At 42.8% G+C, this 288,358-nt stretch overlaps 3 protein-coding genes across 7 annotated transcripts; 2 read left to right on the forward strand and 1 right to left on the reverse strand.

The window, feature by feature from the left end:
* The first annotated feature begins 11,167 nt into the window (after positions 1-11,167).
* KCTD1 (potassium channel tetramerization domain containing 1) lies at positions 11,168-71,756 on the forward strand. Of its 3 annotated transcripts, none has more exons than XM_066626046.1 (5): positions 11,168-11,208; positions 47,420-47,598; positions 63,157-63,301; positions 68,401-68,706; positions 70,560-71,756. In XM_066626046.1, exons 2-5 carry the CDS (start codon positions 47,435-47,437, stop codon positions 70,716-70,718), a joined length of 774 nt encoding a protein of 257 aa, XP_066482143.1. In that variant the 5' UTR covers positions 11,168-11,208; positions 47,420-47,434; the 3' UTR covers positions 70,719-71,756. The 3 variants fall into 3 exon arrangements, with proteins under 3 accessions (XP_066482143.1, XP_066482141.1, XP_066482140.1); XM_066626044.1 differs by lacking the exon at positions 11,168-11,208 and adding an exon at positions 11,564-11,702; XM_066626043.1 differs by lacking the exon at positions 11,168-11,208 and adding an exon at positions 12,519-14,351.
* Positions 71,757-106,833: 35,077 nt separating this feature from the next.
* TAF4B (TATA-box binding protein associated factor 4b) lies at positions 106,834-179,356 on the reverse strand. Its single transcript, XM_066624428.1, has 16 exons — positions 179,017-179,356; positions 160,367-160,515; positions 159,250-159,354; positions 157,631-157,795; positions 157,397-157,537; positions 156,653-156,742; positions 152,743-153,456; positions 152,360-152,444; positions 151,168-151,273; positions 146,051-146,220; positions 143,734-143,864; positions 141,412-141,537; positions 137,238-137,294; positions 130,828-130,935; positions 122,586-122,597; positions 106,834-106,980 (listed from the first exon to the last, which is right to left on the reverse strand). Exons 1-16 carry the CDS (start codon positions 179,354-179,356, stop codon positions 106,834-106,836), a joined length of 2,646 nt encoding a protein of 881 aa, XP_066480525.1.
* A 15,501-nt stretch (positions 179,357-194,857) lies between these two features.
* SS18 (SS18 subunit of BAF chromatin remodeling complex) lies at positions 194,858-225,694 on the forward strand. 3 transcript variants are annotated; one of them, XM_066624331.1, is made up of 11 exons: positions 194,858-195,040; positions 199,954-200,030; positions 201,329-201,413; positions 204,507-204,660; positions 206,644-206,865; positions 209,525-209,692; positions 210,462-210,566; positions 213,265-213,357; positions 214,065-214,181; positions 219,741-219,874; positions 224,086-225,694. In XM_066624331.1, the coding sequence occupies exons 1-11, from the start codon at positions 194,972-194,974 to the stop codon at positions 224,110-224,112; spliced, it is 1,251 nt and encodes a 416-aa protein (XP_066480428.1). In that variant the 5' UTR covers positions 194,858-194,971; the 3' UTR covers positions 224,113-225,694. The 3 variants fall into 3 exon arrangements, with proteins under 3 accessions (XP_066480428.1, XP_066480431.1, XP_066480430.1); XM_066624333.1 differs by lacking the exon at positions 213,265-213,357 and having other exon boundaries at positions 194,861-195,040; XM_066624334.1 differs by lacking the exons at positions 210,462-210,566; positions 213,265-213,357.
* The last annotated feature ends 62,664 nt before the right edge of the window (positions 225,695-288,358 follow it).

Raw genomic sequence — 288,358 nt, forward strand, 5'->3', positions numbered from 1 at the left:
CCTTCTGACTTCCTCTCTTTCTTCTTGCACTTTGAATGCTTGACTCAGAGTGTTGCTCTGGCCTCCCCTGGTTGGTTCACTTTTATGATTCACTCATAGCATGTGCAGTTTACATCATTCATGTCATATGCCAGCATGTACATGATGAGAGGGACTGAGTGTTCCGATGTTTCCAAAAGATACTGGGCTAGGGATTTGGTGTGTCACTGATCCCATGGGATGAATAGATGGCATTGTTGAGAGAGCACTGCAGGCCATAAATCATGAAGGAGAGTGGCTCTTTCAGTCTGCCCCTATGCATGCCTATTTAAAAGTAAATTCCACTGAGGTCAGTGGGCCTTGCTCCCAAATAAGTGTGCATAGGATCGCAGCTCTATAGGATCCGATCCTCTGCAGAGTTACACATACCTAAATTGATTGGCTACTTCTTCTTCAAAACGTATTCAGTTGGGTCTGACTTTTGGTGATCCTCAGGACTAAGTGGCACCGAAGTTTTCAGTCTTGACCATTTCTTTCAGCTGCTCTAGGTTCTGATTAAAATCAACCTTGATAGTGTCCAGCCATCTTGTCCTTTGACATACCAACCATACCAAACATAATTGCTTTTTCCATTGAATTTGATCGCATGACATGGCCAGAATAGGCAAGCCGTTGTTTGGTGATTCTTCCTTCCAATGACATGTCTGGTTTAATTTGCTCTAGTACTCGCATGTTGGTGACCTTCGCTGTCCGTGGAATACATAAGACTCTTCTCCGACACCATAGCTCGAATGAGTCAATTTTCCTTCTATTAATTGGCTACATAACAACATCAAAAGATCCTTGCTGAATCAGGTGAAAACTAGTCCAACATCATGTTTCCCAAAGTGAACCACCAGCTGCCTCTGGGAAGCCCACTTGCTCATTGCTCCCCTGCAACTGATATTCAGAGGCATATGACCACTCAACCTAGAGGTAGCACATAGTCATGTGCTAGTAGCCATGGATAGACATGCCCATAATTTACGCTTAGGTGTGCCTAACTTGGCACAGGATTTTTAGAACCCTGTCACTACCACCTTTTTGTTCTCTGTCACAATTGCTGCTACTGACGTGATATGTGAAATTGTACAAGGAGATGCCATGAGGATGAAAGAGCTGTGTTTTCTCACAGATCAGACATGCTATGCTACAATACACTTGGAGCTGTCTGCAGTAAACTAATCCTGCTCTGCTGTACAAAAACCCTCTGGAAACCAACCTCTCTCAGCATAAAGATTGTAAATAAGGCTGCAGGTCAATCATTTCAAGATTCACACCTTTAAAAAAGATGCAAGCTTTCCAGCAGAAAATTTTAAAGCAACTCTTATTATAAGCATCTTTCAAACAGAATTCCTCATTCATCCCTCATCACAACAATCTAAAGGACTGATAAAAAATCAAAATGCATTCCATTCAACAGTTTAATTACGACAATTATTCCTTTGTGCTGTGAAATCATCCTGAACATTCACACCCTTCCAACATGTAATTATTTCCACTGAAAAATTTGGATTATAATAATAATTTCAATATATTACAAACCAGTTCCAACATATCCACACGACTCTGTGCTTTTGAAGTCCCAATAATGTTGAGATGTTTGCTTGACCAAACAGGCTCTGTTCTATGAACTCTGTAACCAATTTTCTATATTCAGTCCTAAAATATTTTCCCAGTATTTTTTTTTTGCTATCTCAATTTGTGCAGTTATTGTCATCCTAATAATTTCCTACTGTCTTATGTGTATTTGTCCACTGTATAACCCAAAGAAGCCTTATAAGTGTCATAAGAAAAACTTGAGATACCAAAGTCTGAGAATTTTTGTCACTTTGTTCCTGACATTTCACATGTTTTTTGAAAAAGAAAATCTGTCGTGTATTACATAAATGATAAAATATTGCCTAAATATAGTGTAAAAATATATAGTAAACATATTTTACTAGATGGTGATATTAACAGTTACTTCTACGTACTGTTTAGTATATTAGAAGAGTTCAGCCGTTACTGTCCTGAACAAGGTTTCCTGTGTTTCTTGAGGAAAGAAACCCCATTTCTTTTTATGTTTGACTCTGCTTAGAATGGATTGAACACCATCCTATCAAATTTCTGTCACTCAGTATGTTTTTATTGCCAACAAAGTGGCAATGCCAAGTTGCAGAAGACCCTGAGACAAAACTCTGCACTAGGACTCCATGGCATGTTGAGTACCGATGGCCCTTCAGCCACCCATGGCTAGTGAGAGCAGTAAATGCTCCTCCCACTCTCCCCAAGATGACACAAGGACCTCTAGAGCGTACTCCCATGTGTAACTGGAGCAGTGGGCATAGTGGCAATGTGAGTCTCTTGGATGACTTTCACAGCTACTGCCACCGGTATGGGAGAATTCATGTATTGACCTTTATTGGCTGAGTGAGCCCTCAGCCAATGTCTAACTTAGCCAATCTCTGATGCAACCTCTATGCCAATTTGTTCTTGCCTTAGCATCAACCCTACCCAACTTATTGGAAATCACAAAAAGCTAGACAGCATTTTTAGAAAATTTATAATACTTTTAAAAATGCTTCATTGTCAGGTTTTGTGGGGGAAGCTAATATGAAGGCACCTTATTATTATCGCCTCTGATGCTGCAATCCTATGTATATTTACTTGGGAGTATGTACCACTGAACTTACAGCCCAACCCTATCCTTCCCTCTGTTGGTGCAGCTATGCTGAAAAGGCAGGTGCTGTATTGAGGGGATGGAGCAGGAGTCCCCCTGATTAGTGGGGCTCAATGCTATCCAACTTTCCATCACAAATGCAGCTACACTGCAGCCCTGAGGAGAGGAAACAAACATTCCCTCAACTTGAGGAGGCCTCTATGACTGCCACAGAATGCAGTGCACAGCCTGTTGGCAAGACTGCATTGGTGCTGGACAGTTGTATTGGATTGGTTGTAAATCAGAGGTGCTGCAGAGTGTTTTTCATGCTTGTTTCTGAGATCTGTTATATTTGCATCCAACTCTTCCAACAAAGTGTAGCATATTAGCCTGACAATAACCATGTGAGGTAGGCTAGATGAGGGTAAATGTGAATGGCCAGTCTAAAACCAGTGACCTTTACTGCTCATTGAGCTGATATTTGATCCCACATTTTCTACATGAAGCTCTAACCATTACATGCCATTGGCATTTTTTAACCCATAGATTTGTTTCAACTTTCAAACTAAGACATTTAGATTCATGTGGACCTAAGAAGGATTCTCAATATTTTCAGTTTATTCTTAATATTTTATAACTAGGGACAGTTGATCTTTGGCTTAACCCATTTCTGCCCCCATTTCTGCCCAGCCCATAGTTGTACACATTTGATCCCTGTTGCATTTATGCATTGGGCAGAAATGGCTTAATTTGGAATTGTCTCTGTGTTTAAGAATTTCATTGGTAAGCACGTGGAAGAAGTCTGTGTGTTTTCTCATCATGTTTGTGCATGCACGCTGATGGTGCCATGTGCACATACATCAATATATTGCCCCTTACCAGTTGTAGTTGTTGAACTTCTGTGCATGTGATTCTAGGAGCTAATGCAATTTTCCAGCAATCCACAAGGGTTTCATTGAGAGTAAAAAAGTTCTGCACACATGCCCACAAATAATTATGATCTTAAGTGACATAACTAATCCTAACTGTGATCCTAAATGTACTGGAAATACAGTACATCCTACGTAGATTTAGTTGCATCTCATTCTGGATAGGATCATCCTGTGAAAATTACAAATTTTGTACTAAGCAGCTGATAGCCAAATGTCTAGCCAAATGAGAACACTCTGTGCTAAGTAGTCTTTCAGTTCCAACCAAAGCTCTCATGCTGAATTGCCAACATACTTCTTATACGCCACCAAGGAAGACAACACACCAACCTGGAGCTTTCAGTTCCAGCCAATTCTAGTAGTGACAAAATAAGAGGCGATAATTTTGCTCTTGAACCTTGTGCTTCCCTTTGCATTGGCTTGCTTACATATGTAGTTTCGGTTTTGAAGGAGCTGCATAACATTAGGGCAGGGGTGTCCAAGGTTTTTGGCAGGAGGGCCACATCATCTCTCTGACACTGTGTTGGGGGAAAAAAGAATTAATTTACATTCAAAATTTAAATAAATTTACATAGGTTTTCATAAATGAATATATTAAAGATGAATTTATATGAATGAATGAAGGTCTTGCAATAGCTCAAGGCCCATAAAAGGACTTGCATAAAGTAAGGCTGGCCTTTCCTTCGCTGCTGCTACTGCATCACAGACATGAAACAGCAAGCAGTGGAGGGAGCCCTCATCCCACAGCTCATGCGAGAGGTCAAACAGTCGCCCTCATGCTACGAGCAGTTGTGTTTGGCCAGTGTGGGCTCCAACAAATCTCCGGAGGGCCAGAGGCTCATTGGAGACTGGGGGCTCCCTGAGGGCCGCATTGAGAAGCCTCGAGGGCCGCAAGTGGCCCCAGGGCCGGGGTTTGGGCACCCCTGCATTAGGGAATAGTTTTCCAAGAACAATCACAGGGATACAGCAATAGGGAAAGCTTCCCATGCTGAAGTTCTGTTCAGTGTGCTACTGTCAACGGCACAGAGCCTTTGGGCCCAATCCTATCCAACTTTCCAGCTCCAGTGCAGCCGCAATGCAGCCCTGAGGTAAGGGAATAAATGCTCCCATACCTTGAGGAAGCCTAGTGACTGTCCCCTCACCGCAGGATGCAGAGTAAGCCCCATTGATATAGTTGCACTGGCCCTGGAAAATTGGATAGGATCGGGGTTCTAAGTCTGGAAAGAGGTGGTAACTGTAGAGGACCTTCAAGCACTTCCCACACCTGTGGTTTGGCAAACTCCTCACTATTATCAAAGGGTTGAAAGGCATGAGTGTGAGAGACTCTGGCAAGCCATTAAAGGAAAGTGGGAAAGTATTGAAACTGAACACAAATTAGGATTGTCTCTAGTGAGAGCAACACTTGAGAATCAGAAAAATGAACACGATGAAGTACATCAGCCATTTATGGTGATCAGATGCAAAAGGCAATAGGTGATCCAGGAGATGGAAAATTTTTATAGCCAATTTGAAGGTATAGGTGTTTTTTGTTACCCAACTTCTAATTGACATTTGGAGAAAGAACTTTGGGTCCAAATGTACATTTGGCCACAGTGATATTCTAGGATAATTTCCTGTAGTTGTTTTTTTTTTCTCTAAACACACAAATATATAGTGAAATTAACAGCCTCTGAATATTTTGTTGAAACATTTGTATGTGCACAGTATGCTTGGAAAAGGTCTAACAATATATAAATAACATGCTGAATTACATCAACAGCTCCACAATGGGTTAATTGCTTCCACCGACTGAAGTAAATGACTTGAAATAACCTGACACATCTTCTCCCAGGATGTGTTAATTGATACAGTGTGCACCTGCAAATTTTAATTGCAACACTGTGTTTTTCCGAGACTGAGAGAGTGATAATTGTTGTTTGCCTGTTTAACAGCGAGCTTGCAACGCCTCTGAACTAAGGACTTGCAAGCAAATAGTCCCTACAACAGTTGAAACCCAAGAATTTGCCAAGTGATAGAAGTGAAGCACATAAAATTTATTCTGTTCAATAGGGTGACAAGATCGGAATTCTTAAAAGGAGCATGATGAAACTGTGGTGATACATTATTTTATACTGTTGTTGACTTACAATATTTATACCCTGCCTTTCAGTGTAAGTGTAGAATTCAAATGAAGACTTACCAAATGATAACAGAACACAGCGCATACTAATTGGCATGGCTCCGTCAGCACTGGAAAGTTGGATAGAATTGGGCCCAAAGTCACAACAGAATAAAAATTTCAGAAACAGAAATAAAGTTTGCTTAAAAGCTGTTAAAATTAAAAGGACTGTTTTAAGCTAGCATTTGAAGCAGAAGTGGAGGCAGGCAGCCTTCCTTAGCAGGGCCACTCTGTAAACATGCTGCCACCACGGAAAAGAACCTCACTCCTGTCTCTACCCACCACTTCTGGAGCACCCAGAGAACAAACAGGTACTCCGAACATTAGAAAAACCCTGCTGGGTCAGGCCAAAGGCCCATCTGGTCCAGCATCTTGTTTCTCACATTGGCACGTTGGGAAGTCCACAAGGAGGAGAAAACAGCACACTTCTTGTATGTCACAGTTAGAGCCATCATCCAGGAATCTGTCCAATTATTTTTTTAATAGCATCCAAGCTAATGGGTATCACTAAATCTTGTGGCAAAGAATTCCACAGGCTAATTATATGCCATGTGAAGAAGTCCCTCCTTTAATCCATCGAATCAGTTTCAATGGGTGATCCCTGGTTCTAGATTTTTGGGAGAGATGGAGAACAACTTCCATTCTGTTCAAACCATGTATAACTTTATGTCTCAATCATGTCCTCCTGTATTCACCTTTCTTCCATGAAAAAGCCCCAAACACTGTAGCCATTTTGATCATCTGATCATTGAAGGAACATACTCCAGTCTTTGATCATTCTCAAAACACGAACAGCCCAATCCTTTGGGTCTGGCTGGCAGTGGAACATGCATTCTGCTGCCACAGACTGCTGAAAAAGCAGTTGTAAAGCACCTACTGGCAGTGTGCTGAATAGCACACTGCTGGGTTGCCGGCAGGAAGGCCAGAGCCTTCCTGCCCACATTTCAAAATATGGAAAAGCCCAATTTCCATGTGGGCTGCTGTTTCAATGGTAACAGCACTGCTCAGCAGCTGAGAGCCTGAGGGCCGCATAAAAAGCTTCTGGGGGGCCGCATTTGGCCCCCGGGACTTTAACAAACAAGCAGCAATTATCACTCCTTCAGCTTGGAAAAAGTGTTGCAATTTCCATTATTACTGGCTTGGCAGATTAGGTATGTATAACCTGACACTTCTTAAAAGCCATTTCTTCTTTTTGTCAGTTTTCTAATATTGAATTTATTTTTCTTTTCTGAATTTTCAGAAATTTAGCACACAGAAAATACATCATAGGTTGACTTTACAGGCTGCACATGTCTCCATAATCTCCATTTAAAAAACAAACAACCCAGGAGCCAATCCTATCCAATTTTCCATTGCTGGTGCAATTGTACTAATGGGGCATGCACTGCATCTGCAGTGGGGAGGCAGTCACTGAGGCCTCCTCAAGGTATGGGAACACGTGTTCCTTTATCTTGGGGCTGCATTGAGGCTGCTTTGCAGTGCTAGAAAGTTGGATAGGATTGGGCCCCCAATTAATTATTCTAAAGCACCATTTTATTATTACCAATTAGCAATAAATTATTCTGACCACCATTTTTTTTTCTAACTGAAAAGAATGTCTCCCCCATTTCAGGTCATTCCCACATTGACTGTGTCATAAAAACAGAAGCAGGTAAGCTTCAGAACATGGTAGTTGTGGAAGAAATACATCTGGCTTACCGCTCCGATGTGTGACTGTAATGATGTGTGTGCAAGTCCTATTGAGCAGGCATGCATAGGATTGTGCTGTTAGGAATTAGGGACTCAAATTCAGTCTATGCTGAGTCTACGGCACCAATGCTGGGTGCCGTAAAGCATGTTTACGGCACACTCAGAGTAGAGAGCACCAGCACTGGGCTTCTACCAGTCAGGTGCCGGGCACAGTGACAGCAGAAGGAGGGTGTGCCGCTGCCGCCAGGGGTAAGTGTGATTGCAGGTCAGTGGTGCAGCCACTGGGGGGAGGGCATGGAACAAGGGTGAGGGGGTGTGGGGAGAAACCAGGGTGGCAGGGTTGGTCAAGCTCTGTTCTGCTGGATCCTGAATTCTGTGTCTTTCAAGACACAAGTCTTGGAGTCTCTCAAGTCTTCACCGGCAAAATTTCTGGCACAGACCTGAGAAGCCCCACTGCAGGGCTTTGGGCTTTCCCAGGGAAGGGGACTTTTGTCTCTGAGGAGACCTCCAGCTGTTCTCCAATGCCTGCTGAATACAGCGGTAGCCTCTTTGGCACCACTGCTACAGCAGACACCAGGAAGCTCAAGATAGAGCTGCCCATAAGCATCATTACTTGCAAGTTTTAAAAGCAGAAAGCCAGCTCCGAAAGCAAATGTATCTTAGAGCATAATTTGTGGCAGGGGGAGGGGGAATGTTGATGCTGTTAGGCAGGTAGGTCATTTACTCAAGGTTACACTCAGCACCTTGTTGCTGTTGTCAGACATGGAGATCCCTGAAAGAAAGAATGAAAAGTTACACACACTTAGGGCACAATCCTAACCAACTTTCCAGCCATAGCATAGCTGTGCCTGTGGGGCAATCATGGAGGCCTCCTCAAGGTAAGGCAATGTTTGTTCCCTTACCTTGGGGCTGCATTGTCCTTATGTCAGAGCTGCAAAATGGGTTAGGATTGTACCCTCACTCTCTGCCTGATTCCCCTACCCCTTCTCTCCAAGTTGCTGGATCACCATGAAAACACAAAATTTAGTACAGTATGTGTTTGTGAATATGAACCTCATTCTACCATATACACCGGGCAGTGAATCAAGTCCAGCATTGCATACATCACATTTTTCATGGTCTATCTTCTTTTAGCATCTCATTGCAGTTCTAACTGATGCACATCTGAGAGGAAACCCCACAGAACACAGGGTACAATCCTAACCCCTTATGCCAGTGCTTTCCAGCACAGGCATAGCAGTGCCAATGGGACGTGTGCTGCATCCTGCAGGTGGGTGTCACTCACTGGAAAGCACTGACATAAGAGGTTAGGATTGTGCCCACAGTGGACTGAGCAAGATCAAAACCTCCCCCCCTCCCAAGTTCATGGACCATCCAGATACAAATTACACATTGTAATACACATTTTTGTGTTTTGAAGACAGAAATGGTTGAATGGTTGAATGATGTGTTCACTCTGAACACATCACTCTGAACACATCATTGGAAGTAACTCTGCAATCCTATGCACACATACTCTAAAGTACATCCTACTGAACTCAGCAAGACTGACTCACCAAGAATGAGTAAACATGCCTTGGGCTGCAGTCTGATGCAAATATGGCAGTATGTCCCATTGAATTCTGTGGGGCTGAGCAGAGATGCTTCTTCAAAGCCCTATGTTAAGGATAGGGAAAGTGGAAGGAAGGATAAACTGAGGATTCCAATGTTGCCTTGGGGGACGAAGACGACACTGTGTGTGTGTGTGTGTGTGTGTGTGTGTGTGTGTGTTCAACCAGGTGGAGGAGAGCATTGAAATTCATGCAGTGACTTAGCATGACTCTGAACACCATGCCCCCTTTTGTTGCAGTAACATTTCACTTCGTTTTGATAACACTTCAGACCTGGGACCAGTGGCATAGCTAAAAGGCAGGTGACCAGATGTCATAAGCGCAAAAGAGGACAAGGCACCCTAAAATGTAGGACATCAAGAAAAATGGAGGACACGATTAAATAAAAACACTTGTATATGAATTTCATGTGGTTAATTTAAACACTATATTACTTATTATTAAATTTAAAAAGATATTACATATAATTTATTAATTACAAGGAGGCTATGTGCTGCCTGCTTACAGGTAAAGGAAGACATTTAAGTTCTTTTCCATGGAATGAGGCTAAAAAGAGGACATCTGGTCACCCTGCTAAAGGAGGAGCGAAGCACTGAGTTTTGCAGGGAGCCTCAGCAGGGTGTGCAAAAGGCCCCTCGTTGGGACATTCTGGGTGGGGGGAGGAGCAAAACGGAGGCGAGGGGGAGGGACAGCTTGCACACCGCTGTGTGGCTCTCTGCAAGAGTGCTTTGCACCCCCCTCTAGCTACGCCACTTCCTGGAATTCAGTCTTGGGACCACTTTGAGCAGCTGCCACCTGTGTGCCCCCAGTACTTTGAACTTTGAGTTGAAAAGCGGTATATAAATACTGTTAATAATAATAATAATAATAATAATAATAATAATAATAATAATAATAATAATAATACTTCCACGCGTCTCACAGCCCCAATCCTATCCACACTTTCCTGGGAGTAAGCCCCATTGACTCTAATGGGCCTTACTTCCGAGCAGGCATGCATAGGCTTGGGCTGCTGGAGAGCCTGCGTGGTAGTGAGTGCTGCTGTCAAATCGCCTACCTCACCAGCCCTTCTTTTAAGGGATCAGACGGGCAACAGACTGTCATCTCTGCCCTTATCTGTGACTCACATCTGGGGCGTTGCAAGTGCTCGTCGGGACTTGTCGGAGGCCTGACAAGGTTTTCCCACTGGAGTATTTTTTTTTTTCCCTTTCACCAGGTGAAAGGACAGCCCCGAGTGAATGAGTGAGTGGGAAACAGCTCTGCCCAGCAAAGACACAGTGCAGTCAGTTTCGGAACGCAGAGTTGGTTGGGCGAGTGGAGCGAGCCGAGCACGAGTGGGAATGAATGAACGCGTGCGCGGGGGGCGAATTCACACGTGCACCGCGAATAGTGGGGGAAAGCCCCACGTACACCCCCTGCGACTTGCTTCTTGGGCAACACGCGTAGCCCCTCTGGCGTGTTGCGCCATCCACCCCCCTCTCCGATGGGTCCCCGGAGCCAAAGCCTGGGCTGAAAGTCGAGGAGGGCTTTAGTGGCATCTGGACCTGCCAGGGGGCGGGGGGGAGGAGAGGGGAGAGCGGTTCCAGCGGGTACGAACTTGAGGGCGGTTTGGAGCTGCAGCAGCAGCAGCAGCGCCAGGGCTTGCCGAGTCCCGTCGCGCCCCAGGGAGATGATGCCTCTTTGAGATGGGTCTGCGTGGAGCGCTTGGAGGGAGTGGGGTGGCGGGGCGGCGTAGTAGTGGCTGTGTACGCCAGTGAGTAAGAGGGGGAGAGGGAAATGTGGACGCCTCTGCTCTGCAGGGCTGGGGCTGTGCCTTGTGCAAGAGTGTGTGTGTGTGTGCGTGTGTTGCAGCTGCCTGTCCCCGCAGGCTGGGAATAGCTCCCGATTTGCCTCCTGGCTGCGGACTGCGTGGGTTTTACTAGCCCTGGCGGCTTCCTCCGCTCCTCGCTGCCGCCTTCCTCCAGCTTACTAGCGCCAGGCAGGAAACCAGCGGGCGTCCTGCTCTTGCACACACTCGGAGGCTCCGGTCCCCCCGCGCTCTGCAGGGCGCCCCGGCCAGCTGCCTTCCTCGGGGGACTCGTCCTCTCCGGCTGCAGCCCAGGCTGGAGGGACGGCTCGATGCCTGCGCCGTGAAGCCGCCGAGGAGGGCGATCGACGCGCCTGGTATGCAGCCGGGGTGGCGTTTCGGTGCCGGCTTTTGGGGGGGCGGGCGGGCGGGCGGTGGGTGGGATGGCCGGGGAGCAGGAGGCTGGCGAGGGAGGGGTGAGGCGCTCTCAAGTGCTGACGATCCTACAAGTTTCTCTGCTGCTGCCGCGGCCGCCGGAGTCCAACTCCAGAGCCCGCTGCTGAAGGAGGCTGGGGGCTCCTCCGGGGCCGCGTTCCCGCGCCCGGCTGCCAGAGATCGGCGGGGAGGAGCTGCCTTGTGTGCGGGAGGGAAGCGGAGGAAGGAGCTCACCTGCCGCAGTTGTGTGGCAGCGGCTGCTGCTGCGGCTCTCCCTCCAGCCACTCCAGTGCCCCCCCTCCACCGCCACTGCCAGCAAGGGGGGGCACAGCCTCCCTTCCCTTTCTCCCTTAAGCAATGAGCAATGAGCGGGGGCTGCTGGGCTGCTCTTCGGGCATCACTTAGCAGACGGCAGCTGGCACCGCACTGACTCTGGGTAAGTCAGGTTCAGCCTCCCCCCTTCTCAAGGGTGCATGCACGGGCCAATAAAGTGTGTGTGTGTGTAGTTAGAGAGGGAGAGTGCGTGTGTGTGTGTGGAGAGAGAGAGAGAGAGTCAGACCAATAAAGTGTGTGTGTGTAGTTAGAGAGAGTGAGAGAGAGTGTGTCTAGAGGAGCGAGAGTCATATGTATATATGACCAATAAAGTGTGTGTGTGTGTAGTTAGTGTATGTTTCTATAGAGTCTCTCTCTCTCTCTCTATATATATATATATATTTACATACACACACACAGATTATATCTATCTATCTATGACAAATAGTGTTTGTGGATGGATACATAGTGTATGTGTCTGTCTGTGTTTGTGTGTGTGTGTGTGTGTATATATATATATATATAGAGAGAGAGAGAGAGAGAGAGAGTGTCATATATACACACACACCCAAAGTAACCCTTTGCATTGCATTAGCCTTCTGTGTGTGGTCATAGCCTGGGGTGGGAAGTCTTTGGAGCTGCTGTGCCTGTTTGGTGGTGTCTTCTAGCCTCTCCTCCCCCTCCCTTTCCTTCTTTCTGCTGCTGCTCCCCCACCACCCCATCCCCTGCTCCTCCCCCCCATCCCCTGCTCCTGCTGCTGCTTCCCCACCACCCCATCCATTCCCCGCACAGCAGCCCCAACCAGTGGGAGCGCGCGGCCCCTTTAAGAGCCCAGCTTTGCCTCCCGGTAGCTGAAGGTCATTAAACACAAAAGCTCTCCAGCGCTGCGGTCCAATATAGCGCATGCGCCCTGCCCGAGGACTGGCAGGGAGACGGCAATATGGCGAGAATGCCTGGCAGCGGCGGAGACTGGAGCACCGCGGGCGGCGCAGGAGGAGGAGGCGGCGGCGGAGGAGGCGCAGGTGGCGGCGGCGGAGAGAACAATGCGGGGGGCAGGGGCGGCCCCCACCGGCCCTTGCACTACTGCAGCGCCGGGGAGGAAGAGGACGGGGAGGACGAGGATGAGATCCAGGAGGTGCAGATAACGGGGGAGGAGGAGGAAGGCGCCCATGGGGGGGTCCTGCTGCTGGACGAGGAGGAGGAGGAAGAGGAGGAAGAGGAGATGATGGGGCTGGAGTGGGATGCCCAGGAGGAGCCGGGCCATATCATCCGTATGGACCAGGGCGCCGGGGCGCTGCTGGACTCTGCTGCTGTCCGGGGCCGCCTTGGAGGAGCCAGGGGCGGTGGAGGCGGCGGCAGCGGAGGAGGAGGAGGCGTCGTCGGGGCATCCGCGGGTGGCAGCGCCCCCACGGTGCCCGCGAGCGCCCTCGGGGGGCCCCCCGCCCCCTTGCCCTTGCCCTCCCACCCCACCGAGGACTCGGACCCGGAGGCGGAGCTGCTCCTGCAGCGCCCGGAGCGTTCGCGGTTGAGCGAGAACACGCGCCTGGCCACGCGCTACGCGGTGCGCATCTTCCGCGAGTACTTGAGCGAGAAGGCGCAGAGCCCGGACTTCGAGACCATGGACAAGGGGGCGCTGTGCCGGGTGCTGCGCTCCTTCTACGCCGAGGCGCGCTCCAAGAGCGGGCAGCTGTACTCCAAGTCGTCGCTGATCAGCATCCGCAGCTCCCTGAACCGCTACCTGAACGAGCCCCCCTACTGCCGCACGCTGGACCTCACCAAGGACCCGGAGCTGCGGGCGGCCAACCTGACCCTGGCGGCGGTGATCCGCAAGCTGGAGGAGCAGGGGGCCGGGCCGGTGGTGCAGAAGCAGGCCATCACCCGGGCGGACCTGCGCAGGCTCTACACCTGCAGCGTGTTCAGCGCGCACAGCCCCTTCGGGCTGCTCAACAAGGTCTGGTTCGAGACCTGCATGTACTTCTGCACGAGGGGGCGGGAGAACCAGCGCGAGCTGGGCGAGGACTCCTTCGGGCTGGCCGTGGACGAGGACGGCCGGCGCTTCGTCTACTTCAAGGCTCTGGGGCCCTACCACAAGTCCCGCTCCGGGTCCTCCTCCTGGGGCAAGAAGCGCCCCGACGGCGCGGACGAGGAGAGCCTGCCGCGCATGTACGAGACGGGCACCGAGTTCTGCCCCTACGCCAGCTTCGTCAAGTACCTGGCCAAGCGCAACCCGCTCTGCAGAGCCTTCTTCCAGCGGCCCCGCGACCACTGCGGCGAGGGGGACGCCACCTGGTACGAGAACAAGGCCATCGGCAAGAACCTGCTGGGCACCCGCATGCAGATGCTCTCCAAGGCGGCCAAGCTCTCCAAGACCTACACCAACCACTGCATCGGCGCCGTCTCCGTCGCCACGCTCAACAGCATCGCCGGCATCGGCTCCAGGCTGCCCCCCGGCGGCCCCCCGGGGGGCTGCTGCGCCCTCAATGGCCGGGCGCGCCCCTCGCCCCCCAGCACCTGCGCCCTCCCCAAGGACGTCAAGGTAGAGGCGCCCGCCAAGCGCCCGCTCTATGAGGCCGTGTACGCGGACCCCCGCGGGCCCTCCTCGCCCCCCAAGAGACTCTGCCTCAGGCCCGCCAAGCCCCTCGACGCCGCCTCCGCCGTGGTGGTGGTCTCCGTGAAACACGACCCCCTGCCTCTCCTCGTCCCCGAAGCCAATGGGCACAGAGGCACCAGTTCTCCCACTGTCATTTCGCCTGCTATGGTTTCCCCCACACAGGTAACAAAACGACCCCCCCCATCACTCCCCCTTCTTTCCCCCATCCCTGCCTGGCTACATGACCCTCCTTTTCCTTCTCCAGCTGCTCTGGAGCACAATCCTAAGCATGTCAACTCGGAAGTAAGTCCCATTATGTTCAGTAGGGCTTACTCCCAAGTAAGTGTGAATAGGATTGTAGCCTTGGAGCCCAATCCTAGGCATGTCTACTATAAGTCCTCTTATAGTCAATGTGGCTTACTCCCAGGAAAGTGTGGATAGGATTGTAAGCCTTTGAGCCCAATCCTATGCATGTCTACTTAGAAGTAAGTCCCATTGTGTGCAGTAGGGCTTACTGCCAAGAAAGTGTGGATAGGATTGTGGCCTTGGAGCCCAATCCTAGGCATGTCTCCATATAGTTAATGGGGCTTAATAGTCACCTAATAAATGGGGCTTACTCCCAGGTAAGTGTGGATAGGATTGTAGCCTTGGAGCCCAATCCTAGGCATGTCTACTCAGAAGTAAGTCCCACTGTGTTCAGTAGGGCTTACTCCCAGGAAAGCATGGATAGGATTGTAGCCTTAGAGCCCAATCGTATGCATGTCTTACTCAGAAGTAAGTCCCCTTATAGTCAATGGGGCTTAGTCCCAGGTAAGTGTGGATAGGATTGCTGCCCTAGTCACCTTAAGGAAACCGATCAAAGCAGAAATAATGCATGTTGTGGGTCCACCTCAGGCAGGCAGCCACTCTTTCTTGGAGTGTAGATCAACTTGGGCATGCATCTACCTTGCATGCCCAAGTCTTTCAAGCATGAGTCTACCCTAATGTAGACTTGAGAACTTTCCAAGTTTTACGACCACCACTTGGGACAGCCACTGTCCTGATTCTTAATTTTGAGATTCTCAAGGAAACTGGGAGGAAAGGTACATTTTCATTATGTTTTCCTCCCCTCTTCTCCCCCCTCTTCCAAAGAATGCACTTGTGACCTCCCTGATTTTTGTTTGAGGCACCAACTTTGTGTGTATGTTGCTCAGTGTGGTAGGATTAATAAGTGACTGGAGAGCACTGGCCTCTTTCTTTGGGAAAGTGAGGCAAAATTGTTTTGTGGGTGCATGTTTTGTTATGTTTGGAATTATTTAAATGTCCATATTCCTGCTATTGAAGATGGTCTCATCTCATAAATTTTTGGATACAGCTCAATCCAACATAGTGTGATGAGGATGTAATTTCAAGTATCAGATACTCTTAGGAGAGGCGATTTTAGCAAAAAGTGTTCCTTTTGGTTTTGTTGAAATGAGGCATGTGTCTTGGTCCAGTTTGAAGTAATGTGATTTCAGTTGCACACTGTCAATTCCCAGCATGATGGGGACTGTTTTTGGTGCTGTGCAATATATTGTGTTTGAGGCAACCATTTTAGCAGGAGCTGTTGCTGCAGTTGACTCCTAAACCTCCTGGTGATCTGGTCTCCAGCAGTCACAATGATTTCAGTCTAAGCTCTGAAAGAGTTTTATTCTTTGAATGCAGGTATATGACATGCCTGAGCAGTTACCAAAGTGGAAATACCAGTTTTGTACAAACTGACCCTTTCAGAGGAGTTTACCAACTAATCAGCCAGCCTGAAGGCTCATTGAAGGTCTTTTTGTGAATGGCTGCATAAGTATCTGTCTTCTGTAAAATACATGTGACCTCTCTTTACTACTTGGAGTTTGAAGGCACTTGAGTTTGAATAGTGTACTTAGATCTCCTGATGTGAATGTGAATGACTAGGGATCTGCTGATGTGTAGATAATGTTTTTTTTTATTCTAGCTTTTTTTTGGGGGGGGGGGAGACTACCTCTTCAGTACATCTTCAGCATGCTTCTTACTTCATTTACAAAGTCGGTTCTGATGATAGAAAAAGCATTTTTCTGATGAGTGTTTTCTGTTGCAAGTCTGTAAGCAAGACATAAAAAGGCAATCCATATCCAAAGAAGTATATATTATGCATGTGGAGTGTATTGCCTTATGTTACTGCTTCGAGTATGAGACATTACTCTTTAGATGGAGAACTAACTTTGCTGCATAATTTCTAAAGCCCCCTTACCCAATAAGTTATAATTAACATTCCTGAACTGCACAGGAAGCTTACCTCAGGTGAACTTAAGTTTATATAGATGTGTTCAGTCTAATGACTGTTAGGTCATACATTTCAGTTATAAGGAAAAGTCAAACTACTGAGGAAATTGTATATGCAGTAGATAGAATAAAGACATCTGTTATTTCTGTGTGGATTTTTTTCCCCCAAGAAATGAACATTCAGTGCGAGACTGCTAGTGTTGAAGGTATTTTAGTAGTAATGTCATGCTGTTTGATGTTTGTTTTATTCTTGATTGGGTAAGTAGCCATTCAGCTTTCAGTATGGGGGTGGACAGTAAGCATATTCCCTTATGATGTAATTCTTTTTCTTATTTTTACTGAAAGAAAATATTTGCAATGATTTATTTTTCCAGATAACTGCAACATTGCCCACCCACTTTCTCCATAGGTGGTCCTGTAAGCAAGAAAAAATGTTTTAAAATAGGGAAAATGTTTCTGGACACTTTCCCTCCTCTTCTTGTTTTTTTTTTAATTTATGATAGTCACAGAATGTTTGAAGGAGTGAATGGCTGTTGGGGTTATTAGTCCTTAAGTGTTGCACTGGGCCATCAGTTCATGCAACTGGTCATTAATAGTTACAGTTTAATTATAAGCATAGACTTTCCACGTCTTGTTATTGTGTTGATTTCACAAAGTGACATGCCACTGAATTCCATGGCAAACAGATATGACTACCTTTAAGATAGTTTCAAGGTCTTGGAAGACATAGACTGATAAAATTATTGACTTTCCATATGAATCCTGTCATTCATATGGGTTCTAAAAATAAATGATGATTAGGGATTACAATATTGATCTCACTTAAAAGCAGTTTTACCCAGGATTACATTATGATGAATTTATCTAGTGCCTATAGAATTTGTTGCAATGTTGACATCTTGATCCCGAATATATCTAGGCTGTAGTATATTATGAGGGCATGCATTCCATTAAAGTCAGTGGCTTAACACTGTGATCCTAAACACATTGGCTAGGATCTCAACATTTCCTGCATGCAATGACTTCCTCTTCCAAATTTTCCAAATGAAAATTTGCCATGCATGGGTTTACTCACATGGTACATTCCCGTGTGCATAGGAAAAAATGCCAGAGTTTCCAAGTGTTTTCTCATATAAGTATTGGCCAGAGTTATACCTGTTAACTCTTGGGAAGACAGTGCAGGAGAAGCACTTTCAGACCATTCTTTGGATTGAGCACTGAATCATGGCCATAATATGTGGATAAGGTGATTTTATACATTATGTGGCAAAGCCCATGCGCTCATCAATCTTACACTGAGGTTTTTCATGTAACATGTGGGTATCATCTTCAGTTCTGTAAACATCTTTGTACATTTTCTACAGTGAGGTGTAGGAAACAGTGGTGTAACTCAAGTTGTGTTTGCCCTGTAAAATGTGGAGCCTTCCAAGTTATATTGAAATAATCAGGACATACGTACTTGCATATCACATTTTTAGAACTGGGATACCTTTATGCAAGGTCAGATACGGAAATAAAGAATTTGGATGTTTCTGTGTGGTTTGCTGCCAACCAAACCTAAGTGCACTGGAATTTCAGGAATGTGGCATTCTGGATTTCTGTAACTGTTATTGCAGTTCCCCCTTTTCTTTTGCTCTAAGATATTCTATTAGTGTGCTAGGCACAAAAGTGCTGTAGGAGACAGCACCTGAGTAAGGGGGGGATATTAAATGTTCCTTTCATCCAGTGATTGCTTTAGGGAGCAGGCACAAGAGGCATTATAGTATTTTCATCCTACATGACTGAGCTTGTATGACCTTGACTTCACTCCTTCCACCTTCTGAAGTGCAACACTGTTAATATCACAGTTAATATCAAGTGCAACACTGTTAATAGCTGTACAGTCACTGCCGATGGAAAAAGGCCTGCAAGATGGCTGTTTGTCTCGTGCAAATTTGTATAATTTCTCAGAAACTTTCAAGATTTATACCATCTGTGCTTTTTTAAATTTAGCAACAACGTTTAGAAGTTGTCTTTAATCAGGGCCACAGTGGCAAAATGTGACAACTAATTTCTGTTTTTTATAGTTTGGATGTGCTCTTCCACTTTTGTACAGTTGCACCAGTGTTTGTGTAAGAAAGCTGCTGCTTGTGCTCCTGAGTTAGAAAAAAACATTAGATTGGATTACTGAGGTGTTTGGCACCCAGAAATGTGAAGCCAGAACTCTTAACCATGCTGCACTCTGTATATGAGGAAGTAAAATAAGCATGATTGGGGCAATTAATGTCTTTGGGTTTATTATTTACTGTATTAGTCCAGCACAGTGGATTTGGAAATTGCTAAAGACAGTCACTGTACCAGCAGAATTATTGTCAACTATGAGAATAATGATTGAAAGTTATCTATGGTAGCATTACAAAGCTTAATTAGATTTAGGCTCTCACTTAAACATACCAGAGTTATTCTTAACTCCCAAACAATTTTAAATGCATGTAGTCTTAAATGCATATTTTCACAAGCATGTTGGTCTACAGGAAACAACTAGGCTGTGCAGGCACTCAGCATAGTGAAACAACTGTGCACATCCACCAGCATAAATATTATTCAGCTTTGGTATTCCATTTTGTGGCTTTACAAACATTGAATCTGCTGCCTCCCAACCTGTCAATGGATTCTGAAGACTTCCTCTCTGCAGGCTGATGTACTATCTGTAAGTTGGCCTGTACCTTTTTCACCTTGTAGCTTCTACAGACTGAGATGGTTGTGAGAACGAGCCAGCCACCTTGTGTCTCCTCCCTGAATTGTTACATACGCTTGTGTTGATATGTGACTTGTATGAATCACTGATACTTTCTGGAGCCCAGCTTCTTAAAAACAGGAGTGTAAAAGGCCCATGGAGACAAGAAGAAACAAGAGGTTATGCATTGGAAACACAGACTCTAGAGAAGATGTCACATACACCCCAGGAAGCATGTCAATCAATCAAACCTTTATTAGGCATAAAAATTAACAGATAATATCTCTAAACAATTCAATATATAAATATATGTTTACAAAAGAGAAATAAAGATAAAGGTTAAAACACAACAATTTACTTGCGAGGTAACTCCAGGTTGCTTAGGACCAACAGATTAGCCCGCTTCAAGTTACTCAGGTATAAAATTTCACAACTGGAAGGGTCACGAGTTCAGAATCCCCCACCAACGAAAATTGTAGGCAAACATTCTCAGGAAGACCTTTTTTAGTTCTTAACAATGGGAGAAGGTACTGGTCTCTGGGCACTTGATTGCTAACACAGTGCAAAACAATGTGTAAAAGAGAGTCTACCTCTCTAAGGCCACAGTTACAGACTCGTTCTTTCTTCAGGGCATTTCTAAACCTGCCAGGTAGGTCTTTAGAAGGCAACATGTTTTAAACCAAGTTGCAGCAAGCTAATGTAAAAGCCCTCCTTGCAAAGGGGCACTTCAAGAGGAAGCATGTCTCAAGAAAGCATGAGACACAGAGATTTTAATGTGGACTATAAAATGTTTCCTTTCCATTCATGAAGGTTATAGTAGCATCTCAACACCCTTCAGCAATGCGCAGGCCTGTTGTGGGTTGGGATTTGTATTTATTTGTTAAAGTTTTTAAATCACTTACTTGGATCCAAAAGTGCTGTTGCATGAATTAAAGTACACCCACTCACGCAAGGATGTCCATCCCTGATTTCCCCTCATTTCCCTTTTACTGTTGCAGCCCTTCTGTGCTAACTCCTAGAGTTCATCCCTCATGAGTGGTTGGAGGGGTCACAGTGGCTTGCAGTGAGAAGGGGGAAGTGTTGAAAACGATACTAATTGAGAGGGCAGGAGGCTCCCAGATTTCACATGCGGCATATGATATGAAAAGATCCTTCTTCTTTTGTGTCCTTTCATCTGTGTGATGCATCTCCAGAAGCAATTTCTTTGCAAACTGTCATCATAAAATTTCAACAGAGTCATCGTTTTGGAGATAGTTGAGTAGTCTGCCTCAGTAGTCTGGTGCCCTAATCTTACTGGGGACTTATAGCCAATGTTTCCAGTAAGCTGCACGGTCGTGCAGTTCAAAACTGAGCTCCATGCATTTCAGAGCTTGGCTGAACCAGAAGTTGGCATTGATGTATGACATCATTGCCAAATGCCAGAAGATGTTGCTTCACAGCAACCCAAGGGGGAATCTAACTTACAGCAGAAGATTGCAAGATCTACTGCCATAAGATCCTATGCAGTGCCGGAAAAGGCATGCCGCTATTGTGCGCTGCAGGACTGCTGGAGCAAATGACTAGAGGCCCCACACACGTTCCAGCACCTCACCCAGGTGATGCTGGAGCACATACAGTGGTGATGCTTCATGGGGGAAGCAGGGCCGGGAGAGGGATAGATCTTGAGGACAGTCATGCACACCAAGATCCATCTCCCTTTTTCCAGCCCAGTGCACCCCCGACTCTCCTCAGACTAAATTTGCTAAATAGCTGCTGTTGGTTTGAGGACACCCATTGGTGACCAGGTGGCTTATGGGGAAGTAAGTAAAAATATTTTTATTTATCTCTCCTGGGCTGTCTGGTCATCCTCACCATAAGATACAATGTACATTTTGTTGGCGACACTGCATCACATAGGCTGGTGGGTGATTGGGATGAAAGTGTCATATGAAGGTTCCTTGTACAGAACCAGACTATGGTTGATCTAGGCTCGTATTGCCTACTGACAGTAATGGCAGCTGCTCTCCAGGGTTTCAGACAGAAGTCTTTTTCCCAGCCCTACATGGATATGCCAAGGATGGAACCAGGGACCTTTTGCATACAAAGCATACACTCTGCCATTGAGCTGTGGCTCGTTTCCTAAGTCAGAAAAAGTTTAAAATGTTGTGTTGGCCCAACTCAAGTGATCTTTTTGGCACCATGAGGAAAAGAGAGGCAATTATGAGCAGAGTGCTGAAGGGGCACCTCACAAATTCCCTTCTCCTCAAATAGTTAAATAATTCACTACCCTTAGTATAGGAACATCAAAGACCTAATGCACAAACCAGAGTCACAGGTGCCTGAAAGCATTTTCTTTATTAAATGAAGCTTCTGTGTTTTTACTGTGAAAAAGGCTTCTTTTTCCCTCGCTGTTCTCCTTGCAGAGACCCAAAGATCAGAAAATGCTCACTTTTAATTGGTGAATCTGTATGACAGTGAGCTGCCTTATTTTATGTACGGTATTGAAATAAATGAGTGGTTAAACCCTTTGAAATACACCACTGCTGCAAAAGCCATGGGCTGTAATTAAATGGAATGTAGGGTTGTATAGTCTGCGGCCTTTAGCTATAAACTTGATAATAGACCTTAGTACACCAACTATTGTGTTAGAAGTTGGAACCTAATTAGTTATGTTGTAGATTTTTCAGCCACTTCGGAAGACCTGTCCTCCCCCACTTTTAGACCTGACACAACAAAAAGAAGCATATACATTTTTCTTTTCACTATTCAGAAGTAGAAAACTGTGAATGTGGCTCTGAAATACCAGTGTGCCAGTTACTGTTCAGTGTGTTGTGGACTCAGTAGGGATGATTTCAGTACAATTTGGATTTTGTGCCATTTGCAGGAACCCATACAAGATATGCCTAAAACAAAGAAACCTTTTATAGGGCAGGAGGTCTGGTCTAGAGGGTAGAGCCTCCGTTAGCCCAAAGATAACATCAGAAGGTCGCCAGTTCGAGGACACTGGCAGCTCCCTGAAAAACTGAGAATGGCGAGACCTTGAAGCAGCTGACAAGCCCAGCAGAGTGATTCCACCTGCTCTTGGTGTGAGCAAGAAATGTCTTGGCTGCCCTCCATGTGAGAGATGGAGCTGCTTGTCAGCCTGCATGGGAGAACTGGAGGCCTGAATTAAGACCAAACCAGGATGATCCATTCTGAAATGTTGTTGGTTCTTGAAAGACAGAACCTCTATGATTGTAAAAATCCCCTTGAGGGATTTAGAAACACCTGTCAATGTAAACCACGTAGAATAAAGTCAGAGGAGTAATCTGATGACCAGAAAGGCGATATATAAATACCTTGTTGTTGTTATAAACCCTGACTCTGGGGTACACATTTTCTAAGGAGAAAGGGGATGCTGTATCTCACATCTATGAAGTCCCAAGTGTAACTTTATTTGTGCGTTTTGGTGGTTTGCTAGACTGGAAAAACATGATGAACATGATCACCTTTTGAAGCAACTTTTTCCAGAACGGAGGCAGCGATGTGGGGTGGCCAGATCAGGTCTGGGAAGGAGATGGGCTCAGCGGCAGCCATCAAATCCTAGCTCAATTTCTGAACTTTGATCCTGTGGTGTAGGTCCACATGAACCTGCACTAGCGAATTTACTAGCACAAGCCCAAATAGACCTCTCCATGCTGCCAGAGGCTACCCCTATTCCCCCAATTGTTCCCTATGCAACTGCCCCCAGCTCCGTAGGTTGCACTGGTAGCCATTTTGGTGTCACTGCATCAGCGGGGGGGGGGGGGGAGAATAGGATTGGGCTAGAAAATGTAGCCCTATATCAGTAAATAATAATGTTGGTAACCCTTGAAAAAACTAAAACATTAAGGGTACACTTGATATACTCTTACAGAGTAAACCCCATAGACTCACTTGGACTTGCTTCTGAGTAAACATGCATAGGATTGAACTGCATGGAAACAGAGACTTTCTTTCCGCTTAGGAAAATGCATTTTTAATGTATACAATTAACCTACATAGATATTGTCTTTTTTTTGTAATAATTGCTAATTAATTGGTAAGCCATTTTTACTCATCTCCAAACTGCTTTTCATCTATCTCTTCTGAGAAGCCTCTGGCTTTTAGCCTTTAATCGATTAAAAACTCCATTACAAATCACACTCACTAGCATTAAGCCCCATATAGCAAGCAAAGAAATATTCTGAAGATCCATTATGTCATATTGTGTTTCATTATGCAAGTGTAATTGAGACAAGGTTTTTATTTATTGTTTGCTGTAAATCATTCAGTGTGTATTAGCTGGTAGCTAAGTGTGAATGATGTCTATAGTACCATAAGAACAGCAGCACTATGTTCTGGAGAGAAACTAGAATGTCAATGGTGGGGGGAAAAAACCGAGAAGTCTTATTTGATCTCAGTTGAAAACAGAAAACCTATTTACACAGTATTTACTTACTTATTTACATTAGATAAAACTTATATGATGAAAGCATGATGGGGCAGAAGTACCACATCTGACCAGACTGCCTTATAAAAAAACATTATTGGGCCCTCAGTGAGTTGATGATTGAAGTGAGGTTTGAACCAGGGAAGTCTCGATTTGCAGGGCTAGGAAATGCAGCAAGGTGTGTCCTATATTTAGGAACAAGTGGAGCATAATTGAAAAAATCTTGCCTTGTTGGCCTTACTGAATTTCTGATGTGAAAGTGTGTGTGATTGTGAAGAGCAAAGTTTGTGTGATTTGGCAAAGAGAAAAAAAAATCTAATCCTGCGTTAGCAGTGAATAGAAGTGTCAAATGACCTCCCTTAACGCTACCTTCCCACCTCCTCTGTCCATCAGACTTTTATGTCTGTATTTGTCAAGTCACATCAAAGTATTTTTCTCAATCCAGACAACTTGGATTGTCTTGTTCTTTATTGCTAGACTTTCATCAAATTGCATTCGTTTGTTCATTAAAGCCAGCAATGAATGCTAAAGGAAAAATGAGAAACCAATATATGGCCGCATGAGTTGAAACACAATACCCATGTCTTTGTTCATAGTTTTGTATGCACTACTTATTTCACTATGCATGTATATTCTAAAATATACATCTAAAATATACATATATGCATCTATTTTCAATTTTCATGTACAGTAATTTAAGAATACTGTACCTCTTCATTGTTGCTTGTAACTTCAAGAGGTTTTTTTCCCTTTTGTACCACTTAAATTGTTGCCTCCTGAACTTGCGTTGTTTGTTTCTGTTCCCGTGCAACAGTTATAAAGCATTTCCCTTTCGTTCTACAGCTTAGTGGCTAAGAAATTGCAGGTAATTTCTTCATGGATAAAATTAACTTCCAAGTGTATGCGCTGCATATATAAAACATGCTTCTGATTGTTAACCTTATTTCTACTTCATGCTTGTCTTCTGGTTTTTAATATTGTTTTGGGTTAGGAGATCTTTTTCTTTCCAGTGAGTAGGAAAAAGTCAGGGATGCTTATGTCAGGACTCTTAAACCTAATACTGTCTGCCAATCATAGCAGCATTAGCCTAATGAAACATTTAAAAATAATGTCCTTGTGATATTTTTTGTCAGATACTGTGCCTCATGATTTCATCCCTGTGAATTCCTAGAATTTGGGTGTGATTTCTGTTAGCCTTTTTTTTTAAACCAGCAGAGTTAACACACGTGCCTTTTGATAACACTATTTTTGATCTACTGTCAACTTTACTGAACAGTTAGGAAATTAGTCCCAGTTAACTTGTGCTGTGATTATCCCTAACTATGTTTTTTGCCAGTCTGCAGGATTGGCCTTGGGTGACCTACTTATCAATCTTTTTTTTTAAAGGAATGGACTTGCCTGTATGTATGTAGTGTAATACATAGTGTAAAAGACGAGTGTCTTTTAATTTCCAGTTTGTCCTTTAATTATGAACATTAATTGGGTGTCCTTTAGTTTTGCATGCCATGGTTTGATTACAGCAGACTAGCAGGCTCCTTTTAGTTCTGCAGAATCTGTTGAATAGCTTGATGCTTTAAAAAAATTTTTACCTTTTTATTTTACCTCTTAAATTATTGTTGCACGTGTTTACTGCTTATGACCCTCATTCTGTTTAATGGTGGGCTGTTCAAGTACAATATACTGTGCTAAACCAAACTACCAATCTTCTGGATAAAATGCAACTCTATATGTATATTTTGCTGTCAGGGAAGCTTCACCTGCTTTCACCTGTAGTTACTATGGTTTATTTATAGCATTGCATTGGTCTGGCAGGATGAATTAAGCTGGTTCAGTTGCTTCAACAAAAATAGTTGCTTTTGTGAGACTCTTGCATTATTGCAGATAAGTCACGTTCACAGTTCAGTGAAGCAAGAGAAACCCATTGAAGTCTTCAGGAGCATCTGTGCATTGTTTAGACTTGAAAGATATTTCATATTACAAACTATCTTAAATCAACTAGTGGTAGCCCAAAAATTGGTGTGTGTTTCAGTGAATGCTGTAAATCAGACCTGCACAAGTTGTGACCTACCAAGCCAAATGTTGCCTATATAAGCTATATATGGTGCCTGCAAGGGACTCAGTAAATCTCCTGGTTTTGTTGCCTGCCTGGGACTGCAAAAATGAGGAGCAAGCATCTAGCAGACCACAATACCGTACATGGCTATTGGGCAGTCTCAGCTTGGTAGTTTGCAAGCAATGGAGGCTTCATATAAATCCCTGTTGCCTGATCTAAAGAACTATCTCAGGAAACATAAAATCATCCCCTGAAACCTGTCTTGGCTGAATTGCTTTAGAACTCAATCCTGAGCTCCTAGCACTGGCCCTGTGCCGGCACTGAGCGCTATAAGGTATGCCCATGACACTCAGCACTGGGTCAGCACTGGTGCTGGCTCAGCAGAAGTCCACACTGAGCCCAGTGTCAGCTGGAAGCCCGCCACACGCCATCCTGAGCAAGGGAAGAGCTCTGGGTGACGGAGAGGTTTGTTGGGGAAGGGGGGAAGGCATTCTGGAGTGAGTAGAGGGCGGGGTGCAGGGAGGGAGGAAGGCAGGACCGGCAGAGCTCTGCTCTGCCAGATCCTGAACCCCACATCTGGTCTTCTGGTCCGACATGGGGACTCTTGGTCCGATAGTCTTCCGGTCTGACATTCCAGTTCAACGCAGGGACTCTCAACTCTGCACTGGCAAAATAGCCAGCACAGACTTGAGTAGCCCCATTGCCGGGCTTGCACCTCTTACCCGGGGGAAGGGGACAAATGTCCACTTCCTCAAGGAGATGCCGGTGGCTGCCCCAGCACATACAGGAGGCAGTGGCAGCCATTTTGGCGCCACTGCTACTCTGGGTGCTGAGCAGAACTGCGCTGTTAGTCATCTAGAGCCATTTGCTATGTGCACAGAATTTATTTAATACAATTTCTTTTCTAAGTGTCCAGTGCATTTTAAGCTACTGCAAGCTCTTCCTCAGAGAATTCTACTGCAGGAGGTATCTAATTTCCTCTTTCTCCCAACCTTCTAAGTGGTACTGAATGTTTACAGGCACCTTATAAAGTGACTTTTGTGGATATATGTTCAGCTATCTTGGTCATCATGGGGTAACTTACTGTGCCAATATCTTTTCTGTTGTGCATCTGCTTTCTGCATGTAGCATGTTATGGTCTGGATTGTGTAGCTGGAGGATTCTGCCTTTTGAGGGGAGTTTTTGAAGACTGTTACCCTCCAGTTCTGTGAGTCTGTGCTATATATGTCTGTATATGAGACAGTGGTGGAAACTTTGGAGCTATGACACCATGCCCAACTTCTCCCCCATCCTTTTTTGCAAGCTTAGCATTCATTATGATGAAGAGTTCTGGAGAGCTCAAGCTCTGGCTGTGTAAAACTTTTTGCTGTCTTGGCTGGTCCTAATAAAAGTTATTGTGGCTTCTGGCTTTTTACTGTTCTACTGGACCAACACAGCTACCTCCATTTTTGCATGCTATGTAATGGCACTTCAGCTATAATGAAACAAGTTGGTGTGTCGTTTGGTCTGCTGCAGCATTTGGTGCACCTTGCTATAGGCATTGAAAGACTTTCCAAATTATTGGTCTGCATGCCATTAGCATCAAGTACCAGTGCTTTATGCCTGTGGTTCCCAAACTCATGGTTCCTGAGCACTTGTTACTAGCTCTTTAAGGGGTAGGGAGGAGGGGAAGGCAGTAGTACGAGCACGGCTGCTATGGACAGAGGACGGGTTTCAACTTACCTTCCCCTATGCCAGCCTCCAGGGGGTGCAAGGAGCCCTACAGACATCTCAGCAGGGTCCCCAAGCCTTAGAAATGTTTTAAAAAGCCGTCAGAAACCTCTTCCAATTTTCAGTTGTAAAACCAGAAATGGTTTCCAAACAGTACTTTTAACATTTCTAAAGCTTGGGAAGCCCTGCAGAGCCATTTGGGGTTCCTTGCACTCCTGGAGATTGGCACAGGGGAGATAAGTTGTAAACCTCCCCTCTGCCACTGGCAGTGGCATGATCCTGGGGATCATGTTACTGCGTTCTCCCCACTGCCATTCCCCCAAACCTCTGAGAAGTTTGGGAACCACTGCTTTTCATAAAAGTATTGCCTTCCCATATTTTGTACAGTATAGTGCTCAAACTATAGCACTTTGAGCACAAGCATTTCAAGTGTATTACCTCACTGTTGTCCTTACAACAACACTGTAAGATAGGTATTGTCTCCATATTGCAGTTGGAGAACTGAGGCTGAAAGTGGCTGGTCAAAACCCACCTAGTGTGTTCACAGCAGAGGTTAGATTCAAACTGGAGTCCTGATTTGCAGCTCAAACTCTTATCCACTAACTACACCAGTTCTTAGAACTGACAACTGGCTGTTCCTTAATAAAATAGGTGCAAACCCCACTGATAAAAATGATGCTTTGTACACTGGTAATATACCTTTATGTGTGGTAAATATCACTTTTTCTTCAAATAAATTCCCTCATGTAGAATTTACCAGACTGTGAAAAGAGATAATGGTAATGCAATGATTAAATTTCTTAATACCCACAAACCTTCACATAATAAAGTTCAATTCCTGCTTAGGCTGTTACCTTGCTGTGATGCTACATTTTAAAATAATTTCACAATCAACATGGAGAATGTGTCACTACTTTACATCTCACTCATACTTTAGCATGGCAAATCCATAGGGTCTGGCTAGCTGCAAATTCATTCTGTTTAAGGTTTAACTTCATCTTAGGTAAATGCTTCTGCTCTGTGACTCCTTAGACCTGGAGTCGGCAACCTGCGGCTCTAGAGCCGCATGTGGCTCTTTCAGCTGTCTGCTGCGGCTCTTCCCGGTGAAAGTGGCAAAGGGGTTAACAGGAGGCACCTGTGTTGTGAGGGCAGGCTGCTTCCCTCCGCCCCCTGAGCTCACTGCCCTCCTCTCCCTTCACCCCCACCTGCCCCGCATTGGTTTCCCTTTTCAATTTTGCCCGATCTGCAGGCTTAAGCTCCCTGTTTTTCCCTTCCCCAACTCTCCAGCAGGCTCAGCCAATCAGCATCCAGCAGGCTCCTGGCTTTTTCTGTTGGAGTGGTTCAGGGCCCTTCACTGGCTGGCCACCAGCCAATCCTGAGCCACCCTCCTCCTCAGCCATTGCAAGCCCTTGCAGCCCGCCTTTCCTTGAGTAGGTCCCCACTCAGTGCAAGGAGAGGCTTTTCCTCCACAGCAGAGGAGACATCCTGTGTGTCTACTCAGTTTTAAGCCCCATTACAATGGATGAAGCTTACTCCCAGGAAAGGGTGTCTGGGATGGCAGCCTTGGAGCCTGCTCAAGGCCAAGTGCAAGGACAGGTGAGTGGGAGCCCGTGCAGGTCTGTTCGAGAGTAAGCCCTGATGTAGTCCCTGGGCTACTCCCAGGAAGGTGTGGAGGGCTGTAGCCTCAGCCTCCTCCTGTGCAGGTCTACTCACAAGTAAGCCCGCTGTAGTCAGTGAGGCTTCCTCCCAGGAAGGTGTGGAGGGCTGCAGCCTCAGCCCCCTCCTATGCAGGTCTACTCACAAGTAGTCAGTGAGGCTTCTTCCCAGGAAAGTGTGGAGAGGATGCAACCTGAGAGCTCCAACCAACTTGTCTGCTCAGAAGTCCCATTGTAGCCAATGGGGCTTACTCCCAGGATAGTGTGGAGAGGGTTGCAACCTGAGGGAGGGAGGGAGGGAGGGAGGGCAGGCAGGCAGGGCAGAAGCTGGCCTGTGGCTGCCCCCCCTTCTTCTCTTCCCCACCTCTGGAGTCTGTGTCCTTTTTTCCTTCCAGCAGGGTGCCTCTGGAAGGTGGGGGGAGTTCTTTAGTATCCATGTAAGATAAGCAGATGTCATAACCGCCATATGTATTGGAATCCTGGAAGATCTGGTGAGGAGGTAGATGTGGTGTCAGCAGTGGCCCCTTTAAGGGTAAGGCCTGGGCATCCAGCAGAGTGTGCTGCACAGCTGCAGCCACTTGAAGGCAATAGGGCCCTCAGGGATATAAGGGGCACCTGAGGAAGGGGGTGTGGGTTGTAGAAGGAGTGGAGGTAGGAGAGGAGACTGACTTGGCTTATTGACTTTGACTTGGATACTCTGACTGATTTGACTGACTTACTTTGGAATCTGATCTTGGAATGTGACTTGGTTTATTGACTTTGGACTCTGCCCTGGATACTCTGACTGACTTTGTGACTAACTGCTGGAGACACTGGAGTTTGAAGTGTGGCTGCTGTGCCCAAGACCTGCTGAGAACCAAGGGGCTGCTGTAGTGGTGGGAGGCTGCTGGCAGGAGAGAGGACCTCTGCAGGTTGAACAGGCAAGCTATCCTGGAGGTGGGGTCCAGCAGGACTACAGGGCAGAACCAGGGTCATTTGTTGGGGGAAAGAAGGGGAGCTAATTTGCTTAAAGTGGGCATAATTCTCCAGGCAGAGAATGGCCTTGGAATCAGGCAAAACACCATAGAGGACCAGGCGTCTGAAAACACAGGACAAGAATGTATGACAAACTAACTAAAAGATACAAGAGGGGGCTACATTATAAAAATGGGACGTATAAGAGCATAAAGGTAAAAAAAAACTATATATGCAGTATTATCTTCATTTTAGATGTCAAAAGGGTTTTGTGGCTCCTGAGGTTTTTTTTCCTCCGGAAAATGGGTCCAAATGGCTCTTTGAGTGTTTAAGGTTGCCGACCCCTGCCTTAGACAATCCAAGGTGTATTGGTGTCTAAGACAAAAATCCAAATCTAAGGCATCAGTCATACTGGTTAAACTATATTTATAAACTTAATACAGGCGGGGCCTCGGTATCCAAGTTGTGTTGAATAAACAAGACATTACCAGGCTCCCTGTCTCTTGATTAGTGGAACCCTGAACCTAAAGTAATGTTCTGTTTAGCAATTGCAGTGGAGAAAGATGTTTTGCTCTTCTGTGTTTATTAATTATCCCATCTTAGCTATATTAGCAGTGGCTGTCTGCTGCTATTCATTTGCATTTTTTTAGATTGTGAGCCCTTGGGACAGGGAGCCATTTAGTTATTTGATTTTTCTCTGTAAACCGCTTTGTGAACTTTTAGTTGAAAAGTGGTATATAAATACTGTTAATAATAATAATAATAATATAATATGGCTTGTGATGTGATGCAGTTTTCAAATGGCAAGTGTCTTTTCCATCTGCTGTAATGAAAACACTTTCCCAGACTAATGTGCTTTGGAAACATCCTTTTGTTTGCAGAAGCAAATATACTCCTGTTGTAATCGGGGCTAAAGAATTCAGCTGCAGGTCACTGTTTAGTATCATAGAGTTCACTGACCACATTTTGCTTCTGGCAGTCCCAGCTGTGGCCCCTTTATACAGATCATTGCCAGGCTAACCCCATTCACTGCTACTCTTCAGTAAAAGCTTAGCTTCCATTTAACTTAGCTTAAAATAGGAAAAAATAAAAAAAGTAATTATGAAAAGGGCTCTGAGCAAAGCAGTCAGAATCTAGTTCTGGGAAAAAGCAATACCTAAAGACACGAAATAGATCTTTTGACTTTAATGAATAGATTCGGGTAACTGGAAGACTTGCCTGACTTATTTATGCACACATTGTGGATCATATTGGAGGTAGCTTTATGAAAATATGTATAATGTGTGGCAGATTTTGGATTTCTAAAGGTGATTTCTGATACTTTAGGTAAAACTGGCCTGATCTTGTTATGGCTTTTCAAAGTATATCTATTGCTTCAAGGAATCCTAGTTTTCCTCCTCTTTCAGTGGACTCTGACTAGCATTGTTTATATTTATTTATACAGGTATTTATATACCGCCTTTCTTTGGTCCTTAGATTTCTCCTCAGACTTTAATCCAAGGCGGTTTACATAGGCAGGCTGTTCTAAACCCCCGTAGGGGTTTTTACAATTGAATAGTTCTAGCCTTTCATAGAACTCCTCGTTCCAGCTTGATTCCTTCCCGGTCTGGCCTCTCTCTGGCCCTTCACTTCCCACGTTCCACTTGACGGCAACTCCTCTCTGCCACTGAGGGTCAGCTCATCAGTATATCAGCGTGTCGTCAGTTCTCAGGTACTTCCTGTTGTTTCGAACTGGCAGCCTCAGATCTTCAGGCATACAAGGCGGCAGCTCTACCAACTGAGCCAGACCTCCTGTTCCATTATAGCCTACAGAGATGGGTGTTTTGGGGCAGCCCAGTTCTGAAGGCATCGCTGCCACTGGGTGCAGCAGTACCAAAGCAGCTACTGCTACTGCTGCATCCTGCGGTCCCATGGTAGCCACCAGAGGTCTCCTTGGGGGAAGCCCCAAGCTCCACAATGGGGCTTCTCAAGTCTGTACCTGTTATTTTGCCGCACAGACTTGAGAGACTCTGTGTTGGGCCTACCAGCCTAACATGGAGTTCAGGATCTGGTGGAGCAAGCCTCTCTGGTCTCACTCCCCTCCTGTCCTGGTTCTTCCCCCTGCCCCCACCACCGCTCAGAGCTGTTACCTAGCTTATAGCACGTTTGTGACAACCAGCAGTGGAGGTCAATGCCAGCACTGGCCCAGGTCAAATTTGGGCCTTAATTCAGAAATCAAAATGTATAGTGCCCTCCCCAAAATCCCTCTGTGTAAAATCACAGCTTAAAGTCATGTTTGTTAACTTTGTTTTTCCTTCAAATTACTGTTTCTGAGACAAAATTTGCTCACTCTCTACTTCTATGCCACTATCAACCTGTGATTGCTGCAAGGTGGTTTTCAGTAGGCTCTAATCTAACCTACCTCTAGTGACCTACCTCAAAGTTTTACCTATGGGCAAAAAAAACAGCTCATACTTGCTACAGGAGAGATATTTATTTATTTATTTTTTACATTTTTATACCGCCCTTCCTCCAAAGAGCTCATGGTGGTATACACAGCTGCTCCCCTCCTTTTGTCCTCACGACAACCCTGTGAGGTAGGTGAGACTGAGAGAAAGTGACTGGCCCAAGGTCACCCAGGAAGCTTCATGGCTGAGGGGGAATTTACAAGTGGGACCCTTTGGAAAAAACTGGGCGAGGAAGGAGAGAGGAAAGGAGATTTGTTCCTCTTTCAACTTGTTCTGTCTAGTGTGCATACAAATTCATTCACTGACACACAAAAACATAGGCCTTGCACATACATACATGATACTTGCCCAAGCCCCCAGGACTTACACGCAAACCAAAAGACTCATGGATATATACTCTTCCCCCTCCACAGGCATATGTGTCGAGCAGTCCCTCCACCTCTGCAGCCTTCTGACTAGTGGCTGATGGGACAAAGTGGAGTGGTTAGAGCTAGTGGGAAGATGTGCCACCCACTTCATTCCTTCTTGCCTATTTAGCATTGCCCCTCAAGGGCAACATTCAGAGTGTACACGGGGAGATAGCATTGGGCTTACGGTAAGGTTTATGGCTACCCTATGCTCAGCTTAGATCCAGAGTTTGCTAGAGGAGAAGAAAATGACAGTGGGTTTTTTGTTGTTGTGTGTGATGTTGTTTTTTTGCACCTGAAGGCATTGTCCTCACCTGCTCCAATCAGAGCAGAAGCTTTTGTGAAGGCACTTGTAGGAGCTGCTCTGAACTGAGTGGTGATGCTAGCTTGAATAGTGGGAACCCTGATTTTGCACTCCAAATTCACGTGTAAAATGTGATGGTTACCCCTCTCTCTCTGTGTGTGTGTGTGTGTGTGTGTGTGTGTGTGTGTGTGTGTGTGTGTGTGTCCGTGTGTCCATCATTGTATTGAAAAATAAGTGGAAATTTTAAGTGGCATTTGTCAAAATGTTCTGTTCATATTGTTTGTACTCAAAATTAGGATACCCTCTGTTGTATCTAGTGGACTGCTTTTATTATTTGTTTAATATTTAATTCAGTATAGCTGCTAAGTTTTCTCTTGTGTTGTGTATGACAGGTGCATATCTGAAGTGTGTGATCATGTGGTATTATAGGTGCTGTCTGGCAAGAAGGAAGCATTTGCAGTAGTGCTCAGGGGTGTGTGTATGCTTCTTAGTCCGGATTTATAGTATATGTATATTATTTCACAATGTTGGATATATTGGAATTGCTAGCTTTTTGGACTTTTTGTGTGCTGTTGGGAAACAAGAGCTGAGAAAAGGAGAGGGTGACTGGCTCAAAGGGAGAGGCTGTTGTTTTTTTAAATCAGTATTTTCTTTTAGACCTCCGGGTTTCAAAAGAGCCACTGGATTGCAAAAGCAAGGCCTGTGTCACCTTGGAAGCTTCCAAATCAGCAACTTTCCCATGGTGAAATTATCTCTCAGTGCTTTCTCAGCGGAGATGGCAACTGGCAGTGTTTTTGTTCCACTTCTGAGGGTGAAATTGCCAGGGGGAGAATAAGCAGCTAATGTGCCTCTGGAAGTTTTATGATGGGTGTTAGCTTCTCTTTGTTAATAGGTAGATGATCTGGAAAAATCCCAAGGGGATGTGCTGCTGAAGATCCAAAATAAATTAGCTCAGATATTTTTTATTCATAAATACTGATAAAGAAATCACTTTTTGTCAATGTTTGGGGAAGTTATCTATCCTTTCAAGATGGCAACAAAGATGTTTTTTCCCCCCAAAGCTGGCAAGCTTATATAAATTATTTTAACAGCTGAGCTGAATGGGGCGGGGGGGGGGGCATTTTCATGGTCTATTTTGGATGCTTGAAAGAACATAAAAAGTGTTTTGTGGGGTGAAATACCCCTGGGCAGCTGGTATGGCAGTCTCATATTTTGCCATACTGTGGCATTAAAATTATCACAGTGTGGCAAAATGGAGAGTTTCAGTCTGGATGAATATGTATCAGTCTGCTGGAACATGCATTTGGATGTGCATTAAAATGTGCCTTGAACTACATCTCATTGTCTTCAATGTATGCTTGGATGTGCATTTCAGTGTGCATTCTGTCATGATTAGAGTGAATCTGTACTTCAGAGTACAGGTGGTGTGATTCTTTTTCTCTCATTGATATTACAACAAAATCAAATCTGATTGGCGATATGATGCCATCAAGTTCAAGTACGAGATTCCTGATTGACTGGAATTATGTAGTGAAGAAAAAGAAACCCAGTTCATTTTCAAAAAATTTATTTATCACATTTTTATACCGCCCTTACTCCAAAGAGCTCAGGACGGTGTACATGGCTGCTCCCCTCCTTTTTTCCTCACAACAACCCTGTGAGGCTGAAGGTGACTAGTCCAAGGTCACCCAGGGTGCTTCATGGCTGAGGGGGGATATGAACCTGGATCTTCCAGGTCTGAGTCTACCTTCCAAACCACTACACCACCCTGGTTCTCAGGGTGGTTGATCTCCAAAAATCAACATCAATGAGTTGCTCAGATGACCAATGCGAACAAAATTTGGAAGGAGGATTATTTCACTGTCATTTTACCTCAAGTGGGTGTTTTACACCCTCAGATGTTTGAGGGTGAAAATTTAGTGTAGCTCCAATATTTTCTATTGTAACTTTTCAAAGGAGGTACTAATTAAAGTTTGGTACCACAAAACACCTTAAGGCAAAGAGAAGAGTTTGTATCAGCCTGTTTCTATGCTGTTAATCCTTCACTTAGGGCAATTTGTGAAGCTTACCTCAGTAGAAAGAACTGCTGATGACAGTTCTGTCGGCATGTTTAGGTAGGTAGCTAATTTTTTAACAAAGAAGAGATGGAACTAGACATGAAGACAAGGGTCTCTAGTTCTTTCTTTCCTACTCTGTGAATTATTACAAAAATATGTATGTGGAACTACCACAGTTATTCTACTAAGAGGCTGATTTTCAACAGAACCCTTTAGGCATTGCAGTTAGTAAATGGAAGAAATGGATTATCTCAGAATGTGGGAATCTAGTTTGGTTCCAAGGTCTTGGATTTTGTCGGAAATCTTAGAGTGCGTCTGGTTTCAGAGATTGTGTTCAGATGTCAATTTGAAACTACATTTTTCACTGGATAGCAAGCGCAGTCTATACATAATCTGTAATATGTTCTATTTCCAACTTACTGAATTTTCCACATTCTTGTAGCATTAATTCTTTATTCTGCAACAAGCCACAAAAGCCTTGGTACAAATGCTAGGGTTGTCACAAGCAATCTTTGCATTGTGGTGATGGTGCGGTTCATATGTGGACAGTAAAATGAACTAAGGGCATGGTTGCTATCTCCATCTCTTTCTCTGTAGCATCTTCAGCTTTCAGTTCCTGCCACTGCATTGAGCACACGTTCACTTTAGGGAATGCAGCACCCAGAATGTGAGCAGCATTACTGAACTACAAACAGATGGTGATGATCATTAACCTAATTTATGTAATGTACCAAGCTGCACCCTTTCATTTTATCCTAAAACTCTGTAACTAAATAAAAGGAGAATGAATGTATAAATTGTGAAGTGCAAATACTGTACAATTGGATTCCAATAATTGAAGCTAATGGGTTTGGGCAGGACACCCACCATGCATGTCCCATAGGAAAGAAGCAATCCCATTTAAAGTATATTGTGGATGGCACATTTTACCAGCAGGACTGAACTATACTGGAGAAATGGGGAAGCAGATACTTCTCTGAGGTGTAGGGATTTAAAGGTGGAGTGAAAGTGCTTTCCTGTTGTCATAGAATAACTTCTATTACAGGATATTTAAGTTTGAACTTCAGGTCATCGTGATTTGGTAACATACGGCCCAATCCTATCCAACTTTCCAACACCATTGCAGCCACAAGGAAAAGAAACAAACATTCCCTTACCTTGAGGAGGACTCCATGACTGCTGCCCCCACTGCAGGATGCCCTGTGGCATGGCTGCATCAGTGCTACAAAGTTGAATAGGCTTGGGCCAATAGTGGAGTAACTTTATTTAAAGTGGAGTTGCTGCTGGGTGCGTTGATAGTGAAACTGATGGAAAGGGTGATGGTAATTTATGCAGGTAAGTATTGATACAAATGTACAAACCTACATTTGGTCAGAGCAGTGATTCTTCTTGCTGCTTCTGTTTTTGTTTGTTCTTTGTTTTAAATAACAACGAGATTGGAGAGAGAAGTTGCTATTAGGAAATAGGATTATTGCAGTATTTTCCGCTACATTCTCACACGGTAATTAAGATTGTAATTTTGTCATCACTTTGCAGTCATGTACTCAAGAGTGCTTCCATAATGCCAGTGAAGTATTCTCCCATATTGACTGATGTGATTTTAGAAATGAAACATTTCATATACAAGTTGAAATTAAGAGAAGTGTTTACAGCGGCTAATGTGAATTTTGGGATTATATGAAAGTGAAAGCTTTAACATTTCCATAACATTTCCATTGTTCTGTATGAACAATGAGTGTCTTGCTGTTTCTTTGCAACTCCTGATGTAAAATGAAGGTAGTTACACTTTGAAGGCAGTTGTCTGTTTGTGAGAGCACTTCTTAAAAATACAGAACTGGAATTGTGGAATGATTTATATTTTATGTTTCCATTTCCCCAGGGATCTCCTGTAAGTGTTGAAACTTGAACTGGTTCTACCACAAAAATAATATATCCAGTAATATGAACTGGCTATATATATGTAGTTACAATTCTGCCATTTCTAAGAAACTCAGGACAGCATACAAATAGGTTGCCATTTATTCTTGTGAAATGGATTGGGTTGAAGAGAGAGAATTTGGTCCAAGATTCACCAGGAAACTTCATGGCTTTAAACAAGGTCTCTAGGCTAAGTTAAGCAGTCTTCATTATATCGCGCTCCTTTAAATAACTACAGTATCCAGATACATTTTAACAAATTGTTACCAAACTCACAAAGAGAAACTGATAATAACAGTTTTGATTCCTTCAGTAGGAAACAATACCTTTCTTGCAAAGGCATTTTCCACTGAAATAGCAATCATAAATACTTCACGTTTATCTTCCTGTATTTGTGCCATTGAATCAGGACATGATCAACCAGTCAAAGTTAATTACTTTTACACCGAGTTGATTGTAATTGGTGCTAAGCAGTTAACATAACTGTCTCCCACTGAAATAAATTGGACTTACATAATTAAATTTGGCTGGATTTTATCCGTAAGTGTTTACTGGGAGTTCTGTTTAGTACAGGTATAACCCATGGATTTTTCACTCGTGGTTTTATCTCAATGCAATGAGAAGGGCCCTTTAACATAATAATAATTATTATTAACAGTATTTATATACCGCTTTTCAACTAAAAGTTCACAAAGCGGTTTACAGAGAAAAATCAAATAACTAAATGGCTCCCTGTCCCAAAAGGGCTCACAATCTAAAAAGATGCAAATGAATACCAGCAGGGAAGAAAGGGAAGAAAGTCATGTTAATGTGGGAGAGGGCAGCTGGCAGACAATCCATCAATCGTTCTCTCTCCAGGCACTTAGAACAGCTTCAGTCTGAAGCAAGTGATCCCCCCTTCCCCCTGAGTGATTATCACCTCCTCTTTGCATTCCTTCTGAAGGGACAGGTTGCTGCCTTGGAGAGAAGCCTTTCTAAGCAGGTGGAGAGAGAATGATTGATTGATTGCCTGCCTGATGCCTCTGCACTGATTACAAAGGTCAGCAAGGCTGTTTTTAAATCGCTGAGCAAAGGGACATTGTTTCTTAAGTGGCTTTCCTTTAATGTGATTTTTTGCATCCATGTGGGTTCTGGGAATGTAACCCTCGTGGATACAGAGACTCAACCTGTATAGTAGTATTAGTATTAGTATTAGTATTAGTATTAGTATTAGTATTAGTATTAGTATTAGTATTAGTATTAGTATTAGTATTAGTATTAGTATTAGTATTAGTATTTATATACTGCTTTTCAACTAAAAGTTCACAAAGCAGTTTACAGAGAAGAATCAAATAACTAATATGATCAACATTACACTAGAAAAATATCCCACACTATTGTACATGTATGTTATTTATTTCATGCTGTCAGGAAACTTGTTTTAAGTGAGTTCTGTTTTTTTCCTGCATTAGTATTAGAGCTATTTAGGGTGCCTCGTGTATAAAAGCTTCATATGAGAGTGGTCAGCCTCATTAGTGGGAGGATCAATTCCTCAGTGATTTTCAACCTTTTTCATCTCACGGCACACTGGCAAGGTACTAAAATGGCCATAGCACAGTGGTTGAAAATGGCTGCCTTAGGGAATGGAAGCTTCCTTGGCCATCCTGTTGAATGAAACCTAAGAGACAGTTAGCCTCGCTCCTCGACTGTAAGTAGATGACAGAACTTAATGTGGTTCTAGCTAGTCAGAAAAGTATAGTTAGATTGTGCTAGGTTTTATCTTCCTTTGGTTGCTTTTATCAGCTAGTTCACAAAAAGTTTTGCCTTGGGGGAGTCCTGCAGGATTGGAAGCCTTTTATAGTTGATATGCTCTTACTTGATTGTCAAGAAACCCATCTCTTTATCATTTTTCATCAGTTATTAGAACTTAGTCAATTTTCTAGTTTTTCTGTACCTCCTTGTCTGGGTTTCTTTTGAGGTATCTGGGAGTTTATTATTCTTTCCCTCATTGGGTAATTGTGAGGAAATTAGATAAATCCTTAAATACCTCTATATTATAGAAAGAGGGATTTAACCCAGGGAATTTAATCTCTAGTGATCCTGGTTCTTGGGCTGGTGGCAGTGGTGTAGCTACCCGTGAGATAACTGAACAGGAAGAGAGGATACTCCCCCTCTGGATCCTGACACAAGCAGACACAGAAGAACATAGTTGTGATCAAACACAATTGAAACCAGTGATGCATCTTAGCTTAGATATGACTAATTTAAATTCCATTAATTTCCATGGGCCCAAGGAGTCCTAAGTTTCTTAGGATACATCAATCATTAACTTACACTGACAATAGAAAACAATAGTTTTTAAAGTTACTACTATGCCTTGCGTACACTGGAAAAAGAATACTTCCTTCAGATCCAATGAGATGGAGTGGGATATAAACATATCTTGGGTATTCACTTCCTTATAGGACTACTTTTCAAAACTGTCAAAAAGAGAGGGAATGCTTATATGTGAGTCTGAATGTTAATATCACTGTTATTATTCAACACTGTGATAATAATGTTAGGTTATTTCTTGTCATTGTATGAAATCTCATATATAGTCCTCACTGGGGAACTTTAAAGGCATTAAGGATTATGTCTATTAGCTCTTAATATGTCAGGGCAGGAGCTGAGGTGAGATGTGCATAGTGTTCACGCATTTTTTACCCTTCACTTCCCTTGCTTTTTCAAATATGTGATAGAATATGATTGTGCAATGATATTGAGGTTTATTAGCAAAGGCCCCAATCCTATACATGTCTATAGTTAGTGGGACTTTCTCCCAGGTAAGTGTGAATTGAATTGCAACCAAAGTCCTTACCAGTAGATTCATTAGAGTATGAGACAGAAGAGTGCAACAAACCTTCTGGAGAAAAAGCTTAATGATCGGTGTTGTAAAAAGATACTTCTTAATATACCAGTGTTAATCAGGAATTAGTGTAGCAGTTAGGAGAATGAGCTGTGAGCCACAAAGTTGCCATAGCTATGATCTTACTATATGGCCTCTGACAAGTAAGTGGTGGTGAGAGATCTGACAATCTGTAACATGGAGAAATACTGTACAGGCATATCACAGAAATATTGTAACTACTGGAGAAATATACAAATTAAGGAAAGCAGAACATAAACACAAATAGTTGTAGTAAATGTGTGATGATCAAGTTCATGACAAGGTTAACAACTTTTGAAATATGAGTGGTGGTTTTTTTTAAAGAAATTTCCATCTACAGAGAAAGAAATGCGATCCAACACACAAATATTAGAGTAAGAAGAGACTTCCTGGGTGGCAATTATTCATTCCTGTTGGTGCAGAGAGGATCTAAAACAGGTTTTATACCTTCCTGTTATAATCATTTAATCCATTCACTCAGCAAAGAATAGATTTTTCCCGGAAGATTTGAAACAGTGATGAAATACATTAGAAGCTGTCTACATTACATAATGCTTGCATGTAGTTTCTGGAACTTGTGTATATGCTCAGTTGCCTGAGGGTCAGTATAGCATGGGATCCATAGTATTTTAAGAAACATTATTGATGCATACGCGTATTCATTGTGTATGCTTTGCATCGTGTGATGTGGTGGTCAAATACAGCAATCGTTGCACATTGGAATGTGCATGTATATTTCAGAATCACTGCAGTATGTACTTTGGAAATTAAAGAAGATATTTTAGGCGTGAGCCATTTTTTAAAGTAAGCATGATAAACTACAGAATGTGTGTTGCAGTAAGACGGAAGAACCCTACTGAAATTCTCAGAATCTACATGCACAGTGGGTTTGTCAAAATAATTGCAGATTTTAATAGGACTTAGGGTTTTTGGAATAGCCAGGATTTTTGAATTTCCATCTTCCTGTTGCTTGTAAATTTCTGCTATCTGTAAGTTTCAGCAGTTACAGCAATCCTAAAAAAGCAGTTTTTTTCCTACTGCTAGTCCCATATTCATATGCGAAGTGTCAAATTAATGTTTTCAGATTTAATTCTGCTCCTTCATATGTAGCAAATATCTTTGTTTTTATAATTGGTGTATGTCTTGCATAGTATGGTAACAGCCTTGTATATAATGATGATAATGGAAAAGCTTGAGAAGATACGTAATTGTGCAAAAAATGCTTGTCATTAATTCAGAATCGTAGGTAAGATTGTCATCTCATTTGGGAAATTAACTGCCTCTCTTCAAACTCTTGAATAAGGTGGAAATAACATGTCCATTGCTGCTGCTGCAGCATATACATTGTGTGTGTGGAGGTGGAATCATGAGAAAAACTTTTAAATCCAAGACATCTTTGTACACCTCTGGAGAGAGCTTTATCTTTTTTCCCCCCAGTGAAGGACTTGCTGTCACATGAAGCAAGGGGGCCGTTGAGTGAACAGGATATTATAAATAAGATTGGGTTTCCCTCTGTTCTTTGCTTTAAAGTATGCCCAATCAACATCTGCAAATAAAGTTTGGCCTTTTTGTCATGAAAAGAAATTCTTTCTGATAAGGAGCTATAGTAAAATAGTATTAGTTCATTAAGTGTGTTTTAATGTCAAAGTATAACAATCTAGGACAGTGGTGTCAAACATATATGGATATGGTCCCCATATTTTCTTTGAATTTGGCCCTTGTGATAATTGGGCTGTCTCAGCACCACCATCAGCTGCCCTCAGCTGCTGAGCTGCAAAGTGACACCTTGGAAGAAGTGGTTCTGTTAAAAGGATGGCCCTTTTTTTCTTGGTCACTTCCATATCTTGAAATCATGGTCAAGGTTTGCATATTTTTTTTTTTTGTCATTTTGCAGCTAATGAGTTCCTAAGCGAGAACAAAGTGCTTATTTCTGGTCAACATCTGCTTAATAATGTCACTTGCTGCTTAATGACGTCACTTCCGGCCCTCAGCAGGCACTATTAATGCTATTCAGCCTGCTGTATGAAACAAGCTGGCCTAGAGATAGTTTTTCTACCTGTCTTTCAGTGTTTAAGGAAGTCTGGAATTTCAAAAGTATAAGCTCTAACCCATGTAAAGTCCCAATCCTATCCAATGCCAATGCAGCCACGCCAGTGGGATGTATGCTGCATCCTGTGATGGGGAGGGCAGTCATGGAGGCCTCCTCAAGTAAGGAAACGTTTGCTCCCTTATCTCAGGGTTGCATTGTGGCTGCATCAGTGCTAGAAAACTGGATAGGATTTGGGCCCTATGCCTGTTTGTTTTCTATTGAGGACCTTAAAGTTATATGATAGAGTATGCTGAAAAAAGAAGAGAACTTTCACGGTGCTGTTGCATTCTGAATTATAACAATTATAACAGGAACATGTGTAGCAGAGACAAAGTTATTCTTTGATTTCAGTTCTGATTGACCTACTTTGTGATCCTTTTGTAAATAAAGAAAAGAAGAAAAAGATCCAACTAAATGATGTGTGTTGTGTGATACCAATGCTTTATGTTCTTGAAAGTTTCACTTTGTGAAACTATTTTATTTTTCTTCTCCCTTTCCCAGGGATGTGTTTTTTTTTTTTATGATGACATAGTGATAACACCATAGTGACCTACACCATGGCTTCCTCATAAGGAAGCTGCTTGAACCATTCACTAATGAGGCTATGCTGTATCTCCAAAACTAGACGTGGTAGGGCAAAATGGATGCCTTTTTTGGAATCGGCACCCCAAATTCATATCAAACCACCATAAAGTTTGTGAAAAACTTTACTGACCCTCAGTTTTGTAGGCCTGTGTAATCATCCCACTCTGATGGTTGCAGAGCTCTTTTTGTTGTGGTCTGAGCATTTCCATAGCCTAAGATTAATGTATGCTGCGAATAAGGATTAACAGAAATCACTGTTAACTGCCTTCTTGTCCATCATTTGACACTTCAGTCTGAACCTACCTGAACTATTAAAGCTTGAATGCATTGTGTGGCATGTAAACATAGTTTCAGTTGTAAAATATACCTCATGTTTGCCCCCTTTTTAGTTTGAGCCACCATCTTGTAAGAGTGTGCTATAATTAAGCTTTTTCCATTGAAGTGTTCTCTTATCTCTGACATTCTTTAATGTGGCAATAGTGGCACATAGTTTGACCAGCTGCCTATGGTGGCAGTGAATGGTCTAGTACAGGGTGTCCAAACTTTTTGGCAGGAGGGCCACATAATCTCTCTGACACTGTGTCAGGGGCCAGGAATTAAAAAAAATTAATTTACATTTCAAATTTGAATAATTTTACATACATTTACATAAATGAATATATTAGAGATGGAACTTATATGAATGAATGAATGGTCTTGCAATAGCTCAAGGCCTATAAAAGGTCTTACACAAAGCAAGACTGGCCTTTCTTTTGATGTTGCTGCTGCATCACAGACGTAAAACAGCAAGCAGTGGAGTGAGCCCTCATTCCACAGCTCATGGAAGAGGTCAAACAGTTGCCCTCAGTTGCATTGGGCCAACATGGACTCCAGCAAGTCTCCAGAGGGCCAGAGGCTCATTGGAGACTGAGGGCTACCCGCAGGCCGGATTGGGAGTCCTCAAGGGCTGCAAGTGGCCCCTAGGCCAGGGTTTGGGCACCCCTGGTCTAGTACAATGGTTTTCAAACTGATGAGCACCAGGAAGACCCACTTTTTAGAATGACAATCTGTCAGAACCCACCAGAAGTGATGTCATTAATCTGAAAATGATGTCATGGCTGGAAGTGAAATCATCAGGTAGGAAAATTTTAAAGAATCTGAGGCTGCAATCCTGTCCAAACCTACCCAGGTATAAGCCCCATTGACTATCGTTGTTAAAAGCAGATACATAGTAGCCTGTTAAAAGTACAAGTCTGTCACATTTCCCCAAATGCAGTCACATACCATGGGAGCATCAAGTCTATTAAAAATAAAATAATGAAATCAATGGGAAACCACCTGAAATTGGCTCATGACCCGCCTAGTGGGTCCTGACCCACAGTTTGAGAAACACTAGTCTAGTATTCTAGTTGAAGTACTGTATAGCCAAACATCACAAATCTGATTAATGCCCTATAATTCTGGTGCAAGAACATTTTTAAATTGTGAGCCTGCAGATAGTGATTCATCTTTTTAAAAATGTATGGTACAATACCCAGTAGTTTTCAGTACATCACAAATGAAATGTGGTCATGAAAGTTGTGCTCTTTTCCCACTGTGCAGAAAAGTAAATCTTATACAGAGGCTTATGTTGATTTTTCTCACTTCTGTAGCACATCTAGTATGCAAAATGTTCTATACTTCCTATCTCACTAATCTTTTTACAGATAGAGAGACTTGCTATATAATCCTATGCATATTTATTAGGAAACCCCACAGTGTCTTATAGGGCTTAATCCCATGTGAGTGCATAGGATTGGAGCCTTGGAAATGGTAACTTGCCCAAGGCCACTACACACAGAAGATTTTGAGCCTAGATCTGTGGACCATGTACTCCCTTACAGGAGCTCCAAGCCTATACATATTTACCTGGGACTCCTTGTGGCTTACTTCTGAGCAGACATGCATAGGATTGCACTGTAGGGCATTTCTGGATTTTGAAAACTTATTTTTGTAATGGATGGCACAATCCTATCCACTGTGGCTCCCTGCCAGGTTCAACAGCACCAAAATGGCTACCACTTAAGAACAGCCCCACTGGATCAGGCCATAGGCCCATCTAGTCCAGCTTCCTGTATCTCACAGTGGCCCCACCAAATGCCCCAGGGAGCACACCTGATAACAAGAGACCTGCATCCTGGTGCCCTCCCTTGCATTGGCATTATAACATAGACCATTTCTAAAATCAGGAGGTTGCACATACACATCATGGATTGTAACCTGTAATGGATTTTTCCTCCAGAAACTTGTCCAATCCCCTTTTAAAGGCATCCAGGCCAGATGCCGTCACCACATCCTGTGGCAAGGAGTTCCACAGACCAACCACATGCTGAGTAAAGAAATATTTTCTTTTGTCTGTTCTAACCCTCCCAACACTCAATTTTAGTGGATGTCCCCTGGTTCTGGTGTTATGTGAGAGTGTAAAGAGCATCTCTATCCACTTTATCCTTCCCATGCATAATTTTGTATGTCTCAATCATGTCCCCCTTCAGGCGTCTCTTTTCTAGGCTGAAGAGGTGCAAATGCCGTAGCCTTTCCTCATAAGGAAGGTGCCCCAGCCCAGCAATAATCTTAGTTGCTCTCTTTTGCACCTTTTCCATTTCCACTATATCCTTTTTGAGATGTGGCAACCAGAACTGGACACAATACTCCAGGTGTGGCCTTACCATCATTTGTACAATGGCATTATAATATTAGCCGTTTTGTTCTCAATACCTTTTCTAATGATCCCAAGCATAGAATTGGCCTTTACTGCCACATGCACACTGGGTCAACACTTTTATCGAGCTGTCCACCACCACCCCAAGATCTCTGTCCTGATCTGTTACAGACAGCTCAGAACACATTAGCCTATATGTGAAGTTTTAATTTTTTGCCCCAATGACTTTACACTTACTTACATTGAAATGCATCTGCCATTTTGCTGCCCATTCTGCCAGTTTGGAGAGATCCTTCTGGAGCTCCTCACAATCACTTTTGGTCTTCACCACTCGGAAAAGTTTGGTGTCGTCTGCAAACTTAGCCACCTCACTGCTCAACCCTGTCTCCAGGTCATTTATGAAGAGGTTGAAGAGCACCGGTCCCAGGACAGATCCTTGGGTCACACCGCTTTTCACCTCTCTCCACTGTGAAAATTGCCCATTGACACCCACTCTCTGTTTCCTGCTCTTCAACCAGGTCTCAATCCATGAGAGGACCTGCCCTCTAATTCCCTGCATCCAGCAGGGACCTGCATTCACTCACTGCATCCAGTTCACTGCATCGACCAGCACCCCCAGGCCCGCCAGAAGTCTCCTCGGGGTAAAGCGACTTTTGTCCCCTTCCCCCAGGGAAAGCCCCAGGCCCCACAATGTGGCTTCTCAAGTCTGCGCTGTTTATTTTGCCAGCGCAGACTTGAGAACCTCCGTGTTGGTCTTTGTAGCCTGAAGTGGAGGATAGAAGCTGATGGAGCAGGGCTCCACCAATTCCACCCCCTTCCTGACCTGTTACCCCACTCCTGGAATTTCTCCCCCACCACCACCACCACCAAGGCATCACTGCTGCCCAGAGCTCTTACCATGCTCCAGGTGGCATCTATCCAGCTCCAGGGTCAATGCCAACTGGTGCTGGCACTCAGCGTTTGCTGGACATCACGGATGTGCCTTGCAGCACATTTGCCGTACCCAGAGCTGGCACTGGAGCATGATAGGATTGGGCCTTAAGTGGACAAAGCACATTTGATTGTTCAACATATCTAATTTAGTGTATTGCATTTAACCTAAATGAAAAAAAACCCCTAGGAAGTACTCGGTATTCTCAGCCAGTGTATCCAAGCGACATTCTTGAATGTCTATGTTAGGAAGAAATGGGGTTGTCTTAGAAATGTAAGGTTTTGCTTTGCTTAGTTTCCAAACTTTGAAATTGGTCTGCCTTGCTGCCTTCAGCAGTGCTTTGCCCCACCCTAACACCGGTCTAGCGCTTGCTCTTTACTGATATTGCATTTCCTTGATTGAAGAGTTTGATTGAAGAGTTTGTTTCATCTTGCATCTGCTTCTGGTGCTCCCATTTTGGAGTTTTCATTGGGAAGCTGCTGGGAAAAGTAGCCTTCTTGGGTGCAGAGGGGCATCTGTCACAACTTGTGTAATATTTACATGGAAAATGTCTTTCTCAAAGGCTCTCGGCGCCCCATGTTTTACAGTACATGAACAGTTGGCTAGTCCAGGTGTTTCCTCTTCTGTTTGCGTGATATGTGAATTGAAAATTCAAGAGAAGAGTTGGCAGAATGGAAGAGCTGAGGGTTTGTATTTATCTATTCTAACCACATAGCACAATAGAAGGGTTTGGGGCATTGCAAAATCATACCTTCTGCCCCCTTTCACCCTGTAAATGTGTATTTTTTTATCTCGGGCATACAGCTGTTAAAACTTTAGTGACTTTAATCAAGATCTAAAAAATGAATATTGATCAAGTTGTGGTAGTTTTTTTTTTAAATAAAGCCTGAAAGCATTGCCTTTTCATAGTGTAGACCTAAGTAGCTCTTTTTATTTAAATTTTCAGCTTGCTGTGTAACTAAATCTCAGTTTTTAAAAGTTGATCAGATTTTTTTTGAAATCAGAATTTGAAAAGAGAGACCAAGTTTTGGTGGTGGTGACATTTTATTCACTTCTGTTTGTGAAGTTCTTTGTTCATGTTGTTGATTCTTTTGAAAAAGAAAATCCAATTCCTAACGGTGTTTGTGTCTTTTCACAGGACAGTCGGCCCAATATGTCAAGACCTCTGATTACTAGGTCCCCTGCATCTCCTTTGAACAATCAAGGAATCCCCACGCCAGCACAGCTCACAAAATCCAATGCACCGGTACATATTGATGTGGGTGGGCACATGTACACCAGCAGCTTGGCCACACTTACTAAATACCCTGACTCAAGGTAATTCTAAGGACTATGTTTCATTTATCTAGTAGCTCTATTACTTATATCTTCTGTAATATACCCTTTACACAGAGTAAATGCTTTTTGCTTCAAAATGAATCCCATATTTGTGGGTACATTAAAGCAGTGTATTGAAAGCATTATACTAAAATGAAGCATATCAGTGGAATTTTCTTTGCTCAAGAGAGATTTCTCAGTGTCTCACATGCACACTGACCTAGATCATCCCACAGACCATGCCCTTATGCTGTACTGTCTCCAACACAGTTTGGTACCCCACAGTACCAGAATGTGCTACTCAGTCTCAATTTAAATTTAGGATAACTGCTTTAGGAGAGGGTGGTCTGTTTTGTTCTTGCATCCAAATTTACATCAGAAGTTTTTAGGCAGAAAGGGCCAGCCTGCAAATTCTGAGAGAGGTTTGGATGAGGAAGGAGGGTAGGCTGAGTGCGCACACATCTTGCAACTCCCTCCCCTTCCACCATAACAAGATACTTTATTCAGTAGTCCAGTTGTTTGCTTCTGTCAAGCCTGTGTGTGGGTTTCATATGCTGACGTTTTCTCCCCAGAGTGAGTTTTCTCCTTTATTCTTATTCATTTACTGGCATTACTCATGGTTTAGATTTACATGTGTGTCAAGATGAATCTTGGCTTCCTCATATGGGAATGTGCTGGCAGGAGAGGCAGAGCCTCACCTACCCTATTCCAAGCCTCAGTCTCCCCTGTAATTATGCACACTCCATCTACTTTCTGAGGGGTTGTGCAATCACAGGAAAGGCTGAACTGCTGCTAAACTAGAACTGAGGCAGTGAAAGCTCAGTCTCTCTCCTCCCCTCCCCCATGATTGTGTAATCTCTCAGAACTGGGTGGAATGTGTACACAATGTGATTCCCTGTAATTCTGCACATACTGCACCCAGTTTCTGAGTGGTAGCAGGATTGCTTGGGAGGCTGAGCTTTTGCTGCCACAGCTTAAATCACTATACAGGGAGAGACTAGTGCTGAGACACTCAGTTTGCCGCCATAGTTTGTGGAGGAGACAGCATTATGTTTGTACCAGACCATTGAGGAGGAAGGCAGTGGGAGATGTTGCTGACTGCAAGGATCTGCTGAAGCTGAATGGGTTCATGAGAAAAGTCATAACTGTTAGACCTTTCTGTCAAACACATGTCTAGAAACACATTCTGCTATAAGCTAGAGCAGGGGTGGGCAGACCCTGGCCTGTGTCCCTCGGGGCCATTTGTGTCCCTCGGGGTCCCTAATCTGGCCCGCAGGGAGCTCCCAAACTCCAAAAGGCTTCTGGCCTATCAGGGACTGTTGGATCCTGCAGTGTTCTGTGACTGCTGGTCATGACCACCAAAGGCAAGCTGTGGGCTGAGTTAGAGTAAAGCTTTTTATAGTCTGCATGTGTTTTCTTCTTTTCCCTGGGCATTATTTTAACCCTCCCTCCGCAATTGCCTCTGAACAACTTATGCCTCATTGTGTTTTGACTTGGTCTGTATGTTTTCACTGTGCAAGAGCTGTGCAGCAAACAGTTCATAATTCTCATCTGATTCTAAATGCATGTATTACAGTTCTCATGTGTAAGCTCAGTAAAATAAGCTCAGTAAAATTCGTTCATTAATATAAGCTCTGTCTCTAATGTATTCGTTTATGTAAATTCATCTAAATTTATTCAATATTGAAATGTAAATTAATTCTTTCCCCCCCCCCCATGCCTGACACAGTGTCAGAGAGAAAATGTGGCCCTCCTGCCAAAATGTTTGCCCACCCCTGAGCTAGACAATTGCATCTTGGGAGTTTCCAGTATGTAGTAACCTTGTCGTGAAAGTAACCAGTGGGTCCTTCTGTCTGAAGTAATAGGAGATAGTTGCAGATTGACCATCTGAGGCAGATAAGAAGCAGAGTCAACACAGAGAGTAAAGAACAATCTCCTTCTGCCCTACCCCGTCCATGTATCATGAATTATCACAGGTCCCCACTTGCCCTAAGATAAAGCTGATCTCATACTAGATTACCTTCTTCCAAGAAGTTCCTCATGAATAATGTATTTTTCCTTTTCTTTTTTAAAATCTCATCAGATTCCCAGATAGCCTAGAGTAAGCAATTAAAAATTAAAGGCACAAATACTTTTTTAGAGTAATATGACTAGTCTGAATGTAGACTTGCATGGTCCTGAACAGACAACCATTTTCATTGATTGTAAAAAGTATTTAATTACTAATTTCAATATCATCATAGAACCCTCATTTTTGATTTGCAATGTAAGTTATTTAGGAAATTCAATTCTTGTATACTTATTGTTAGCAAGTGGATATATATGGTCTTGAGTTACAAAACCAGAAATGACTTATCCAAAGCAAGTCACTGAAGAAATGTACCCACAACCAACTGCTATATGCACATCCCTGCAAATTAAATTATCAGTATTGTTGGCACTAATCACCTGTTAATGAGATGGGGGGGGTTGTTTTTCCAGATTCCTGGTCCAAGCTTCACCTAGAGAAACTCTGCCAACTTTAAGTTAATTAGCTCCCCTTTGTTCACAAACAGTGGCCCTAGTTTTGCACTGCAGGGCCCCACCACCAGGGTAGCTTGCCTGTTCAATCCTCAGAGGTCCTCCTTCCTCCCCTTTCCTGCCAGCAGCTTCTCCAACCACTGCAGCAACACCTTGGTCCTCAGCAGGTCTTGGGCATGGCAGTCACACACCAATCTCCAGTGTTTCCAGCAGTCTCCAAAATCCATTTACACATCTGTCATTTAGTCCATCAGCAGTTCCAGAAGTCCATGAGCCATTAGTTCCTTAGTCCATTAATCCTTCAGTTCAGTTTCCTTCCTTCCAAACTTTCCTCCTCCTATGTCCCACTCCAAACTTTCCTTCCTGCAAATGCTACTTTTATCCCTTAAAGACCTGGTTGCCTCTAGTGGCTGCAGCTGTGCAGCACACTCACTGCAAACTTAGGCCCTGGTGTTAACCCTAAGCTTGCCTTCCAGAGCAAGGGGCCACTGTTGACACCACCCTTTTTCCTCGAGGGATCTTGCGCATTTCCATTCCATGGGTAGATGGACCCATCTGTGGGTTTGTAACCCGTGGATGATCGACTCTGCGGGTAATGTGGGCTACCTGTATGTGCTGCCAAGATAAAGAGAAATTGCACCTAGTTAAATAGGAAACAATTGTTAATACTTACTGATTATAAAGTACACCAACTTCTCTTGATTATTTTCAACATTTTTCATCTCACTGAGAAGGTGCTAAAATTGCCAAAGCTTACCATTGGTTTTTTTTTAACAATTGTCAAGACACACCACACTGCCTGCTAGGGGCTCACATCCCCTAATGGTCCTATTAATAAATGAGCTTCCCCAAACTCCCACAATATACCTACAGACCATTCTCAGCACACTAGTGTGCCATGGCACAGTGGTTGAAAATCACTGTTCAGGATTGAGTAACATCTCTAGAGAGACTTATGCATTGCTTAAGACCAGTAAAGTTGAGTGTTGGGAGAGTTAGAACAGACAAAAGAAAATATTTCTTTACTCAATGTGTAATTAGTCTGGAACTTCTTGCCATAGGAAGTGGTGATGATATTTCATCTAGATGCTTTTAAGAGGGAATTGGACAAATTTCTGGAGGAAAAGTCTGTCATGGGTTACAAGTCATGATAGGGATGTACAAGCTCCTGATTTTAAGTTAGCTATCTCAGAATGCCAGATGCAGGGGAGGGCACTAGAATGCAGGCTGTGTCTTGCTATCTTGTGTGCTCACTGAAGCATTTAGTGGGCCACTGTGAGATACAGGAAGCTGGACCAATGTGCCTTTGGCCTGATCCAGCGGGGCTCTTCTTATGTTCAGAGCAGTAACTACTAGCAGTTCTAGAAGTAAGAAGCAGTCTCTACAACAAGTTTCTAGGTCTGCTTTAGCAGCTCTGGGTGATGGTGGTCATCACTTTTGTTTGAACTGAAAACAATATCCCATGTGCTTGCCTACAAGCTACAGCAATTGAACTTTGCATAGTCAAATTAATGACTCTTATTAAGGACATATTTTCTTCTCTAGCTTTAATTTAATTACAGCAGTTGTGTAATAAGGAGTACAGTATATTGCTTATCTGAGTTTAGTATCTGTAGAGAAGAAATTTGATTGTGAAATAACTGAGTATATGAATCCATGTCTTCTTTGCATTTGCTTTTGTCATAGAAAGTCAAACTTGTAGAAATTTGTATTCTAGAGATTTTGATCTTTGGCACAAATGATTTTGAGATGCTGCAATATATCAATTTTCTTAAACCACCTCTTCATAGAATGTTAATGTTATAGAATTTGTAGGAAGAGTATGTTGGTTACTGAGAGAAAAGCCCCCCCTCCCAAGAAATGAAAAAGAAATGTTGACCATCAGAGAAGGGCGATATTAGTGTCAAAGAAACTCTTTGCAGTTTTTGTGAGACCCAGGATAGATTTACTGCCAATCCTAAGTACAGTTGGACCCAATCTTCCTGAGTTGCAAGTAGGTATGGGTGTAAAAGTTATGTTGGTGAAGGCTTGACTGAGCTGAAACCCATGGGCTTATCCCCCTGTTCTGTTCCTTCTTCACGCCTTAAACCTTAGCTGTTCATCTGGAGGCTTGGAAGTGCAGTCTTTGAGACTGCCCTGCTGAGTGCATTGCAGATATCCTTTGACTTGCACTTCTGCTGCTTCTGGCAAGACTGTGTTAAACAATTTAATGTGGAAATGTCTCACGTTTTCAAGTGTGTTTCTGGATTTAATCTAAGGCTGCAATCCGATATGCATTTACCTGGGAGTCAATTTCATTAAACTTAATGGGACTTCTGAGTAGACATGCTGTTCTGTTTTTTGAGATGTTATTCATCTTTGTTCTGTTGTACCAATGACCAAATAAAAAAAAAAACTGGGGTCAAGAACAAGAGATATGTACAGGTATGTATCACCTAGCAACTGGGATACATTCTCCACTCCTGGTTGTTATGTGATTAGGCTGTTAAGTGAACATTCAGCCCAATCTAGTGCCTTTGTTGTGTAAACACTTGCTGGCTACTGCTACACCAGCTACTGGAGACTGATTGGCTCTTCTTTGCATTAAGAGCCTCTTAGTGGTGCAAACAGACACTCTCTTGCAGGCTATGGGAGATGTGATTGCCTCATTAATAGCCTGTGCTTTGACTGCTAATGTCCATCGTTAGGGGGAAGGTCCTTAAGCGACACACGTCTGTATGTATATGAAAGAACATATGTATGTATATTCTAAGGTCATCTTTAGGTGGGTACATGAACATGTTCTTTTGGAAAAGAAATTTGAGTGGGACAGCTTTGTGTGTATATATACAGTATATACATTCTCATATATATATGAGAATCCAATTAATTATATCTCAGATTAATTGTGCCTCAAAAATGTATGTTTGCTGCAGGTCAGTCAGCTGTTGTTCCTCCAGTGATATGAATGTTGTATACCTTGAATATAAGCGTAATGCCTGTTGTAAGCTTAATGCCTGTTCATAGTTGACTCTTCTTGGCCAATGATTGGCAAAGAATAATAATGTGAGAAGCCGGTGGTTTGTCTCATGGAATGTTAAAGGTCCATTGCTGGAGCTGTTATTCACTCTGATGGTGAGTTCTTTGTTTAGCTAATAGGTATTGCAGAGCCAGAATGGGCCCAGGAAGCTTCATATCTTGGAATTCTAGGATGTAACTGAACTTGTTTCTGAAATACCAAATTCAAACATTTTCACTAAAGGAACCTGGAACACATTTTTTTGTATCCGTTGTGCTCAGTAGGTACAACACTCAATGCACACACAACATAGTATTTTAACTGTATAAAGTTCTCTGTTAATATTGGTGACTGCTTTCTTGGTAGTTTTATAGCTGCTTTGGCCAAGTGTAATCACAATGGGTCTTTCCTGATTAATACTGTTGTGTATATTGATACATTGCTTTTCATATATAGGATTGCTCTTTTCTTGTGCTAGCTTCTAATGTGTGGGATTTATACCTTTTACCTCAGGTACTGTGCACTGATCTTCAGAACTCTAGTTGAAGTGAGAGAAATGGCAGCCATGACACACACATGGCTTTTTCCCCCACAGTCTTGTTGTATTCACCTACTGTGCTGAGCCAATGTTCCATGTAACAGGTGTGGAAGGGTGTAGGTTTTTTCCTGATGATTTAAAGCAGGGGTCTCTTTTCAGCACGAGGGCCACATTGTGTATCTGATACAGTGTTGAGAACCGGAAAATAAGTAATGAATACATGGAGGACCGATGTGCTGAGAGTTTGATTGAATACAATAAGTAAGTGGGCATGGAAGGAGGAAGAGAACACAGGACAAAATTGATTTGCACAGGAAAAGGGGGGAATGGATTTTGAAAATAGCAGCAAGCAACCTACAACACAAATCTTAAACAGGTTTGGGAAACAAACCTGGTAATGGTAATGGTGATGGACTGTGTTGGGTTGATGGTGATGGGCTAGTCTACTTTCAACCTGTTGAAGGAATTTCTTGGTGATGCAGAGTTAGCACTGAGAACATGAAGAGTAGGGCCATTCCTAGAAGAGTGCAGGGAACCCCCTAAGCCAGTGGTTTTCACACATTTAGCACTGGGACCCACTTTTTAGAATGAGAACCTGTCAAGACCCACCGGAAGTGACAGGAAGTGACAACATCAAGCAGGAACATTTGTAACAATCCTAAGCCGCAACCCTTACCCACACTTACCCAGAAGTAAGTCTCATTTACTATCATTGTTAAAAGATTATACATAGTAGCTTGTTAAAAGTATAGGTCTGTCACATTTCCCCAAATGCAGTCACATACCATGGTAGCATCAAGCATATTAAAAATAAAATATTGAAATAAATGGGGACCCACCTGAAATTGGCTCGTGACCCACCTAGTGGGTCCAAACCACAGTTTGAGAAACACTGCCCTAGACCATTCCTATGCTGTGTGTGTGCATGCACATGAGAAAGAGAGATAAAAGTGCTTAATTTTATCATAAAAAGTGCTTAAATTAACATATACACCAAAATTCAAATTAACAATAAATTAGAGGTCATTAATTCCCTAATAATAGAAACACTCTATTTAAATTTTAAATATATATATTCAGATCACTAACCCAGCTAATAAAACAGACAAAATAACTACTAAAATTTGAAATACAAAATACCAATTTAAGCACTCGAAACTCAACTTATTCCCCGACAGGGGGATCTCTCTCATATGTAACAAATATGAATTGCCTCTATGAAGAAGCAGATAGCAAGAGAAAAAAGTAAGGAAGAAAAGAGTGGGGAAAAAATACCACCTAGGAAGCAAAGTAGATAAAAAATAAGGGGAGAGAAGGCTTGTAGTATGGGAAGTTTATTTTACTAAAGAAACTTGGTACCCATTTTTGATAACCCTTCTGTCTGATCTTTTAGATCATTTACTGAGGTGCAAAGTGGTATCTGTTTGAGACCACAAACTAGCCTTTAAAAAAATTTCTAATAATATTTTATCTTATTTGCATGATTTGATGCAATACTCTTACACATACCATAAATTTAGTTTTTGTTCAGGTCACTTGAATGATGAGGAAAGCCAAGCATTGACATATTCACTGTTCTGAAGAGGTCCTTTTTGTTAGCTCAGCACATTAATTTCCTTCCAGGCTAAATGGGTCTTGCTATGCTGGTCTCCCCTAAATATCTGTATAGTTTCTAAGCAGATTAATGTACTGTGTATATATAATTGCAGGACTAAACAGACTCTTCTTCCAGCATTGCAGCCAACACCCATGGCCACCCACGGGGCATGTTTGAAGCTTCAGGATATAGCTGCCAAATTCTAGAATGTTTCTTACTGGCTCTGTTCCACCTTTCTGCTGGCTTTACATTTGGAAAGGTTTGCTAGGATTTGTTTTCCAGTGCTTTAGTTAAAGGGGAGGCATGAAATGAGGAAGCTCCTTTGGATCTAATGGTTTTATCTTCAAACGATTTATGTAAATGTTCTGAATTAGTCAACAGTTTTGCCTGTTCTTATGGCATCCAGGTATTTGTATGTTGCATATTTATTGTAGGTTAAAATAAGAAACTGCTCCAATTTTTAATTTCTCCTTTCCTTGGCATTGGAATGTATTAGGAAACATGAGATGTTGACTTCTGCTGCAACCAGCCATTTGTCCACTGAAGTCTGAATTTTAATAGTATTAAGAACAAAGGTATAAATGTTACAAAGCTTGTGCTACAGAGATAGTAATATATGAACACATTTTAAGTGTTTTCTAGTTCACTGAAGAGATTAATTATACATTTGTATGCTAGCTTTAAAATCCACCCTGTGTAGTAATCCACCTAATCAATGCTCTTTAAATGACCTAATCAAACTATTGTTACACATTCAAATATTGTTCACATTATCCTGAAACATATAATTTGAGAATGAATTGGAAAGCATTGGGCTTCTTTAAGGAGGCTTGTATGAGCTGAGCGGTGAGAACAATGTTCAATAAACAAAAATTATTATAGGTCTTCACTTGGGAAAACAAAGCTGCAAAGGACACTTCAGCATCTGTAAAAACATGTGTAATCCTCTATGCTGACAGAATAAGATTAGTTTTTGTTTTATTTATGAAATGTGTTAACCACATTTCCATTAAAAATGCTCAAGGCATTGATGAAAAAGACTAATGTGGTGTCTGAAAATTAGCCACTTTGGTTGCCCATTTGGGAGAAAAGTGGAGTATAAATGAACAAATAAAAAGAAGCTAATATAAAATCTAAATCTTACTACATTTTCATTCATGCTACACAACTTGAAGTTGGGAATCAAATTCCAATCCTGTTTCTCTTTGTCTCGGCAAAAGATAGTTAATAGAGGGCAAAAGAGATGCCTGCACTCTTCATTTGAGTAGATAGCTCTCTCTGCCCTTTATGGAAATGCAGATGTGTTCATGTCCTGCAATTGCAAAATTTCTGGAATTCTATGCCATTTATAGCCCAGTCCTATGGTTTCCCCTACCTGTTAATGCAGTGATGCCAAAATGGCTACTGTTGGGGGGTCGTGAAGGTCTCCTCTGGGTAAGAAAATGTTCATTCCCTTACATGGGGATAAACCTCCTCGGCGCAGATGGGTCTACTTAGACCTGTACTAGGGAAATTGCTGGTGTAGGCCACATGAACCCAAGCCATGGGATTAGGTCTGGAAAAGAAGCTGTTGCCAAACCTGCCCCTTTCCTGGCACTGATCTTCCCCATTCTTGCCTTTTTCTCTCTCCCCTGCTCCTGTTTCACATTCCCCACCTGTCCTGCCTCCGAGTGGTATACCTGGGAGGCAAGGGGTGCAAATACCCCAGGCACCAGGCAGACCCCCACTACCATTTTTTTGAGCAGTTGAGAACCATGCGGACAGTGACTGCAGTGACTGTCGGCGCGGTTTGGTGCTGCTCTGAAGGTTCCCCTTCTCCCCTAAAGGAGAAGGAGAGGATGGCAGCCCTCAAATGAGCAGGGAACCATGCCGACAGTGGCTGTGCTCCTGCAGCCACTCTTGGTGCAGTTCCCGACCTCATTTGTACAAGAGAAAGGCAAGTGGTACGCACCACTTCAAGATCCGTTTGAGTCTTTTGCACCACTCCTAAGCGGTGCTAGCGATTCTGTCTGAACTTTTTCATGATGCTGGAAGTGGTGCCCAGGAGGCGAGCACTGCTTCCAGGAGGTGGATGGTGCTTGCCTCCTAGGCACCACTTCCAGGCTCCGTTGGAACCTGGGCCGCCTCCTCCGTCTTCTTCAAAAGGGGCAAAGGAGGAGAAGGCGTGGAAGCAATTGCGGTGATGGTGACATCACTGCAATTACTTCCAGGTCAGGGCGGGTGGCAGGCAAGGAGGTTGCCCTGGGTGGGAAAACCCCCAGGACAGCTTCTACTGCACCCCCTGCCAACTTACCTGCATTGGCAGGCCCTGACAAGGCTTGTGATGCGTGCAGCTGTGGTCTTCTTGCTGTTCAACAGTGTGTGGTCCGCACACTGTTGGAATGTTTTTGGGGACTGCTTTCATTAGCATCTTGAGTATGGTGGATTTGGACATGCTGAATATCTTGAGATAGGGGACCTTATAGAATTCCAGACTTTTAGTTCTGAGCTGTTGCTTGGCATCTCAGACATAGGAAGCTGTATTATTGAATCAGACAATTGGTCTGTCTAGTTCAGTATTGTCAACACTTAACTGGCAAAGCTCTCCAGTTTTTCAGAATTGTATGCTCTGCCCTACCTGGAGCTCCCAGGGATTGAATGTCTGCATGCAAAGTGGGTGCCTGTCCACTGAGCTATGACCTCTCACTGAGAGCAGTTAGTTGACAGCTGCCACTACATTTGACAGCATTTGAGTTCTTTATGTTCCTTTTGTTAGAATTTGTTGCAGTCATTTATATTAGGTAGAATTTCCTGCCAGAGTTGCCTTTGAGGAACAGAAGATAAGTCCTATGCGTTTTCCATACTCACATAGCACACAACTACCTTTAATGGTAAAGCAGAAACTAGCATTTAATTGAAAAGGGTTTATCCTATACAGTGAGATCTCTTTAGCTTTTCTGTGGAACCGCAAGAACAGCTTCAGAATGTTATGTAACATGGCCACAAGGTTAGGGTTTACTCCCTTACACATAAGCATCACAATCTAGTTTGCAAAGTACCTGCCTTTCCTTTTATTGTCATTAATGGTAGCAATTAATTTACACTCTTGTGCAACTAGGTATTATGTCTCAGGTACTAAGGCAATAATTTATTACTTTACTCAAGGAGCCATAACCACAAATTCAAAACAGTAATAGCAGACACTTCCAGACCACAGAATTTCTCTGTTGAAAAGTAAGTTCTCAACTTGTCTGGCCTTGTTTCAGATTCAAATTGAAAGAGGTCCAGAACACCCTGCTCAAGTTCATTAACGGTCTTCTAGGCTCCTTTTACCCTTCTGAAAATTGATTTCTTTTTAAACAGTTTAAGAGGATGCCTCAAGGCTTCACAGCTTGTATTTTTAAAAAAATGAAATCTCTTCCTGTCCTGAAGCAGCACAAATAGTCAATACAAAATTGACAAATGATCCCTTAAGCATATCCATTGAATCTGTTATCTTGAGGCCCCCGTGAGAGACACTTCATCAAAAACATCATCATCTTGATGATGCATTGTAAAATAAAAAAGATGAAAATCAGATAATTCCTCCCACTTGTCCAGTAGAAGAGTGCTACAATCATTGTGGTAAACCGATATCAGCCAGAATAGGTAAAAGGGGGGGGGATGGATTGCTCTCCTTACATGCAGTTAATTTCAAATGGAACTGAAACTAATTGTGTGTGTGTTTCAATATTTCTTGTATATTTTTTTAATATTTAAGATTTACACAGATTTGTAACATTTGCCTATGTGGAGTATTAAATTACTTTCAGTTGCATTTCCTTCAGAGAATACACCCACACTGAAGGGAACTTGTATGAGGAAAAGAAGCTAAACAATATATTTCCCTTCTTACTGGCAAAATGAGGGGAGATGGATTGAGATGATGGCTTCCACCTCTGAATTAATCCATATAAAATCCACTAGAAATTATTTTTAGATGAGAATATTAGCATGCACAATAATTTTGTCTTTTATCCTCTGTGACTTATGTCTCATAATTTCAGTTTTTGATCATTTTTTCATGAGTTGACACCCTTAGCTTCTTACATTCATGCCAGAGAATGAAAGTAGACAGAAGTAGTTCTGAAGTTAAGTTCCACGTAGTCAAACTTGATCTTTTGTGGAATAATTGGGAAGAAAGATTGTTAAAATTATCAATGTATAATCTCTTAGGCCCAAATCCTAACCCACTTTCCAGCACCGGCATAGCCGTGCCAATGGGACGTGTGCTGCATCCTGCAGTTGGGGGGCATTTCACAGAGGCCTCCTCAAAGTAAGGGAATGATTGTTCCCTTACCTCGGAGCTGCATTGCCCTTATGTCGGTGCTGGAAAGTGGGTTAGGATTGCGCCCTTAATAGGTTACAAAGTTCAACAAGAGAGTAGCTGTTTAAGAAATCTCAATAACTCATACAATACGCAGGTGGAGAGGATGGCTGGGAGCTGTAGTAAATAGGAACAGAACACAGGCAGGAGTTCACCAGGACTGAGAACTCATGGAAGGTTAGAAATGAAATGATAGAGGACAAACCAGGAAAATATGTCAAATCTGAGGAATGGCACTGAAACATTCAAAACATAAGAGCAACATGTCTTGGGTTCAGCTTGGAAGAGAACAACAGACAACTTTCAATAAACTAACTTGCACTATTAATCTTAGCCAGAGTTTGCAGTTCCCCTGATATTACACTTTGGAGCTGGGATAATTGTTTCCATGGTTGACATGACCAGCCAAACAGCATCTCTTTGCTTTCTCCCTAACCTTAATGAGGCCTGCTCTGTTATCTCCAGCTGGTTATTGCTAAGCACAAACCTGGTCTGGAACTAGTACAATTAGGTTGGTATTGTAGCAAACACCCAACCAGTTTTCCAACTTTTCCTCACGGTTATTTTGCTGCCCCATTATCGTTAAGTCAAGGTGACTGTGAAACAGAAAAAGGCAAGAACGGTGGGAGAGGGATTGCTAGCATTCCCTTGCCCCACACAGATCTGTGGCAGCTTCACTAAATACTGAGTGGTGTGAACTTGCAAAGCAGTTTAAAAAAAATGAACCTTTAGATTTGATCCTTGATATACCTGCCAGAAAGTTTAATATTTTGGGGCTCTTCTATGCCTTGTTGATAGTACATAGAAATTTGAAATAAAAGTAACCCTAGAACAAGTACAGAACAAAATGTATACTTATCTAATTTTATATAAACAAGTCTGGGGAAGGAAAAATGATGTTCCTTTTAACAAACATCTTGAATGTTCAAGTTTATGGTAGTGATCCAATTCTACCTGGTCCCTAAGTATTTTTCTGACCCATCATGCAATTCATTTACTTCCTGTAAAGACAATTTTCCCAATATAAAACTTCGATCTTAAGTCTGTGAGTAGTTCATTTGCCTCTTGGGTTGCATTTTGAATTTGCACAGATGCTTTCTGCCCTGGGCACAGTGAGTCTGACAAAAATTATCAGTTTCATTGTGCTGTTGCTTGGAAGTTCAAAAGCAGATATTAAACTAATTCAGACATGTGTGAAAGACTGACCTTCTGGGATGGAAGGATGAGAGGCAGGGTGGGGTAGTGAGGCAAGAAGAGACATCAACTCTTTAAAATGCCTTCCGGTGCAATCCTATGCACACTTATTTGAGAGTAAGCCCTGTTGAACTCAGCAGATCTGACTTCTGAGAAGGCCTGCATGGAATGGTAATGTTATCCTGTTACGGAGGAAGCTTTACTGTGGGAGGAGTTTGACTGGAAAGAGTGATCCAGGAAAGGGGCAGCAAATAACATAAAGTCACTAAAGCCAGCATAAAACTAAGACAACTCTAATGGGAAGCTTAGATACAAATAACTTGCCTCCACTTTCCTTTGCCATTCTTACAGGGTTGGGTCATTTGGATCTTCTTACTTTATCTATTCATTAAGCCATTTCTGCCGAATGTTCCATATGTGTTACAGGGATCAAATGTGTACCCCAGTGGGGTGGGCAGAAATGGGTTAAATTGTATTACTCTACAACTACTCTAAATTGTATTATTGCAACTACAGCAATAAACCCATTGTAGTGGAAATTGCTAATGGGTGTTATCCCAATGGATGATCTTGCAATGCATGTGATACTGTGATGTAGTTGAATGACTTTTGCTATCCAAAATGTAGGGGTCTGGTTCTGTGATCCTCTCAGCTTCTACACTGAGAGAGGAATACAGTCATGACAGGTGTGTTGTTGACTCACTTTCTAGCATGTAAGTGGAAAAGAATGTTACTGAAAGTCAGTGGAAAGTCAATAATGACACAAAATGGAGACAATTTTTAAAATATAAATTACTTAATTGATTGTCATTACTTGCACTTACTACTAGGCTGCCTTTCCTTATTTTTTTTTTATTGTTTAGCTAAAATTTTTAAGTTGCTACAGACTGAGGGCAGATCAGCAACTTAATGGAAACCAAAGAGATGCAAATTGGAGATATTTTATGGAATCCTTCTGAAAATGGGCCAGAAAAATATTGTGTGGTGAAGATGAAATAAGGCAGTGGTGTTTGGACAGTTGTTTACTGCTAATTCCATTGTTACTGAGCTACCTTATTGTAATTTGAATGTAAATTTTTACTTCTGCTCACACGAGTGTCCTTCATGCATGAGCACAAAAGGTCAGAACATGGTCTGTCAGTCCTCATCTTCTGAACAAAGCAAGTTTTACTAAGGTAGGCGCAGCAGGGAGTAATAAACACTTGGGAGAGAGGGTTGTGTTCTGTTTCTTTTCTGGTTTCTGTCTGCTAATAGTAGAAAAACTATTAGGATTCATACTCTGCTATTGATATATAAAATAAAATTTAAAACTCATTAGAAAAATTGTTTCCATACATTGGGCTAAGCAGTTTTAACTGCATTAAAATGTACACGACTAAAATGTTATGATTGCTGCTAGCTTAACTAACTGAAGCTGCAATCCTAACCTCACTTTCCTGGGAGTAAGTCCCACTGAACACAGTAGGACTTACTTCTGAGTAGACCTGGTTAGGATTGTGCCCTGAAGCAGGTTTCATCATACGTTATTTCCTACACTCTGTGTGCCTACTTTGAAGTAAGCCCCATTGAGTTTAATGGAAATTACTCTCAGGTAAGTGTATATGCACTTACTGGGACAAATTCCCATTGAGTGTAATGGCATTTCTCAGTACACTTGCATAAGATTGGGCTCTAAGTATACTAATTCCAATTCTTCAAATATTTGATCAGTTTATAAGAGTCCTTGAAGTATAAAGTTGTATAAGTTATTAAACTGCTTTCTTTTGGATTGGAGCATTATTATCTTAAAGTATGGTTCTCTTCTGATTCAGAGATTCAGAAAGCTTTTGGGGAAGGGGCAAGAGAAGCACAGTGTCCTAAACAAAACTTTAAAATATTCAAAACAAATAAGAATCAAAGACAAATGATTACCAGATTTCATGTACTAAGCTTGGATTGGTTCAGAGGCAAGACCACAAAAATCTCAGCCTTGAAGGTTTGTGTTGCAGGATGTTTTAAGCAAATTAAAATTCTGTGCATGGGCAGGAATTCTTCTAATGGATGTGCTACACCAATCATAGATTTAAAGCATGATTTAAGGAACCTTTGAAATGGATATAAATTCGATATTATTCTCTTTTCATTATATATTTAGCTGACATAAACCAGGCCTTCTCCAAATTCACATTGGTAACCTATTACTGTGTTGTGCTTCATTGCAGTAATATTGTTTTCCCCACTGAAATGTATCAACATGGAGTTTAAATATAAAACTGTGGAACAGAGTGATTTGAGTGACCATAGGAGTAGCTGCTGCTTTTTTCTCCTAAGGACTAACAATGCTGATTGCAAAGTGATGTTGGTGTTGACTTTTCTTTCATTTTCAGAATTGGGAGGCTTTTTGATGGCACAGAGCCGATTGTTTTGGACAGCTTGAAGCAGCACTACTTTATTGACCGAGACGGCCAAATGTTCAGATACATCTTGAATTTTCTACGAACATCAAAACTCCTCATACCGGATGACTTCAAGGTTGAACTATTATGCATCCTATTAACATTTCTAATGTTTTGCTGGGGAGGTAATTTTATTAAACAGCCAAGTAAAGAAAGCAATATTTGTGGCCTGCATTCTTTGATGAATTTTTTTTTAATTGGCAAATATTAGGTCTCTGAAATGAATATTTGTGGTTTGCATAATTTCCAGTTCCGCCATTAACATTTTAAAATGGGAAATTTCAAAGCAGAATCAAAATCCATATTTTGAATGTGAAGTTTAATAAATATTTTAAAATTATAGGGACAGCTTTGCATCTCTTGTTTTGGTTTTGGTAGGACATCTTCACATGTAAAAACTCCCAAACTGGAAACTTGCAAATACTGTAAAGTGCTGTATGTGATTTATCAAATGGCATGCATATCAACCATCAAATATTCTCAAATATGATCCGTCAGTAACATTGTGGAATACTGAATTCTTTCATTCACATGAGGGTTTTCTCAATTTAAAAAAAATGGATGAAAGACAGCTTGGGAACTATTGCTAATCTTAGTCTGCAATTCACAGCTATGTTGGATGTGATCTAGTGCACACTCTTTGTTTTCCCTGGGTGATGGTGAGGCCAAGTAATGCCCCATGTTAACTGAGTGTTCCAACCTAGAACATGCCTCAGATCCCTCTGCAATGCATATGAATGCTGTGGCCAATGCACAGAAGTTCTATAAGGGCAATGTGGCAACTATTTCCTGAAAGAAGAAAATGTGTAAAAACTGTAATATACCACTCAGTATAATATATTAATAATGTAAAATGCCAGTACCATTGCATATCAATTTTCATCAAACTTTCATATCAAGTATCATTTGTCAGGTATAAAATACTAAAAGACCATTGAATGTCAAAGGCAGCAAATGCTTGAGCAACAAGAGGATGACTGAAGAGTACTAGATGTCAGAATTTCAGTAGGATAATTTTGTGAGAAATGTGGGGGGGGGGGAGCAAATTCATGGGATCTTTAGCAGATTAGCATGACCTAACTAAGGTGGATCTGTTTCACTGCTTTTTATACAGAGTTTTGCCCCATTTTGAGTGTTTGTTATGCAAACATATGAGCGGCATTATTCTGGGGATCCTCATATTCTTCTTTTTAATCATTGTTGCTATCTGTATAATAGAGACTTTGCATTTAACCAAAAAACTGATAGCAGGGGAAAAATGAAGACTGCTGACAATTTGAGTAGAGATTTCTTTTTCTTTCCCCTTTGTGTTCCCCAGAGGCAGATGGAGGATAGGTCTATCAACAGCTATTAGCCATGACAGCTAAATTGAACCTCCATGATAGCTATTGGCGAAATGGCACATCTAGGTTGAAAGGAGTCTGGATTCCTGTTAGGAGGCAACAGTAAGAGAAGGCTATTAGTTTCATGCCTTGCATCTGGAAATGGAGTATGACAAGGTAGACCCTTTGCCTGATTAGGGACTCGGTGGTGGAGCACATATTTTGGATGAAAAAGGCCCAGATTCCATCCCTGGCATTTCTAGGTAGCTCTGGGGAACACTCCAGTCTAAAATCTTGGAGAGCCATTGTCAGTTAGTCTTAAATGGACCATGGTACTAAAGTGGTCGTGACACTTCTTGTGTAATTCATATGCTACCTAAGAATGCAATTAAAACTTCCTCTGTAATTGTCAGGTGCTTCAGGCATGACTTTGGCTACTTTTCCTTATTTATTATTTTCTTGTTCATGGAAGTAATCCATTTACTTCCATGAGCTAGAAACTCATGAAGCTCGGCTGCAGTGCTTTTTTACAGTATCAAAAATATGCTATCAAACATATCAAAAATGCATTTAGATATTTTAAAGCTTGTAAATGCTCAATTCTGTGGGACTTGCTAACATGAAAGTTGCCATAGGATTGCAGCAGTTAACAATCCTTGTGTCCTGGATTTTATAAATCTGTTCAAAATATCCATGTGAAAAAAAATCAGTTTCCTCACAAAACATATAAAATGTCTGCTAAAGACTGTAAATGAAAGAGGAGTTTCTCTTTTAAACAATTAGTGTTTTTTATATGCTCCTCTGCACTTATTGAGACTTTTATTCCATTTCTGTTCTTTCTCCTACATTGAATTGCTTCTTCAGAACTACTCTTTCCATATTCTCTATTAATCCAACACCTTAGAACCATCTGCCCTAGCACAGGATTTGTTAACATTCAGGTGGGATTTGTTTGGATTGAGGTGGGATGCAGGGAGGGGCTGGGAAAAGAGGTGAGCAATTTCAAGGTATTGTATAATTTTTTGTTCTCTGTTTCTTAAGGGCCATATTTCCAAAAAGACTTTGTGCCAGCACTCTCAGAAACCCAGCCCCAGGTTATTTGAAACATCTGGCCCTACTTATCTACACAGTAGGAAAATCTAAACGTGTTTGACTGATCATATGAACTCTAGCTCCAGTAACTGAGCTAAAGCACATTCTTTACAAAAACTCTGTCGTGCCAACATGCCCTTCACAAGCATTCTTAGGGCAGAATATTCTACAATGCCACTTAAAGTCTAAAAATAACTTATACACATACACGTCCACTTGAGACTTGGCATCTGTTTCTCCACTGCCCCTAATGGCTTTCTTTCCTGGAGGTAGGTCAGTTATTAAAAAAAAAAAAAAAGTTAAAATGTTACCTATCTTATTCACAATTCATGTTTGTTTTCAGTGCAGGTAAAATAGAAATGTTTTGGTGGTCTGACTATCAGTTTTATTTTCATATATAATAACTGAATCACATTTGAAAGAGCCTTTGAAAGTAATATAACCCAGTCTGGTGCAGTGGGCAAGTTTTTAAATGGAAGGTTTGCTTGACACATGCCTATCCACTGTCTTCTTGGAAAAGTCTAGAATAGTGGTTCCCAAACTACTACTACTACTACTACTACTACTACTACTACTACTTCTTCTTCTTCTTCTTCTTCTTCTTCTTCTTCTCCTCCTCCTCCTCCTCCTCCTCCTCCTCGGATTGGCCTTTTCAGCCACACTAGACGCTGTGCCAGAACCACCTTTCAGAGCGCGATACCATAGTCTTTCGAGACTGAAGGTTGCCAATATTATTATTATTAATTATATTTAATTAATAATTTTAATAATAATAATTAATAATAATAGCAGTATTTATATACCGCTTTTCAACTAAAAGTTCACAAAGCAGTTTACAGAAAAAAATCAAATAACTAAATGGCTTCCTGTCCCAAAAGGACTCACAATCTAAAAAGATGCAAAAGAATACCAGCAGACAGCCACTAGAACAGACACTGCTGGGGTAAGATGGGCCAGTTACTCTCCCCCTGCTAAAAAAAGGAGCACCCACTTGAAAAAGTGTCTCTTACCCAATTAGCAGGGGTTAATTAGCAGGTTTTAGCACCAGGACCCACATTTTAAAATCACTCTATCAGGACTCCCAAGGTTTACCACCATTTAATAAAAAGGAGATCTAGAAATTTATTTATGTATTTGCAAGTAATAATAACCAGAAAAAAGTGCCTGAGGGCACAATCCAAAGTGCGCCTTATGCCGGCCCAAGTCCCTTGGACCGGCATAAGAGGGTCAGAAACGTGCTGTAAAGCATGTTTGCGCCTCCTTGCGGAGAAACCAGGCCGGCGCTCCAAGAAGTGTCGTCCTGCGGAGGCTGGCATAAGCCTCCGCTGTGGCTTCCCTGCATCCGTTTGTGTTGGCGTGCACAAGCAGCAAAGGTAGGTGTGGGGGGGGGCAGGGAGGCAGAAGGAAAGAGGCGTTTCTGGGCAGGAGGAGGGCAGGCAATGGGTGACCCCAGGGGCGGGTGTGCGGGGAGCTGGAGGCAGGGCTGGGACCCGGCAGTTATGTCAGATACCAACCCCCTTCCCCGCAGAGAACAGAGCGGCTTCTGCTCTCCTCGGACTTGCGCTATCTCCAGAGATGGCGCAGTTCCGAGGAGACCCATTGGGGCCAGCAGCCCTCACCCAGGGGTAAGGGGAAGAGTTTCCACTTGCCTCTGGCTGAGCCGCTGCTGTCCACAAACCTGCCATGGATGCAGCGCAAGCCTCCTGGCTTGTCTACTCCAGCGCAGGTTTGGATTACTCTCTATAGTATTTATCTCCCTATACAGTATTTTTAAATGCTTGCAATCTACAGGAGCCCAGCTCCTTGTAGGGCAGTTAGCCGCCCTGGGTCCCTTTAGGGAGAAGGGCGGGATATAAATAAAGTTTATTATTATTAGCAGCTATCTAGTTTTTGAATAGCTTCAAAGCTTGAGGCAATTTAGAACCCAATCCTGGGCTCAACACGCCGGGGTGGACAAATATTTTGAGAACAGGGGTGGGCAAATATTTTGGCAGGAGGGCCCCATCATCACTCTGACACTGTGTTAGGGGGCCAGGGGAAAAAGAGAATTAATTTACATTTCAAATTTGAATAAATATACATAAATTTGTATAAATGAATACATTAGAGACAGGGTTTATATGAATGACTTTTACTGGGCTTATTAATAATAAACATGAGAACTATAATACAGGCATGAAAAGAAAACACATGAGAACAATGAACTATTAATGTGATTGGTGGAGCTGTTGTCTTGAGCCACCAACACATCAATAAAGTCCAGGAAGGGGAGGGAAAAAATCTCAGAGCCACCAACTTATTAAAAAAGACCAGGAAGGGGAGGGAAAAGTTAGATTCCGCCATTTTTTGTGGACAACATATTCTGTAATAAAGCACTTTTGTCCCTTAAACAAGCTTTTGTTGCAGATGGAACCAGTTGCTTACCAACGGTTTTTCCTTTCTGTGATTGTTCCCATTCCCACCCTAACCTTACTTTAACAGTGCAATTGTTACTTTAACAATCTTTGTGTACTGGATATTATGAATCTATTCAAAATATCCGTGTTTAAAAAAATCAGCCTCATTAACACACATAGAAGAGATAGAAAACTCAATACTGGAGCAGCAACTTCCTCTTTGTTCTACATGTAGATCTAGTATTTGGGGAAGGTGAACAGTCACTGCCCTTTTCTGAAACAAATATTGATTAAACAGAAAAAAGTTACTGTACATGTACTGTGTGGTGAGAAATGTTTTGCATTGTAAATTATGTGTTTTTCAGGATTATAGTTTGTTATATGAAGAAGCAAAGTATTTTCAGCTTCAACCCATGCTGGGGGAAATGGAGAGGTGGAAACAGGATCGGGAGACAGGCCGCTTTTCCAAGTCCTGCGAGTGTTTGGTTGTGAGAGTTGCTCCAGATCTTGGCGAGAGGATTACCTTGAGTGGTGACAAGTCTTTGATAGAGGAGGTTTTCCCAGAAATTGGTGACGTGATGTGCAATTCTGTCAATGCAGGCTGGAATCATGACTCAACGCATGTCATCAGATTTCCTTTAAATGGATATTGTCATCTCAATTCAGTTCAGGTAGGTTGCTGCTATGTTAACATTTTATTTCAGGCTGGTGAGTGGGGGGAGTCTCTAAATTTTCATAGTTTTATAAAAAAAAAAAATTAAATATTAATTAAATTAGTTTATTTATTTACTGTATCCCCACTTTATTTTTCCTGAGGGCACTCAAAGAGGCTTATAGGCCTAAGAACACGTTTGAAAAACATATACATTAAAATTTTCTAAAATAGTACAACGATCTTTAAAAATATCACATAAAAGCCCAAAGAACAAGAACTCGTGACCATCATTATTTAAGAAAAGCTAGTTAACAGCCAACTCCTAAGCTGCCCTGGTACCCAGAAGAACAGCCTCACCGAATGGCCTCTGCTGCATCCTATGGGGTCGAGGCAGTCGCCAGTGTGTCCTCAGGGTAATGGAACAGTTAATTCTTTACCCTAGGTAAAGGTGCTGTGGCCCCAGTGAGTCTCCTTGGAATTGTGACAGCTGTTTTCCTGGCACAGAACCAACGAGGCCCATGCTGGGCTTTCCAGCCAGGAAGGGGGCATAGAATTTAGTGACAGACTCTACTACCATCTCTACCCCCGCTCCCAGGCCCAATCCTTCCTCCAGCCCACCTTCCCTCTGCTCAGTTCTGATCTTTTCCTGACTTCCCCTACCCTGAAAAGCCTCACTGCCAGCTGGCAGTTCCACTTACCACTTGCCACTCCTATGTCAAATCTTCTTGATGCTGAGACCCAGCGCCAACTGGTGCTCAGCACCAGTGCTGCGTCATCTCTGCTGGCACTATTGCGATGGCTGGAGTCAGAGGCGCCAGAGGAGCGCCACTGCAGAGGGCGATAGGCCTGGGCACAAAGTTACTTATCAAAATCTTATTGCCAAACCATCTGAAAGTTTCATGTCCACTGAAGGATCCTGCCTCAATGGCGGCTCCATGGCACAGGGGAAATACTCTGTTTTCTTGAAATGGTAAAAATTCAGTTCAGAGTAGATCTGTTGCCTTGTCCAGATTGTCCAAAAGACAATTTGCTGAACCATATTCTGGATCAGAATTTTCAAAATTGACCCGTGCATGATCTTTGAGGTGTTTTTCCCTGTCAATTTTCTTGCAAAAATGGGGGATCGCATGATGACAGCAAAATCTAGATTGAGCTTTAGGGCTAATATCTTCCATTTCACTTTTAGACACAAAGATGCAATAGCAGATAAAAGCGACTCAGAAATTACCCGGTTAGCACCTAGTTCATTTTTCTCCTGATGTTCCTTCAGCAAAACTGAGACCACACAAATGCTTCTTTGAAGCATCTGTTCCATCTCTTTGTTAGTTACAATGCAGCTAATAGCATGCATCACACCTATTCAGTAGATAATTGAGCATGGAAATGTTTTGTTGTAAAATTTACTGAATTCAGTTTTTCTTGCCCTTCCTTTGGATTATACAGTATAAAAAACAATAAATGATACAACTACACATCTTGTAGAACTACAGGTGTGACCTCATTATCCACTGGTCCCCCACTATCCATTTCAGGTCCCCCATGGATATGCAAATACACAAATCCATTCCACTCCTGGTTTGATGAGCAAACCACAAGTGGCTTTCTGAGGCCTCTAGCAGGTCTACAAAATCCACGAAAGCCTCATCGGGAGGAGGCCTCAGAAAGCCACTTCTAGTTTGGTGAGCAAACCAGAAATGGCTTTCCACAGTGAGTCAAAGAATTTGTTAGCAAGACTCTTGTCTGGGTAGTCAGTTACAGATTAACATGATATGCCTGTGAACATAAATGAAATGATGACAAGTAAGTGGCTGGTAGGTTAGCCTTTACATCTTTGTTCTTATACAGTGTTTTCCTTGTCCTGTTTTGCAGGTACTTGAGAGGTTGCAACAAAGGGGATTTGAAATTGTTGGCTCATGTGGAGGAGGGGTGGACTCTTCGCAATTCAGCGAATATGTACTAAGGCGAGAACTCAGAAGGACATCTCGTTCATCCTCTGTCATTCGAATAAAGCAAGAGCCTCTGGACTAAGGACTTTTTTTTCTTATGCAACAACAAAAAGGGGGACCTTTTCATGTGCCGTTGGGATGGCAAAAGAGCCCTGGAACGAAAAATGAATAAAGACACATTTATATCGATATAGAGACCATACCTGTATTCACATGGGAGCATTTGGAATAGTAATAATAACCTCAAGGTGTAAAATATGTATATGTGAAAAGTAAGAAATGCAAAATGGAAAAAAATGAGAAGTGGTAGGTGAGGTTGGTGCTGTGATGGCCATTAAGTGTCCTAGGCCTTAGCTAGGCCTGATTAACAATAAACAAGCCATTGCCATTGGGGGGGGGGCTCACAAACTCCTTTCTATTTTCCATTGCCAAATGGCAATCTGTTTTTCAGTGCGTGAAATCAAGTTTGCAGGTCTTGAAACAAGTTTGCGGATCTCTGTCTTGGAAGTGACCAAGCACAACTTCACAAAGCATCCACCCATTACATAAGAAAGGCCTTGGACAGGGATCCTAAATGTAGCTTGTACAGAAGTGTCATATGCTTCTGTCCCCCTGACAGATGTGAACGGTTTTTTTTTCCTGTTCTTTTCAAAAGGAGCCAGAATCTATTACTACTTGGTAAAGTTGCTCTGGTTTGAGTCCAGTGCTTTCATATGTTTTCCCCCAAACTTTATAATATATGAAGTACAAAAGGTTCTGTTAAAATGTCCTGTTTAAGTCAATATTAGCCAAAAACTGTAAAACTTAAAAAAAAAAATCAAGATTAACATTAACTTTTCACTTGCTCTGTTATACATTTAATAAATTCAGTGGACAGTAAGTGATGATGAATTCTGCGTGTAAACAAAAAATATGAAGGTATGAAAAAGTGAGTTCAGGAAAGGTGATTTATCTTTAGCATATAGTGGCCAACAATTCTAATGCATCTTATGGTACTATGTTGTTTCCATCAATCACTGATTTTCCTGACTTGTTTGAAAAGCAGCCATTCTGATAGTGGGACCTCTTCAGTTCTGGGCAATGTTTTATTTTTATTTTTTAAATAAAGTTATGAAATACAGATCTGTGCAACTACTTATAACTTCTTATGCTAACATCACTGCCTAAAATCATTTCAAAAATAACACAGAGTCTTGTGCCACCTTTAGATAATCTCATCACTGCCCATGAAGTCTGACCCTTGACTCTCACACTGAAGCATTTTTTTCCTAATAAGTTGTTCCACTCTTCACAGTTTTGCCATAGTTATTGTCTTAAGGGAGAAAAACATGCCCTCTAGCCACTTAGTAATGCTACCCAATTTTGCTTCTGTTGATTCTATACCCAGTGAGTCATCTGAAATTAATCTACAGTTTTGCTAATAGAAGGATTGCCACATTTGTCTTTACATCCATGCTCTTCCTTACAGGAGACCATGAATTTGATTAGTAATAGAGACAGATTCAAATAACTGCTGGCATAAGGAAGAGAGGGCTGCCCTTAGTTCTGTGTCCTGGTGCAACCTATGATCTGTGGCACTGAGGCAGACCTAATTAGTCTATAAGGAACTTCCTAAATCATTACCTTAAGACTGCCCCATATTGCAGACAGAGCTTCTTCCAGTACCACAGTAACTTTCTTTCTCCAGTTCCCAGCCTGCCCTTTTTAAAAAAAAATCATCAAATCTGATGAGTTATGTGAAACTTACAAGATAAAATATTACTTTATGACACGTGTTTTTAGTTGGTTCTAATTCAGGTCCCGTATTACCCCTGCTAATTCGGCAAAGAGGCATCTTTTAAAGTGTTGTCCTCTTGTATTCAGAAGGGGAGAGAAACTGTCTCTCTTCACCCCAGCATGGCCTCCTTTCCAGTGGCTGTTGCTGGTGTATCGTCTCCATCTCTTTTTAGATGGTGAGCCCTTTGGGAACAAGGAGCCATTTGTTTTGCTATGTAAACTGCTTTGTGAACTCTCTGTTGAAAAGCCGTATATAAATATTTATTAATAACAATATTTTTTGCCCTATCAGCACTGTGGCTGAGAGGCTGCTGGCAATCTTTTGTCTAAATTACCCTCTTTCATGGATTTGGCTAATCTCAACAAGTGATTAAAAAATAAACATACCACAGAAAGCCCAAACTGTTCATAGAAGCAGTTTGATTACATAGATTCGCCACTACATTATCCTTCTTCCAAAGTAACTTTTTATATGCAATACATTTCATTCTGTGACATATACACTCATCTTCTTTATGAAACAACGCATTGAAACAATAGTGCAAACATTCTGTTCCTTTCAGTAAGGCTTTGTTTGGGAGAAGCTGAAGACAGAGACTTAAAACTATCTGAGTATGGAAAGCTAAAGATATTCTTCTGGGTTTTATGAAATACGGGTGGTTTGTTGTGTATCTCCCAGAGAATGTGTGGCAGGACAACTTGAATTTATGATTATGACAAGGAACAGAAGTAGGACAAAAATTTCATTGTTCGGTCTGTTGATGGCAAAAGTTCCATCTTGGTGCTCCCCCGCAAGTAAAGGAGTGTTAAATTTTTCAACATGGTGTCCACCAAAAATGGTTAAGAGAAATCTGCTGGAAGAAATGGCAGTGATATTAACATGCACTGAAAAGGTGGATTTAAGTACATTTGTGGTTTCAAATGTGTAAATTTGGACAATGGCAGTTCTGTTGTAGTGCTGTATCTGGATCATTGTTAAATGCTTGGGATTTTGAATAATGGCAATTAGTTCTGATGAAATAAATGTATGTGCATTTTTTCCAGTTTTGTGGTACTCAGGTGAAAAGCAAGGAATCTACATTTGGGAAAGTTGGCATTAAAAAAAATGCTTCTTAACCCATGTAGGGAAAATACAATTTCAATACCTCTCTGTACCTAACATTGAGTACAACACACACCATCCTCACTTCACTTTTACAAAGTGGTTTTGATTCTAAAGGGTGGGTCTATATGAGAGCCATCTCTTGTCCTAAATGTAGCATTCTGGGGAGCCAGCTGGCTATATCTCACTCTGTGTGAGATTGGTAGAACCACTCTCTCAGAGGTATTGTTGAAAAAATTTGTGTTCTTCCCTCTTATAAATGCTGCAGCTTAACATTATGGTTGCTTTTGTGTTTAATCTGATAAGACCTGAGGTCCTTCAGTTGTCTGAAGCAGACAATGTCTTGCTCCTTTCTAAATATTTGAGTAGTCAGATAAACACTTCACTGAATGTTTTATGAGTTGAATAAGAAATTGTGAAAGTCTGGAATGTTTATGACATTGTACTCCAGGTCATAGTCATGGAACCTGAGGTCAAGAATTGAATAAAAATGATGCAGGGGTGGACACAACGTAGATTTGTAGGCGAGACTGATTAGCCCTATACCAAGAAACCAGAATCTTTTAACAATGTGTTAAATGTCATTGATTAAATCAGATCAATAGATAACGAGCAATAAAATATATTGAATACAAATAATAAAAAATCTGAGAAGGCAAACAGCTCTCTTTTTAACAGGTTAATAATATTGTGATGCACACTAGTTGTAATTTAGCTACATTTTACAGAACAACTGCATTTTATGCTGTCAGTGGGTGCTGTATTTTGCTGTAATGCATGGAAAAATGGAAAGGAACTTCAGCTGCTCTGTCAACATGATTAAGTGGTAACAAAGGGACTGCTGGGAACATATACTGGAAATGGCAGGCAACATGACCTTCTTGGAAATAAAAATGTGGCTGGAGGTGGAAAAGAACTAGATTCTAAAGGCAAATGGAGGCATTGTTGCTTATATCAATTACCAATGCATTTTTACCAATACAAATACCTCTTTCTAGGTCTAATGTGTGTGCTCTGATTATTTCCTAAATACAGTACAACTTCAGACCGTTGTCTGATGGCGAAACTTTAAAATCCTTGTTCTGAAAGTGAGCCCCAGTCACAGACAGTTGAACAGATTTGTTGACAAATTAACTATCTACTAATATGAACCTGTTTCTGGATGCAGGACACATTTTGGTTCTAGGAACAAGAATCTGGAAAGACACAATGGCAAGAAACAGCAGTAGCTGAGACATTCCATGTTGTCGTAACTCAGCAGCAGGTGACAAGGAAGGGACAGCGCTGTGACTAGAAAGCAGGAACGCTTAGGTCAGTTCTGGGTAGTCAGGCTGCTTCCTGACAGAGGGTTTCCAACATGTACATTCTGTGGTTGCTGTTGCTGCTGATATTAAAGGTTCAGCATGAGTGATACAGTCCAAAGCAATAATTGTAATTGCTAAGCCACCCTTCAATTCATTTATCCCCAAGGAATACTGTTTTCTTTCCACTTTCTGTTTGGTGCTGCTGGGCTAATGTTGTCTCAGGTTTCTCAGCCAGAGTCTGCTTTTACTGTAGGAATAGGATCTTTTATAGAAGATGATTGGAAAGTGGGTTGATGAATCTTAGGAGCTTGTGTTTCAGATGCAAGAGTCAGCTCATCTACACTCGGCTGTCGCTTAAGAGGGCTGCTAGGACTTGGAAAGAAATTTTGCCTGTTTGTTTGCCCAGCACTGGAATTTCCTGTTGAGCTGTATACTGAACAGCAAAATCAACAGATGGAACTTGCATGACTGAAGTTGGATCAAAGGACAGCAGTTGACAGCTTGACTCTTCCAAGTCAATCTAGTTGCTCCTGATCTTATTTTATTACTAAACAGGGTCCAAGTTTTTAGTTTGCCAGCAGATGTTAAATAATTCTGAACACACCTTCAATAACCATCTTGTACGTTTCTTCTAACATGTTTGTTTTACCCTGACCAGCTTGCCAAAGATTCATTCTCTCAAATTGGAATAAAAGTGGGTGAAAAAAACCTCTCACGACTCTGCAATAATATTGACCATTGTTCTTTTTCTTTTTCTTTTGTTTGTTTAGAAAACTAAAACCAATTACTTGATTCTGTCATTCCTGTCCTGGAGAATTCTATGTTATGAATTATTTCTATTGGACAACTGGTATTTGAATGCAGACATTCTTGCTGCCTGAGGTTTATTTACAGTGGAAATGAAACCAAGAAACCTTCAAGCCCCTCAGGCCAGTTTATTTTCTCAGACTTCAATGTGAGTGGTTTATTATTTCTTGAGGGACTGGGAGGGATCACCAGGACCAAGATCAATACTTTGCATTAAGGTTTTCTGTTATCTTTGGCTATTTCCTCACTGATCTGGTTACCCAGAACTTAAAAAAAAATACCTGGGTATGTTGGATCACATCTTCTGTATTTGAGACTAACTTACTCCTTCCATGACTGATTCACTTTTGTATCTGTAATACAAATTGTTGTGGGGAAGTGGAAGGTTTTAAAGATAAGAAGCTAGACCCAGAGATTAAAAGGATTCAATTTCCCAACAAACATGACTAGACTTTGTGAACTTACATGCAGTCCGAACTACCTACCAACTATAGTGTCTGGATCACATAATAGTACTGAGTAGAAGGAACTGACTTTAATAACCATTTGAGTTTTTAAATGTAAATGTTCCTGAAGGGAATGATAATGTTAAGTACTGGCAGACTTAGCTTTGCTGAATATAGTCTATCAGGAATTTTTATTTTATTTCATTTTTTTTTTTTTTTTGCATTCAGTGTCTTTTCTCATCAACCTAAAGAGTTTCTGCAATAGTGCTCTCTGAGGTGAAGATCTAGTACATGTTGACTCCATATTCTGACATCATGATGATGTTAATTGGCTGCCACAAGTAAGGAAATGTGTATCATAATGATACCGGGACAAGGGATAAATTGAATTGAATCTATTTCTGCAATATTTCTGCACTATTTCTGCAATAGTGCTCTCTGAGGTGAAGATCTAGTTCATGTTGACTCCATATTCTGACATCATTATGATGTTAATTGGCTGCCACAAGTAAGGAAATTTGTATCATAATGATACCAGGACAAGGGATAAATTGCATTGAATGTTATGGAGGGGGAAAGGAGAAACTTGATAAAAGGCTGCTGTTTTGGCTTCTTTTCCTGCAATTTTACTGGAATGACTTGTGACATATTACCTTTTATCACCCTGACCCCCAAAGGAGAAATCCAGAAATTAGTGTTTTATTAGGAACTTTTCTAGTTTAAAAGATGGGTTACATTCCCAGTCTCCTGATGTACAAGAGAAACCTCAATGGGCTTAGGATCCCAGCATCATAAACATTGCATTCCTGAGACTACTATTGTTTGGGGAATTGTGTTAGGATGACAGATTTGTCTTGAAGATTTATCATAACAATGGTAAGTTCGAATCTCTGTCTGCAAGCACCAGCCACTGGGCAACTATATTAAAATACACTGAAGGTTGCTGTCCTGTCTGGAGAGTGGAGAGGAGCAACAGAACTACATAGAAAATCTGTCTCTGTGATCTGAGCTGAGGCTTATGACAAATGAGCTCCTGTATAATACAAAAAGGCATTCTGTTTTGATGTTTGTTAGCATTTGTTTTTCAGAAGAAAATATGTATTATGGGACATCAGGTCTTGCCTAGTCACCTATATTCACAATCTGTGCCTTATAGACATGGAACATGTGTTACCAAAAGGGCTGTTTTGGTTTAGGGGAATTAGTACACTACCCTTTTTGGAACCCCTGCTAACTGGTTAAGAGGCACTTTTTCAAGTGGGTGCTCCTCTTTTATTTAGCAGGGGGAGAGTAACTGGCCCACCTCACCCCAGCAGTGTCTGTTCTAGTGGCTGTCTGCTGGTATTCTTTTGCATCTTTTTAGATTGTGAGCCCTTTTGGGACAGGGAGCCATTAGATATTTGTTTTTCTCTGTAAACCGCTTTGTGAACTTTTTGTTGAAAAGCGGTATATAAATACTGTTGTTGTTGTTGGAACCTCAGGATCGCAGGCTAGGTAACAAGACGGCGTAATGCAGAGAAAATCCCTTTTTTGCTTAAGGAGGAGACTGAGAGAAAGATAACTTTTTAATACAAGATTAGATTTTTATTACAAAAGCACAAAGGAAAACATAATGCACATTTCTTGGTTCTAGTACTTGAAAAGTGTAACCTAGCTTTATGGTGGTTGCATGTGACATGTATTTGGTGCATCCGAGGAAATTAGGAAAAGGGAAATTTGTAGGGAAGGATTTTAGGGGTCCCTGGTCTGCCAAACCCATTGCTAACTAAAGAAGGGGAGAGAAGGGGCGAAATAGGTGGGAAAGAAAGAAGGGAAAGAGTTCCAGGCGCATATAGTTACCTGTCCTGAAAAGCAGTTGGATGGGGGGTGGAGAGCCCTATGGAGGACCCTCACAACACAGATGTGCTGTGTCCTTGGAGGGGGGGGAGCAGAAGGAGCGAGCATGAGGTGAAGCCCTCTCTTAAAAGGATTTTTTTTGTGACCGAGATGGGCTGGGCGCTGAGCTGGGGGAAAACTGCCACCCACCAGGGTGTTTGGGGTCAGGATGTCCCTTATCAGCGAAATTCAATGTGTCTAATGGTTGGCTTTCTAGCTAGGGGAACTTACACAATAAGCAGTGATTGAGTTAACAATAGGAGACACTTAAGCAACGATTTACTATGCCAACCTAGAGAGGTGGAGGTTGTATAAGCAACCTGGAGAGGTGGAGGTTGTGTAATCCAAGAGTTTGTAGCTTTACCTGAGTTTGGCTGTGTGAGAAGTTTAAATGTGTTTGCATAAACAGTGATTGGATTAGGAGACACTTTTGCATAAAGTTCTTAAAACAATAGGAGACACTTAAAACAATTATTTACTCTTCCAGACTTGTTCCTGGAGAGATGGATGTTGTAACCATGGGCTTGACCAGGGTTTTTTTTGGAAATTTGGCCTGTGTGAGAGGTTTTTTTGGCCTGCATGATATTTTAGTCCATAATAACATAACCAGATATAAAATCACAACTTAAAAGGAAAAAGGGGATTGTCACGTAACACACGCTGATCATCTTTCCTAGTGAATCCACAAGGTCCAGCCTTACCTTGGCATGTCAGTTTTGTGTATTGTTTAATTGGCACTTCCTAGTGTTTGGTTCTGCCAAAAGGCATCTTCAAGGTTAGAGAGGCTCCTGTGTCGATGCATCCTTGGCTTGATTGACTGAACAGAATGGCACTGGATGCATGCATATGCACTTGGTGGGATATTCAATTTGAAGCATCTTCAGGGGCTAATAGCCACTATTAGCATCGGAGCCATAACTTCCTAATGAACATGTCATGTTTTTAGTGGGTGACACACAAATTTTTTTTAAACAGATTCTCAAAAGAGGGGAAAGTGGGCTTCAGCTACTATCTATAAAAGATGATGGGGGCATAAGGTCTGGGGGCATAAGACCACCCCGATTGTGGGAAATCAGTGAGTGGGAATTCTGCATTTCATTAAGGACATCCCCATAATACAAGCAGACACATGATTACCCCCCCAAATTGCAACCAACCAACACCATGCACGTGCACTTATTTTTGTTTTGCTTTATTTGGATGGATTAAGTATCTACATTAAGTGTTAGTAATACATACAGTGTACAGATTAGTATATTGAAGTGCAGTAGGGTTTTCTTTAGGTACTCTTTCTTTATGCAAAATGTTTGAAAATGCATCTTTAACTCCTCAGTAAGATAACTACTATTCCTAATATTCATATTTTGTATAATATGTAAACTCATTTCTGTTCCTGTTTTATAGATGAGAGACTGAGGCTAGAGTGACTCTCTCAAGCTAAGCAGTGAGTATTTTTTGTTTTTTTTTGAAAGGGGGGCTTGGTAGTATTTTGTGTTTTAACTGGTAGACAAGCAGTTTAGTTAACCCATGTGAGGCGTATTCAAGCAGCTATTCAAATGGAAAACCATTTGTGTTCAGCGTTAAAACTGCTGCTACTACTCCACCCCACCCCCCAAAATACTCTGCTGGTGCATTATTGATCATTAAAAGTTAAAGCCACAAAGCTTGCAGCGTTATCAAGCAATATCTACTAAATCCTGGAAGCATGGAAGATAACTGAAATGTAATCTACTGCATAGCAGCTCCGCCAGTGATGGATAGCGAAACAGAAGCAGGACTAATGAAAAATTAATGAAAACAGTTAGTTCCATAAGAAAAATGATCTGTTTTCTCCCACCTTTGTATCGATTTAAACTGCCCCTGTAATTGGAAGAGTATAATTTTGTCCTAAGGTAACTAAGAGCAGGGGGTGAGAAAGTGAGCATATAATTCTGGTGGTCTGGCTGACATACTTTTCAGCTACGAAAACAAAGCATTTTCTGAAGGATGTTGAGGTCTCATGTGAATCTAGACTTGAAGCATATTATTTTCCCCCCTGTTCAGGCAAACTACCATGTGTTTGCCTGAAGCCACTTACTGCATGAGCAGTGGACTCTGAGCATTTTGTGGGTAAGTACATAGTAAAGAAATACTTAGGAGAAATCTATTGTGTGTGGGAAGGGGGGGGTGTTCAACATGCCATGCATTTGGGTTAGTTTCTGATTGATCTTAATAATGGCACTAACGTTCCCTCAAGTCACTTGGTTTGAAAACAAGATGGATGAATGTATAATAAGAATATATCAGAAGAGACTTTTCAGAACATTCTCCCATTGCCAGGTTCTGTAAGAAAAACCTTGATTTCCCATTTCTCTCAGTAGATTATCATGGAAATATTAGTAACACCAGCTATTTTTTTAGTCTAGCTAAAAAGTGTGTCTGCTGTTCATGAATTATGAGATTATCTAATGCATGTTTCCCCCCTTGCTTTATTACTGCTCCTTTCAAACAGAGCTACCACCCTGTATAAATTACTAGCAGAGTTCTGCTAGCAAATACACCTTGTGTTTAAGTGGTATAATGAATGACAAAACCTTCCATTCCCACTTATTAAAGCAGCTTCAAGGACTGGGAGCTTGAACTGCAGTCTATTTATAGGGGAAGAAGCTGTAATGTTAAATTCTCGCATTTGTATTTTCAGACTGGGTGCTTTTGGGTAGTTTTGTGTTTAACTGATTAAAATTTATATTACAGTATCTCAATATACAAGGGTGTCTTGTGGCTATGCAAGGACAACAGTTTCTTAATCTTAAAAATGAATTGCCTGAATCTAGCAATTTGACACAAATTGTTCTACAAGAATGCTACCAGCATTGAACATCCCTTCCTGCGGAGAGGCCTGATGAAAATCTAGTTAAAATTCATGCTAAATCTGTGAGTAATTAATTCATTAATCACACCAGACCATTAGTGCTTTCATCCTCTGTATCTATCCATACTGTAACTCAGAAAGGGACAATGAGAATGTATCTCCAGCTAGAGATGCACAATTTACAGCCCAATCCTATCCAATTTTCCAGTGCCAGTGCAGCTGTTCCAATGGGGCATGCACTTTGTTATATAGTGGGTCGATGCGAATAAAGGAAGGCATAGAGATAACAGCTCAATATGTTTATTCCATCTTCAGAACAGAACCTGGCAATGAATCTGAATGAATATGACACAAGGCAAACACCTCTGGCTTTTATACCCTTTAGCTCCGCCCAGACTCCCCATGATTGGTGCAGTTTGAAACATTAACTAGAGGGCCAATCGGATGGTAGGATTTTGATCCATCACCCAATTGGCCAGCCATAAGTCTGGGCCAATCAGTTATGCAGGATTTCGATCCTGCATAACTTGCATACATCCTCCCCACCAAAGTACAGTTCAAGGTTAACAAACATAGTCCTCAGAGTGGCGGGGCTGTACCCGCATTCGCAAGGTGCAGCGAGACTTTGGTATCAGGACCTCTGGTTCCTTAGTCCGTGCTGGGGTTCGCACAGCTATGGCAGAGGGACTCCCCATAGGTGCACTGACATCAGATGGCTCAGATAAGTCCAGGGAGGTCTCTGGTTCCCGCAGTAACACATCAGGAGGGATGGCCTCTCCAGTCTGCGGCAAGACCTGATGCTGGTTACCAGGAACTGGAATTGGCATGGCGGGTGCTGAGTCAGCCAGGCGGTGGCGCATCTGGTCCACATGACTGTGGAGAGTCCGGCCGTCCTGGATGGCAACCTCGTATGAGACAGGATTGGTGACTCTAATGACGGTTGCTGGGATCCATGCTGGGCCATTTGCATAGTTCCGGACATAGACTGGGTCACTCAGGCTGAACCCACAAATGGCCTCTCGTATCTTGGAAGTCAGTGCTTTCCGAAGTTCTGTCTGGTGCAGGATGAGTGCCATCAGCATCAAAGTCTAATTTGCTCATACTCTGGACTCCAGTTATCTGGATACCAAGAGGATCAAACCACGCAAGGCTGAGGAGACTGGTGCGATGGCCCTCGATGACCACCAGATCTAGGAGCCCATCAGAGTGCTTGTAACGAACCTGAAACTTACCTGCACCCCGAACAGGGACATGGTTGCCCTGAAAATCCATAAGCAAAAGTCCAATCAGCTCCAGGCTGGGGCCCTTTCTAGGGCAAAGGAGCTGAAAAGTCTCTGTAGAAATAATAGAGAGCGCGGATCTGGAGTCCACTTCCATTACGCAGGGAGACCCTTGAATTTCTACTGTCATATGTACCTTTTCCTTGATTGGCAAATGGACGCTCTGGATGGGGTGTACTGAAGTAGTGTAGAGCTCTTCCTGGCTGTCAGACCACGGAAGAACGTTCTGGCTCCGAGCCCGAGAAGGCTTACTGCGACAAACACGGGCAATATCGACCCTCTTTCTGCAGGCCCGACAAGTCACATCACAGAACTGGCAACTCCAACGTTCATGTGGTTCCCCACAGCTGGCACAAGGGCCCAGGTTGGAGACATCGGAGGCTTGCCAGGTCTAGGTGCTTGTGGTTCCTGGCGATCATTGCGTCTCGACATACCTTGATTAATTCATAGCACCTCCCCTTCTTTAAAACGGTCTGAGACTGTGTCCTCGGCTGCCGTGGTGGACTGCCTTGGCTTTCTGAGTTGTGGCTGGGCTGCGAGAGGCACGAATCTCCCTTGCTGCTTCTTCTGCTTTTTCAAACGCCAGCGCCTCCTTGACAGCCTCTTGAAAGGTCAGCTCTTCCTTTGCGAAGAGCTTCCTCTGAATCCTTTCATCCCAGAGGCCGCATACGAACCGGTCAAGGAGCATTTCTTCCAGGTCTTGGAATTCACATCTTTGTGCAAGATGACGAAGCACGGACACGTAAGCTGGAACAGACTCACTGGCAGCCTGATCTCACTTGTAGAAGGCATGGTGGCATGCAAAACAGGACGGCTGGGGCAAGAAGTGATTCTTCAGGAGGGCCATGATGTTCTTATAACTGGTAGCCCTTAATTTTGCTGGTGCCACGAGATTCTGGGTGATTTCAGAAGTGGCAGAGCCACAGACGCTGAGCAAGGTGGCCCACTTTAGGGCAACATCTTTGACTGCGTTGGCTTCCAGGAAGAACTTAAGACATTCTGCATAAGTGTCCCATAGCTCCGGGGAGGGTGGATCAAATTCCTCAATGTGACCTCGGGTGGTTATCGTGGCAGCTCAGCAGGCTTATGGAAGCAGGTCCTTCTTTCTTCATCTGGGGCGACAATTCCCCGGTGATGAATCAGCTCTAAGCAAATCAGCTCTTGGTCCTAACATTGTTAAGCATGGAGGAATCAAATCCCATCCTCATCGCCAGTGTTATATAGTGGGTCCATGTGAATAAAGGAAGGCATAGAGATAACAGCTCAATATGTTTATTCCAGCTTCAGAACAGAACCTGGCAATGAATCTGAATGAATCTGACACAAGGCAAACACCCCTGGCTTTTATACCCTTTCGCTCTGCCCAGACGTCCCATGATTGGTGCAGTTGAAACATTAAATAGAAGGCCAATCGGATGGTAGGATTTCGATCCATCACCCGATTGGCCAGCCATAAGTCTGGGCCAATCAGTTATGCAGGATTTCGATCTTGCATAATTTGCATACATAACACACTTCATCCTGTGGTGGGGCAGTGGTCAAAGAGGCCCCCTTAAGGTATGTGAACATTTGTTCTCTTACCTTGGGGCTGCATTGGTGCTGCATCAGTGCTGGAAAATTGGATAGGATTGGGTCCTTAGACTCCAAATGATAGTCTAAGTTTGCAACATTTAGTTCTCCTGCTTTAATTCTGCTCTGTTTCCTCTATTGCACCCCTCAAACCTCCTATTTGTCAAAGATCTGGGTTTTCTTCCAAGTGCCATGAACAGAGGAAGCTGCCCTAGTATTAGACTATTTAGTCCATCTAGGTCAGCAGCTTTTCAGTGTTTTGGACAATGGCCCTTCCCAGCCCTACCTGGAAATGCCAGCAATTGAAGCTGGGACCTTCTATCTGCAAAGCAGGCAGTCTACCACCCTTTCTTCACACTGAAATTAAGACTGTCTATTAAGCAAAGTGGACTTTTCACAGAGGTAAACTTGTGCCCTTGAAAGCCACCATGTCTCAGCTATTTAATTTTTAAAAAGAGAGGTGCCCACATACAATTGCTGCCTGTGATATGGAAAGACTTCTTTTTTTCAGTTGCAGATATTGGAAAGTTATTTGTGATTCCTTGGATACAGGGAAAATTCATTCTAGCTAACATCAGAGGTGCCTTTCCTAGAGACCTCATCTGGTATTTGAATAGGTTTTGATTCAGGTTAATTTGTCTGAGAGAAAGTGTAGTAATTTAGTACTGCACTATGTTCTCCAGGAGCTTTCCACTTCACTTGCATCCACAAAGTGCCCATCAAGGAACTGAAATAAAACGACAGGGTGAGGTATAGAACAAGATAATGGAGAGGAGAGAGTGCACATGGAATCAGATGGGACAAGAGATGTGAATGTGCATGTAGGTACAATCTGGCTAGCTAGGCAGCTGTAACCCTTTGAGAACCAGCTACTGCACTATCTTGTTTTACCCTTTATTAATATGACTACTACTTAGCACTTGTAGAATACTATTTGAGTATGCAAAGCACATCATATGCATTACTTTGATGCAATCATTACAACACTATAAGGTAAATATTAGCCCTATATGGAGTAGAGGCTGAGAAGTACACTACCTAACGAGTTTATGGCAAAGGTGAGATTTATGGGAAACAAGGAACCGTTTTCTCACAGCCCAGTCCTAAAGGTGGCGCCGCCGCCAGATGCAGTGGCTCCAAAATGGCTACCACTGCCTCCTGATCACCACAGCAGCTGCTAGAGACCTCCTTGAAGGAAGAGGACTTTCATCCCCTTCCTTCAGGGAAAGTTCCAAACCCCGCGATGGGGCTTCTCAAGTCTGCAATAGCTATTTTGCCTTTTGGCCCAACACAGAGTTCAGAATCTGGTGGAGCACAGCTCCACTGGTCCCGCCCCCTCCTACCCCAGAACACCTGCCCCCTAGGCCCTCACTGCTGCTCAGAGCTCTTACCTAGCTCCAGGCAGCGCCGGGCACAGTGCCAACTGGTGCTGGGCTAGCACTGACTCGGCCTCACTGGCATGCCTTATGGAACTTTTGCAACACCCAATGCCAGCAGTATGCTTGTACCTCTGGCATTAAAGAGCTCAGGATTGGGTTCTCGGGTTCAATCCAAACAGCACCCTGGGCCCATGCAAGTCCCTTCGCCGGCCCAAGACAATTGCGAGAGTGCTGTAAAGCACTTTCAGGCCAACTTAAGAGAAGGGAGGCTGGCACATGTCCATGGACATGCGCCAGCCTCCAGAGGCCAATGCAGGACCTGCTTGACTGGCCTAACAGGCAACTATGCTCTGGGGGGCATGGAGAGGGCAGAAGGGAGGCGTTTCGGGGAGGATGGGCAGTGGATGGGCCTATGGGCAGATGGGAGGTAAGCGGGCATGGGGACCAGGATTCAGCACTTATGCTGAATCCTAACCCCATTCCTAGGCTGGCTGGGAAAGCTCTGGACTGCTTAGATCTGCACCACCTCTTTAGGTAGCACAGATCTGAGTAGCCCCATAGGGCTGCTGCAGCGTGACACGGAGTAAGGAGAAGTGATTCCCCCTTGCCCTGAGCTGTGCCAATTTCAGCCCCAACCTTGCTTTGGATGCAGGGCTGTCAGTCTCTTATCCCCTATGCCATACCAACTCTCACCAGAATCAATAGGCAAAATTGAAAGCTGTATTCTGTGATACTTGCATTAAAAGTATTGTCAGGATCAGCTCTCTCCATTCACAGTGGTGATCACTCCTTACCTGTGAAAGAGGCAGTTTGATGACCTATTATTATTTTTTAAAAAAGCTTTGTGTATGCTGCATAAGTGTCTAGTTCTTTTGGTTGCAACAGCAGAGATAGGTAAGGTACCTAATGCTATGTTCATGTAATGGTTCATATGATGGAACCCCAGGAGCTCTTTCCAGTGTGATATGAGTAACTGAGTCATACTACTATAGTTTACAAGTTTTCACTGAAGCACACTGGGGTACATGAGCATGACTTGCCTTTAATGAAAGCAGCAACAACAACAACAGTATTTATATACTGCTTTTCAACGAAAAGTTCACAAAGCGGTTTACAGAAAATATCTAATGGCTCCCTGTCCCAAAAGGGCTCACAATCTAAAAAGATGCAACACCAGCAGACAGCCACTAGAAAAGACACTGCTGGGGTGAGGTGGGCCAGTTACTCTCCCCCTGCTAAATAAAAGAAGAGCACCCACTTGAAAAAGTGCCTCTTAACCAGTTAGCAGGGAAAGGGCGTAAATATGCACAGAATGCCCTTCCTTCTTTCTAGTGCAGGACAGATGCTGTGGTTAGCTACATATGGGTTGATTGGCTAAGTGGTGAAGTAGACCGCAGACTCTTCATTTTCCTGCCATCCTACTCTATGTCCTCCCCATAAATCCACTACTAGTGCAAATGACTTCTACACAACTCCTGAAGTTCAAATATACTTGCTTTAGATCAGCAGCTGCTAAACGCTGGCCGGTGGGCTGGATCCAGTGCCAGTAAAAAATCCCTCCCCCATATGAATGTAGCTTACCATTCCCTGGGGAGTCTGTTATCTTCCTCTCCAATCTCCCTTAAAGTTTGTGCCTGCTAGCCTCTTCTGCATTCCATTGCCTCACCATGCCCTGTGCCCAGATTTCTGGGCAGATGCAGCTGGCCACCATGAACTTTTAGATCAGAGAGGAAGATAGCAAGCTCCCTGGCAGATCAATAAGCTCAGTTTGTGCCAGCAAAGGGATTTTCAGCGCGCAGTGGTCTTCAGTTTGGAGACTGCTTCTTTAGATCACTGGGGGGGGGGGGCATATGAGACCCCATCACTAATAGGCCTTTGCTTATCTTAGCCAGCCAGCCCTGACTTGTTGGTAAACCACTTCCCCATATATGATACTGCCACTTCACATTTCACTCTACATCAACTGTGTGAGCTATGGAGTACATTGTGAGCTACTGGGCATTTTTCAGGTTCTCTCTGCATTGAAATTACTGCTGTAGCATTCTATGAGTTGCCATCTCATGTAGTAATGCCACTCAGGTGAGGTAATAATTCATGCACCAAGGGGAGGAGGGGAAGAAACCTAAAGTCTATAAACACTGTGCCTTTTATGGATGCATCTAGTCCAGTCACACACGAGCCTTAAGAGCCCTGCTGCATCAGGCCAAAGGCCCACATAGTCCAGCTTCCTTTATCTCACAGTGGCCCACCAGATGTCTCAGAGAGCACCAAAGACAAGATATCTGCATCCTAGTGCCCTCCCTTGCTTCTGTCATTCTGAGGTAGTCTACTTCTAAAATCAGAGGTTGCACATACCCATTGTGGCTTGTAAACTGTGATGGACTTTTCTTCCAGAAATTTGTCTAATTCCTTTTTAAAGGCATCCAGGCCAGATGCCATCACCACATCCTGTGGCATGGAGTTCCACTGGCTTGCTTGCTTTGAACATTGAGTGAACCGGTGAAGGGAACTTAAGCTATCATTCCATATTCAAACAACTTCCTCCTCAGTCCAGCTCTCAGCCCCAGTCTGGCCCACGGGGAGCCTCCAGTCTCAATGAGTCTCTGGCCCTCTGAAGAGCTGCAGCCCATGATGGCATGACACGACTGCTTTCCGTATGAGGTTGACTGTTTGACCGCTTGTGTGAGCTGCAGGCTCCCTCCACTGTTGGCTGTTTCATATCTGTGAAGCAGAAAGGCTGCCCTTGCTTTATGCAAGGCCTTTTATAGGCCTTGAGCTACTGTGACACCTTCATTCATTCATAAAAATTCCATCTCTAACATATTCATTTATGTAAATATATTCAAATTTTAAATGTAAATCAATTCTTTTTTTCCTGGCTCCCGACACAGTGTCAGGGAGAGGATGTGGCCCTCCTGACAAAACGTTTGGACACCCCTGTTCTAGGGAGAAAAGCACCAAAGGTGAGAAGGGCAGGACTTAGCTGCCCCCCCCCACTCGTTCACTCATTGTCATTAATTTACCCAAAAAGACATACTCCAGTCTGAGAATGGAACCTACTCATGAATACATGGGGCAACCCCAGCATATCTAGTGTGTGACCCTCAGAACCCATGTTCTCTTCTGTCTCTATCAGAATATCTGACTTTGAAACCAAAGACACTGAACAGGCAGCAGTGGGAGGTGATACTGTCATTCAAGAGCTATACTTTTGGAAATTAAAGCATCTATATTTGGATGTCAAAGGTCAACTTCACACATCTGGCAAGCGGTAGCCCAAAAAGCCTTGCGCCAAATCATTAGGGTACAGTGGTGGTTCACACTATAGAGCAGTCCTGGTATGAGTTGCATCCATAGCCACACATTTCTCTCAGAGTGTGGTAGGATGACTCTCCCCATGACAGGCTTGGCCAAGCATCTGCTCTCTCTTATATTATAGATGCTCTGTAAAAGTCCTGCAATATGGACTTGGGGGGGGGGGAGGCTTCTGTCCATTTACAGTAATCTATAAAGTGACTTAAGTGATTAATTTGAGGCACCTTCCTCTAACTCAGTGGTTCCCAACCTGGGGGTCGCAACCCCCTGGGAAACCACAACCAGTCCATTTCCCCTTAAGGGGAGTGACAAAAAAATGACAGCAGTGAACACACTGCAGTGATTGCGCCAGTGCTGCACACAAGGCGTTTTTAAAGTAGCTGAGGGTAGCACCAGCCATGTGGAGGGCAAAGGGGGTGCACAGCGCCCTCTGCAGGACTTCCTGCTGCTCAGAAAGGTTCCTTGCTGAGATTGCAACCCACTTCTGCTTTGTGACTGCAAACCCAGAAGAGACAAGAGACCAGTTCTTCCATGGTGGTATTGTATTCTTCCCAAAAGTTAATATTTATTGAAATTGTATCATTTGCTTTTGCCATCTGATTCACACAGAATCAGACAGCATAATGCATAACATGACCTCCCGTAAGGAAAAAGTTGCAGTCAGATGCTAGTGGCCAGGATTTGGCATCCTCACCAATTACGGCATCAGCTGCGGGGAGGTTTGCCTGTTGAGAGCAAGCACCATCTATTTAAATGCTTGCTGCTATTCTTTTACAAAAAGCAAAAAAAAAAAAAAAATCACCTTCATGTTTGGATCATTTTAAACATTTGACAGCGCATCTGAAGTCACCCAGAACCTGTGTTTTGCTAGAGCAATTTGTGCCATGCTAATAAAACATTTACCATGAAAAGCAAACAAAAGGCTTGAAAAAGGGAGGTTGTGGGAGAAAAAAAAATTCAGCCTGAGATAAGAAATCTGGGGCAGAAAAGGACACACCAATTACTGCAGCTGCACACACGCATCTGCTGGCTGAAACCGGTTCCACTGGCAGTAGCCCAAGGACAAACGCCATGGGGCTGCTGACTCTGTGATGCCCTTGGGTGGTGTGCCTGGGTAAACCAGACTTTTTCAAAACAGGGGCTTGGCATACAGGGAGATAGAGCTGTGCTCTTTAATGCCAGTCTCAGATCCTTGTGTTCTTCAAGCATCAATTAAAAATGCCTCAGTTTGTTCTGCTTGCTTGCCAGAGGACAGGGTGGAATTTGCTTTCCCTTCCATAACTCCTTAGATTGCTTTTTACGAGAGCAAAAGTTGGCATTTGCCTGCAGCATGGCAGCACAAGAGAGAAAAACCCATTTTGCTTGCAGGCTGTTTACCCCCCTCTGCCTCGGTACAGTATTACAGAGAAATAAAGGTATTTGATGTGTTGTCTTGGAGAAGCACTGCAAAGGCAAAAAGTGAGGCTAATTTGCCGAATTTTTCAACAGCATTGGCTCTTTTCCGACAAGTTGTCTCCACAGCAGAAGCAGGGATCCTGGAATATTGCTGAAGTGGTGAACCAAATTGTGGCGGGGAGGGGGACAGGACACTGGGGCCTGCTTGCTAACCTGGCTCAAAAATCACAGCTCATTAACCAGGCTTGCAAAAGAGGCCATGTGCTGCAGACATGTTCTGTATGCTGTGGCCACCTGAGGCAAAAGTTTAGAGGCTATTTCAGAAAGCTGGCAGGGCAGCACGCCTGCTTTTGTTTCAACAAGGAATGCAAAAATAATTGCTTGCTCTTGAGAAGTTTACTAAATGTTTTGCTAAAGGAAGAGACCAAATGCTTCCACGGGTACCCACAGGCTGGAAAGAGCTCTTCAAAGGGTATCTCTAAACTAGAGGAGTGGGCAACAGACAGAGATAAAGCTCAAAGTGAAACACAGCAGGACAAAAGCTTCTCCTGAAGAAAAATTGAGCTTGTTCTCATGGATGCATGGCCCCTCTTTCTCAACTCCCTGCCCCACCCACTTCATCTCTGCACAGTTCTTTATGAAAAGAGGGATTACAAAAAAATCCTTTTTTGTAATCACAGCTGCATTGTTATATTTTATTTTTATTTTATTTACAGTACCACCTCCCTCAAAGACTCAAGGCAGTTTACATAGGCAGGCTGACCATAAAACCCATTTTTTCAAATGGGTGTTGTTGTTTTTTTAACTAGTTTTATTTTATGAGAGAACTAATGGGTTCCTCCATTGCTCCAGGTGTTTCCCATTCATAGCATAGTTGTCATTCTGGCTAAACCGCACTTGCACTGTCCAAGCTTCCACAAGTCACCACAAATCATGCCTCAGACTGGCACTTTAGATGTTATCCCTTTCATGCCAGGCTGACTCCACATTCCTCCATGAAGAATCATCAGCAGCTTGCCGTAGCCCCTCAAAGGCAAGACCTGAGAAGCTGATCTGGCTTAGCTTTATCAGGCAGGTTGACAGCTCAGCCTCCAGACCTCACCTACTGCCCAGTTGAAGTCAGGCATGGGTGCTATTATCTCAGTGTAACTTGCTGGTTAATACAAACATTTCTCGAGATACCACATACACAGTGGTGGAAAGAAAAAGGACACATACACTTTCCAGGCATTTGTCTCCAAAGAGAAATGAATGCATCCATAGGGTCTCTTTAGTGTGGCACTGATGACCCCCTACCATCATTGCTGTTTGTTTACAGTAACACAGCATTGGCACAACCCCAGAGAAATCCTTACACATGTTTTTCCCCCATGGAGATGAACCAGTGAAATGGCTAAATAGTTGCTCACATGGGTGAACCACTCCAAGTGCAGGAAGTAGCACCATTTTACATCATCATCATGAAACCTACCTGTTCATTGTGGTTAACTTAAATGTCTTCATTTCATCCATGTAGTGCTCAGGTTGCAGCTATATAGTGTCTCAATTTAACAAGTTGAAATCTGTCACATGATAAAGCTGGGTTTTGGTTTTGTAGTGGAATGGGAGGATTTTGAAAGGGAAAGAGGGTGGTGTGGTTTCATTTCTGGGATAAGACCCAACAACCCTGGTGCTCCAAAAGCTAACTGAAGTTTCCTTGATCCCTAAGGGAACTTTCCTTCATAAGAATTCAGTATCCCTTCTGGATTAGGGACAAATCCATTTAGCTGCATATCTCCACTCACAGTGTTCAACCAGATACTTCTGGAAAGTTCTATAAAGCAGGAGGTCGAGCCAGAACTTTTCTCCTGCTTCCTAGCAACTGCTGTCCATGGGCATAACTGTCTTTATACACCAGGTTCCTTATAGCTGTTGCTTAAGCCAGCAATAAAACACATAGCCCCTTTCCAAAACCATCTAAGCTAGTGGTTATCACCACATCCTATGACAGCAAGTGCCACCCAACTGCATTTTGAATACTTTTCTGTGTCCATTCTAAATCCATAGCCAATTGTTTTGAGGAGAACTACAGTCTTCAGCTCACATCAAAAAGCAACTAGGCTCCAATGCATCACTTTAAGGTAGTGAAGTCTGAGATGCCTTTCGCCTCTGCCGCATGCTTCTACAGCCCCAACTAGATAGGCATCGGCTCTCTGCGGCTGCCTACTAGCCTGACTTGGGGCTTGCCTGTGTTCCTGCCATCCTTTTCAATTGTTTCTATTGCAGAGACAGCTTAATATCCCAGGAGGGTTCCCTCAGGGTTTCCCTTCTTATTGAAACCAGCTTCCATCACTGTGATGACAGCTTTCCACTTTATACATCTTCTCCCCCCTCTGAAATTTCTCAGGTTTGCATCTCAGACACTCATTTGAATTAGGCAATGTCAGCAGAAGTGCAACTGTTAAAATCCTAGAGGCTCTTCAAACATTACAGCCTTGTGATACACAAAACACTATAAAGCCCTCCCCAGAAGCATTTGTTGGGCGGGAGTCTGTACATCAGCACTGCACAGTCCTCCGAGTGATGGTGCTGGCACATAAGTAGTGCCTGCCTTATCCCTTCTGATGAATCTGTAAGATTTGTAGGCTGCCTTGATGCCAAAACAGAACAGATTTTGCCCAATACCTGGTGAAGGAGAGTAATGAGGGTACTTCTCCCTTGAGGAGTTCCACAGGGTACAACCACAGTAAAGATGCTCTCGTTGATGACCACCCCATAGGCAAGAGCGCTCAGAAAAAGGTTTTCAAAGACTGGATGGGTAGGTTCATGATAGCAAGCAGGCCTGGTATGTTGGTTCCAAACAGTTTAGGGCTTTAATGGCCAAAACTAGCAATTAGTAGCCATAGTCTGCAAATGCTTGAGCAAGTTTTGGCCCCATTGCTTAATTTTCAGATAAGTGTACAGTACATTGAAGAATTTGATCAAGTTAGCATAACCTACATCATCATAATAAACAACTTTATTTCTATCCCGCCCTTCTCCCTAAAGGGACCCAGGGCAGCATAATGGAATTATGGCTGGCCCGGGATTATGTTCTCACACCAAAGAACTATAAAAGAGTGGATCAGATATCACAGAAATTTCTGTTTAGTAGAAATAAACCACTTCCACAGTTCACAAGAGCTGCTTAGCTACACATACCTAGTGAAGAAAGGCAAATACCTCAACTGCATGTTCATATAGAAAGCAGCAGTTTTTTTAGCACCCAGTTAAAGAAACAACTGTAGAGATGTTTTCCTCTGAATATTGATCTCTCTTGTTAGATATGGTCCTATTGCCAACTCCATAAATAATCTAAAATTCCATATAATTTTACAGTATGTAGGTGATATAAACTAGCTATTTTCTCCAAAGCTCCTGCAAAGTTATTGGCTTTAACTGGGTAATATTCACCATTACATTCAATGTGCATATAACTTTCATATAGTGTTCTTTTCCTAATCCATATACATACATCATTATTCACATGTTGTTTCAATGCACAGACATCAGTTCACATAATCTGCACTCTACACTGAGAGGTCCAGTTCCCAAGTTTATTTTTAACACATGTACATGTATACCTGTAGATATATGCAATGTATTTATTTTTCACATTTTTACACCACCCTTCCTCCAAGGAGCTCAGGGTGGTGTACACGGTTCCTTCACTCCTTTTGTCTTTGCAATAACCCTGTGAGGTAGGCAAGGCTGAGAGGTAGTGACTGGCCCAAGGTCACTCAGTGAGCTTGGAAGCAGGGACTTGAACCTGGATCTTTCAGGTTTAAGTCCAACACCAGACCCACTACACCATACTAAGGGTGAATGTGAAATCAGTGATGATAGGCATAACATCTTCTGTGAAAAGAATGGAAGGTTAGTTTAGATGAGACAGCTTTGACCTAGAACCAAAAAGGAGAAGAGTCCCACACACTCCAACTGAGAAAGAAGATAGTCCTGGCAACAGGGAGCAAGGAGGAGGTGGAAGGACCAAGAGAAGTAGACAGTACTGGCACGCCTGATTAATGCAAAGGTTCTGTTCCAGTCACCCTTACATAAGCCAATTTTTATAGGTCAGAGCTCATTCTACACATGCAGAGCTCCATGGAACTGTTTAGGAAAAGCAGGAAAAGAATCATGCAAAGAAAAGGTGGGAAGTCAATAAGTCCTTGTTGTGACTCATGAAATGCTTTGTGTATGTTCAAAATGATTAATGTTGAGGCTTACGTTAAGTCAGGAACCTTCTGTAAACCAAGAAACAGTGATGTGAGGCCCTAGACAGATAATATTTTTGTAGTATATGTTAAGGGTTTTAAAAACTTCACACTCTCTGTAACACTGGACACCATCATTTGGAGGAATGTGCAGAACTGATGTACATATGCCCCACGAATCCCTCTGGGTTTTATACTCCACTGTAGGGATAGTTGAGGCCATAGTGTTGAGAACGGGAGACCAAAGGCAATGTAAGGTAAGACCAGCTGTGTTTCTTAATACCTGTATAGAAGAGGGATTTGGGCAGGTGCAGCTTATCGTGAAGGAATGAGAAAAGTTGCAGTGACAGTGTCCCCCTTTTCCCAGAAGCCATTAGGAGGATACCTCAACCCAGCCCTACTTTGCCTCTGGTCACACCAGGTTGCAACAGAGCAGATGAGACATTATAGCTTCACTGGTTTAAAAGTGAAATTTATAGATCAGGTAGTCCCTCATCATCAACTTATTTCTCTCATGCATGCAACTCTCCTTCTGAAAGTTTTCCCTGTGTACAGACTAAACACAGTTGCAGTCAGAGGTGGCAGCCCCAACAGCTCACACATGGAAGCCTCTGATCACCCTGATAGCATAGCACTCTTTTCCCAGAATGAGACACTGTAATTAAGTAGTCGGCTGGGGCAGAGGCACTGGGCTTGTGATCTGGACTGTTTTGTCTACGTTCAACCTTGATGGGTTCCCACCAAGGAGAACTGGAATTTTCCCCTGGATAAGGTTCACTTGGCACAAAATTAATACAGTAAGTACAATCAGCTAAATATGGGCGCGTGCATGCTGCAGACTTCAGGAGTGTCCATGTTTGTGAAACAAGAGCAATTACTTCATTAGCTTTGACAAGTCATACCATTTTCAGCCTGAGGCAGTAGCATTGACATGGGTTTGAGGAGAGGTGCTGCCCAGTATAGCTGGCATAGGACAGACCTAAATGTCAGTCAACTGCACATGTATTTCACATTTTTATACTGCCATTCCTCCAAGGAGCTCAGGGTACAAGAAAAGGCTGCTGCAAAAGAAGAAGGGTACCATGACCATGGTAAGTTTGGGAACCACTGGGCTACAGTGTTAGACACTCATTTCTTCCACACTGTCTCTTTCATTCCCCCCCCCCAACACTTCCTTTTCAAATCTGAGAAGTAGGAAGGAGAGGCTGGCCCCTGACCAAGTAGGGGCAGCATTTGGCATGTCACCTCTGGCACCAGAAGTTCTTGGGTTGATCCTGTTAGCAGGGCAACTACAATGGGGTCAGGAAGGCAAAAGGAGAGAGATTTATCTTGGGATGATGATGATGATGATGGTGATGATGATGATAACAACAACAACAACAACAGCAGGTATTTATATACTGCCTTTCTTGGTCTTTATTCAAGGCGGTTTACATAGGCAGGCTTTATCTAAATTCCTATTTAAATAGGGATTTTTACAATTTCAAAGAAGGTTCTTTCTTTCAAGAACCACTACATTCAGGTGTTTCATTCCGATCTGGCTTCACATTCTGGCCTCCATCCTCCCATGCTCAGAGCAGATGGAATTGCTCGGCTTCAGCTTGTCAGCTGCTCCAAGGTCGCACGGTGCCGGTGGCCTCGTGGGATATTACAGTTCCTACAGGTAATGTCAAACTATGCTGTCATTGGGTGGGGGTACAGCCTGTTAATCAGAAGTGTAAGAACATCTCCCAGTTTGAAAGGAGACAAGCTGTAACTGTGCTTGCAAAGTTACAGTTCGTCTCCTCTCAACCTGAGAGGATGTTCTCGCACTTCTCATTAAGAGTGTGCCCCCAGCCAATGACAAGCCATAGCAACAGCAGCAGAGTTTGCCATTACCTGTTTCAAAATGCACCTCTCTTTCACAATGCTCCCATGTATTACAAATCAATTTACCTTCTCTGGCTCAAAAGTAAGATGGCAATGCAAGTATGGGTGTAGAACAGTGATTTTCAGCCTTTTTCATCTCACGGCACACGGAGAAGGCACTAAAAGTGTCAAGGAATACCATCTGTTTTGACAACTGACAAGCAAACTGCACTGACAGCAGGGGCTCACATTCCCCAGCAGCCCTACTAACAAATGTTCTTCCCCCAAACTCCAGTGGCACACCTGCAGACCATTCATGGCACACCAGTTGAAAATGGCTGGTGGGGATAAATGTTTACAGCTGCCAAAATGGCCACATTTTAATTAATTTCTTGAAGGCAGTAGTTCCTGTTCAGATCTCCTTTGACACATGTACCACCCAGCCTTCTTCTGCCCTAAGACCAAAAAAAAATGTCCTATGCTCCTTGCCATAGCAGGTCAGCATTCGCTCCATTTTACAGACCATAGCAGTGACTTGCCCAAGACCATAGCTTAGCTCAGCACACACCATCTACCAGGTCACATTGCTCAAACCATGTACCTATTGCTTATTTTGCTTTGAGTGGTGCAGCCCATAACTGTAACCATGTGTGCTCCCACCAGATCCTTGGTGCACAAATTAAAATGTGCTCCCACAGAAGAATCATTAATTTTGTTGTTGTAGGGACCCGAGGGAAAAAAGAAAGGATTTTTGCCCATGGCAACGTTTCCAGCATTAGCTAATGAATGTTTATGAAGTGTTTTGCATATATAGTACCTTTTATCAGAGGATCACCAAGTATTAGATTCAGCTGAAAGGCCTCAGGCCTAAGCACACGAAGTTGCACAGTCTGGATGGTTCACACTGAGTTTTAAATTTTGATCACATCTTTGTACTGTATTGCAAAGCACATTTGGCTATTGTTAGAGGTAAAGAGAGATCCAACAGGAACACCATAATGATATTTGCTTGGAAAATGGAAGGAACACAGCAAGGGATAAGAATGTGCGCCATTTGCACTGAAGCTGCGAGCAGAAGATCAACGAGTGCAATAATACCCAAAGATTCCCTGTGCTAAAAGGGTCGTGATGCACCCTAATCATAGGCCAGCAGAAGTCTACTAGGAATGAATGCTTGAAAGACAACATTGGCAAGCCAAGCACTTCAGTCCTCAACTTCCAACAGCACAAACCTGATTATTTCCATTCTAGAGACTATACATTGTTACATCAACACTGACCTGCCACTTGAGGATGCATAAGTGAAGGTGTGCATCAACTGGTAGAAAGAAAACACGAGCTGTAAAATAATGTTAGGATGTCCTGCCAGCAAGAAAAAATCACCTATGAAACCAGTAGCAGGAGGTGTGCTTCCATATGAGGTCAAGGGCTTTTGCTGGTATGGGACACAGTTGGAATATGTACAGCAACATTCTTCAGGTTAGGTATGTCGTAAGTGCGACAGCAGCTGTTACCCAGAAGAGCTAAACAAAGCCTTCCTGTGCAAAGGCAGTACACCTCTGAATGCCAGGGGCTGGGACCAATAGGAAAAAGTAGACAATGTTCCTCTTCTTGTAAAAGCCACAAGGCACTCCCCCAAGGCTCTCCAAGACACACAGCTGCTGGAAACAGAACACTGGAGCAAACTGAACATTCGAAGTACAATCTGTATCTGTTCCACTGCCCACGTGCTCTTTAAATCCAACTTAAAATGCTTTACTATACATGTACATGCTCATACATGTGCACTCCAACTTGGATTTTGGGTTATTGGCTCATCACACTCCCACTAGATAAGGATGTTTGGAAAGGATGAGGCACAGTTGATACAATAGTATTTCTTTGGGGATAAATGCACAATAATGAGAAGGGGAAGAAGGTATTATAATACACAAAAGCAATATGCTAAATGGTTGAGCTTTGAGTGCTATCAAGGAGATGCTGTCATGTCTCCAAGGAAGGAGAGACAGGGAGAAGGAACAGGAGATACAAGGGTGGGAGGAAAGATACTAACATCTAACCCAAAGGGACCAAGGATTGAGAAAGGGAGATGCAGGTTTCTGATGTGAGCGATGGGTCAGAGGTGGGGAAGGAAGCGGAGCTGGGGGCAAAAAGGCAGGCATGTCCACCAAGGCACACGACTACAGCCAAGGCTGCAATTCATTCTCGACTGAATGAGTGACTACACTGTTCCTCTTCTGAGCCAATCTGGTCCTTCAAGGCCTCAGAAACCGCCCAAGGGGAGGGGCAATCCAAAACCCTATGCAGGGTTTGCATTCAACCTTGGGGTCGTCATCCTGTCACTGAGCTGGTCTCATGAGCCTCTCAGAACTCAGTAGTCCGGTTGCCCTCTGATTGGAGATTGTTCTCATTACCCAACCACAGGTGTTTATATCCTCTAGAGCAGCCATTTTCAACTAGTGTGCCACAGCACATTGGTGTGCCACAAATGGAATGCAGGTGTGCCATGGGAATTTGGGGAATGGTCATTTATTATCAGGGCCATTGGGAGCTGTGAGCTCACCACCAGCAGCATGGTGTGCATTGTCAATTGTCAAGAAAACCCGATGGAGTGTTTTGACAATGTGAGTGCCTTGTCAGTGTACCGCAAGATGAAAAAGGTTGAAAATGGCTGCTCTAGAGCTACTGGCTAGTCCTGGCCCCTTTTCCTTCCCTCACATGCTTCTGTGCTTATGAGGAGGCGGCCACACTGGCTGCCCTCCACCAGTAAGCTCATCCAGATAGTTAATAATGAAAATTCTCCTAAAGTATCAGTGACATTGATTTAAATGAAGTTTTTCATTTGCGTTTCAGGTATTTCTACAGTACTACTTGAGTCAATACACACATAGAAACAGGGTGCTAGGTTCTTCCTATACTATACTATAGTATACTACTATACTATATAGTATAGTATAGTATACTACTATACTTTTATTATTTCTCTTAACTGATACTACAAGTGCTTAAACAGACATTACACCACTGGGCATTCCATTTTTTCATGTAGTCGCAGTGTTAAAGTAAACCATGTGTTAGGAAGCCAGAGGCTGATCTCCAGGCTCCTGCCTTAACCAGTTCAAGGATAGAGCTTCAGAGTCCTAGACTCAAGCCTGACACTGATACTGGAGTATACCATTAAGTGCGCCATCACTTTGGCTGCATGTGAGACTGGAGGCTAGGAAAACTGGGCCAAAACTATTGATCTGTTTTTGCTGAGATGGTTTCTTAGCCAAAATGCTGATGCTGTGAGCAGTGAGGCTAGGTTCCCAGCTGATATAGACATGAACACACAAGCATACAGGCAAGGAAAGCAACATAGAGAAGGGTCTTAGCAGGTACTAGGCTGAGGCTTCTCAGATTTTTGTGAGGAAGAAATGAAGGAGCAGAGGAAGACACAAAGAAGGAACAAGGAAAGGGCAATATTACCTGTTCTTGTTGCCAAACAACATAGTGATGAGGATGAGTGGCAAGTGTGTGACACAGCACAGTGGTACAATTCCAGACACAGTTCTGCAAATTAGGAATGGAGAACAATGAGAATAGAAACCCTGTATAGGATTTTTTACTGCAAAACAAGACCTTTTGGGAGATTTATTTTCACATTTTTATACCACCCTTCCAACAAGGAGCTCAGGGTGGTGTACAAAGCTGCTCCCCTCCTTTTGTCCTCACAACAACCCTGTGAGATAGGTAAGGCTGAGAGAAAGTGACTGACCCAAGGTCACCCAGGAAGCTTCATGGTTGACGGGGGATTTGAACCTGGATCTTCCAGGTCTAAGTTCACCTCCCTAACCACTACACCACCCTGGCTCTCAATGATGAGCACATCCTGAATGAACCAGTACTCCTAAATGGATCTTGATTGGTCATTCCTAGTTCTCAGGATGGGCGTTTTGTTTCTTTTCTACCCACAAGGAGGTGGCTACGCTGGGTTCCAGGATAAAAGATACCTAGGTACATGTGCAGTTAGGCTCTTGGATATGATCTGAAGATACTACGAAAATCAGTTTCAATTTCCAGTGCTGAATGATGCATTACAAAATGTGGTGCAAAACCTTTTCCACTACTCTTGTTCCAATCTAGGAACTGGATGATCTGTCGCAGCTGCCAACATTACTACATACCCCACACCTCTTGGCTCTCTAGAGGCAGTGTACACAGAGGTAGTGATGTCACACACCATTTCATGCAGACCATAAGCAAGGGATGCAAGAGCAGTGATCAGTGGGAAGCAAACCCTTTAGATGTTAGCCATCTTTTGCTCTTGCATAGCTCCTGTGCCTTTTCAGATCATACGCTAGTATGTTCTAGTTGGTATCTAGTATCTAGCACTCACACAGAGTGATAGAAACAGTAAGACTTGCTACTCCTTTGCCAGGCAATCACTGCTTCCAGATGAAATATAGAGCTGGAATGTATTGTTAGGCATCTCACTAAAGCAATCAAGGCAAGCCGCTTCATAGAGATGTCAAAATGAGTCAATACTGAACTCTATGGACCACCACGGATCAAATACCCAAAGGCTAAGCTTGCTGTACCAGTGGTCACCCCTGAACACAATCAGAACCCAACTAGACACTATAAGCAGCTGTTCCAAGTAATCTAGAACAGCACAGACCACATGGAGTTTACTTTAAAATTAGTGCTTAGAAGTGGATGATGTATTGTATCTTCACATGGTAGAATGTAGTTTCAGTTTAACTGTAAGATGTCTTGGGCAGGATGGTAGAAAGCAAAGACTCAACAACTCTGCTATGAGCATTTACATTTGACAGTTCTTCATTACAACAGCATGCAAAACTAATGCAACCAAGTGATAGCCAGCAGTGGTTAAAAGCAGGGGTGGGGAAGCCCAGCCTGCAGACCCCAATCCAGCCCACAGGGAGTCCCCAGTCTCCAAAGAGCCTCTGGCCAATCAGAGACTGTTGGAGCCCAACCCGGCCCATGACTGCTAGTCACAACTGCCAGATGCAAGGTGTGGGCCGAGTTTGAGCAAGGCCTTTTATAGTCTCCTTAAGTTCTCTGCTTTTTCCTGGACATTATTTTAAAGCCCCTCCCCCCCATTGCCTCTGAACAAGTTATGTCTCCATGTGTTTCTGATTTGGTCTATATGTTTTCACTGTGCAAGAGATATGTGGCAAATAGTTCACATTTCTCATGTGGTTCTACATGCCTGTATTATAGCTCTCATGTGTATTATAAATAAGCTCAGTAAAATGTATTCATTCATATAAGTTTCATCTCTAATGTATTTATGTAAATTAATTCAAATTTGAAAAATAAGCAAGTTTTTCTCCCCAGTTCCCAGCATCATCAGGGAGATGTGGCCCTCCTGCCAAAATGTTTGCCCACTCCTGGTTAAAAGGATTGGTTTGGATATGGGAGACCCAAACTTAAGTCTCTGCTCATTTATGATGTTCATAAGGTAGTATTGGACAAATAGCCCGTAAGCCAACCTGCCTTACAGAGTTGTTGTGAAGTGAAGGGGTGGATCAGAGTTCCCTGGAGAAGAGTTACCAAGTGAGGAAGCAACTAGGCATATTGAAGTTCCTGCAGCTAGCTGCCTGTGGATGTGGTTATCCTTGCATTTCCAAGAATGACTCCCTTGTGTGACAAATAGATCAAACCAATGGCTTATTGCGTCCCAAGCCAAGAGAGCATTACCTGAACTGCACCGTATCTACAGAGAAGACAACTGCCTGTATCAATGCAGCTGCTATACTTATCCTTTTATATGATCTCAAATCCTACAGGAAACAGATGATGCATTATTGTGCCTCAGGCAGCTGCAAGAAGAAACCGGTGTCTGTTGCCAAGAGCCAATTCCTTTTGGGTACAAGCTTCTACAAGAGCAGCCATGCTGAGATTTCAGTCCTGTATCACTAGGGTTACCAGATACAAACTGGGACAGAGTGCCTATACCTTCCACCATTGTACAAAGGAGGGAATTTCAGCAGGTGCAGCTTTTTCAGTCCTTCCCTGTTGAGCTGCACCTGCCAAAACCCTCTCTTCTATACAACAGTTGATGGTATCGGCACTCTGTCCCCTTTTATCTGGCAACCCTATGCATCACTTAAAGTCCAACTGCTGACTATTCAAGGAATTGTAGGTACAGATGACCAGGTCACAGAAGTCCTTATGTTTTTTCAGGGACTCAGTACTCAGGAGGGGCGGGACCAACCTCATACGACTATAGTTACTCTGTTTCATATTTAAATCTACTGCCCCCATGGCTTCATAGAGTCACCCCCTTTGTTACAACAATAAACTAAGCAGTCAATTGAAAGCTGCCTCGAGTCCCACACTTCCTTTGTATGTAATTCCAGTTAAATACCAGTGCAGGGATCTAGCACTGAAAGAAAAGCTCTTCCTCTCTCCTACCAATAGTATGCAAACTGCTTGCAAGATCAGAGAAATATCAGGGTTGGAAAACTAATTGACTTAAGGATAGTGAAGTGGTTCTAGTGCTCACCCTGGGAGATCCAGGTTCAAATCCCCACTCGGTCATGAAGCTTCCCAGGTGACCTTGGGCCAGTCACTATCTCTCAGCCTAAACTACTGCATAGGGTTGTTGTGAGGACAAAAGGCAGGAAGGAACAATGTTCACCATCCTGAGATCCTTGGACGGTAAGAATGTGAAAAATAAAACAAACCCGCAGCAGCAGGTCTTCACTGTGATTTCAGCCACAACAGAAGGATCTTAAAACCACTGCTCTGTTCCACTCGAGTAATAATGCATCCTTCCTCCCCTCTCCCTGCCCCTTCAGCTGTAGTCCAGAGAGCAATGAGACTGTGAGGGTGGCATGCTCTCCCACCTCCAGCACTACTGCTACTCTCTCCCAATCATCTTGTACACTAATTAGGAATAGGATCAAAGCACCAGTCAGTGGAGCTCTATCAGCAGTGGAACAGAAAGCAGCTCTCATCAGTTTGCCATCTCTCTCCAAGGTACTGCTCAACATGACACATTTGAGTAGCATAATGCATGGGCTGGCTATGACTCCAAGGTCATCACATAAGCAAGTTGCTGTCCAGCCATGTTTGTTTTTGTATCCAGATGTCCTCTGGCACTGCACCTACACACCCCAAAACATTTTGCAGAAAAATTCTTAAGGGTTTGTGCCCATTTCCATGATAAGGGCCACCTGAATTGTGTGATTCTGGGTCTTCCTGCTCTCTGAAGTTAGGTGACTGACCATCACAGTCAGGGCCTACTCAGGTGGGGTGTGCATGTGTGGAATTCTTCTCCCCAACAACAGTCGCTTGGTATTGGGCCCAGACTTCCCAGCATGGTTGCTAAGCTGAATTTCCAGGATGGATTTTTTATTCTGCTCTACTTAGAATTAAAAATGGAGAGGAACAGTAAAAGTTGTTTTGTATTCAGATTTTAGTTTGGCCAGAAAAGAGAATAAAGGCATCAATTCAACACAAATAATGTTATAAATTCAGAAATGCATCGCTTGACCAGGGGTTTCCAAACATTTTGGCAGGAGGGCCACAACATCTCTGACACTGTGTTGGGGAGCTGGAAAAAAAAAGAATTTACATTTAAAATTTGAATACATTTACATAAATGAATTTATTAGAGGTAGAACTTATATGAATGAATGAATGGTCTTGCAGTAGCTCAAGGAATATAAAAGGCCTTGCACAAAGCAAGGCCATCCTTTCTTTCACTGCCACTGCTGCATCAGACATGCAATAGCAAGTAGTGGAGGGAGCCCACCTCCCACAGCTCAGATGAGAGGTCGAACAGTCGTCCTCATGTAGAAAGCAGTTGCATTGGGCCAGCACTGTCTCCAGCAAGTCTCCAAAGGGCCAGAGTCTCATTGTAGTCTGGGGGCTCCCTGCGGGCCAGACTGGGAGCTCCCAAGGGCCACAAGTGGCCTCTGGGCAGGGGTTTGGGCACCCCTGCTCTAGACAAATTGATACTGTATGGGGCCGAACGTTCCACTTAAGATGTTCGTATTTACTTTCAAAATTTGTCCTCCATGGGTCAGATCTGTAGTCATGCAATGGATCTCCAAGTTCATCCAGCTGGCCTGTCATGAAGTTTAGATGGGAAGTTAGACATTGGTAGGTGTAAATCTAAGTCAATGGCAGCAGAATTGATTCCCCCTTCAAAACCCATTTCATATATGCACCTCAGACTCACGAAGGAGCTCCCAATATGGAGCATGTAGAGTTGGCAGCAGGAGAAAATCTTCAGACAACAAAAGAAATCATAAACATGGTAAGTAAGTGCAACCCTTTCCAAAATCTTTGCTATCAGACTACAGTCTGACCTGAAATATTTTTTCAATAACCAGTATACAAAATCTCAGTACAATCAATTTATGGATACAATCCATCAGGAAGCTCTTGTGCTTGTCCTATTAACACAATGGAAGCTGTCAAGCCGGTTTTGGTTTAGCTCATTCTTGGTAGCTGTTGCCTAAGACAATACAAATGGCGAGATCCTAAAACAATGACGAAAGTGTGGCAGAAGAGGCAACTACTAAAATGAAACAAGCTGCATGCTAACTTTACATAAAGTCACACAAAGAACAATTTGCCTGAAATAATATTGTCCCAGAATCTCCAAATTAAGCATTATAATCTGAGTACTAGATGCAAGTTGCTACCTCAAATTGCAGCAATCAAGGCATAACAAACTGGTTGGCCTTATCTGAACATCAGCCTCGAATCATCACTCAGACCCATAATTAAAGTTTATAGTAAGGATACTACCATGAAAGATGTTGGGCCAAGCCCAAATGCAGTTCATATCAGTGGAAAGAACTGGTTTCCCCAAGGTTCAACTAACCCTCCAACTCCCTATGCTTACCCTTCCTGTTTCCCAATCTTGTTTTTTTCTGAATGAAAATCAGAAGCACACTTCACATTTAAGCGGTTTACAGTTTAGTAAGTAAGAGTAAGAACTACCTGCCCTCAGTAGTCTACCTTCTTCATGAGTCACTGAGAACAGGTAAACTCTGCTGCACCAGGAATGACTGATTAATCAGTCAACCTTGCGGCATCTCTACAGAAGGAAGTGAACACCCATAGCAGAAGCTGATAAGGAGAGAAGGCCAGAACAGTAAGAGGCAGTGCCCTCTATCAATTGATATTTTGGGGTTCAGATGGTGCTACTTCATACATGACACACTAGCAGAGTTGGAGAATTACAAGCTTACTTGTGATGCAATAATTTGGTCAGGATTAAAAGTTGACAATCAGCTTCCAGGTAGACTCATGAGCCTGTTCTTCCTTTGACTCAAGTCAGGCTGAGTGTGCCTTAACCAGCAAGAGAACTCAAGACATTCAGGAACATTCTGAAGGATTGTATGCACATGTGTCAAAGAACATGAAAACCTAAAGTATCAGAGCCAAGGGCTCGATGACTACTGTTTGTCACAACACAATTTCTTATGTGAAATGGAATAATTACTAATATTTATTAATCTTATTTTAATAAAAATAGCTACTTTAATGCAGTATTTAAAATAATCTTAAACATCTGTCAATAAGACTGAACACACAAACAGGAAAAATGCTGTTCTTTACATAAGTAAAGATAAGTGTTCTTATACAAAAACATTGTTGCCTAATGCAATCAATATCTTTCTCTTTACTGTTTCATATATGGTCAAGAGTACTGCTATATATATTTATATACATCTTCACATATAAATAATTTACTGCATTGATTTAGTTAACTTGGTTCACAGTTTTCCCAACTGAGAAACCACAACTCAGTTACAAACATCCCACATACTGCAGGCGTCCTGGTTTCAGGAACTTAGGTGTATTTTCCCCACCTACACACACTTTGGGTTCTAGAGTAGCATACCAAAATGCCTTAAGAATCTTCATTGGTTGGTTGTTTTTGGTTTTGAAAATTGGTTTCCTGGACTATGACCATGAATGCATTCAGCTGCAGTCTTCCCTACGCATTGCATTAGGTATCTACATTATAGAGTTTGTGTTCAACTTACAGGTTGGGGAAGAATTAGTAGAAAAGTGCAAAGAATAACCACATGTGGCTCTCCACAATCAACATTTTTTTTGGGGGGGGGGGGGGAGGCAAATGATCCATGACAACTTAACTTTGAAATCTAGCAAAACTATTACTTCTGTTCCCTAGACAGTTTTGTGCTTTTCCCCACAAATACCACAGCAAATTCTTTTTCTACAGAGGCAGTTTGAGAGGCATGTTCAAGTCAGCAGCTTCAAGTTATTGAGTCCCTGATTATCACTGTTCTTCTGCATTGTTGGAAGGAGGGGACCAAATAAACCTCCAATTTCCATAAAGTAGGAAGTATTCCTCTCTACTTGTTCCTCAAGGTTGACTCTGTTTTAAGATCCATGGACAGAGCCAAATGTTGAATCTCGTCAATTTTATATTGAAAACTCAACTGTCTGCCAACTTTCCCATGAGTATCTACTTAAGCAGCTGTATTTTCAAAGCTTTCTCACCCTAAATCCAGCAATCTGTCTAGTATTATTGGCAATACAAGTTATTCTTCCTTCGAAAGCAGCAGATTATAGACCTCACACTGGCACTTTGTTGCCTTCCTCCCAAATGGTTTCTTTTCCAGCTAGCTGTGGCATCAAGCTCCAAAGCTAGGACATCTAGGAGACTGAATCAAGGTAAGCAACACTCCGAACTGTCTGCTGGTTTGTGATTAAATGCATTCTTTATGATCTTCTCCAGCATTAGAAGGCACAAAATTTTCAGAGTACTGTAATATTGCAGACTGATTACCGACAAGCAACTTGTATAGAATCTAGCAGTCAAATGCCCCATCGCCAATGACCTCCTGACTTGTCTACATCACACACACCCCTTTAAAAACTGTAATGGTGATTAGAAGTTTGGAACTGTAAACAAAGTTTCTCTATGCAGAGAATCATCTTCCAAAACATATTTGAGGAGCGTGTGAGCAAGTGTTCTTTGGCAACAAATGGTAGTAAGCTGGAATGCAAGAGTTTAATCACTGCTTCAGAAGAGCTTGGTACAAAGCTAGAGAATACTTCATATTCCTTTCTTGTTCCATACAAAATATCAAGTCCCTGAGACAGATGCGTGTTATCCTTGGACGAATATATGATTTTGCAAGGCTGGGTGATCTGTTCAAGTCCTAGAGTGAAGGAAGAAAATAGAAGCAGTTACTAAAAAGCAAACTCAGCACGTACAACTTACATCATGCAGGATTTTGCATAAGTCAGTCCCTTAGATATTTGCCCTACATCCACTGAAACATAAGAATTCTCTCTTGCTTCAAGAGGCCCAGGAATTTATTACATTAGAGAAGCCTTGTGCTCACTGTTGTTTCTCAGCACTGTTCCTACCATGCTGACACATGAAGTACAGGACAAACCAACAAGTGAGATTGACTATGCAAAAATTAAGGTCTGTTACATACCCACCTCAAATTTGTAAACCACCACCTAACCCATATCATAATAAGTGCATGGTGTTGCTTGACCAGAGTTTAGTACAGAAGACCTATGAGTGGAACAATGGGCAGCCACTTGCCAATTCAAGAGAAGCAATTTCATGAAATAGGTTGGTTACTTTCTCCAAAAACTGGTTAGCTGTTGCAAGTTAAGTACTAATGCAAGTATTTGAGTTGTTAAGTATCATTTCAATTTATAAGGAATACAATTACACATTTAACAAAAACTTAAAGAAATATGAGAAGTAACCACTGCTGTATTTTAAACTAGTTAATCTCTACACCAGGGCTCTCCAGACTCTTAACCAGTGGGCCAGATTCAGCACCCTTCTAAAGCCTTTCACCATGTGAACCCCTGCTAATTGGGTAAGAGGCACTTTTGCAAGTGGGTGCTCCTTTTTTTAGCAGGGGGAGAGTAACTGGCCCACCTCACCCCAGCACTGTCTGTTCTAGTGGCTGTCTGCTGGTATTCCTTGGCATCTTTTTAGATTGTGAGCCCTTTTGGGACAGGGAGCCATTTAGTTATTTGATTTTTCTCTGTAAACCGCTTTGTGAACTTTTAGTTGAAAAGCGGTATATAAATACTGTTAATAATAATAATAATAATAATAATAATAATAATAATAATAATAATAATAATAATAATAATAATAATAATAATGTGAACGGCGTTTACTGTTCCACGGGGAAGCCTTGACAAAGCAGCTCCATTTGCCCCCATTCCTCCTTGCATCCAGCTGCTTCTGCCCAGATATCCAGGCGCAAAGCCTACTGGGGCATCTGAGGCTGGAAGTGGCTGAAGCAACACCACAGCAAGCTCTGCGCCTGGATTTCTGGGCAAAAGCAGCAGGACACAAGGCAGAATTTGGGCAAATAGAGGTGCTTTGTCAAGGATCCCCCATGGAACAGTAAGCACTGTCTGTGCCTGGGAAGCCTTTGCAGGCATGCAACAGTCTCCATGTTGGACACCGCTGTTCTGAACAGTTTTCTCTGCTACCAATTTAGGATCACCCTTGATAAAAGCAGCTTTATTAATAGATTTTAAGGGGCAAATTAGAAACCTAGAAACAGAACTAAACTTTGTGGTTCTTCTAACAAGCATGCTTTTATATATACTACAAAAAGATCTCATGATCTTTGGGTCCCATGTTCTATGGCAGGGGTGTCCAAAGTTTTTGGCAGGAGGGCCACATCATCTCTCTGACACTGTGTCGGGGGCCAGGGAAAAAAATAATTAATTTACATTTTAAAATTTGAATAAATTTACATAAATGAATATATTAAAGATGAACTTATATGAATGAATGAAGGTCTTGCAATAGCTCAGAGCCTATAAAAGGCCTTGTACAAAGCAAGACTGGCCTTTGCTGCCTCTGCTGCATCACAGATGTGAAACTGCAAATAGTGTGGCAGGAGCCCTTATCCCACAGCTCACGCGAGAGGTCAAACAGTTGCCTTCATGCTAAGAGCAGTTGCGTTGGGCCAGTGCAGGCTCCAGAGGGCCAGATCCCTCCAGAGAGCAGATCTCCGGAGGGCCAGAGGCTCACTGGAGACTGCACTGAGAGTCCTTGAGGGCCGCAAGTGGCCCCAGGGCCGGGGTTTGGGCACCCCTGTTCTATGCCCAAGAGCCATAAGGACTTCCGGATTAGCAAGGCCCACTGTTGCTTAAATTTCTTACAATAGTTCTTCAACATAAAGAAATTCCCACATTGTACAACCAGTTCATTGACCAAGCTTTTGGGGCTTCCATTTTCTATATGTTCCATTTTTGTTTCCAAGAAAAGAAAAGACAAGTTCTTATCTGTGGTGAACACTCTACGGCTACTTATTTTTGAAGAGCCCGCTTCCCTGCAACTCTCTTTTGTTGCATGTTTTTTTTTTTCTTTTAAGATTTTGAGCCTGCAGTCAGATTGTTTAATATGCATTAGGTACTGTACACTTAATCATTTCTATGGTAATTAGTCTTTCTATCCAGTAGGAGCCACTATGCAAAACTGAGTGCCAATCATAGTTTCAACAAAAGAACACACATTGTAGGAAACACGTTGGTACGTTGGCAAGAAATGCTCCAACTAGAAAATATCAAACCATGGGGAAAAATACGTTAGTTAAGGCTGCAGTAGATCACAGTGGTGTCATTCCAACTAGTATTTCAACCACCAGGCACTTCCAATACAAATAGAAACTTCTGTGAATGTGTAAGAGGTCTCTCTGCAAGCAGAATGCCTTTGCCATTCACAGAGGAAGCTTCAATTTGCAGCAGTATACCCTGACTACAGAAGCTCTCATCAGCATGTCACCCATGGTGTTAAAAAACCAAGGAATTTCCCACTATCATTTCATGGATACTGACTACAGCAAAATAAATTCTGCTGGGTGATTTCTTGTGAGCTGTGGAGGGATGAGAACCATAGTCTTAGCTATATTTGTGTTGTGTTATTATTCACTTAAAATAATGTTCAAGGTAACCAATTAGCCAGTGAATACAACTTTTAGAATTCCTAGAAAACAAATTGATTGTTTGGAGTTGAACTGGTTCTTCTATGAAAAATGGATGTTATTGTACATTTGGCAACGAACGGATCCTAACCAGGATCTGTCCTGGGACCGGTGCTCTTCAACCTCTTCATAAATGACCTGGAGACAGGGGTGAATAGTGAGGTGGCTAAGTCTGCAGACGACACCAAACTTTTCTGAGTGGTGAAGACCAGACATGATTGTGAGGAGCTCCAGAAGGATCTCTCCAAACTGGCAGAACGGGCAGCAAAATGGCAGATGCGCTTCAATGTAAGTGTAAAGTCATGCACATTGGGGCAAAAACACCAAAACTTCACATATAGGCTGATGGGTTCTGAGCTGTCTGTGACAGATCAGGAGAGAGATCTTGGGGAAGGGGGGGTGGAAAGGTCCATGAAAGTGTCGACCCAAAGTGCAGCAGCAGTGAAGAAGGCCAATTCTATGTTTGGGATTGTTAGAAAAGGTACTGAGAACAAAACGGCTAATACTATAATGCCATTGTACGAATTGATGGTAAGGCCACACCTGGAGAATTGTGTCCAGTTCTGGTCGCTACATCTCAAAAAGGACATAGTGGAAATGGAAAAGGTGCAAAAGAGAGTGACTAAGATGATTACTGGGCTGGAGCACCTTCCTTATGAGGAAAGGCTACAGTGTTTGGGGCTCTTCCGTCTTAAAAAAAAAAGGTGCCGGGGGGATGGGGACATGATTGAGACATACAAAATTATGCATGGGAAGGATAAAGTGGATAGAGAGATGCTCTTTACATTCTCACATAACACCAGAACCAGGGGACATGCACTAAAATTGAGTGTTGGAAGGGTTAGGACAGACAAAAGAAAATATTTCTTTACTCAGTGTGTGGTTGGTCTGTGGAACTCCTTGCTGCAGGATGTGGTGACGGCCTCGATGCCTTTAAAAGGGGATCAGACAAGTTTCTGGAGGAAAAATCCATTATGGGTTACAAGCCATGATGTGTATGTACAACCTCCTGATTTTAGAAATGGGCTGTATCAGAATGCCAATGCAAGGGAGGGCACCAGGATGCAGGTCTCTTGTTATCTGGTGTGCTCCCCGGGGCATTTACTGGGCTGCTGTGAGATACAGAAAGCTGGACTAGATGGGCCTATGGCCTGATCCAGTGGGGCTGTTCTTATGTTCTAACTGTTGCTCCAGTTGTTATACTGACTGCTGGTTTGTTTCTGGGCTCAATTCACAATGCTGGCTTCAACTCATCCCCAGGGATCTTCAGAGGGGTCCCTTCTTTGTGTGCCCCCTTGAAGAAGCAAGGGAGCAGCAGTAAGAGGAAGAGCCTTCTCAGTGGTGGCTCCCCAAGTTTACCTGGGAAACTCCCTCCCAGGTGAATTACAATCAGCCCCCTCCCTGGACACTTCTGATGGGGATTAAAAACTTTATTTCACTCAGCTTGTGGTGGTGGGTAGGAGAGTCTGACGACTGAAGACATGGGGGACCTGCTGGATTTTTTTATCTGCCTGATGGTCTTCTGGTTTAATCTGCTGTTTTTGGCCACTGTGGTTTTAAGTATTGTTTTCATGTATGTTTTATTACATATTTTTAACCTTGTCACAAATCACCCTAAGCATCAGAATTTTAGCCTGGGCAAAGGCAATATAGAAGTCTTCTAAACAAGCCAAAGTGAATATACTGGATCTCTCCAAAAATTATATTGAATACATGAAGTTATTGTTTGATTAGCTTTTGCTGTTATCTACTGTATGTAGTCTTTTGGGTAGGGATACCAAGAACAATGGTCCAGAAGAAACTTTGGAAGGGTAGAGTAAGATATTCTCCCCCATCCAGTGCTCCAGACACTGCTCACCTTCTGCACCTGCCTACCATCAAGACATTTTCATCTATGTTCTATGGGTAACTGCTCTAGAATGGACTTCAGAAACATGTTTTGTGTGCAGAATGCTTATGTGGAATGTTCAGAATGCAGATGCTATAGCAAATGGGCATCAGCTACTGAGAATATAAGCACCTCTTTATCAAAGAACTGCAAAGTCTACAACAACTCACAGTGTTGATTTAGCCTTTATAGCTGTAAACAATCTAAATCCTGGATACCCAAGAAAGACATCCTACCATACACAAACTCTGGGACTCAAGGTTTATTGAAGGGCCCCCTGCTCTGTGTACACTTGCCATCTGAGATGCTGTGGCCCCACTGAGCACCATTCACAAGGTTGCTGCATGAACTCACTCCTTAGGAAGGCTGTGCTGGCCAGTTCCACTATTGTCCAGTACAATCCTGAAGGCATTTTTAAAAAAAAGACTTTTACCCCATAGGTTTCACATTTTCACTATCCCACTTCTTTTGAAACTAGCTATGGAATATTCTGCCTCTTTCTCACTGTTTGGATGTTAAGTGAGGCATTCTGAAATGAAGGCTTTACATTTTTTATATAAACACACACTGGAAATCTGCTTTGGGAGTCATATTTGGAAAGGAAGTCTGATAAAAATATAAAATCATCAGTATACCACCACATGCCCTCAATACACTATTATTCTCAAGGCTTTTTTGAGAATAAAAAACTTCAATTTGCTTATCAGGAACAGCTAAAACAGTTAAGTCAGACACTTCAAACAAAGTTTGTTAACCAGGATAAAAAGCAAACATGTGCAGCAAGAAACTTGGTATGTAAATATATTTTTTAAAAAGCTTGCATTAGATTAAGAAAGCACTTTGAAGAGCTGGTATCAGAAGCTTTTCAGAAAAGGAATGCTATTTTTGCTGATAGTAACATGATGATACAGCACTATTCACTGATTCAAAATCAAAACAATAAAAATGTCATCATTTGAAACTTTCCATTTGTTCAATGCCTTGGAACAAAACAGGCATGGAAGAAAGATTGCTGGTCACATACCATAGAGAGGGTCCTGCTGTCCTGGGAGGACACAAAAAGGTCACAGTTCAGAGTAAGACAACCCCTTAAGGAGTAGGGAGAGAAACTAGCTTTGTAGCGCAGCTGCCATTACAGGGTTGAAAAGGAGGTCAATCCAACAGGATGCAGCAGAAAGCCTCCAGCAATATTATAAAATGAAACAAACCCTAGGGGATTCTCAGAAATCCAATAGTTATGTCCTTCAGAAGTCATAGGGAGATGAAGTATTTACTTTATGAACAGAGCTAAGTTTACAAGACATACTTTGAGGATTCACATAACCCCCCTTCTCATCTGGTCCTCTGAAAAGCCTCCAACTCTAATCAGCAATCTATTTTTAGTTGAAGAAAGCTCTCACCCTTCTGGATCTTTGCCTCACTGCCCCTGTAGTTTTAAAATGGGATTGAGCCATAGTCTCTTCATATACTCCATCAACCCACGTCTTTGCATGATCTGCTAAGATAGCACTAATCTAAAATGGCTTTTCCCCGTTTTGCAAAAGTTGTCTGGGGTGGTGGTGAAAGAGTTTTGAAATACTTCCACCTGCTTTGTTCCCTTTGTGTATGGGAGTGGGAAAGCAAGAAAGAGGACCACCTTCATGTGTTAACTAGACACTGTGCAAAGCACTTCCAGTTTCTGCATATCTTCTATTAATGGTGGCCTCCAGTAGGAATAGCCATTTCAGGTTTTTCCCTTCTCTTATTGCCCCTTCCCTTCTCTTATTGCCCCTTAATTTCCCTTCTCTAATGCAAGAGAACTTCAAGAGCAATTTAAGTTTTAGTCCTGCAATGAATTCCACAGACTAATTATATACTGTGTGAAGTACCACCTTCTTTCGACTATTCTAAATCTCTTGCCAATCAGTTTTACTGGATGACTCCTGGTTCTAGTACTATGTGAGAGAGGAAAGTCTCTATCCATTCACTCTACACTATGCATAAGCCTCAATCATGTCCCCAACTTCAGCTACAATCCTAAACGCACTTACCCAAGAATAAATGCCTTTAAACTCAATGCTACTTCTGAGTGCACATGCATAGAACTACACTAATCACCTTCTCCCACCCCAATCCCAGTAATGTAAGAAGTAAAAAGTCTGAAATATTGTTGGTTTTCCTTATAAGAAAGGTGCTCTAGTCATCTATTTTGTTGCTGTCTTTTGTATCTACAATAGCCTTCCTGAGGTGTGGCAACCAGAACCACACACGGTATTTCAAATTTATCTGCACCATAGATTTTTAGAAGGGTGTTATAATATTAGCTTTACTTGCATTGTGGAAAGTAAAACTGAGTCAAATGTGCATGTTTACTCACAGGTAGGTAAACTTGCCTCAGCTCTTACCAAAGGCCAGGCAAAAGGGAATGCAAGGCCACCAGAATAGTCCCAATCCTAAGAACATGGAGCTCAACTAATGTACCAGAACAATGGCTTTAGCAGCTGGTAAGATGAAACTTTTTAAGTCTCGTTAAGCTAGGTGGGTCCTGATAGAGTGTTTTTGAAAAGTTGGTTCTGGTGCTAAAAAGTTTGGGAACCACTATTCTAGAACTTCATCATTTACTCCTATGTGATTCAGTTCCAGATTCCCTTCCTTGAGATGGTCCATACGGGCATAGATACCTGCCTTTTTGTGGTGAAGAATGATGCAGATAATTTGTACTATTTCTCTGCAGTCTCCCTTACCTTTGCCTTTCATCCCCTCATTATATAATGGACTAACCACCTTCCCGGCAGTTTTCTTATTTTTGATCTATTTAAAGAAGTTTGTTTGCCTTGCTCTTTTTAGCCATGTGTCCCTCAATCATTTTTTTTTTTTTGCCTCCTTCGTCAGCTTAGACCTCTTACAGATCATTGCTTAAAATCAGATTAAGAAAATTTTGACAAGAGGCAGTAAGTAGTGCATTGAGCTGCCTAACATCTAATGGAAGAGATGAATTTAGACAAGAAACCAAATATACATGACAGCCAAGGTAGATTTTAAATTTATCATAAAGCTAGCAGTAGCCTCATGTATGAATAATTTTGATTAGCTGATATAGTTGCATTATTGTGATGAGGTTCCCTGTCCTAAGTAGTAAAGAAACCAAGAGGAGTTTGAATGAGACAAATATACTTTAATTGGCATGAGTTCCTGTGCTTGTTAAATGTCCTTCAACAAGTTACAAGTAGGCTTACACATAGTAATCCCCATGGAGTACTGTTACATTGCTATATTATACTGAAAATCAAAACACTTCGAACAAAGCAACAGATACTTGCTCCTGAATAGCAAGTTAAGAGATGCTGGCTCTCATTGTTTTGGAAAAAAAACTCCAAGAGGCAGCTTTCTGGCAGTAACATGCATAAATGTTTCAGAAAATACAGCAGTTTGGATCTGAAGAGAAAGGAAAATGAAAACTCTGGGGATATATCAAACCACAGTATGAAAGGCAGCGACATGTTTTCACTTGAACTACTCAAGAAAAACTGTATATTTATGACTGTTATCTTCATTCAGGCTGGAACTCAGCTAATCTGTCAGAGATCTACAGGAGGACTAGTGTTAACATTCAGCTATGAGCTTCCCTCCCTAATTTCCATTGTGACATTTCTATAAGTCTTTTCAAATGAAATCAACAGTGTATTACATATTGAGACAAATTACTCCAACTGTAACATCAGTTTTTTTTCACTATTATGCCCAAGATTCATGTATGCATGTCACTTTCTGTGGCTACATCAGATCCTTAATCTGTATCCTGGAGGTTAACAAACACTGTACAACATGTGTCATGTTAGTTAATAGACAATTATTAAACTGAAATATTCTGGCTCTTTGCCACATCATTTTAAGCAATCTATTATCAACAAAATTATAAATCTCTTGACCCTTCACATGTCATCAACATTTGTGTTATCAATATGTTTAGCCCACAGCTACAATGCAATTAGTCATTTAAATTGGAGATCTCTTTCACAGCAAAGAAAATAATTAAGTTCATCTCTGGAAAAGGAGAGCACTCTATGGGCCAGTGAGCTGCACTGCTTTAAAACTCTGAATGTCGGCCTAGAAGACGCGGACAACGGTGTTCCAGGGGGAACAGTAAGTTTTGCAGGTACCTCAATGTGCTGCGTAACAGCCCCCCCTCCCCCACCTCTGGAGCCATTCTTGGCTGTGAGATGTCTCTGTTGCTCTTGCCACCTGGAATGGCTCCAAAGTCAAAGGGGAGGGACTGCTTACACAGCATGTTGAGACACATGCAAAACATATCCTTTTGTCCCCCTCTGGGAATGCCACAGTATTTGGATCTACTGTATTGACATGCAGATATTTTATATCAAGAGTATGGCCCCAAATGACAACTGCTAGGAAATTCAGAGATGAAGCTGAAACTCCAGCCTTAACACAGATGTGTCAGCAGACACAATACATTTATTGTTCCCCTAAACTCTTCCAAACAAACCATATCTCATCAGTTACAGAAGGGTTACAAAAGGAAGAGCACAGAGCGTGAGTAGCCCAAGATGCACCAGGCATTTATACGTTAGAGGGCTTTGCAGTTAGTATGCAAACCATTTCCATAAAGAAACTAACATGCTCAAAGACATCCCTCTGAGGAAACTGGAAAGTCTTTTTGGCTTATGTTTGACATGCAATCTGTTCATTATTTCAGAACCATTTTTACCAAGGTGGTTTTGGCAGTTTCCAGAAGATATAAGCGTCTTCCTCATCCATTTGCTTTTACCCTTAATGTGACCAGGAGGCAAAGTTTTAAAGGATAGCACCTTACTCCCATCATTGCAATGTACCAGTTGTTTTTCATCCAAGCTGCCCAACAGTATTTGTGACCAACGGCGTCTGCCGCTGGGAGCCATACATTTGACAGATCTATACGTTTGCCAGTACGCTTTTTTTTTTTAGGATACTAAAATAGCTAAAAATAAGAGGTACTGCTTTTACTAAACTCCACACACCAAACAGCTATAGAAGCTTGGGAAAAAATGACAAAGTGTTTCATATATAAGACATGGTCAAGCAAGCAGGCTTAACAGCCTGGATTGTAAATACTATATGGAAAATACAGCTATTGCTATTTTTCCTTGAGCTGCTAGTGATGGTTGTATTTCAATTTAAATGCATCTTTCATTTTGAATGAGATTAATAAGATTACCTATTCTACTGTCAAACTGGTTTACAATTAAACTCTTGCTTCCCCTGTATCTACTCTCCAACATTAAAAATGAAACAAACTCTGGAAAGTAGCCTTCTTTTGTTAAATTCCCATACAACCTCTGACAAGCACTACAATGATATTCCTTCAGCATGTAGAATAGTTATTTAATCACACATTCAAGTTTCTTCTTAAAAAATGCTGCAGTTTGTACACACAAACAAATGCCTCCGACGCATTCTCGGCATCACCTGGCAGGACAAAGTTCCTAACAACACAGTCCTGGAACGTGCTGGAACCCCTAGCATGTATGCACTGCTGAAACAGAGACGCCTGCGTTGGCTCGCTCATGTCGTGAGAATGGATGATGGCCGGATCCCAAAGGATCTCCTCTATAGAGAATTCGTGCAAGGAAAGCGCCCTACAGGTAGACCACAGCTGCGATACAAGGACATCTGCAAGAGGGATCTGAAGGTCTTAGGAATGGACCTCAACAAGTGGGAAACCCTGGCCTCTGAGCAGCCTGCTTGGAGGCAGGCTGTGCAGCATGGCCTTTCCCAGTTTGAAGAGACACTTGGCCAACAGTCTGAGGCAAAGAGGCAAAGAAGGAAGGCCCATAGCCAGGGAGACAGACCAGGGACAGACTGCACTTGCTCCTGGTGTGGAAGGGATTGTCACTCCCAGATTGGCCTTTTCAGCCACACTAGACGCTGTGCCAGAACCACCTTTCAGAGCGCGATACCATAGTCTTTCGAGACTGAAGGTTGCCAATATATATTGTACACACAGGCTGAGAATATCTGAAGGCTGATCTAAAATCAAGTATTTTGACAACCATAAAGCACCTATATTTTTCTACACTTAGGCAAGAATGTTCCTTCCTAACACACCAGCTTTGCTGAGGAATATTCATATATGCAGTTCACCCACCTGCAGTCTGAAAGATTCTCAGGAAAGTGTGCTCCAAACATTCATTTCTGCTTTCAAGTTCACATAAGTTACAGTGTAATAAGACATACCAAATATTTTGTTAGTGCCCTACAGTATGTGAAAAGCCACAAGGGAAGTACACAGTAAGTAGAAAGCAAGGGAACCGGGAAAACTAAAATGGCCCAATGTTCTCCACAAAACCATCCCAATTAGTCTCCCCCTCCCCAGTGGTAAAAAATTCCATGCAATATACACAACTGAGACTATAGGCTGAGACAAAGCCCCACAAAGATGCTGGCACTTCTAAGCAACGTATTTAGAAGATTTCTTGGTTGCCTTTCAGTCCCACTGAAGGCAGCTTATAGAATTTTAAAAAAAATAACACTAAAAGCTAACCTTAACAACCAAAAATAAAATGGGCAGTGGGGAGACAACACACAGATGAGTAAACCAAGGGACAAGAGTAACCAAATGAAACAAAGCTTTTCACTGCCTGATTAAGAGCAGCAGCAGAAAGTCCCATCCCTTGTCCTATCCAGTTGTACCTTAGATATTGAAGTGACATGAAGTAGAGCCTCAGATGGACAAACAGAGTGTGGACAGACTGATCCCTTGGAAAATAAGAGTCCGATGTCCAATTGCCACACCCACTTCAACATAGCTGTTGACTACTTGAATGCAAAAAGACTGTGTTACTAGATCAAGCGTCTTGAAACCCTGGCCTGGGGCTCAATGCAGCCCATGGTGAGCCTCTATTCGGCCCGCATCAAGCCTCTGACTCTCTTGACTGAACGTGACCAGAGCTGTACTCCGGTCAGGTCTGGAGGGTGTTCTGAGACCAGGGAGGCCATGTCTCAGAACAGCTTCTAAAGGCCTGAACACACCACTTCCTGGTTTTCTCCAAAAACTGGAAGTGACATTTTTGGGTTGGGAAGGTCTCAACAGCCCTCAGAGTATGCTCTGGGTGTTTCCTCGTGATGTGATGGTTCTGAGATATTTACTCCTGCATACATACGTAAACTACTTCTGGGGTGGGGGAATGGGAGTCCATTTGAGTATGTGCTTTATTTCTGTGGTGTGTGTTGGTTCTTAGAGAAATCCTGGAACTTAGAGCCCATTCATTCATTTATTCAGTCATCTAAGTTCCATCTCTAATGTATTTCAATTTTATATTTAAAATTTATTTTTTCAGCCCCTGACGCAGTGTCAGATATTTGATGCAGCCTTCTGGCCAAAAAGTTTGGAGCCAGAGTGGTGTAGTAAATTTTATAGGATGCCAAAACCAAAAATACCTGGATTGCCAGATACCTACCCAAGGTTTCACCCTTCCTTTAGGCATGTCCTAATAGGATCTGAAGAAAAAAAATTGCAAACCTCCAAATTCCTATGGGACTTAGAGTCAAGGTCTGTAATATAAGTGTTCCTATAGGTTCCTCCATAGCTAGAGCTTGTGCCCATGAAAACTTATGCCACAGTGAGCATGTTAGTCTTCAAGCTGCACAAGAAAATGGACAGCAACCACATGGGAAGTAATCATTCCCTCTGAGAAAGAGTCCTTACTCTTGTCTTGAGGAAGGGAAACTGAACAGTACCCAATGTCTCAAGGCATCAACAAGTTCACTGGAGCATAAGTTCTCATGGACTCACTTCTTCAGATGCATGAAGTGAAGGGACCCATGCCAACTAAGGGCAACATGAATCTGAAATAATAGCATAAGCTCTCTTGGACCACAGTTAATATTACTCTTTAAAGTTTTTACAAAAACCGGAAATGCCTTTCCAACACCTTCGGTTGTATCCACAGATCCCATTAGACCTGATCCATGGGGGGGGGGGGAAGAATAGATATTTCACGAGTGTGTTCTTGGCATATGCAGCTGCTGCATCAGAGCTACACAGAACGGGTCCTTGTGACAAGCTGCAGTCAGTGGGAAACTTGAAGGAACTCTCAGGTTAAAAAAGACCAGACAGCATTATCTTTAAAGCCGAAGGGCTATAAGTATTTTCCCATGCACAGAGTCTGGGTCGACTACACCCAGTATTAGATAGTCTAACCTCCTTTACAGGGAAGAGCCATAGGGAGGGTCTGGCAGAGGCATTTGGGCCTCAGGACAGAAAAGCAAAGACCAAGTTCCATCTGACCTATCCTCAAGCTATCAACCCCAGGAATTCAGAAGATGGAAAGGTCAAGGACAACATAAAATGATTTTTTCAGAGTAAGTGTTCAAGATGCCTATTAACAGAATTGAATACAATCTAAATTGAATACATATTTCTGGCACACAGTCACTATTGCATTTAGTACAGACAACAAGAGGTGTCAGACAGATGCAAGTCTTGACATTTATCTGCCTTAGAAATATGCATTTTTGCACTCAAAATGATTCAGTTCTACATATGTAAAGTTTTCTGAAAATATGTTTTTGGTGATTCCTGGTGTGTACAGGCCTAAAGCCACATTCCTCTATTTCAAAGGCCATCCTTTCATCTCAGAATAGAACACTGTTTACTCATCAGGATGTTTTGCTTTCCTTGTTATATATATCCTGCAAAGCATTCTGCTCTTTTAAAAAGATTTCTAAGACAGATTTGATTTAACAAGCACTGATCAAAACTCTCGTAAAAACACTTGTCTGTACACATTTTCAAGGCCATTCACAAAACACTCCTGACTTGGGGAATGTGGGATGGGGCATGGATTTAGAAGATTCAATGTTGTACTTTGTATTTTCATGAACCGCTCAAACAATTGCCCAATTAAAAAGCCACCACATGGCCTGGTTCAGCAATATATGCCCACTAGCTGCTGTAAGCCTGAGGCTTGCATACTTTCCCTTTCCTCACACACAAAAAGGAGGAATTTAAGACATCCAATTGCTATTTGGAACAAACCACCATTTATTATCGGAATACATAAAAGTGGCTTGAAGAAATAACTATTTTTTGTTCAGCAGGATAAAACCATGGCTTGAAATCCTGATTTGTAAACTAAACTAAAGCAAACGGAATTCAAATGAAACAAGAAATTGTGGCTTGTTTCAAACTGCCAATACGAGCATTAAATATCCTTCCCCTTGTGCGTCGAGGAAGAAAGAAGAGAGTGGCAAGAACCGATATATAAATATTCCCTCTTTCCCCCACCATGTAAGAGATTCAGGTTATTCCCAGGAATTATGTTATGGATTGATATAATCAGATGGCTGCCAAGATCCACTGACATGTCCAAGGACGCTTGAGCTGAAAACTCAAGAGTGAGCAATGGGAACAAGAAAAAAGGAACAGCTGATGCTCTGGGCAACAGGATAGATTGGGCAGAAAGGCAGAAGTGGAGGAAGTGGACAACGGCAGAAAGGAGGGAGCCTGAAAGCATATTGTCCAAGCCCCTGCCCCCCCCCCCAATCTGGTCTTTGCTCTGGAATAGTTCTTTCAATCATGCTATAAGAGAAATTTGTGTTCAAGGAAGCAGGTTATTTCACATTTGTAAGACATTTAACCCAGATTTAAAAAGACCCAGAGATAGATTCAAAGTAACACCTCTAAACTTTTTGACCGAAGGGCCGCATCAAATAGCAGGTACAGTGTTGAGGGCCGAAAAAAAAATTAAACAAAATTTAAATAAATACATTAGAGATGAAACTTGGTTGGTTGGCAACCTTCAGTCTCGAAAGACTATAGTATAAGCCTACAGCACCTGGTATTCCCAGGTGGTCTCCCATCCAAGGACTAACCAGGCCTGACCCTGCTTAGCTTCCAAGATCAGATAAGATCAGGCATGTGCAGGGTAACAGATGAAACTTAGATGAATTAATAAATGAATGGGCTCCAATGCCCAAGATTTCTCCAAGCACCAACACAGCCCAAGAAATAAAGCACACAATTAAATGGCCCCCATTCCCCCACCCCAGAAGCACAACTCCAGTTGTGTTTGGTTAACTGGGCCAGAGGCTCTCAGGGGCTGGCCACGGGCTGGATGGAGGCTGACCTTGGGTCGCATCTGGCCCCCAGGCTGGGGTTTGGAGACCCCTGTTTTAGACCTACATCTAAAATTGTGATGGTAAACACATGCTTGCATCCATATTTAACAGGTAACCATACTACAGAGCTGCGATTGGTTGCAGCTCCCTGTTGAGTGCCTGTGGTGGGAAACCTGACTGAGGTGTGTGAAGTGGCCTAGAGATGTTTTAAAAGCCAGCTTTGCACATTTATATGGTTACCTATAAAATACATGCCTAGCATAAGTACAGTAAATCTTAATGAGTGCTTCCATCTATGTATCACAAAGTGTTGAATGCTATTGTTCTGATGCATACTGCATTGCCACTGGCATTTTCATTCACAGTGTTATGTGGGATTGCAGTACAAGTTTAAGGTAGAAGTTGCATCAGCAACAGCAAGAATATGTCCAAGGGGCAGCCATTACATGCCCTCTAGAATTATATAAAAGTGAAAGCTAGAAATAATCACTACCTTGCTGTTCTGTAGCCTTTCCTACTTGGTAGCAAACAATGCTTTACCTAGTGAAAATTTAAATGGTAAAGGGAGGGACCTGGGAAAGCTGCTATACCAAGCTTAGAATTTTAAATATTTTAGTAGTAATTAAGTTAGATAAAAGATCATTCTACATGCAGCAAGACAACAGCCACTAATTTATTAAAATTTCAAAGTACACACCTAAGCTCAGAGGCAAGCTAATATTCCCTGCTGGCTGGTTAATTTGCTATTGTTGACTTGCCAAGATGATTCTTCCACGCTCCTTGTTTTGAGAAACAGGTTAAATACTTCTATGCCAACCTTCTTTTGGGGGATTCAAGGCGGCTTACAACATCTGTTTGTTTAACAGTCAACACCAAAACATAAAACCAGCAACAGACCAAATAAAGTCACAAGGAGAGCCAAGCATTTTGAAAAACAGTTGTTTAAATAGCCAGCCCTGTGAAAGTCCTCTCACAAGTCATTTACAGCTGACTCTCAGAAGACAGCAGGATGTTCAAGAGGGCCTCCTTCCCTGATCTTAATGGACAGACAGATTCAAAAGAAGGTGGTCCTTAATGTGTCTTGGTCCCAAGTGTGTAAGGGATTTAAAAGATAATAACCAGCAGCTTCAATCATGTCCAGAAACTGATAACAAGGCACAGCTGAAACAGTGATATAATCAAGTTCTCATCACAGTCAGCACTTGAGAACTGTATTTTATACCAGCTGAAGTTTCTGAAACAACCTTCAAGGACAGCCTCATGTCAAGTGTGCTGCATGTAATCCACTATGGTCATATCCGCCTGAGACAGAAAGAGGCAGAGTGCCAGCAAAATTGGGCAAAAGCAGCCACCTGGACATCTAAAAGCAAAGTCAGGTCCAAGAGCACTTCCAAATTATGAACCTGCTCCTTCAAGGGGAGTGAAACCCCATTTGGAACAAGATGGCACCATTATCAAGTCAGATTTAATTTCAGCTTGTTTGCCCACATCTAGATTATCATCGACTTCAAAGTAAACCTGAACTTCAACAGAATCACCAGTCATACAAACAGAAAAATCCTCATGAGCCCTCAAAGGCTTATACACTGCAGAGGATTCCTAAGCACTGACTATCCTAATAGGGTCCATCCCCCCTGCTGTGGAGTTCAAGTCAGAAGCAATTCTGGGTGGAGTTGGAAAAAATGTACTGACTCTGAAACAGATATAAAATCCTAACATTATTTTAACACTTTTGCTACCATGCAAGTCACCAGCAGCCTCCTGCTTATTTATTTATTATTTATTTATTAGATTTGTATTCCGCCTTTCTTCCCGAAGGACACCCAAGGCGGCTAACAATCAAGTTAAAATGCAAGGCAACTGATAAACATTAAAAATACAAAATGTTTAAAAACAATTAAAACAAGATAAAATACATAGCAGCAGATTGAAAGCATGCAGTAAAAGACATAATTTATAAATTTATAAAAACAGCCCATAGTGCCTCGAAGACTTTCCTGAATAAAAAAGTCTTCAGGCCCTGCCGGTACATTAATTATGAGGAAGCTGCTCTCAATTCAAAGGGGAGGGAATTCCATGGTGCAGGTGCCACCACCAAAAAGGCCCTGTTTCTGGCCACCATTCCCTTCACCACTCTCAACGATGGCACAACCAACAGGGCCCCTTCTGATGACCTTAGAGAATGGACCGGATTATACAGAAGAAGGTGGTCTTTCAAATACGCTCATCCCAAGTCGTTTAGGGCTTTAAAGGTCATAACCAGCACCTTGAATTCAGCCCAGTAACGAATGGGCAGCCAGTGCAGCCGCCGGAGTAGCGGCATGACAGAGTCAAACCGCCGACCCCCAGCAACTACCTGAGCCACCGCATTCTGCACTAGTTGTAGCTTTCGGACCATCTTCAGGGGCAGCCCCATGTAGGGCGCATTACAATAATCTAATCTTGATGTCACTATGGCATGGACCACCGTGGCCAGATCCACCCAAGACAGGTACGGCCGCAGCTGGCGCACCAGCCGAAGCTGGGCAAAGGCCCCCTGGCCACAGCTGACACCTGGACATCCAGGAGGAGCTGTGAGTCCAGGAGAACCCCCAAGCTGCGAACCTGCTCTTTCAGGGGGAGTGCAACCCCATTCAGAGCTGGGCGATAGTCCAGCACCCGCATCGTGGATTTCTGCACCAGGAGGACCTCTGTCTTGTCTGGATTTAATCTCAGCTTGTTCACCTTCATCCAGATCCCAACTGCCTCCAGGCAATGCTCCAGGACAGAGACAGCCACCCTGGAGTCAGGTGGAAAGGAAAGATAGAGCTTGAGTGTCATCAGCATACTGATGGCACCCAACTCCAAATCCCCGGATGACCTCTCCCACCAGTTTCATGTAGATGTTAAACAACATGCTGGACAATATAGAACCCTGTGGCATCCCACACCTCAAGGGCCAGGGTGCCGAACAGGAGTCCCCCAATACCACCATCTGGGACCTGTCGGCCAAGAAGAACCGGAACCATTGCAAAATAGTGCCCCCGATCCCCACCTCGGCTAACCGTCCCAGAAGGACACCATGGTCAATGGTGTCAAAAGCCACTGAGAGGTCCAAAAGGACCAGCAAGGATGCACTCCCTCCGTCCAGCCCTCAGCGTAGGTCATCCACCAAGGCTGTCTCCACCCCAAAGCCAGGCCTGAAGCCAGACTGAAAGGGATCCAGATAATCCGCTTCATCCAGGATCCTCTGGAGCTGATACACCACCACCCGCTCGATCACTTTGCCCAGAAATGGGAGGTTTGAGATTGGCCGATAATTATCCAACATAGAGGGGTCCAGAGAGGGCTTTTTCAGGAGGGGGCGAACCACTGCTTGCTTTAACCACCCCCTCCCTCAAAGATGAATTTACTACCCTCTCTATCCACTCGGCCAGTCCCTCCCGGGCAGATCTAACCAGCCATGCTGGGCATGGATCCAGCAGGCAGGCGGATGGCCTCACACTCCAAAGGCTCCTGTCCACATCCTCAGGTTCTACAAGCAGAAAAGAATACCACAAAACAGGATTGACAGGTGCCACGGGGACATCACTAGTCATTGTCAACATGGAGTCCAAGTTGCGGCGAATCCGAGTGATTTTATTCACAAAGTGCCTGGCAAAGGTGTTACAGCAGACCTCTGTGTGGTCCTCCTGATCCACTGATGGGGTGTGATGGAGGAGACCCTGCACCACATGGAACAGTAGGCGTCTTGAGCGACGGTGGAGGAAGACTCGTGACAGATCTGACTGGACACAGGCTAAGGCCCACTACAGGGCCTACTCTGTGGCATAGTGGCAGTGAAGCGCTTCTTCTCTGCCACTATTGCGTCTGCACATAGCCAGCCAGCACATGCTGAATCCTATGTTACAGGGGTAGTCAAGGAGACCTCATCAAGGTAGGAGAACATTTGTTCCCTTAACTCTGACCTGCATTGGTACTGGAAAATTGGTTAGGACTGGGCTGAGAGTCTAATAATTGTGTTACCAGGACAAACCAAAACACATAATCTTGAGTTTGCTCTGGAGTACACATCATTTAGATTGGTCCTAAGAAAATTACTACAAGACTGATTTTTACTTCTGTTTTCCTTGTTGCAATGCAAAATATTAAGCAACTCAACTCTTATTTAAGATGAACCGGTTTAAGAACTTTTTAAAATCTGATTCCTCCTGACTAGAAAAGGTCCTTAGCCTAGCGGTTCCCTATCTTCTCAGCTCTGTGACCTACCCTGTCCTTCATGGTGGGTCACAACGCAAGAATGACACTGAGAGGATGGAGAAGCTTTTCTGGGTTATGCCAGGCCTGTGACCCACTCTACCAGTCTCTGCAAGCCTCAGGAACCATTTCCAGTTTTTGGAAGCAAACCGAACTGCTTTCCGAGACTTCTGCAGGCCATTCTAAGGCCCACAGAGGCCTGTATTGTTGGTTACTCGCCTGATGCAACCCAGAACAGGCCCCTCCACCCTCCCAGTCAGTGAATAGGCTTTCAGAATGGCTCCAATTTGGAGACAAATTGGAGTAAGGATGGGTGGCATGGCCTAGGTCACAACCCACCAAACGTGGCCTCGTGAACTACCACAGGATTATCATCCACAGTTTGGGAAACCCTACCTTAGCCTATTTGCCTTCCTGAACTAAAGCTGATCTCCTGTCAAAGTCAATTTAGGATTGCTCTTAATAGTAGGAGACTGCAGTAAGAAATACACTATAGTTCTTTGAATTCTAATGACCATCAAAAGGTAAATATGTCAGATACAAAGCAAGAACTGTTCAGAATAGGATACCAGCAGACACATTTTTCTAGCACTTAATTTCTCAGCAAACTGAAGGCTAAGAATATAATTCTTATATTATAATATAAGAATATATATTATTTATTTATAATATAAAGCTTTTGACCTGTTCCAGTTTCTCCCCTCCAATAGACCAAGTACCTGGGCTCCATGACACATGGGAGGCATAAAAGCTTCACTCCTAAACCTGAGAGGCATAAAAGGCAAAAAAGCTTAACTCCCAAGCCTAAGAGTGGGGGAAGAGAAAGGGAGAACATGGAGAAGATAGAGAATCCAACTGTATCTCGGCATCTTCTAGTGAAACAGGTGACCCTTGAACTCAAAAAGAATGTGCATAATGTTGGTAAATGGCTAAATAAATTTAAAATTGTGGATTCGCTAGCTAGATTACTTAGATTGGAACCCAGATGTATTGATTTAAAATATTACCAGAGATTGGCTGCCCCTCCAGATAGAACAAAATTGAGGCTGGAATTTGCAAGCCCGACCATCCCCCTGATGCTTTTCAGAATGCGGGGTTTTCTGAACTCCTATGAAATAAGAGCAATGAGAGTTTTTATAGATATAAGCCGGCCACCTATGCTGCCTTCTAAACGCTTATCTGCAGCTCCTCCAGCTGTTATCATTCCAAGGTCAAGGTTTGAGAGGCTTGGCATGGAGCCTAAGACTGCTGCTGCTAATGACCCGCTGGACAGCTATGTAGTTAACTCTCAAAATACTTTGAAAAATCTGCCCTGGACTTGTTCTGCTAATGATTTACAGAGGAGCAGTGCTAAAAATCCACAAGATATTTTGGAAAACCCTCTGAATACAGCCATAAATGAATTGGAAGAGATGACAGCCTCCCTCGAGGAATCCTTGGCAAGGCTAACGCCCAGAACGCCTAGGGTACTTCCCACAGTGGCAGTAGAGGCTATGGTCTATTGAAGTCAGGTTTGCCATGTGGAGGACATGGACACAGCTCCCCCTTCTGAGAGAGATTTGGCAGAGCTGGATGACTCTCAGGACTTGGTACTTCTACTGGCCTCTACACAAGAAGGTGGAGGAGAAACAGCTGAATAAACATCCCCTCCTGCTGAACTCTTTGGGGAGCCAATAAATACTGCTGGTAAGGCACCCAACATAGAACCACCAACAGCTTATTTACAATCATCTGGCGTTAGCGCTGCTCTCCAGAAATCCAGCGTGGTCAATGGAAGTAATATGAGACTGGAAACTATACGCACCCAAGACAATACTGGGGAAGAAGACCTAGATTTTAGAGAACTTTTGTTCCAGCTGGAGGCTGAGGAGGGATCTCTTTCCTCAGAGGTTTTGGAGGCCTTTAAAAATTTGTCTGCTGGAGAGCAAGCCAAAGTTATTGATAATTTGGATAAGATTAGAGTCCAACTTAAAGACTCTATGGCTGGACAGATGACCATGACCTCAACTGCTATTGGAACAAGGACTGCTCAGTCGAACTCTAACGTTCCCCACCGACCATCTGCTGTTCAACCGTCTAAAACACAGAAGCTTATTTCTTTGGGATGTGGAGAGGAAGACATTCAAGCTCTCCCATCAGATTGACTTACATCTGCAACACCTGATCTCACATCAAGGACATATTTAAAACTTCTTTCTTAGAATATTGCGGGATGGCGTAGCAAGGTTAATGATGAGACTTTCCAGAGATATTTATGTGATTTTCACGTAATCTTTTTGCAGGAAACCTGGTCTCAAATTCCTTTACACCTTCAAGGTTTTAATTCCTACAACATTCCAGCTTATAGAATAAGCTCCAAGGGGCGTTTGCAAGCGGGGATGACAATTTTTGTCTCTTTCCAGCTAAATTCAGAACTGGTGGTCACCAAGACAACTAGCAAATTATGTCATGCAGTCAAGCTTATTCTTAACAATCTCCAGTTAATAATTGTAAATGTTTATCTTCCTCCTGGCTTGAACAAACAATTATTATCCCAGAATTGGAGCACCTTCTCTAAAATTGTCATGGAGTTAGACATGCAATTTCCTTCATGCCATTGTCTTATCGGTGGGGATTTCAACGCCAGGGTTGGAAATTCAGAGCCGTTGCTCAGTACTGCCGCAAACTTAGATCCTGATTCATCTTTCCTTGATTTATTTTCTTTAGAAAGATTTTCCAAAGATAATAAAACGAATGCAGCTGGCCTCTATTTGGCCAGATTCTGTGTCAATTTTAATACAATATGGTTAAATGGCCTTGTAGATTTCCCCAATTCAGGTGAATTCACTTATGCTTCAGCCATTGGTTCCAGTGTTATAGATTATTTCTTGGTTCCACTTCACCTCAAGGTGAATGTTATTGATTTTTTGGTTGATGATCTAGGAATGAGTGACCATTTTCCTTTAATACTCAAGCTAGATTTAGGTTCTTTCCAGTACTCCACCCCTGATGTAGAACTTGAAAATGAATATGAAATTAGGCCTAAAATCATGTGGAATACTACAATTAATCAGAAAATGAGCGAACTGCTCTACACGGAGCCGTACAAGAGCTATAGAATCCAACTAATCCCAGTGTTATTTTAAACGTTCTTTGATATCAAAAGTTAAAAGGGGAACAATGATAATTGGCAGATGAATGCTTCTCTGCTGAAGGAAAAACCGAGACCTTTCTAATCACAACATAAAAGGGAAGGGGCTAGAGCAGTGATTCTCAAACTCTTGGGGAATCTGAGAACTGAAGGTAATTGCTTGTGGGAGCAGTTTCTGGGATGGGGATATCCTGACTGTGCTGCAGCAATTGCAGTGCCTTGAGCACCCAACAGCATTTAAGCATACCCGAAGGGGACTGTGCAGCTTCCCAGAGGATTCAGAAAGCTCACAGTACCCACTGCAGTGGGCTGCAACCTGCAGTTAGAGCCCACTTCTGGTTTGCAGTCAGAGCACTGGAGCAGGGAGTTTCCAAAACTGGAAGTGGGCTCCAACTGCAGTACGGACTCCATTGCTGCGGAGGGGGCTGCGAGGCTCCAGGACCCTCTGGGAAGCAGCACAGTCTTCCCAAGTATGTTTAAATGCTGTTGGGTGCCCGCAGCACCATGATCGCTGCAGTGCCATAGGGACACTCATTTCTGGGTCACTCCCCTTAAGGGGAAAGTGACCCTTTTCAGTTCCAATGGTGGGTTGTGACCCACCAGTTTGAGAACCAATGGGCTAGAGCAGAGCTTTTCATACTTGGGCATCGTGACGCCCCCGCCTGCAGGCCCTGGCCCCTGCCCCCTTAAGGGGCAGGGGCAGCAGCGTGATCCCCAGGATCGTGCCGCTCAGGGGGGCTGCAGGGGCTTGGGTACACATACCCAAGCCCCTGCGGCCTCCCGGGGGTGTGGGGAGCCCAGCACGACCTGCAGCAGGGCTCCCCAAAGCAGTGAAAGTAGATGCGGGGTGATTGCACTCCACTTCCGCTTTAGGTGGGGCGTGATCACTCTGCATCTACTTTCACTGCTGCAGGGAGCCCTGCATCCCCCGGGAGGCTGCAGGGGCTTGGGTACGTGTAACCAAGCCCCTGCAGCCCCCCTGAGCGGCGCGATCCTGAGGATCGCACAAATGCCTTCCCCCACCCCTGCTGCCTCCCTCCTCCTGCCCACGCAACAACTTAGTGGCTCTCAAGCTCTCCCAGAGAGTTTGAGAACCACTGGGCTAGAGTAAAAGCCTTGTTGATAAGGACACTGAATTTTCTTCTACGTAGTTGGAAACTTATACCATAGTCTTTCGAGACTGAAGGTTGCCAACATGGAGTTGGAAACTTGGGAAACTTCCAAACTTCTCTTATATAAGGACTCAGGGTAAGTATTCTGAAACTGTGTGAAAATTCTGAGTGGACAGAATAGGCAAAAAATTCCTCCCAGTTTGCCTTACAATGATGTCAGAAAGTGGTACTTGTAACATCAGCACAAATGACAAGCCTGCAGCAAAAAAATAAAGTAAATCCACTTTTAGACCACTATAGACCACTTTTGCAAAAAGAAGGGAAAATTACTGCTCTGGCATTCCCCCCAAATTGGCTATTTAAGATAGCAATATTCCCCCCCCCCAATATCATGTATTACACAATGAAGAAGATGCTAAATTGATGCTAACAGTTATAGCATGGCCTACAAACCTGTTAGAAGTACTCTGCCATATGAGATGTTGCCCAACCAACACTGAAAATCAGAAACAAGGTTCAACTGGATGCTAGAAGATCTAGCAGAAAAAATCCCATGTTTTTATACGTACCTCATGTCCCAATGAATCCAGTGGTCTCTTTTTTCTTGGACCAATGGCTGCCAGAGCTGCACGATTAGCCTCCCTTTGTTGCATTTGTGCAAGTTCTAATTGTTGCATCTAATTTAAAACAAAAAGAGAAAATTATGAATAAGTTAGATTGCAGCACCCTAAAGCTGATAGAGACCAGATGCAATCTTTTGACCTGCCTTCTACACAATGAAAGTTTTACATAAATGTATAATTCTCTATAGTCTGGTTTAACCCATTACTCATTTGCATTTCAACACTACAAATTCGTATATATTAGTCTTTAAAAATAGACCCCCTGAATATGCTTTTATAATTTAATAAGCTACATATGTGCTTAAATGTAGTAAAAAGTTAATACCATAACACTACATTTCAGATTACATCTTCCCTATGATCACAGAAGGCAGATTGGAATACTCAACTCCCATTGCACCCATCATTTGAGACATGATAAAATAGCGAGACTCTCATTGGTAGGTGCACTGTGCACACCGCAGGCAAGACCAAACATGTATGGCTTGTTGACATACACTATAAATCACTGCTAAATGTATAAACCGATTCCACCAAGTATTGCTTTGGAAGTGACAAAAGAAGGTAACACAAGTTCTCAAATTTTGGTTCTACCATGGGCCTAATTCACACATGCAAGTAATTATGCAAGAAGCAACATTCAGACATACCAAAACCAGCCCTGAGTGCTCATACCATCAATCACCTCAAGAATAACCACAATTACTTATGAGGAATACCCCTTCAGACTAGTACTCTAGATTTCTGAGTATTACTCTATATTTGTTCAAAAGAGATAGTCTTGAGATCAGAAGCAAGTCAGAAAGTGTTATAAGCCCATTTTCTTTTTGATTTTTCCATCTGCTCCACACACAAAGTTTTTTTTTAAACCTGTGTAAAGATCAAATTGCCATGAAAACATAGCAGAAATTGTAAAATGGTCTTTGTTGCTGCTGGCCTTTTTAATAATATATAGGTTTTTAAAGTCTGGTCTTGAAGCAGTCGAGAGTTTCTAGGTGACACAATAACCATTTTAGTTAATCTGACCTGAAGCACAAATAAAGCAAGGTACATTTTTTAGAGCCCTTCCCCAATAGTGAAATGGCATTTGCAGCACTGCTGTAATCACATGAAGCAATTTTTAAGAAGGGGAAACCTCTGTTCAGTTTTAAGAAAAGATTTCCTTTCCATCTCAAAGAAATTGGATTTTTCACTTTATAAAGTTTTTATAAAGCAGCACTTCAATACAACTTGGAAAGCCAAGTACTTTCATTTGGTAAGAGATATACTGATATTATAAAGGACACATGCTTAAGAACACTGAATGCCACAGATAGAAGCTTATGGGCAGTTCAATGATTGCATTATTTGTTCCATGCACTATGACACTTTGAATATTCAATAGGTTTCATTGCGATACAGAACCACCACTACAGATTTCAGGTGCAAGAAAGTCTCATCTTCTAAAAGGGGTTAGTGAGCAACAGAACAGCCCCAGGGATCAAAATATAGCCATCAGAATTTTCAGTCATGTTGCCCTTACAACCAGTTATACAACTGCATTAATTTCATTTTTAAGTCATTCAAACGTGTAACATCACAACCTTTGATGCCATTCATTCATTCTATAGTTCCAGATATTCTTGTATTGCTGGAACTGGGCCATTGCACTTGCACTTAACAGGAAAACAAGTAGGTCCCCTTATCAGGTATGCACAGATTCAATTATCTGTGGCTCAGTGCCCCTCCCTGCATGCCCACAGTTAACTTCTACTTCCTGTTTAGTGCTGGGCCTAGTTTTGTCAGGCATTCAGGCTGCCAAAAGCCTGCTATCACCACACTATAAGCTTAAATGCTTATAGAAACCTGTTTAAAGCAAGAAATACTTCCCAATAAACCTTTAAAGAACGTTGATGGGTGAGCACAGGGGTGCTATTAATATAGTCATCCCCGTATCCATGCAGGGTGTCCCTGGAACAGCTCCTCCATGAATTCAGGGGCATGCATGTACTCAGAGGCTGGTTTCAATGTTCTTACAGTGCTCTTAAAAAATAATCAACTTCAATATACAGCACTGAAGTTCTAGGACTGAACTACTTGTGAGTGCAGATGAAGATCTTACATTTAAATGGGATCCATACTGAAAACTCCCTGCACATAAAGGTAGCATGCCATGGCTGCATCTCAAGAAGGCACCCACTGAATAAAAATAGGTTATCCTCACAGTCCTCTATCTGTCAGGTCCTTGCAGGGGGTGATGGGAAGGGGCGAGCTGTGGCCTCGCCCACACTGGACAGCACTTTGCTGCCCACACCAACAGCAGGTTCAATCTTCACCTGCAAGGTTGCCACCCCCATTATGTTTATGCAAAAATTCTAAAATCCAGAAAACTCCAAAATTCAGAATGCTTCCAGTCCCAAGTAGTCCGAATAAGGCATACCCAACCTGTACTTTTGCCTCTATAGCGCAGGCTTAACAAACTGTTCTTATGCCTTACCCTTGGCTTGCTTCATCAACATACTGACAAAACCAAAATTTTTGCTCTTTTCAATATTCTTCATCTGAACATCTAATAACGTCTTCTTGCCATCTATTGCTTCCTTGAACACAGTATTTAAACAGGTTATCATCCTCTTGAACTTTATACCACAGATTAGAAAGGGAATGAAAATGAACATCTTATCTGAGCTTCAAGTGTAGTATATTTAAATACCCCCAAGCTGAGACTTTGACTTAACTTATTTTAACCAATTCCTTCCTATGAGCAGTTTCTTCTTTTGAAATCAAATGTGAGTACAGTTAACCCTTGATTTAGATGAACTAATGTGAGAAGGTGTGTCTATTAGTTATGGAAGTCTTCAGACTGGACACCCCCCCATTCATCTGTTAAACCCCTACCATAGCAAGCTCCCTAGATACAGGGAGCTCTAGGAATGGAGGAACATCTCCATTTCTAGAGTGCCCTATCATAAAAAGGAGCAGCAGCGATGGAGCTCTCCAAGTTAGGTAAGCATTGGGCAGGGGCTTGGGACAGTCTTGTCTACTTTCCAGGACTTCTTCAGCACAGGCACTGCCACTCTCCATCCCCAGGCACGGACTCTAGGAATGGAGGCACTTCTTCATTTGCAAGGCTGCTCTAGATCAGCATTTCTCAGTGTTTGTTCCCCGCTGTACCACTTCTGCATGGTCCACCTACTGGAAGTACCACCAGAAGAAACTGGTAATGATGTCATCACCAGTTACTTCTGGATTTAGAAGCTAGACAAAATGCAACGAACACTGATAAGAGGCTCAGGGCAGATAGGAGGGCTTTTTTTAGGTTGCAAAAAGCATATGCTGGAGCTCTGCCCACTGAGCCGAGTCACCTACTACTGCTTGCTGCATTGCTGGTCTTGCTGCCAGGTGGTGGGGGTCCCGTATGTACCACCAGATGCCACCTCAAGTACCACTGGTTTATGAAACACTGCTCTAGATTTGAGGGTGAAAAGGAGGGCAGCACCACCAGGAGATTCCTGGAAGGTAGGTAAACCTGTCCCTGAGCCCCATCCCAATACTTGGAGAGCTCTGTCAGCACTGCCAAGGGAGCTCTATAAGGTAAGGTTTAGTGCAGTTTCTCAAACTGTGGTTTGCAACTCAATTTTTGGTGTGTTACAGACTTGCCAAGGCCAGAAACCTGCAGGGTAAAATGGTGCATGACCCTGACCACCTTGCAGCTTCCTGGTCCAAAAATCAGATTGCAACCCACTATTTAAGACAGCAGCAGCAAAACCCAGAAGCACCATACTAACAGCACTACAGGTCCCAGGTTGGGTCGCTACCCTCTTTAAGAAGGCAGATTCCAAAACAAGAATGTGCATGCCTGACCTTGAGGGGTCACACCCCCAAATTGGGAAACACTGAAATAAACTTATACATGGGGGGAGGGTACAGCCTATATAACCACAGCTTTAATTTCCATGAGCTTCATTTCAACCAGGGCCAGAGGATGATTTTATATATGCAAGATTCATTTGATTGTCTCCTTGACTTGAATGTGTTCCCCAAATAAGATGTCAGCAATTCACAGTTCAATGATTCTCCCATGAAATTCAGTCATATGTAAGCTGGAGAATGTGGCAGTAGCCTGCCTCAAGTATACATGCACACACACAAATGCTGGAACCCTAGGGGAAAAAAACAAAAACTATTTTGTCCACTCACCTACTTCTAAAATATTCTGTTGTGCTGCCATTTATCATCAAGACTGGCACAAATGTTAACTTGGGTCAGTTCAGATACTATTGTCTTTATTATTGTCTGCAGTTCAGATGCCATTTTTAGCATGCAGTGAAAAAGCACTGATGCACATACCCGCCCACCTAGGGCATGGTTCTCCCAAATCAAGGCATAATTGAAATGCTTCAAAGTAGTACTAAGATGGCATATTAATAGGCAGACTTGACAAGACACACATGTGCATGATTAGGTGATGGGGCAATCAGTGGGTGCGTAGGAGAAGTTATGAATGCCGATGCTTTACTCCCAGTTCGTGCACAACAACAACTCCCAGTTGTTTCAAAGAAGTCACAGTATCATCCAAACCAATCCTACGTTGATCTTCCACTCTGGCCTTTGCCAAATCAGAATGCCTCTAAACTCTATGCTTATTCTTAAGACTGCGTGCATCAAATTTATAATAGTTTGACAGATGGTTCAAGATGGGACTTGCAAGACAAAGCAGGACTGGAATATGCTTAACATGGAGGAACATTTTAATGGAGAAACCAATGGAGGAACATTAGTGTTTTCCAGTGTCAGTGATATGAGAACTTAGAGGGGCAGTGACTAAGGGCGCAATCCTAATCCTTTATATCAGTGCCTTCCAGCACTGGCATAGTAGTGCCAATGGGACGTGTGCTGCATCCTGCAGTTGGGTGTCACTCATCGAAGCCTCCTCAAAGTAAGGGAATGTTTGTTCCCTTACCTGAGAGCTGCTTTTGCCCTTATGTCAGTGATGGAAAGGACTGACATAAGGGGTTAGGATTGCACCCTAAGTAACATTCATCTCCCCTCCGCCAAGTCAAGCCATATGCAAGTTCATCTCTACAAAACTTAATATGTTGAGATTTAGCAGAGTAACAAGTTCATTTCTGTCCTTCTATTTCATGGACACTTCTTGACTTTGGAGTCTGGTGCATTGATTTGGAGACCATTTTACTGGATTGCCATTTGTTTTGCCTCGCCTCCTACATTAATCCAAACAATAAGGGCCTTTAAAGCATTCATAAATAACCCACTGTTGCTTCTATTGGCACCTAGAAGCCAACCGTAGCAATGTTAAGCAACAACGAATTTCATAGTTCAAGAGACACAGTTAAAAAAGGTTTCTCAGAAAAATCACTCATTTACCACAGAGATCCTTAAAAATGGCATGAAATCAGTCAAGTAACTATAGAAACCAATTTCTTCAGCTCTGTATCACACATCTCACACCTCAATTGTCTTTATTATTGTCTGCTGTCAGATCCTTAATCAGAAATGTGAACAGGCTTGATTTATTCAGCAGGGAAAAGAATCTGTAGGTCAAGTAAAAAAATATCTCACTCACAGAGTCTTCAACCTTAGGTATTTTCATTTAATTCTATTCCCAGTAGCTCTGGGGGCAACTCCAGTGAGATCCAATATTAAGGCTCAATTAAAATAAGCTCCAATTAGTGGAGCTTTTTTCTCTCCGGCTAGAAAAGTCAGGAAATGGATATTGGGAAATGTAAAAAGTCAGCTACTGAGAGGAGGCTGCAGCAGACATAAATGAACTTATTTGTTGATTTCTGCAGTTGCTATGCAGAGGCCTCTGGGAGTAAAAGCTTAACCAGTCTAAGCTATAAACTAAAACCCCTGCAGCTAAACATGAACTGTGTGAAACAAGGGCTCCATTCCAGAACAGAAAACTGCTGGGCCCAGAAAATTAAAAGCCAGAGGCGTTTTCCATTTAAAACTAAATCCCAGTACCGCCTCCCAGCCAAAGAATTATAAGCAGTATCAGATTTACAAAACGAACAATTACCCTGGAAAAATGTAGCCTATTGTACGGTCCCAGATGCTAAATCTCAAAGTATCTTTTTTCTAATCCCACATTATATTCCTACCAAGCACACTGCTGTAGTTGAGGCCTGTCTAGAAATAGTTCTTTGTAAACTATGAAAATAAAATGTTAAAAGAGCTCATAATTCATTGACCTCATTTGAAGTGCTGCCCTTGCCTTCAGCAGTTCCTGTCCTTCCCCAAGGCCTCGGCAAATGGTATGCAACAGCAAAATAAACCCTGACCTAATTGCCAGGAGAGGGCTGCCAACCTTCCCTCCAAATACAAAGGCAAGCAGGGTAACTTGAAAGACCTACCTCTTTTGCTTTCTGCTTTAGACGCAGCTGCTCAGGATCTTCTTTATTGGAACGGCTCTATCAAAAAGCAAAATTTAATAGGAATTACTAGAACCAAACATTCAAAATAAAGCACGTTTTTAAATATTTAATAAGGCACCATTCTCTCCTCTGATTGAAAATCTTAGCTGTAGGGGTTTAATGCCTCAAGCCAGGCTGGCTCTTCTCCTCCTCCCTCCCCACAACCCTCCCTTTATCAGGGACTGCCGCCTCTGTTCTAGCCCAGAGGAAGCTTGAACTAAAAATGATGCTAACATTGTCAGTCAGGTCCAGCCTAGGCGTGATGATGTTCATGTCAGCAGCAGACACTTGGAAAAAAGAGACGTAGCGAGGAGGGAAAGAGGATCCAACACCATTTTTGCTGGGTTACAGCTGGCCTCCTTAAGAAGCCTAATTTTTAGTGCCTGAATTCCAGACAATACGTAGAAATAAATCTTTTTGCAAAGGTGATACTGGTTTACGTTTTATGTTCCAGATTGCCACCAATGAACTGTCTCAGTATGGCAAGTAAAGGCTTCCAAATCTATCCAAAGGGAACTAGCATGGAATAATTATGGGTGTAATTTGACTTCCAAGTTCAAGTCTCAGCACAAACAATTTCACTGTGTGGCCATCAGCAAGCCACTCACCACCAGCCCACTATTAAGCAACGGGGACAATGCTGACCTCTTACAGGATTCTTTGTAAGGGACTAGCCTCAATGGCTTGCCGAAGAGGTCGACAATGACTCCATGCAAGCCATGTTTTACAGACTGGGCGTCACCTGCTATCCAGCATGTGTTCTTTCCTTGACTAATTTAACCATTGTTCAGAGTTACATGAATGCCAATTCTAACTACAGGTTCCCTCAAACCAGGATCTGAAGAAGTTTAAAGTGGGTTTACAAACCACATGAGGTTATATGGTTGGGGCTAGTGTACATGCAATGCTAAACAATAGTTAACACTGACCATATTGGAAGATGAGAGAAAGGAGGGAGATTTGCTTCAGAATGAAAAAGAAATACATGCCCCAGAGACTGGCTCCATCTGTAAGTCATGGCTACAGCTAAGAAACTGCCTTGCATCAAAATCAGAGTGTAGGTGTTTCTAGCCAAATACACTCATGCCACATAGGAACTTCTGCATGTAAATAATGCACTCTACTTCTAAGCAATGATAACCTTCCCATAGTTTGCAGGGGCCCAACAGTTAAGTCTGCATCAGGTCAAGAGTGAAAAGCACTTACAAACCATACTGTATTAAAAAGTCAGTTATATAGGCAAGGAATGCCGCATTGTATAGTGTGGCGTAGTGCAGTGGTTCTGGAGTTGCACTTAGATCTGCGAGGATCCAGTTTCAAATCCCCAAGCATCCAACGAAATTTCCTGGGTGACCTTGGGCCAGTCATTATCTCTTGGTTTAACCTACCTCACAGAGTTGTTGTGAGGACAAAAGGAGGAAGGAACTATGTACACCACCCTGAGATCTGTGGAGGAAGGGCGGTATAAAAATGTGGAAAATTAAACTAAAACTATGCTTGGACTTGCCCATCTTTTTTGGCCTCACATGGCAGAGTAAGGCAGTCGTCCTAAGAAGAGCCTTCTTGACTGCTCTGTTATGACAATCTGGTGCTGTTAGTAATTGTAAGTTCTATTATTGTTTGGCTTATATTCTACTGCTTTATGAACTGATTATTTTGTATTATTTAAGTACACTTGCAAGCTGCCTTGAAGTTGCAAGTAGGGGCTCATGCTATTTAAGATTCCCCCATATAAAAATTATCTGTACATAATAAAACCAAAATGTCAAGGAGAAGACTAGGGTAGAACTTATTCTTTTGCTTCTTTTAATGTGCAAGAAAATTTTTTTTTGCTCCCCTGAACAAGATTCGATAATGTGACTGCCTGAAGTGGTACCGTCCAAACAGCTCAGCTGCTAATCTTTTTGGAGTAAGAGGGTCATTCCTCACAAATGAACTTGTATTTTGGCCTAGCAAGGAAGGAAGACTGGGGGAATGGGAAGTGCTTCCTTTTGAACTAAGCAATTCTGGCCCAGATCCTAACCCACTTTCCAGTACTGGTATAGCGGTGCCAATGGGTGCTGCATCCTGCAGTTGGGGGGCATTCATTGAGGCCTTCTCAAAGTAAGAATATTTGTTTCCTTACCAGGGAGCTGCATTGCCCTTATGCAGGTGCTGGAAAGTGAGTTAGGATTGCACCCTCTATGGCTATGTAATAACTAAGATTGCTTTTGGCTTCTGCTTTATGCTACCTATACAAGCTGTGATTTTCGCAGCTTACTAAAGTTCTCCTCCTCTGCATTAATGCCATTTTCATCTTCTCTAGAGTTTAAACTCTCAAAGTGTCTATATCTGTTTATCGGATTAAGAAAGCCAAGGCAAGACTCTACGTGGCTTTTCTTGATCTAAGAGCTGCATTTGATTCCATTGATAGAGATCTTCTTTGATCTAAATTAGCCAGCATGGGGGTTGATAAAAGACTACTGATGTTAATTAAGACCTTATACTCCAACACATCATGTAAAGTTAGATATACCAGGAGTGGTAGCCTCACACACCGCATTGCTATAAACAAAGGGGTTAAGCAGGGATGCATTCTGGCTCCCATGCTATTTAACCTGTTCCTGAATGATTTAGCCCCGGCCTTGAAGACAGTGGATGGTCACTGCCCGATACTTGGGTTCTATCTAGTGCTGCTATTACTGTATGCGGATGATGCGGCTCTTATTTCTCGAACAAGAATTGGCTTAAAACGTCTACTTAATAAATCTATAGAGTATTTTACATCCAACAAGTTACAGATTAACTACTCTAAATCTAAAATCATGATATTTGCCAACAATTGGAAACCATTTAACTGGTCATTTACGGGCAACAAAATGCAACAGGTAAAGACATTCAGATATTTCGGCGTTAATTTCCGAATTAATTACAAGCATTCATGGGTTTCTCATCGTAATGCAGTCCTAAATGCATCAAAAATCTCATCCCTTGCAATTTCCCAGTTTTTTTTTTAGCCAAGGTAACAGATATTTCCCGGCTGCTTTAGAGGTATTCAAGGCTAAGGTACTTTCGCAAGTTCTTTATGGCTGTCCAATCTGGCATAAGGCCTTGAATCATTCAACTGAGAGCATACAGGCCTCCTACCTGCGGAGGATCTTTGGTTTTCCCAGATGTGTTCCATACTCTGCTATGTGTCTTGAAGTGGGCTTTATCAGACTCAAAACGTTGGCTTAGTCAAGACCAGTAAAATTTTGGCTTGCAATCCTATTCAATGCTGCCCTGTATGGGCTAATGTACCAGCTTCTGGCTGATCCAGTACTGCCTGTGGAGGTTGCGGATACACTCACCAAGCTTAAATCGATAGGACTAGACACAGCAAGCCTGGGTATGATTGGTTTAAGCAAAGCCTACAGGACTATCAAGGAAAGATTGCTCGATATTGAGTGTCAAGAGCTATTCTGTGCAGCTAGCACCATTTGCTCCCCTCTCCATCTGCACAGTCAGATTTGGGAAGCTGGCTTCTTTCTTTTATCATCTGGAGTGCCTGCAGGCTCGCAGAGCATTCTCCCTTGCAAGATGCAATGCATTTCCATCAGCTCTGCTAGCTGGCAGGTTTAGTGGCATTCCCTACTCAGAAAGAAGATGTACCTGTGACAGGAATTGTATGGAGACATTATATCATATATTTTTTTATTGCCCACTGCATGACACCCTTCCTAAGAACTATCTGGCTCCACTGCTGAACAAAATGCAGGGTTGGGAGGATTCATTTAAATTACAAACTCTTCTTTCTATAGAGGATACTGACTCTCTTGACAAGGTTGCCAACTTGTTTCTGGGATTCTGGCAGGACAGAATTCTGGGTCTTCTGCTATATTATGGTGAATGGGGGGGAGGAGGTATTGGATGATTATGATTGTTTTATTTTAGTGTGTGTGTGTGTTCTGGATGTTTGTTCTGTATTTCTGCTATCTATGCCAATAAAGGTCTTATGTATGTATATCTGTTTATGTGTCTGCTACAGAGAATCTTCTATAGTTCTTATATTCATGATACTTCTTTAGCAGCAAGGTCTACAAATGTTTAGCAGGCACAAATCTTTTGTGCGCCTCAAATCCTTCCAAATTCTCACCTTAGCTGCTCGAAGCAGCATCTCCCGCTCCTCTTCATCTCTTCTCTGCTTCTCCATTTGATCCAGTTTCTCAAGGAACTTAAGCTGAGCTCGAGTATCATTGGACATTATGTACTTGTCGTTGTCCTAGAGGACAGAGGGAACTTTCGATGAATCTACCAATAAAACTATCACTCCCTCAAAGACTGCCCTAGTTAACAAAGATTTGATCACCAATAATAGCTAGTTGAGATGTATTCCATCTCTTTTTCAAAACACACTTAGTTTAACATTGGTTCCATGCTCATTTTCTTATTGAGTAGGCCAGTCTCACCAGAGAGTTAACCCAAGATATTCAGTTACTTATCTCTATAAACTCTATAACAATGGGAGAATAAGTGGGGTAGCCTTAAAGACCCATTTCCCAACCAACCATTTAGCCCCTGATGCACAGGAGCCAAGGGGTTAGAACAAAAAGATGTGCCATTAGCATGAAATGCATAGCTAGCTTTAAAGTCAGCTTCTTCCCCCACCATGACACATTCCTTGATCCTGCCATCTAAAGAAAAACAATTTTATTCATTGGGTTTTAACCTACAGGATACAAGCACCAAGTTATCTTCCCAACCCTTTTCCACCACATATCCAAGCCCCTCCAAAAACTGTTTGAGGGTGAGGAAATTCTTGAAAACAGCATAGGATGCATTGTGTGGGGCTGCTGTAGAAGGAGAAAAATGGCTGAAAATCTACTCAAGAAAACTGTGCAAGCAGGTTTTCAGCCCACCATTCTCCCCTCCCACAGCAGTTCCCTATACCACATCTCCCACCATTTGAGGGCCTCCTGGCCCCGAAGAGCATTTTTGGAGGGAGGGGGACTATGGCCTGTCATAAGTCAGATAGAGTCAGGCAGGCAGCTTCTACCCTTGTACTTACACTCCTTAGAATACAACCTTAAGTCCCATTTGTATCTGCCAGCACCAACCACAGGACCCACACTGAAAGATGGCCAAAAAAACCCCCTCAAAAACAGAGCAGGATAAGAGATAGGACACTCCTTCCCTGTAATCTATGAACAATGACAAGATAAACCAAAACATTTGCATATTTTACAAGTCATTGAGAAGTCTCAGTTTCCCTAATGTTTGTGTTGTACAAATCATTCATGCATTATTGCAATTCACTCAGACATGCTGAATTCAGTCATTTCACTCACTGGCAAAATTTGTTAAAATGTTTAAATTACTGCAAGCAGCAACATTTTTCTTAAAGACACTGAAATATAGCATTAGCCTAAGCTTATTCACAATCTTCTCTAATATTGCAACATTATGGGAAAGATGTTTAGACTTCTGGAAAACTCCTAAATTTTTTACTGATCACACACTCAAGTTACTCTCATCTAGTCAGCAAGTGTGCGACAGTACATTCATAAGTGTACAGTCTTGTTTGCCTACTCCAGAGTCAAGTTCTTTAAATAATCATTACAATAGGATGTTGGGATTTGGAGAAATATATATTTTAAAAACTACATTTTCCCTACATCTGGGGACTACTCAAATTTGAGAACAGGAAGCATTGCCCATATTCATCTTCCACATGATAGATGATGCCTGAGAACACTATTAATTGCTTTGAGGTTTGCAGAGGTTCATCCTCCTCACTTGAAAATCTGATGGTTTCAGTTTTCTGCTTAAGCCTTTTAGCTTGTCTAGAAATTGCTCCAATGTAAGCATCATCTACTCATCTTCATTTTCTTCTCTATATATTGCCCATAAAACAATGTATTGTGCTGTGGAGAAGCTAGAGACTAGGAAAAAATGTTTGGGAAAATACAAAGAAAAGGAGGGGTGATTAAGGATAGATAGATGAATGAGACTATACAAAGAGGACAAACTCTGGTTAAGTGTTCTGAATGTTGGAATCTAATCATGGTCCTTGATGCCACATGTTGCCAAATTCAAACACCTCTTCAAGAGATTTGGCTTACATTTGGGAAGTATTATTGATGCTTATTGTGTCATCACAAGACCTCCATTTACTACAGGAACTGCACCTCTGGAAAGATGCAAATACAAACATACGTTCTCCAGAAAAGTATAAGACTACAGTGGCATTTGGTCCTTGTGGTTATCACCATCCCAATGGATACATTTTACTCTTACAATTAACCAGGGTTTAGTGCCACATACAATAGCCAAGGTTTTATATGCCTAGAAGTATGTATTCTTTATGATGGACTCATGATACATGTTCCCCATACAACCATAATGTTACTTTTAAAAAATGCATTGAGTAGAACAAGACTGTTGAGAGACCAAGACGCTTAATGATGATTTCCTTTACCTTATAGGTCATTGTACGATGCTGAGCAATTATAGACAGTTTGTACAGAAGCCCTCGTAATCGCTCCTGTGTAGCATGGGAGATCAAGTTCACAACATCTGAATTAACTTCCGTAATGTCATGCCTTTTACCTGTGGAAGTAGAGAAAATCCATTACGTGTTTTAGTACTAGCTGATAATTGAAATAATTAGCACAGCAGGTATTTTGTTCCCCCTGGAAGTCATACCCATTATGAATAAAGGTTTGGAGATTGTGATTTTCCTGGTAAAGTCACAACTTCAAAGATCTTAGACATTACATTAATAAAACCTAGCCTACAGCTTTAGAAAACAGACACTGTTTCACTTAGCCTCTAGAACCACTTTCCTTGCAAGGTCATTTATAGGACAAAGTTAATAAGAATACAGGAATCAAGCCTTGTGGTTCAGGGAAGGGGAGAAATAGCAGCTGTAGAAATTAGTGCCATATTCCGTTAATTTCAGTAATTAAAAAAATACAGAATTACATTTTGCCCCGTTTGACACTGTGCTTGTTAAATCCCGACAAGTCCATGAACAGCTATGTTTTTTGCAACATACTCCAGGCATCTTAGCCTGGACCCTTATCACACCCAGCCTGATCAAAAGCATATGGCAGCTTGACCTCCCCTACTCTCAAGGTAGTAACTTGGAAAACAGCCAACTCAATTAGGGTCCTAAAGCATTTCACTTCCTTCTTCCATGAGTGCAGCTTGTGTGGATAAACTCTACTTTCTGCCCTTTCTGCATCACCTCCCTCTTCAGTCCTCCAGTATTTTCACAGTGGTAGCACTGAGGTAGATTGCTTCAAGTGATGCTGCTTGAACCCTACACTAAGACTAATCATCACCTTTACAGTGCCCTCAAGTTGCAGGCATACTAATCAAAGCCTTTTCTGGTTGACAACTGACCCCCATCAGCTCAGGCTGAAGAAGGCAGAGCAAGTGCCCTGGCAATTTAGTGCTATAAAAATCAAATTACTGTTAAACTTATACTAACGACATGTCCTTGCCCCCACAACTTCCCCCAGAGGTGCAATGACTTAAAACCAAGCATATCAATGTATAATAGTATTTTATTTTATGCCAAGAATAAACACACATTAAAGCAGAGGTGCTTGGCTCCCAACTGCTATTGTAAACAACAGCAACAGAGGCAAGCCACAATTTCACATTAAACTGTTGTATTCTTCAACTGTCAGTTCTAGACAGCAGCACTTTAAACAAGCTCGTTTCATTCCAGTTGCTAACAAGCATTTGCTCAAATTAATGTGCTGGGGTCATGTGAACTGACTGAAAATGGGATTTGTTTGAAACAGAGATCACCAACTTCCAAAGCAGTTTCACCAGGCTCTTGGTAGTTACACTAACATTTTAACCAAGGTGCGCCCACAGTTGCACTGAGAATTAAAAAAAATGAAGTTGTAAAAGAAATTGAGTTAGTCCACCCATACTTTTAATGTTACATCCCTTTGGATTTTGTATACAGAGTCATCTATTGCTTAGAGCTTAGTTAAAGAACACATGCACCAACAGTCTTTGGGTCAAAGATCTGCCAAAGCAACAACCAAGTTGCTTTGAGACCAATCTCCTCCCCCCCCCCATCCCAGGCATCTTCCTCCAGGAGCAGCTTGGCAAGGGAAGACCTGCCTCTTCACTCCTGTATAATGCCCACTCCATTCTAGTGAAAACTCTCTCCATTCTAGTAATGGAATGAGCTCAGCAGAAATCAATTCTTGAGGAATTACACTGTATTTAGCTGCAATCCACCTTGCCCTGCCCAGATCCAGAATGGAGATCTCCAAGGTATCTCTGCAAGGAGCTGCAGAAAAGAAGCAGAGATGCTGTTTAGCCCAGAAACAGCACTCCACATACAGCACGTCATTGAGAAGCTGTTGTGAGCAATGCAGCAACATGCAAGGCACTGCATGTTCCAACCACACAAGTGCGCTTTCAAATGCACAACACTAGGTCCGATTCTGAGACCAGGCTAAACATTCAGACTTCTTGATCAAAAGTCTAAAAACATTTAAGACTTCTTGAACAAAAGCCTAAGAACTTCTCGTTGAAGCGTAACCTATACTTAATATCACAGTGCATAAGAGAGTCAGGATTTTGCTTTTAGCATTGGTGTTGTGGCAGTATCCTACGATGTTTTCCCTCCAGGCTGACTGCTTTACTCTAAACAAGTTCTGTTAGTCCCAAGCAATGACAGCAATGATTCAGGAAATGTGTGTCAAGGTTAAGATTTATGCAACCTGCTTGCATTTGGGAGTGTCTTCCCAACTAGTATCTCTCACCTATTTCCAAGATCTTCTTCTCTAAGGCATCTGAGAAGAGGAGGAGTTCTTCTGAGCATGACTGGATAAGTGTGCCAACGGCTTCAGAAGTTGCTTTCAAAATACATGCATTTTCTTCAATCAAGTTCACTCCGGCCATAGAAGTCACATCATTGATGTCATCTTCATCCCTTCAAGCAAGCAACTTCTATTATATTTTGTGGGGTCATAAGGCAAATAAGACTCTTCCCTTAAATACACATAATATTTACCAATAGCATGATAGAAGTAATCCAGTTAGATAAGTTGAACACGTTTATTTGATCTGCAGTACCAATAACTTCGCAGTGTTTAACTGTGGAAACAAACTAAAGTTTCTGAAAAGTGAAGGCCTAACATCTTTCAGGCTTCCTAGGACAGAATGTTCAGTCTTTAAAGTCTGAAAGCCAAATTACATGACGCATCAACACACTGACTTTTCTAAATTGAAAAGCTGCATGGGGGAGAGAAGAGGGAGAGATTGAGAGCACAGATGCAGCAAGAAAGAGTGGGTACATTATCTTGAAAGTGTGGAAGGAAATCCTGTTGAAAAGATGGTGATTTGAAGCTGAATAATAGTGGGCAAAAGAAGGGGAACCACCCCTATTACTTTTCTACTTCAGCGTCTCCTCCCAAACTGATTTTTCAGTTTAAGCCATTTTTGCCCAGCATTGTATATATGCAAGAAGGATCAAATGTGTACACCTATGGGCCGGGCAAAAATGTTAAAGAAGAGGGCAGCCAGGCTGCAGCTATATAAAGTTTGCGTCCAACATGTAGTTCAGCCTGTAGCTAGGCCTTATAAGATAAATGCACGTAAAAATGGTGAGCATGTTGTTGTATAGAAGTTGTGATTTCTTCCTTGAGTCATCCTAGTTAGCTGCTTCCTTTCCATCAGTATAGAATAAAAGCTTAAATGCACCCAGCATATATTCTAAATAATAATTATATGAGTCTCACTTCATTTCTAAAGGAAAGGCAGTTATTGTCTGAGAACTGAAGACATTGTCTTGAATTCAAGAGTGGAGCATTCAACTCTGGTTGTAACTATCTATGATAAAAGACTGGAATCATGACTATAACAGAGGGATCATAGTCGAGTAGTAAAATACATGATTCATATGTAAAAAGGCCCCAGGTTCAATTCATAGGCAAAGATAGGAAGGACTTGTTTGGCATGCTGGAGAGTAGTTGCCAGTCAGTGTAGATAATACGGAGTTATACAGAAAAATGGTCTGACTCAGACCTTCCTACATTCACAGAGTTCCTAACATCTGATCTACCTGATGCAACAAGGCATAGAAAATTACTATGAAAAGCCCCATGAGAAGATTCAGATGTCAAATACTAGAACATGTGACTGACTGGAAGTGGCATACAAAGTGCCACTTATACTTATACAGTATACTTATCAACCCATTGCTGCCAACTTCAGCAACTATGTTAGAACAGGTCTTCGGATTCAAGTACACAAACAGCAGTTAAATAACCAGAGTTCAACAGTGAAAGTATATTCATTGTATATCACACAGGCATGGAGGGACGACTAATTTCTGGAGCCATGTGCAAGCTTGTTTACAACTCTTCAGTACAGCTCAGTTCCTTTACGGCTGATTCACATGCTACAAGTTTCATTTGGTATATCCACTAGCTATGTAAATAACCCAATCTAACAAGAGCCTGAGCCTGCAAATGTGTGTTCCATCAGCACGTGCCATCGCAAAAGCACTGTAAAGCGCTTTGCAACAGTGCAAGGCCCAAAGGCTCTCCACAAATCTAACACAAGGAGTAGTAGGAAAGGGGAAAATATTGGGGTTTGGGAATTGGTCGTTGAGCCCATTTGATGGACTAAAATCAGAACATTTACAGATGTATTCTGTAACAGAATCTTCTTCAGCCTACTCTAGTGCATGTGTAGGATGCAAATTAAGTTGATTAGGTCAGTATACTTCATGCTGAGGCATCTGACATTTGCAATGAGGCAAACGCAAGCCTCTTCTGGTCCTACAATTTCTCATACTGAATAGATTCTCAAAATGGACCATCTAGAACTCACTTGAACTAGACAAGCAGGTCTTTAGCACCCTCTGCTGTTTGAACACCTGCCATGCACTTATTTTAATAACTCCATTGAAGAAGGACAGGCTTAAACATCTTGAGTTCCTTCCTATTAAATGTGAACCAGTGGCTGCTAATCTCACTCTGTTCATATGAGCTGAATCTAGAATTAGTCACACAACACTATCAGATTTTAAGCAGCTGTGTGCTCACCTATATTAAGCCATTTCTATCCAATGTTGCATATACGCAACACGGATCAATATTTACCCCTGTAGACTGGGCAGAAATTGGTTAAGTGTTTTTTCATATGATCAAACTGCTTTATAATGTCAAACCATCAGCCCTTCTAGTGTCAGCAGAAGCTCTTCAAGATCCCAGACCAAGGTCTTTCCCATTCACCTCCCAAAAGTCTTCTGTAACTGGTTTATAGTTAAGGGCCACGCAAAAAGTTAATTTGGACACCTGAACAAAACTGGCAGAATCTTTGCAATAGCAAAGCAAAACTGCATTATGCAAATTCACGCCAGTCTGCAGATTTTATGGGTATCTTTATGCAGTGTGCAAACCACAATGAGTGAACCTCTTAGACAGGACTAATATGTAGGAAAAAAAAATGGATACTGTAAGCTGCCTTGGGGACCTTCCAGTGGGGAGGGGAAAGACAGGCTGTAAATAAACTGCCACAATGTTTGAATGAATGCTTAGATGAAAGATATACCTCAATACATAGCAGTCCCAGTTTCTGGGAACCAAAAGGAATCTAGGCACAAAAACATAGATATGCTCCACACACCACTAAAATTTGATACAGTAGTTTCAATAAATGAGAATTCTGTAATGTGGGTTTATATGCTATACATACATAAGGTGCATGGGGCCTGCCTGTGAAAGCCAGGAAACTGTTCAGAATTCTGCTATCACATGCAAATAGATGGAAGCACATAACACCTGTTTTGCATCATCTGTCTACATTCTATCAATTTGCTTCCAGGTCCAATTCAAAGTGCTAGTCTTGGTCTTGGAAGCCCTTAATTATCTGGGATCACATTATCTGAAGGTTTGCATTCACTCTTACCAAGTTGCCCATTCTCCCACTTTTATTTTTAAGAAAGCAGTCTGAAATTTAGTCAGCCACCTCCAGTGTGCAAACTAATGCCACTGGTGCGTGCTACATAAACAATACAAGTCGATACTTCCCTCAGCTTGGAGTTCCCTTCCTGTGTCATATCATACTACTTTAAAGGACAAAGGGTTTTAGATTGGTCTTTTCTACATAAAGAACTGCTGCAGAGAAAAAGTACAACACAAAACAGTTCCCCAAAAGCAGCTTAAGTACCCATTCTCGTGCAGATGCAATAACTCTAATTAGATCCTGTAGGCAGAGGTGACAAAATCTTAAAGACTCCTTCCCATGGATTACTAGCACTCTTATCCAACTACACCCTTCTAGTGCACATTTATGGCAAAACTTTGCCAGAACATTTGATACTATGATGGATAGCAGAACTGCCATAACAGGTCAGAAGATTCTACCAGCCAGAGCTGCACCACTAGCCCCAACAGGTTTAGAGCACAAAGCCCTTTCAATGGAGATTAGCTAATGAAATAGGATCCTAGCACCAGGAAAACAAAGTTGCTGTACAAGATGCCATTTTCATGCCTGCTTCTCTCCTGATAAAAGCATCTCTTGCAAGGCATAGGCTTCTGCCAACAACTTGCACAGCACTAATTCCAAAGGAAGAGGTAGGCCCCAACAAAATTAGAGGAAGGCACCTGCCATTCAGATAGTCACTTAATTCACTCTCCACCAACAGTTTCTTTACATACCAGCTTTGATGCAAGTGAAGTATAAGAGGGCTATTTACTGAGTTCTGTATTAAGAACTAACATTGTTCTAGGGCAGTGGTTTTCCAACTCTCCAGGAGAGTTTGAGCCACTGTAAGTTCTTGAGGGGTGGGGGGGGGACACAGCAGGGGTGGGTGGAAGGCAGCAGCGTGATTCCCAGGATCGCACCGCTCAGGGCGCTGCAGGGGCTTGGGAGCACTTACCCAAGCCTACTGCAGCCTCCCCAGGGTGCAGGGAGTCCGGTAAGAACCTTCATTAGAGCTCCCTGCAGCAGTGAATGTAAAAGCGAAGAAATCATGCCCTGCCTCTGCTGAAGCGGAAGTGGAGCACGATCGCTCCACTTTCACTGCTGCGGGGAGCCCTAACAAAGGTTCGCACTGGGCTCCCTGCATCCTGGGGAGGCTGCAGAAGGCTTGGGCAAGTGCTCCCAAGCCCCTGCAGCCCCGAGCAGAACGATCCTGGGGATCGCACCGCTGCCTCCTCCCTGCCTCCAGGCTGCCCCTGCCCCTTAAGGGGGCAGAGGCCAGGACCCATAGGCTGGGGCATCGCGACGCCCCAGTCTGAAAAGCCCTGTTCTAAGGTGAAAGTGGCTAACTACGACTTTCCATCCAAAACACACACGACTAACAGTCTGCGCTTAAGCTGAAATCTATTGTTAAAAACCTTGAATCTTTCCCAATAACTATTTAAGGCATTTCATTCACATTACCTAGCAGGAAATATTCCCAAATGTGATTAATCTATTAACAACTTCTAAAGAAACAAGAGCAAGCAAGAATGGTAGTTTGTGTGAATGCTAAAACACTTGTAATTAACCTGGTCCTCTTTCCTCAAGAATCTCAAAAGGTACCTATAATTGATATCTTTCAAAGTGCAAATTTAGTTAAAAGCCAGGCAAATATGAGAAGGAAAGCTATCAGCTAGCTTAATAAAATGCTGGACTCCAATAACATAAAAACCTATTCAGCCAGCTGAGTGTTAACAACTGAAACAGCTGCCACGGCAGAATTATTTGGCTGTTCCCTTCATTAGCAATAGAACATGACAACCAAGGAAGTGAGAACACTCTTCACAAGTCTTAAATATTTATTCAGGTATCACTTGCATCTCTATGTTGCTGTCTGTCTTTGCTTTTTCCCTTTTTTTTTTTAAACTCAAGCTTCCCTATAGCCACAGAAACTTCCTTTTTTTACCTGAAGGATGTTGTTCCATTCTCTCTTATTTTATTTCTCTGAACAGGAGGTGCTTGAAGCGACAGAATTTTGTTTCCTGGCAGGGTAATTTGTTTCACAATGGAACCTAAAAAGATGAACAATCCACAGCAGAAAGCAAAATTTAAGATGACATCCAGCGCATACTCTGAAAAAAAAGAGTCTGCAAGAATATGTCCATTTTTTTAAATGAAAGCAGCATATTTGTGTCAAGGTTACTAATCCAATCTTCACTAGCATTATCTGCACAGGCTATTTTACCAGGACATGGACTACTGTGCCCAAATTTACTAGCCAAGGTTGAGTGTTGATTGGGTATACAAGTAAGCTCTGTGTGTGGCTAATGGAAAGACTCTATAGGCAGGCTATTCTAAACAGTCTCATACAAAAGTCATTCATAATAGCTGGTTTTAAAGAAGCCTACTACCTCCTGAAACTAGAGTTCCAAACGTTTTTCCAGACCATGTTTATTAAAGCAGATAACATATCTGTCATACAAGGTCCACATGTCTTTAACATTACTAATGTAGTGCACGGATATCATATTGTGCCAATACGCAACTTGCAGTATCTGCCACTGAAAATGCAATTCTCCATGTGATACTACTGATTATCAAACGCGACTATCCATGTACCATGGGCATTTTTAAAAAAAGATGTATCCCATTTCTTTCGTCAGACTCAGGTGAGCTTATAATGTACAAAAAAAACTAACAAAAATCAAACACAACAAGCAGAAGCGAAACCAGACAGAATGGTGAGAACCATTCTACCATAAACCCTGGTGACATTATAGAAAACCAATAAAAGGAGAGCCTTCAGCAACTGCCAATAGATAGGCAGTGAGGGTCCCTGGTACACTTTCCAGGGCAGGGAATTCTATAGGGTGGTGGCCGCCACAGAGAGTTCCCTCTGACATGTTAATGCTAACAAACTTCTGAAACCTGCACCTGATTCATACTCAGTAGCGATACCATATCTCCATTGCCCTACCCCATACACCATTTTGCGAACTCAAGTTTCATCGATCCTGTAGGAGTCAAACAATCTTGAAATGGAATGCTACTTATACAGCCCTTTAAGAAGTTTGATGCCTGAATTGAGGCAGAGAATTCAACTGTACCTGCAGGAAGTTGGCTAGCCTGGATCAAAGCATTTAATGGCATTTTTTCACCCGTTTTGTTCACAACAGGCACTGCTGATGTTGGTTGAAGGGTGGCCACTTTTTTCAAGATGCCTCCTGTGGGTTGCTGGACTATCTGGGACAAAAATTACATAAACAAACTGAAGGCAAACATTACACACAGCTTGTACTTAAGCAACCATAGTTGTGAAAGACCGTTCAGGCCTATATTTCAGATTAGAAAAAGCATTTTCTTGAAAGTTTAATAGTTGATATTACTTGGCAAGAAGCCTTTCAGTTCAGATTTGTAGCTTAAACTAACACTGCCAAACACCTGATCTCTCAAACCTCTGGAAGGGCTGACAGGTGCAAGCATTTTATTCCAGCATGCTTTAAATTAATATTCCTTCAAGTACTAAATACAGTTCTCTTACCAGCTGCTTAACTTTAATACCCTGTGAAGTTCGAGCTGACTGGGAAAGGATGGAATTGGGATGGGCAACCCGAATAGTAATTGGAGCTCCAGGCACATGCATTGTGGTCTGAAGAGATGTGGTCACCGCAGTCGTAGATGTTGTCACAGCTGTGGTCAAGACTGGTTTTACAGCTTTGAGAGAAGAAGTTGTTGCAACAGTAGAAGATGAGACACATTTGGCAGAACTGAGAGCAGTGAGTACTTCCGATGACACTGTAGGGGCAAGGACTGGTTTTGAAACTTGCAGAGAAGTGGTACTTGTTGTCACCATTGCTGTGGAAGAGGTCAGATGTACTGCTTTAACAGTGTTGACTCCTGCTGTTGCCAATTGAGATGAGACGACAAGATTTGTACCTTGAAGGGAGTGCGTCCCTACCAACAACCCATGGGCTGGCTGAACAAAGTGAAGAGAACCAGATCCTCTAGTTACCAAGGATTTGCAGGGAACTGGGCTTGAAATCTGAGAGGATGGTATCCCCAGTGGAGTTCTAGGGTCTGGTCTTGCTGATTGAAGAGGGGCTGTCGTTGTAGGAGTCCTTGAAACAACTACTGAGGCAGTTGTTAGTGCTGTAGTACATGGTGAAGCAGCCGTTTGTGCTACAGACTGCTGAAGACACTGTTGTATGAAGTTCTGTGCGTTGGGCATTAACTGCCGTAAGGCAACCATACTTTTCTGTACAAGGGAAAAAAGAAATCTAACTGTACCATTTCCTTCTTCTACCCACATTTTACATTCCTTTCATGAGAAAACATTGTCTGAAGTTGTGCCAAAACTATTAAGATTTCTAGTAGATTTGCTGATAAGCTAGGAATATTATCATATTTGATCTTCAAAAATGCCCTCCCCTGCATCTGGCAATCAGAGGCAGTTTGCCTCTAAAACCAAGAGCTTGCACATACCTACTAAGACTTGTAACCCGTAATAAACTTCTCCAGAAATCTGTCCAGTCCCCTCTTAAAGGCATCCAGGCAAGATGCCATAACTACTTCTTGTGGCAAAGAGTTCCACAAACTACCTGCGAAATTTTTGCCAAGTAATCTAGCTCCAATTCTCACTTCGCCTTATCTCCGGGTCAGTCAGAGGGCAGAGCCTTCCAACTCTGAACAGTTTCCTTCTTGCTAAAGCAGGCTCATTTGTTTCTATAGTAGGGAGGCAGGTAGCAGCCCCACCACGAGGGAGAAGCTGCTTTGACTCTCACGAGGCATGGAGGGGAAAGGAGCAGCCGCTTTGCATCTCCTGCTGTAAGCAAGAGGAAGGCTGCAAACCATCCTCTTTTACCTAGGAGTAAGCCCTGTTGACTATTATGGGGCTTATTTCTGAGTAGACATGCCTGGGATTGGGTATCAAGTCCCTTGTCTACCCTGCCTGCTGACTGGGCAACCAGAAAAGCCTGGAGGAGGTCTGGGTGGAGTGAGAACAAGGGAGCCAGGGGCAGGCAAGCAGGTACGAAGCCAGGGAGTCTGCTGAGGCTACCAGCCTAAGAATGGGCTGGCTGAAGTCCCTTTTCCTTGCCACAGTTGCCTGCAGCTCCCCAAATTGACCCTCCCTGCTTAGCCTTTGCCTTTCAGAGGGAGGGGCATTGGGCCACAGTTCTATCCACACTTTCCTGGGAGTAAACCCCATTGACTATAATGGGACTTACTTCTGAGTAGACATACATAGGATTAGGCTCCACGGGCTTTTGCACTGGTGTTGCTGTGATGTCTATATAGAGATCTTCCCTCCCCCACACCTTTCCCCTGTTTTGCACTGGTAGGTATGGAGATCTGCCCCCCCCCCAACTTCCATCAGTTGGTTCTGTGTGCAAGGGGTTTTGCACTGGTCTTGCTGTGATGTCTATATAGAGATTTTCCCTCCCCCACACCTTCTCCCTGTTTTTGTTCTGGTATGTATAGAGATCCCCCCCCCACTTCCATGTGTTTGTTCTTAGTGTGAAAGGGCAAGCTGCATCTCTTCCTCATAAGCAGCATTTCTCTCACTTTCCTCTCACTGCAGTGATTTACTCCTATCATCGTGGGGGAAACGAATTTTTCTGGCAACATGTGCAGAGAGGATACAGGAGGCCAGTTAGGAGCTATTCAGCAGAGCAACCAGGTCCCGAGTGACAAGAGATCTCCAGACCAGTTCAACTTTGTCCACTCCAGTCCTAAAAATGAATTCTAGTATCCAAAGGAGAGCTTCTTACAGGGCATCTTTCAAACTAAAAGTTATTAAACATGCCAAGAAAAGCAATAATTATGTGGCTGCAAGGCAGTTTGGCGTAACTGAAAAACTTGTTCGAGACTGGAGAAAAAAAGAGACTGAACTGCAAGCAATGCCACAGTATAAGAAAGCTATGGTACAGTTGGTACAGTTCTTAGATAACAATTATTGGACATTTTTCAGGATCTGGACTCCGGTAAAATCAGACAAAATTATAGTCAGAACCTCCCTAAGTTAAACCCCTGACTTATCCGAGGGTCATAGCAAATTCCATGATTTTGGGCTCAAAACCTGCCCTCGTCTTATCTGTGAGACCGACTTATAGGCGAGTGTCTGCGGTGATTACACGCTGGGTAAAGAAATATTTTCTTCTGTCGGTCCTAACTCTCCCAACACTCAGCTTTTGTGGATCTCCCCTGGTTCTGGTGTTATGCGAGAGGGAAAAGAGCGTCCAGGCCACACCTGGAGTATTGTGTCCAGTTCTGGTAGCCACATCTCAAGAAGGATATAGCGGACATGGAAAAAGTTCAAAAGAGAGCAACAAAAATGATTACTGGGCTGGGGCACCTTCCCTATGAGGAAAGGCTACAGCGTTTGGGCCTCTTCAGTCTAGAAAAGAGGCACCTGAGAGGAGACATGATTGTGACATACAAAATCATGCAGGGGATGTACAGACTGGATAGAGAGATGCTCTTTTCCTTCTCGCATAACACCAGAACCAGGGGACAGCCATGAAAGCTGAGTGATGGGAGAGTTAGAACAGACAGAAGAAAATATTTCTTTACCCAGTGTGTAATTAGTTTGCGGAACTCTTTGCCACAAGTAGTAGTTGGAATCTTGCCTGAATGCCTTTAAGAGGGGATTGGACAAATTTCTGGAGGAAAAGTTCATTACGGGTTACAAGTCGTAGTAGGTATGTGCAAACTCTTGGTTTTAGAGGCAAGCTGCCTCTGATTGCCAGATGCAGGGGAGGGCACCAGGACGCAGGTTGTGCCTGTTGTCTTGTGTGCTCCCTGGGGAATTTGGTGGGCCACTGTGAGATACAGGAAGCTGGACTAGATGGGTCTTTGGCCTGATCCAGCGGGGTTCTTCTTATGTTCTTATGCCATGCCAAACTTCAAGCTGTTTTACTTTTGTTATTAAACTAAACCGCACTTTGGGACAAGTCTGCAGTGTGTTGGTTAGCATCCTGAAAATGGTGTGAACATACACCTGAGCATTAGCACACTGCAGAAAATGTGCATTGTCAACAATTTTAAAGTGCGTCCAATCTACCAAAAGCACAAAACAGAAGCAGCTTAGATCTCCTGAAGGAAGGCATTTGTAGATTTCCTTGATAATAGGAATCTGTAAATGTACAACAGAACCACGGCCTTCCATCCTGCAGAACCAATTTCCACAAAGACTCTGCCAAGTCAGAAATTACAATTAAACTTGGCAAAAGGTTCATGACCCTCCAGTTTCATATCATCTTTACTGAAACTGCTGGGCTCTTCTATATTTTATAGTAAGAAAGCTTCTTACAACAATATAGGATTCAGTTCTCACACCTTTAGAAGCAGAGGTAACTTTGAAACACAAGATCAATTACACTGGTTTACTATCACTGCTTTTCTGACTTTTAGAAGATGAAAACTTGAAATATTAGCATTTAACTAGGACATACCTTAAGAAAAGGGACAAGATATGGTTGCGGTGAAGACTTTAGCTCAATATACAGCTTTTTGGTAAATTCTTCTGGGTCAATTTTAGCTTCCTAGGTAGAAAAAGAAATTGTAGCACAAATGCAAGGTGTAGCTCCTCCAGGTGTGCCTACAACAGAACCCACCAATTCACTGACACACTGTTAAAACAAAGAAACAGGACTTACCCTGACTACACTGCACACGTCAGGAAAAGTAGATTACGTATCATACACAATCTTGCTACATAGCATTAAGAATTTATCTTGTGAAATGAAACAGGATCAATTCCAAAAGCCAGGCTTTGGGCATGGAGTTGATTCAGCTTAATTAATATGCTATAAGTGAAATCTCTTAAAACTCAGATTAACAGTTAGTTTTCATATGCAAAATAAGTATCTCCATTTCTGACACATGATGACACCTTAGTAGAAATTATTTGAAAGGATAAAATGTTTTAAGCTTCCATAATTCTCTATATAGCCAAGAACTTGAAATATGGTGTGTCCCTTTCTTTGGGAGACAATACAGAAAACTTGTAGTGGAATGAGAACTTGTAGTGAGGACTCTACTAAGCAGATACAAAGAAATAAAAGTCACCAGCAAAATAGGTTGCCAAAGACAAGAACTGTGGATACACAAAATGCCCATTTGACATAACACTGAACAAACAAGGTACTGCGAACTAGCTATGAATTCTGCACTTACATTTATGATCCAAAGAGTACATACAGATGAACTCTTACCAACAAACTTTGCACCAAGTTCTTCACATTCTGCCCCATTTCAGGTGCCTGAGGTCCACTGGATGCCAGCTTTATTAATGTTGCTAAGAAATTCTTGCACTTCTTCACATTTTCAAGCATTTCCTGACAGTAGAAGTCAATAGTAAGAGAGCACGTTAAGATTCCATTAAGCATTTGGAAGTAAAGACATCCAACATTAAGCCATTTTGCTCTTACTGTAGAAGTGCTAGTCTCAGCTACTGTGCCTTCTTTGTCAGCAACTGGGTTTGGTGCAAGAGACAGTGCAGGAGAGTCCACAGCTGGAGGAGGCTTTGTCGGCAGGCCAGTAGTCAAAGGTTTCACAGTTGTTACGTCGGCAATACTATTTGTTGATGCTACTGTCTAAAAAGTTAAAATATTAAGCAGCTATTTCAATTCCAGCAAGAATGCAAAAGCTGCTACATTAAAACCATGTTATGTTTTTATTTAAAAAGTCATATGACATCTCTTCAAAAAGTTGTAAAGCTTAATAGTTTATTAACCTTCTGACAAGTGTGCACATGAAAGGGTGAGATGAAGCAGGTAACCAAGTGCCAGTATCCTTATTCCTTCATTGTCTCCAGCCAACTTCACTCTATCCATTGCTGGTACCCTTCTAACCCTTTGTCCCCATCCCAATCCCTTAACAGCCCCCCCTTTCACACTTCCAAAACCTCTATTCCCTCCAAGCTATTTACTTAATCTTTTTACCAGACCTACAGACTTGGTTCTGCCCTTTGCACCTTACATCCTCCACATTTCACCTATTCATCTTTCAACCTTGCTACATTACTTGCCCCCCTACCACAGGCCATTGGTGGATTACTAACCAGTGCTGTCAGAGACATTCAAATCTGCTTTCTCCACTAATCTTGTTGCCCTCTTCTTGCCCTCTTCCCCCAGATCAAGCCCTTAGCAAAAAGGAACTCCGAAGGTCTTCTCTACCCAAACAGTTTCTGACATAATGTACTTGCTTCTTTTCCCCTCTCTGCTTTCTAACAGTATCACTCTCATTCACACCAACTTAGCAACTTCAAAAAAGCTAAAGCAGATACACAGAAAGTTACTGTAGTAGAGCAGACCAGTCCAAAACTACTACATACAATTCAAAAATTATGTAAGCAGGAGAACTATGCACATTCATGTTACTAACTGCAAGAAATGAGGAGAATTCAACATCATTAATTAACCACATCAAAGGATTTCACGTTCACAGCTCCATACCAACCAAGCAATCACCAAGTACTCTTGGTGATATTGAATCAACAGGTATACTGTATACAGCAGTAGTTCTCAAACTTTTTAGAGACCTTACAGGCTGCTGTCTGATCTATACATGCCAAGGGGTGTGGCTATAATGGTGATTGAGCAGCAGTGCTCACACTTCCAAGTAGCCACTTATTTCACCCTTAATGCACATAGCCTAATCTGCCCTATCATTTCTGTGAACCACCCAAAACTGGGTCACAGTCCACTGATGGTCCCAGACACATAGTTTGAGAACTGCTGGTATACAGTATACAAATGCTGGGCATTATTGATCAGTGACATTATACAGTATGACAGATTTATTAATGATATATACCACTTTAACAAAAAATTCATAAAGGGGTTTACAGACAAAATCAAATAAATAATTTACATGTCATTAGCCCATGAGATGCCAGGAGAAAGCTAGCTTTTTTAATACATTTGGGTTACCCTGACAAGCACATCTCAGTACATAGATAGAAAACACTAGACAGGAAACATCAGTTTTCTGTTCTTTGCTTAGATTTGTGAATACAACACTAAATACCAGAAAAAGATGTTCATACCTGAATGATAGCAGGCTTCTTAATAGTGGCGGCAACCGAATGAGGAGTCCAAGATGCTGTTTTGACAGGAGCTGTGAGTACTTTAAGCACTTGCGTTCCAGAATTCTTAAGGAAAGATAAGAGATAGATAAAAAGACCAAAAATCAAATCTCAAGTAGTCAAGTACATGTTACTGTCAACTAGACACATCAGGGCTGCTTTTCTTAACATACCTGAAACTGGGAGAAAATCACATTTGTATGGAAAGATATACAGGCATGCCCCCATAACTGCAGGGGTTCCATTCTGGAACCCCCCTCCCCCACAGATAGCTGAAACCGCAGATATGGACAAATACCTGTTCACAGTCCAAGGGCCATCCTTCACCCTGAGGCGAGGGGAGGACGTCTGTCCACACCCTCTGCTGGGCTGAGCTCGGCAGCTCAAATAATGTGACTCCCTGTTTCATGGAAAAACCAGAAGTGACATTCTGAATACCTTATAAGGCACTGGGAGGCCCAGGGAAGCCCTCCAAAACTTCCGGTTTCTCTGTGAAACCAGGAGTCACGTTATTTGAGCTGCCAAACTGAGCCTGGTAGAGGCCAGGGACTGATGTACTTGGCCTCTGCTAAGCTCAGACTCCCCTCTGGAGGCAAGGATACGCATGATGGGGGGCTGAACCCAAATCGCAAATAACTGAATCTGTGGATACAGGGCCCCCCCCCCCGTACATGCCAATAGATGGGTGCCCTGTCCTGATGCACAGTAAGCAGTAGGTGCTTATGTCTATGGTTGGCAGATAGATGTATGGGTAGGCAAGTAGAAGAGTAGGCTTTATGACACAAAGCATCATGCCTATGTTTATATTTGCATTCATGGAGTAATTCTATTTTGTATCAGTGCACCTGCACAATAGCTGGCATGAGAAATTTGCATGAAAAGGGAAAAACGGAAAATTCCTAAGCTATTAGGCTACTGTAAAGGGATTCAAGCTCCACTCCACAGGTAAGTAACATCACTGCAACTGAGTCCTAACTGGACAAGGCCCATTTAACTTGCAAGCCCAAACCCGTAAGAGAGTCAGGTACCAATCCAACTCCTAAAAAGAAAATTTAGAGTTCTACTATGGAAGTATTACCTGTACAGGCCGTATTTTGAATGTAGAGGCATTTGTAGGTACTGACTGCCTTATACTTGTGTTATTTTGATTCCGGCTTTGGGGCTGCACAAGCGCTTGTTGAGACACCAACATTAGCTGACCAGTGTTACTTCTGACCAGAACTGTTCCTGCAAGAAAATATGTCAGATCTTGTATTACACATTCCTAATGAACAGCAATATTAGTTAACATCATTCAAACTTGAAGCAAAACAGAAGTGACAACATACTCAACACAATGCATTGTTCTTCGTTCAGAAATACTATGCAAGAGGAATACCAAAGGGCTATGCCACACCCTTCCATTCTAGATCACAATTTTACAGCAGACTACTACATTTTGCAGTGTGCCCCAAATTACCATTGACAACTGGAGCTTATATTTTGAATTTACAAAATCCAAACAAGAATAAGAAAGCCAATTCAGAAATAGTTTGCTTATGGATCTTTACAGTCAGAGCTTGCAGAATACAGATATTTCCAAACCCCATTATACAAGAACCATTAAACAGAAACAGCATTGCTTATTTGATTTGTTGCCAGTTAATAAAAAATTCCCACATGAGCAGTCATCATATCTGACTATAATTGGCGATGCTAGCAAAGTATTCCAAGAATTAAAGTCACAATCATAACAGCTAATGTATGCATTACTTATATTTCTGAGACTATGTCTGCACCGGATTCTTTGCCCAATAAATTCCACCTCTCTGCACAAATGCAATCCATCTGTATGTAGTACTACAGGAATTAGTTTAAGCACTCTGATGGGGCACTTACATATATCTACTTTCATATGCTCACACAGCAGGCTGCAGTTCTTTCATCACAAGAACATTCCATGCTGTCAGTCCACCCATTCCCCAGTCCCACAAAAAGGAATTTATTTCATTTTTATGAGGGATGCCACTGGGTACAGCTTCGATCAGTGGTTCTCACACATTTAGCACTGGGACCCACTTTTTAGAATGAGAATCTGTCAGGACCCACCAGAAGTGATGTCATGACCAGATGTGATGACATCAAGCAGGAAAATTTTTAACAATCCTAGGCTATAATCCTACCCACACTTACCCAGGAGTAAGTCCCATTGACTATCATTGTTAAAATATACACATAGTAGCTTGTTATAAGTACAGGTTTGTAACACTTCCCCAAATGCAGTCAAATCCCATGGTAGCATCAAGTTTAATATATTAAAAATAAATATTGAAATGAATGGGGACCCACCTGAAATTGGCTCACGATTCATCTAGTGGGTCCCAACCCATAGTTTGAGAAACACCGGCTTAGATTATTTCAGCTGTTTCTAGGATAGATCTTGTGAAAGGTGGCTTATAGAGACATCCATCAAATGTTTCACTGATCAGGGTTTCCACAAATCCAAAAGTTAACATTTTTGTGCCTATAGTACCCAGCCCATTTCCCAGAACAGGAAAATCTTCAGCACTGAAAGAAAATGGAAGGGTTCGAGCCTATTTGTGAACTCCCCTTCCTCGGTAGTACCATGACAGGGAAGAAAAAATTGATGATTGATCCATTGTTCACAACTAAAAATCCTCCAGCATCTATTTGCTGAAGCAGAACACACTACTGTTTCAATTTGTAGCTGCAGTCCTTAACTACTGCTCAAATTAAAAGACTCATTTCCTGCTGTGCATTCTATTTTGATCACATTAGTACATTTCAGAGGAAAGTGACCTGAATAGTACTTGCCAAAGTGCCCCAAGTTTAAACAAAATAACTTTGGCCAGGGGATTTAAAACTATATCTTTCCTTCACTCATAAGAAAGTGTTGCCAAAAAGATAGTAGAAATAGTAGTGTTGTTTTAGCCCTGGAACAGATGTTATTAACTTTCAAAACTCTGAAATGGCTTGTTTCATCAACCTGTTTTTAATTTACACATTTTTACTGATTGTGTGAATAGCTCTAACTTTCTGCACACAAAATAAAGAGAAGCACTGGAGGGCATGAGAAGGGGAAGTATTCAAGTTGGTTTGAAACAAGTCCCAAAATGGGCCTTTGGACTTGGACCATCAGAATATATTCCAAGAGTGTCACTAATTCCCCCCTAGGAGCACACAGATAACATTCAAGATCCTGGGATTTTGTTTCACTTTCCTCATTATTGTGAAAGCACTTAGGGAGGCAGGGGAGAAAGTGAGAACAAATGCATCCCCCTCCCCCTTGTCTTTCCCTAGGCTGCCAATTAAGTCTTCCATTATTATGACTGATCCAGCTCCTTACACTTTGCAGCAGTGGACAAAATTGGATGAAAGAAAAAAACACATGGATAAAATCTGAAATGTGGTTACAACTGAAGATGGTCAAAGGAGCAAACCAAGGAAAGTCAAGTGGATGGAAGTCCCAGAAATAATTGTTTGCTTGATAAATCTGGTACTAGCATGTGTCCATGCTGTCTGTCACTGGCCAAACAGCTTTGGTTGCAATCCTATACATCTTACCTGGAACTAGTTCATTGAAATCAGTGGAACTTACATCTGAATATTATTTATTATTATTATTATTATTATTTTATTAATTTGTACCACTCCTTTTTGCCCAACGGGCACACAAGGCGGCTTACATCATTTTTAAAAAAGTACAACATTAAAAACAATTAACAGCAATTTACATAATTAAAAAATCTAAAAACAAACCCCGTGGATTTTCATATAAAAGCAAGAACGCCAGCCAGCCTGTCAACAATTGAAAGCTTTTTGAAATAAAAAGGTCTTCAGTCCTTTTTAGGAATAGACATACAAAATTGCGCTGTTAGAAAATTAAGTTACTTCAGAGCGTAACATCCCATGTGTATGTTCATTACTGTTCCACTGTCATTTCTAGTCAACTAGTTTTGAAACTCAGAAATTTTTAAAACCTGCTAATGACAAACAAAAGTTGATTGAGTGGACATAGCAGAGATTTTTTTTTTCCCCAAAACTACCTTCAACTTGAAGGGGGGCCTCAAGCATGGCAGTCCACCATTGCTTGCCCCAGTCTCTCTTATCTATCCATCTATCCCAAGCTGAAGCAAATGCCCAAGACAGTCTACAAAGTTCTGTCATAAATGTACAATGTATCACAAGTAAAAAGAAAAAAACTCAAAGCATAGAAACACTAAAATATTCAAACATAAAACAAAAACCCATCACATACCACTGAGCCATGGTGGGGGACAAATGAGACCAGGAAAGCCAATGGAGGTAAGATAGCTGAGAGAATCTTACATGACAACCTTCCATCGCTTCAACCCCTACTGAAGAAACTACTTTGACTCATACATGTTAGCAGGTTGGACGACAAAGGGGGACAACCTGGAACAGACTGGAAGCAAGAATTGGGCCATACTAACTTGTCAAGTACAGCAGTGAAGGGCATAACAAGTACAAAGAGTTGATCAACATACATAAAGTATACAGAAAATGGAGCTGAACAGTAGGAAATAGAGTAGAGAAAAGAATGTGAAACATCAGTGCATCCAGAATTGCAGTCTATGACATCATGGATGCCTGCACAGTATAAGCTTACAAGTCTAAATACATGCACTTTATGAATCCATTGTACTGTGTAAACTGCAACTTAGTTTACTATGTTTTAATTATGCTTAGGACCAAATGAGTTTTCAGTAGGGATGATTCAACCTGCTTTTTCATTTCTGTATCCAACATGAAGCTCAAAACCTACCTAGGCTAGAATATGCATGCAGTTTATTTTGCTTTCGATTCCACACTGACCACCTATAATGCATGAAAGGTCCTTCAATGTCATGTATCCAAAAAGGCCATGTCCCCCAGACTAAGGAACTAGTAAGTGTAAAAAGCTATTATGAATCTGTCCACTAACTAGACAATGACTGTACAACACTGCCATCTAATGGTACAATATGTGCCCTTGTGAAAATTACCGTATTTTTTGCTCCATAAGACGCACTTTCCCCCCCCCCCCAAAAGTGGGGGGAGAAGTGTGTGCGTCTTATGGAGCGAATACTGCAAAGCTGCAGGCGTTCTCAGGGCAGCAGAGCCTCCTTGGTAGGTGCTTCTGCCCCTGACCAGGGTCCTGCCTGCCTGCTCAATGGTAATGCAAATGCAAATGCAATGGTAATGCAAATGCAAATTGTAATGCAAATACAGGCGTTCAATGGTAATGCAAATGTAATGCTTAGTGACAATGCACTTGCAGAAAAATACTACAGTACCTCATTCTACCAGTGCAAGGATGATAAAGCAGAAAAGGCTAGCATATAAAATTCCTTTTAAACTAGAGGTAGTAAAATATGCTAAGGAGCATGGAAACAGAGCAGCGGAGAGACATATTTTATTACACTATTTGGTTCAGAATATTTTTTTTCCTGTTTTCCTCCTCTAAAAACTAGGTGCGTCTTATGGTCAGGTGCGCCTTATAGAGCAAAAAATACGGTAAGTGTTTACCACACGTGATGAGTAGTGGACAGCTAAAAGTGTCTAGTCTACCACTAGCTAGCAATATGCCGCCAGAAAGGCCTCTATCAGCATGTCCTTTGCTACCCCAAAGTACCAACGTTTAGCAAAGAAAACAATGCATCACTGTACAGATTACATATTGCCACTCTGCTAATCAGCTTGAGGTATATAACTGGCAGCTAACAGTCACACTCTAGGCTGCAGGATGTCATTCACAATAGAACATTCCTATAGAACCATCCTGTATCCCTGCAGTTGCTTTTGAAGCTAGACATTACTGTATTGGCAACCTTCAGTCTCGAAAGACTATGGTATCGCGCTCTGAAAGGTGGTTCTGGCACAGCGTCTAGTGTGGCTGAAAAGGCCAATCCGGGAGTGACAATCCCTTCCACACCAGCAGCAAGTGCAGTCTGTCCCTGGTCTGTCTCCCTGGCTATGGGCCTTCCTTCTTTGCCTCTTTGCCTCAGACTGTTGGCCAAGTGTCTCTTCAAACTGGGAAAGGCCATGCTGCACAGCCTGCCTCCAAGCAGACCACTCAGAGGCCAGGGTTTCCCACTTGTTGAGGACCACTCCTAAGGCCTTCAGATCCCTCTTGTAGATGTCCTTGTATCGCAGCTGTGGTCTACTTGTAGGGCGCTTTCCTTGCACGAGTTCTCCATAGAGGAGATCCTTTGGGATCCGGCCATCATCCATTCTCACAACATGACCGAGCCAACGCAGGCGTCTCTATTTCAGCAGTGCATACATGCTAGGGATTCCAGCACGTTCCAGGACTGTGTTGTTAGGAACCTTGTCCTGCCAGGTGATGCTGAGAATGCGTCGGAGGCAGCGCATGTGGAAAGCGTTCAGTTTCCTCTCCTGTTGTGAGCAGAGAGTCCATGACTCGCTGCAGTACAGAAGTGTACCCAGGACGAAAGCTCTGTAGACCTGGATCTTGGTATGTTCTGTCAGCATCTTGTTGGACCAGACTCTCTTTGTGAGTCTGGAAAACGTGGTAGCTGCTTTACCGATGCATTTGTTTAGCTCAGTATCGAGAGAAAGTGTCGGAGATCGTTGAGCCAAGGTACACAAAGTCATGGACAACCTCCAGTTCATGCGCAGAGATTGTAATGCAGGGAGGTGAGTCCACATCCTGAACCATGACCTGTGTTTTCTTTAGGCTGATCGTCAGTCCAAAATTTTGGCTGACACAGAGACCATGTGCTCTGCTCCCAGATACAGGTAGCATCTGTATCTGACACAATCTTGGCTGACACAAAGACAATGTATCTGCTCCCAGATACAGGTAGCAGCTGACACAGGCAACATCAAGGGGATGTATGACGGTATCAAGCAGGCCTTAGGTCCAACACAGAAGAAAATTGCCCCTCTGAAATCTGCCACAGGCTAGGTCATCCAGGATTGGGCGCAGCAGATGGAATGCTGGGTGCAGCACTACTCTGAGCTATATTCCAGAGAAAATGTAGTCACTGAAGAAGCGCTGAACAACATTGAGTGCCTGCCTTTGCTGGAGGAGCTTGACAGTGAACCAACCCTAGAAGAACTTCACGTGGCCCTGGACTCCCTTGCCTTTGGCAAGGCACCTGGAAAAGACAGCATCCCTGCTGAAGTCCTAAAGTGCTGCAAAGAGATCATCGCTACTGAGCTGCATGAAATCCTCTGTCTCTGCTGGAGAGAAGGTGAAGTACCTCAAGACATGAGGGATGCAAACATCATCACGCTGTACAAGAACAAAGGTGACGGGGTGACTGCACAACTACCGTGGCATCTCTCTCCTTAGCGTTGTAGGAAAGTTGTTTGCCTGAGTTGTACTAAAGAGGCTCCAGGTACTTGCAGAGAGCATTTATCCAGAATCACAGTGCGGATTCCGAGCCAGCAGGTCCACCACTGATATGGTATTCTCCCTTAGACAACTGCAGGAGAAATGCAGGGAACAACAACAGCCACTCTTTATAGCCTTCATAGATCTCACGAAGGCTTTCGACCTGGTCAGCAGGGACGGCCTCTTCAAGATTCTTCTCAAGATCGGATGTCCACCCAGGCTCCTCAGCATCATCAGGTCATTCCACAAGGACATGAAGGGCACTGTTGTCTTCGATGGCTCCACATCAGACCCCTTTGACATCCGAAGTGGCGTGAAGCAGGGCTGTGTTCTTGCACCAACCTTGTTTGGGATTTTCTTCGCTGTCCTGTTGAAGCAGGCCTTTGGAACTGCAACAGAAGGCATCTATCTCCAGACCAGATCAGATGGAAAGCTCTTCAACCTCTCCAGACTGAGAGTAAAGTCCAAAGTCCAGCTGAAATGTCTTCGTGACTTCCTCTTTGCCGACGATGCAGCTGTCACTACCCACTCTGCCAAAGATCTCCAGCAGCTCATGGATCACTTTTAGACATTAATGAAACATCAAAAAATTTCATGCCAATTTACTATTTCACTTACCTTTTCCTTCACTTCATATAGGAAGAGTGAAGAACTATGAGAATATGAATACTGAACAATGCCCAGGCTTCCAAAACACAATTCAATGAAATGCTATTTAGCCTTCGGAGGCTTATCCATCTGCCATGCCCTATCAATACGACCTCCAGACTATCAAGTAAGATCTTCAGATAAATGCCCAGTACACAGGACCCCTTACCTTGTAACTACAGATTGAAGGTTTGTCATGGCACTACATATAGGTGATCACCGGAAGAAACCTGTTTTATTGGACTGGACTTGCAAGGAATCTTATGTGATGCAAAAGATGTAAACTTGAGGTTTAATAGTCACTACAGTTTGAACAGGGCAGTATAGGAACTATTGAATTAAACAGCAGCCAACCCCAGTGCCCTAGGGGTGGGTGTGTGTGTGTGTGTCTTTTGCTGGGAGTGATCCTGCTTGAGTTTGTTTGGTCAACTGGGAACTAGAAGGAAATTTTTATCAGATCACCAGTTTGGCCATGGTGGAACTTGATCTGTTGCCTTCCCATAGGCAATTCCTTTGTTACCACAATTGACTACTGATTGGTAGTTAATCTATAATTTTCTAATCTGCCATAACTCTGTACAAAATGCTCAGCATGGTGGGGGAGTTTGTCCATTAGAAGAGTTATGCAATTGGTAGAGATGCTTGTTTCTGGTGAGTAGGATAGGATTACAGCCCAAGTCTTCCTGAACTCAATGAGATTTCCAAGTAATCAACATCATTTTCACACACCTCTAGAAATTGTGTGAGAGTTTTGCCCAGCCCACAGGTGTACACATTTGATCCCTGTTGCATATATGCAATGTTAGGCAAAAATAGCTTGAAGCATGGGAACAGTCCTCAGAGTTGGAGAGTCTGAAAAAGAAAACAGGCAAGTTCCTAGGAGCAAAAACATTCTAGAAAACTGGAACTCATGCATGTATTCATTCTTTGTGCATGTTAAGCTTAGTACCTTAACAGGCTCATACTAAGTCTACAAGACAACTCAAAAGCATAAGCTTTCCTTGCATTGTTGAAACTTCAAGTTTCAACAATGCAAGGAAAGCTTATAATTTTGATTTGTCTTGCCTTAAGATATTTAAAAGGTACTCATTTCCAACTGAAGTTTCTGAGTATAACAGTTAAACTACATATAGTGTACTTTAACAAATTATTTTCCCCTAATCATTTCACATTGGTGTTCTAATCTCAAAGGTTCTTCTAGCTTTTTCACTTGCTATCTACAAGCATTCTTTCGCAAGTAAAAATCTCTTTTTAACCAGACATAAATTACCATCCTAAACCAAATCCCAACCTATTAAAAAAACTGGAAGTGTCCCAGAAATTGCCTTAAATTATGATGGTTTGGAGGTACTAAACAAAGTAACGCTAGAAACTTGGTGTTCAGGGAGAAGAATTTTCAAAGTTGTAGACATGTGTAAGAGTTAATTATTCCATTCACCATGATAGGTCAGCTAAAGACTCCAGAACAGCAACTAATAGATTCTAACCACAAGAAAAACCACAAGAATAGATTCTAGTCACAAGAAGTTTTAGAAGGCAGCCACAAAGGTCAAATCAACCAAGAAAGCAACAAGTTGAATGGTGCATAGGGCAGTAAAGGAGCCTGCAATCGTCCCACATTCAAAAAATGCAAAAGCAGAGAATATTGTACCTGTTTGCACTGTGTTAGGTACCAGCTGTTCTAAACTAATTCCTATCAAGCAAAGAACAAATTCTCACTGGTTCATGTCAGAATAGCTCAGAAATGAGCCAAACCGTTCTCCAATTCATTGGGAAACAGCCCCAAATTATTTCCAAGCCAATCTAATGGCACAAAGTAATCACCACCCAACCCAAAGATGTAATCCCAACCCTCCTTAACAACTGAGCCAACAGCAGCAACATTGTGGCAGCCACAGGCAGAAGATGGTTGTTCCTCCCCAGAACCAGGCTTGTTGCATAGCAGATTGCCAGTAACTAGGGAAAGAGAGAACGTCCCCTTTCTCTTCTTCTCTCCATGGCAGTTCTTACTGCTTCCAAATCAGACAGTGTTAAAAAGAGAACTTGGGCAGGAGCAGGTGAGCAATTCTTCTCTGGCTTGGATTTTAACCTGAACAGAATAATTCAGCATCTCCTAATTATCACTTCTTCTTTGGTAAGAATTACAAGCCTCTGAAACTCTTACCTGACCTTCATTAGCATTTCAGGTTACAAGCCATCCATGAACTCAGGAACTAAATTCCTGCTGTCCTTGACCATGATGCATTTCATATGTTCCAAGTGTAACATTCAGAACTTAAAAGGTAGAGGTGTTTGTTTCCAGTGAGTAAGAAAGAATAACAGCCTAAGTCTTACTGAACACAATGGATTTACTTCTGAGTAAAGTAACACTGTTTTCAAACATAAGTATTTGTCAGTGCCCTATTTGGAAAATCTACTACAGGTTGGTCCTTGGGTCATCTGAGGGAATGGATCCCTATGGATACCAAGTGCCTTCTGGTCACATCCTGAGGTGTGGAGAAGCTGCACATGACCTCCACATGCCTCAGAAGACTTGCAAGAGCCTTCCAAAAGGCACTTCTGATTTAGCAAGAAACTGAAAATGTCTTTCTGAAGGCTCTGGCAGGCCTTCTGGGGACAGGGGGGCCACATATGGTTGAGGCCGCCATGACCTCTGGTCACGGGCGGTAGGACCTCTGAGGTCCTCCATCACAGATTTGCAATCCATGGTGAGTAAAATCTGTGATTGCAAAGCCGCAAATGATGAGAACTGACCATTTAGAATGTTTTCTTCCTTTCAGATAACCAGAAAGCAAGTTTTAGACACACAAGGAGGGTTTTGCTATGTATGCAGGATTCTAATTTACTGTCTGTTACCTGGGAAAAAAAGACTCCCCAATTCTCAAGCCTGATGCACAATGAACTACTAAGGTGTAGTAGAATTAGAGCTTTTTAAACAAAGAGTTCTGCTCAACCTGATCAAAGGTTCATCTAGTCAACTCTGCTCTCACTATCTCTCAATAGATCAGTGGTTCCCAAATTGTGGACTGGTGGGTCACCACCTGGTTTTGGGTGGGTCACCAAAGGGTGATAAAATCAGATAACTGCCTCAAGCTCTGAGGCCATTCAAAAATCAGATACTGTCGCTGTTAATTTCCCTGCAAAGAGCTCAGCTCTTGCAGTTTGCAAGCAAGTGTAAATATAGGGAGATCAATGTCTGAGGGTCTTTTTCTGGTTATTACTTATAAGTATTTCTAGATATTTTTTAAGAGTCTGGTAAACCTAGGTGGATCCCAATAAAAGTGGGTCCCAGTGTTAAAAAGTTTGGAAACTACTGCACTAGATGCTTGTAGGAAGTCCACCCTCACTGTTTCCACCACATTCATTGAACATTGCATCTGAGCACAAAGTTCAATTTCGCCATCATGACTAATAGCCACTGATAGATCCACCTTCCATGAATTTCTCAAATTCTCTTTAAAAGCTATCAAGGTTAATAGCCATCATTTCACCACACTGTGGCAGCAAATTCCATAATTTAAGTTTTGCCTTACCTAAAGTAGTACTTTGTCCTAATCCACTGCCAGTGTTATTGGACAACAAAGTGCTAGAATGATGTAAAATAATGAAAAGTTCTATGGCCATGTTCTCCAGACCATACATAATTTTAAAAGCCTCTCTCATGACCACCCTATTCCCCTCCCCAATACTTTAGCCTTTTATCATAGCAAAAGTGCTTCAAGCACTTGATTGTTTGTCCTTTTCTGCACCTTTTGCAGCTCTATGACATCCTTCTTGAGCAGTGTTTCTCATATTTGTCCCCCTGCTATATCACTTTGCATGTTCCACCTATTGGAAGTACCACCATCACCAGTTACTTCCCGACTGGGAGGCCAGAGGCAACACAACAACACTGGTAAGAGTCTCAGGGTAGAGAGGAGGGCTTTTTCAAGTGTGCAAAAAGGGCATGCTGGAGCTCTGCTTGCCAAGCCTCCTACAACTACTTGTCTTGCTGCCAAGTGGCAGGAGTTAGAATTAGGCAGTCAGGGAATTAGAGGACAGGTCCTCTCATGGATTGAGAACTGGTTGGAGGCCAGGAAGCAGAGAGTGGGTGTCAATGGGCAATTTTCACAATGGAGAGAGGTGAAAAGCGGTGTGCCCCAAGGATCTGTCCTGGGACCGGTGCTTTTCAACCTCTTCATAAATGACCTGGAGACAGGGTTGAGCAGTGAGGTGGCTAAGTTTGCAGACGACACCAAACTTTTCCGAGTGGTGAAGACCAGAAGTGATTGTGAGGAGCTCCAGAAAGATCTCTCCAGACTGGCAGAATGGGCAGCAAAATGGCAGATGCGTTTCAATGTCAGTAAGTGTAAAGTCATGCACATTGGGGCAAAAAATCAAAACTTTAGATATAGGCTGATGGGTTCTGAGCTGTCTGTGACAGATCAGGAGAGAGATCTTGGGGTGGTGGTGGACAGGTCGATGAAAGTGTCGACCCAATGTGCGGCGGCAGTGAAGAAGGCCAATTCTATGCTTGGGATCATTAGGAAGGGTATTGAGAACAAAACGGCTAATATTATAATGCAGTTGTACAAATCTATGGTTAGGCCACACCTGGAGTATTGTGTCCAGTTCTGGTCGCTGAATCTCAAAAAAGACATAGTGGAAATGGAAAAGGTGCAAAAGAGAGCGACTAAGATGATTACGGGGCTGGGGCACCTTCCTTATGAGGAAAGGCTACGGCGTTTGGGCCTCTTCAGCCTAGAAAAGAGACGCCTGAGGGGGGACATGATTGAGACATACAAAATTATGCAGGGGATGGACAGAGTGGATAGGGAGATGCTCTTTACACTCTCACATAATACCAGAACCAGGGGACATCCACTAAAATTGAGTGTTGGGCGGGTTAGGACAAACAAAAGAAAATATTTCTTTACTCAGCGTGTGGTCGGTCTGTGGAACTCCTTGCCATAGGATGTGGTGCTGGCGTCTAGCCTAGACGCCTTTAAAAGGGAATTGGACAAATTTCTGGAGGAAAAATCCATTATGGGGTACAAGCCATGATGTGTATGTGCAACCTCCTGATTTTAGAAATGGGTTATGTCAGAATGCCAGATGCAAGGGAGGGCACCAGGATGAGGTCTCTTGTTATCTGGTGTGCTCCCTGGGGCATTTGGTGGGCTGCTGTGAGATACAGGAAGCTGGACTAGATGGGCCTATGGCCTGATCCAGTGGGGCTGTTCTTATGAGTTGGGAGTCCCACGTGTACCACTGAACATCACCTCAAGCACCACCAGTGGTTGAGAAATACTGTCCTAGAGATATGGCAAGCAGTACTGCTCAGATGGTTTCAAGCAATGAGGTGCAATAAATTTATATAGAAATATTATAATACTATCAATTTTATTTTCACCCTTTTCTCTTTTTTATAAATTTCTATACTGCCCTTCATCCAAGGATACCAGTTAGCATACAAATAAAAATCTGTTCATCCACAGCATGAGATTCACCTGTTAATGTCACCTTGCACTGAGCTGAGGCTTTCATGAAGCTATCCACACTGACCTCAAGACTTATTTCCTGCTTAGTAATAATGAGTTCAAAGCTCAGATCCTACAATGTACAGCAAGGTTTTCTTTTGACTACCAATGTCAAGCATGCAGAATAGGCCTAACTGACCAACCAACACACAGTGGTATCAAAACAGGATAGTATCACATAGCAAGAAAACTGAAGATTGGTAATTGGTAAATAATTGGCAGTCAGGGACACACATCTATACTTGCCAACTCAGACAAGCTGACCAGTAAGAGAGAGATACCCAAGTGAAATTTGACAGCTCCAATGAAAACTCCCACTGACATTTCAAATCTCCAGTTACCTCATGCTTGTAGAAGTCTTCTGAATACATTAATTTACAGTGCGATCCTATGTGTGTCCACTTGATGTTCCACTGAGTTCAGAAGGACTTATTCCCAGGTAAACATGTACAGGACTGTGGTCTAAATTTAGTTTCATTTCACATTTAAGGCATCAGTCAAATTTTCAAAACTGCTCTTTAACTGAAATTTATGAACTTCGCTGGTGTACTTTTGGAAGGGTCAGCGGGTACAAGTGCTCCTGGGCAGTAGAGATGGGGGATCACCGCCATCATATGCCCCCACAACAATGCCATGCTGTTGCTCTGCCCTCTGAGCAAGTGCCCACTTCTTCCACCTCTTTTTTTAAAATGGAAGAAGCAGGCAGCCCTCAGAGCAGCACACAACTGCTCCAGTAACACCAGGAGTAATTGCAATGACATCATCATGTTACTGTAATTATACTTCTTGGTCAGGTGGCAGCATTTCTAGGTGCACCCCAGGGCATAGAGGAGTCAAAAATTCCAGTGGCGAACTGCCCTGCTGAACACATCTCAATCATTACTTGAAATTGAAATTTTTGGATTTAACTTCATGAAGTTTTACAATCTACACAAAGAAACTGAAGATGAATATAACAAAGATGTTTCAGAGCCCATTCTGCTAGTTGCTCTGAAGTAGTTTATTAGTCAAGTTCCACATTCTTTAAAGCGCCAACATGTTTGCTGATGAAGAGCAGAAAAATTAAAAGCCTAACTATCCAGCCAAGTTCGAACACTCCTGGTAACTCAGCAATCAACAACGAACAGACCTCCAGGTTGCCCATTTCATCAATGCCGATGGCAAGTACAGCATAGGACAAGACAACAGGCATTGAGCCAAGTGAAGTTACTGTTCCTAGAGCATGCTATAAGCAGAAATTTTTCAATCAATTCTTGACCAAAGATCAACCAGTACAGTAATCATTACTGTATCCAACTCACAATCATAATGCATTCTTCAGGATACTCTTGAAGGTTGCTAGAACAGCACTTTTTAATCTTTATAAACACAGCACACCCCCTCAACCTCAGCCTGCCCCCCATCTATAATGCTGTTACTCCTCTGTACTCATCCAGTTTCCTACCCCTATTATACGTGCCAGGGCCTAGGAGAGGGGGTAAAGGGGGTAATTTGTACCCAGGCCCAGGGTCAAAAGGGGGGGCCCAGGAGCCAAAGGAGGGGGCCCAGAAATTTCCTGGGAACTTACATTTTCCTATCTACTCAGACTTGTTGCCCACACGGGATGCTGGGGACACTACTGATGCCACATGGGTGGGTAGACCTGGGCTCCAAAGACTTTTCCAGCTGTCTCTACCCTCCCCCTTTGTAAAGGGGCCCAAAAGAAACTTTGTACCCCCTGAAAAAATTCCTCTCAGAGGCCCTGATAGGTGCAGACTGTTGCTATGTCCAATCTCCATTGTCATAACCAGAAACTAGAACAGTAGTCTTCAATATTTTTTGTGCCATGGTCCTAATTAATAATAAAGTATGAGATTAGGAAACCACCATGTCCCAATACATTTTTCAAAAATTAATCACCATAGATCACAAATTGCTCATTACAGTACTTTCATACTGCATAGACTTTCATACTGCAATATATGCACCAAATACAAAGTGATGGCCAGGTGAAACACTGTGCTTGTTTCTCCCTATTTGAAAGATGTTGTCCCAACCAAATGTCCCAGAAACTATCAAAATTTACACCTTGTTTGTTGCAGGACACACTTTTGCATTGGAAAATTATGTCTGCAAAATTAGCAAAATATTTTACTCTGCTCCATTTCTAAATTTGTATGCTGCCAAAGTCTGTTTTCACAAGAAACTTTTTATATCATGAACTATGTATGTTGTTTTCATCCTATGCTCTCTTGAGGGATGTGCATACAAGCCCTTACTTGTCTGCCATCCTCTTTTTTTTTTAATATCTCATAGAGAAAAATTGCTACTTCACAAAACCATGCTAGAAATTTACACATTATGAAGAGCAACACAAATTTCCACAAAAACTAGAAGTCTGATCCTGCAACCCCACTGAAGTCTTTAGGAAAAGCCCTGCTCTGTAATGCACAATCACCAGCAATTTAATTAGTGGATATGCTAGACAGTGTTCTCTCCTGTGTCCTTAACCAGATACTCAGCCCCAAAAGTCTTTTTGATCACCTCTTTGCTAATGTTTCAGTCTTTAGCCATGCTATTTTTTTGCCACACTTTTGGTTTACAAGATAGGTAATTTTGCTTTCTCTTGCATCTCGAAGTTGATTCTCTACAGTTCTTCAAACTGCTTTTAACATGCTTCCATATTCAAGCAGTTTTTAAAACTTCTAGTTTAAGCCCACTGCCCCCAAACTGTCATGTTGGCAACCTTCAGTCTCGAAAGACTATGGTATCGCTCTCTAAATGGTGGTTCTGGAACAGCGTCTAGTGTGGCTGAAAAGGCCAATCCGGGAGTGACAATCCCTTCCACACTGGGAGCAAGTGCAGTCTGTCCCTGGTCTGTCTCCCTGGCTATGGGCCTTCCTTCTTTGCCTCTTTGCCTCAGACTGTTGGCCAAGTGTCTCTTCAAACTGGGAAAGGCCATGCTGCACAGCCTGCCTCCAAGCGGGCCACTCAGAGGCCAGGGTTTCCCACTTGTTGAGGACCACTCCTAAGGCCTTCAGATCCCTCTTGCAGATGTCCTTGTATCGCAGCTGTGGTCTACCTGTAGGGCGCTTTCCTTGCACGAGTTCTCCATAGAGGAGATCCTTTGGGATCCAGCCATCATCCATTCTCACAACATGACCGAGCCAACGCAGGCGTCTCTGTTTCAGCAGTGCTTACATGCTAGGGATTCCAGCACGTCCCAGGACTGTGTTGTTTAGAACTTTGTCCTGCCAGGTGATGCAGAGAATGCGTCGGAGGCAGCGCATGTGGAAAGCGTTCAGTTTCCTCTCCTGTTGTGAGCAAAGAGTCCATGACTCGCTGCAGTACAGAAGTGTACCCAGGACGCAAGCTCTGTAGACCTGGATCTTGGTATGTTCCGTCAGCTTCTTGTTGGACCAGACTCTCTTTGTGAGTCTGGAAAACGTGGTAGCTGCTTTACCGATGCGTTTGTTTAGCTTGGTATCGAGAGCATGAGTGTCGGAGATCGTTGAGCCAAGGTACACAAAGTCATGGACAACCTCCAGTTCATGCGCAGAGATTGTAATGCAGTAAACTCACAGGGACACTGCAAGTTGTTTTAAATTTTAAAGGGACACACACTGCAGAGGAACTGTAGGGGCCTCATGAACAAGGAAAGTTTACTAACCTCTAGACTTAAGCCATTCTGGGGGACCCAGTTGTGGGGCAGAATGGCAGAGCAGAAGTATTTTAATGCATAAAATCTGGTTACGTATAGTATTCACATTTGCTCAGGTGGCATAAGAAAGCTTTGCTCTTAAATTCTAAGCCAAGAAAATCAAACATGAAGTTTGCTTAAAGATCTATTCTGAAGACATTTCTTTATCATGTTTGATTTCAGCAGAATCTGTAGCTCTTTTACAAAGCAACACAGCCTCAGAACAGAAGACACCGATTCTGGCAGTGCTAAGGCTAATCTCCAGAAGTTTTCCAGAAAGAAATGCTACAAGATACCTTGGCTCGGCTAGTAGACATCAAGCCAGTCTAAATTCACAGTAAGTTAGTAACACACAAACTTTGAACTTACATTTTAGAAAGCAATAAGTAAAGTACTTAGTTGTACACTGCATTTCTCAACTTTTCACTTGCTCTGCCCCCATATTCACCCTGTAATTAGACAGTTGCTTGGCAAGCAATGATTTACTGTTTGTAAGTTCTCTTGTTACAGCAGAGAACATATACATAGAACAGGCATAGCACTTTTGTATTTCTACAACTAGGGAGGAGCCTGCTTATAGCTGCTGAAATTTATACTCTTGTATCTCCAGATCAAGGACTTGATATTTAAAAATAAAAGGCAGCCATCCAAACCATCACTGCTTCTCCCCTGGTTAAGCAGTATGGAAATACAGTTGCTCTCCCTATAGTCACCTGCTGATTGCCCGGTTGGAGTATAACCTGAATTCCACACAATTCTGATATTTGTTTCTATTCTCACTGTACATAAGTCAGTGGAGTAATATCAGTACAGACCCTTCAAGATACATTCTTGATGTGTTAAATATTTGTTACTCACAACTTCTGTGCGTGTGACACTTAGCTGTAGTAACTATTCTTTTCGTTTATTCTGATAACTAGTATTCAAACACCGGAACACATATCCTTTGCACCTTTTAAGAAATGAGAAGATTTTGGTACAAGAAAGCAATCCTATTCATCTTTGACTCTCTCATTCTGTGTAGGTGTGAGGAGGCAGGGCTTTATCAGTGTTTCTCAAACTGTGGGTCGGGACCCACTAGGTGGGTTGCAAGCTAATTTCAGGTGAGTCCCCATTCATTTCAATGTGCATTTTAATTTTTAATATATATGACTTGCTGCTAGCATAGTATGTGACTGCATTTGGGGAAACATTACAGATCTGTACTTTTAACAGTCTACTATGTATATGATTTGAAACATGACAGTCAATGGAGCTTATTAGTGGGTAAGTGTGGATACAATTGCAGCCTTTGGGATGTTTGGGTATTTTTTTTAAAGAGGTTCAGTAACTGCTTGGAAGGGTTAGAAGGGTCCTTTATTTTAAATAAGTTTTTAAACTTATACTTATTAAATTAAACTTTTAATTTACTTACCAACTTAATAAATTGATCTGATTTTGTCTTAGGTGAGGGTATTTAAAATTTTCCTGCTTGATGTCACTTCCAGCTATGACATCACTTCCAGTGGATCCTGATACTCTGTCATTCTAAAAAGTGAGTCCCACTGCTAAAATGTTTGAGAACCACTGCTATACATATTCCAGCTGATTTGCCAGTTGGTGGGCTAAGATACATTCCAAAGTAATGAGAGCGGCATTCAGAGTTGGCTGCCCAAAACATTCTAACAAGAAGCCTATCAATGCATCTTTGGCTGGAAGAAAAGAGTCACACCATTTCAATAGGTCAAGTAATTAGCCAATTTATGATATACAGCCAAAGCACAACTTTCCCCTAAAAACAAAAGATTTTAGATGAGTAATTTAGCTCAATGGACTCCTTTTAAGAAATGAATGTGTGACAGAATCAGTGCCCATCAGGACAGAAAGCTTTGAAGTCATGATCTGAAACAGAAAGTCAAATTCATAGACCTTCCCAAAGTCATTTATCCCTCTCCACCTTTGCAAAAGTCTATGCTGTTTTTCTAGAAGAATCTTAGAGAAAGCCTTCTGAAGAAGAGATCCTTTTGAACATAGGTGCATAGGGTAGAGATGCACCTCTCCACCTGGAGGTTTACTGGCAAACCCACCCCCAACAGGGTGACCAGACATTCTCTTTTTTTCAGAACATGTCCTCTTTTTTAGCCTTGTGTCTTGGAAAAGAACTTAAATGTCCTCCTTTTCCCTGTGAGCGGCCCCTGCAGGTGGTGCATAACCTTCTTGCAATTAATAAATTATATGCAATACAGTTTTAAGTTTAATAATCATATAGTGTTTAGCCACATGAAATCAACATGCAAGTGTTTAGCTTTTATTTTGCCCCATCCTACATTTCTGTTGAAAGTCCTACATTTTGGGGTGCCTGGTCCTCTTTGGTGGTGATGCCACCTGGTCACCCTGATCCCCAACTGCACATGGATTGGCGCCATCCAACATCCCAGACATTGGATTTAACCCTTTCACTACCATGTAGCCCCCAGAAGTGTAGCCCAGGACTACCTGGAAGGCAAAAAGGAAGCCAGCGCCCTAGAAGAGCTCCTTACCTGGAGAAAGCTGAAAGTTAGCAGGTAACTGGATGGTGGTGGTGGTGCTCTGCGGGGCTTTGGACGCTACTGGGCGAGGGGCTGCGAGCCTGACCCCCCCACTGGAAGGCTGGACCGGAGCCACTTTGGGGACCCCAGGAGTGGAGGCCACGCGGGAGGGGACCAGGCGCAGAGGGACTCTGCTGCCCACCAGGCTCAGGGCGACGGGTGCGCTCGCGGTGGTGGGAGTCGCCGGGCTGGAGGCTGCTGCGGGCACCGTGCCCTGCGGGGGCACCCCGGAGGCGGCATCCAGGAGCCCGTTCAGAGGAGGGGCTGCGTGCTCAGGCGGCCCCGCAGGCATCCCGTTCCCCAGCGCTGCAGCTGGGACCGCCACCGGGACGCTCATGGAGGAGGGAGGAGAACGGGCAGAGGACGGGCACCTGCGGCAGACTCCACAGCATAGCAGCCCCGCAGGAGCCCCAGCAGCTGACGATGCGGCAGAGGCAGCGGGGTCCCCCGCACAGCAGCTGCCACAGCGCTCCGGGACCAGGCGCAGCAGCAGCAGCACCTACAGACACGCTTGCCAAAAACACATGCTCAAGCATCCGCATCCGCATCCGCCTCGCACGTGGGCTCGCCACCTCCCCGTCACAGAGACCTACACATCCTCCTGCTGCTGCACCAGCGCTGCCGCCCCACCCACTCCCCCTTCGTAGCAACACAGCCAGCTCGGCCCCCTCCCACTGTCCGTGTTTATATAGCCACGCGGGATCCCAGCGCACGCGCCAAAAGCCCGGACATGCACTGCCTGGGCTCCTCTGCCCTCTCATTGGCTACACCGCGCTACGTCATCGAGTGTTGCACCACGTCATAGCACTGCATGCAGAAGACTTCCCAAGAGGGGGGGGAATTGCTGCATGGGATAAGGGGGGGGGGGTCGTCTGTGTGCCATTGATTCCAGGAAGGGAGTAGGGCTTAACTAATGTGAAGGCACAATTCTAGACATGCCTACTTGGAAGCAAGACGCATTGCATTCAATAGGACTTACTCCCAGGAAAGTGTGCATAGGATTGTAGCCTGATTAGGGTTGTAATCGATCCGCACTTACTTGGGAGTAAGTTCCATTGATTATAATGGGACTTCTAAGTAGGCATGCAACTTTCCAGCACCTGTGCATCTGCAATGCAGCCCCAAGGTAAGAGAGCAAATGCTCCCATACCTTAAGGAGGCCTCTGCGACTGCCTCCCCACCACAGGATGCAGCGCATGCCAGGGCCTAGGAAAGGGGAGTAAAGGGGGTAATTTGTAACCTGGCCCAGGGCCAGAAAGGAGGCCCAGGAGCCAAAGAAAGGGACCTTACATCTTCCAATCTCACTCAGATTCACTGCCCATGTGGGATGCTGGGGACACCACCGTGGGCGCATGGCAGCAACTACTGCCACAAGCCAAACACACCAGGCCCAGAAATGCATACATTTCTTAACAGAGTCACATCTGGGAGGAAACTGACCTGCTACAGTAGCTTTTTGGCTTGTGGATCTGCTAATCATGAAGGAGTGTAGAAGAGCTCAGGGACACAGCTGTCAGATTGCAGCTACTGCAGAAGTTAATTTTGGTATACTCTTTCCACTCTAGTGTGAGCCTAAATACAATGATACTCATCTCCTGCCATGATTTTCTACATTTGGAAGATTTCAGACCTTAGGAGTGTGAGACTTGGGAGTGTATTTGATTTTCCATATCTAGCTGCCAGTGCTGGGCAGGCAGGTAGACCTGAGCTCTGCATTGGGAAGACTGGTAGACCTGGGCTCCAAAGATTTTTCCAGCTGTCTCCACCCTCCCTATTTTGCCCTTCCCTGCCTCCATTCTGCTCACCCATCACCATCCTCCCCCTCACTGTTTCACCCCTTCCCTCTTTATCCCTCTTGATAAAATTCCTCTCAGAGGCTCTGGCGCATGCCCCATTGGCATGGCCACACCGGCACTGGAAAATTGGATAGGATTGGGCCCTAAGCCCTTTGTTTTCAACAGGGGTTAACTTCTCAGTAAGAGCATTTAGGAATTACAGGCACACACAGAGTTATCTTTGTTTCTTATAGAGGACCTCTGCCTTACCAGCTGCCTGACGGGCAGAAATTCAAAAGAGGATTCTTTTCCAGTGAAAGGGGAAACACCATCTGTTGAATTTTTTTCCCCTTGAGTGAAGATCTGGCAAAGACACTGAAGTTCTGCTAGAACCAAAGGCAGCAACAATACTATCTTAGAAAGATGCTTCAAATATAATAACTCCCCCTGTAATAACATGCAGCACATTAAAAAAGGATGTATAAAATAATTTTATTCACCTGTTCTGCCTTGAGCTTGGATCTTTCAACCTTAAATTAACCAATTTCTACCCAGCCTACAGGTGTACACATTTGATCCCTGTGTGTTGCGTACATGCAACATTGGGCTGAAATGGCTTAGGGCCCAATCCTATCCAATTTTCCAGTGCGACTACAGCTGTGCTGATGGGGCATGCGCCAGGGCTTCTGAGGGGAATTTTATCTATGGTGGTGCAGCGGCAATGCAGCCCTGAGGAAAGGGAACATACATTCCCTTACCTCGAGTTTTCAAACACCCCATTGCAACACCCCAGCCTGAGGGCCTGGCCTCTTTCCCCTTAAGGGCTGGGGGTGAGGTGGGAAGGAGGCAGGGAGGAGGCGTGATCCCCAGGATTGTGCCGCTCAGGGGGCTGCAGGGGCTTGGCTGTACTTACCAGACCCTCCTACAGTCTCCCAGGGCTGTGGGGAGCCCTGTGCAACCTTCTTCAAAGCTTCAAAATTGAAAGTGGAGCAATCGCTCTGCACTTCTGGGTTAGGGGAGGCAGGGTGTGATCGCTCCACTTTAGCTTTCAGAGCTTCAGGGAGCCCTGCAGAAGGCGCTGGTAAGTACTGTACAGCCAAGCCGCTGCAGTCCCCTGAGCTCAACACAGGTCTCTTCAGGAGCTGGTGCAGATCTGAGGAGACCCACTGGGGCCAGCAAAGTTCTACATGGGGTAAGGGAACCAATGTTCCCATAGCCCAAGGAGACTTTGGCAAATACTGTGGCCCTGCAGGATACAGCAGTAGCCATTTTTGTCCCCTTGTATCTTGCATCACCAGGGCAGCATAGGATTGGGCTGCCTGTATCTTTGGCTTATAGCCACAATAATTTGCACAAAGGTAGCTACGAATTGCTCATTAGCATGCAGAAATAATGCATATCAATAAGATGTATCTTACTTATTTTTAAGATGTTAACAATAAGATGTTTCTTACTTACTTATTTTCTTACCTTGTAAAAGAATTACAGCCCAATCCTGAGCTGCCCAGAGCTCCCGGACCCAGCGGCTCCACAGAGGGCTGCCGCCAGATCCTGCACCTCCCGCGCTACCGTGGGAGGCTCCTTGGGAGAAGGTGACATTCGTCCCCTTCCCCCGAGTAAGGTAAGCAGCCCCTCAATGGGGCTACTCACTTTAGCAGCGACCAAAAGGTCGGCACTAAAGTAAAGGTGCTCCTGTAGGGCGAGCAGCCCTGCCCAAGCACCTTGGATCCTGTGGAGCTCGGGCTCTTATTCTGTTATTTTGTCAGGTAACATTATGTTTACTTCACCTCCTCCTGCTGAACTGAAATTCAGAGTGAAAACAATTTTCTACTATCTACAGTGCACAAGATCTGTGAACTTCTTCCAACAATATGAGTCCCTTAATCTGAGCTACCCAGTGAAAGCAATTACAATATAATTGTGGATATTTTTCTATCTCTCCTTGTGCTGCACATCTGCATTCTTCATAATAAGAAAAAAAAATAAGGCAAGTTTTTCTGCAGCATTGGGACACTTCTGATTTTTTGTGAATATGTCACACAGTTGCTACTTAATTATCCAAAATGGAATTGGAATCAAGTCCTGGGTATTGTGAACATTAATAAACCATATCAATAGATTGAGAGTTTTGTATGTTTGTATAAAAAGCAAAAATATATTAGTTTGGATTTTACATTTCTGTTGGACAAGGGAACATAAATTAGAGTTCTCTTTAAAATCTTATACATAAACCAGTCTGAAAATGAATTGGCAAATCTAATTTCATTGGTTTTTTTCTAAAAATTTTATGAATTTGTCTAGTCTGAACATGAGACTGAACATGTATCAATTCAATTGTTATTCCTAGGGAATAGTCATTAGTCAAATACAACAGTTTTGAAGACAAGACAGGTATTCATCCAGCACATTAGCCTTATGCAAACCCCAAACTACCATACTACCACCCCCATGGTAGTCTACAATCTCATCTGTTTTCTCAGTGAGAAACCACTCAGTATGGTTGCACTAGCATAGGATCAGTGCAGGCTATGCAGTAAATGTGACCAGAGCTGAACTATCATCCCTCGATCACCAGTTTAAGGTCAAGCCCTAACAATCTGTGAAGACACATGTAAATCTGCCTGAGCACTGCATTCATCATTGATGGCCCTGCTTTTGGTGAAGTACACATGGCAGGAATGCAGAGCAGGGCTTTCTTGGCAGTACTCAGGTTGTGTAATTCCCTTCCCTGGGAGGCCTACCTGGCACAGCCTTTGGACGTTTTTAAGCATGCAGTGGAGACATACCTGTTCTAGATGCCTTTTTATTAATTATGCCTATCTTTTTATCATCACTGGTTTGCTTTTGAGTAATTAAGCTAGAGTTTATTTTTGATGATAAAGTTTGCTGATTTGATTGTTTCAACAATGCTGTACTCCTCCCTGGTGTGATCTTTATCACATGGAAGTCTGAGTTATAATTTTTAATAAATAAATTAATAATGGCCCCTTGACTTCTCTAATATTCTAGGGGAACCAGGCAGAATAATGGCACAGAAAACTTTTTTTTATTTTAAAGTACTTGGATGGGAGACTGCCTGGGAATACCAGGGGGCTGTAGGCTTATACCATAGTCTTTCGAGACTGAAGGTTGCCAACCAACCCTAGGTTAAGAGTCCAATCCTGGGCTCAGCACCGCGGCTTCATGCCGCCTTACGGCACATTTGCGAGCCTCACCACTGGGCTACTACCCGTGCTAGCCCAGCGTCGGCCAGTGCTGGGCTAGCACTGGGCTAGTGCGGGTGGGCACCCAGCCTCCATGGCTTGGCAGTCTCATGGACCGCCAAGCTGTGGCACAGTAAGAGGGGGCGGCGAGGTGGTGGGGAGGAGGTGTTTTGGGGAGGAGGGAGGCTGGCGGGTGGCGGAGACAAGGCAGGGAGGAGGCGTGATGGGGAGGTGGGGGCGGGGAGGAGGAGGGCGGGAGGAGTGCCGGGAGAAGGAGGCGGGTCTGTGGAGCTCTGCTCCACCGAATCCAAGGTGTTCGTGCAGGGCTCGGCACGCTACACGAACGCCTTTAGTGAAGTGAGTAGCCCCATTGCAGGGCTACTTCCCTTACCCGGGAGAAGGGGATGAAAGTCCCCTTCTCCTGAGGCGCTGCCTGTGGTAGCCTGAGGCGCGCAGGATCCGGTTGCAGCCATTCTCGGTACCACCGAGGCTGGGCGCTCCAGGCAGCTCAGGATTGGGCTATAAGTTGGCCATCAAAATGACCTACCAGTATAAGACCACTGTTGTGCTCTTTTGTCTACTGCTAGAAAAAGACAAGCAAACTAATTGGGGTCATGACCCCCATGTTGAAGAACAATGCTTTAGAGCAGCGTTTCTCAAACTGTGGCCGGGACCCAATAGGTGGGTTGCGAGCCAATTTCAGGTGGGTTCCCATTCATTTCAATGTTTTATTTTTCATATATTAGAGTTGATGCTACCATGGTATGTGACCGCATTTCGGGAAATGTTACAGACCTGCACTTTTAACAAGCTACTATGTACGCGTATATTCTTTTAACAATGATGGTAAATGGGACTTACTCCTGGGTAGGTGTGGGTAGGATTGCAACCTAGGATTGTTAAAAAAATTTTCTGCTTGATGATGTCACTGTTGGTCATGGCATCACTTCAGGAGGGTCCTGACAGATTCTCATTCTAAAAAATGGGTCCTGGTGCTAAATGTGTGAGAACTTGAGAGGTTGCCTTGAATCAAGAGCTGGTGTACTGCAGTGCAGTAGCAAAGACTGCAAGCCTATAAGTACAGGTACAGCCTATTTATCCACAGATTTTTTAATCTGCAGATTTGTCTCAAAGGGAAAGGGGTGGGGGAACGGAAAGTCACACACACCTTTGCCTCCTTTGCCCTGCGATGGCATTTCCGGACAGCCCAAAACACTGCAAGAAGGCTCCGCCTCGCCCAGGCAGGGAATAGCCCTGGAGCCATGGAAGAGTTTCCCCTTGGGAAGGAACAGTAACATTCCTGGAGCCCCTGAGCCAGCTGAGGCTGAAGAGGGGGGCTGAAAACCCTGTGTAAACAGAACACGTGCAGCAAGATGGAGCTTGCTCTCTCTCACTGACACACACACAGGGCAGGTGTGGTAGCAACAAAGGGGATTGCTTTAAAAAAAAACAACCCCATGGTGTCCCGTCCCCCCCATGGTGCAGGCAATCACCAACACAAGCAAGCCTTCCCACCAAGCAAAGCATGAGATTTAGCCTACAATCCTCTCCACCTTCCTGGGAGTAAGCCCCATTGACCACAATGGGGCTTACTTCTGAGTAGAAAGGCATTGGGCTGGACTCTTAAAAGCTCAGCATTCCAACTGTGAAAGAAGCTGGGCAGCTGGCAATGGGGAGGGCTCAGGAGGGGGAGGAGAGGGGATTGCTTAAAAAAACCCAGGGAGTGTTTGCCAACGCCCCCCCATTGAGATGGTGCAGGCAATCACAGACACAAGCAACCCCCCTCCCATGGTGCAGGCTATCAAGTTACTACCTCACAGAGTTGTTGCGAAGACACAAGAGATAGGGAGAAATGGGGCGAGTGGGAGAAGAGGGTGGGGAGATTGGATCCCGGAAGGGGGAAGGATTGGTGGTGGGTCCTCAGTCTCATACTTTATTTATTTAATGGGGTTGTGACGTGAAAAAGGTTGAAGACCACTGCTTTCCAAACAGGAACCTTGTATCCTAAACCAGAATTATGGAATGCTTCCAATCCTCTTTCCTTGCCTTCCTAATATTCTGGCAAGCTTGTTCTACAGAGTAATTAGTACATGATCAATAAATATTTAGAATAAATAATGAAATAATTGCATGTTTTGAAGAGGGTTGGAATGTTACTCTCACTTCTTAGGGAGTAGGGGACTAATCCTAAACTCACCCAGCACCAGTGCTGGGTGCCATAAATGTGCCATAAAACACATTTATGGCACTCAGTGAGTAGGGAGCCAGGCCTACTGCCAGCCGAAGGAGGACATGCTGCCAACCAGGGTAAGTGAAACTGCCGAGCAGCAGTGCAACCTCTGGGGATGGGAGGAGGGCAGAATGGAGGCAGGGTGGGGGAGGAACTGGGATGGGAAGGGGACGCTACTCTGCCGGATCCTGAACTCCATGTCAAGCTGCAAAGACCAACACAGAGTCTCTTGAGTCTGCACTGACAAAATAGCCAATGCAGACTTGAGAAGCCCCATTGCAGGGTTTGGGGCTTTCCCTGGGAAAGGGGATGAAAGTCCCCTTCCACCGCAGAGACTCCCAACAGTTCCTCATCACCTGCAGGATACAGCAGTAGCCACTCTGGCGCAGCTGCTCTAGTAGGCACCAGGAAGCTTAGGATTGGACTGTAAGTCCCACTGAACTCAGAGAGTTGTTTCCAGATAAGCATACATAGGATCAGGCTGTATGTTACACAAATCTATGATGGACTTTCTTCAACGTGTATAAGAGAATAACATCCAATTATTGTATGCTAGAAGACAAACAAGGGAATTTATTCAAAACCTGATGGTGCTCACAGGTTGTATTAACAACGTAGTTTACATGCTTAAAACAGAGAAATTGCTTTTTCTACAAATAAAAAAAAGTGTGTGTGTGTAAGCACCATATTTTTTCATTTAATTTTTTTTATGCCTGGAGTATATCTTTCCCACTGTGGCAGATGCACAGAAGCAATCATGAAAGCTGCAGTATGTTTTCCCTGAAATATTAATTGTAAAAACTATTCTTCAGAATTGTATGTTAACAAAACTGATTGTCACAGTGTGGAAATTAGGATGGTAATTTCCCCCTAAATAATACATAAAATTATGTTTTCATATGCTTTCCCAGAACCCTTTCATACCAGTAATGTTCTCAATATGGGACTTCTTACAGTATATTATAAATTAGCATCAATTACTATAGCTCACAGCCTTGTCAGTCTAGAGAGAGACAACAGAAGTCACATAACAGTGTACCACCAGATGCTCCGGGACACCTTGTGCACTTCATGAATTTTCAATTGAAAGACACAGTTGCCAGTTAGAATAATTGATATCAGTTCTATACAGGTGTAGTTTGTTTGTTCCTGCTTAACCAATCATCACTCATATCTGTAAGGGCTGTTTTCTTTTTGCTGAAAAAAATTCCAGATTTTCCCACATGCTGCACCAACACACACAATTAGCAAGTATTTCATCCTTTGAGTAGATGAGTAGGCAAAACAAGCAAACATTTGTTATTAGGTTAGGAATTAACCAATACAGCTCATGAGGCTCTGCCCTAACCATGTTGTTTTAATCGGTTTAAGCCCAAAGAGAGTGAGCAGATTGCTCTATACTTTAGGACTGTACTATAAATATACTGTATTAGAGCCCAATCCTTAAGGGCTCCAACACCAGAGGTACACTTGCACCTCCAGCATTGGGAGGCACAAACGTGCTGTAAAGCCTTTTTGCTACCTCCCTAGAGTAAGTGGCGCCAGCCAAGAGGTCTGCAATGCCCCATCAGTGCCATTTGAAAAAGCCCCAGCTGCCTGCAGGAGAAAGGTGAGTGCTGGGCAGCACGGAGCATTGGGAGGGTGGCATTCTGGGGTGAGGGAGAACAGAATGAGATGAGGGACTGGCCCAGGGCGGGAACCAGTGGAGGTATCCACAGATCCTATGCCCTGTGTTGGGGTAGGAAGCCCAGGGCTTCTCATTTAGCTCACACAGACTGAAGAAACCCCTTTGCAGAGGCTGGAGCTTTACTCAGGGTAAGGGGATGAATGTCCCCTTCCCCTGAGGAGACCTCTAGTGGCTTCCTAGGTTCTGCAGGTTACAGTGGTGGCCATTTTGGCACCACTGTAGCCTGCAGTGCTGGGAAGCATAGGATTGGGCTGTTAATCATTCCTGACTTTGTGGGTTGTGACTTTTTTCTGATGATCCAATAGCCACCCTCAAAATTGTGTTGCTTTGTTTCTACTAATAAGTTTGGTCATGAAGGAGATACTGTATACCAGGCTTCAAACAAGTATTTATTGTGCTGTTAACCAGAACAATCAACTTCAAACCTTATTTGATATGTAAATTCTATTTCCTTTGTTGTTTGCTGTCAGACTCTCCAATCAGGCCCCGAAAAGAGCAGGCCCAGCCACACACCAAGGCCTCTGCAGTGGAACTATTAACCTTTCAGCTCCACTTCTGGCCTAATTCTTAAATCTGTAGACCAGACCAAAAGGCCAAATGGAAATAAGCATTTTCTATGGAATAACTGCATATTTGGATGCAAAACCCCTTGTGAGCTTCCTTATCCTTGAGTTTTCACCCCCATGGAATACAAACCAAGTACCACTTTCCCAAGTTTTCACCTCTTAGACTTAATCCATGAATTTAGGCCTTCCATGTGAGTTTTTGAACATATTAAACTCACATGGTTTTTGATATCTGTAAGTTTTAAGCCCTTGGAGGAGGAGGTTCAATCGAGCCCTAGACTGAATCCTGGGAGATCTGTCCTTTGCTACATTTCACCCTCTCCTTGTTTTAAGCTTTAAAGCAAGGGTCTCCAAACATTTCAAACAGTGGGCCGCATCAAATATCTGACACCGTGTTGAGGGCCAGAAAAAATAAATTTAAATATAAAATTTAAATAAATACATTAGAGATGAAACTTAGATGAATGAATAAATGGGCTCATAATTCTGGGATTTCTCCAAGCACCAACACACACCACAGAAATAAAGCACACACTTAAATGGACTCTCATTCCCCCACCCCACAAGCAGTTTACTTAAATGTACAGAAGTAAATACCTCAGAACCAGAACATCATAGGAAACACCCAGAGCGTGTTCTAAGGGCTGGGGAGGCCTCCCTGACCCTCGGAAAGGCCATCAGAGGGCACAAAAAGCTACTTCCAATTTTTTGGGAAAACCAGGAAGTGATGTTTTTAAGCCTCCCTGTCAGAACACCTTGCGGACGCTACCAGAGCACAGCTCCGGTTGTGTTCATTCAAGTGGACCAGAGGTTGGTTGCAGGCTGGATAGAGGCTTGCGGCTTGCCGCAGGTCGTATCTGGCCCCCAGGCCAGGGTTTAGAGACCCCTGCTGTAAAGGATGGCTTTAAAGGACAGCCGTCTCTCCCCCTTGTGGGGAGTAAGAGAGACAGCAGCAACAGCGACTTTTGCTTTGTCTCTTGCTCTGTCTGCTTGGGATCTGTGGAAGTCAATCTGTGGGGGAGAGGAAAGAGGGGGAAGTTCTGTTCTTGGAACCCCCACTGATGCTAAATCCACGGATAATTGAATCAGCTGATTTGGGGCCCCTTAAATCTCTGAAGGCCTTTGGACAAGGGAGGAAAACAGGACAGTGTATACTGCTATGAGTTCCTTGAAGGGAGTGATAAAAATATGGTTCACAGAATTTTGTTTCCTTTTTTAAAAAAAACATCTTGGTAGTTTTTTCAGTCTTAGGTGAAGCTAGATAACCCATTGCAATATTTTTTATTGGTGTGTACTTTCTTACAAGTAGAAGACTCTTATTCAAGAAATAAAATCAGGCCTTTGAAAGATGGAGTTGCTAGCACTGTGCCATTTACTCCCATTAGTGTTGACTGCAGAGCATGACACGTATTTTTTATTCTAAAATATTTATATTTGCAAACACACGACACTGAGCAAAATCAGAATTTAGCATTGCAGTGGCAGTCTCTTGTTTCATTATGATCTCTTTGGAAGCTATCTCGGGCACCAGTATCTTGCCAAGTGTGTTGTCTTGCTTAGTAGTTCATTTTTATACTGGGACACAGAGGGTCATATTTCAAGCGCTACCCCTTTTAATATTCCATCCAATGTTCGATGCAAATCATAAATGTCAAGAATGAAAAAGCTAGGAAAGATGAAATAAACCAGTAAACACAAGGCATCTCTCCCTCTTGATAGACTCCCTTCCATGCAGTAAAATGGCATCAACAGAATCGTATTGCTCCTAAAAGCTGTGTTCATGAGCCAAAACATGACAACTCGTTATTTGTTATTCCAGTAACAGCAAGCACAAGTCAGAGTATAAAACTGCAATGAAATCAATTATTTTGGAGCATACACAGGTGCCAATGGCTACAATCATAAGCATACAGTACTTACTTGGAAATGATCCCCCTTGAGGTTCCCAATCTTTAAGAATCTGCAGAACATTGCAGCAAAAATTTGAATCGTCATGGACCACATCCAACCCCCAACCTCCCGCATACAAAAAATAACATAAAATTTGTAAGAATGAGAGAAGGTGAATAGGCTGAGAGTCAGCTGGGGCTGCTCCACCTTGTGTGTGCTCCGGTCAGCTGGCGATGCAGCCTGAGCTCCTACAACTGCCATCCGGCTCTTCCAGGTTCGTCTGGATACCACACCATTTGGGCGCCATGCGTGGCCTTCCAGGGAGGCTCCTCACCCCCTCTCTGGACAGCTGTGTGCAGACTCTAAGTGCATTGCACAGCAGTCGACTCCACAACCAGAGGAACCCAGAGCAGCTGGCCGACAGCTGTAGGAATGCGCACCTTTCACCTCTTTCAGCAAGTAGGTAAAGGAGTGCACCAGCGGGCCTTGCATTCCTACAGCTGCTGGCTGGCTCTTCTGTGGCACACTGACCAAGGCCTCATTTGCCTCTTGGTTTTCCAAGATCCCACTGGAGATTAGCACGTAGGCACAGCCTGGACAGTGCAGGGCCGGCCCATGGGATGACCCCATGCCATCGGGGTGATGGCTGCATGGGGTATCATGCCCCTCTGGATGCCTCTGATCAGAAGCACTTATTAAAATTAGCAAAGACCGATATCTCTTTATTGGGGGGTGAGACCTTTCAGACCACTTTTCCTCACATCCACCCATGGTCCACAGTCCACTGGTTGCAAAACACTGCCACAGAATTTACTTCCAAGTCAATATATTAGGACCAAGTTCTACATCCCACTGATTTCTGTAGAATTTTAGGGCTCCGACGGTGTTGCTGACCCAGGCTGATGCTAATAATGTGCTGCTGGTGCTGAGGCCTCAGCACCCAAAGGCGGACACTGAGAGCTTCTGGCAATGCGTGTGACTGCCAGCCAGCAACAGTGCTTTTCGGGGCAAGGGCAGGAAGGGGGCATAACTGGGCAGGGGGAGGAGCAGGGCTGGGAGGGGAGTGGAGATGGAGGCCAGCTCTGCCACCTTATCCTAACCCCTCTCCTAATCCAGAAAACCCAACATGAGTCTCCTCGGTTCTGTGCCTGCTCAATAGCAGGCACAATAGCGGCAATAGCACAACAGATCCCATAGGGCAAAATGCAAAAGAGAGCAACCAAAATTATCAGAGGGCCAGAACATCTTTATTAAATGGTCAAACATTAGTTTTGAAGGCCTCTTAACTTGGAGAAAAGATGATTGAGGGGGGCATGTTTGAGACCTATGGAATTATGCATGAAGTGGAGAGAGTGGCTGCAAATTCTTCCTCCTCTCACAATACTAAAATCAGGGGTCATTGACAGCCCAATCCAATTTTCCACCACTGATGCAGCCATGCTAACAGAACAGTGGGATGATCATGGAGACTTCCTCCAAGAATGTTTGTTCCCTTGCCTTGGGCTGCATTGGTGCTGGAACATTGTTTAGGATTGGGCTGTGAAGCTGATTGGTGGGAAATTTAGTATGGACAAAAGGAGGTGGTGCTTTACGCAATACATAAATTAGTCTGTGGAATTCATTGCCACAAGGTATAGTGATGGCCACTAGCTTGGATGGTTTTAAAGGGCAATTGGATAAATTCACAGAAGCCAGGTTATCCAGTGGCATTGCTAGGGAGCGCAGGGGTTGTATGCTGCTCTGGGTGATGTTCACAGGGGGGGGAGTTTGACACCACTACTCGCCAAAAAAATTTTAATCTTAGTATTTTCAAATAATACCATCATGTTATATATATCAATCAGTGGGTAATTTCATATAGAATGCAATGAAACAAACTGCGTTGAAATATGTCCGTTATATAAAATTTTTTAGACAAAAATCCAGCAGGGGGAGGGCAATGGTGCATCACCACTCCCACTGCCCAGGACATTGTCCTGCCCGTTACATGGAAGTAGGTCCATCACAGGGGTGATGTGCTGGCTTCCTGAACCGGGTGAAGCAAACCCTAGTGACGCCACTGGGTCTATTCATGGCTACTACTCATGATGGCTGTGCACTACTTCCAGGTTCTGAGGCAAAGACACTAGCAGAATGTCTACAGATAATACCAGCTGCAGGGGAGCAATTGTGAGAGAGAAGTAACTTTTTCTCCTGCTTGTGAACTTGCTAGGTAACTGACTGAGGAACTACATGGGCCTTTGGTCTAACGCAGCAGCATTTTTTGTTACGTTCTTCTAGATCGGGGTGAGGAAATCACGGTCCAGGGGCCATTTGCAGCCTTCAGGGTCCCCCAATCCAGCCCACAGGGAGCCTCCAGTCTCCAATAAGTCTCTGACTTGTCTTAAGGCCATATCCTATCCAATTTTCCAGTGCTGGTGCAGCCGTGCCAAAGGGGAGTGTGCTGCATCCTGTGATGGTGGGACAGTCACAGAGACCTCCTCAAGATATGGAAACATTTGTTCCCTTATCTCAAAGTTGCACTGTGGCTGCATTGGGGCTGGAAAGTTGGATAGGATTGGGTCCTTAGACTCTTGAAGCTGCACTGGCCTGCAACTGCAGGTCACAACTGCCAGCTGCAAGCTGTAGGCCAAGTTAGAGCAAGGACTTTTATAGTTTCCATGTGTTTCCCACTTTCCCTTGGTCATTATTTTAACACCCCCCCCCAACTGCCTCTGAACATGTCTCCATGTGTTTCTGGCCTGGTCGGTATGTTTTCATTGTGCAAGATGTGTGTGGCAAACAGTTTCATAGTTCTCATGTGGTTCTATAAGCCTGTATTATAGTTCTCATGTGTATTATAAATGAGCTCACTAAAATTCATTCATATAAGTTCTGTTTCTCCTGTATTCATTTATGCAAATTTATGTCAACTGGAAATATAAATAAATTCTTTTTTTTCCTGGCCCCCAACACAGTATCAGAAAGATGATGTGGCCCTCTTGCCAAAGTGTTTGCCCACCCCTGTTCTAGATCAGCGGTTCTCAAAGTTTTTAGCACTGGGACCGGCTTTTTAGAATGACAATCTGTTGGAACCCACCAGAAACGATGTCGTTAACCTGGAAGTGATGTCATGGCTGGAAATGACATTATCAAGCAGAAAAATTTTTAACAGCCCCCCTAAATGACAAAATCAAATCAAAGTAAGTTAAAAGTTTATAAGTTTAAAAATTTATTAAAACTTTTTAAAAAACCCCTCCTAACCCTCCCAAACAGTTGCCAATCTGTTCAAAATGAATTCCCCAAACATCCCAAAGGCTGCAATCCTACCCACACTGACCTGGGAATAAAGCTGCAATCCTATCCACACTTTCTGGAGGGTAAGCCCCATTGACTATAATGGGGCTTACTTCTGAGTAGACATGCAAAGGTTTGGGCTCTAAGCCCCACTGACTGTGAGCCCAATCCTATCCATGTCTACTTAGAAGTCCCATTAGAGTCAATGGGACTTACTCCCAAGAAAGTGTGGATAGGATTGGGCTGTATGCTTATTAAAAGTCTATATACAGTAGCCTGTTAAAAAAAAAGTACAGATCTGTATCATTTCCCCAAAGGCAGTCACATACCATCTAATAAAAATAAACTACAAGTTGAAATGAATTTGGAAACCCACCTGAAGGTGGCTCACGACCCAGCTAGTGGGTCCTGACCCACAGTTTGAGAAACACTGTTCTAATTATTTGCATTTTTTTTAAGTTTATTCGCATAAAATTGGATTATTTGCATACTAACTCAGGTGCCATTTTATTCAACCAGTGCATTTCTCAGTGCCGTTTTCTGAGCAAACGAAATAGCGCTGCGAGGTCCCGTTCACTGCAATGGGGGCGGATAAAAGTTTCCAGCTCAAGTTCCTTTGCCTCCAGAACGCCAAACTTCAGCTGTCTTGCAACAGACTCGCGCAGCAAAGCAGAATGGACCAATGGGAGGGGGGGAGGCGGGCATAGAACGCTCGCAACGAGCCTCCCACTCGCTCAGCTGTCTTGCAACAGACTCGCGCAGCAGAGCAGAATGGACCAATGAGAGAGGGCTGGATGGGGAGAAGGCGGGCTTAGAACGCTGGCAGCTGTCTTGCAACAGACTCGCATAGCAGAGCAGAATGGACCAATGAGGAAGAAGGCGGGCATAGAACGCTCGTAGCGAGCGTCCCGCTCACTCCTCCCCCTCCCCCTCCGGCGCCGACATTTGTTGTCGCCCGAAGGAGGTCGGGTAGGAATGTACCATTATCACTGGGAGGGGTGGGAACTCATGGGGCGGGTGAGCAGACCGCCAGCCATGAATACAAGTGGTCGTGCTAACTGGGATGGGCCTGGAGTGTCCCTTAAGCCTCTGCAGCGCGTTGTAGGCTTTCTCTGTCCCCCTTTTTGGGAGCGGAATGGTTCGGCCCAACGGGTGAAGCGCTTCCTCGTACTCGCCAGTTCCTCCCACCGCTGCTCTAGAGGGGGCGGGAGGAGGAGAGGAAGAAAGAAGGCGGAGGAGGAGTGGGGCGCGCTCCGCGTGCTCCTCAGGCGGGCCTCAAGATGTCGGTGGCCTTCGCGGCTCCCAGGCAGCGGGGGAAGGGCGAGATAACGCCGGCGGCCATCCAGAAGGTGGGCTGCGGGCCTGGTCCGGGGCGGGGGGAGTGCTGGCCCTCAACCCTGCAGGCCGGAGGCCCCCATGGGGGGCATGAGCACTACCCCTTTCAGGGCCCTGCTCAGCCGGGCGGGTAGACCTGGGCTCCAGTCGGTGGTCTCCGTGGCCAGGCTCTGCTGGGTGGGTAGACCTGTGCTCCTACCTGGCCTTCTGGCTGGCCCATTCCAGCCACTCACTGGTACCCACCCGGTGGGTGTTCCCCTTGCCCCAGTGTTGCTCCCCAGCCTGGGGGTGCCCTTGCCTGCTGACATTTCGGGGGCCATGCACCCATGTTCCCCCTTTAGCCCACCTCTGCCCCCCCACTTGGGCCCCACTGAAGGTTTACTGTAAAGGTGCCTCACAGCTGGTCTCATTCACCCTCGCCTCATGAGGTGGGCCCTTGTGATGCTACCGATGGAGCCCTTGGCAGATTTAGGGGGGATGAGGGCGATCGGGGGTGTCTTTGGGGTCATTAGCTGAACTCATGTCTTGCTGACTTAGTACCCAGCTCATAAGAGGAGCCCTGCTGGATTAGGCCCAAGGCCCATCTAGTCCAGCCTCCTGTGTCTCACAGTGGCCCACCGCATGAGACCTGCATCCTGGTGCCCTCCCTTGTCACCTGAACATAAGAAGAACCCAACTGGATCAGGCCAGACCCATCTGGTCCACCCTCCTGTACCCCACAGTGGCCCCCCCAGATGCCCCAGGGAGCGCACAAGACAACAGGAAACCTGCATCCTGGTGCCCTGCCTTGCGCCTGGCATTCTGGGGTATTCCACTTCTAAAATCAGTAGGTTGCGTGTAGCCATCATGGCTTGTAACATGTTTGTGATGGATTTTTTCTCCATCAATTGGTTCCATTCCCTTTTAAAGGCATCTAGTCCAGATGCCATCACCCCGTCCAGTGGCAAGGAGTTCCACAGACTAATTGCATGTTCACTTTGTTTCTCTTCTGTTCAAGTTTCTGTCTTTGTTAATTTAAAAAAAAATAGAAGGGTTCAAAGAATGAGTGACTCAATCTGAACCATCATTATCATCATCATCTCAGAAGGAAAGTGTTGACAAGGAAAAAAAGTAGTAGGCTTACAGAACAAGCCACTACATATAGTAAGAAACCAAAAAGGAAAAAAGAGAATGGAAGGAGGGAGATAAATGTGGTAGCAGAATAGTTTGGGTAACTCTGTAGAGTCACTAATCAAAAAGGTAGGGAGGAATACTTGATGCAGTCATGTGAAGGTGTGGTGTCAGTCACGTGACACCCCCCTAGCAGTATACAAGTAATTCTCAAACTTTTTAGCATTAGGACCTAGTTTTTAGAATGACAAATCTGTCAGGACCCACTGGAAGTGATGTAATTAACATGGAGGTGACGTCATGGCTGGAAATGAAATAACCAAGCAAGAGCATTTTTAATATCCCATATGACAAAATGAAATCAATTAGGGGTGCAGTCCTAACCACGAGGTTGGCAGGCACAAGACCCTTGCAAGGAGGGCTGCAAATGTGCCGTAAAGCACATTTGTGCTTCATCGGGAGCAAGCACAGAGATGCACTGGCCTCTGTGGCAGCTTGTGGAATGAGCCTTGTGTAGGTTGAGCTCAGCTGATGCAAGGCTCTGGGGTGGGCAAGGAGGAGATGGGGCTAGTATGAGGAGACCTATAGGGGCTGCAGTGGCTTACCCGGTTGTAAGGGGAAGAGTTCCCCTTACCTCTGACTTAGCCACTTTGGTGCCGTATCATGCGCTGGATACAGCGCAAGGCTCCTGGCTTGCCTGTAACAGTACAAGATAGGATTGCATAGTATTTGAAATTGGAGGATTCTGGAATTTAAAGGAGATTTTAGATTGGAGCATATGTTTTGGTGCTTTTATTGTAGGTTAAATAGTCTGGGATAAAGGTTACTGTATGCTAGAATTGTGTTTCATGTAAAAGGCTGGTGTAGGAGGACAAAGTGTGCCCCTCTACTTAAACACTTGGCTGGGATGAAAAAAGATGTGGTTAAAATTAATGTTAAGTATGTCTCTGTTTTGGTAAAACCTGACTGTAGAAACAGTTGAGTGACTGGAAAGATGGCAGTAGAAAGCATGTCAGTGTTACAGTTTGTTGCTTACTTCATGGCTTTAAACCAGGGGTGCTCAAAGTTTTTGGCAGGAGGACTACAACATCTCTCTGACACTGTCGGGGGCTGGGAAAAAAGTATTAATTTACATTTCAAATTTGAATAAATTTACATAAATGAATACATTAGAGACAGAAAATGAAGGAATGAATGAATTCAATCCAGTTTATGATTCCATTCACCCTAATATGGTGGGGGGATCTTCATGCCAGTTTATGATCCCATTCTTTCTAATAAGCGGGGGATCTTCATGCCGGTTTATGATCCCATTCACCCTAATAAGAGGGGAATCTTCCACACTTTCACACACATACACCTGCCTGCTCACCTGCCCCTTGCCCTCCCACCTTCCCTCCCTCGTTTGCTTGGGCTGCTCGCCCAGCTGCATGCCTACCTGCCTATCCACCTAACTGCCCTTCCTACCTGCCTTCCTGGCCAGCTGGCCAGCCAGCCCTCCCTCCCTCCCTCAGAGACGTTGTGCTGCCAGCTGGGCTGGCTCAGGTTAGGGGAGGGGAGCCCAGCCCAGCCCATGGGCAAGGCAGGGAAAGACCTCCCCCCATCTCTCTCTCTTTCTCTCTCTCTCTCTCCCCCCCCTCTCCTGCACTGCCCTGGCAGGAGGGGGAGGGAAGCCAAGCCCAGCAGAGCAGAGCCCAGCCCATGGGCAAGGCAGGGAGAGACCTCTCCCCCGCCCATCTCTCTCTATCTCCTGCAGTCCCCTGGCTCAGGTTGCAGGAGAGGAGGGGAAGGGAGCAGAGCCCAGCGGAGCGGAGCCCAGCCCATGGGCAAGGCAGGAAGAGACCAGCTGGCAAGCGCGCAGGGTCTTTTATAGTGGGAAGTAACATGAGATCTGCAAGTCTCAAGTTACCTGCCCCCTATAAAAGGCCCCGTGCACGCACTGGACTTGTCTTTCCTTTGCTGCCACTGAGCTCAGCGGCAGCGAGGGAAAGCAAGGCGCGGAGCTCGCGCGGTGGGCCAGCGCAGCCTGGGGTGAGGGCTGAGCGCCCATTGGAGATGGGGGGACCCCCTGGTGGCCGAATGGGGACCAGCAGTGAGCCGCAAGTGGCCCACGGGCTGGGGTTTGGGCACCCCTACTTTAAACAATTGACCATTGACCTTGAATAAGAATGTAAATTGGAGCATGTTTCAGCATCAAGGCTGTAAACCAGTTTAGTTAAACTCAGTTAGGATGTTATAGGACTACTGTATTTTTGAGCAGATACTCTAGAGGTAAAAAAACCTTCAAAGCTGCACTTCATGGCTTTACATAGTAGCGCAGTCTATATCAGTGATTTTCAACCTTTTCCATCTCACGGCACACTTGCAAGGCACTACAGTGGTCAAGGCACACCACCAGTTTTTTGACAATTTACAAGGCACACTGTGCTGCCAGTCAGGGCTCACATCTCCCAGTGACCCTAGTAATTACCCTATCCCAAATTCCCGTGGCACACCTGGGGACCATTTGCGGCACACCAGTGTGTCATGGCACAGTGGTTGAAAATGGCTGGTCTGTATACACGCTTCTGTAGTTTAAGCTATCCCTATCCATCCCTGACCCCAATACCTGTACCTGCAATATAGAAATAGTAATTCTGACCTAACTCACAAGATTAAGGTTTATGTGACGTTAGCGTATTTAAAGTGCTGTATACATGAATGAATTCTGGCAAATGACAGCATAAAAAGCAATTCCAGGAGTACTACTGTAAGCAGTGTTATGTCTTGTGCAATATCTGGTGGTGTTCCAAGGCAAAATTCCGTAAATTGTTAATTGAATACCTTTTGTAAATATTTTATTCTAGTGATTGCATAAAAATTGTGGCCATGGCTCTGTGGATAATCTTTGAAATCTTATTATCTCAATCTTTCTTCTTAAATCTTTCAATCTTTCTTCTTTAAGGACAATCTTTTTTCATCAAAGTTATAAAAACTTTTTATAAAGTTATAAAAACTTTGTCCTTAAAAGAAAGAACAATCTTCTTACATTATAACTGTAATGCACATAATGGTTGCAGAATGTCGGAGCAAAAAGGAATAATCTGTGTAAGAGTAGCTAATTAAAGTGCTTGACACATTCTTTGCTTCTAAACTTGTCCTGTTCAAAGTAAATCTTGATCTCTTATTTTGAAAGTCTAGCTGATGTTTGATGTTTTTAATATTCTTATTTTCCAATCCTAAACATGTTTGTTTTGAAGGAAGGGATGACTTTTCATCAGAATTACTTGTAAGTAAGTGTGCTTAGGGTTGTTGTGTATCTGGAAGTTGGGAAAAACGATTGCATATCTTCCCCCATGCCCCCTACCTATACATTGAGGAAAAACTGCAGAATACTGTGCTTGAAGGAAGTTGTAATGAGGCTGAATAAAGTCCATAAGAGGGATTGGTGATCTATACTGAGAAAGCAAGTTGGGTAAAATACAACTGATTTCATAGTAATATGAAATTGTGTTACTATGATGGGTTGTAACTATGAGAACAGGTAAAACAGGTATATTGATAACTTTAAAAAAGAAATGAAAGGTTTTTAATACTTACAGCACTTTCAGAAATGAAGCTTTGAGAAATTGTGAAGAAATTAAGGGGAAGAGCCTAGAAATGCATTTTAAGTTTGAACTTTATATTCCTGCTTAAAATTATCAGACTACTTGCATTAAAAGTAAGAGGAATAAGAGTTATTGGAAGAGCATTCATTAAAACAGCAAGGACTACATTAGAATGCGTTCTACATTAGAATGAATTAGTCTTTTTCTGATAATTAATTTTTTTATTTCAGATGTTGGATGAAAATAATCATCTTATTCAGTGTATAATGGACTACCAGAACAAAGGCAAAACGTCAGAATGCTCTCAGTAAGTTCATTTTCTATCTGAATGTCATTCCTGTACCCTCTTACAATACCTGGGCCATGCTCTTAAAGAACCTATTGTACAAATGAAACAAGTCTTCTGATTGCGCAAGCTAATTTAGGGGATGTACATGGGAAATCTATGCTTCTGATTATGCAGTATTACCATTAGCTAGTCATGTGACAGTAATATTTCCTCCTGGGCACATAGCTTGCCCAAATATCTTTTCTGTGCCATGCAAATATGGACTAGCAAACTGATAAAATTTGAATAGAGAACCTAAGACAACACAGTATACCCCACCAGCAGCATTACTTAATGCAGCCTAGCAAACACACAAGAAGTTAGGTCAATATTTAGTTGATGACAGAATACATTTTAAAGAGGGGTTTCGTCTAAATTTCCTTGGAAAGGAATTATAAAGGATTGGTGCCAGAAACAAAAAAAACCCTATCATGTTTTCCCTACAATCTTGATTGAATAAAGGATCAATAGCCATCTGGCTTCACTCAGGATCTAAGATCACAGGAACCAATGCGAAAAGGCATCCTCTAGGGCAGGGGTATCCAATTTTTTGGCAGGAGGGCCACATCATCTCTCTGACACTGTGTTGGAGGCTGGGGGGGGGAAGAATTAATTTACATTTAAAATTTGAATAAATTTACATAAGTTTATATAAATGAATATTTTAAAGATGAACTTATATGAATGAATGAAGGTCTTGCAATAGCTCAAGGCCTATAAAAGGCCTTGCACAAAGCAAGACTGGCCTTTCCTTTGCTGCTACTACATCACAGATGTGAAACAACAAGCAGTGGAGGGAGCCCTTGTCCCACAGCTCACGCGAGAGGTCAGTTGCCCTCATGCTGAGAGCAGTTGCGTCGGGCCAGTGTGGGCTCCAATAAATCTCCAGAGGGCCAGAGGCTCATTGGAGACTGGGGGCTATCTGAGGGCTGCATTGAAAGGCCTCGAGGGCCGCAAGTGGCTCCAGGGCTGGGGTTTGGGCACCCCTGCTCTAGGGTATGAAGAAACCATGCCCTTAAAGGCTTTTGCCTTATTTGAACCTCAAAATGAATTGGCCAGAATCAAAGTGCTGTCATCCAGCACTTGGTATCAGCACTTGGTGGATAGATGTCTTCATTTTAAGCAGTTTGAAATTTCTGAGCTATTTTCTAGTCACCCAGTGCATTGTAGTAGTTTAAACAAAAGGTTACCTTCACAGTAGCTAGGGTGTTTTTGCAACAGTGATCACATGGGAATTTTTATTTGTCCTTCTGAAATACTTTGTTCTTTTTAAATAGGTATCAGCAGTTATTGCATACGAACTTGGTCTACCTAGCCACGATAGCAGACTCCAATCAGAATATGCAATCTATACTGCCACCAGTAAGTACCTTGTGAAAACATGTGTGTACTTCTAATGCAAAGCGATGTATTTAAACAAGAGTATTTTATTCAAACATGGTCGATACTGGCTATTTTACATTACTAGATACATCTTGTATCAAGCTACCATAAACTTTAACCAACTTGCTTCCCTCACTACGATTTATTAAAGTACATTATCCTACTGTTCCTCCCATAAAAATGGGATGCTAACAGCAAATATTAAAATACAAAGAAAATGCAGAAATAACATTTCAAATGATTATTTGCTTGATTTAGATAAACAAGCCCATTAAATATAGAATTTTTAAAAATTAGATTGCCTCTTATGTGTACTACAATCTTTCCAGTCTTCTTGCGAATATAGTGGCATACTTTGTTGTTTTTTATGTTTTTGATTTTTGAAAAATATTTACGTGGCTCTCCTTAAAATAGTAACTCAGAATCGTTAGTAAGGACTGCAGTTCCAATCCTTTTTTGCAAACTTATAATGAATACTTTGTGCTACCTATGGCTTCCTCTTGATGAAAGGGGAAAGGTATCAGAACTGCATCCAAGTTGCCATATCACATTGTTAATGTTAATATTGTTTAACAATATATTATTTAATATAATAATGTTAATATTAAAGTGTTTAAAAAACTATTAGTGTTTAAAAAACTATATTAAACAATATATTATTTAATATAATAATGTTAATATTAAAGTGTTTAAAAAACTATTAGCATGTTAACTTTTCTCGGAATGATTTTATCATCATGCTCCATTACACATCTCACCAAGGTAAAAAGGTATTGTGTTAATAAAACCTTCTAGATTGTATCCAAAAGTGCCCTTCCAAATGTGGATTTCAAGGATCCCATTCTTCCCATTCTTCAAGGATCCCATTTGTTTTATTCTCCCACTAGGCATTGTGCAAGAAACATAAGAACAACCCCGCTGGAGCTGGATCCTTGGTGGGCCCCCGTCCCTGTTTTGTATTGCTCACTTTTACCCCAGCATCAGAAAGAAGTTGCAACTCTTTCTTTCATGTCTGTGGGATGCATTTATTAATCTTGTATTTTAGAGATTTGTAAATTTGAAAATTTAGCCTTGAAGTTAGCTGTTGTGGACCAAATATACAGCTACTTCATGTCTAATACTCAAAAGTACAGTAAAAGCTGAGCTGTCTGGCATGCATGAGGAGCTGGAGAAACTGATTACCTGAATGTGATGGTTCAGGTGACGAAACTTTCACCACTTCCAGGGTTCTTCTCCTTCCTTGCCCAACCTGGCTCCCTCTGCAGTGTGTCTCTGCCCTCATTTCTTTCCTCAGGAGAACTCTTTAGGAATAGATGTTCCACTTTCTTTCCCACAAACTGGCAAGAAGTGGAACATTGCCATTCCTGAAGACTCCTAGGAGTCCCTAGAGTGAGGGTGCAGAGGCACTGCAGAAAGTCCTGTGAAGAAGGGGGATTGCTTTGTCAACTTACAGTTTATTAACCAGCCAGTTTGATTAGCTAGCATCTCCGCCTGCCTAAGGCGGTGGGTGGAGATTGCTGCTGAAGTGAGTGGTGGATATTGTGGCTTTTACTGTTTGTTAGAATTAGGTTTTTAAATTTGCTTCTGTTTTGATTGAAAAAGACTTTTGCAACCAGTAAACTGACTGAAAAATAAGTAAATCAAAGAAAGAGGCAACTTTGCTGAAACCCTACTACTTGTGTAATAGATTCAGTATGGATCCCAGAGACAGAAAACTAGTCATTCTGATATATTAAGTGTCTTGTAGGCTACCAACTTCAGTCTTTTTCTTTCGTGAAACACACAATATTCGTTTAACCAGATAATTTGTGATCTTAATTATATCTGGCATACTACTTTACACTTTTCAGTTATACAGGCCAACACACATTTTGTTTCCTTAAGCATTACACCAATTCCTGGGTATATTTGGGGTGCCAATTCCAAAAATGGCATCCGTTTTGCCCTAGCACGTCTAGTTCTGGAGACACGGCATAGCCTCTTCAGTGAATGGTTCAAGGAGTTTCCTCATGAGGAAGCCTACACCATGGTTTCGTCAAGAGGAAGCTGCTTGAACCATTCACTAAAGAGGCTATGCTGTGTCTCCAAAACTAGACGTGATAGGGTAAAACAGATGCCATTTTTGGAATCAGCATCCCAAATTCATCTCAAACCACCATAAAGTTTGGGAAAAAACTTTTCTGACCCTCAGTTTTGTAGGCATGTGTTATCAAAGCTCAGTGCTCCCACAGCCTATATATTTAGACGTTGGCAATGATAAATAGAAGCAGTGTCTTGCTAATATAGTTCTACTGTAAGAATCCTTCTCTGAGAAAGACAAATGATGAGAAGTAGGATGGATAATATAATTTCTGAAGTTTGTATGAAAAAGTGAAGATAGCAACATTAGCCTCTGTACATTCAAAGTCTCCTGGAGTAAAATCTAGGTTTAATGACTTTCTTGTGTATCTTTATTTTGCTTTCCCTTCCTAAACTTTCTAAATTAACCTGTTCTTTCATGATTTCATTAATTTGTCAAAAACTCTCCTACCAATCAGTTGCTGCTGGCCCTTAAGGAATCGGCAACAGTGTGCTTTCAGTCAGTAGTGGATGTGAATTTGAATTATCATACTAGACTTTTAACACTGAAAGAGTAAATCTGAAATCCTTTGTCATAGTAAAGTGGCAGAGTTCTTGACATTGTCAATCTGAAGTCATGTAATTGTTTGTAGCAGGTATTGATGGTGTGACTGGCTTAATGTGTGACTGTCTTGCATTAAACATTGGAAAATAAGCTAAAAGCCTTTAAATTAATTTCATAGCATAAAAAGAATCAGAAACTGAAGTTCTAAAGCAAATACCAGTCATGAGAAAAAAACTATTTACTGATCATGTTGGAAGACAGTGCTGTGCCGTAAAATGTTGCAGAATTGGAGGCACTGAAGAAAGTTAAATGTTTCAGAAGGAACAAGGAATGCCTTCAGTGCTTTCTTCTGTACCATGCTTTACAGTATATGGTTGGTTAGCTGTGCCGTTTGTACATGCAATCTATTGTTGGGCTAACTGCTTCTGTTTCATCAAACTGTCTTTCAGCCACCCACACAGAATATGCCAATGGGTCCAGGAGGGATGAGTCAGAGTGGCCCTCCCCCACCTTCACGTTCTCACAATATGGGTTCTGATGCTATGGTAGGTGGGGGTCCTCCTGCACCACACATGCAGAACCAGATGAACGGCCAGATGCCTGGTAAGTTGTTTTTTTTTTCTCCTAGAAGACATTAACACTGGGGTTGCTCAGCAACTGAAATAACATTTGGGCTCAAGGGATAGAAGATTGTTGATGACAAAACAGCTTTGAATGCCCCCAAGTACAAGCTCTCTTATAGTTTGTTAGTTACAGAGCGACATGACCTGTATTCTGTGTTTATCAAGCTGCCCTTGGGCTTAGATGTAGCTGACACACAGCATTCCTCTGAGCAGAACCAGCTAAATTTAGTCTGTCTGAAACCATGCAGTACAGCTGTGTTAGAAGGCTTCCTGAAGAAGGTATTGGCCTATGGCTGAAGAGAGAGCCTCCTTGAAAGAAATTAGTCTAAAACATAATTCTGCTAATGTGATATGTGAGAGATAAAGCTAATAGTAGAAAAGTCAGACAGAAAAATCTAATTTGTTAAATTTCTGCAGAGTAGGAAAGACAAAGTGAGCATTAAACAACTTGTTCAAAAACCCTCAAACTGTTCCAGGTCTAAATTTAAAGCCCAGTTTTTATTATAGAAGAAAAATATGTAAAGTGCTAATATGTGAAAACAGAAAAACAAAATAGTGCTTCTTTTACCTGTCTTTTCCAAAGGAAGTAAATGTGAGAGTTCCTTTCCTTAGTGCAAGGCTGTTTCTCAAGATTTTTATCATCACAGCACCAACGCCTGTTTTTCATTGTGGTGTTAGCTTGTGTCTTAAAAGGATTTCCTCTTAATACCCTGCATTCTGATCTTCACATGTTTAGTACCACTGTACTCTGAACTGAACTCTATTTGACAATTCCCTTACATAGAAAAAAACTGTCAAAAGTCCCTCCAAATTTGCACTACTCTACGAGACATGTGTAAATCTAGACAATAATAAATGATACTGAAGAAGAAAATATGATAGTTTCAATAATTTTTAAATTAACAAGTCTTGTCTCTAGTGTAAAGCTATGGCCTTTTCAGATTTAGGAACTTTAGAAACCCCTTTAATCCCAAGAATACTATGTAAATATAAGAAATAAACTTCACTTAATTTCAGCACAGGCATTTAGCATTGGAATGTATGTTGCAAAAATTAGCAGAGAATAATCAAAACATATAGCAGAATTGCCATGCAGACTGTTATTTAACTAGTCCTGTATTCTGTGGGTGCTATTCCAACTAGTACTTATGCCATAAGGTGCTCATCCAGCAAACAAAAGCTTCTTGAACAGGAGGAGTGTTTACTCATGGGAGAGCGCTGCTTCTGTTTGTACAGTTTGATAGCAGAAGCGCTAGTTGGGATGCCACCCAATGCTAGTTGGGCATTGTACATGCATAACATTCCTCGTCTAACTCTTGTTACGAGAACAGTCCTGGTCACCAATGCTATACCACTGTTCAAGGGAATTAAAGAAAGGAAAGTAAGTTTTCAAGGAAGGTGGAAAGATGAAGTACAAAAGCACATCGTACTTGTGATCTCCTGATCACAATTAGAAGATTAGAAATATTAAGATAGCACTGAACCTTAGTAATATGTCATGCTGTACAAATGTGGTTATAATCAGATTCTAGCATAAATCTACAGCCAGAACTTATGGACTACAAGAGAATAAGCATTTTGATTCCTGCAGTAGTTCTACCCTAAAAAGGTTTGGCAGTGGCCCTCTGTTGCTTGTCTTCATCCATGCTTAGCTTCCAAAAAATAATTCAAAACAATTTTTCTAAGTTTCAAATGTTTAAAGTATTTTAAATCTATGGATCCTTTAGTTTGGGTCATCAATCAGAGGGTATGATCTACATGACCAAATTACAGTTGGATTTAGAACATGCTGACAGTGATGTTGAGTTTTATTTATTTTGAAATATGCTGTGATCATATATGTGGGCAGATAATTGTAGTCCATAATTGTTTTTGTTTTTCAAAAGGTAATTTTTTTTCTGGAAATATCATTAGCTGTTTAGCTGTATGTCTCCAGGACACTGCATTTTATTTTTCTTCACAGGACCTAACCACATGCCTATGCAGGGTCCTGGGCCAAATCAGCTCAACATGACAAACAGTTCCATGAATATGCCTTCAAGTAGTCATGGGTCCTTGGGAGGCTATAATCATTCAGTGCCATCTTCTCAAAGCATACCTGTACAGAATCAGATGACAATGAGTCAAGGACAGCCTATGGGCAACTATGGTCCCAGACCGAACATGAGTATGCAACCAAATCAAGGTAAATAAAGAAATGTCTGCCTTTTTTCCCATCAAATACAGAATGTCCCAAAAAGGTAGTCTTTTTATAATAGATTTTTATTTTAAAAAATGGGGAAGTACAGGTATGCGGATCCGGTATCCGTAGTTTCAGTTATCCACGGAACTGGGTTCACCCCCCCTCCCGTGAAACTCTGCTGTCCCCCATCATGTGCCTGTACAATAGTACAGTAAAGGCAGTACTGTACTGAATTAATTCCTTTCCCTTAATGTACAGTACTGTTCAGTCTAGCAATGTACATGCTTATCGTGTTTCCACATGCTTCCTCCTCCATTTTATGCACTCATTCCTCCCCCGCCCACTTCCAGTTCGGCTCTTATTGCCCACCCGCAAAGCCTACAGGTTTCTCTCTCAGGAAGGGGAGAAAGACTCGCCTGCTGTCCTTCCTCTCTCCTTTCCTGACTTGCTGGAGAGCATGTTGTGGGGGAGGCAGGATAGCTTTCCTACTCACTAGCATGCCCGGCACCACGCATTTTTCCCTCCATGAGGGGAAAAAAGCTTCACTTGCTCAAAGCCCTGCTGAGCCGGTAATAAGAGCCAGACCGGAAGTGGGTGGGTAAGGAACGTGTGCACAGAATGGAGAAGGAGGCATTTGAAACACAGTAAGCATGTACATCAATAAACTGTTCTTACATTAAGGAACAGGATTAATTCAGTACAGTACTGAACTCTACTGTACTATTGTACTAAGTATGATGAGGGATGATTCCTTACTGCAGCAGAATGTTATGCTGTTTGCTGAATGCTATTCTCTAGCCATGGTTTCAGGTATCTGCAGTGGATTCCGGGATGGAACCCACTGCAGATACCGGGGCACACCTGTATTTGTATGTACTTATACAGTGGACCCTCTTTTTACGATCAAATCACTTTACAGTGAACTCTCTGTAATAAAGCAGTGGTTATTATACAATAAATAGAGGTGTTTGAAAACAGTGTTATTTACTTGAAGTATGTCCACTGTGTTCATTAAGACTTAGACTGTAAACTGTCTTACTCCCTGGAAACACCACTAAGTTATTCACGTTGCAGTGAGCTCACAACTGCCACCAACAGGATGATTTTAAAGTAGTTGCTTTAAAATGTTTCTGAGATTTATTCAAACTCACATTTGTGTCTGTTGACAGAATGAGTCAGTACAGTACTGTAGTTTGTTTTGTTGTTTCCAGGGGACAAGAATATTGCAATGCTGTTGCAGTAGCGGCTAGCTTTACAAGAGCAATGAGAAAATAATTAGTGTTTGAGCCTAGGAGTAAGTATGCTATAAGACACCACTTTATTCATATGGAATAAGATAGATCTCTAAAGCTATTCTTGAACCCTCAAATCTTAGAAAGCAAAGCTCAGTTTCAAGAAAATTTATGTTTCTTGCTTGTTGAACCTCTACTTTTATTGTTTCATAACTTGATTTTATTTGTTGGATATCCTGAAAGTATTTGTGTTGAAGGATATAAATCTGTTAAATCAGTAAAAATAAACTGTGTTCTCTATTGAATCAGTTAGTAGTTGAGAGAATTAGACTGTATTAGAGAAGAGAGAATCCAGTCAACCCTGGATGTTTCACAGTTAGGCAGGTAACAAAACCAAAAACAGATTTTGTAAGGAACTATTTAAATTTTGGCAGTCTTCAGTTCAGTCTTTAGTCCAGCAATTTTCAACTTTTTCACATTTTATAGCACACTGACAAGGTGCTAAAATTGACAAGACAAAACAGTGTGCTGGTGGGGGGGGGGGGTCTCATATTCTCTAATGACCCTACTAATGACTCTTCCTCCAACTCTTATGGCACACCTGCGGAACAAATGTGTTTTGTTGTGGCACAGTGATTGAAAAAAGTCACTGTTTTAGCTTGTAAGAGGGGTGGAATAGAGTTAACTATGGTTATAGCAAAGAGGAAAGTTACCTGTTAAATGGCAGGTTTTGCAAGGCTTTCTTGCAAAGAGTTTTGGGAGCAAGCTTTCTGCAACTTTTGAAGGAAATGATTCCAGTCCTCAGGTACCTGTACTTCATGAGATCAGCTGAAATCAGTGATACTCTTCTGGGATAGATTTAGTAATTCAGCACAACTTGAGTTTGTCCTCAATAATTGAACCTGTATGCTACTATTTGTGCATTGTAATACAGGTTAGATTATTTGCATATTTACTGGCCTCAAATCATCATTTTTTTAAAAGCTTGATAACTGCAAAGGTATGATTTTGGTTTCTGTGGGCTGTAACTGAACGAATCAGTGCTTCCCAATCTCTGGGTTGCAATTTTGGGTGTGTTGTGGCTCGCCAAGTCCAAGAAGCTGGCATTCGTTATGACACACAATGGGAAATCACTTCTGGGTCACATGGCCTATATTATTTGCCATGTTGTAACAACTATTATGCCGCTTCCTGGTCGCAGCGGGCTCACAACCCACTGAAAATTGGATCACAGCCTACCAGTGGATTGTGACACACAAATTGGGAATGTGTTGCACAATGTAACATAAGTTGCTTCTGAACCATGTGCCATAATGCCCGCTGGCTTCCTGGACCTGTCAGGCCTGGGATCCACCTCAGACAGTGAAGGTAAGGAGTTTGCAATCCCTGAGAAAGATGTTTATAAAATTGTTTGGTCTTTCTTGCTGTAGGCCCAATGATGCATCAGCAGCCACCTTCTCAACAATACAACATGCCCCAGGGAGGTGGTCAGCATTATCAGGGACAGCAACCACCAATGGGAATGATGGGCCAAGTTAACCAAGGAAATCATATGATGGGACAGAGGCAGATTCCTCCATACAGGCCGCCACAGCAAGGTATTATTAGAAGTTGTGCATTTTGTCATTCAGTGAACACTCAAATCTTTGATGCTTTGTCTACATCCAATTGCATATTTTGTGTTTCTCTATATCAACTTTTCAGATAAGTCCAAAGAAATAGTGCTCAAAATCTTCTAATTGCCCTCCTGTTTTTTGCTATCTGTTTTGGTCATTTCAGGTCTAAGAGTACCGCCTTTTATAAAGTGTCAGGTCTTGGAGGCTTATTTGCTGCAAGGAATGTGGCAAATGGCTATTTCTAAGTCTGTACCAGTATAGCTTTGCAAAAATCGTTCTTGAAGCTAAAAAGTTATGGTATGGATCTGAATATTGAACTGTACTTTGTTTTGAGCTTTGCTCATTTTTTGTGGAAAAAGTTACAAATTGTGGCTCAGTTAAAATTTTTGGTACATGGAGTAACATACATTGTAGATTATGTACAGTGAAATACATTATATAGGTTTTGACCTCTTGAACACTAGGCAGGTGATTTGCTCTTCAGCACTAGTTAATGTCTCTTAAGTAAGATGTATATCGTCTGTATATTTTAGAAACTATTTGGATCACCTTTGCTTTAAATGCAGTCTAGTTGCTGTATGTAATACATACATGTCTAGTCACAAAGCATCATGTATGCTCTCTGAAGTACAGTAAGATGGGTGGGGGAAGTCTATAGATGAGTGCTGTTTCTCATATTAAACTGAGAGATTAGTGAACATGTTGACGGAAAAATAAGTTATTTACATATTGACTGGTTGTGGTTTTTCAGGCCCACCACAGCAGTACTCAGGCCAGGAAGACTATTATGGGGACCAATACAGTCATGGTGGACAAGGTCCTCCAGAAGGCATGAACCAGCAATATTACCCTGATGGTAATCTCTCATAATGTTAACTTACCCATTTTACATACCTGCCCATGATTAGTGATACACAAAACTATTGGATGAACAATTCTTTATAGCTGTTCACTTAGACTACTACTTTTATTTAACTAAATCTTGTAATGTTCAGTTATTTGAAACCCAAAGAATAATTTTATTTGATCACTCAGTTGGAATTAAAAGTTTTTTTTAACTTTAATAATTCTGGTACTACAAATATGGCAAATTCTTCACTGTATCTAGATTTGTTGCAGTCATGTAAAATGTCTGCTCTATAAGATTATTTTGCTTATTAAAAGGCTTGTAAATCTCACTTCTTAGATTATGTAAAATACTCCTAATAGGGCAATGCTCAAAATAACTACATGATCCTAAGAAACTTTAATAAAATGATCATTATTCTTTCAAAAGTAATTGAATTTTTTTCTGTATCTTAAGAATGTGTGCCAAGCCAACTTATGGTTGGTGGTCTTTAAGAGCATATTGCAGAATCCTAGATAACACTATTTTTCCTTTCAGATTTTTTCTTCTGATTCTGCAGTATTTATAATTTTTGGAATTTAATGCAAGGTATTACAAAATCAAGCTGTTAGAATTGCAAAGCCTAGTTCTCTTTATATATGATTCTCTTAAGTTAGATATCCCTAATTAACATGGTGAATATAGGGTGCTAACTGTTCAGAAAATGAGATTTTTAAATTTAATTTTTAGAGATGGCAAAATACAAACTAAATAGATATTGTTGGATTCATGGCTGCTGTAAGAATTGATGTGACATTTTGTGTTAGTTTGAAGTTCAGAGATTAGATTATCTCTGGTAGATAATTTTATTACAATCAGATACTTACTTTAGAGCAACTGTTTGTTGCAAATTAACCATGTGGTATATTTTTGAAAGAAAAATGTGTTCAAGTTGGTTTGGCTGAATTTTAAAAACTACCTCTTCACCGTTGGTTACCATTTTGTTCATGGTGTATTTAATCCACTGTCACAAAAAACAGCCTCAAGCACTTCTTATTCTGGATCAACCTAGAGCCAATTTTGTGACATGTAACATACGGTAAGACAGAATTACATGACAGCTATCTTACAAATGTTAAATAAACACACCTGCAAGTTCATTTTCAAGAAGTCATACTATATTATACCTGGCTGCTTGACATTATTTGTAAAACAACACAGAAATGTAATAACTTAATTTCTTGAACTTCAGGTAATTTATACAAACACTTTCTAAAGTGTTTCAGCTAAATGAGTTTAGGGGTTCCACCGCGTTCTGCCATATTTGTCAAATGTCTACTGTTCACCAGAAGTCAACACGTGAGACATGACCTACAAATCTTGTCAGTAATTATAAAATTCTTTAATAAGCAAAAAAGTAAAGAGGTATAAGAGAACACAGTATAAATAAAAATTAATATTGCATATACAGTTGAATAAAACATATGTTTCTCATGATCAGGAGAAAGAGGCTTTTATAAGAGGACTGTTTTCCATTCAAGTCCATTATGAAGGAGTTAAATGTACATACAGCTCTTAGGCATTTTGATTAAATGTAGTGCCTTTTTAAATAAAATTATATCACCCTATTACTGACTGTGTCCAAGGAGAAATAATGAACTAGATTTCTAATGGGATGCAGGAGAAAGTGAGACATTAAGCAAGCATCAGGTAGGATGTTTCTTTTGGACCCTAATTGCAAGTGTCCATGGCACTTATTATAGTTTCTATTATAGTCTTAGCCAGTGGTTCCCAAACTGAGCTGTGGCTTCCTGTGGAGCCGTGGAAACCAGCAAGGGGAGTTGTGGAATCCTTGTGGAAAAACCCACTGCCCTATATAATATATTGGATTGTAGCCCTAATGGGGAGCTGCAGCCAATGACCCAGTATGTCCAGGAAGCCGCCAGATGAAAATGTCTGGGAATCACTGGTCTTAGTTTTTAGCTTGCCACCACTGCCTTATTGTATTTTTAGAGGTTTATGGTTGTTTTTAAGTAATTATTTTATATTCTTGTTTTTATGCAAGCTTCCTTGGGCATCTGTGTAAGTGGAGGAAAGGCAGACTAGAATTTGTATTAAATGAATATAAAATAAATTTTAAAAATGGTAAAGAAGAGTTTGTAAGGAAACATTTCCTTTCAGTTACAAAAAAGATTTTTCTGAATTATGTCTGTGGGGGAAAAGATCAGTATTAATTTTTCTCGATACATAGAAAAACGTCTAAAAGTTATTCAGAAGTTCATTGAGCTTTACTCGTGTTTCACACTGCTTTAGCGTATGCTTTTGAATTAGAAATTAGCGGAACAGGTGTTCAACAAAGTGGGACAATTGGTTTGTTTTGTTCATTCTAATTAAATTCAGGTTATTTACATGTGAAAGGCGTAAATGCTTTCATTTAAAACAAAAAAAAAGACAAAGTACTTTTCTCCTCTAACAAAGATTATCTGAAGCTTAAGACCAGCCTTCGCTGTGATGTTGCTCAAACTACTTCATTAGCTGATATTTTTCCCTGTCACATGTTAATTCAATATGAAAGGAAATCCTATTGGTAAACCCTTCTAATTCAGTTTGAAGGTTCTTTTTATGTATTTCCAGCTGACACTGATTTTTCAGTCAAATGAAATCTTTGTAGGGTTTTTCACTCAGAGGCCATTAACTTTTCTTCCTGTCTCTTGTCGAATTGATGTAGGTCATAGTGATTACGGTTATCAGCAACCGTCGTATCCTGAACAAGGCTACGATAGGCCTTATGAGGATTCCTCCCAACATTACTACGAAGGAGGTATCTATATACCTTCACACACACATGCGCACATACATTCCTTTTCCTCTCCCCTTCCACAAAGGAACAAAAACTTTTGCACAATATAACTTATTTCCTGCCCATGCAAAGCTCTTGTAGACTACTAGTTGCTGGCTGTTGAGAATTGCAGGGAACTTGAAGCATTCAGAATAGTTTCTTGCAAACATCTAAAACTTAACCTTAATTTGTCATTTCTAACAGCAGTAAAATGACTAAAACACTGTTAGCATTTTTCCAGTCATATCTTTTTATTTAAACATAAATCCATTGGTTCCGTTGTATATTTTGTGTGTATGTATACATACAAAGATAGTGCCATTAGGAAGCAGCTTGCTGATTTGTGTAGCTGGTTTGTGCTCTGTAGCTGTCTTTAATTTTGTCTTTTTTTTCATTTAGCCTAGTCATGGCCTTATCAAGTCATGGCATCACGTTCCAGTAAACTTAATGCTCGTTTGGCAGAGATGCTGAAAATGCTGCAGTTTAGCCTTGCAAAAATCTGGCTTTAACTGCAGCTTGTTTGGCTGGATTCCTGCTGTTTTGGTTTGTTTTCTTTGTTTTTTTGTTCCATTCTTGAGATCAAGACTGCATTTTCATTTTGTTCTTGTGGTGTTGGCTGTGCATATTAAAGAAAAAAATAGAGCCAGCGAAAGTCTCTTGAATTGTCTTTGCTTACCCTCATATTTCAGGAAATGCACAATATGCTCAGCAGCAAGATGCGTACCAAGCACCACCTCAGCAGCAAGGATACCAACAGCAGCAATACCCAGGTCAGCAAGGTTATCCTGGACAGCAGCAAGGTTATGGTAAGTAACAGATAATCAATTCACATGGATAACGTGAGTCTGTTGCTTCACCAACCTCATTTTTGCACTCTCATTGTTTCCTGTCAAATCTTAAAATAGTGCACAAAAAGTAATCTCTTGCTATCACTCCAAATAGACCTTCATACTGTCCTTGCTGCCTTCTAGGCATTTGGAGCTACCTCAGTTTCTCCTGTGAATATGACCTGTTCATTTATCAGTATGTATTGTGCAACTAAGAGTTTAAGCATACTGACTGGTGTAGAAGGTTCAAATCAAGAACTTTTTTTACAAAATAAGAGGTTTATTGTTGGGAAATCAAGCTGTGGAGTTCATGTTTTCAATAATTATAGGTTTTGGAGATCAAAGTTTATTTTCAAAGCCACATCCAAGGACATAAGTGGTTGTTGTCCCTCTCTAAAGTGCAGAACATCCTTTGTTGGTGTTTTTACACAGGCACAATAATGCTAGACCATCAAGAACTGGATATTTCAACAGAGCCCTGGAACCTAACCTGTACTTAAGTAGGGGACATAAGGTGCAAACGTGATTGAATCTAGGGTAAGGTAGGTGCAGCTGAAGTGCAACTTGGAGTAAGGGGATTTTATTCCCCTTACTCTGTGTTGTGCACCAGCCAGCCCTGTGGAGCTACTCCGATCTGCACCCACGATTTCATGGGCACAAACCTGATCAGCCCATGTGAGGCTGATCAGGCTGGGGCTGAGGGTTAGCATGTGGCCTGTGCTGCTGTGACTAGTCCCACCCCCTCCTGTGCCCAGTCCACCTTGTGGACTGCCCTTTCCCTCCCCCAAAACACCTTCTCCCCACCTCCATTCTTCCCTCCCACCACCCTTTCTTACTCCCTGTGCTGGTGTGCCAGACCCAGCACAAAGTTACCCTGTTCAGGCACAGGTCCAGTTCCGCAAGGCCAGCACACATCAGGGCACTAGCCTAGCCTGCTCCCAAGTAGCCGCAAATGTGCTTTACGGTATATTCACAACACACGGTGAGGGGGGTTTGGATTGTGCTGTTAGTGTATTGGTTCATATTAATTATAATAGTTCATTGCTGCAACAGTAACAATTGTAAAAAGGGGATCTAAGGTTTCGTTCGCAAAAACACAAATACTACCTTTGGCAGAGCTTGGGATGACAATCTATATGTAAAAGGTATAGGCATTATAATAAGCATTTCCAGGAGTGAAAGAACCTTGCATGTTCTGTGCATCCAAAGATGCCAAGAGGGGTTCCAAGCACAAGTAGCACCCCATGTCTACGTGGCAAGCCACTTTTGAAACTTACAAAAGCAGTTCTTAATATAACACATGAAACTACAGTTAGCCCTTACTAATTGGGTAGGGGCACCTTTTCAGTGGTGGCCACTGGCGTACCTAGAGGGGGGCAAACAGGGCAAATACCCCAAGCGCTGACCCTCCAGGGGCGCCACCTCAAGCCTCTGCCACTTGCCCACCCGCTTTTTCCTTTAAAGGGAGAGAAGCTGGGAGCTCAGCTGTCTTCTGACCCTTTAAGAAAGCCTCCTCCCTACAGGCTGTTCCAGTGCCGGTTAGCAGGAAATCGGCCTGCCACTAGAGGGTGACTAACAACATAATGTTGGTTAGTTTCCCTGTAGCATGCAGGCAGTAGCCTCCATGTTGAGTCTTGTGTTTAAACAAGTTAATGGAAGAAACACCCACACTGCCATCATAACAAAGAATAAACAAAGGTAATAGCCTCATGGGGGGGGGGAGTGGCAGTGTGTGTGGGACTTCTATTTTTGTAGATCCCCCTGCATCCATGGTTTCCATATCCGTGGGGTGAGGGTCCCTGGAACAGACACCTATACCAAATAATGGATGGCAACCTAGATATCATGCTATACCTAAATAAACCAAGGTCAGAACTGGTTGAAAAATTGAGATTGAAAATACAGTCTAGTTGAGTACCAGATACTTTTTTTTAGTAGACATGCATCTAACTATGTTGTGTACATGATGCAAATTTGTTTGGTTGTAGTCTGATTTTTCTTTCTGTTGCTACATTTGATGAGAGAAATAGGTAGTAGGGTGGAACTTCTGTCTCTAAAATACTGCAGCTTTAGCCAATGGGCAGCCCAATCATAAGCTTCCTGGCACCCAAAGGAACAGCAGCGACTCTACTGTATCCTGCAGCTGCCAGGAAGCTGCTGGAGTTCTCCCTGGGAAGGGGAGTTTTCATCCCCTTCCCCTGAGAAAAGCCCTAAGGCCCCGCAATGGGGCTTCTCATATCTGTGCTGGCTATTTTGCCAGCGCAGACAAAAGAACAAAAGAGGATAGGATCCAGTGGGGCAGGGCTCTGTGTTGGGCTAAAAAAGCTCCACTGATCCCACCTCCTCCTGGGCTGGTTTCTTTTTCCCTTGCCCCAGAATGCCACACCACTGCCCAGAGCTACCTTCCTCTGGGTGGCATCCTTCAGGCACTGGTGCTGAGTGATGGTGCTCCTTCCTCGGAGGGTGCTGTAAACATGCTTTACGGCATGTTTATGACACCCAGTGCTGGCACTGGAGCTCAGCACCTGCACTCAGATAGAATAAGATTGGGTCCTTAAACAAGTTGCTGTTAAACAACACTGCTTTGTGTGGTCAGCATTATTTTTTGATGGGAAAGGAAGGAAGTGGAGGATTTATCTTTCAGGGAACGAAGCAACTTGCTATTTCATAGATACCTAGTATAATATGGAACGCATGGCCAGCAACATTAAGGGGAATAATAAAAGCTTCTTCAAATATGTTAGAAGCAGGAAACCCGCCAGAGAAGCGGTTGGCCCTCTGGATGGTGAGGGAGGGAAAGGGGAGATAAAAGGAGACTTAGAGATGGCAGAGAAATTAAATGAGTTCTTTGCATCTGTCTTCACGGCAGAAGACCTCGGGCAGATACCGCTGCCCGAACGGCCCCTCCTAACCGAGGAGTTAAGTCAGATAGAGGTTAAAAGAGAAGATGTTTCAGACCTCATTGATAAATTAAAGATCAATAAGTCACCGGGCCCTGATGGCATACACCCAAGGGTTATTAAGGAATTGAAGAATGAAGTTGCAGATCTCTTGACTAAGGTATGCAACTTGTCCCTCAAAACGGCCACGGTACCAGAAGATTGGAGGATAGCAAATGTCACGCCTATTTTTAAAAAGGGAAAGAGGGGGGACCCGGGAAACTATAGGCCGGTCAGCCTAACATCTATACCGGGTAAGATGGTGGAATGCCTCATCAAAGATAGGATCTCAAAACACATAGACGAACAGGCCTTGCTGAGGGAGAGTCAGCATGGCTTCTGTAAGGGTAAGTCTTGCCTCACAAACCTTATAGAATTCTTTGAAAAGGTCAACAGGCATGTGGATGCGGGAGAACCCGTGGACATTATATATCTGGACTTTCAGAAGGCGTTTGACACGGTCCCTCACCAAAGGCTACTGAAAAAACTCCACAGTCAGGGAATTAGAGGACAGGTCCTCTCGTGGATTGAGAACTGGTTGGAGGCCAGGAAGCAGAGAGTGGGTGTCAATGGGCAATTTTCACAATGGAGAGAGGTGAAAAGCGGTGTGCCCCAAGGATCTGTCCTGGGACCGGTGCTTTTCAACCTCTTCATAAATGACCTGGAGACAGGGTTGAGCAGTGAAGTGGCTAAGTTTGCAGATGACACCAAACTTTTCCGAGTGGTAAAGACCAGAAGTGATTGTGAGGAGCTCCAGAAGGATCTCTCCAGACTGGCAGAATGGGCAGCAAAATGGCAGATGCGCTTCAATGTCAGTAAGTGTAAAGTCATGCACATTGGGGCAAAAAGTCAAAACTTTAGATATAGGCTGATGGGTTCTGAGCTGTCTGTGACAGATCAGGAGAGAGATCTTGGGGTGGTGGTGGACAGGTCGATGAAAGTGTCGACCCAATGTGCGACAGCAGTGAAGAAGGCCAATTCTATGCTTGGGATCATTAGGAAGGGTATTGAGAACAAAACGGCTAATATTATAATGTCGTTGTACAAATCTATGGTAAGGCCACACCTGGAGTATTGTGTCCAGTTCTGGTCGCTGCATCTCAAAAAAGACATAGTGGAAACGGAAAAGGTGCAAAAGAGAGCGACTAAGATGATTACGGGGCTGGGGCACCTTCCTTATGAGGAAAGGCTACGGCGTTTGGGCCTCTTCAGCCTAGAAAAGAGACGCTTGAGGGGGGACATGATTGAGACATACAAAATTATGCAGGGGATGGACAGAGTGGATAGGGAGATGCTCTTTACACTCTCACATAATACCAGAACCAGGGGACATCCACTAAAATTGAGTGTTGGGCGGGTTAGGACAGACAAAAGAAAATATTTCTTTACTTAGCGTGTGGTCGGTCTGTGGAACTCCTTGCCACAGGATGTGGTGATGGCGTCTAGCCTAGACGCCTTTAAAAGGGGATTGGACGAGTTTCTGGAGGAAAAATCCATTATGGGGTACAAGCCATGATGTGTATACGCAACCTCCTGATTTTAGGAATGGGTTAAGTCAGAATGCCAGATGTAGGGGAGAGCACCAGGATGAGGTCTCTTGTTATCTGGTGTGCTCCCTGGGGCATTTGGTGGGCCGCTGTGAGATACAGGAAGCTGGACTAGATGGGCCTATGGCCTGATCCAGTGGGGCTGTTCTTATGTTCTTATGTTCTTAATATATGGCATCTTACATGCCCTTTCATTTACACTTGCTTGGCAAACAGAACAGAAAACAGATAACAACAACTTGTAGCACAGATTATTCTGCCCACCATTCCACTTACTAAATACATGCCCTGTATACTTACTGAGATAGGAAAGTTAAGCTTTACTTCCATCAGTTGATCTCAGCTCCTGTGTGCCAGTCGTAGTCTTTAAAGACACAGTATTTTGGGGGGAAGTATGGGATTTTTAAGCCAATTTTCAGTCCAAATATGCAATTTTAGCTTTACGTGTTTACTCTGAAATGTCACCCTTCCATAAGATACAGGCTAACTGTATGCTTCCCAGTATTGGATCAAGTTAAACTTATTTTGTATAACTAAATCTGATTTTATAACCCTTCCTGGTTTTTATCACCATGGCTGTTGAATTGGAACTTGGGAAATGTTTATAGGATGTACTGAAATATTTGGTGCTTGATCTTTATAGCTCTTTTCCCCATCATTGAAGGTATTCTGTCACTAGAAGATGTTGAGGATGGCAGTCATCTCCTTGATAAGTGCCAGAAAGCAAAAAATAGCAGGGGGTGTTTACTGAATAATTTTAAACTACATTTAAAATTACGTTTTAAACATAGGGATGTAGTAATTATGATTTAGTCTCGTTAAATTGAACATATGAGATACATTCAGGATTTTTAAACAAATGATAACTTGTATTTCACAAATCTTTTAAAGCAGAGAGTGCCCTTAACTCTGCAACTGCTGTACTGTATAATGAGCAATCTTAACCTTTACTTGCTTCAGGGAAATAAAAATACGTATAGGAGGTGATATTGTTTTGTAGTTTAATGTTTGACCTATTCCTTGTTAAATTTTGGTGTCCAAAAATATTTCAGGTCCTTCACAAAGTGCTCCAGGACCTCAGTATTCCAATTATCCACAAGGGCAGGGTCAACAGTATGGAGGTTATAGGCCTGCACAGCCTGGGCCCCCACAGCCACCACAACAAAGGCCTTATGCATATGATCAGGTAAGTTCTTGTATTTGCATTATTTTTTTATTTTAAATGTTATTAGTTTTGAATTTTATGTACAGGTATGCATCGCTAACGACAGGGATACGTTTCCAGTGTTGGATGGTTTCGTTGTTGTGCGAGCATTCTTAGTGCACAGTGCCATCTAGTGGATCTATCTGGTATAGCCCGTTGCTCCTAGGCTACAAACTTGTCCAAGCCTCTATTATAGGCAATGTTCTTAGCTGTGTTTGTTAGGGCCATGTTCATTTTTTAGGTTCTGCTTGCTAGCCACACTAGAATTTTGAAAAGTGAGCTCGGAGTTAGAAAAGATGGCTGCCTCCACTTTCTGTGTAATCCTGTGGTTCTGCTCCAAGGAAAGCACTGGTCACAGCCATCTTGTACGGCAAGTGGGGGAGACTGTGGAAGCGGGGTTTTAAGATTTATTAGGCACAAGGAGCCATCCATTTTTGAGACTGTAAAGGCAGTACACAGAGGTTAATGATATTCAGATAACTTTAATGACTAAAAGGTAATTAAACATTGCAAAAATACCCCAAGGTACACTCCACACTACTTGACTTTTTTAGTGAGTAGCACTAAAATCACGCTGGAAGCATGCTAGAAACCTGACTTCTGCATATTTTGTAGCTAAGAAAACGCAGCCATAACAGGACCACTGTAGTCCTTCATCGGCTGGAATGTCATTTTACAGTGTGTATCTGTACTAACACATATAATATTTATAATTTTAAAAACCATGAAAATTAAATACCAAATGTTTCTTTTTATGCTTTTCTGATCTTTGCAGGCTTTACAGTCAACTCAATATCAGTCGATTTGCTCCTTCATAATTATGCATAGCTGACATTGATATGTAGTGAATTTTCTGAAAGTCAAGGGCTGAAAACCAGTTTCAGAGCTGGCTTGCATTACTGTGCTCTAGTGGTGTTCATAGGTCTTCTGAGGGCCAGAGAAGCCATATGCAGTATCCGTGATCCTCAGAAGGCCTTCTAAGACCTCCAGAAGGCTGAAAATCGCAACTTCCATTTTGGAAGTTAAGTGAAAACCAGAAGTTGCATTTTTTTTACCTTCCAGAGGCCTTAGAAGGCCTTCTGAAGATTGGGAAGGCTTCCCTGGCCCACAGAAGACCTTCCAGACAGGACTGGAGGTCCCGTTGCGCTTGGAGGATTACAGGGTGCCTGACCCTTGGTTTTCATTATCTGGGTTTTGGCATCCGCGGGGGTTCTGGGAATAGAACCTCTGCAGCTATTTCAAAGCATTCAGAGTGACCTACATAAAATAAAGAAATACAATTAATTTAACAGTATCAAGTAACTAGAACAGCCAATAATGCCCCAAACAAGTAAGCCAAATGGGTTTTATAGCATTTGTGAAAATAAAAGCACCTCTTCAGTAGGCAAACTATTGCTGATCTTAAGGGCTATAGCAATAAAGGCCCTGTTCCCAATTATAGCTTAGCAATTTTCAATCTTTTTCATTTCATGGCACACTGAGAAGGTGCTAAAATTGTCAAGGCACACCATCAGTCTCTTGACAACTGACAAGGCACTCAGTACCTGCTGGCCAGGGGTTCACATCCCCCAATGGCTCAACTAATTTATGACTCTTTCCCAAACTTCTGCAGCACACCAATGTGCCATGGCACAGTGGTTGAAAATAACTGCTCTAGCTGTTCTGATTTAAAAAAGGCATTTGGAGCAGAGCCTGACTTCTTGTCTGTGACTGGCTCACAAGGCAAGGCTATCCTTCAGTCTCAGTTTATGTAGGATTGCAAAATAAAAAACCATAGTATTTCATGCTGAGTTTCCCAACTAAGGAAATACAGCAGCACTTTGGCACAGTTACATGTTTCCTTTGATACTTCTAGCATTATAAATAGAAAAAGAAATGGTATACAGGCCATACACAGAATGTAACATCCAAGCAGGCAAACAAATGCCCACAAACCCTCTTAAGGACAGTACCATCCTTGATCTGATTCCAGCGAATAGAATGTAATCGAGCAGTCTTACCTTCTGTGCCCCCCCAACACAGTGTACCTGCATTATAACATGCAGAAGTCTTATCTCCTTCGCCACTCAAAAACTGAATATGGAACAAAAAACCAGTACCTGGTCCATTGCAGATACTGCAATCCCGCCTATTTTTTTTCTTTCATGTTCCTGGTACTGTTCATTTATGTTTGAGTATAAAGAGTTAACTATTTAATTGGTATCTACCTTAAATGTTTGCCTCCTATTCTGTTTACAAGTCCCTAAGATCAACTGAGAGATGCTCTTGTAGCCCTACTTCCCTGAGTTCTTCATGAATCCTCCCTTAAATTCGCAGGTAGCTTTTCGGGAAAAGCATGACCTCTCCTTATTTGGAGTTACCATGCATATGTGTACATGCAAACATTTCTCATCTTTTTTACCATGATGGAGGCGACAGTATTAGTATCTGAAGTAATCTTTTTAACCAGCCTGATTCACTCAGCCCTTAAATAAAAAAAGCTTTTCTTAGCAAGGGTTAATAGCTCTCCAGTGTGTTAGTAACTGAATTTTTTTCTTTCCAAAAAACCTATTCTTTGACCATAGGGAAGTTGGAAATTTAATATTAATGTTGATATGGGATGGCCATTTAATGTGGATGTAGAATAATTAAATAGGACATTGATTAGATTGTCTATTTACTTATAATAATATTTTGATACTGGATAAAAAAGAATTTCCCAAAGGTGGCGTTAATACTGTAATATGTATGCAAGAGGGAATGGGTCTCCGTGTATTCAAGAAACTTGTACCCATGATTTTAATATTAAATTTTTTGTCTTTCAGAAATGCCATATACAAATACATGACACGAATAACAAAATGTTTAGAAATAAAAGCAGGCATAAAGGAATAACTAAATGTAGTACAGTTTTCTACTAAACACCCTTGCAATGGCCTTATCCTTTGGGAATTACTTTTTAATATTTTACCCTTTCTGGGAGGGTTCAAGGCAAGTAGCATTTTAAAAATGAAGGCAAGGATACAAAGAACAGTGCTATTCTGTGCTATTGAGGAGAATGTAGACTTTGGAATGTAGTTTCTGAACATCATGTAAGGCAAACAGCTTTTGAAACTGGCATGATATGGCATGGAATATGCTAGTCAGTGGAGGAAGAACATCACATCTCATTGGATAAGCTTTAGCTCTTGAGCATTTACGGTAGCTCTTGGAATATTGGCTCAAATAAATAAAAATTAAGTTCATGATAGACAAGAACCTTGGCTAATACAGTCTCTCCACCTTGTACAATCTCTGCACCTTGGGATCCACTCTGTGGACCCTAAAAGCCAGGTTTAGAGAATTACCTCCAGATCAGCATTCTTCATATATGCTAAGCATAGGTGTCAGATCTTTTGCTGTACTTCTGACTAGTATGTATTCTGAGGTTTTCTCCCGCACAGTATGAAAGGCATATAGATCAGTATAAAAGACGATATATTGTTTTGGCAAGACACAACTATTTCTGATCCCCATGCCTCTAAATATGCCCCATGTTATTTCTGCCAGAAATGCCTAAAAAAGAGCATCCAGACTAGATGTTCAGCATCATGTCTCTAGTGTAGGAATTCCGAAAGGATAGGTGAGCCACCTGTATTTTTACGTCTCAATATTCCAGTGAGAACTGTATCTGAATAACACTTTTGCTGTATATATCAATCTATTTAAATAGAATTCTGCATCTTCTAGGTTTGGCTTGTGAACAATACATGTATATGTGTTACAGTGTATTGTAGAAAGTAAACTTATTTTTACTACTTCACGTATATTCTGTAAATTTTAGCCTTAAAAGTTTTGTTTCTACAAAGACAATTTTTCTATGCTTACCACTGCAGTTACCGTGGTGTTTTCTTCATGTTAATTATGATGCATAAAGTTAACCTGGTAATTCTATTGGAGAAGATGGAACATTTGGCTTGTAGTGCTAAATTGTCCTTTCTTTTTAATCATTGCTGCTGTTGGTTCTATAAAGAACTGTAGGTTCTATAAAGAACAGTTTCAAATGACAGGCAGCTGAGTTTACAGTTGAAATGCTCTCATTTGTCACCTTTTAGAAGTAATGAAAGTTCAAGCACGTGGACAAGCTTCTGATTTAGACTTTTTGTCCTGTGCATTGTTTTTCTTAGAAAAATAAGAAAAGTATGTTTTTATTTATGCTGTGAATTTATTTTTAGGGGCAGTATGGAAACTACCAGCAATGAACAAAGAAATCTCAGTACAATAACCAGAACCTGTGAGCAGCTGTATTGACACCTGAGCACTGTGGACCTCTCCTTTTGAAGAGCATCTTGCAGTACATCCCCATGTTGTTGATAAATGGCTGTTTTACAGTATATTGCCTATCTGGGCTAGTTGTAAACAAAAGTGATTGTCTTTCTGGAAAATTTCACATCTGTACTCTAGATGGCAATATTGGACCGAAAATATATTCTCAAATAATTTTACAAAGAGCTTCAAACTGTACATCAAACTGTTACAGACTGAAATGTGTGAACAGCATTGTATGTTTATGAAGGTTAAGGGAATTTAATATTTTTCCAGAGATTCTTTTGTAAGGGGGAAATTTTTACAGCAGCAATATTTTGTATATTATGTTTTTCATATGGAATATGCAAGGCAGTACACTACGCACTGGGCAAGGTCAGAAACCCATATAGATTGGAACATGATGAATTCTTGATTGTTTGGTCTCAAAAGTGTTGTACAAGGAAAATTGCTCAGCATACATCCTTGACACAGATGCACAGATCCTGGATGCAGAATTTAAATATCAGCAATCTAAATGATAAGATGATCATGAACAATGATACAGTCTACTATAAAGAATTAATTTTGAGATATTTTGTGTGAAGTTATTTTATTAAAATGGGTTTCTAGCAGTGGAAATTTTCTTGGTTTTTTGGCAACAAAAATGTTTGATTTGGATTTGTAAGTGTCTTATAATGGTTTCACATAAATCAAGCTGTAATCTTTTTACAATTACAGTAACAAGGAATTTGAAAAAAGTTCATTTAATCTGGATTGAGTATACAAAGTATTTAAAAAAATATAGGTAGTTTGACACGTATTTTATTTCATAAATGTATTTAACTTTTAGTAGGATAATTTGTATGTAACAAGATAGCTTTTTGTAAAACTGTCTAAGCATTCTCAACTGAGAGTTAATATCTTTCAGAAAGGAATCATTTGTTGTGTATGTTCATGTTTGTACTGGTTAATGAGACCAAGAGTGAGTTTATTGAAGTTTTTTTTAAAAATGGCCAAATTCTATTGTGAATTGCATTAATGCTTACAGTGTTGCATGTGAGGTAGCCACCACCTGGATGAACAGCATAGCCACACAGAATTCAAACTGTTTGAGCCTGTCTCCTGCTGCTGTGTTTCAGGTACACTATTGAAAATACTGTGTAACACAGGAATACATGCATTCAAACAGTTTTGGTGAACATTAAAAAAATTATAACAAAATCAGCCCAGGAGTTAAATATGTATGTTATGTGTTGATATATTTTAAAGTGGAGATAGGATTTATAATAAGCTGTACCTGAATAATAAAACATGAAAATATGTGTTTCTCCATAATTTTAAATGGAGATCATATTTCTTTTTTACAATGCTTAGTGATTAAAATCAGGCTTTGAACTAAAAACACAAGAAAAGTAGATATGAACGAAATGCTTCTAGATTCTGTGCCAATTTTCCACCACTGTGCTTCATTGCTATTTAAAACTGTACTCCAACTCTTAACAGAAGAATAAATTATTTGTGATTTTAATTTCCTAATTTGCTTCTTTAAATTAGATCTTTATAGCCCTGGTATTTCATTTAGAGAATTTGCTGTGGATTTTTATTTTATAGTAGTTGGTTCAGGATAACCAAATCATATTTGTATTCTAGAACTTTATCAAAATTCTCTTGCCATAGCCAAGTTAATTAGAATTAACTGTTCAGTAATCAGCATGTTGTGTGTAGGCTGTTTGTTACACAATTCTCTCTGAAAATGATGGTCCATGAGGCTGTAATCAAGATGACTGAATTAGATAAATGAGTTCAGACAAAAAATTTGCTGAACTCAACCTGCTATAGATATGTTATCTCATTTAAAGTAAGCTCAACTGACATTAAGAAATAATTTGTCTTTCCAACCGATCTTCTGTTGTCTTATTCTCATTTTTAATGGAAACTAAAATTGCAGTTTTAATAAGCAGAATTTCCTCCAGGGTTTCTCTCCTAGGCAATAATGCATTCTCAAGGTTTAATTGTTTTATAACGGTCCTATTTTGTAAAAGTTTTAATTGGTGGTGACAAACATTACCTTATTCCTCTGGTATTGTGTTAAAACAACAACTTAGGAGATGGCTCCCTTTGATTATTGGCATTTCCTTTAATGTATTCTGAAACCTAAACAAAGTAAAATACCTAGAGAGAAAAGGATAGTACAAAATGGTAAAGTATGATATATTGTATGATGCAAGTGGCTATCCTTCAGTAAATGAAAATTCAGCCCAAGGGATTGTGGCAGAAGAGTCTCTGTAAATTATGACATTCTGGGCAGGAGGAAATCAGAAGTAGCAAGTAATTTGAGCAAAAAATCAAGGAGATGGAATTTTTACCCTTGCATTCTTAAGGGACAAAATAGGTTCTTCAACTCATACAGAATAAAAGATTTAAAGAAACACATTTTCCAGGGATTCTCTACACTGTTAGTTAATAGCAATCCTGTTCAAGGGGGAATTAAGCTTGACCCCATACACTGTTTTGGCAAAAGTGAAGAAAACATTGTGTTTCTGAAAACAAAATACTGTACGGTTTTTAAGCATCACTTGAGCAATGGCATTAACAAAAGCCAATGGAATCAACAGTCCAGAAGATAATACATTAATGGTGGCTGGTTGTAAGACGTTTCATAAAGTGTAGTTCTTTGAGCACGCATGTACTCATTTCAGTGTTTTTAATGGGGCATATGCTAGTAGAGCCCATAATAAGTGGCTTGCAGCTTTCTGTATACAAGTTTCCTTCCTAGAAAATGACAAGCAGCTTGTTGCTAAACATAACTTTTAAACCATTTCTGCCCAATGTTGCATGTATGCAACAGGGATCAAATGTATACACCTGTGGGCTGGGCAGAAATGGGTTAAGCAGTTGCTTTCTGGAGCACGTAGTTGTATCTGCAGTGTATGTAGAAGAACTTAACACACAAGTGAAGGAACTGGATGTAAATTGAAACTCTATGCTAAAAATAGGAACACCTGGACAAAAAATTGGTAGGGAACAGAGGCCATGATGGACTCTGGCCTCATTGCATAATTTTACTAGTGGGAAGAGGTGGCTGTACCTACTAGGAAGCTTACAGTAATTTTGGGTGTGTAGTAATCCTGGTCATTAAACAATGCTAGGAACCACTGTAGAAACTTCATAAAAAGGCTTCTCCAAGAAGTACAGGTATCCTTTATGTGTACCAGGGTAGCTGTTCCCAAATGTTCGAGAAGACTAAGCTCATTGGTCACAGCTGCATCCTTAGTAACTAGAGCCTTATTCAGGTGTTGCACTATGTGGACAGCATTACTGTGATGGAGTGGAATAAGAGCATGCTAGGCAGTTCTGATAGTTGTACAAACCTTAAAGTCTTACTTTCCCCAGCCTTATGGGGATGACCACTCCATGTTAGATTTGGTGCTCAAATTCTTATTTTTCCAGAGATGAAAGCATTGCTTGTCAGGCATGAGAGATCCCAGAAATCCAAATGTGAATGGAGAATGAATCACTGTTACCTGAATGGTTCTCTGCCAGTGACCACCTTCATTCAAGTTCATAGCAAATTACTAGCCAATTAATGCACTTTTCATCTTCCCCCTCAGAAATGTATGTAGACTTAGGAACTAATCACTTTACTGACGTATGAAGAAGATGCATGCTAAAACTATATAGTCTGCATAAGGTTATTGCTGTAATTGTTTTTGACAGTATGGATAACTGCTTCAACCCAGACTAGGAGCTGCAGATGTAAATGAAAACAACTGCTTGTAAACTCAGAAGTAGTCTTACAATGCAAGGAAGACAAAAGTCCAACGATGCCTTCACGCCAAATAAGGTTCATTGTGACATGAGCATCCATAGGAAATGGGTCAGGAGGTCTGGTCTAGAGGGTAGAGCCTCCATTAGCCTGAAGATAACATCAGAAGGTCGCCAGTTCGAGGACACTGGTAGCTCCCTGAACGGCTGAGAATGGCAAGACCTTGAAACAGCTGACAAGCCGAGCTGAGTGATTCCACCTGTTCTTGGTGTGAGCAAGAAGCATCTTGGCTGCCCTCTATGTGAGAGATGGAGCTGCTTGTCAACCTGTGTGGAAGAACTGGAGGCCAGAAGTGAGACCAAGCCAGGAAGATCCATTCTGAAATGTGGTTGGTTCTTGAAAGAGAGAACCTCTATGATTGTAAAAATCCCCTTGAGGGATTTAGAAACGCCTGCCTATGTAAACCGCCTTGAATAAAGTCAGAGGAGTAATCTAGTGACCAGAAAGGCGGTATATAAATACCTAGTTATTATTTATTACAGCTTCTTTTACCAGTTCCATGAAATGGCACTTGGAAGATGGCAATATGAGACATGCTTGAGTATAAATGGCCAATTCTGTATTCCCAGGGGCAGCTCTGTGAAGAGGTTCCCTGACTTACCCTTAAACTGCAACCACAGATTCTAGCTTGCAATTCACAGAAAACATCTGCAAGCCTTGGGCCATTCCTTTTCCTCTGCATACAGCAGGACCATAGGCAAGAGAATCCTTCCCACTCCACCCCCAAAAATCAGCTACAATATGCAGATCTGTTTTCCTGGAATTTCAGAGGACACGAGCAAAGAAAAATAGTAGTTTCTGAGCATCTTATCCATCCCTGTATAAGAAGGGATCCTTAAGATTTTAGCTGCTACATAGAAAAGCACTAAAGGGTCAGACCAAATCCATGAAAGAGCTATGATTCTTTTTCTTTAAAAAAAAAATACAAAGAACATAAACCTTGCTTTGAACAAACTACTTTTATTTCTATCTCCCTCTTCACCACCTCCACAACAGGGACGCCAGTTGCAAGCTCGTACTTCGTCTTCACTCCCACATAAACACAATCATTTTGCAAACATGTTCTAATATTAATTACCCCCTTGGCACCAAAAGTCAGGATTTCCTGATGCAGCCCACTAATGTGAAATGCATTAGTGCAAATGCTGGCTCCAAAGAGCTTAGATTTAGGTTCTCTAAATAAACAGCAGTAGCTTTTTGTAAAGTATGGGATGGGTGGGGGAGAGAGCCCACACAAGTGGCTACTCTGAAAGAATAATTTCTCTAACAAACTACTGCCACCGTGTGTTTTGATATCACAAAACACTTCGTCACAACAGCAAATGAACATCTAGAGAAAGATCAATTCATATTTGACCCCTCTTCAAGAAAACCCAGACAGTAGCCTCATGTGGCCTTGGCTTACTGTTTTTCTACTAAACTGCCTGGGTGCAAAGTAAAGGGGGGGAACCTACAGAATTGGGTCTGACATCTGTGGACTCAAAGTATAAATTCTGTGCAGGTTTTATGGTCCATGCCAACCGCACAACCCATAAAGATGTCTCTGAAAAATTTGGGACGACATAGATTGAACATACCAAATTGCTGCAAATTGTAGCAGTCTTTTGGGTTCCTCTAACTTGGTACTGTCTCCAATGGTTCCTAAACTGTGGTTCAGGACCTACTGGTGGGTCACGAACTGATTTTTGGTGGGTTGCCAAAGGGTGATGGAGAGATCAGATAACTAATTGTGTCAAGCCTTAAGTCTATTGAAAAAATCAGATACTGTAGCTGCTACAGGTGCAATCTTGCAATACACAGATTTAAGAACATAAGAAGAGCCCCACTGGATCAGGCCATAGGCCCACCTAGTCCAGCTTCCTGTATCTCACAGCGGCCCACCAAATGGCCCAGGAAGCACACCAGATTACAAGAGACCTCATCCTGGTGCCCTCCCTTGCATCTGGCAGTCAGACATAGCCCATTTCTAAAATCAGAAGGTTACACATACACATCATGGCTTGTAACCCGTAATGGATTTTTCCTCCAGAAACTTGTCCAATCCTCTTTTAAAGGCATCCAGGCCTGATGCCGGCACCACATCCTGCGGCAAGGAGTTGCACAGACCAACAACACACTGAGTAAAGAAATATTTTCTTTTGTCCTAACCCTCCCAATACTCAATTTTAGTGGATGTCCCCTGGTTCTGGTGTTATGTGAGAGTGTAAAGAGCATCTCTCCATCCACTATATCCTTCTTTCCATACTTAATTTTGTATGTCTCAATCATGTCCCACCTCGGGACATTTTTTATTCATGGATTTGACACAACACGAATGGCCACTGCAAATGAGAAGGAATGTGCTGATCCCTGGAGAAGGGGAAAAAGGCATCCCTTTAAAATCACAGTTTTAAAAACTGCTTTTTTTACTATTGTAGTCATGCAAGGGATTGCAGGTATAACCTAATTATCCACAGATTTTTCTATCTCAACTTGATAAGGCTCCTTTAAATTAAAGGAAAACAGTCCTTTAACAATAGCCTTGTTAATGCCAGAGAAGGCAGCCAGCTGATTCTTTCTCCAATGCAGGGGTGCCCAAACCCCGGCCCTGGGGCCACTTGCGGCCCTCGAGGCCTCTCAATGCAGCCCTCAGGGAGCTCCCAGTCTCAAATGATCCTCTGGCCCTCCTGTGCTTTGTTGGAGCCCACACTGGCCCGACACAACTGCTCTCAGCGTGAGGGCGACTGTTTGACCTCTCGCATGAGCTGTGGGATGAGGGGTCCCTCCACTGCTTGCTGTTTCATGTCTGTGATGCAGTAGAGGCAGAAAAGGAAAGGCCAGCCTTGCTTTGTGCAAGGCCTTTTATAGGCCTTGAGCTATTGCAAGACCTTCATTCATTCATATAAGTTCATCTTTAATCTATTCATTTATGTAAACGTATGTAAATTTATTCAAATTTGAAATGTAAATTAATTCTTTTTTTTCCCCGGCCCCTGACAGTGTCAGAGAGACGATGTGGCCCTCCTTCCAAAAACTTTGGACACCCCTGCTCCAATGCAAAGCAATCCCTCCCTTCCTCCCACTGTGTGAAAGAAAGATCACTTTCTGGGTGAAGGGAGGGGTTACTGGCCTGGAGAGAGACTGATGGATGGATTGTCTGCCTAATGACTGTCTTAACATCACAAAGGTCAGCAAGGCTGTTTTTAAATCACTGGAGCAAAGGGACTTTGTTTTTTAAATTGATTTGCTTTAGTGTGTTTTTTGCTGAGTGGGAATAATGAGACTCAGGCTGTATTTACAGTGCAAAGCACTCAGCTCCTGCAGTTTGCAGGATAGCTGCTAACTGCCCTGCAAGAAGCTGAGCTGCAGTTTGCAAGCATGTGTAAATACAGAGAGAAAAAGTTTGAGGGTCTTTTTCTGGTTATTATTACTTTATTAATACATAAAATATTATTTCTTTCTAGATCTCATTTTAAAAGTCTGGTAAACCTAGGTGGTTCCCGATAGAGTGTACTTTTAAAAAATGAGTCCTGGTGCTGAAATGTTTGGGAACCACTGGTCTACACTGTTGAGTAGAGGCTCTCCAAGGTTTCAGACTTACCAGGCCTATCTGAAGATTGAACTCAAGATCCTTTGCCTCTAAAGCATATTTTGTCTTTGAGCCTCAGCCAACTGGAGAGGAATCTGTCCTAAACAACAGCACAAACAACAACAGTTTGTGAAACTCTGTGCCACAAGAACATAAGAACAGCCCCACTGGATCAGACCATAGGCCCATCTAGTCCAGCTTCCTGTATCTCACAGCGGCCCACCAAATGCCCCAGGGGGCACACCAGATAACAAGAGACCTCATCCTGGTGCCCTCCCTTGCACTGGCATTCTGATATAGCCCATTTCTAAAATCAGGAGGTTGCACATACACATCATGGCTTGTAACCCGTAATGGATTTTTCCTCCAGAAACTTGTCCAATCCCCTTTTAAAGGCATTCAGGCCAGATGCCGTCACCACATCCTGTGGCAAGGAATTCCACAGACTGACCACATGCTGAGTAAAGAAATATTTTCTTTCGTCTGTCCTAACCCTCCCAATACTCAATTTTAGTGGATGTCCCCTGGTTCTGGTGTTATGTGAGAGTGTAAAGAGCATCTTTCTATCCACTCTGTCCATCCCCTGCATAATTTTGTATGTCTCAATCATGTCCCCCCTCAGGTGCCTCTTTTCTAGGCTGAAGAGGCCCAAACGCCGTAGCCCTTCCTCATAAGGAAGGTACCCCAGCCCAGTAATCATCTTAGTTGCTCTCTTTTGCACCTTTTCCATTTCCACTATGTCCTTTTTGAGATGTGGCGACCAGAACTGGACACAATACTCCAGGTGTGGCCTTACCATCGATTTGTACAACGGCATTATAATATTAGCCGTTTTGTTCTCAATACCTTTTCTAATGATCCCAAGCATAGAATTGGCCTTCTTCACTGCCGCCGCACATTGGGTCGACACTTTCATCGACCTGTCCACCACCACCCCAAGATCTCTCTCCTGATCTGTCACAGACAGCTCAGAACCCATTAGCCTATATGTGAAGTTTTGATTTTTTGCCCCAATGTGCATGACTTTACACTTACTGACATTGAAGCGCATCTGCCATTTTGCTGCCCATTCTGCCAGTCTGGAAAGATCCTTCTGGAGCTCCTCACAATCACTTCTGGTTTTCACCACTCGGAAAAGTTTGGTTTCGTCTGCAAACTTAGCCACCTTACTGCTTACCCCTGTCTCCAGGTCATTTATGAAGAGGCTGAAAAGCACCAGTCCCAGGACAGATCCTTGGGGCACACCACTTTTCACCTTTCTCTCCATTGTGAAAATTGCCCATTGATACCCACTCTCTGTTTCCTGGTCTTCAACCAGTTCTCAGTCCATGAGAGGACCTGTCCTCTTAATTCCCTGACTGTGGAGTTTTTTCAGTAGCCTTTGGTGAGGGACCGCATCGAATGCCTTCTGAAAGTCCAGATATACTGTATAATGTCTACGGGTTCTCCCGCATCCACATGCCTGTTGACCTTTTTAAAGAATTCTATAAGGTTCATGAGGCAAGACTTACCATATTTTTCGCTCTATAAGACGCACCTGACCATAAGATGCACCTAGTTTTTAGAGGAGGAAAACAGGAAAAAAAATATTCTGAACCAAATAGTGTAATAAAATATGTCTCTCCGCTGCTCTGTTTCCATGCTCCTTAGCATATTTTACTACCTCTAGTTTAAAAGGAATTTTATATGCTAGCCTTTTCTGCTTTATCATCCTTGCACTGGTAGAATGAGGTACTGTAGTATTTTTCTGCAAGTGCATTGTCACTAAGCGCTGAACATTTGCATTACCATTGAGCGCCTGCATTTGCATTACAATTTGCATTTGCATTACCTTTGCATTTGCATTTGCATTACCATTGAGCACAGGCAGGACCCTGGTCAGGGGCAGAAGCACCTGCCAAGGAGGCTCTGCTGCCCTGAGAACGCCTGCAGCTTTGCAGTATTCGCTCCATAAGACGCACACACTCCCCCCCCCCACTTTTTTGGGGGGGAAAAGTGCGTCTTATGGAGCGAAAAATACGGTACTCTTACAGAAGCCATGCTGATTCTCCCTCAGCAAGGCCTGTTCGTCTATGTGTTTTGAGATTCTTTGATGAAGCATTCCACCATCTTACCCGGTATAGATGTTAGGCTGACCGGCCTATAGTTTTCCAGGTCCCCCCTCTTTCCCTTTTTAAAAATTGATGTGACATTTGCAATCCTCCAATCTTCTGGCACCTTCTGGCATTTTGAGGGACAAGTTGCATATTTAGTTTAGTTGCATATTTGCAAAGAAGTAGTTAAGGCATCTTGCTTGGATGCCTTAAAGAGGGGATTGGACAAATTTCTGGAGAAGAAGTTCATTTCGGGTTACAAGTCATCGTAGGTATGTGCAAGCTCTTGGTTTTAGAGGTAGGCTGCCTCTGATTGCCAGATGCAGGGGAGGGCACCAGGACACAGGTTGTGTATGTTGTCTTGTGTGCTTCCTGGGGCATTTGGTGGGCCACTGTGAGATATAGGAAGCTAGACTAGATGGGCCTCTGGCCTGATCCAGCGGGGCTCTTCTTGTGTTCTTAACAGCACTATTTGGGTGTACCCTTACAATTTTGGAATTACACATAACCACGTTCATTTTCGCAGCTGTGGGGCATTTCATGGCATTTGGGTGTAATCTTTCTTTCTTTCTTTCTTTCTTTCTTTCTTTCTTTCTTTCTTTCTTTCTTTCTTTCTTTCTTTCTTTCTTTCTTTCTTTCTTTCTTTCTTTCTTTCGTAATCCGCCTTTCTCCCCAGAAGGCACCCAAGGTGGCTAACAACATTTAAAAGTCATAAAATACATAAAAACAACAACAATAAAATAGATAAAAAAACAACTAGTAGCAATAAAATCAGCAGTAAAACACTTGTTAAAAGCAGCCACCAGGCATCAAAGGCTTGCTGAAATAAAAACGTCTTCAGACCTGGATATTTAATACAGTTTTAATAATTTATTGTACATTTTGTATATTGAATAAATGATTGAAACATAATTTTTAAAAGGGCAGACACAGAAATCATGTTTCACCATGATCAAATTCATACGGCAGAGAACAATCAGAAAAATTGCATTGAGTTTATTCTTTTATGTAAAGAAGTAAGATCAGTTTCTCAAACATTCATTATAAGGACATCTTCCTAAACTAATCAGACTAGGCAATTTTGCCATTTTTAGCTGTGAGCCAGTATTCTAATGGTCAGTTCTCAAAGTGCAACCTCCATTTTGGCTAACAGCTCATCCTATCCATGGCACCCTCAGAACATGAAGCGGTGCTAACGCAGCACCTGCTGCATGCTACAGGCCAACCAGGCAGCAGTGGAGAGGTAAAGAAATAAATTTTATACTGTACTTATTCTTCTGCTGCTTGGTCCCCAATGCACCTACTTTGTAAGCTCTTTTGCTGGCGCAAATTCGAGTAGATCTAAGGGGGAGTGTTGGGCTTGGGTCAGTAGCATAGGCTCTTGGTGTCACCGCTGGTATCTGCCCTGTGTATTTTTACCCAGCGTGTAATTAGTCTGTGGAACACCTTGCCGCAGGATGTGGTGACGGCACCTGGCTTAGCAAACCAGCATCTGGCAAACTGGAAGCACAGTTTCTGACCGTGTCGGGAGCCTCAGGGAGGCTTCCGCGCAGTCCTAGAGGCATGCAAGGCTCTGCGCCCAGGGCATTTGCCTCAGTCATCTAATGGCAGGTCTGCCAGTGTGGTCACTTGTGATTAACAAAGCAGCCCAAGTTGAACCCAAGCCTCAGTCTGATGTCTTTGCTGGAGGACGCAAGGTAAATAGCATGCCAGATGCAGGGGAGTGGTAGGATCCAAACCAGATCAGGAAAGTACGCAAACATTATGTTTGCTTTTCCTCTTCCTTCAGGTTGTGGAGAGGGTGTGCAGGGTCAGGGCTGAGCGGGCAATGCTGGATGCACCTCAGTAGGTATCCAGCCACAGCTTCTGCACATTCAGGTGAATAAGTGGCTTAAAGAGTTGAAATAATTTATTTTCTTTCCCAACTGAGTTGTGTTTTTAGTGTTATTTTTAGGCTGATCAGACACAGGAGAGGGAGCAGATAGTGCCAAAGCTCAGATTAGAAATCGAAAGCAAAGCCGGAACTGCTCTGAAAATCAGTAGGTGCTCAGATACTACTGTGCTGAGTGTCATAGAAATGCCTATTAAAGCACCGTCTTCATGCTTGGAAGAGCAGAACGAAGCAGTTAAAACCTCGGGCTCTGCCAATTTCCCCCATAGTTTTTGTATGAAAATAATATTTAAGTTGAGTTCTACAGTTCCAGCCATTGCTTCTTTCTAGAAGCAAGGTGGTGTTGGAGATGCTTTGCTAGTAATCTAAGTGATAGAGAAGAGCAACAAGATGTACCTGCAATGGTGGTGCTTTGACAGAGAGTGGCTGTTCCAGGAAAAAAAGAATCCTGATAAAATTTACAGGAAGAATGGGATGCTGTCTAAACTTTTCATGGAAGCTGGAAGCAGCACGATTCATTCTGAGGGCATTGTCAGATCCGTTTTAAAGCACAGTTGTTCAATGCATACATTGGAACCCACTGGGTTATGGTCTGACCTCAGGCAGATTATGGCAGTGCAGCAGCTGCCCCTCTTTGGAGGGAAGTGTGAACTCAGCATAGGCTGAGGATGTCTGTCCCCGGCCTCTGCAAAGCTCAAACTCAAAACATGTGACTTCAGGCACAATCCTAATCAACTTTCCAGCATTGAGGTAAGTGCAATGCAACTCCAAGGCAAGGGACAAATATTGCCTTACCTTGAGGGAGCCTCTGTGACTGCCTCCCAACTGCAGGATGCAGCACATGCCCCACTGGCACAGCTATGCCAGTGGTGGAAAGTTGGTTAGGACTGTGCTTTTTCCAGTTTCATGGAGAAACCAGAAGTGATTTTTGAATGCCTCAATTAGATCTAAGCCTGTGTCTAACACAATTTTCTCCAGCTGCAATTTGCACCCCTAGATTTTCATATGTGTTAAGCGTCTGTAACTCTGAGCAAACTGTGTGTGACTGGAGTTGGAATGAGATCCTAAGACCCCAATCCTATGCCTGTCTACTCAGAAGTAAGTCCCATTCTCATCAATGGGGCTTACTTCCAGGAAACTGTGGATAGGATTGCAGCCTCAGTAGTTTAAAGAGTGATGGGCAAGGATCTGGAAGTCATAAAATAAATACATAACTGGAGCCCAGTGTATTACACTTACAGCTCAGTCCTATGCATATTTACTCAGAAGTCCTACTGAACTCAATGAGGCTTACTCCCAGGTATGTGTATGAAGAGTTGCAGAATTAGGCTGCAATCCTATATGTATTTTCCTGGGATTAGCAGCCCAATTCTCCCACAGCAATGTAGCACCACCAGCATGGCTTGCATACTGCAGGGAAATTTTGCAGGCTGGAGGTCTCGTTGAGATAAGGGCACATTTGTCCCCTTGCCCCAGGGAAAGCTCCAGCTATTGCAATAGGTCTACTCAGACTTGCACCTGCTAAATTGCTGACTTGAGTGTGAGTTGATCAATATCAACAGATCCCACCTGGGAAGAGGGATAGGATAAGGCACATGTGAACACCACTGATCCGTCCCCCTCCTGGGCCTGATCCCCCCCACCCCTGGTCCCCACCCTCCCCCCACCCCTCTGCTGCCTGGCATGGAGCTTACCTTCTCCCACACACATCAAGGCCTTCATTGGCACCAGTGGGATAGTGCCCCTTTCACCCTCTGTGTACTATTTACACAGGAAAGAAACTTCCATTGAGTTTCATGAAAGTATGCCTTCCACAATAGCACAAGGGAGACACAATCCAAGTTGGAATCATGGCAGGGTGAATGATTATACCCACCACTAGAGTGCATGCTATTTGAAAGGGAGAAAATGAAAACAAACACAAAGGCCAAAACACACATTACATGTAATGTGTAGTTTGGTCCATAGTTAAAAGACCATTTGAGTTGCAGAGGACCAATACTGAAAACCTGGAAATTCATTGAATGAGAAATTGATGCTGACATTAACAGCCCATTCCTATCCTCTGCCATACTTAAGCGCACAGCTTCACCAGCAAAGTGCAAGCTGCATATTTTAGTTGGGGGGGGGGGGGGAGGAATCAAAAGGCCTGCCAGAAGCAATTAAAAATGCGTAGCTATTTTGCTGATGTATGTCCAAGGAGAGGAAGGGGCAGGGGTAGGGTAGAAAAGCAGAGATATGATGTGGCATGTGTCTTTGCTACCAAGATTCATCCCATCCAGCCTGCTCCCTGCCTCCTTCCCTGCCTTGGGATGTTCCTGAACATCCCCCTTCCCACCCTTACTGCCAAATCACTGTCACTGGTGTATGATGGCATTCCAGCTTTTGTGCCATTGCAAAAAAACATGCTGCTGGAGTTCCAGCTGTGCAAGATGCAGATAGGATTGAACCATAAGCATGTTTTTCCCCCTCTTAGTTTGTTGTAGAAGGAGTCAGGAGAACTTTGAGCATATAATCCTAAAGGAGAAACTATTGCACATTTGTACCTTTTGGTGATGGATCATTGTAGCAACTTGTCAGCCTACCAAGAACAGCCAGGTCACAGCTTTAGGGTGCAATCCTAACCTCATGTTAGGCTGGTGCAAGTTCCTTGTGCCAGCCCAGGAGGATTGCAAACGAGCCGTAAAGCACATTTGTGCCTAAGGGAGCAAACCGTGCCAGCGCACAGAGGTGCACCGGAGCATGTAGGCTGCATCTAGCCTCCGTGGCGGCTTGCAGAGCAAGGCTTGCGTCAGCCAAGCTTGGCCAACACAAGGCTCTGGGATGGGCGGGGGGGGGAGGCGGGAGAGAAGCGTTCCGGGGTGGGGGGAAGGTGGGCAGAGGGTGGTCTTTGGGCGGCGGGTGGTGAACGGGAGGCAGGGCTGGGATCCGGCTGTTATGCCAGATCCCAACTTGTGCAGTGTACAAACACCAGGAAACCCTGCTCCACATTGTACTGTTTTGGGTTTTTTGAAGTTTGTTAGGGATGACTAGTTATACAATTCAGATGGACAGGGGTTTGATCCAACAGTACTTCTTATGTTCTACTTTTGATATAGAGGGGTCCCACAGCAAAATGTTACAGGATGAACATTTTCATGGGAGAATGTCCTACTAGATTCAATGGCCCTACCTCAGAGTAGACACTGTCAGACTCTGGGCGCAATCCTAACCAACTTTCACACAACGACGTAAGGGCAATGCCAGCTCCAAGGTAAGGGAACAAACATTCCCTTACTTTGAGAAGGCCTCCGTGACTGCCACCCAACTGCAGGATGCAACACATGTCCCATTGGCAGCACTATGCCAGTGCTGAAAGTTGGTTAGGATTTGGGCCTGTAGGGGTTGATTGGGAGTATTCGGCCTTTGAACAACTCGTCTTACCTCTCTTTTTTATCACTTTCCAGTCTTCCCAGCTCTTTTTTAATTGTTTAATCTATTTCCAGTCATGCCAGCTGTTCTTGCTCTCACTTGCCTGCTCATCTACATTCACATAAACAGCCTTACATAGTTCAAATGGTTTCTTATACTCACACTGAAACTGATTTTTTCCCCCTTTTTCTCTCTTTCCCCATAGGTTTTAGAACAGGAATTTCATGTTTCAGTGACAGTGATGCCTCTTTAGGTAGAAATCCAGACTCTATGCCCTTAATCCTTAGACTTTCCAGGAAGAAAATTGTTGGAAGGCTTGCCCCCCATTTTATTTATTTATTTAAAAGTTTCAACCTCTGGAATTCAGTAAGTACCCAGGAACCTTCATTTTCTTAGGGGGTGATTCCATCTTGATGACAACCCTATGGGCATGGAGCTGGGAATTTCCTGTGGGGAAAAGAAAGATCTTCAAAGAAGAGGTACCCATAAGCTTGAAATGTTGCTATGGCGTTGCTCCTTTGATTGTGTCTCCCACAGAGATGCTGGTAGAGCAATTCCACTGGCAGAGATCAGCAGCATATGAGCACCCTGTTATATTCAACATGTAATTAAGTGTTGCTCCTGATTGTATTGGTGCTGATCAATATGCCATTTGCTTTGAACTATTGTTTTCATTCAGGGGACAAGATGCTAGGAGAAGCAGGTGAGCAAGGTCAAGGAGAATGTGGATAAACAGAGATTAGAGAACTACAGGAAGACGTAGCAATCTACAGGCCTCTGGGATGTGACTTTCTCACATAGTTCTATGGATGCAGCTGGTCTTTGTGTAATAATATAATTCTGTTTACATTTTCTGTGTACTGTCTCCCAAAGAGAGCTTGTGTGGAGTTCTGTTTGAGCTTAGCTGCAACAGAAGACTTATTGTATGCAAAAGACGTGATTCTACTGGGACCTTCTCAGGGAGCCAGAAAAAGAACTCTCTCTAACTCAAAGAAAGTTTGAATGAAGTGGCTTCCTAAACTCTAACGAGCTACTCCATGAAGACATACATTTCTGTTGGGATGTATGGAAACGAATAAAATTAAAAATAACACTTTTAAAACAAAAGAGTAGCAGCCTTTGGAGTTCTATGATGCAAGATTGATATACAGAAGCTGTATTTCTTACTGGGGTTGTTTATATGTAAAATATTATATTTCCCAACACAGGGCTACCCAGGAGCAATTTTATGAACTGCATATGTAATCCATCCAGCTACTCAGTTGCCCCTTTGCTCCCATGTATAGGATCAATGCGCTTGAAGAGACAAGTGGGTTAACCACTCCAAGTTGCTGCCCTGAAGCAGGATCCTCCACACATTAAGCCACATACACATCACCTTAACTCTTATTAGCCAGGTTATTACTCGTATTAGCCAGGTTATTAAGCTGCAAGCAGACACCAAGTACTCCATGTCAGAGATGGCTGCAGGCAAGGAATAATTCAGTTGGATAGTCCTTATGGGTCAAACAAGTAGATGCATTTTCTTCCATAGACTAGGGGAGCATCTGTGGATTTTCTCATGGCAACAAATGCAACTTCAAAGTACTTAGCTTTGGATGAAGAGAAAATTGTGTCCTGGCCTAAAATATTGCCATCAGTTGGATTCTGAACTGGGAGAGGGGACTGCAGAAGGAATATTGGGGTGAAATCATTTCCCATCAGAAGGGACCATAGCAAGAAAAAGATTGTATCCCTCATGAATGTATCTCTCTCTTTTCAAGTTAGCAATATTTTTATCTCCCCATGACTTTTGGCAGACCTTTGCTGGGTTTGCATATATGTTTGCACTCAGTGGTGGACTGGGTCAATAACTGGTGGTCCAATTGTATGGACTCAATATGCTAACAGATCTTGCCATCCCATTGTGCAATGTGCCATTACCTTAGTCTTGCCACCAGTCTGCAGCCCACTAACAACAGCATAGCAACTGGGAAGCCCCATGGTGCAAGCAGCAGGTTGCAGGCTGGAGCACGTAAGGTAGTTTGGGAGAGGATCTGGGCAGGAATTGAGTTGGACTAGGTGTGGTTTAGCGGTGGTTCAAGGGAGGATAGCTGCAGCAATGGCACATACTTAGATCCTATCCTCTTTTTCCCACCCTGAACCTCCCCTTGATTCTCCTTGGATTTAACACCAGCTAAATTGCTGGTGTAGGTCTGAGAAGACTCACTAGAGGCCAGGTTTATAGGAAAATAAATAAAAAAGATTTTTACTTACCTTTCCAGGACCATCTGGTTACCACCCATGATATACGACAAGTGCCTCAACAGTGGTTGTGCGTGGTCTGGACTGGGAGGGATAGGGTTGGACTATGAAGCTCAATTCAGATATGACTGAGCTGATGATAGTGGGGTACTCAGGGGATCAGCTGGTTGGGGATATGCTTGTTCTCAATGGGGACACGGTCCTCTGTAACAACCAGGCCCATAGCTTGGGGGTACACTTGGACCTGCCTTTGTTTCTTGTAGCCCAGAGTGTCTTTTACCAACTTCCATCAATGTGCCAGCTATGCCCATTGGTGAAAAAGATCAGCCACTGTCATTCAGGCTTGAGTATCTCTCAGGTCAGATTAATGTAATCTACTGTGCAGATTACATTAATCTGTGAAGGTGGTTAAGAACTTTCTGCTTGCGCAGAATGTGGTGCCCCACCTGTTGTTCTCATATTTCCTTGGTCGCGAAGCATCTGCTCTGACAGGTTCTGAACTGAGTAGTTTCTGGACTCAGTTCAAAGTGCTCCTTCACACTTTGAAAGCCCTTAACTATTTCGGTCCTGATTATCTAAGGTAGGGGTGCCCAAACCCCGGCCCTGGGGCCACTTGTGACCCTCAAGGACTCCCAATTCGGCCCTCAGGGAGCCCCTAGTCTCCAATGAGCCTCTGGCCCTCCGGAGAGTTGCTGGAGCCTGCACTGGCCTGATGCAACTGCTCTCAGCGTGATGGCCGACTGTTCAACCTCTCACATGAGCTGTGGGACAAGGGCTCCCTCCACTGCTTGCTGTTTCACATCTGTGATGCAGCAGCGGCAGCAAAGGAAAGGCTTTTTATAGGCTTTGAGCTATTGCAAGACCTTCATTCATTCATATAAGTTCCATCTCAAATATATTCATTTATGTAAATTTATTCAAATTCGAAATAAAATTTTTTTTCCTGGCCCCTGACACAGTGTCAGAGAGATGATGTGGCCCTCCTGTGCAGGTTAGGATTGCATTGCCCATCACTAAATTTGTATAGGACTGCAACCTAAAACACGTAAAATTCCTGCACAATAACAATTGCTATCTGTGCCCAGGCATTCTCCCTCTTCCTGCTTCCAATGACCTCCTATAAAGCAATGCTTCTTCCATTGGACTTGGTCATGTCTAAGAAAACTGCAATTTCCTCTTTCTTGATGGGGGGGGGGGGAGAACACATTACAAAACATAAACAAAATTCAGGAATTCTTTAACAAAGGCTGCAATATTATATGTTCTCAATAGAACTTCTATTTAGAGGCAGCAAAAACCTCTAAGGAAGCAACTAATTACATTTGTACAAAAGAGGTGCTTCTCGTATCTTGAGATCATGGAACAATAGTAGGAATAGAAAAATCTGGGAAATATGCACTTGATTTATTTTTAAAACCTTGATTATAGAATTCTAGCAGAAATTATATTTATAATAAGTGATCTACCAGCATGGACCTTACAGTAGTTGTAAAAACCATTCTGACAGCACACAGAGGTGTGAACTGCTGGAGTGCCAGCAGGAAGGCTGGAGCCTTCCTGTACACATTGGTGGATCCCCAAGGACCTGCTAAGAGGAAAGTTCATGGGGGAGGCAGGATGGGTGGGGAGGCAGAATGAGGCAGAAACAGAATGGGGAGAGTGAAATGGGAAGGCAAAAGGGGCAGAGGATGAGCAGATCAGGTCTGTAAAGGGGATGGATTCGCAGCAGTGGCCAAAGCTTGGCACCCTTCCCAAGCCCAATCCTGCAACATGCATCTACATGGACCTGTGCCAGCTAATTCACTAGCAAAGATCCAAGTAGGTCTCTCTATGCTGTAGAGGATTATCCTGTGTAAGGAAACTACTTTACCCTTATCCAGAGGAGATCTTCACAACTTCCCCCTGCAGTATGCAGTGGTAGCCATTTTGCTATCACTGCATCGGTGGCGGGGGTAGGGGATAAGATTGGGCTGTAAGGCTATATGAAATTACAGACAAAATGGTAATGACAACCAGAAAGGATTTCTTCTTAACCACAGTATGACTTTAAACAACTGCACAACATATTGAGTATATTAAGAATTATGAAATATCAGTGACTTTTCTTAGATATGGAAAAGTCCTTTGATAGACTTGAATGGAGACATTTTAAACATTTGTTTATGGGAATTGAATTTTGGGAGTCTTTTAAAAAAAAATCTAAGTGAAATTTTGATTTAATGCTAGAACACTGATAAAGGGCTTTGTTTTTAATTGACTTTCTATTGTTTTTAGCTTGCTGCAAGCCAAACCGGTGGTGCTTAACATTGTTCAAATCCATTGCCAGGTTTTGTACATCTGTTACATATAATAACACTGTACAGTATACCTATGAACTTCTTGTATATACATTTTCAAAAATATAAATGATGTAGTCTATATCTTACAAGGTTGTTTTTTCTAATTCACATTACCAGTGGGTCCACAGACATTCCAAAAAAACAGGCAATGGACAAACCTGTCTTATTCTACAATTTATATTTATGAAAGTAATATTATCCCACTTGCTGCAAGTATTTTCAAAAGTAGCAATGTCATCTAAATATCAGATTCTGTACTGGTTCTTAAGAATTAGTCACATCATTCTTTGAAAGGCTAAATAAATGAATGGCTATGTTGACATGGAACTTGTAGGTTAATTCAGGTTATAACCCATCATGTATAATAATGGCACTGATGTCTAGGCTGTCTTCATGCAACAGAACCTGGGAATCAACACTCCACCAATCAAGGATATGCAATATCTTTGCTTCATGCTATCCATGCTTCATTTGTTCCAGTTGTCCTATGTTTACGGCTCATGTAGGCTTCTGGTGGTATACAATATGTGCCAAAAAGTCACATTTACAAATTGTAGCCACACACATTTTTTTTGAACAGCATGTCAGGTGTGAGCATAAGAAGAGCCCTGCTGGATCAGGTCAAAGGCCCATCTAGTCCAGCATCTTATATCTCACAGTGGCCCACCAAACGGCCCAGGGAGCACACAAGACAACAGACACAATCTGCGTCCTGGTGCTCTCCCTGCATCTGGCAGTCAGTGGCAGCCTGCCTCTAAAACTAAGAGGTTGCACATACCCAGGGCTTTTTTCCTAATGGAATGCGGGGGGACAGAGTTCCGGCACCTTTTTGCAGGGGCCCCTCCCGTTCGGAAGCATTCCAGGGGGGAGCAAAACAGAGGCATTTGCTGGGTGGGTGCTGGGGGTGCTGGGTGGGCTGGCGCCTGGCCCCTGCCTGACTGCACAATGACCCCCTCCTGCCCCTATCCCCAAGCTCTCTCCTGAGCCCAGCCCGCCTCGCCTCCCCTCCCCCTGCACTCTGCTTCCCCGCGCAGCTTCCAAGCTGCTGGAGGGCGCAGGGGACACACGCCGAAGCCGAGGAGGAGGACAAACAGTCAGCCAGCCAGGGAGACGGGCTGCAGTACCCACAGAATGCACAGGTACTGGCTTGGCAGAGGAAGAGGGGAAGGAAGTTGGCTGGTGCAGCCCCCATGCCAATCTGCAGCATGAACCTAGGCATGTCTACTCAGAAGTAAGTTCCATTATGTTCAATGGGGCTTACCACCGGGAAAGTGTCATAGCCTTGCAGCCTGAGTAGACAGGCAGAGGAAGGGCTCTGAGGCTGCAGTCCTCTCCACACTTTCCTGGGAGGAAGCCCCATTGACTCTAATGGGACTGACTTCTGAGTAGACATGCATAGGATTGGGCTCTTAATCCTGGCAGAGATATATATCTGCACCCGTTTTCACACGCTAAGGGCAGGTGAAAAGGGATTCTACGTGTGTACAACATGCTGTCCAGCCTTGCCAGAGATCCTCCTCATCCTTCCCCCACAAGCATGCCCTCCGCCAGCCAGCATTTGCAGCTCCTCTCCAGCAATGCACAGCAGCTGCTCAGGGCAGCAGAGAACATACAATTGCATGCCAAGCACCTTCCCAAAGACACAGAGTATTCTGATACCTGAATTAAGCCATATTTAATTGCTTGTTTGCAAACATAGCTGTTTCTATGTGCACCTCAGGACCCCTCTCGTGTAAGAATTCCGTTTTTGTTCTTACTCCCACAGTTGTTTAGAGTAATTTTACTACATGGAAGCCATTTTTCAGAATCCATTCACTGCTTCCTCGCCTCATAGTGCCACACTACATGCTACAAGTGCACCTGTATAGTATTTTTCCCCATGTGTAGAAAAAGTAGGTAGGGGGAAGGGGATGTGGAGATTGACAGCCCGATCCTATGCACGTCTACTCAGAAGTACGTTCATCTTTAGGGGGAAGCACATAAAAATATTTCTCCAATAAAAAATGGTTTAAAAATAAAATATATAAAAGATTAACAAGTTGTGAGTTCCTGCACTTTTTTTTTTTTACAAAAAGCACTGCATATACCTACTATGACTTGTAACCCGTAATGAACTTTTCCTCCAGAAATTTGTCCAATCCCCTCTTAAAGGCATCCAGGCAAGATGTCATCACTACTTCCTGTGGCAAAGAGTTCCACAAACTAATTTCATGTTGGGTAAAGAAATATTTTTTTCTGTCTGTCCTAACTCTCCCAACACTCAACTTCTGTGGATATCCCCTGGTTCTGGTGTTATGTGAGAGGGAAAAGTTGGTTCAGGAACCAGCACATTTCTAAGCAAGCCAATTAACTGGGTCGTACAGAGACTATTGAACTAATGTTGACACCAGCTCAGCAGTTTGTAACATTCTAGAGATGATGACAAAAAATTAACAGCCCATATGATCAGTAACAGACCTGGACCCCATGGTGGGGTGCAGGTCTACAACATGCCGCTTCCCACATCGTGCCACCCCCCCAGGGGATACTTACACAGGCATAACAGAGCCTTGTGAGGTGCTCTGCAGTACTCGAAAACCTTCTGAGGCTTCTGACCTTAAAGGGTTCTGGTTTCTCGACAAAACTAGAAATACTCTGATCACACTAGAAGCCGTAAAAGGTTTTTTGTGTGTTTCAGAGCCCACGGAATGGCTCTGACAGGCAGATAGGGTGGAGCAGCAGGCAGAAGTGGTAGAGCCATGGTAGAACCTTTTGCCCCCCTCCAGACCCACAACTGCATATGATTTTGTTCCATATGTGGGGATATTTCTGACTTCTTTTGGACAACTGTGCATATTTGAACATCTGATACCATGTATCTGACTTCTGAACTAATATATTGGTGTATTGAATTGAACAGTCTCTCATCTTCTATATGTAAATGACAAAAATGGGTAAATTTGTATTCCAGGACAGGTAATACATTGTGTGTCCATCACAAAAACTCTAACTTGATTTGCATTTAGTGGCTGTTTTGATAAACTAGCTCTGGCTTTCATGTTCTAGGTCACTGTTCTAAAGTCAAGTTCTATCTATGCTCACCTGGTTGAGCCATGAACCCTCAGTACCAATATATGAACTACCAGGCAGCAGTGCAGAGTTAAGAGGGCAAAGTTCTGAAGTGTACCCCAGCAACCTGGTGTTGCCACAACAGTGTTTTTCAACCTTTTTCTCTTAATGTACTACTTCTCATTGCTTATTTACTTATCTTAATTAAATTAAAATACCTAAAATTCAGTACCCACATGTGGAAGGTGCTGGTGCCTCCAATGGCTGTGGCGGTTGCAGGAGAAGAAGTCGGAGCCCAGCTTCCTCAGATCCTCACTCTCTGGCCCAGCAGTGGCCAGTCAATGTCATCCTCTGGTCCTCCTGGCCTCTGAAGCTGCCTGCCTTATCCTCCTGGGCACAGCCATCTTGTTGGTCCTGAGAGCTCATGAAGCTGTGCAAGATGGTCTCATGAGACCCTGTGGAGCTGATGACCTGGCCAGCTTCCTGGTGCCGTAATGAGTTTCCAATACCTATGAGTTTCCATACCACTGGACAATGCCTCATGTATACCTGGTGGTATGCAAACCTCTGGTTGAAAAACGCTGATCTAGACAGTCTGAAGAAGGCTACATAGTTAAGCCAGTACATATTAGGCACAAGGCAAATATTGATGTCATTATTCTTACAAAAGGCACAAACAAAACTTTTTGTAGGTAGACTGTAGAAGAAACACTCAAAGCTGAAAACCTTCAACGGGTTGAAAGCTATCTATAGCACAACATGCTTGCTGCCAGAACAGAGAAAGATGTCAGAATGGAGGAAAGAACATAGTTCACCACAGCAGCACTTCAAATGTAGAAAGATCAATGTAAGGAATGAGTAGAAAGATGGAACATCAATGTTTTGTTAACATTGTGGATCAAAGCAAAGGTGGCTCACCTCCGAAGGAAGCAGAAATGCATTACTTTTACATAAGTTACCTAGGTCTGTGAAGAAGACTTGAAGTGAGTCAAAGTACTACAAGATTTTTACTGGATGGACTTGGCTTCAGAAACACTCAATTGACAAATGGGTCACTGGCAGCTAAAAAAACACAATCACATCACACTACTGACAAAAACAGCAGAAGAGAAGCAGGCAGCTGATAACATGGTGGATGGTCATCAAGAAGGAAATCTGAACTGTTGATGGAAATCAGAGGGGAGCATATACAAAGGCCTGTGGGAGTGAAGATAAGTGTAGGGTACTCATGGACCCAGGAAGCTGCAAAGATGCCATCAGTACAACAGACAGAATGATTCCATTGAAATAGTTTTGTTATGAAGGGGAATACAGAATTATGCCTGCAAAAATCTTTCAAGGCTGCCTGGATAAGGTCTAGCCTGGGGGAGACCTTTGGAAGCAATACAAACTTGAGCAAGGAAGCCTTTAGATTCTGGAGCAAAACCTGGCATTAGGCTCTTCGGGTGTCAGCACTAAGGCAAATAATTTGCATGCAGTTGGCGACAGACTCAGACCTTGGCAACTCCAATTAAAGGAATTCAAGGGAGTAAATCTGGGATGGACTTCACTGCCAATCACAGCAGGGGTTTCAAGGGTGGGGGAGGGAGTTCCTGCTTTCTATCAGCTTAGAAGAACTACTAACCAGAATAGTTTTTTCTTGCTTAGTACATCTCAGTACAGGTTGGCCATATTTCTCTTGTGGGCCATCTTTTAGCATTATGTAGGAGGCAATTGGTTGATCTATTAGTAGCATCAACAGCCCTGGAGGAGGAGAAGGAAGAGAAGACAGAAGGGTGAAGATCTGCCATTACCACCTCCAGTTACTGCTGCTTCATACATGTGACTGGTGTCCAAATCTCCCTCAGTGGCCATAAAATCTCAAGCAGCCCAATCCTAACTTGTGCTGGACTAGGGAGGCCGGCAGACCTACCCTGCTTCCAGTGCAAGGCTGGGGACCAAAGCAGCACAACCTGGGGCAAATGGAATCACTTCCCCTTACCCCAGGTAAAGTAGCAGCAGACCCAATGGGTCTACTTGAATCTGCACCACCTGAAGAGGTGGTGCAGATCTGAATAGCCCAGAGCTGCACTGGGTGTCCAGGATCAGAGTCAGGATCTGGCATAAGTGTTGGATCCTGACCCCACCCCCTGCTCTCCCAACACTCACCCATGGGCTTGTCCACCACCCTCACTCCCCTACCCCATAACATCTCTTCTCCACCCTCCCCAGGCCCCTCCAGTCCCCATGATGGCCAAGTTCAGCCAGCACAAACTTATTTGGTTCAATTGACAAGGAGGCTGGATGCAGCTTCTGCAGGCTGGTGCACATCCTTGTGCCAGCCCAGCTGACACCAGAGGAGGTACAAATGTACTTTACAACAGCCATCTTGTTCTGCCAGATTCCCACTACAAGCTCTGCCTGGAGAATTATGCCCACTTTAAGCAAATTAGCTCCCCTTCTTTCCCCCAACAAATGACCCTGGTTCTGCCCTGCAGTCCTGCTGGATCCCACCTCCAGGGTAGCTCACCTGTTCAACCTGCAGAGGTCCTCTCTCCTGCCAGCAGCCTCCCACCACTACAGCAGACCCTTGGTCCTCAGCAGGTCTTGGGCACAGCAGCCACACACCAAACTCCAGTGTCTCCAGCAGTCTGTTCCAGCAGTCCATTAGTCACAAAGTCAGTCAGCATATCCAGGGCAAAGTCCAAAGTCAATAAGCCAAGTCACAGTCCAAGGTCAGATTCCAGGTAAGTCAGAGTATCCAAGTCAAAGTCCAAGGTCACTCCTTCTACAACCCACACCAAATTCTCCCTTCAGCAGGTGCTTTTATGCCTGACAGCCTTATTGCCTCCAGTGGCTGCAGCTGTGCAGCACACCCTTTGCTGAAAGCCCAGGCCTTAACTCTTAAAGGGGCCACTGCAGACACCACATTCTACCTCCTCGCCAGATCTTCTACTATTCCACTACACATCTCCTGTTTAGAATTGTACCCTTAAGCAGTTAAATGAAATAATCACCTTTCATCACTGTTGGGCCCTGGTGAAGGAACTGACTAATAGCAGCATTTGGAGTAAATACTCCTTTCTTACCTCTGAGTATGCATATATGTTAGGGCACAATCCTAACCAGGTCTACTCAGAAGTAAGTCCTATTTTGTTCAATGGGGCTTACTCTCAGGAAAGTGTGGTTAGGATTGCAGCCTAAGTTCCATCTCTCTTTCTGTGAATGGCCTAACAGTATCTTTGGATGAAAGTCTTCAGGAAAGCCCAGCTGAGTTTACACTTACATTTACACAGTCATTTACACAGTTACATTTACACAGTCCTTGCAAAGGCAAGGGTGAAGGTGTTGTGATTTCATGCAAATAGGGGGAAGCATAGCCAGAGAGTCAATCATATTTCTCCTTTCCATTAAAACATCCCTCCTTTCATGGAAGGGGCCTTGGGCAAGACTTGACCCTCCACCTGGGTTTCAGAGGGGAACAGGTTGCTCACATCCCATTCCGTCCTCTTTCCCAGACTAGAGAGAGCTGGTATTAATTTGTATCCTGGACAATTCTTCCTGGTCAAAGGTGTCCCAGACATTTGCATCCCTGGACATTATGTCTGCTGCTGCTGTTGCTGTTTTGCATCTCAGTCATTTGCATCCCACTATAACTGGACAACAAACTATATCTGGGCAACAAACCTTATGTTATATATCCTGAGCATCTTTATCCCAGCCTTAACCCTACCTTTGTGTTTTAAAAATAAAAAAGTACATCTTATATAAATATACATTTATTGGGACACAAATGTCTGGGAAGCAAAAACAGCAGACACAAATGTCCAGTACTGGGATGCATTTGACTAGGATATAGTTGTCTAGGACACAATGGTCCTATTACTGAGAGAGCCACAAGTTACCATAGTTTCTCTTAGAGCTCTTCCTCCCTCCCTCTTTCCAGCCACACTTTCTATTTCTTCTCATTTTTGTCATGAGTGGGCCATTACTCTCTAGAAAATCAATCAGGAGACCTCCTGTTGGCTCAAGGAAAACAGCTGCCTCGGAGAACAGGTTGCTGTCTTCCATATGACCCCACTCACCATTTCCTCTTCTTTGGCCATCCCTGTGGTGGATCCTGTCCCTGTTTCTGTGAGCTCTGGCAAGAAAGGGGATGTCCCCTCCCCTCCCCAATGTATACACAAAAGCATCTCATGCAGATCCAGTTACAATCTATGTCTAGAAGGAATAAGAATAGCCATTTCAAAACAAACTTGAAAGAAAACTTTTTTTTCCATGTGCTGAATAAAGATCTCAACTTGGTGTCTTGGTTTCCTTGGCACAGAGCAGTAGTTTAGTTCTTAATTCCCTCTCAAGTGACTTAATGGTACTGTACTGCTTAATTATAGCAGTTGCTAACTCTATCCGCTAAGATGTAACACTGGGACACAAACATCTGCAAGATTTAGAAAGAAGAGGGATGCTGCATAATAAGATACCAATTTCTGCATTATTTTGTTTTTATTGATGTGTCAAATAGCAGTAAAAACTGTCAGATCAATGCAGGGATTCACTATTGATGATATTGTCAACAATCAAGTATTGTATTACACTAAAAGCAGAAGTCCATTCTTGTCTTAACATGGAAGATTCAGGAATCAGGAGGGACCCAGTGCAGTCACATCTTTCCTTAAAGCATTGCAGCTGTGGTTAAGGGACACCAAATAAGGCCAGGATAACCATGAATTCAGCTGTTTCCAAACTAAAGCACCAAAGTTGTTCAAAATAGAGTTTTGGGTGGTTTGAGCTTGTCCCCACCCTCCAAGAGAAGTGTGACACAAAGCCCGGTCCTAATATTGGGCAAGGGGAAACCATCAGCCAACCTCAGGTAGCATATTTTTGATGGAGAAGGGAAGATACTATAAAAGGCAGGAATTATAAAAATTATTTATTGACAGGTAGGAGAGGGGCACAATCTAGATTTTCTGTTTTGGGCTGTTGGCACTGTTGTAAAAAGGATGAAAACTTTGGTTCTAGCAGCATGAGGCTTCACAAGTAATTCAGGCACATGCAAAGAAGTTTCCCCAGTTCCTCGTGTACAGTGTTTTACAGGATAAAATAAGAAAAAAACTTGGAATGTTTCAAAATAGTTTCTGTTGCTATAGAAACTGTTTCCTAGGTAAGCTCAGTGGGTTGATAATCTTCTGTCCCTGGCTATCAAAGGCTGGAGTCTGGGAATGGGAGCACGGGGTGTGTGTATGAATGGTAGCACCTCTAGCACAAGCAGAGCAAAGTGGCAATGCAACAAGAGTGTGAAATGATCATTCAGAGTCACAAATGCATGTATTTTCAAAAATGATGGACTATTTGTCTCTGGTTGCAAAACGATGCATTGTAAATCACTGGAAGGATCTCTCCTGCGTGCAGCATTTGCCTCTCTGGACAAATACTGTCCCTAGGAAAAGTAGGGGCAGCAGGGCTATGGAATGGACTTGCCAATGCACCACTGTAATGTAAACTCATGCCTGTAACTTCAGATTGTGTGCATGTGTGAAGAGGGCAAGGCCATGGGGGAATATAATATATTGGCTAGGACTGTCAGCCTGGAAGTCCTCAGTTCAAACAGCAGCTGTGAATTCTCAAAGTGGTCACAGGTATGTACTGACTCTTTAAGAAGCCACCCCAGAAGGCCCTTTAAGAGAAGGCCATTGGAGAGAACCATTCATTTTACAGTAGTGACTTAGGTGACCAGTTGGGCCTATATGATCTCTCTCAAGGATCTGACCAGAAAAATAAAGGCAATCTTTGAATAAGTTGTTCTTGTTGTAGTAGGTGTTTTACCAATCTAGGTTTTATGCATTTGACCTTCCAGTGAGCTGAGAGCAATAAAGAGTTGAATTAGAAGAGGTGTGTGGTGTGCTATTGTTCTCACATGTTCTAAAAGTTGTCACAGTTTTCTTAACCTCAGCCCCACATCTACTGTACCTTCTAGCGCTGTAATGTTCTAGCTTCTGGTGTTAATGTGATATTGCTACTTACTTGCAATACTAAGTGTTGCTTAGTAGTAATAGTAGTGCGCTGAGGTCTAATGCCTGCACTGAGCAGTGGATTGGACTAGATGACCTCCAAGGATCTTTTCATCTCTTACATTTTCTGATCTCATGATTCTATGATTCTCTTTCAATGATAACAGCACTTCGTGAGATGGTGAGGCAAAGAATAACCACCCTCTTCTTTGTTATTATTATTTCACATGTTCCAGGACTGAGTCTGATACTGAGCCAGGTTTAGGTCTGAGCCCAAAAATGCCCTAATTCAGAATAAACTTCAATGAATGGATGCAGTCGCTATATATTGTCTGATGAAAACTTTATTTTGAGAGTGGCTTAAGGGTGTTGGGTTATTTCTAATACCATGGATTGAAATTTACAAATCACTTACTAGAGAGTAGTCACATGGGACTCTTCCTAGAGCTCTCTAGAGCAGGGGTGCTCAAACTTTCAACTTTAGGGATGCTGGACCTTTAACAAGTGTATAGAAGAGAGAATTTCAGCAGGTGCAGCTTGTCATCTGTGGGATGACAAGTTGCACCTGCTGCAATTCTTGCTTCTATACACTTGTTAAAGGTCCAGCATCCCTAAAGTTGAAAGTTTGAGCACCCCTGCTCTAGAGCAAATCATTTTGAAAAAAACTACAGCCAGAGCATTTTCCTCCTCCCACCAGTTTTGCTTCTGCTGTAACAGTTAGCAAATAAAACCTGATTATATTACTACTGGAAACAAAAACCACTTGAGACTATCACCCAACTTGGCTTCCTTTCCATTTCCTTTCAGCAAGAGGTCTGTAAAATGTTAAAGCCTGTTGTTGACATATTACTTTCTCCTGCAAAGAGCTTTCTAAGGGCCAAACTGCACATTACAACAAATACATAACATGGTAAATATCTCATTGATGAGCATAAAATGGGGCACCCCAGGTCCAGGTTGCCATATATTAATAGAGAGGAAAGGCCCAACAGGTAAAGGGGGAGCTCATTAATACACTCTATTGATCTAAGTTTCTGCAATTTACAGCCCAATCCTGTCCACACTTTCCTGGGAGTAAGCCCCATTGACTCTAATGGGAGTCATTTCTGAGTAGACATGCATAGGATTGGGCATAGGATTGGACATCTCTCTCTCTCTCTCTCTCTCTCTCTCTCTCTCTCTCTCTCTCTCTCACACACACACACACACACACACACACAGAGAGAGAGAGAGAGAGAGAAAGAGAGAGAGAGAGAGAGAGAGTGAGTGAGAGAGAGGTGGAGGATGTCTCCAAACTGGCAGAATGGGCAGCAAAATGGCAGATGCGTTTCAATGTAAGTGTAAAGTCATGCACATTGGGGCAAAAAAATCAAAATTCACATATAGGCTAATGGGTTCTGAGTTGTCTGTGACAGATCAGGAGAGAGATCTTGGAGTGGTGGTGGACAAATCGATAAAAGTGTCAACCCAATGTGCGGCAGCAGTGAAGAAGGCCAATTCTATACTTAGGATCATTAGAAAAGGTATTGAGAACAAAACGGCTAATATTATAATGCCGTTGTACAAATTGATGGTAAGACCACACCTGGAGTATTGTGTCCAGTTCTGGTCGCAATCTCAAAAAGGACATAGTGGAAATGGAAAAGGTGCAAAAGAGAGTGACTAAGATGATTACTGGGCTGGGGCACCTTCCTTATGAGGAAAGACTATGGCGTTTGGGCCTCTTCAACCTAGAAAAGAGATGCCTGAGGGGGGACATGATTGAGACATACAAAATTATGCATGGGAAGGTTAAAGTGGATAGAGAGGTGCTCTTTACACTCTCACAATACACCAGAACCAGGAGATATCCATGAAAATTGAGTGTTGGGAGAGTTAGGACAGACAAAAGAAAATATTTCTTTACTCAGTGTGTTGTTGGTCTGTGGAACTCCTTGCCACAGGATGCGGTGACAGCATCTGGCCTGGATACCTGTAAAAGGGGATTGGACAAGTTTCTGGAGGAAAAATCCATTACGGGTTACAAGCCATGATGTGTATGTGCAACACCTCCTGATTTTAGAAATGGGTTATGTCAGAATGCCAATGCAAGGGAGGGCACCAGGATGCAGGTGTCTTGTTATCTGGTGTGCTCCCTCGGGCATTTGGTGGGCCGCTGTGAGATACAGGAAGCTGGACTAGATGGGCCTATGGCCTGATCCAGTGGGGCTGTTCTTATGTTCTTATGTTGCCATTGGAGTCATAATACATTTCTTTATTATTGATTCTGGGCCTCAGACTGCTGCCAGGTGAGTCAGCAAATGGGCATGCAGGTGGATATGGTGTTGGAGTGGATTGATAAGGGGTAGTGGAATTTGGCAGGCACTAGACCTGTGGCTTCTGCTATCACCATCCCAATCCCAAGCAAGCCCTACTTCTCTTACGGCATGACTGCCAGCACAAGAACCGCCATCAGAAGGCTCTGATTGGGGAGAGCTTGCCCGTAATGCCTCTGGGACCTCTCTTCCACTCTCCTCAATGTTACCACTGCTCGCTACCATGCCACAATGGAACAACTGGAAGTAAGCCGTTAAATTAGTTTTCTAGTGAGGGTCCTAGCCAGCCATACTTCCACTGCTTGCAAGGACTGGAACTTAATAGAGGAGGAACCAAATATTTTATGTATTGTGCATGTAACCATGCATGCATCTTCCGAATGATCCCCTCTCCAGCAAACACATATCTGTGTACCCTACAGGTGAGTTTTCTAAGATAGAAAAATTATGTAAAATTAGCTTCTAATTCCCTCCTTGTATTCAGTACCTCTTCAGCACAATTAATTTGACTTCATATAGACATGCCCTGTATTCAGATGCATTTTCCAAAACTGATTCTATTTTATGGAACATTTATAGGGAAATAACCTGGTAAAGGGCCACTTCCTATAAAACTGGACTGACTCATATTAAAGTGACTGCCCTAGGACCACTGCTACTGAGGTTCTGCCCTCAATGTGCTGTTCTGCACAGTTTGCTTCCTTTCTGCAAACATTCACTCTCTTATTTATAGGAGCTGCATTTTTGACTGGTGCTTACTTTTCTGCAGTTCTGATTGCTTTACTGGCACCACTATTTTGCACAGCATCCATTGCACGGACGTGGAAACATCTGTCCAATGGCACAGAATGTACTAGAGTCCATCGATAGTCCCGCATTTGCCAGATTTTTATTTGTGAAATGCGTTATAGTTTCATGTTACACAACAAAAGTAACACACATCATGCAACCTAGTTTCTTTCAAAACAGTAATGGTTTCCTGACATAGTATTCGGAAAAGGAAAAATACCGTGCTCAGAGAAAATAGAACGATTTGGGGATGAAGAGCACTCAAAGGCACTTTTAAGTACGGACTCTGTTTCTGACAGCTGCTGGCTGTCACTTCCAGCCATTTAAGCTCAAAAGTTGTAACTCGGTAATAAACTGATCTTATAATAGGAAAATCTTACGCTGTTCATCACAGACTTTCCAAACCCAACTTCACTCAGTTCTGGAAACTTTTGATATCTTCAGCAAATTATGAGTGACTAAAATTGGCCTGGGACTTGTTTAAAAATGTGTACTTTTAATGTCTTTACAAACGGATTTCAATACCTTCTGTACTGGGTTGCCAGTCAGATGCATTCCAAACTCTGAGATTTCTGAGGCAGGGATTTATTATGTCGCAATGCAGGATAAAATGGTAACAAAATTGCCAACCTTTAAAACTGAGAGGGGAAATCTGGTGGGGGTAGAACCCAAGCATGGCCCCAAAATGGCCTAAGATGAATCTTTGTCACCTATCCACTTAAGCAAAATATAAAGAGAAATGCTGGGTAAACAGGGTCATCTTGGGCAACTCCTATCCAATTTTCCAGCATGGATGCAGCCATGCCAATGGGGTGTGTGCTGCATCCTGAGGTAGTGGGGCAGTCATGGAGGCCCCCTCAATGTAAGGGAACATTTGGTCCCTTACCTTGGGGCTGCATTGTGGCTGTATTAGCGCTGAAATTTTGGATAGGATTGGGCCCTTAGGCTGCAATCTTATATACACTTTCCTGGGAGTAAGTCTCATTTAACCCTCTGGGACTTACTTCCAAGCAGTCTTGTATAGGATATTGTGTAAAACAGACAAGAAGTGGTTTAATGCAAATATCGGATGCTTTTAAAAACTGACCAAATGAGAGAAAAGGGGAGTACAGTGGGCTTTTGGTACCTGCAGGGGATCCATTCCAGGACCTCACAGATACTGTGAGGCTCTACCTGCCTTTGGCTTTTGCATTCTTCTTCTAATCACACTAACAGCCCAGTCTTATCCTGGGCTGGCCCATAGCATGCTAGTGTAGTCTCTGCTGCATTCCATGAGCTCACTGGGGTATGTACATACTCTGTCATGCTATGGTCTCCAATAAGCCCACTTGGATAACTGCCAGCTCTTTGGCTGGTGTAAATCTGAGTGAGTCTGGGGGTGGCATGTTGAGGCTGGGCAGGGACATAGGATATCATCAGAGTTGCTGCTGCTGATGTCCTTCCCCAAAACTGCCCTCAACATGCCCCTGGCTGGCCCCAATCCCTGCCCTGATCCTCCCTCAGCATGCCCTGGAACACCCCCTCCAGTGACTTGTCTGGTCCAGCGTAGGCTGGGCACTCAGTTGATGCACAGCTGGGGCTGCCAGCCATTTGCAGTGGCAGCCCGGCCCCACACACCATTGCTGTAGCTGCCATACCGGCAGCCCAGGAGTTGCACTGACGAAACACAAGTTCCATCAGCACAAGACCTGGATAGGATTCAGCTGTAATTCTGTTAAAACATATTAAGATAATAAAACTACAATATGCATTAACTATTTATTCTGTAGAACAAATAATCATAAGGTGGAAATATTTAAAAGATTATTCCAGAGTCTTTCTTGAGCATATGTCAGTGCAAGTATTCCAGTTTAAATAGTTTGTGATATTTTGTCCAGCATTTTCTAGCGAAAAGATTTTTGGAGAACCAGGAGAAATGTGGTATCTTTTCTCTAGGCACTTGAAGCAGTGGGGCTGTGGAATCTGATCCTTTTTTTAAAGGCCTTTGTTTGCCAGCTGCTTGTCAGGTGATAGAGTTGTGGTGAAGGGTAAGTGAGAAATCAGAGCACTTAATATAGTCTGGCTGAAGTATTTTCCATCTCTTAAATTGCTCCAACATCCCAATGCTATTTATGATAATTGTCTTTTTTTTTTTACTTCTTTAAAACCTTCCGCAATGTCATCCTAGAAAAAGGTGAAGCAGCTCTAATGCTGGAACCAGCAGCGCCCCAAAACTGTACAGCAAAATGCTCCAAGATTAATGCAAATATCAAAGATGGGAATATAAAAGGACACACCTACATTCTTCCAAACGCTCAAGAGGGTCACCTGTTGTTAGCAATTCAACTCCAAATGAATCTCATACGGAGAGCACAGACCGGCAGGGCTTCCTTTCTACTCCAGTCACCCGTACAGCCCTCTGAGCTCACTGTTCCAAGGTTTTTGCTATCTTTGAGGCCACGAAATCTCTGTCAAATTTTCAAAGACCAGCAAGTCCTGGCTGTGAGTGAAGGCTGACAGAAATTGACAGCACAAGGAAAGCCTGGGTAGAAAAGAGACAAATTGTCTGTTGGAGATGGACTTTGAAAATAACAGACAAACAATTGAACTAATGGGAACTTTGCTGGGGGTACTCAGCAATGTGTGCTCTTATTAGTTCTGTTTAATATTAAATTATCCTTTGATAATTCAATATTAAATTATCTTAAATTTGGATCTGTTTGCTCTGCTGCTTGTTTCTTTTCTTGGCAATAGGGATCAGCTGTGCTTGTTTTACAGAGCAAAGGAAAACGTGTCTCTGCATGTGCAGGTTATACAGTGATCTTCAGATAAAAATATTTATGGTCCAATCCTATTGAGGATTGGGCTGGCGCGGGGAGCCCTTTTCGACAGCGGAAGCACTTGCTTTGTTGCAAAATGGCTGCTGATGGAGTGCACAGTGGTCCACTGGTGTCCATTTTAGGAGAGCCGTTGTACAAGGCAGCAGCATCCAGGACTATTGTTGGAGCTGCCTACACCCACTGGAGCAGTTAAGGCCATGACGGGGAAGGGAGGGAGCAGTACAAAAAGAATTCCATGTATTCTTGGTATTAGTTTATGACATGGGGAACTTTGACCTCTCTAATCTAATTCAGCGATGGCCAAACTCACTGCTACTGTGCAATGGAAATGTAGTCCTTGTCTGGACCACATCTTACCACTCTGCCTGGGGGCCGAATCTGGGGTTCGGACAAATCCGTCTGCCTGGTGAGTTGACCTTACCATTCTTCCCAGTTGCCACAGGTAGTCCTCGATCTGGGGACAGGGATACCCTGGGCAGTTTAATCTGCTGCCCAGGGTCCCAGAAGGCTGTGCGACAGGACATCTGGGCAGATGCAGTTGCCCAGAGTATCCCTGTCTCTCTATCAAGGATGACCACACGTAGCGACTGAGTGGAATAATAAGGTTGGCTCATAATAAGATTCATCTGAACCCTGGATCCATCCCCCGGGCTGGGATTCGAGCAGTCCTGATCTAAGCCAGCAGTTTTCTGCTGATGAAAGGTTCGCAGGTTTGACACAGGAGTCTGGAGCACAGTTTTTGAAAATCACTAAGACACTCTTCGGGGTTCTACAGCTCTGCTCCTACAGCTCTGCTCCTGGGGCAACTATCCTTTATAACAAATTGTTTGTCCCTCTTCTTCTGCTGGTTCATCCATTGGCTTCATTACTAGAGATAGTCGCCCTTGAAACAGAGCCACAGAATCCAGAAGAGTCTTCAGGAAGCCGGAAGTGGCGTTGCAAGAAAGCAGAGACCATATAGAAGACCATAGAGCAGTGTTCCTCAAACTGTGGGTCGGGACCCACTAGGTGGGTCGTGAGACAATTTCAGGTGGGTCCCCATTCATTTCAATATTTTATTTTTAATATATTAGACTTGATGCTCCCATGATATGTGACTGCATTTGGGGAAATGTTATAGACCTGTTCTTTTAACAAACTACTATGTATATTCTTTTAACAATGATAATAAAGGAAACTTACTCCTGGGTAAGTGTGGGTAAGGGTTGCAGCCTAGGATAGTTAAAAAATTTTCCTGCTTGATGATGTCACTTCCGGTCATGACACCACTTCCGGTGGCTCCTGACAGATTCTCATTCTGTCCTGGTGGGTCCTGGTGCTAAATGTGTGAGAACCACTGCCATAGAGGTAATTGTGCCATGACACAATCATTGCTATAACTAAAAGTACCAAAGGTTTTCACTTGTTCACTGGTTAACAAGACAGCTACTTGATAAGCCCTTTCTAGATTGTGAGCCGTTTTGGGACAGGGAGCCATTAGTTATTGGATTTTTTTTCTGTAAACGGCTTTGTGATCTTTTTGTTGAAAAGTGGTATATAAATACCGTTGTTGTTGTTGTTGTTGTTAATAATAATAATAATAATAATAATAATAATAATAATAATAATAATAAGGGTGGTACAATACTAAAATTTAGAATGATGAAGTCTGCATTAAGTGAAGCCAAATGCATACTACTTTATTATTACCTATCATCTTTACTTACCCTTTGAGTATGAAGGTTATTTTCTATTTTGGTTGTAGTATTTTATCTGATAATTGCTGAATTGTTACTGCTAATTGAGTGTATTTATTTTGAAGTTGTAGGAACACAAAAACAAAACAAATAAAAAACCCACCCCTCTTTAATTATCCACAATAAGATTAAAAACATAAACTTTAAAGATTCCTAAAGTTGCTTTTCAGGAGAAAACCATTATTGTAGATTTCAGGCTTGTCCCATTTGTTTACTCTTGTGTCCTTTTCTAAACATCAATTTTTCTTTCACAAGCTTTTTATTTTATTTTCCATGAGGCTTGATGTATTCTTGGAAGCGCCTTCTTAGACCTCAGATTCTTAACTGAAGCCATTTATTGATATACAGCATCTCATAGTGAAGTGGTACATCAATAAATTAAAGATTAGTTCAATGTGTCAGGTTTCCTGCAGCATTCTGGGGGGGGGGAAATGTTTCTTTAGAGAAGTCTGGAGGCTGTGAAATAGCGTCACATAGAAACAAAGCTCTGGAAGATATACTCACAATGCTTTAAAACGTCCTTCTTGGTATATAACTTAAAAACAATGGCCTTAGCCTAGTGCACTGTTATGCTAAATTAGGAATTGCTGCATGCATGCTTCCCCTAGTGGTAGATCTCCATATATAACAAGTGAGGCTGTGCATTTCTTGAATACTATGGGTAAGTGTACTTTGGTACTGATCCGGTGGTCCAGATCCAGATACCTCCACCATGGCTATTATTTAGATAGATGAGGGCCTATGACATGTTTCTCATATGTTGTTTGGTCCTAAGACATCAAACAGTGATGTCTGCACTCTTTCCGAGATGCTGAACTGTTAATGACCATTAGGTCATTAGAATTCCATTTACAGTTAACATCTGATTTTCCTTTTGAACTTTTGCTGATGTGTAGCTTCTAACAAACATCTCTGGGGTTTTTTAACATACACTTTCATTTTTGGTAACAATTCTAGAAATATTTTTAATTGAATGGTTTATAGTTTTTCCATATCCCTTGAGAATCTTGATTAGACATCAAGTTTGTATTTTGCTTTTTCATTTGGTTCTCTTTTAGAAAGGATAAAAATATATGTAGCATATTGGTCCAGAATCAATCTCAACCACACTATTCTATTACCTTCTCATAGCTTTTACATTGTGGTGAATGGCTCTTGATGAGGCTGCCTCTTTTTAATGGCAACTTTCATGTCCTTTACTAAATTACTTCTAATTATTTGAGGTGAAGCACTAATGTGCTTGGCAGCAGAAAAGAAGACATGCTCTTCTTTAATTTACAGCCAGATTCTAGATTCTAACTCATGTTAAATAGCATCTTAATCTTCACATGGATTCAATGGGATGGGTTAGTATATCTTATTGCAGGTCAGGAACCTTTCAGTTATTGATGCAAAGGATATGTCCATGCAGCCAACTTTTTCATGATGTGTTTCTTAATACATTGAAAGTATCAAGCATTGACAGAACTTAATAACATCTGTGACCTACAGTGATCTCCAATCTACATGTCAGGCCCAGAGGTATAACAGGAGATCCTTTTAATAAACACTTTTCTCTTCTACATTCAAACAGAAGAGAGTGTCTTCTCCTAAATGACTTGCTTGTACCCACTACCCATGAAAATTAAAGCCCTTTTCAGATGTTCTCAGGCCAGGAGGCCTAGTTTTGGTAATATCTCTGCATGTATTCATTCTACAATATTTTGAAATGTTTGAATATGGCTATAGTCTAAAACAGGGGTGCCCAAACCCTGGCTCTAGGGCCACTTGCAGCCCTCAAGGCCTCTCAATGCGGCCCTCAGGGAGCCCCCAGTCTCCAATGAGGCTCTGGCCCTCTGAAGATTTGTTGGAGCCCGCTCTGGCCCAAAGCAACTGATCTCAGTGTGCGGGCGACTGTTTGACCTCTCATGTGAGCTGTGGCTACCTCTACTGTTTGACCTCTCATGTGAGGGTTACCTCTACTGCTTGCTGTTTCACGTCTGTGATGCAGTAGCGGCAGCAAAGGAAAGGCCAGCCTTGCTTTGTGCAAGGCCTTTTATAGGCCTTGAGTTATTGCAAGACCTTCATTTATTCATATAAGTTCCATCTCGAAAATATTCATTTATGTAATTTTATTCAAATTTGAAATGTAAATTAATTCTTTTTTTCCCTGGCCCCCCCTACACAGTGTTAGAGAGCTGATGTGGCCCTCCTGCCAAAAACTTTGGACACCCCTGGTCTAAAACTTTAAACCTTGTGTCGTAGTCCAGAATGGGGTTGCCAGTGACCACATGCTGATCCAGGGTGGTAGCTCTTAGGGCAGGAATGTCAAACTCATTTCATACAGAGGGCCGAAGATAGCATTCATGGTGCCTGCTGAGGGCTAGAAATGACATTAGTAAGCAGAAAGTGAAGTCAGTAAGCAGATGATCGCCAGAAATAAGCACTTTGTTCTCACCTAGAAACTCATCAGCTACTGATTACAGAAGAGAAAATGTGTAAATTTTGTTCATATTTTCAAGATTTGAGAGAGCCCAGTTATCAAGTTGGGAGAGCCCAATTATAACAGGAGTGAATAAATTGCTTCTGGGGGCTGCATTTGGTCCAAAGATCTTATGTTTGACACCCCTGGCCTAGGGTTTAGCACACTTACTCCCTTCCTGCTCATTTCTCTTTCCTGTTTGGACATGAAGCTTACCAGGGAAAAGACTTGGTAGATTGGTAGATGAGCTGCCAAGCAATCAGGGTAGCCAGAGGGGCTTCCTGGGCAAAACCCACCTCCTAGAACAATACTGAACCTCAGGAGTCTATCAAGATCACTCTAGCAGTAGCACCTGCAGACCAAGGAGGCATAGCAATACACTATTTTTCCTTTGCCAGGAACCAGATAGGCTTGAAATAATATGCAAAAGATTTACTAAACTGCTGATGGGAGGGGGGGGGTAGGGATAACAGAAGCAACAACAACAGCAACAAAAGAATAAGGAGACTTGGATTGGGCAGAAAAGGGTTGAAGTTAACCTGTAAAACTAGACTAGTGAAAATAATACAGACAGCAGATGGCGCTGAGGCACTGCAGAATCTCACGCATGTGCTCTAACTCAAAGCTGTTGCCCAGAAGTTTGATTTACTTTAGAAAGTGATCACATGGTGTAAAGAAGACAAACCCCCCCCCCCCCCAAAAAAAGCATAAAGTTTCTGATTAATAACTGTTCGATCTGTGTACCTGGATGATGGAACCACTACTATATCCTTACATTTCCCAAGGGTGCTGGTGGCTTTCCCCACCCAGAGCTCCCTCTCGGAGCCCATGATAGCTGGGGAAGAAGAGAAGAAGAGGAACTTTTGTCCCCTTGGGAATTTATTGCTCAGCTGTAATGCCATCGTGGGTTACCTGATCGATGGCTTCCCCTTTTTGGGAGGGAGACTGGCAGGAACATGAGCCAATCTGCATGCTCATCCCTAGCACAAACAAGCATTCCTTCAACAGGAAGACCTGTGCAAATGAAGTTCAGCAAACAAAAAAGAACCCATGAAATACTCCTTGGTAGCAAGGGGGGGGAGGGGTGAAAGTACCCAAAACCAGAAGGGACACACTGAATTATACAGCCAAAGCAGGAAAAAGAGAACAGAGCATGAATAAAATGTAGCTACTTCATAACACTTTGTGATACCTTAGCTGCCCTGTCCTAGCCCTGAAGAAGACCACCCCGGAGACAGTCTAATTTTGGAAACCAAGCCAGAGGCCTTTTTTGAATTCCTTTTTCTTTTTTTTAAAGTACGTATATCTGAAGTAAACCAGCTTTCCAGCCAGCCCTGTGAGGCCTTATGTGCTTTCAAGAGTAACATGAAAGAGAGAACCACCATAGGATTCCTCAGTGATTCCAGAAGAAACTGAGAAGTCACAACAAACATACTTCACATACCACTTTTTTGTGACAAAATACATAGCAAAATAATTTGCTAAGGGTGGAACTTATCTTTCACAGCTGTTGGACCAGACTTCTGTCTCCCATAAAACCTAGGCTGGACATAATTCAGCTTTGGAATGTTAAAGTTGCTTACAAAATCTGGAGTGAATCTCTCAGCATTACATTGCCAACGTGGCTTTTCTCAACACACTGTTTCAGTGACAGAAGAAGCTACATCAGCCACAATGTTTATTGTGGGTACAGGATTCAAGTGTCTGTTTGGCTGGTGGTACCAATGGTTGGAGTCCCCGGCAGTCACCAAAAGAAAGCAGACTTTCCCTGCTTTTAGCGATTGCCAAAGGAATGGATGGTTAGGCAATACAGTTTATACTGAAGACACATTTGATCATCTTGAAGAGTTGGAAGTGGGGGGGGGGGGTTGGAAACATGAGACAGAGATGCAGCAGCAACATGTGGCATGCTGAGATTCCCCCCCTACTTGCATCCCCTGTTGGAGTGGTGGAGTAGACTTCAGCTGAGTGTTTCTGGGTGGGGATCCTTGCAAGAAGATTTCTGAGAAGACAAGAGTTAACCAAATATCATACATATTGTGAGGGACAAATGATTGTTTATGCAAAGTGATTGGCAAGATTTAAAAAAAAAGACAATGTTTCTGTTCTTCTAAAAGTTCTGATGAAGTTCAACAGATACAGCATCTCCCATTACACTGGGGGATAGGGGTTGTGGGGGGTAGGACCTGATCATTTCTCTTGCTTTGGACTGTTTTTAATCTTATAACCTGACATAGCTGCATGTAATTGTAAGAAATCATTACCCTACCAGCAACACTTCCTGCTAGGTTGTAGCTATTGGGGTGTATGCCAATAAGGTTATTCTGGCTGTTCTCTCTGTTACTCCTCCTTTACTCCTTTGCTTTTTTTGTATTAAAGCAAAGTTTGACAACAGGGAAAACGACTGAGCCACTGAGTCCTTTCGACTTTGTTCTGGGAGCAAGATGTCTTCTAGATTGTCATTTGGGTAGACTGCCCTTGCAAATATTAATGACCCCAACCAAATCCCTGACATTTAGATCTAGGCGAAGACATGGAGCCTGTCTCGGGAATAAAAAACACATTTTAAAAAGATGGATTCATGATGCGATTGCTGTTCGTCATCTGGTTACCTTGCATGATCATTTCATTGCTTCATCCAGTGTAATGGCCCTTGTTAGACAGAAGGGTGCTGCTTCTTGAAGAGAATTTCAAAAAGTCCATAAAGTGCCTGTCTGCCTGGAAGAATTACAAAACAGAAGCATCTGCCACAGATGGAGCAGGCAGCCAGCTGAGTAAAACAGCAGGGGAACCCGCTGTTGGCCAGATTTGACTATATCAGTGCAGGTGTCACTGCAGTTAATAAGAATTACTATTTTGGCTTGTTTTTAGCAATTTTGGAGACATGGGGATAATATAGTGGAAACCTTTATAAGTCATAAATCCAGAGGAAGGGAGGGAGCCTTTGTATGCCATAAAGCGAAAAAAGAGGCATGACACACATTTCCGTTGTCATAGGCTTATTTTCCGACATTTCAGAATCCTAAATGCCCGAGAAGAGGGATGGAAAGGTGTTCGTAATATATGGTGATGCAGATTTCTGGCCCTTCATTAAAGAGACAATAAGCTGTGATAAATGCTTGATATCTTCAGCAAAACTAATATGCGTGATTTTGAGAGTGTATCCATTTGGAAGGAGTCCTCTGGATCTACTCTTTTGTCCTTTCCTCCTCGAAGATGCTGGCTGACCTCTGAAGCCCTTCACAGCTTATGCCCAATATGTTTCAGAGCTCACTTCTCCTAATCAGAAGTCCGTCTGTTTTATGAGGTAATCTATGTGAATGCTGCTCAGTGTGCCTTGTTTGAAGCAAACCATGAAGTGTGGCAGCGGTCTTTTTACACTGACTGCCCCAAGTCTTCAGAATGCATTTTCCCTTGATGTCTGCCAGTCTTCTTCCTCACTTTCTCACATTTGCAGCGCAAATCTTTTTGTTCACATAACCGCTGCACGATGGGTGGCTGTTATTGATTGTTTGGCTGCTCAGTGCTGTATTTCTAGAGACGGTTTTATGAATTGTTATTCTTGTTTAAAGAAGCAAATGATTGTGTTCAGAATTTTATGCATGCAACATTTTCTTTGGTAGGGAACTTTGTGCTCCTGGAAAGATGCAGGATAGTGATAGAGCTGGTTGTTTTTTACAAAATACGTTCTGACTGCAATGGTGCTCTCAAGAGGAAAGAATGTAGCTCCCCGAAGCTGCAAAAGTGAAAGTGGAGCACGGAAGTTTAGTGGAAGTGGAGTGTGATCGCTCCACTTTCACTTCTAAAAGCGATTGCTCCACTTTCACTGCTAAAAGATCGCTCCACTTTCATCCCCGGCAGCCTCCTCCCTGCCTCCTCACTGTCCCTGTCCCTTGGGGGCAGAGGCCAGGGCCCACAGGCTGGGGCATTGTGACGCCCCAGTTTGAAAAGCCCTGATGTAAGGGAAGAAATTGAGAGATGTGTGGAACCTCCCCAGCACACATGTTGGTGGCTATCTGTAGATCCAGTGATGTTAGCAGCAGAGTATAGACACCAATGGGGAACATTTTGAGCACTTGGTCCAATTCTTTAACTTATTAATTAATTAACTGGATCAAGCAACTGCTTCTGTGCACATCCTATGCAGTATATGTGTGAATTATAGCATAGTAAATTTGACATTTACTATGGTCTACAGGTCTACAGAGATCCAAGTCTACAGAGCTTGTGTCCTGAGTACACTTCTGTACTGCAGCGAGTCATGGACTCTTCGCTCACAACAGGAGAGGAAACTGAACACTTTCCACATGCGCTGCCTCCGACGCATTCTCGGCATCACCTGGTAGGACAAAGTTCCAAACAACACAGTCCTGGAACGTGCTGGAATCCCAAGCATGTATGCACTGCTGAAACAGAGACGCCTGCGTTGGCTCGGTCATGTCATGAGAATGGATGATGGCCAGATCCCAAAGGATCTCCTCTATGGAGAACTCGTGCAAGGAAAGCGCCCTACAGGTAGACCACAGCTGCGATACAAGGACATCTGCAAGAGGGATCTGAAGGCCTTAGGAGTGGACCTCAACAAGTGGGAAACCCTGGCCTCTGAGCGGCCCGCTTGGAGGCAGGCTGTGCAGCATGGCCTTTCCCAGTTTGAAGAGACACTTTGCCAACAGTCTGAGGCTAAGAGGCAAAGAAGGAAGGCCCATAGCCAGGGAGACAGACCAGGGACAGACTGCACTTGCTCCCGTTGTGGAAGGGATTGTCACTCCCGAATCGGCCTTTTCAGCCACACTAGACGCTGTTCCAAAACCACCTTTCAGAGCGCGATACCATAGTCTTTCGAGACTGAAGGTTGCCAACACAAATGTGACATTATAAAGTGTGTGTACATTTTCTTGAGGTGCCCTGTATTGTATGTGTGTGTTTCATATACGGGCAATGAACAATGAAGCCCTTGATCCCACGAACCATTTATGTAGAAAAGCTAATTTTACTTCTGCTGGTTAAGGTGTTTTGCTTGTCCAAGTGTTTTAAATTGAATAATTGTTGTTATACATTCTCATTCCTTTCCTCTTCAAGCACACACTGAATCCATGAGTTCTGAACAACTTTCATCTCTTTTGTAAAACAGAAAGAAGTTACTGGAACTTGGGCATTTTCAGGAATATGAAGTTAAAATGTTCACTTCAAACTTAAAACACCTCAAAGTTCGTCTGTTTTTTAATCCAGTAGTGGGAACCCAGTTCTAATGAAGACCACGGGAAAGGGAATGTGGGTTTGTTCCCCACTCCATCTTCTTTCATAAAATCCCCTCTGTAGCAGTTTTGCTTCCAAATGGAAGATCATTGATTAACTTTCTTGCAGCTCATGTTTTCTGGAAAAATAGCTAGTTTGGTCCTTAGGATGAACCTATCCCAGTCATTCCCAAACCTTTTCTTTTCACAGCAGCACTAGGCCAATGTTAATGTTTTCTTGGTGCCCTCACTGTGTTTCCCTTTAAATGTCCCATGGTGCCTTTAAACTATCTCATGGTGCCCTTTTAAGTTTGTTGTGGTGCCTGGGGCATCACAGCACACAGTTTGGGAATTGCGGATCTCACATTAAGAGGCCAGCACATGGTTCCCAATCCTATGGTTGCTTCATAATGCTAATTCAGGGGTAGGAGGGGATTTGCAGGGCAGGAATGGGGTGCAGGAATGGGGCGCTTAACTGTTCCTTCCTCACCCACTGATCATCTGTAGAGAGCTCCCAGTCTATTTCAAACTATTTTAAAACAGAGTATTATGCTAGCAGGAAATTCTTTACATTCTTGCAGTGCTTTTTTTGTAAATAAAAAGGTGCAGGAACTCACAACTTGTTAATCTTTTATTTGTTTGTTTGTTTGTTTGTTTGTTTGTTTGTTTTTAAACCATTTTTTATTGGAGAAATAAAATATTTTTATGTGCTTCCCCCCTAAAGATGAACTTACTTCTGAGTAGACATGCATAGGATTGGGCTGTCAATCTCCACATCCCATTCCCCCTAGCTATTTTTTCTACACATGGGGAAAATTACTGTACTGGTGCACTTGTAGCGTGTAGTATGTAGTGTGGCACTACTTCGAGGAGAGGAAGCGGTGAATGGATTCCGGAAAATGGCTTACATGAGTTCCATGTAGTAAAATTACTCTAAGCAACTGTGGGAGTAAGAACAAAAACGGAATTCTTACACGAGAGGGGTCCTGAGGTGCACATAGAAACAGCTACGTTTGCAAACAAGCAATTAAATGTGGTTTAATTCAGGTATCAGAATACTCCGTGTCTTTGGGAAGGCGCTTGGCATGCAATTGTATGTTCTCTGCTGCCCTGAGCAGCTGCTGTGCATTGCTGGAGAGGAGCTGCAAACGCTGGCTGGTGGAGGGCATGCTTGTGGGGGAAGGATGAGGCCTCTGGCAAGGCTGGACAGCACATTGTACACACGTAGAATCCCTTTTCACCTGCCCTTAGCATGTGAAAACGGGTGCAGATATATATCTCTGCCAGGATTAAGACCCCAATCCTAGGTATGTCTACTCTGAAGTAAGTCTCGTTGTAGTCAATGGAGCTTACTCCCAGGAAAGTGCCTAGGATTGCAGCCTAAGAGCCCAATCCTATGCATGTCTACTCAGAAGTCCACTTTAGTGAATGGGGCTTACTGTGGATAGGATGGCAGCCTCAGGGCCCAATCCTGTGCCTGTCTACTCAGAAGTCAGTCCCACTAGAGGCAGTGGGGCTTCCTCCCAGGAAAGTGTGGAGAGGACTGCAGCCACAGAGCCCTTCCTCTGCCTGTCTACTCAGGCTGCAAGGCTATGACACTTTCCTGGGAGTAAGCCCCATTGAACACAGTGGAACTTATTTCTGAGTAGACATGCTTGGGCTCTCAGGCTGCAAGGCTATGCACCCTTTCCCAGGAGCAAGTCCCATTGAGCACAATGAGACATACTTCTGAGTAGACATTGCTAGGCTTGTGCTGCAGATTGGCACGGGGCTGCACCAGCCAGTATCCTTCCCCTCCTCCTCCGCCAAGCCACTTCCTGGGCGTTCCGTGGGTGCCGCAGCCCATCCCCCCTGCGCCCTCCACCAGCTTGGAAGCTGCGCTGGGAAGCAGAGTGTGGGGGGAGGGGAGGTGGGCTAGGCTCAGGTGAGAGCTTGGAGATGGGGCAGGAGGGGGTCGTTGTGCGGTCAGGCAGGGGCCAGGCGCCCGCCCACCCTGCACCCCCCAGCACCCATCCACCGAATGCCTCTATTTTGCTCCCCCCCCTCCTGCAATGCCTCCAACGGGGAGGGGCCCCTGCAAAAAGGTGCCAGAACTCCGTCCCCCCGCGTTCCATTAGAAAAAAAAGCCCTGCAATTCTTGTCCATGTCATTTGGAGTATTGCACGAGGGCTAGGATGACCAACTGAAGAACGAGAACACCTGCACCTTTATGAATTGTGCAGTTGAGACAACTTTGGCAGGTGCAGGGTTTTTCATCCCAGCATGACAAACTGAACCTGCTGAAATTCCCACTGCCATGCCACTCTTGAAGGTACAGCAACTCTGTCCTCTCTTGCATCTGGCCTGCCATGTATGTGTCATAGATGCCTCGTTCATGTCAGTTGAAGCACATGCAAAGGAGCACATTGTGAAATATTTCTAGAATCACAGCCTCATGGTTCAAGTTAACTAATGACACATTGACAAATCCTGTCTTTTACTCTGGAACTTGATCACATTGGCAGAAATGAGAAGCATTTTTTAAATAATTTGGAATGATCACTGAGGAAAGGGCTTGGTTGGCAACCTTCAGTCTCAAAAGACCATGGTATAAGCCTGCAGCACCCAGTATTCCCAGGCGGTCTCCCATCCAAGTACTAACCAGACCTGACCCTGCTTAGCTTCCGAGATCAGACAAGATCGGGAGATCGTGTTCAGTATAGGGAAGCCAAGTAGCCTAAATAGGAGTTTGCCTTCAGCAAATACAGTATTAGAGAACTGGGTGAGAGGAGAGGATGGATCTGAATCAAATTTAGGGCCCAATCCTGTTGCTGGGCAGTGCCAGCCTCCTGCGTGCTGTTCTAGCAATGGCAGTCACAAACATACTGTAAGGCACGTTGCAGCAGACAGGAGAGAAAAGGCACCAGCAGGGAGGCCAGAACCAGTTGGCACTGGGCCTCCACACTTGTGGGATAACTGCCAGGCGCCACCAGCAATAGGTTTCCTGTTGAGCAGCCAGGATGCTTTCCAGGGCAGGGGGAGGGCAGGAAGGGGGTGAAACTGGGGGGGGGCAGGGGTGTTTCAGGCTCAGGAGGGGGCCAGGGATGGCAACAGAGGCTGCCACCGCATCCTGTCGTCCCCCCTCCCTGGGCCTTATAGTGCTACACAGGTCTTCTTGGCCCTGTGCTAGCTAAATGCTAGCTGGCACAGATCAAAGTAGACACATCGGTGCTGCTGCTGCGACCTAACACAGGATAAGGGAACCGGTATCTGGAAGAGACCTTCGGCTGCCTCCTTGTCCACGCAGGATACAGCAGTGGCCATTTCAGTGCCACAGTACTGCGACATGGGCAGCCTGTACATGACTGGGCTGTCAGATCACCTGAGGCAGATATGGCTATAGCAGAAGGAACATCCCTCTGGGGTGTTGCTAATACCTATGTGTAATATACAGGAAAGATTGTGAAAAAAGCAAACCTTTTGGAAACAAGGTCTCTTGGCAAATCCTAACTAGCGGCACCTCAAATCTCAGTGACGATAAATGATCCTTAAAAAGTGTTCATTTTGCGATGATTGCCAGCCTTGCAAATTAAAGATGGATTGACTGGGAATTCTTGGATCATATCCTTAGCATAGATTGAGTTGCTTTTGTTCTGTAATGTCTGGAATGTCTCCAGTAGCTAAGCTCTTGTATTAGAAGCATAGCCAATGCATTGATGGATGGATTGATTGGTCAGAGCTATGCAAGCTGTGAATTCTCCTGCTATGGGAGTTTCTTGAAAGGAAGAGAAATGTAGTTAAATTGCTGCTTAATTTTTGGCAGATAGCAGCAAGTTGAAAATTACTGTCGGCCTTGCTGTGCCTTTTCGTTAGAGAGGTATTGGTGTTTCCAAGGGAAAAAGAAAATAACACCCTGGGAAAGAGGCAAGAGAGCACAGAGTACTGCCATTTAAGAATTGAATTCAGCAAAATAAAAAGGTATTTTAAAACTTAAAAGCTCCATCTAAAAATGCTTTCATAAATGTGACTTCTGTCAAGGAAACAAATGGGCTGCACTTTGAACTCTTCTGAAATTAATTCATGAAAAAAATATTCTGTGTGTAATAATTTCAGTGCGACTCTTAAAGATGTTAATTTCCACATTTCTTATTTGATCTCACATGCAGTATAATTTTTCCATAAAGGAGCAGTACAGCTCCTTCTTTTAAGTTGACAAAATGTCATTGCTTCGCAATATTATTCCAGATCTAATCGTGCTATTCATGATGTAGCCCTTGCTCTGGAAATTCAGGTTCTCTATTCGCCTTCTTGCTCAAGCAGTTTCTACAGCAGTATGTCTCAAACTGTGGGTTGGGAACACTAGGTGGGTCGTGAGGCAATTTCAGGTGGGTCCCCATTCATTTCAATATTTATTATTAATATATTAGATGATGCTGCCATGGTATGTGACTGCATTTGGGGAAATGTTACAGATCTGTTCTTTGAACAAGCTACTATGTATATGCTTTTAACAATGATAGTCAATGGGACTTACTCCTGGATAACTGTGGGCATGATTGTTAAAAATTTTCCTGTTTGATGATGTCACTTCTGGTCATGACATCATTTCCAGTGGGTCCTGACAGATGCTCATTCTAAAAAGTGGGTCCCAGTGCTAAATGTTTGAGAACCACTGAGCTACAGTATTTGCTTCGGCATCTGGATATCATTGTCTTCATCTTCTTGAAAAGATGTGTGTCTTGCATCTATGTGAGATTACTATTCTTCTTCATCTTTCTATGGTTAGTATATTACATATTTTACAGAAGGCTAAAGAGACACTGGGCTGTTGTTCAAGACGTTGCAGGGAATAGTTTTCCTTCCCTAATGTGGTGAGCTGACTGCATTCTGCTTTCAATTATATCACTGGCTTCTTATCACATTTCATAACTATTATTGTGACTAGACATAGCCCACATGGCTATCTACAAGGTTCCATCCTTTGTTCCTCAGACCCCTACACTAGCAGTAGAGGTAGTTTTGAAGCAACACATGTGTGGCTGTGGTCCAGCTGCACCCTAGCACATGTGCTACAGATGGAAACGTGTGCTTATATAGCTAGTTTTACTGCATCACGTTCCAGCTCCTCACTAGCAAACTGAAAAAGTGTAGCATAAGCTCCCCTACAGTTTGGCAGGAATGGCTCTTTCCTGGATGAAGTTGAACTATATGCTGTAACTGCCATACAAGGTCAGATGCACAGAAGAAGTGTGTGACTACGTTTTCCTTGTGTTGTTCAGTGACAGAAGTGAATTATTTGTTTTGCCACAACTCCCACAACTCTTCATTGGATGTCTGTGCCCAATAAGTTCTATTTAGACATTTTGGGCCCAGTCCTATTGGACATCTGAACTGTGCTTAATAATGGTTGCAAAATGTGACCTTCCATTCTGTGCAGCTGGGCTGTTGCCACAGGCAGTGTACAGCTATAGCAGCATTCCAGCAACCACCAGAGAAGCCCCAGTGCTAGTAAGTCAGTGGTGGGTGGGTGGGTAGTGGGTGGGACTGGGCAGAACAGAGAGAGGAGGCAGATAAATGGGTCCAAGACCAAGGTAGAGAGGGGAGTTGTCGAGGCAGTATCTGTGGCACCAGCTCAATCAATATCCTACCCTACTTCTCAGCCGTGTTCCTCTGACCCATGTCCATGTCCACTTGTGCTAGTTAAATAGCTGATGCAGATCCAAGTAGAACCATTGGGGTAGCAGAAACAAATGTTCATTTACCTCAAGAAGGACTCCAGGACATGCCCCATTGGGGGACTTAGGTAGGATTGACCTGCCTGAGAAACTCTCTAAAATTTTGCTGCCAGTCAATTTCTGCCCACTGAATAATTATTATTACCTGGGCAGGTAGCAGAGCTAGAACAATATTTCAGAAAATGTCAAAATTTGATCTCAAAATTGGTCATCTGAATTTCAGAATAGAAATTTAACATCAACAGTTGAAATTCAGCTGCTTTAAAAGTCATTCAGTAGTCTTTCCCCATCACCTGGTACCAGATCAGTTTAAGTGAAGATGCAGGGATCAAACCTGGAACTTTCAGCATGCAAAATGTGCTATCCCACTGTGTTATCTGCCTTGTATTTCACACACTTTTGCAATCACTCCCACATAGACCCCAAGCTCCTTTTGAAGACTCTGCAATATGTTACATAATGCAACTATCAAATACATCCAGTGCCCTCTGAGAACATGTCATGTTACACACTCGTACACCACACAGGTACTTTTCACATGAGGAAAGTAAACTCACACCAGGTTGCAGTGCTCCAGCCCACACTCCCTTTTTGCAGTATTGGAATCCAGGCACCAGGAGGAGGAGCAGTGAGGGAGCCACCACAAAAGGTGGAGCATTTCAGCTGTGACATTTTCTGGCTAAAATAGCAGGAAGTGAAGTTGCTAGCATGCTCAGTGGTTTCCAAACTGTGGGTCAGGACCCACTGGTGGATCACTGGTGCAAAGAGCACAGTTCTGGCAGTATGCAAGGTAGCTGCTAACCACCCTGCAAGGAGCTGAGCTTCTACAGTTTGCAAGCATGTGCAAATATAGGGAGATGATTGTTCGAGGGTCTTTTTCCCGGTTATTATTACTCGTAAACAAGCAAACAAAATATTATTTCTTTCCAGATCTCCCTTTTTAAAATTCTGGTAAACTTAGGTGGGTCCCAATAGAGTATCATTTTAGAAAGTGGGTCCTGGTGGTAAAAAGTTTGGGAACCACTGGTCTAGCTTGCTAGAAACGCAATGCATTAAAAAACGGAAGGAAAATAGTGTCAAATTTACTTCAGGATTTCTCAGTGTTTCATCATTGCCTTAGAGTTATTAAAGTTACCTTAAAGTTATTGACTTCTGTATAATGCTTTCAAAATCTCAAGAATGGATGGCTCCTTTTGTCCAAGTTCAAAAGCCCTTCCACCACCATCTCCCCTATTTGCCATACAAGAAGGCTGCGTCCAGTTGTTTCCTCAGAACAAAGCAATATGATATCATTTTTCATGGAGGAGGCCATGTTTTCTAGCCTAGAGCTTGCAGGAACGATTGCTAGCATGGCGAGCATGCTAGAACCTGAAAAACAAAAGTGTGCTACAAAGAGAAAAAAAAGCAACTCTCTAATGCTTCTACCGCTGGAAGCTGAAAAACGAAAACACCCATAGTGTCCTGAGGACGGGGGCTAGGAGGTTTTAGGAGATCTTGGGTTGGTCTTGCAAGTTATAGATTTTCCCCTCCTACATACTTCTCAGTGTTTCATCAGAGAAACATTCTCTAAAAGGGCATGCCCTAAGATTCTCTCTCTCACGTATAGAATGCTCTAAATTGGCTCTGTTGCTTTGCCCGCTGCTGCAAATTGCTTCTGAGCACACAACGTGAGTCAGATTTACCTATTCGCTCTCTGTTTTCACCAGTCTCTACTAGGCATATTGAAGAATAATGGGAAGAAATTGAGCAAAGGAAAATTTGGTCTGAACATCAGGAAAATTTTCCTAACAGTGAGATCGATTAGAATGGGGAATAGATTCCCAGGAAGCATGGTGGAACACTCGATTGCTTGAATCATTTAAACAGGGACAAAGAGCAGAGTGCACCGCAAAATACAGCAGCTGCAGCAAGACAGCTAGATTGGCAAGCTGGCTGAATAGTGTCTCTGTACTTATTGTCAATCACTAATTTCTGTTTTAGAAACAAAATAGCTAACTCAAAAATCAATCCTTAAATCTGAGTTTGGACATTCTTGCATCGATGTGCAAATTCTAATTTTCAATATTGCTTTTGGATGCCTTTCCCCAAATGCTACTTCTATAGCCCTCTTCAAATATTATTTTTTCCATGTAAAGTCAATATAGGAGAGGAAAAATGGGAGCACGTTGACTAGCCATGCATCACACTGATGCATCAGCTGGGCATGGGAATGGCCTGACCAGATCTTCCTCCAGGTACCATCCCTGACCCACTGCTGCTGCTGCACACATCCCCCCTCCCCCAAATTCCAGGGAAAAAAGAAAAAAAGGAAATGCAGCCACTGACCTTGCTCCTTCCTATGCAATCTCTTTAAACAAACCAGAATGAGCAGGTCATGCTAGGAACCCCGAGTGTGTCCCACACCTTCTATTTTATTCAAAGGAACCAGAAGGAAGGAGCAAAGTGAATGCATAGAGAAGTGGATCACCACTGCCCATGCTTGAAGAAAGCACATGGGCAGTGGAAATCCATTTCATTGGCCTCACGTTTTCCTTGGCAGTCCTTTTAAACTTAAAGAGACCATCTGAAGAAGCAGCAAGGTGAGAAGGTTGGGAATAAGACTGCTGCTACCTGCCTGGGTTTGGGGGGCATGGGCAACAGCAGTCCTCTTCTCTACCCACTCACCTCTCTCCTTCCTTTAGTTTAAAGAGACCACATGAAGAAGGAGAAAGGTGAATGGACATAGAAATGAATTGATGTGGCTCTGTCCATAGTAGGCTGGAGGGAGGAGGCAGCAGACTCAGGGTGATGTGTGCTGCTCTCCCACCATCAACCTGAGTCACATTGTTCACGTATTGGATGGGCTAGGTCCGGCTGCCTATGCCTCCCTCAGGTGTCCACAAAATTCAGCTCTTGTCTGCCCAGGGGAAATGGAATGCATGGTGGCTTCTTCTGCAGAAAAAGAGGTACTTCTGTCTGTAAGCCTGCCTTTGAGAAAGCCTTGCTGCACACAACTAGTTGGAGCCTAATTCACAAGGAAAGTGGTTCCTTTCTGATTACATCATCTTGTCGGAGAAGGGACAAACATTTACAGATAGCACCTCAGATTTTACACTGGCATCCAATTTAAATATGTGACCTTCTCTGGTCAAACAACAGGTTAGAACATAAGAACATAAGAACAGCCCCACTGGATCAGGCCATAGGCCCATCTAGTCCAGCTTCCTGTATCTCACAGCGGCCCACCAATGCCCCAGGGAGCACACCAGATAACAAGAGACCTCATCCTGGTGCTCTCCCCTACATCTGGCATTCTGACTTAACCCATTCCTAAAATCAGGAGGTTGCGCATACACATCATGGCTTGTACCCCATAATGGATTTTTCCTCCAGAAACTCGTCCAATCCCCTTTTAAAGGCGTCTAGGCCAGACGCCAGCACCACATCCTGTGGCAAGGAGTTCCACAGACCGACCACGCGCTAAGTAAAGAAATATTTTCTTTTGTCTGTCCTAACCCGCCCAACACTCAATTTTAGTGGATGTCCCCTGGTTCTGGTATTATGTGAGAGTGTAAAGAGCATCTCCCTATCCACTCTGTCCATCCCCTGCATAATTTTGTATGTCTCAATCATGTCCCCCCTCAGGCGTCTCTTTTCTAGGCTGAAGAGGCCCAAACGCCGTAGCCTTTCCTCATAAGGAAGGTGCTTCCTCATAAGGAAGGTTATGTTGAAAGTCTGGTTTGGTTCATCATAGCTGTGGGTGGAGGATCCGGATTGGTACTGTGATATGTTAGGAGGGCAAGGCTATTTAACCCTATCATCTCATTGTCTCCAATGGAGTTTCCTTCCCAAGTCTAATAGCAGCTTGGGAGTGGGCATGTTCACCAGAACTGCAGCATGACATGAAAGGGTTAAACACCCCCTCCCCGTTTGCTGTAGTCCCAATTCTTGTTTGCCATCCTGCAGCTGCCTGTTTAAAGCTAACAAAACACCAACATGTTCGGCCAAACTACAAGTTTAATGTGCCATGTAGTTTAGCATATGTCTTCCACTTAAGTACATTGCAAAAGTTATTTATTTCATCCTTAAGGCTATGTTCACCGTTAACACTAGTTCTAGGGGAAAAAAGACAAAAAGTACATGAAAGTGATGGTGGTGAAAGAAGCCCCTACATTCTTATTCTCTGTGCAGTTTGATGCATTAGAATTTTGTTGTTGTATTCTCTTAATTATCTCCAGAAAACATACATAATGTGCTGAAATCATGCATGAAAGATCAAGGCTCAGGGAGCCGAAGACAACTCTGATAATGAGTCCCTGATTGATGCATGATACATGTAAATACATTTTTATTCAGAGAAAGGGGGCATTTGTTACCACAGTGTTTCACCTTCCAACACAAATATGTGTTACCTTACATTTACTCAGGGATTATTGCAGCACTACAACTAATTACTTCCCAGCATCTATTGGCCTAAGGTTAGAGACAAGCCATTTCTGACAATATGTGGAAGGAGTTCATGTAAAAGGGGCCCAGATTATCATTCTCTGGACAGATAGCAGTACTTTAGGAACATACCTAGAGTATACATTCTGAGTATACAGCTCAAATAATATATTTTGCACATGCAGAAATGCAACGTCTAATATTGTTTTCCCCAATGCAAAATTTAAAATAATATTAATAATGATAACCACAGGCCTACAAAAAAACTCTTTTTTTTAGTTGCCAAGGAAGTCTGAACGAATTTAGATATTTTCGGGATGCTGAATCCAAAAATGACATCTATTTTGCCTGATTTGCTCTAGTTTTGGGGGGTATGGCATAGCCCACCTCATGATGAAGCTGCTTGAGTCAGCATATAAGGTGACTATGCCATACCCCCCAAAACTAGAGCAAATCAGGCAAATTAGATGTCATTTTTGGACAATCGGCAACACCAATGCCATTTTTTGATTCAATACCCCAAAATACCCAATTTGCTGCCTTTTGTAACTTTTTGTAACCCTATGTACTTAATAAAGTAAAAATCCCTTTACTAAGTTGTTCATTGTCTGTTGGGGACAAAGGTTCAGAATCCTGCCTAGCCGATCAGCAAGCTACCAAAAATCCTCATTGTGGACTAGTAACTTGAGGGCTGAGACTTTAAGTAAAGAAAGTGCTCAGTGCCTACAAGGGATATAGTTAAGCCTAGAGGGTCTCAGTGTCCCTGGACTGAGGCACTGGCACATACAGGGTGGTGGCAGTTCTACCGAACAGGGGTTCTTGAGGCTCTAGGGTTCAGGAATCAAGAACTCTGAGCACCCAAAACCTTGGGAATGTAAGACAAATATACGACACCCAAGAATAGGTCTAACTTTTAAGATAGCAAAATGTGTGTAGGCCTGTGTAATCGGTACCTTTGATACAGGTTAGTGAAAGCTATAAGCCAAACACAAACAAATTAAAAGTTAAATCATTAGGAAGTTTAATAGGGAAAATGTTCAAATGTTTACTTATGCTAACAGACCAAATGTTTAATGAAGTAAATGTTATGCCATGCTATGAGTGTTTATAGCCATTTATGCTAAAACTAATCATTTATTTTTACATATGTTAATAATGTTTATGCTATGTTTATAGGTGTTACAGCAAAATTAGTTATTAAGTTTCTATGTTCAAGAAATAGGAAAAATATTATGTCTAGCAATGTTTGGAACAAAGAAAGCATTTTTGGTCTCTGAAGCTGCAGCCGGTAGACAGGTTGTAAATTAAGGAATGTTTCTTAAGAACTGTCAAAGCATCAGATAAGATGAACCACTCCATGAAAAAAGGGAGTAAGGCTGGAATTTTCACCTGTCAAGCTAATTGGTAATATGATAAATGAAACTAAACTGAACAGATTAGTTTCATTTTAAATCAAAAATACACTCCCAAGCTTGAATGTCAAAACAAGTGAACAGAGAATTAAAAAGGAAAAGGGATTTTTGCATTCAAGCTTCCTTAAATCATGGCAAGAAAAAGCATTTTGGATTTCTAAACTATTATTTTATTAGGCTTCTCTTTAAATCAAAATTACAGTCATGTATGCATATATTGAAGGCTGGGAGGAGCCAATATAGCAAATTTTCATGTCAAAGAGAGTATGATGGCTGCTTGCTTTTAATGCTTAATGATTAGTGTCTTTAAGAGTGTAAATAATGTTAGTAGCAATGTATGGTAGTTCAAAGTGAATTCTAGCTGTTAAGAAAGTTAAATAATAGTATAGAAATACACAGAATAGTGGAAGCTAAATTAAAAAAAGACTTAAGTCTCAGATGTAATTCAGCTGCAACCTTGGAGAGGCAGATGCAGCATAGTTAATGAGTCTAACAAGGAGGAATGTGGTATAGAGTTACTCCTCAGATAAGACTCTTATCTTAGGCACTCTGTAGACTCAGGGTCCTGCTTAATTAGAACTGAGAAATATACAACTTAAAGTGAGATTAGACTACAACTCAGAGACAGATTTACGACATACAGGAAAGACAAATAAGAAATAGCCAGGAAGGAAGATATCTCTTGGCACCAAGAGACAACATAAATCAGAGTATGAGGCTAAGAAAGCACCCAATTAGAGACACTTTAATGAGGAACAAGGCCTTGGCAAAGGCAGTAAATCTGTTGCTAATTAAAATAGAGTTTTTCCAAGATACAGAGATCAGCAGAAACAGCTGGACAGGAACAAGATAATATGAGAGAGTCCTTGATAAGCCAGCAAAACATAATGAGAACCTCTAAGCTGACACAGAGGGAAATGATATTTGTTTTAAATAAGAAAAGAGTTCTAAAAGAGAATCCTTTTGTACAATAAGAGTTTAGTTTGTCCTGAATTAAATAAATGAAATTACAACACTATACAGATCACATATAGGGAATCACACATGGAATAGAGAATTAAAAACCAAGAGGCTAGTTCAAACAAAGGTTAGCAGAAAGCCTACAGTGATTAATGAGACCAGACAGAAAGAATGTTGACTAGTTAAGCAGATGGCTGTTTGAAACATGTCAGGGTCAGGCCAGTGAGGAATGGCCAGCGATAAGCAAAGACATACCAAAGGCCAGTAATAAATAAGTAAAGAGTAGCAAAAGATAAGAGCAAAGGACATAAAGTTATCTGTGGCCAATCCTGAGAAGGCCTCCATCTCTGATGTCACACATCAGCCAATGAAATGTAAGACTCCTCAGACGAAGGAGCCAGAATCCAATATAAGGGAAAGACTCACACTGGAAAATTGTGCTCTCTCTGAGGGCTTTGAGAGTTCCCACATGGCTCTCATTGCTCTCTCTATTTTGGACAGGAGTCCCTGAGACGCAAACTCAGTAGGCAAGAGTGGTGATCGTCTGCAAGCTTTATTTCGTTGCCACTCTTGCCTACTGAGTTTGCTTTTGAACTTTGCTCTCGACCTTGCAACACCTTCACTTAAACTGTAGGAGTTTGTAAGCTGCCTTGGGCATTTGCTTCAGCATGAGAAAAGTGAGATATAAATTTTTCAAATTAAAAAAAAGTCTCATTTAATTCAGTAGGATTTAGAGCCCAATCCTATCCAATTTTCCAGCTCTGATGCAGCCACAGTGCAACCCCAATGTAAGGGAACAAATATTCTTTTCCCTTGAGGAGGCCTCCATTACTGCCCCTCCCCAGGACACAGCACATCCTGGACAGCTGTGTCAGTACTGGAAAGCTGCATAGGACAGGGCCCTTACTCCCTTTTGGTGCTTTTTTCCCTTGCTACAAGGCATTTAAAGGTGGACCACAATATCAGCAGTGAGTCAAAATGCCAAATCTGTGGATACTGAGGTCCCATCTATAGACCACTACCTAGCAGAGAAAATAAACTGACAGCACACTTTTCAATTGCCTTATGATATGGTTGAATATTCTATTTTCATTACTACTGAATAATAATAAAAATGTTGAACTAGAACAGGGGTGTCAAACATAAGGCCTGGGTGCCGGATGCGACCCAGAGAAGTTTTTTATCTGGCCCTCAGGCTCTCAGCTGCTGAACAATGCTGAGGTTCTCACTGCTGAAAGGTGAGACCTGCATGATAATTGGGCTCCCCCATATCTTGAAGTATGATCAAGATTTATGTATCTTCTCTTCTCTCATTTGAAGCTAATGGGTTCCTACACAAGAACAGAGTGCTTATTTCTGGTTTTGACCTGTTTAAGGACATCACTTCCTGCCAAATGACATCATCTCTCCAGCCCTCAACAGGCATCACAAATGATATTTGGCCCACTGTATGAAATGAATTTGACACCCCTGAACTAGAATAATTTCAAATAACTCTCAGCGACCCATGGAATTCATCTGTAACGTGCTCTATGTGGTTACTGTATGTGTACTCTATGTGGTTAATGTGGTTACTGTAACGCGCTCTATGTGGGGCTGCCCCTGAAGACGGTTCGGAAACTACAATTAGTACAGAATGTGGCGGCCCGTGTGGTCACCGGAGCCAGGCGGTTTGACTCTGTCAGCCCGCTTCTCCGGGGACTACATTGGCTGCCCATTCGTTTCCGGGCCCAATTCAAGGTGCTGGTTTTGACCTTTAAAGCCCTATACTGCTCTGGGCCAGGATATCTTACAGACCGCCTACTCCCGTACAATCCGGCTCGCCATCTCAGGTCATCAGAGAAGGCCTTTTTGCAAGTGCCGCCACCCAAGGAGGTCCGGGGGGCGGCTGCAAGAAATAGGGCCTTCTCGGTAGTGGCACCAACATTATGGAACTCCCTTCCCCTTGACTTGAGAATGGCTCCCTCTCTTGAGAGCTTTCGGCGAGGCCTGAAAACACTGTTGTTTAAACAAGCCTTCTGATTTCTGACCTTCTTAACTTTTTTATACATCTTTTAGTTTTACAGGCTTGATTCCTCGGTGATCTGCTCTTTTACTCTTTTAATCTGACTACTGTTTTTATGGCCCTGTAGTGTGTTTTTAAATGTTTTTATCTGCTTGTATTAATGTTTTTAAAATCTATTGTTTTTTTTAATATGTTGTTAGCCGCCCTGGGTCCCGTTAGGGAGAAGGGCGGGATAAAAATAAAGTTTTATTATTATTATTATTATTATTATTATTATTATTATTATTATTATTATTATTATTATTATTATTATTATCACATTGCAGCTGAATATTGAAAGAAATTGTGCAGCAAAACCCGCAATGATACTGAAGGAATAAGCATTTCTATAGCTCACTGATTTCCAAAAATGTGTTCCAGGAAACCCTGTGGTTCCTTGGAAACTGATCAGGATTCCTTGTGAGAAGATCAGTAATTGAAGACAAGCTGCCCAAAAGACAGCTTGTCCACCACTACCAATCTTCTCCTGCAATGTGCTGATACAGGGAAGCCTTGGCTATATTCTACATCATACTCTTATTTTACTTGAGGTGACTGAGGACCCATGGAGCTAAATAACGTTCCACATGGACTGCGAATATATTCAGTACCCCCGCAAAATTGTTTCTGTGCTTCATCCAAATTTTAGACAGTAGAAATAGCAGTACAAAAGCCCCCCCCCCCCCGCCCCAAGTTATTTTAAGGCTTTAAGGAATTTTGCCAAAACCCTTGGGAACTTTTGCACAGCTCTCTCCAAGTGCTGAAGCTGTTGTCAATTTATGCCTAGTTTGCCTGCTCACTGGATAGTCTACTGCAGACTTTCATAGAAATATACAAACTCATTTAGAGTAGTGATTAAGAGATGGGGGCTGCAATCCTGTACAATACACACTTTCCTGGGAGTAGGATGCATTCAGAACACTGGGGCTTACTTTTGAGTAGCCATCCATAATATTGCACTGTAAGCTGTGGATCAGAACTTTCCTGGTTTCAGTTTTGCCTCTACCATGAACTCACTAGACAAATTCCTCCCTCTTGGCATTATCTGTTCAGCTGCAACGTGGGAATAGCAATGCTCCTCTTACTTGAGCTGTTGTGAAGACTACATCAAGATGATCCATACAAAGTGCCTGGCACACTTAGGAAGTGCCATATAAATGTGTAGCATTATATATAAACATATGAAACAGCCTTACATTGAGTTAGAGACTATTGGTTCATTCAAGGCCCTCTTGGCTGCACATGGACTGCTAGCAGCTTTCAGATGGGTCTTTTCTAGCCCTACTTGGAAGATGCCAGGAATTGAACCTGGCACCGCCTGCATGCAAGACACAGGCTGTTCCACTGAGCTACAGACCCTCCCCTTGCTAGCACTGGGTTAAATTTATTCTTTAAAAGTAGTAAACACTGCAAGCCCCCCCCCCCCCTTTTTAAAGTATTATGTACACTGGCATTCCTGGAGGGTGGCAAAATGCTAAGTTTTTCAGGCACCTGAACACCTATGTAAAGCACCCTCTCTCCCTTGTCTTCAGAGCCATTTGCAGCTGTGAAAGCAACAGGAAGGTGTCTATTCAGCTTTGCTTTAACAGCCTGGACAAGCTCTGAAGGTAAGAGGGCCGCTTTAAACAGTCATTCAGGCACACACACACACACACACACACACACACACACACACAAATACCAGTGATTATGCAGTCTTTTGTTTCTGAACATGTTTGGTAAAAAGTTTCAGTTGTTTCAGGTAAAGCTGTTAACTGAGACTGACATCTGTACTTCTGAATAACTTGCTCTGCTATCATTTCAGCACATCTTAGCTTAGCTCCTTGTTTTCATTCTGTTAATTTAATTTGTGCTATCAAGTCATGGTAAATAATACAAAAAGTGATCAGTATGCAAAAGAGAAGTATTGTAATGAGTCTCATGTACAAATGTGGCTTGCTCTCAGTGCTGTGATGCTGGACTGAGACAGAATACACAATTGTGCTGTTGTTTCTGCGGGATGTCCCCATGGCTCACAGAGAGTGCCGCGACCTTTCCTATCCTTATGATACATACGGCCACAGTTTAATGGCTGAAATGGCTCTGAGGCTTTCACAGTAGAGCCAATTTTCACCCTCTGCGAATAGAAGCCTCGGCTGCTCAGTAAAGGGTTTCGTTTGGTGATGAGTTAACATGTGAGGCCAGCATGAGAATAAATTTGTGACTCTCTGCCCCCTATGGCAAGGTTTTCACATTGTGATGAGTGGATGCGTTATAGGGCTTTCTTGGAAGAGACACACACATGCCAGACTAATACAGACTGATGGGATATTTTGTCACAGAGAAACAGATTTTGCTACTCACAGCTTGCAAGGCGGCTGCCCTCTTCTCAGGCATTCACTGAGAAAACTATTTAGGACAATCACAGCCATTATGACTCCAGGCCACTGCTGATAATGGTGTCCTTGTGAGTCCAAGCCGTAGATGGATGCTAATGTAGCTGCTTTGCTCTCTTGCAGAAAGTGTCATCATGGAACTGACCAAATAAGGTCAGGGTGGAGAACCTCTTTATCAAAAACCAAAACCAAAACCTTTTCCATGGAGTCCTTTTCCAACAAGGTCTGCAAGAAGCCTAATTTGGACTAACTGAGCACAACACAGTGAACCATTGTCCAGGCTTGTGTGCCCAGCTGTGACTCCCGTGGTGCAGCATATGCTTGCATGCAGAAGGGTCTAGGTTCAGTTCCTGGCATCTTCAGGTAGAACTCGATTCTGGTGACATTGTGCCAATCGGTGTAGATGATACTGAGCTAGATGGACCAGTGGTCTGTCTCAGTATAAGGCAGCTTCCTCTGTAACCAGCCAAATATTCTACCTCCAACAAGATCTACATTCAGGTACTTCTAAGCATATCGCAGGACAAGACACTAAAAGAATATCCTGTATATCCCCCTGCTTCTTCCTTTCGTTTGTACATAGTGTCACCTTAGGTTTATAAGGTTTAGAAATTAGAAAATAAAACTCCTCAGCATACCATGAGAGCAGTTATTAGAAGGAGTCTGGCAAGTGCTGCTGTTTTCACATATACAATAAGTTCAATATGGTCTCCCATTTTGGGAGATCACAGAAATCAGTGGTGTAGCTGAGGCAGGGTTGGGGGAGAGTGCATTGCCCCCCCCCCATGGTAGAGAGGCATCTCTGCTGGGGGGAGGTGACCACACTTACATTGCCTGCATGGCAAATGCCACAAAATGGGCTCTCCCGCCCTTGTCTTTGTATAGCTCCAAATGGAGCAGTTTTTGGAGTGAGGCTTGCACATGCACTCCATGATACCGGGCTTGGCAGTGCAACTGACAGAAAGGAATCTTGGGGTGAAAACCTAATGGATATGTAGTGTGCCCTGTTGATAGAATGGTACCAGCATGTGAATGCTACAGCCAATACTTGAACATCTCAGGGTTATGTATGAGCAAAGAACCCAAGACCTATCAATTCAAAAAAATGAAATATCGCCATAACAGAAAATATGAATCTAAGCTACAGCTCCCTTTGCTAAAATGGGATTTCTCCCTCCCCTCAGTTTCACAAGAGGAGGTCCACACCATTACAAATGGGCTAGGACTGAATGCTTGACCAAGGAAATGTTATACATCTGCAAAATTGCCACATACAACATAATTGGGAATCTGACCTGGCTGCTGCTGTTCCAATAGCTTGGTATGAATAATTAATAGATGCTGACAAGGTAACATATATAACACCAGTCAATTCTTTTCTCCTTGTTTTCTACCGTGGGCCTTGATCTTTTTCTCTCCATTAACTGTGGCAGAAAGAAAAACGGAAACAGAGAGTGGGGACCTTTGCTACTTAATAGTCAACCTTCTTATTTTGGAGGCTGTTCTTTAAAAGCGACTCTTGACAGGGAGTAAAATATCCCTACGATGTAACATAGAGCCTGATCAGCAGAAAAAATAATAATAATAATCTGGGCCATTTTCCTTGATAGGGATGGCCAGGTCTGCCATCCAAGAGAGCCCTGTCTCTCTTAAATCAGTGACAAAACTTCCATGGACTTTAATTTACTGGCACCTTAGGAGACAGAAGCTTTGGTGGCATGTGATGGAGAAGGATGTATGGTGGAATAGCACCCTGGTCTTAGGATGCTGGGAGATCAAGAAGAGAATGTGTGGACTTATTACCAACTGTGTCTCAATAGTAGGTAGTGCAGCCCTCCCCAAAGTAAAGGTTTGATTCAAGGCCGTACCAAGGCCTCTTAGTGCCTGAGACAGAGTACCAAATAACGCCTACTCTACCTGCTGATGTATTTTCTGCTACTGCTCCTTCTACTCTTTGGATGCCAAAAGGGAGAGCGGAACTCAGAGGGCCATTCCCCTGCAAATTGGGCGTGAGTAGCCCACCCTCTTTCTCTTTGTGCCCATCTTCCTTTCTGAATCCAGGGGACAGGAGAAGCCTCAGCAGCGAAGGCAGATAGGTGAATAGAGGCAGGTTTCCCCTTGCTTCTTCCAGTTGTCCCTTGAGGTGTCCATCTCAGCCTCATGGAGAGGCTCACGCTGATTTTATCCAAGGTTCCTTTGACATCAGAGGGCATTTATAACTGGTTTAATTCCAAGGATTTCAGTTTAACTGGCTTGTGGGTTAGGCAGCAAGAAGAAAATAAAATGATGCTGGCAAGGATGAAACTTTCTTGGGGGAGCAGGAATTTGTACTCTGCTCTTGACAAAGCTGCTTGAAAGGGACAGGACTGGTCTTGGGGTCAATTCCCTGGGAATGATTAGTGTGGATTCTCTAAACTTTCCTGAGCAGGTTTACTCCCTCCAACACCATCATCAAAAGCAAATAAAACCAAACACTCAAGGCATGCTGCACTGAATTCTCTGTCTGCTGCTGGAGTCACTGTGCCCCTGGTAATGGTCTGCCATCCAAGCTGCGATCAAGTGTGCATGTACATGTGGGGTGTGTGAATGCGTGAATGTGCGCTTTTTTCTTTTTGAAAGATGACAGTTCCCAAGTGAAAGGACACTTCAACTCCAATAAAAACTTTCTTTTCTATTGTCTGAGTTGTGTTTGTTTTCTGGCAAACCCCTCACTGCCTGAGCATTGTGTGAAATCGTACATTTCCCACTTCTGCGCACAGAGGCCAACTGGAGTCTTTGGAGGCTTCTCCGTCGTTTTGCCTGAAGCAAATACCACAGCTCAATAGCAATTTAATATTGTAATCAGGAAGCAAACTGTGCAGTTTGGGCACATGGTGATAATTATTAACTAGCTCTATTAGTGTTCAGATTCTAGTAACTAATATTTACAAAAGGATCCCTGCATAGGGGAGACCTCGCCTAGATGCAAGCGCTTGACATATTCCTGAGTGATTGTCAGTGGACCTTTGAGCCACTGCTCAAACTCACTGTTTAAAGATGAAACATCAATACCGCAAAATCGCACTTCAAAAGACCTATTTCATGAATAATAAATTCTCAAGATGTAAAACTATACCAAGCGTCAGAACATTTTGTGAATTTATGAGGAAGGTACCTGTGGAAAAAAAATATGGAAGATCAGATTTACAAAATATATTTATATATAACTCCGGAATTCCATTTAAACACTAATCGGCTATGTGCACACTTTCTTCATGCTTCCAAATAGCACATAATTTTGATCTCTTAATTTCATAGCTCAGAGATCACACACAAGAAGAGACAAGGCAACCAAAGATATGGCTATGGAATAGAAATAAATTAAAAAATATGGGTGTTCTCAGTTAATCAGATAAAGTTACAGACCTTTCCAGGTTTCCCCCACCAAAAACTTTGCCAGACTGTGCCCAATCTTATCCAGCTTTTCAGCGCTGATGCAGCCATGCCAATGGAACATGTGCTGCATCCTG

The sequence above is a fragment of the Tiliqua scincoides genome, chromosome 4 (genome assembly GCF_035046505.1).
Source record: "Tiliqua scincoides isolate rTilSci1 chromosome 4, rTilSci1.hap2, whole genome shotgun sequence".
Lineage (NCBI taxonomy): Eukaryota > Metazoa > Chordata > Lepidosauria > Squamata > Scincidae > Tiliqua > Tiliqua scincoides.

What these genes read in the sequence shown, in the direction of transcription:
- KCTD1 (XM_066626043.1), top strand. Translation starts at nt 12,519, where the DNA reads ATGGCGAGAATGCCTGGCAGCGGCGGAGACTGGAGCACCGCGGGCGGC. An exon ending in ACTAAATACCCTGACTCAAG is followed by an intron (nt 47,599 to 63,156) that starts GTAATTCTAAGG and finishes TTTCATTTTCAG; the next exon opens with AATTGGGAGGCTTTTTGATG. An exon ending in TCATACCGGATGACTTCAAG is followed by an intron (nt 63,302 to 68,400) that starts GTTGAACTATTA and finishes TGTGTTTTTCAG; the next exon opens with GATTATAGTTTGTTATATGA.
- SS18 (XM_066624331.1), top strand. Translation starts at nt 194,972, where the DNA reads ATGTCGGTGGCCTTCGCGGCTCCCAGGCAGCGGGGGAAGGGCGAGATA. An exon ending in CCAGCAATATTACCCTGATG is followed by an intron (nt 210,567 to 213,264) that starts GTAATCTCTCAT and finishes GAATTGATGTAG; the next exon opens with GTCATAGTGATTACGGTTAT. An exon ending in CCAACATTACTACGAAGGAG is followed by an intron (nt 213,358 to 214,064) that starts GTATCTATATAC and finishes CTCATATTTCAG; the next exon opens with GAAATGCACAATATGCTCAG.
- TAF4B (XM_066624428.1), bottom strand. Translation starts at nt 179,356, where the DNA reads ATGCCTGCGGGGCCGCCTGAGCACGCAGCCCCTCCTCTGAACGGGCTC. An exon ending in TGGTAAGAGTTCATCTGTAT is followed by an intron (nt 156,743 to 157,396) that starts GTACTCTTTGGA and finishes TTTTCTACCTAG; the next exon opens with GAAGCTAAAATTGACCCAGA. An exon ending in GCCTGTTGTGAACAAAACGG is followed by an intron (nt 151,274 to 152,359) that starts GTGAAAAAATGC and finishes TCATCTTTTTAG; the next exon opens with GTTCCATTGTGAAACAAATT.